The following is a 243,793-nucleotide window of genomic DNA, read 5'->3' as shown; positions in this document are numbered from 1 at the left end:
AACGCCGGATCAGACCACGTGACACTGCAACTCTTTTTCGCCCAGCTCGCCTTCTTTCAATGCTATCCCTTCGCCCGACCCGCCTTCAAGTATACGCATGCGCACCTTTGCGTCGGGCAATCGGGCGGGGCTCCGGGATGCTCCTCCTCCTTTCTCCCTGCTTGCTCGGGCCGTAATCGGAACGAACGTCACCGGCTTAAGCTCGGGGAGGACCCATTTTCGAGCGCGCAACCGGAAGTGGGGAGGGGGGCTCTTTTGAAGGTGACGCTCGTCGCCGGAAGTGCCTGTGTTTGTGTTTTCGCCCCTTTTCTCCTCAGCTGGTTGCGCCATGGCTGCGGCAGGGCCGGCCTTGCTGGACGTGCCGCCTCAGGGTGAGGGGAAAGGCGGTGTGTGTGTGGTGGGGGGTTTGCTCTTCGCCGGCTTCCACTAACACTTCTCTTTCCTTTCGCCTCTCCCAGAATGCCCAGGCACCGGCAGCGACCAGGCGGGCAAGGCCGAGGCCTGCCAGGGGTGCCCCAACCAGGGCGTGTGCTCCTCCAGGGGGCCCGTGGGACCCGACCCAGGTAAGGATCGCATGGAACCGTGGAGTTGGGAGGGGTCCAGGGGGTCATCTAGTCTGACCCCCTTGCATCGAAGGAGCCTGGTATGTTTAGCCTGGGAAGGAGTAGGCTGAGAGGAGATAGGAGAGCCCTCTTCCAATATCTCAAGGGCCGCCCCACGGAAGACGGGGCAAGCTAGTTTCCTTCTGCTCCAGAGGGTAGGACTCGAACCCATGGCCACAAGAAAGAAGGCTAAGGCTCAACATCTTTCTGGCAGTAACAGCTGTTTTGGCAGGGTAACAGTCTCCCTCGGGAGGTGGTGGACTCTCCTTCCTTGGAGGGTTTTTTAAGCAGAGGTTCAATTGCCGTCTGTCATAATAATAAATAATAAAATGTTATTTATATCCCGCCCTCCCCAGCCAAAGCCGGGCTCAGAGCGGCTAACAACAGTAAAGTAACAGCATTCTAAAATCAATTCATTTTAAAATCAATTCAAAATCAAATTAATGGGCTATGAGGACTACCAAAGGAAGGGGTCAGACTGTGCTTTGGCCAAAGGCCTGGTGGAACAGCTCAGTCTTGCAGGCCCTGCGGAAAGATGTCAAGTCCCCCTTGAGGCTTCAGCTGAGATTCCCGCATTGCAGGGGGTGGGCTGGATGACCCTTGGGGTTCCCTTCTGACTACGATTCTATGATTCTGCAGTGCAGAAATCTCAACTAAAGCATATTATCTCAAGGGGGGGGGGGAGGCACTGCCAGGCTGCTTCAGGCACAGGTTTTATTCTAAATTCCTTTCCTAATAAACCTCTCTCCCACCCCTATTTACTAAAAAGCCCAAATGTTGTAACCTTTTCCCTCATAGGAGAGCCACACCATCCCACTTGAATCATGTGCTTCTTCACACAGCACTTAGTTAAGCTGTGGAACTCCCTCCCACATGGGTGATGGCCACAAACTAGAGGATTAGACAGATTCATGGAGGAGAAGGTTATCAATGGGTGCTAGCTACAATGGCTTGGCTATACTGTGCCTCAGGGGTTGGAAGCACAGGTGCTTCTGAATACCACTTGCTGAAGTCCACAGGAGGGCAAGGGAGAGAGCTGTTGTGCCTGAATCCTGCTTGCTAGCTTCCCATTCTGTGAGAACAGAATGCTGGACTAGATGGGGGCCCCTTTGGCCTGATCCTGCAGGCTCTTAAAGTTCTTATTTTGGTTTCCCTTTTCTGAATATTTTTTCCCCATTGTGCAAATGTGGCAATGGGCAAAGCCTCACCTGCAGACTTTATTTGTATCCCATGACTTGTACAGGCAGCTATTAGAGCTGCAGCATTAGGAATATACTTTAGCAGAAATTTATCTGCAAACCTGGTTAGCTAATCGATAGAGTTCTCTAGGAACTGGGCATCTTCATGTTGCATGAGGGAACAGATTCTGTTTAGAATGTTATCCTTCCCGCACAAATTCTGTGCTTTGCCTTTTTTCTGTCTAAGCTATTGAGGAAATCAAGGAGAAAATGAAAGCTGTGAAACACAAACTGCTGGTGTTGTCTGGGAAAGGAGGCGTAGGGAAGAGCACATTCAGTGCTCACTTGGCGCATGGCTTGGCTGAAGATGAAACCAAACAGGTGAGTGTGATCCTGTTTATATTTTTTGTTTGTTTTTGAAGCCCATATTATTCAATTGTAAATGGTGACAAAGAAGACAATTCATCTCTAAATACAGGCTAAACTCGGAAAATTAGAATATTGTGGAAAAGTTCATTTATTTCAGTAATTCAACTTAAAAGGTGAAACTAATATATGAGATAGACTCATGACATGCAAAGCAAGATAATTGTGTACAGCTGATGAAAACCCCAAATTAACAATCTTAGAAAATTAGAATATTAAATGAAGTCAGCAAAACAAGGATTGCAAAGAGAGCAATATTGGACCTCTGAGAAGTAGAAGCATGCATATGTACTCAGTACTTGGTTTGGGCCCCTTTGCATCAATTACTGCCTCAATGCTGCGTGGCATGGATGCTATCAGCATGTGGCATTGCTGAGGTGTTATGGAAGACCAGGATGCTTCAATAGCAGCCTTCAGCTCTTCTGCATTGCTCAGTCTCATGTCTCCCATCTTTCTCTTGGCAATGCCCCATAGATTCTCTATGGGTTTCAGGTCAGGCGAGTTTGCTGGCCAATCAAGCACAGTAATCCCATGGGCATTTAACCAGGTTTGGGTACTTTTGGCAGTGTGGGCAGGTGCCAAAGTCCTGCTGGAAAATGAAGTCAGCATCCCCATAAAGCTCATCTGCGGAAGGAAGCATGAAGTGCTCCAAAATCTCCTGGTAAATGGCTGTGTTGACCCTGGACTTAATGAAGCACAGTGGACCAACACCAGCTGATGACATAGCTCCCCAAATCTCTTTTCTGATGAGAGCAGCTTTTGCATCTCATTTGGAAACCAAGGACCCAGAGTCTGGAGGAAGAATGGAGAGGCACACAATACCAGATGCTTGAAGTCCAGTGTGAAGTTTCCACAGTCTGTTTTGATTTGGGGTCCATGTCATCAGCTGGTGTTGGTCCACTGTGCTTCATTAAGTCCAGGGTCAACACAGCCATCTACCAGGAGATTTTGGAGCACTTCATGCTTCCTTCCACTGTGCTTCACTAAGTGGATGACCAGTGGGGCAAGGATGATGGGAGGTGACTGAATAGCATCTGGAGAGCCACAGGTTCTCTATTCCTGATAGGTAATCATGGCAAGGTCATGCTTCAAGTTCTAGGCCTTATGTAGCCAGAAATGGCACCATCCATCACAAGAGGGAAATTCCAGCAGGCTTGGGGGAATCCCTAGGTTTGCAGTACAAAAAATATTTTGTACTTAAAGGGGTGGGAGGTTACTTCAAAACAGCCCAATGAGCATACTTAGTGATCGCAGTGTGCTGATTTACTGCTAGGGAGAAGGGAACAAAAAATGTCAGGTGTCTAGTAACTTGGAACAGGGCATAACTGTCCACAGCTTTGAAAAACCCTGGACAGACACGCAACATTTTGTTGCAAGTCCTGCTTGCTCACTTCTAACTTCCCCTTCCTCAACTTACTTCCAACTCCATCCAGGTTGCTGTGCTGGACATTGACATCTGTGGTCCATCCATCCCTAAAATCATGGGCCTGGAAGGGGAACAGGTATGATATGACTTCATAAATGGAAGAAAACACTGAGGGACCACTGCCACGTCTGGTCAGGTGTTTCTTTAGGGTTCGTTAGACTTGAAGCGCCTCTGCCTTGTAGCTGTCTTCGGGAATAGGGTACCGCTGTGGCGGGAAGGTTACTGGTGTTTTCGTGCACTGGCACTCATCACATTCTGTTGCACCAGAAGCAGTTTAGTCCTGCTGACCACATGACCTGGAAAGTTGTCTTTGGACAAATGCCAGCTTCCTCGGCCTGAAACAAGATGAGAGCCACACTCCATAGTTGCCTTTGACTGGACTTAACCATCCAGGGGTCATTTACCTAACCTTTATACAAATTTTTAAGGCAAGATTTTGGCTGAATGAGCATAGGGCTCCCTTTCCGCTTTGCTTCAATGGTTCTTGCAGCAGGGAACAGCTGCTTAGACTGCACAAAATCGGTGATAAACTGCTACCATTTAGATTCTTTTAAAAAGCTTGAAAATGAAAAATGACTTGGGAGGAGTCTTGACGAGTCTCTGTGCAGGGTTTGGCTCACCAGGAGCCTTGTTAGAATGAAAAAATGTCTATGTGGAGGAGAGTATGTGTTTCTGTTACTAGGGTTGTCTGCACATAGTGTCTACCTGCTTATGAACAGGTGCTACAGGTCTCTGGCTCTCTTTCTTTGTCAGGTATATTGTGTTGCAAATATCCAGGCCTGGAGCGAGCCTCAGAGAATTTACATGTTAAGTTCTGTATTACCACCTACCTTTTCCCCCCAGTAATGTTTTAAAAACTCCCTGTCACAAATTGTGAGGAGCAGCAGCAGGGTATTGAGGTGCTTATTAGATAACTGGCGTGCTTGTTGTATGTATACTAGCTGTTTGTGCTGGTGTGGGGAGGCCAGAGGTAGAGGAGGAGGAGGACAATTGGGGATGGGAGCCAAAAGGGATTTATTTTTATAAAAGTATTTCCAACTGGCTTAATAGTTTTTTTTTTTAAAAAAAAAAAACAGCTCTGAGCTGTATATGGAAACAATATCAAGTAAAATAAAAATGCAGCCTAAAACTAAGAAAACAATGTAAAAGCAAGTAAAACAGATTCAAGTGGGCTTACGCACATAAGAAAAGGTCCAGTCTTACAGTCAGGGATGGCCGGGGGAAAAAGAGAAGTCTTTGAAGACATCTCAAGCAACTGCTTCAGGTACAGCAGAGGGAAGGGCATTCCATCCAATTAGATGGGAAACCTATTGAACAGGTCTATAAATTTCAATACCTGGGAGTTTTTCTCCAATATAATCTGGGTTGGAAGGCGCATATTGCACATATTTTAAACAAGGCCAAGGCCCTATCCTTTGCGCTTTTCCGCTTTTTCTTTTCGGACGGGGCTCTTCATGTTCCATCTGCCCTGAAAGTATTTAAAGCTAAAGTAATTGCAACATTGGCATATGCTGTTCCTTTATGGGGGACCACAGTAAACTTGATGCCCTTGGAGGTAATTCAAAATCAATTTCTAAGACGACTGCTAAAACTTCCACAGTGCGTTAGTAACGCAGCTATTCACCTAGAATTAAAAACTACATCTTTAGAAAATACTCTTTGGAGGCGCAGCCTTTGCTACTGGTTGTCCTTAAGGCATAGGCTCCCGAATCTGTATCTGATTCAATGCCTTTGGAGAGATGATTTTCCCGTCCTATGGGCAAAAGGGATCCACTCTAAAGTAGTGACCTATGGATTGTCTCCATTAGAATTACTGGAACTGGACCTAGCCACAGCAAAAAAAATCCTCACTCAACAACTTGAGGAGATTGACCTACAACAAAACACCATTTTGGGTAGTGGCACTTGCTCACCATTAAATCTTGGCATAGTGCCCTCTCAGCAGATACCATCTTATTTGACTTCTTTGTCTGTAGCGGTCCACAGATATGCCTTTATTAAGGCAAGATTTAACGCCTTTCCTTCCAATGTCATGAATAATAGATTTTCCAATGGTCAGATCTCAGCGGTGTGTGTATGTGATAATAGGGCATACCATGGAACAGGGCTATAGCAGAGAATGCCACTAGGGGGTTCACCACCCTATGATATTCTATAGGATATGGTGCTGCAAATAGAATTTGCCTAGCTGATCTTACAGGTCTATACAGCAGCAGGCAATCTTTCATGAAACCTGCTAAAAGTGGTTAAGGGGTTTACATTTTAACAACATGGCTTTGAATGTAGCTCAGGAGCTGATGGGAAACCAGTGCAGTCCCCCTCCATAGCCGTGGAATATGTGTGTGTGTCCACGTGCTCCGTTCAGAAAAACGGATTGCAGCATTCTGCACCAGCTGCAGCTTCTGGACCAGTCCCAAGGGAAGCCCCACGTAGAGCGCATTAGAGTACAGACATGAGGTTCCCAATCCAGGTGGAGCTGTGGTAAAGCCCTCTGCAAGCAGTCTGTCCAGACCCCTGGCAAAAGCAATGTGCCCCACTCTTGGCAGCCCACTGCATGGGGAGAGGGAGGGAGTATAAAGGGGTGGCCCCACCCATTAGTGCTATTATTTGTTTATTTGATTTCTCTACCACCCTTCGTCTGAGAATCACAGGGCAGTTTACAGTATAAAAACAGGAAAAAGAAATGCATACAAAAATAACAAAAACAAAATAATCCCCGCACACCCGCAGTTATTATTTTGCTAGTTTTGCCTCCACCCAACACTGTCATGCGGCCCCTAAAAGGAGACCCCTGATGTAATGCAGCCCTCGATGGAAACCTCCCCGGACATACACTAACATAAAATGTTGACTTTTTCAGGTTCACCAAAGTGGTTCTGGATGGTCTCCAGTGGTGAGTTGTTTTTTTAAAAAAAATCATGTGAATACGCCTCCTGGTTCATGGAGGCAATGATAACAGCACCTTTCAAAAAAATAAGAGTGTTGGGGGAGGGCAGGGGAAATATTATTGTTACACGCAGTGCCTCACCTGTGTTGGAAAGTATTTTGATGCTGAACTTCCTGATGCTGCCTACTGGCTGGTTGTATGCCAGGTGATTTGCATCAGGCAAACTAGGCTGGGTACCAGAAAGTTCAAGTTCTCACTTTGTTTATACACACACATGCATATCTATGCTAGAAGCGGTAAGACAACCACAGCTGCTTGTTCAGAAGCAGAAATAATTTATTTAATCTACATTGTCCGTTTTGCCAAACACGTATGTGCTTTCGTTTGTAGTACGTTGAAGAAAACTTGGGAGTCATGTCGGTGGGATTCTTACTCGGCAGCCCTGATGATGCCGTTATTTGGAGAGGACCCAAAAAAAATGGTGTGTATCTCACAATGATCAGTACCAACAAAGACTTGCCTCGTAGAATGCAAGGGACTGAAATTCAATTAGCTCTGTGGTTATTTTTTAAAGCCTTAGTTCATAACATTTTAAGTTACTTTGACTGTTTGATAGGAGCTGGCAACATTTCTGGTGCTTTGCTTGAGGGGTGGTCACATAGAAAAGAAGGGAAGAGGGATTGTGAAGCTGCAATGTAGAGCCACACTTGATAAAATCTGACTTCTGTCAGCTTGTGGTAGGGATGAGTTGGGGCTAATAGCATTGTGGCTTTAAGGGTATTTTTTATTTCTTTTAATTTATGAATAGCATATCTTGAGACAGGCTTTCAACAGAGTTCACAAGGTAGCTGACACACAGAAAAAGTTTTAAAACCAACCAAAGCATCTTCAAACTAGAAATCAAAGTAACTTAAGCAACTGTTGCTTTATCTGTTCTAGGAAGTAAAAACACCCTGTTTCAAAATCCAGCATTTTCTGTGCATTGGATCTCAGCTCCACCGATTACGAGCTGAGAACCTGCATTATCTGCCTTCATCTGTTTGCTTATGCACACCGCTCCAGTGCTTCTTAAACCACTCCAGAAACCGGAGGGGGGAGGAAATCAGATGTTGTTTCCAGACCACCTCAAGCATGCTTGTCAGAATTGAACTGTGTAGTTCTGAGTTCAGTCCCTCCCCCACTTTTCTTTTTTTGCTAGTGCATGTTACACAAGCTCTTAGACCTCTAATGGAGACAGCAAACACTGCTGAGACACAGTTCTCGTTTGAGCCATAGAAATGGTGACAGCTAGATACAGTTTCAGGGAGCTAAATATAAACACCCAACTTTAATCATGCTTGTTATGTTTCCAGGAATGATTAAGCAGTTTCTCCGTGATGTGGACTGGGGCGAAGTCGACTACCTTATTGTAGATACACCTCCAGGAACATCGGATGAGCACTTATCTATAGTGCAGTACCTCAGTGCCGCCAACATAGATGGGGCAGTGGTAATCACCACCCCTCAGGTAAGGTACACAACTCCAGGGGTTAAAACTCAGAGATTTAGCTGAGTAGGAGACTCATTGCGCGTCCAAACTTCCACTTGTCCTGTGCCCAGCAAGTGTGGGTCTGAGTGGTTTTCCACTTTTCCCAGGCATGGATCTGAGTGGTTTTGCCTTTGCCCCAATGCTTTCCTCTGGAAAACACTCTTTAGTGCTAAATCAGAACCAACAGCAATCTGCAGAAAACCCAGTTTCCGTTTGTTCCAATTCAGCAATAAAGATTGGGCTTCCCCAGGAGGAAAGCAGTGGGCAAATAGAGGTGGGGATAAGCCCTAAATAAATCACCTTTGCTCAGCTCCGCCCGTCTCATTTTTCTTTTCTTTTTTGGAAGCTTCAGTAGGAGGGAATACTTTTATTTCACTGTATAAAAACTGTGGGTGTCAGACCCAGATTGAATTCGTACAGTAACTAGTTCTCTAGCTCAGTATAAAAATAAGGTTAGGATTTCAGTCACAGCAAGAGACCTAGAATGCAGTAAAAAGGTTAAACAGCGCAAATGGCGGGAGCATAATGGGAGGGAGGGAGGGCTTGCTGTTCTGCCGACTGCGCTGTAGGAGCCAGGTGCAGTTAGGTTTTGTATGTTGCTGGCGGACCAGAGTGGAAGCATCCAGAGCTCACAGTCTGCCAGCGAGGGTACCCTCGTACCTACGGGACTGTCTCTCCTGGTATGCCCTGCGGAGGACCGTAAGGCCCACAAATAACAACACCTTGGAGGTCCCGAGCCAGAAGGTGGTTAGATTGGTCTCAACAAGTGCTAGGGCCTTTTCAGTACTGGCCCCGACTTGGTGGAACACTCTGTCACAGAGACCAGGGCCCTGTGGGACTTGACATCTTTCCGCAGGGCCTGCAAGACAGAGCTGTTCCGCCCGGCCTTTGGTTTGGACTCAGTCTACCCCCTATGTTTCCCTCCCCTTGTGGTTCTGATTTATGGGCTACTACTAAAATGAGGCTGCATTTTAACCCGCATTTTAATTAACTGTTTTTTCTTTTTGTTCTCCCCCCCCCCCCCCTTTCCTATTATGTTTTATTGTAATTTTATTGGTGTTGGCCACCCTGAGCCCAGTTCTGGCCGGGGAGGGCGGGGCATAAATAAAAATTATTTATTATTATTATTATTATTACTCCCACTAGTGAGCCCCTAATTTACACATTCTAATTGAAGGATTTGGACAGGCAATCCTGCCCTGCAGCCAGCCGGATTCTAAGTGGCTGGGCTGGGGGTGGCTGCTATTTTGGCTACTGAGGATTGCGGCTGACCGGCGAGAGGCCACAAGCACCGCCCACCCAGAACGAGAGTAATCGGCCATTCTCTGTAATCTCAAATATCGCTTTAAACCAAGAATGGGAGGAGTTGTGCCCCACCCCCGGTGCCATTTGGGCTCCAACTCCCATCAGCCGCAGCTGACATGGCCAGAGGTCAGGGGTGGTGGGATTTGTAGCCCAGCAATATCTGGATAATATTGGAGATGACAGGACTTAACAGTTTGGCAGCAACCGGACGACTTCAGGCTCCCATCCCTGCTCTCAGTGCAGAGCTGGCACAACTAATAGTGCAATCCTAACCAATATGCTCTGTTGAATGCATCGGGGCTTGTGGGTAAACAGATTGTAGCCTGAGTTTATCCAAGGGGAGGCTGTAGGGCAATTTCCCTCTGGGAAAGCCTCTCAACAGAGGGGAGGTGTTGTGAGCGGATTATAACCAAGCCCCCGTGTCATTGAATCCTGTGCCCGCGTCACGCCCCCCGGCTGGCCAATCCGGCTGGGGGGGCGTGGTTTTTGCCATTTAAAACGGCCGCAGGCTCATGGGCTCCTCCTCCTTGTTCCTGGCTTTGTCATTTGGCTCCCCTTTAATTGTGCAAAAAGGGCCTTTCAATGAACTGTACAGCATCCCTGTGAACAAATGCGCTCTGCTGTCTCATTATAATAAAAGGGGGGGGGAGAGAGTATCAAACAGACCTGGGGAACCTGAATTAACATTCTGTTGGGTTACTGTTCTGTTTTTAAATAGGAAGTCGCTCTTCAGGACGTTCGGAAAGAGATAAACTTCTGCCGTAAGGTGAAGCTGCCAATCATCGGAGTAGTTGAAAATATGAGTGGCTTCATTTGCCCGAAATGTAAGGTAATATTTCTTGCATACATTTAAGCACGATAATTATTCTTGCTCTACCGGATCATTAAGCATCAGAAGAATGTCCCCCTTAAGCTGTTTTGATGAGATGCTACCCTGCATTTTCCCCAGCTTTATTGCGACTGTCAGACAAATTATTGGTGTATTAATTCATGGTCCCTTCCACATTCTGACAGGGTTTGGATCCGTATTTCCCAGGAGTTTTGCGGCCCCTGCTTGATGCTCATTGAGAAAAACTTGAATTGGCCCCTAATACCAAGGATGTTTCAAGATATGCCCCCGTTTCTGTCTGGCTGAGCACTTTGAGTGGCAGGACTGCAGCCCTATCGATAGAGGAGTGGGAAGTGTTAGGAAGACAGGAAGCTGCCTTATACGAAGTCAGATCATTGGCCCGTCTAACTCAGTACAGTGGTACCTTGGATTACATACACTTCAGGTTACATAGGCTTCAGGTTAGACGCTCCACTAACCCAGAAATAGTGCCTCAGGTTAAGAACTTTGCTTCAGGATGAGAACAAATCGTGCTCCGGTGGCGCGGCAGCAGCGGGAGGCCCCATCAACTAAAGTGGTGCTTCAGGTTAAGAACAGTTTCAGGTTAAGAATGGACCTCCGGCACAAATTAAGTACTTAACCCGAGGTACCACTGTACTGAGGATTGTAATCTAGATGGAGTTCTGGACTTGAAGTGTTATAAGACTCACATCTGCTGACCAAAAGCTTACAACCAATCTCTCTCTTTTTCTTTTTGTATCTGCTGGGTTCATGTTCAATGGCATCTTCATTTTACAGAACGAGTCGCAGATATTCCCCCCGACAACTGGTGGCGCAGAGGCCATGTGCCACAGTTTGAACGTGCCTCTCCTGGGCAAGGTGCCTCTGGACCCACAAATAGGTAATGCCGCACATTGAAGCACCTTCCGAGCTTGCTCACGGTCGCGTTACACTGTTTATATTCAGTGGGATTTAAGTTGCACGCAAACAAACAGTGCAAATCTCTTTAATGCAGGGAGAATGAACCTGTGGCCCTCCAGAAGTTATCAGGGTCCACTTCCCATCAGGCCAAGCCAACGTGGGCAGGGGTCTCAGGGAATTGTAGTTTAATGGGTCTGGCGGTAGCAGCCGGCATAGTGTCAGTGGCTGTACATGGGGCACTGTACATATGCCACTTACTATCATTCAGTGGGAAAAGATCTTCCAGCTACATCTGGAGGTCTTTCAAATTTCCCATCCCTCTGGCGCTGGGTTCTTTGGAACATAAATGCAAGGGTGGGGTGTGAGAAAGACTATTGAGCTAAACACTGGCATCCGTCTTTGTGTCCTTTGACTGCGGTTTGCTTGTTCCACCGGGCTAGGAAAAAGCTGTGACGCGGGACACTCGTTCTTGTCCGAGGTACCGAATTCTCCAGCTACGTTATCCTACAGGAATATCATCCAGAGTAAGTACAGTATCCCAGAAAGAGTCTGCAACCGAGAAACTTTTGCACTCCTCCATATTTTTACGGTCCACCCACAAGCAACTCTTGGTAGCTCCGAATGGCAGCTTGTGGCTTGCAGATGCATATGAATGGCTGGGAGCTCTAGTTCTTTTCTAACGGTATGTCTAGGATTCTGAGCACATTGAGCTAGAAGTGACTCATACCTAGCCTGAAAGTTGTTAAACACCTAACCGAGTAAGTCATAGGTTACTAGGCGTTCAGTTCTAGATCTGATTCCTCCCCCGCTGCCAGTTCCTGATTAAAATGTCCCCACTTTGAGAACTAAAGAATCATACTTGACCTTGTGCAAAGTCATACTTCTGTTTCAAAATGAGCTGACATCAGTGGAAGCAGCTCTCCCATGATGGCAGGTGACTGCTGCAGTGAACTCTGCAGCTAAGAATGGGCAGAGTAAAGGGGTACCACATTTTCCCGTGTATTAGACAAGGTTTTTTTTACTGAAAAATCATGTCAAAAAACTAGGGTCATCTTATACACTGATAGTGGCGTGGAGGGGGGGGGGAAGCTGCGCACCGTCGGCCAGCTGGTTGGTGGGCGACCCGCGCTCTAGGGAGCTTCCCGCCCACAGTGGTGGGGGTGGGAGGGGCTGCCCACTTTTCCAACCCCCAGCAACGGCCCTGCTGGGGTGATGGCGCTCATGCAATTCCCCCTTTAAAAAGCTCAACAACTTTGGGCAACCCCCCCCTCATTTTCTTTAAATCTAGTCCCCCAAAATAGGGCGTGTCTTATACATGGGGGGCGACTTATATACGGAAAAATACGGTACATTAATGCTGGGGCCTAGGTAATTCTCCAGGGCAAATTCTCCGCTGACCAGAGCTCCTCTTCTGGTCAAACGTGGCTTGCGGTGGAGAATGCCAGTGAATTGTGCTGCATGCACAGAGAGGTGTGTGCTTGCATTTCCAGCCTCCAGTGCAAAAACCTGAGGCAGCATTTTGATTCATCTTGCATTGTGTCTTTGCAGGAATCCAAGACTTCTGTAGCCACAGCCCCCCGCAGGAAGAAAACAGTACTTGAACAGCAAACTATGGCAGGGTCCTTAGGAAAGCGTTGATCGCCTTAAGCCTCTCTGTATCGGAATATATAAAGCCTTTGTTTTGCAAGCAAATAAATTTTTTGAGTAATGTCCCGGCTTTAGTCGTCTTTTCCTCCCTGTCTCTCCTCCCTTTTGGACAGCGGCACAGTATGCCTGTTTCTGAATATATACATTGAGCACATGTTGCAAGTCTGCTTCTGATTGCTAGATTACCCTTAAGGGCTGTTACCTTCATCAGCAAAAGTCCTTGGACGTTTATTTATTTAATAAAACCTATACACCACTTGGCTGCAAAACAAAGCCCTCGAAAGCCATTTACAAAGAACATAAAACAATAAAGTTATTGGTAAAAAAACAGTTTTTAAACTACTATTTAAAATAAGCTAAACTAAAATTAAAACACATATTTCGGTAGAAAGTTCTTTTATTTAGAAACGTACATCTCTCTCTTTAAGGAGAGTTTCTCACAATCATTTCTGTGTTCTGCTTCAGTCTCCTTAGTTTTGTTTTCAGTAATTGCCGATGAATAAAGTTGTTGGGGGATGATCCATATTTAGACCGCAGGTTCTCTTGATTGCCAGTCTTCGTGTTGGATCTGGAAGATCAGAATACATATGAGAGTTATAATTTAAATAGCAAATGCGTAAGTGTTTAGCGGGGTTCTGTGCTGTGGACTAGCTGCATTGTTTCTTAGTCTGGCTGTGAACTGGAACAATGCCACATTAAAGAGTAGGGACCCCCAGGCCCATGAGCAAAGTCTGCCCCCTCCATGTCTACTAGTTCCCAGGAACACAGGAAATTGTACAGAATCAGACCAACAGTCCTTCAAACTGCATGGACCAGAAGCAGCTTTTCAGGATGGGAGAGAAGTCTCTCCTAGTCGTGCCTCGAAATGCCAGGGATTTATGCAACGTATGCTCTACCTCTGACATCTGCCTCTAGAATTAAATATTCTAGTCCTCATGGATTCTGAAGGAAGGGCTCAAGGAAAGAGGAAAGTTGCCTCTCACAGATTGATGCCATTGGGCCACTTTGTTTAACTGCCAGGGGCTCCCCAAGGTTCCAGGCAGGAAACCTTGCTGGTTGGATAACTAGTTAGTGCTCCCAACTACCTCTCCCCCTAAGCACAAGAAAGAGGTTGTGCCAAAGTGCATACACTTGTTTGTGGACCGCTGCCCTGTCAAAAAACAGCAGTGGGCTCCCACACTCCCAGTTCTTTGAAGAAATAAAATGGCCAGGGGGAACATGACTGACTAGGAAATGAAATCTGAATTGGACCATGAGTAGGCAAACTAATGCCTGGGGGCTGGATCAGGCCCAATCGTCTTCTAAATCCGGCCTGCAGACAGTCTATCCACCCTCTCGCCAAGGTCTGAGGGACAGTGGACCAGCCCCCTGCTGAAAAAGTTTGCTGACCCCTACCCTATACAATGCTCTGGCTCTGCTTAGGAGGTCTGTTGAAAGTGTGGGTCAACAGCGCCCTTTGGAATTGGCAGAGCCCATAGAAGAAGAAGAAGAAGAAGAAGAAGAAGAGGCGTTTGGATTTGATATCCCCCCTTTCACTCCCCTTCAGGAGTCTCAAAGCGGCTAACATTCTCCTTTTCCCTTCCTCCCCCACAACAAACACTCTGTGAGGTGAGTGGGGCTGAGAGACTTCAAAGAAGTGTGACTGGCCCAAGGTCACCCAGCAGCTGCATGTGGAGGAGCGGAGACGCGAACCCGGTTCCCCAGATTACGAGACTAGCGCTCTTAACCACTACACCACACTGGTTCTCAACACACTGGCACCACACTGGCGTCTGCCATTGGGCAGACGAGCCTTGACTGATGGCTCCCGAGGCTGGTTGTGCGGACGGGTGGAAGTGGTTTGTTTCAGTTCCTCCTCCGCGACCAAAGTTGCCAACTTTTGTGCTAGGGATGAGTTGGACAGAGGGGAATACCAGAATCTCTAATAGAGGAAGAGACGAGAATAGCTTGCAAAAGAGGGGAGGCAAGAGGGACTTGTTGGGTGGCTGGTGTCGCTGAGTGCAACAGATAGGAGGTGGGAGGTGGTGTTGCATCTGGGCTTTTCAAACAATAAGCTGATGGTCTTCATTTAGCACCAGAACAATGCTATCAAATTGTTCCTACCGGTAATCAGTTTTCCACACTTCTTTCTGCTCTAATGGTTTCGTGTCCCCATGCCCTTCAGGACGGTCTTCTGAAAATCCTCTGGCATATCCTGCAACACACATAAAATGTCTTGCGTCTTTGTCATGGCTGCCCAAGCCCCCTTCAGAAGTCTCTGTTAGATTGCATCAACTAGTCGTTCTCAATCCCTGCAAAACTGAAGAACGCAGCAGCTACTGATTTTCCTCTTCTATCCAGCCTTGCTTGTTGGTCTTGACTATACAGTCACACCTTGGAAGTCAAACGGAATCTGTTCTGGAAGTCCGTCCGACTTCCGAAACATTCGGAAACCAAAACACGGCTTCTAATTGGCTGCAAGAAGGTCCTCCGGCCAATTGGAAGCCGTGGAAGCCCTGTTGGACGTTCGGGTTCCAAAGAACGTTCGCAAACAGGAACACTCACTTCTGGGTTTCCGGCGTTTGGGAGCCAAAACGTTCGACTTGCAAGGTGTTCAGGATCCAAGGTATGATGGTATATCCCTTTGTGTTCAGGCTGTATTGATCGAGAAAAGGAGAGAGAGAGACTGCCCTCTTCCGCCCTGGGCCTTTTTAGAAGGAATGCTACATCTATTCTATTCTATTCTATTCTATTCTATTCTATTCTATTCTATTCTATTCTATTCTATTCTATTCTAATCTTTTCGGATGCTGATGAGGACACCTAAAGGTAAAGGACCCCTGACAGTTAAGTCTAGTCGCAGACGACTCTGGGGTTGCGGCACTCATCTTGCTTTAAAGGCCGAGGGAGCTGGCATTTGTCCGCAGCCAGTTTTTCCAGGTCATGTGGCCAGCATGACTAAACTGCTTCTGGCGAAACCAGAGCAGCGCATGGAAACGCCGTTTACCTTCCCGCCGGAGCAGTACCTATTTAACTACTTGCATTTTTGGTGTGCTTTCAAACTGCTAGGTTGGCAGGAGCTGGGAACGAGCAACGGGAGCTCACTCCGTCGCAGGGATTTGAACCGCCGACCTTCTGACCAGCAAGCCCAAGAGGCCCAGGGGTTTAGACTACAGTGCCACCCGCATCCCTTAAGGAGACTTAAGCGGCTAGCTAAGGTCATTGACTTGCAAAGAAACTTGTCTGACCAAATCGGCAACCTCCTCTCTTAGATGCTAACCCTCACTGGGTACAGGAGCCCAAGAATTGGAAGGGACTCGAGACATCATGCAAACTCCACCCCACCAACCCACAGCAATGTTGTCCGTCTATTTAACCTTGACATATCAAAATTGCAATCTGCATTTCCATTCCTTTGTGGTGTTGGATGTGGACCAGCCATGCCTCACCTTGACTCAAGGCTGGCTAAACAGCCAGCGCTAACTCACCCTCTGGAATATCTGTTGTGCCGGGAATCTCGAGGTGACTTTGTGGATGGTTTGCGAGCCTCCTAATTTGCAGTGGACGTAGCCGTAGAGGTTGGCAGCTTGGAGGCAGATGCCAGCTATCACGAGTGCCTGCAACAAACAGCAAACAGAAGCAGGTTGGGATGTTTACCAGCAAGTGTGTTGGCAGTGCACAGAATGCACCACTGAGTGTGCACTTAATAATAACAATAAGAATAAGAATAAGAATAAGAAGAAGAAGAAGAAGAAGAAGAAGAAGAAGAAGAAGATCTCTGCGGATCTCATCACGAATACGGGGACGCCGCAGGGGTGCGTGTTGAGCCCGCTTTTATACACGCTCTATACAGCTGACTGTGCCCCCAAATACCCCAGTAATAAGATCGTTAAGTTCGCAGATGATACAACGGTGGTTGGTTTAATTACGGCTGGAGAGGGGGAGACGGCCTATAGGAAGGAAGTTGAGCAGTTGGGGGAGTGGTGCAGGAAAAACAACTTACTGCTTAACTTAAAGAAAACAAAAGAGATCATTGTGGACTTTAGGAAATGTAAATTGAATATTCAGCCACTTATTATTGAGGGGAAGTGCGTGGAACAGGTCTCAGTGTTTCGATTTCTGGGAATGGAGTTGAGAGACGACCTAACCTGGGGAGAGAACAGCAAAGACCTGGTGAAGAGAGCACAGCAGAGGTTATATTTTCTGAGAATCCTCCGGAAAAACAATCTCTCAAAGGACCTGTTGATGGCATTCTACCATTGCACTGTAGAGAGCGTACTAACTTATGGTCTGTGTGTGTGGTTTGGGAGCTGCACGGCCAGGGAAAAAACAATGCTATCCAGGGTTGTAAAGACTGCAGAGAGAATTATTGGGTGCACTCTTCCCACCTTAGATCAAATCTATGCTGCCAGGTGCCATAAGAAAGCGGCAGAGATAGCACATGATAGTACGCACCCCAGAAATGATCTCTTTCAGCTTCTGCCTTCTGGAAGAAGGTATAGGGTTATAAAGGCCAGGACTCGCCGCCTGAAAAACAGTTTCTACGCTAATGCAATTCTAGTTCTAAACGCAGCATAAGCGGTCTCTGTAGTATAGTGTATTTTAAAATTGAGTTTTAGAGTTTTTAAGGGGTTTTATGTAGTTTTATGTAGTTTTGATGTAGTTTTATGTAGTTTTGTGGTAGTTTTATGTAGTTTTTATGTAGTTTTATGTAGTTTTTCAATTTCATTGTTCCGCAGGGGACAATGACAATAAAGATATCGTATCGTATCGTATCGTATCATATCATATCATATCATAGGTACACCACTTTGAGCTCCTTGGAGGAAAAGGTGGGCTAGAAATGCAAAAAACAAATTATCTTCTCGGATATTCTGTTGGGAGTTACTTATCCATCTTGACTAGAGATGGATAGATCAGTCAATTTCGGCTCTCTCAGTTTTCCCGTTTTCCAATATGAAATTCAGTTCTCCACGTTTTGCAGAAATTTGCAAAAGTATATGAAATCCTTGTGAAAATTCCAGAGGCATTTTGTTGTGAATTTCTCCTAACAAACTCAAATGCAGTTTTGACGAATGCACCCATTTTTGCAAGCAATTTCCCCTAACGCAAAGCATTTTTCTCTGTGTTGTTGTTATTATTATTATTATTATTATTAATTAGACTTATATACTGCCCTTCATCATAAGATCTCAGGGCGGTTCACAGAATCATATCTATAATATTCATGAATATCTTCCTCTTCATGCATGCTTTCCCCTAATATCAATGCCTTCTTGTAAATGTTAGTTGGACAACTGCATTGCAAAATTCAGATAGGCACAAATTTCAGCTGTGTTCTAGGTCAGTGCGAATTTGATAAATTGTCTTTAATTGTGTACTGAGTCAATTTTTTTCTCTACCCCTAACCTTGGCTACCTTCCAAGATTGAAGAGACTTCTGTGACTATTGCTTTTTTCCCTTAATGTAGATCCCCAAGTTTTTCCATCAGAAGCTGGGTGGTGAGTTATGACTGTTCTTTCATGTGCCATGACATGGGTTGGCAAACTAAGGCCCGGGGGCCAGATCCGGCCCAATCACCTTCTCAATCTGGCCCATGGACCGTCCAGGAATCAGCGTGTTTTTACATGAGTAGAATGTGTCCTTTTATTTAAAAACATCTCTGGGTTATTTGTGGGGCCTGCCTGGTGTTTTTACATGAGTAGAATGTGTGCTTTTATTTAAAATGCATCTCTGGGTTCTTTGTGGGGCCTGCCTGGTGTTTTTACATGAGTGGAATGTGTGCTTTTATTTAAAATGCATCTCTGGGTTCTTTGTGGGACATAGGAATTCGTTCATTCCCCCCCCCCCCAAAAAAAATATAGTTCGGCCCCCCACTAGGTCTGAGGGACAGTGGACCAGCCTCCTGCTGAAAAAGTTTGCTGACCCCTGTGCTATGATCTGGGGTGTGAAGAGCTATAGCCAATATTATTTATCGCATCTGTATAGGCTTGTATCCAACAAAGATGTCCCATTGGTGCAAGGACTTCTGCCTTTTCAACAGGTCTTCCTCTCCCTCCATGCCCCACTTCTGCCCCCTGGGCTCTTGCAAACTTTTGTCCAACCCCTTACCAGCCATTTCAGCTTCAAGGAAAACAAGGTGCTGAAGAAGAAAAGCGTCCAGATGACCGGGCAGATAATCAGGCCCAGCCAAAATATCCGGGCTTCGACTTCGGTGGGGGCAGCTACGGTTGACGGGACCTATGGAGGAGGAAAGGGGGGGAAAGAGAGGGGTGGGTTACCATCAGCCGAAATCTCTGCAAAAATGACGCAGAATTAAACAGAAATGGGAACTTCTGCCATATATAATCTGATTCTAGGAAAACAGATTCATTTCCTCATTATCGGCAATAAACTTCCTTAAAATTTGGTATCGTTTGGTGGATATGTTGATCCTATGCATTTTAAAAAAAAAGGCCTTTTTTTCGTTTACTCAAGAAATATTGGCCACATCATTGTAACGGTCACTGTGGAATTGCATTTTATGCTCATTTTTCATTTTGATAGACGTTACTTTCATTTGCACATGGCTTTAGGTCTTTAAAAAAAACCCCAACACTAAGCAGTATTTTAAATGAAAAACTGCAATAGATTTCTAGACCCCCCACATCTGGAATCACTTGGCATCAGGTGTCAGACAGATGAGCGTGGTTTGGAGGAAATGACCTCTATCGCCAAATGTGTAAGCAGGCAGACGGTAGGGTTGCCATTTTTCAAAAAGCAAAAACCAGGACACCCCAAAAGTTGTTGAGCAGATTTGGCAGCCCTGATCAGGGAAGTTTTTAATGGTTGATGTTTTATTGTGTTTTTAATATTTTAATATTAAATGTTAAAATTTTGTTGGGAGCGGCTGGGGCAACCCAGTCCAGTCAGATGGGTGGCATATAAATAATAAATTTATTATAAAATTATCATTATGTGGACCGCCCTTGCTATACACATAAGATGGCATAAAAATTCCAGGCCTAAATGAGGCAACTGTTGCTTTGTTTCCCTCATTTTGGGTGGCTTGTGTGCATCCAACAGGAGTGTAGTCAAAAACTTAATTGCATATTATTTGACGAAGTCCTTTCTTCTGTCTGCCATCTATTGGAGGACTCCGAGCAATAATATTGTAGGGGGGAGGAGAAAAAAAATTATCTCCATCCACTTCCCCCCTCCCCATTCTTGACATTACAAACCTCTTCCTGCGCTTTCCCTGTATGTTAGACTAAAGGTAAAGGTAAAGGTACCCCTGCCCGTACGGGCCAATCTTGCCAGACTCTAGGGTTGTGCACTCATCTCACTCTATAAGCCGGGAGCCAGCGCTGTCCGCAGACACTTCCAGGTCACGTGGCCAGCGTGACAAGCTGCATCTGGCGAGCCAGCGCAGCACACGAAATGCCGTTTACCTTCCCGCTGGTAAGCAGTCCCTATTTATCTACTTGCACCCGAAGGTGCTTTTGAACTGCTAGGTTGGCAGGCGCTGGGACCGAACGACGGGAGCGCAACCCGCCACGGGGATTCGAACCGCCAACCTTTCGATCGGCAAGTCCTAGGCGCTGAGGCTTTAACCCACAGTGCCACCCGCGTCCCATGTATGTTAGACTAGTGGTTCCCAAAGTGGTGAGTAACTCACCCTGGGATGCTTGGCATTAGCTAGGATTACAATAGAACCTTGGTTCTCAAACTTAATCCATTCCGGGAGTCCGTGCAACTCCCAAAACTGTTCAGAAACCAAGGCGCGGCTTCTGATTGGCTGCTGAGCTTCCTTCACTCAAGCGAAAGCTGAGTTGGACGTTCAGCTTCCAGGAACGTTCAAAAACCAGAACACTCACCTCTGGGTTTTTGGTGTTCAGGAGCTAATTTGTTCGTCAACTAAGCCATTCGAGAACCAGGGTACCATCAGATTATGAAAGGCTGGTCTCACTGGATCACATCCATCAATTTTGTCAAATTAACTAAACTAAATGGTCTCAATTAGATTGTGAATAAATGTACACTTAATTGTTTCTGTTTTGAATTCTGTTGTGTTATTATCTTCCTTAGGGGGTTGTGTGAGCCACTACAGTCGTACCTTGGCTGTTGAACACCTTGGGACTCGTACGTTTTGGCTCCCGAACGATTGAAACCCAGGAGTGAGTGTTCCAGTTTTTGAATGTTTTTTGGGGAAGCTGAACATCCGATGCGGCTTCCTCAATTGTTTCCGGTGCGCCTGCGCATTCGGAATGCATTCTGTTCGAAAACCAAAGTACAACTGTATTCTGAATTATGCTTTTTAATAGGGTGTAGGGGGCACTGCTGATGTGTTTATGGAATCGTGTGGAGTCTGAATAAAGTTTGGGAACCACTTAGAATAATAGAATCATAGACTTGGAAAGGACCATGAAGAAGAAGAAGAAGAAGAAGAAGAAGAAGAAGAAGAGGAGGAGGAGGAAGAGGAGTTTGGATATGATATCCTGCTTTATCACTACCCAAAGGAGTCTCAAACATTCTCCTTTTCCCTTCCTCCCCCACAACAAACACTCTGTGAGGTGAGTGGGGCTGAGAGACTTCAGAGAAGTGTGACTAGCCCAAGGTCACCCAGCAGCTGCATGTGGAGGAGCGGGGACGCGAACCCGGTTCACCAGATTACAAGTCTACCGCTTTTAACCACTACACCACACTGACTGCCATGAGGGTCATCCTGTCCAACCCTCTGCAGTGCAGGAATCTTTGGCCCAACGTGAGGCTCGAAGCCCCAACCCTGGGAGATTAAGAGTCTCAGAATCTACCAACTGAGCTATTGCCCGCTGCAACACATGGTCCACCAGCAAGGGCCCTTCTATGCTCTGCAAAAGACAAAGTAAAGGAATACCTTTTTCGCTTCGTACACCCAGTGGCTCTTCCCGTCCTCATCAATCTGGTTCCACCATCGCAAACCGACCAGCAGCCTTCCAGTGACGTTCTAAATGAGAAGGTGAAAACCAGCCAGCTAGAGAGGTCTGTATTTTTGGTTTTTTTATAATCATTTTTTTTTTTTGATTTCACAAGTGTAAAGTTGCAACAATATCAAATACATATCCATATTTAGAGATTTCCCGGAATCTCCAGACATCTCCCCATCCCCTCCACGGGTCCTATTGTCAACTTTTTCAACTGCATATTATTTCATAATCTGTATTTTGTATCTGTCCATATTGTCCGCAGTGTTTGTTTTCATCTGCTTGTAGTGGTCTCCTAAATAAATGAAAAATGTTTCCCATTCTTTCCTGAAGGTTTTGTCTTCTAGGTTCCTGAGCTTCTGGTTTTTTAAAAATAAAAGTTATTTTAAACATTTTTTTCAGTTCATTATATATCATTTCCTAGAATGCTTTTATTACCTTACACAGCCACCACATATGGCAAAAGGTACCTTCTTTTTCTTTACATTTCCAGCAGGTATTTGTACTTGCATTTTTGCTAACTTACTAGGAGTTAAATACCACTGGTACACCATTTTCATAGAGAGATCTGTATTTTTGGATCAGGATGCCAGGCTAACTGGGCCACTGGCCTGATCCAGCTTCAGGGCTCTTCTTATGTACTTATGCCACAACGAAGGCAGTGTTGGATGGTGCCCATTGGGACTGCTAGGGCACAATGCAGGAGGACTAACAGTAGGTGGCGCCTGACGGTGCCAATGGAGTCTGGTTTTGTCCCTATCCTCCTTCTCCCTGCGGAGCATTACAAGGGCAACACTGAGACTAAGGAGAGGGGAGATGGCAGACTGTTTCACGCCATTGGATGAAAGACAAAATGGCGCAAGGTGGCATAATGTTAAGAGTTGTGAGATGCCCAGAGCGTCCTTACCTTCACAGACCAGAAGTCGAAGGACAGGAGGAGGAGAATGAGGACGAAACAGGCAATGAAACTTTTGCTGAACCAGTCACAGACTAGGTAGGTCACGATGGCACTCACTCGGAAAAAGAGGTGGAAGAAGGTGGCCAGAGGGTGCCTAGGAGAGAACGATCCGGAACATATGCTAAGCTGTTTTGTGTTGCATCCCAGAAGTCAAGACCCAAGTTTGGGGCAAGTACTCTCTGGTGAGAGAATCCCAGCAGACAGTTAAAATCACAAAATATGCAGCAAAGTAAAGCATGGAAGTATAGGCGTAAAACCTTTTAAATGCACCTTTCCAGTGAATTACCATATTTTTCACTCCATAAGACACAATTTTTTCCTCCTAAAAAGTAAGGGGAAATGTCTGTGTGTCTTATGAAGCGAATGCTGCGTGGAGTTACGTGTAAGCGGCTCCTGTCCGCTTTGCTGCTTTAAAGTGAGCCATAGAGGAGGGAGGGAAGACAGGAGTTGCCCACTTTGCTGCTTTAAATAGTTTAGTACAACATTTGATTCAAAATATTTTTTCCATGTTTTCCTCCTCTAAAAACTAGGTGCGTCTTATGGTCAGGTGTATCTTATGGAGCGAAAAATACGGTACGTATTGGTTCCATCTTAGTCATTCGAACCACATCTATTGCATTTAATGGGCTCTTTGGGCTAGCTGCTCAAGTTTGTTCTTAAACAGGAATTGGAATATTTTTAAATGCATGGAAACATTTAAAAACTGTACTTGCAGACAACTTGCAGCAGCCACGCTTGAGATCCTTTCGCTGAAAAGAGACAGAAGCAATGGGTCTCTCATTTCCTCATAGATCTGTATGTTTTGTCTGGTGTTGTTTTTAACAGAAGCCTGGGGTTCCCCTTTGTGGAATATGGTAAAAAATGAAGTTGCATGTGGAGTCGTATTAACAGCTGTGGTTTAACAACAACACAACAGAAAAGTCCCAAACTTCTCAGCTTTGTATGTACATTGAAACGTGCAGCCGAGGTTTCAGAAATGGAGCATCTTTTCTGAAGTTCTTATAGTTCATTTAGTGCAGAGTCTCCCCAGTTCCACCGTTGTGAGACTCTTCGAGACTTGAGAAGTTGGCGTGTTCCTGGGGACAGAGCCATCTTTTCCACAGCCTCCCATATCCAGATTCAAATTTCACTAACAAGGCAACCGAATGCTGGTTGTAGCCAAACAGAATCGTATAAGTAGAAAATATACATAATAATTGCACTTGAAAATAAAAGGCTTGGCCTATGTAATAAATAAAGCATGCATTAAAAAAACCACACAAAAACATAGAATCTTAAATTTTGAGGGTGACCACTTGGCATTGTCTAGGTTGGGAAAGCTCCCTGGTGAATTTAGCTCCCCGGTTAATTTAGCTGTATTAAGCATTATGCGCCTGTCCAAACCAGACAACAGGTATCAAATCATATTGATGTCACTGAGGGTAGAAAATTTTCTCCAGATATTTTTGGTTAGGTGTGTCATACAATCCTCTGCCCAGGGTCAAGTGCATATGCAAAACCGCTGATTTTCTTAAATCATCCTTCAAAAATCTCACTTGTAATGTAACAAATGTTATGGCTAATATGGATTGATATAAAATATAGACTACGGAATAATAGGCGGTTTAAAATGCTGACAAAAGGACCCATGAAGGGGATGGGGGGGGGAGTATTGTGATTCAGAGTAACATCTGTATATGGATATGCACTGGGACTGTTATAAAATTGTATTTGTAAAATCAAATAAAAATGATTTCAAAAAAATAATAATAAAATGGACTGAGGCTAGGTGGGGAGCAGAAAATGTAGATTTTGGCAAATTTCCCTAAAAATAGCCCAAAAACTTCTTTCTGTTGCTGCTGCTGCTGTTGCTGCTGTTTGGATCTTGCAAAAAACGGCTCAACAACTTTGGGCCAAACTAAACAAGCTTAAAAACTTTGCAAAAAAAGCAACAACCAAAATCCTGGCAGCTCTATTCGTTCCACACTTGAAAGCAATTGTTTAAGTGTGGCAGCTCCTACCTTCTGGAACTCCCTGCCCATTGACTTTAGACAGGCATCTCCCCTGTACTCCTTTTGAGGGCTGCTACAGCAACAGGATTAGGGACATGGGTGGTGCTGTGGTCTAAACCACTGAGCCTCTTGGGCTTGCTGATTGGAAGGTCGGCAGTTCGAATCCCCGCGACGGGATGAGCAGGGACACCCCTGATTTATAGAAGCAGTCCTGGTTTCTGATTTGATCCTGGAATGTCCCGCTTTTCCTTAGGATGTCCCCAATTCCATTGGAGAAATGTTGGAAGGTGTTGAGTTATCTGACCCCTGAGCCATCTGAAGGCAATCCTGTACAGTGGTACCTCAGGTTAAGTACTTAATTCATTCTGGAGGTCCGTTCATAACCTGAAACTGTTCTTAACCTGAAGCACCACTTTAGCTAATGGGCCTCCTGCTGCTGCCGCGCCACCGGAGCATGATTTCTGTTCTCATCCTGAAGCAAAGTTCTTAACCTGAGGTTCTATTTCTGGGTTAGCGGAGTCTGTAACCTGAAGCGTATGTAACCTGAGGTACCACTGTATAAGGACGGGTTTTTTTAATGTTTAATGTTTTATTATGTTTTTATATATGCTGGAAGCTGCCCAGAGTGGCTTGGCCAACCCAATAAGATGTGTGGGGTATAAATAGTAAAATTATCATTGTGGAATGGGACGTCCCTATTTTGATCAGAGAAATGTTGGAGCGTATGTAAATAATAAAATTAATTTACTTCATTTACCTGATTTTTGCTTTCCTTAAGGCCAACTCCTCTTCGTTTCCGAAGTCAAGAGACACGTCTTCAGTGTCGTCTGCTAAAGTCTGGAAATGACACACGAGCACACATGCATTTTTTAAAAAGTACTGATCAAAGGAAGGATGTAGTGAAAATTCCTTCCTTCCTTCGCTGTTGATGTCATGCATGAGCCTCTTTTCCCAAAGACCAGAAGTCCACTATACAGAATCAACTGAATCAGGAAGGGGGATGAGATTCATCCCCACAGAAGGCAGTGATAGCCGCCAATCTAGATGGCTTCAAAAAGAATTAAATGACATAGAATGAATTGAAAAATATGTTTAAAATAATGTCTGTTAAAACAACCACCCAGAAGCTTTCCTTTAGGGAATTATAGGGACAGAACTACCCAAACTGTATTGAAATTTATTCGCGTATGCGACTACAGTGGCAAGAATGTTACTTGCCCAAAAATGGAAAGAAGAGAAATCCCAGCGGATGCAAAAAATTATGGCACATACACAGAAGTGGCAAAACTTACCGGAAAAATACGAAAACAAGATAACAAACTTTTTATAAAAGAATGGAAATGGTTTATTGAATATTTACAAAACGAACTGTAAACGGATAAGTACTCATTGGCAGGATTATTGTAATAAGCTGCAGTTTTATAAGGGTATATATTTAAAGCAGCTGAATAAATGAGCAAATTAAGAGTTAATTTGGATTTGCAGAAAATATTAAAAATAAATTTAAGGAACCGCAGAAAGACGGGGAAGAAAGTCAAATTTTGAAATGTTAAAATGATTGTAAAATTATTGAAATGTATAAAACCGAAAATCTATCTATATCTATGAATTAAAGAAAGTAATGGATGAAAGGGCTAGCGATGGCTACTAGCCACATTGGCATTGCCCTGTCTCTATAGCTGGTGGCTGCCATGCCTCTGAATACCAATTGCTGAAAACCACATGAAAGGAGAATGCTCTCATGCTCCAATTCCGCTTGCTAGTTTCCCACAAGCATCTGGTTGGCCACTGTGAAAACAGGATGCTGGACTTGGTGGGCCATTGGCCTGATCCAGCAGGCTCTCCTTATGAAATTGCCTGCAGGAAAGCATTTACTCAAGCAGGTTCAATGTGTGAAAAAGTGGTACCTCGGGTTAAGAACTTGATTCATTCTGGAGGTCCGTTCTTAACCTGAAACTGTTCTTAACCTGAGGTACCACTTTAGCTAATGGGGCCTCCCGCTGCCGCCTCACAATTTCTGTTCTCATCCTGAGGTAAACTTCTTAACCCGAGGTACTATTTCTGGGTTAGCGGAGCTTGTAACCTGAAGCGTCTATAACCTGAAGAGTCTGTAACCCGAGGTACCACTGTACATCCAAGCGCCGTTCACGCACATCCAGTAATTCAGTAGCTGGGAATCCACAAACAGAACCAGGAAGGCCAATTACTTCACACCCAAAAGAATTCATTTGGCCTCCAGCTGGAAATCTGAACCTCCGGGGGAATTAGGAAAGGCGTTTACTACATTGGGAGTGGCTGAAATGAATCTGAAAGTTGCATGGCCACAGGAGGTCCAGTTCTGGGGGAAAGTGCAGCCAGGAATGGGATGTCATCTCTGAAGAATGTTTTTCCCAGCAAACAGGGGAATTATCTTTCCAAATGTGGGAAAGGGAGGAAGATTAAAAGAAGGCAGCACGCAGCCAGTGTGAACCCCCTGGAACATTCCCCCATTGTGTTTTGGCACAAAGCAGACGGGAAGCTTAAAATGGTTGGGTGGTAATAATAATAATAATAATAATAATAATAATAATAATAATAATTTATTATTTATACCCCGCCCATCTGGCTGAGTTTCCCCAGCCACTCTGGGCGGCTCCCAATCAGTGTTAAAAACAATACAGCATTACATATTAAAAACTTCCCTGAACAGGGCTGCCTTAAGATGTCTTCTGAATGTCAGGTAATTCTTTATCTCTTTGACATCTGATGGGAGGGCGTTCCACAGGTCGGGCGCCACTACCGAGAAGGCCCTCTGCCTGGTTCCCTGTAGCCTCACTTCTCGCAATGAGGGAACCGCCAGAAGGCCCTCGGTGCTGGATCTCAGAGGCGACTTTAGGAGGAAATGGAAGCCAGTAAGGTGAAGGGGACCAAACAATCGTCCCGAACAACTATGCTCGGTTGCTCTAGTCTAGGGCATGCAGTAAGGAATCCTGGACCTGCCAGACATTGCTGAACCACAACTCCCATCATCCCATTGGTCACACTTGCTGGGGCGGATGGTGCTGGGGCTTGCTGGGGCGGATGGGAACTGTAGTTCAGCAGAAGCTCAGCATCAAAAAAAGGAAGATCATGGCCACTGGGCCCATCACCTCCTGGCAAATAGAAGGGCAAGAAATGGAGGCAGTGAGAGATTTTACTTTCTTGGGCTCCTTGATCACTGCATTAGGTGACAGCAGCCACGAAATTAAAAGACACCTGCTTCTTGGGAGAAAAGCGATGACAAACCTAGACAGCATCTTAAAAAGCAGAGACATCACCTTGCCAACAAAGGTCCGTATAGTTAAAGCTATGGTTTTCCCAGTAGTGATTTATGGAAGTGAGAGCTAGACCACAAAGAAGGCTGATTGCCAAAGAATTGATGCTTTTGAATTATGGTGCTGGAGGAGACTCTTGAGAGTCCCATGGACTGCAAGAAGATCAAACCTATCCATTCTTAAGGAAATCAGCCCTGAGTGCTCACTGGAAGGACAGATCCTGAAGCTGAGGCGCCAGTACTTTGGCCACCTCATGAGAAGAGAAGACTCCCTGGAAAAGACCCTGATGTTGGGAAAGATGGAGGGCCCAAGGAGAAAGGGACGACAGAGGACAAGATGGTTGGATAGTGTTCTCGAAGCTACCAGCATGAGTTTGACCAAACTGTGGGAGGCAGTGGAAGACAGAAGTGCCTGGCGTGCTCTGGTCCATGGGATCACGAAGAGTCGGACACGACTAAACGACTAAACAACAACAACAAGCACCCAGAGGGCCAAAGGTTAAGGGCATAAGAAGAGTCCGCTGCATCAGGCCAGTGGCCCGAATGGTCCAGCATCCTGTGTTGGAACTCCTATTTGGGGACTTCACTAGCTTTTTTCTGGCCCATGTAGGACCAGTCTGGATAGTTATCCTTGGTGAAGACTTGACATTTTTATCCCCCAAAAATGTTTATGGACCTTTGTTGGCAAGGTGATGTCTCTGCTGCATTATTATTACAGTATTATTATTGAATAGGATGTCCCTATTTTCATCAGAGAAATGTTGGGGGGCACGCAATGGCCAACAGTGGGAAGATCACAAGCAGGACTTGAGTCCAAAAGTACTCTCCTCTCTTGTGGCTTCTAGCAACTCGTATAATTCTTTTAAATTAACTGCTTCCCCACATCTAGCCTAGCTCAACCAGGCAAAAGACTAGAAGAGCAGCTTGCTGGATCAAGCGGAAGACCCATCAAGTCCAATATCCTGTTCTCAGAGCAGCCAACCAGATGTGTATTATGGGAAACATGCAAGCGGGAACAGAGCTCAGAGCTGCCCTCCTATGGTTTCCATGAGAATTTAAGAAAAGCCCTGTGGGCCAAGTCAATGGCCCATATAGTCCAGCATCCTGTTCTCACAGAGGCTGACCAGGTGTTCACAAGGGAAACCCGTGAGCAGGATCCAAGCACAAAAGCACTCCCCCCCCCACAACTGCGATTTCCAACAAACCGATATTCAGAAGCATGGCTGCCACTTTGTTTAGACACAGACTTCTTGCGGTTAGGAAAGTGACAGGAAATGGGTTGAGATGTGGTATGGGATGAGCAAACAATTAACAGGAAGATTTATGAACTGCAAAAAAAAAAAGTCTGAGGAGTTTTATGGGTTTTTTTTAGCGTTGGTTTGTCGTGCCAGGGAAACCGAGCTCTTCAAACCGCTTCAGTTGCGCAAAGCTAAATTTCCAGGAGGCCCTTGAGTTCCTTCTGCAAAGTGGAGGTGACCAAAGTTAAAATATTTAAAGAGGCAGCCCAACAGCTGTTTCACAATGTAAGTAGTTTTGCAAAGAGACAACTAAGAAAGCTGTGCAGATGTTTTTTTAAAAAAAAAATTGTTGTGTTCAACAGCAAAAGCGACACAAATTGGAATTGGGCTGGTCTTCCTGTCGGAAATTAGAACTATTTAAAGGCAACTTAGGCTTCTTATAGCCGGTTCATTTAAAGCACACCCAGTCAAAAAATAAATAAATCATGGGAGTTGTGGTTTACCCGTAGCAGTTTTATGAATCCCAGCACCTGGAACAAACTACAGTTCCCAGGGTTCTTAGGGGGGTGCTGCAAATGTATGTCATGTACACTGCCTATAATAATAATAGTAATTTATTACTTATGCCCTGCCCATCTGGCTGGGTTTCCCCAGCCACTCTGGGCGGCTTCCAACAGAACACTAAAATACAGTAACCTATTAAACATTAAAAGCTTCCCTAAACAGGGCTGCCTTCAAATGTCTTCTAAAAGTTTGGTAGTTGTTTTTCTTTTTGCCATCTGGTTATTCCCAAATGAGGCTGCCTTCCTTTTCACACCAAAAGCCTTGCCAGCTCACACCAAACATTTCCACACTGACTGAGGCCCCGCAGCTTCACTGTCACACCTATGCACACTGTAGGCCCATTGACAACAACAACAACCCATAATACTCCCCTCCCCATTTGACACTCTCCTGCCCACGGCCCCCTGCAGCTTGCGGCATTTCTCCTTCCCCTCACCTGCTTCATCATTGCAGCCTGGGCTCCTTCCTTCCTTCCTTCCTTCCCTCCCTTCCTCTTCTCTGTGGCTCTGCGGATGTGATGTGATGCTCAAGGCACCTTCTCCTTCCTGGCCGGTTGCTATGGAGACGGGAGTGCAATGATGCAGGAAGATGCAGGAGAAGAAGGCAGGTTGGGCAGGCTGATGGACGTAGTCAAGCTGGGTTGCAGGGAGGGGCACATGCCCTCCCTAAATCAACAAAAATCAATAAAAATAGATAGCAAGCTGAGGTTCTGCCTCCCCCCCCACGAAAGGCCCCCCCCAAAAAAATCCTGGCTACGCCCATGAAGGCTGATGGGAGAAGAGGAGAGATGGAAGGAAGGTGCTGTGCTGCGAGGAAGGACAACTTGAGAGCAGAGTGGGAGGGTTTGCCTAGATTTGGGGGGGGTGAGGTAGGGGAGTTAACTGTCATCAGATATTAGGGAGCAGATAATAATAATAATAATAATAATAATAATAATAATAATAATAATAAATTTTATTTATATCCCGCCCTCCCCAGCCGAAGCTGGGCTTTGCGAAAGGGCACATCTGGGGACTGTATACTGCCGACAGATGCCTCTAATTTTAAAGGGCTTTAAGTCCATTAAGTTCTTATAAATATCTTTATTAGGTTGCAGCCAACACCAGTCCTACTCAGAGTAGCCCCCTTGGAAATGATAGACATGGGTCCCACAGGGTCATTGATTTCTGATTACAGGTTGGTGTGCCGTAGTCAAAACAAAATAAAAAAAATCCTTCCAGTAGCATCTTAGAGACCAACTCAGTTTGTTATTGGCATGAGCTTTTGTGTGCATGCACACTTCTTCAGATACCTTCTTATACTTCTTATCTGAAGAATAATCCAGAGAATGCTCCTCTTTTTCAAGAGACACCACACAGAGATATTCCCCAGCACATTAACCAAAAAGCATTGTGATTATTCATTTATTTATTGGCTGTCCTTCACCCGAAGGTGAAGGGGGGGAAACAATGAGAACACCATGGTGTTGCTTTAAAAAGGGGGGGACGTTCAAAAAAGGAAATATAACCCCCTCATAAACAGAAGCTTCCCTCCCCAATAATACAGAGTTCCAGATTTTCAAATGTGAGTCTGCTGGTTGCCACTGTGCTGGATGTTCTGTGGAGCATGCAATGAAGGGGTAAAAAGGTAAAGGTACCCCTGCCCGTTCGGGCCAGTCTTGCCAGACTCTAGGGTTGTGCGCTCATCTCACTCTATAGGCCGGGAGCCAGCGCTGTCCGCAGACACTTCCGGGTCACATGGCCAGCATGACAAAGCTGCTCTGGCGAACTGGCACCAGAGCAGCACACGGAAACGCCGTTTACCTTCCTGCTATAAAGTGGTACCTATTTATCTACTTGCACCCGGAGGTGCTTTCGAACTGTTAGGTTGGCAGGCGCTGGGACCGAACGACGGGAGCGCACCCCGCCGCGGGGATTCAAACCGCTGACCATGCGATTGGCAAGTCCTAGGCACTGAGGTTTTACCCACCATGTGTGTATGAAAATCATCCTCGTCTCTCTCTCTCGCCAGCAAAAGCTTTCCCTTCCTTGGTCAGCTTTCCTGAGGGCGCCTAAAGAATTGAAGTGATCTCCTCGGGGCACAAGCCTGCCCAGATAGCAAGACACCCCCCATCCTGTCACCCTCACTTTGGGGTCCAAAGGAAAGCAGAACAAAGATGTTTGGCCCCAGCATGGCTTTAGGAGTTGCTGGAAGGAGGCAGACAAGGTGCCACCCAATTGTCTTAAGGACTCCACTCTGGATTTGTGTAGGATTTACTCCTGAGCCAAATGGAGAATGAAACTGATGGACTATGCAGAATTAGATAAACTAACAGGAAGGATTCGAAACCTGCAGGACCAGAGATTCTCAGAAGACTGGAGTAAATTTACGGACTATTTGAAATGTAATTGTGATGAACAGATTACGCTAGTAGGTTTGCAAGTAGTTTTGTAAGGTGAATTATTTGAAATATTGGAAAAAAGACAATGAGGAGAATTATTAGTTAATGATAATTAAAGGTAATATGACATTAAGAAATGCATTGTAAGTGATAAGAACGGAAAACAATCAGAGGTGTTGACGGAAGCCCAAAAAATATTGTATAAGATGAGAAGTTCTGTTGTATGAATGTTAATTAATATGTTAAAAACTAATAAAAATGCTTTTTTAAAAAAGGATTTACTCCTGAGCCTTTTCTTCTCCTGAAGATATCCGACAAGGTAGCGGAGATTAAGGACCAGAGTTCTCCTTCTCCTACATGCATGGGCTCGCTTCCCAGCTTGATGCGCCCCATCTCCCCATAAATCAGAATGAATGCTCAACAAATAAATAACCTGGGACAGCGGCAGATGAAGCCTCTCAGGCGCCCAGGGACAGAGCGATCTGCCCATAAGGGTGGGGTGAGGGTGGGGTCTCAGAACAGGTCTTGGTGTTTCGATTTCTGGGAATGGAGTTGAGTGATGACCTAACCTGGGGAGAAAACAGTAAAGACCTGATGAAGAGAGCACAGCAGAGGTTATATTTTCTGAGGATCCTCCGGAAAAAAAATCTCTCAAAGGACCTGTTGATGGCATTTTACCATTGTACTGTTGAGAGTGTATTAACTTAGGGTCTGTGTGTGTGGGGTTTGGGAGCTGCACGGTCAGGGGAAAAGCAATGCTGTCCAGGGTTGTAAAGACTGCGGAGAGAATAATTGGGTGCACTCTTCCCATTCTGGATCAAATCCATGCTTCCAGGTGTCATAAGAAAGCTGCAGAGATAGTGCAGGATAGTACACACCCCAGAAATGATCTCTTTCAACTTCTGCCTTCTGGAAGAAGCTACAGGGTTACAAAGACCAGGACTAGCCTCCTGAGAAACAGTTTTTATCCAAATGCGATTTTGGTTTTAAACTCAGTGTAAGGTAGTCTCTGTGGGAGTATATTGTATTTAATTATGGGGTATCAGAGTTTTTAGGGGGCTAACCAGGCTGGGATAGCTGGGATAGCAGGCTTGTTGGTTTTTAAATGTCTGATGTAGATTTGTCCAATTTCGTTGTTCTGTATGGGACAATGACAATAAAGATTATTGTATTGTATAGGGGTGGGGCACACCGTGGGGCTTCTGGAGTCTGCCTGCCTCCTCCCACTCAGCCGCCCTACAGCTGGGGGGGGAGGGGGAGGCAGTGGGCGGACAGTTTGGGCAGCGCGGAGCCTGCGTGCGCCCAAGCCACCATGTCTTTCCCAGGAGAGACGCGTGGCTCAGGTGTGCTGCAGGCCCCGCGGTGAGTGCTGCCTGCCATTTTGTCACCCCCATCAGTGTTGACACTTAGGGAGGACCACATACACCACACCCCCTTCCTCCACTCCTGACCTGGGAGAGTCTGTGGTAGTGTTGTGCACCAAAAGTCTCTTAAGTTCAAAGAGAGAGAGAAGGTGTGGGAGGGAGAGAGCTTAACTTAACATTTGCCAGAGCTTGAAATCAGATATTCTGCTCCTAAGGTTAAAAGGTAAAGGTAAAGGTACCCCTGCCCATACGGGCCAGTCTTGACAGACTCTGGGGTTGTGCGCCCATCTCACTTAAGAGGCCAGGGGCCAGCGCTGTCCGGAGACACTTCCGGGTCACGTGGCCAGCGTGACATCGCAGCTCTGGCGAGCCAGAGCCGCACATGGAAACGCCGTTTACCTTCCCGCTGGTAAGCGGTCCCTATTTATCTACTTGCACCCGGAGGTGCTTTCGAACTGCTAGGTTGGCAGGCGCTGGGACCGAGCAGCGGGAGCGCACCCCGCCGCAGGGATTCGAACCGCCGACCTTTCGATCGGCAAGTCCTAGGCGCTGAGGCTTTAACCCACAGCGCCACCTGCGTCCCATGCTCCTAAGGTTAGGGATGGGTAAATCTGCAGGGCATAGTCCAACCACCATATAAGGTTAAAAGGTAAAGGACCCCTGGGGGGTTAAGTCCAGTCAAAGGTGACTATGGGGTTGCAGCACTCATCTCGCTTTCAGGCCGAGGGGACCGGTGTTTGTCCACAGACAGCTTTCCGGCTCATGTGGCCAGCAGGACTAAACCGCTTCTAGAGCAACGGGACACTGTGACGGAAACCAGAGTGCACAGAAACGCCGTTTACCTTCCCACAGCAGTGGTACCTATTTATCTACTTGTGCTGGTGTGCTTTCGAACTGCTAGGTTGGCAGGAGCTGGGACAGAGCAACGGGAGCTCACCCAGTTTTGGGGATTCAAACCGCCAACCTTCTGATCATCAAGCCCTAGAGGCTCAGTGGTTTAGACCACAGCGCCGCCTGTGTCCATATAATAGGGTTCCCCAACATCCAGAATTTCCTGGACATAGCCGGGATCCGGCCGTCGGAAACAGTGTAACGTCCGGGAAAACCCCAGAAGTGTAGAATTTGGTGGATTTTCTTCAAAGATTTTGCAAAAAAAAAGCTCAACCACCTTTGTGTCTGGATTTTCACTTTTTGAAATATGGCAACCCTACTATGTAAGCTTTCTGCTAGCTTTCTTCCTGGTTCCATGTAACCTCACTTCTCGCAGTGAGGGAATTGCCAGAAGGCCCTCGGAGCTGGACCTCAGTGTCCGGGCTGAACGATGGGGGTGGAGACACTGGATACTGGAAAAAGCAGGATATTCCGGGATCAAATCAGAAACCAGGACAGCTTCTGTAAATCTGGGATTGTCCTGGGAAAATAGGGACACTTGGAAGGTCTGAACAAATAGGTAATAAAACACAGCAGAAGTCAAACCAGTCCAAAACTAGCCATTGCCCTTGATGATTTAATTTCAGAAAGACAGGTTTGCTCCTGAATCAGGCTAACTGCTATGCTGGGCAGAGTGCAGCAATTTTCCAATGAGTCTCCCTGTCCAGAGAATCTGGTTGTTAGTTACTCAAGCGTAGGATAAGGGCCACATGCATACAAACCCACATTTCACAAAAATAACTTCACTGTTCTTTAAGGGAGGGGCGGAATAATAGCTGAGCTGCCTCCGCCCACTAGGTTGTTTCGGTTTTTAAAAGGTCTTTTTGCTTTCTGATTATTTGCAAGATCCATTCGCTTACAGTCATAGAATTGTAGAGTTGAAACCATGAGAGTTGAACCATGAGAGTCATCTAGTCAAACCCTCTGCAATGCAGTAATGTTTTGCCTAATCTTTTGCTTGAAAACACAACTCTTAGATTATAAATCTTGTGCATTACTGACTGAGCTACCCACAGGGCTTCTTGTTCTTGACATATTTTAATCGCTGGCCTCTGAAGCCGAAACTTGTCTTCTATGTTTATCCAAGCGGTTGCCGTGCCAGCGTTAACCTGTTGATCTGGGAGGGAAGCATTTTGTAGAAAACAGAGCGGAAAAATCACGTGACTTCTGAGAACTCAGGCCCACTCTCTAACAGAAGGCAATATACTGTAGGCGAAAGGAAATCTTTTTGGCAGTTACCTCTGGCAACCTCCCAGTTTCAGATAGCTTAAAAAGTTAACCATGTCAAAGTCGTCTCTGAGCAAGGAAGGAGGAGGGAGTCCATTCATTTTGCATTGGAAGCTGAACCTATTAAATTTGCATCTCCTGAAACAGTATGAGAACCAAAACATAGCCGTTGTATGCATACCCTCCAACATTTCTCCGATAAAAATAGGGACGTCCTATTCAATGATGATGATGATAATATTAATAATAATTTCATTTTTTTATACCCCGCCAGTCGGGCCAGGATCGGTGCAATATGCTCAAACCTTCTTGCCCCGTGAGGAAGCTGGCTACCGAATTCTGCACCAGTGAAGCTTCCGAACCACTTTCACAGACAGCCCAATGTACAACACATTGCAGTAATCTATCCTAGAGGGTACCAGAGCATAGGCAGAAGTTTTCGAGCAGAATTCAAAGTGTTGCTGCTGACCTTTAAAGCCCTAAAGGTCAGTAGCCTCTGCAGACCCGAAGGTGTGTCTCCACCCCCATCATTCAACCCGGACACTGAGGTCCAGCGCCAAGGGCCTTCTGGTGGTTCCCTCACTGTGAGAAGTGAGGTTACAGGGAATCAGGCAGAGGGCCTTCTCAGTAGTGGTGACTGCCCTGTGGAACACCCGCAAGGCGCAGCTTCACAGGTGAGGCCGACTGGTAACTCACAGCACCTGGTGGCAAGAGCCAGGAAGGGATATAAGGTCAGCATTTCCCTTTGGCTCTTTGCCACAGCAACACGTTTCCTGCCTTGCTGCATTTGGCTCCTTGACCCCTTGCTTCTTGATCCTCAGACCCTTGACTTCATGACTCCTTCTTCTTGATCCGTTGACCCTTGACTTTGTAATTCCTTGCTTCCTGACCCTTGGACCCTTGACTTCATGACTCCTTGCTTCTTGATCCTCAGAGCCTTGACTTCGTGACTCCTTGCTTCCTGACCCTTGGACCACTGGCTTATTGACTCCTGGCTTCTGGACCCCCGTTCCTGCTCCCACCCCGCCATCTTGCCCTCGGTCCCGACGTCCCCAGCCAGGACTTTGATCGCCCATGAACCGGACCATGACACATGGCTTCTTCCCCCAAAGAATCCTGGAAGTGTAGTCCATTAAGGGAGTGCTGAGAGTTGTTTGGAGAGACCCCTGTTCCCTTCCCAGAGTGGCTTAGGAATCAATCCCTCTTCCCAGGGGATGCGTGGAATTGTAGCTTGGATAGGGGGCCTCCCTATGACTCTCAGCACCCTTAAGAAACTATGGCCCCCATAATTCTTTGGGGGGTTAATATGACTCTTAATGTGACCTAAATGTGGTCTCAGCACACCATAGATATTGGCAGTTTTGTTTGCAACAGCTTTCCTCCATGGTCTGTGGTCTTCTCATGAGCATCTGCTTGGTCACTGTGAGACCGGGATGGGGAACCAGATGGACCCTGAATTCTTAATAGGTGCCACACATGGTTTGAAGATATTTCTTGCTGCGCTAGCATTAAATCAAAACATTGTGGTTAGATTTAGTTGGTAGTCACATTCATAACTTCAATTAAATGAGGAAATGCACTTGTAAGGCTCCTGAGAAACTGTTGCTACAACTCTTTTTCACTTCAACTTTTTGCGTGTTTTCTTTTACATGCATACAGAATAAGTGTCAATAATCCGGAGTCTGTCTCAAATCCTCTTCGCACCGTTGACGTCCCCGGCATGGATCTCTTTGGGAAGATCTTGCCAGGGGTCAGAGGAATCATCTGTGATGCGTCTTCCACCCAGATTCAGGCACTTTTAGACCTCATGTTGGAAGGAGGAGTCATATCCAAGGAATACTACCAGACGTTGCTCCATGAAAGGGACAGAGAGGATCTAGCAAGGAAGATTTCGTTGACCTTGGTGGAAAAATCGGCCATGCAATTGAGCCAACATGGTGCAGCATCAGCTAGAAGCATGAGTAGTAAGTTTGCTTTTTCTTCCTTTATCATACACTTGCTCAACATTTTCAGTGCAGAAATTCTGCTGTCCATCCATTCTCAGTTCTGCGAGTGATGGGATGCACTGTGTGTCTTATTTATCAATGGACAGTTCTCTATTCCAAAGGCATTTCTGGGCAAAGGAGCCTTTCATTTTAAGGGCTACCCAGTCCAGTAAAGGAAAATGACCAAATACTTAGCAGGCTGTCACATGGATGATGGAGCAAGCTTGTTTTCGGCTGCTCCAGAGGGTAGGATTCTGCAGGAATTTCATTTCCTGGCATGTAGGACACTTGAATGAGTCCTTTCTGAATACACTCTCTTGCACGATGTAACTTAATCTGCAAGTATTTGGTTCTTTGCTTGCAACTCTGAGTTCAGCAAAGCCAAACAGGATCTATTGTCTTGATACACCTGTATAGGACATTTCACAGAAACTCTGATGTCCTGAAACAGTTGCATCAACCATTCACAATCCATGAGTGAAAATGACAGGGCATTGAGTTCTGCTTCACAGGAACTTAGGCTTACTGTCGTCTGCTTTTTCCACAGCCAGTCAAACAGACAGTGGTTGTACATGTAGCACACTCCAGAAGTGCTGGTACCATCCGTGGTGTCACTTCCAAAACTAGCATCTGCAAAGATTTCAAGACCTCCAGTCTTCTGACCTGTGAACCTCAGTCTGTAGTGCAAAGTCCCTTCCTAAACATTAGGAAGAACTTCCTGACAGTAAGAGCTGTTCGACAGTGGAATTTGCTGCCAAGGAGTGTGGTGGAGTCTCCTTCTTTGGAGGTCTTTAAGCAGAGGCTTGACAACCATATGTCAGGAGTGCTCTGATGGTGTTTCCTGCTTGGCAGGGGGTTGGACTCGATGGCCCTTGTGGTCTCTTCCAACTCTATGATTCTATGATTCAAATAGCAGGCTATGCGTTTCAGAGCTTTCCAATCCTGAACAGTAGGACTGTTGGCATGTCTGCACCAATGGATTCAAATGACAAAAAGGGGGTTGCAGGGAAAAACATTAGGAAGAAGTTCCTGGTGATAAAAGTCATTTGACAGTGGAATGTGGATTCCTTAGGAAGGTGGTAGACTGTCCTCCATTGAAGGTTTTTTAAACAAAGGTCAGATGGCCATCTGCCCAGCATTATTTCACTGTGAGTCTTGCATTGCAATGAGTCATAATAGGGGTTCTATGACCCTAAGAGAGAGCAGGGACTTTGAGGTTGCACATCAATGTTTAGCACATGGAGAGCAAATGGAGAAGGCAATAGGGGCGGGTGAGTCTATCAATTCCCCTCAGTTTCTCCTTTTCCCAATCCTAAATTCAGTTCTCTCCATTTCCGCGTTAGGTTACGATTTACTGATTTTTAAAGTTCTCTTGAAAATTCATCAGCGGATCCCTCATGATCCACGCAAGTCTGTGTTCAGATTTCGCCTGCACTGTCCACATTTTTGCAAATCAATCTTCTCTCGATTTTCACAAATAGATGTGTTTTGTACGCATTTTACCTGAGCATCACATGCATTTCCTTTGAGCTGGTTTGGCACTGCGGCATTTGGAGAAGTCTGGATGCCGGGGGTTGGGCTGTGTTTTGGTTCCTGTATTGTTTTAGAAAGTGAAGATTAGAGGCAGTTTGCCTTCAGATCCAAACTGAATCAGATCACTTCCCCATCCCTTGCAGGCATGACCCCTTTAGCCAGCAGTGATCTGGGCACAGAGTTGGGTGCTTCAGGGGCATCAGATATGAAACCACGTCTGGGTCAGGGCTCAGAGGTGGCTGCAGAAGATGGGAAGATGTTGTGCCTGAGGCAGTTGAGCTATAACTCCCAGAGGAACCTCCTAGACCAGGGGTCAGAAAACCTTTTCAGCAGGGGGCCAGTCCACTGTCCCTCGGACCTTGTGGGGGGCTGGACTATATTGGGGGGAATGAACAAATTCCTATGCCCCACAAATAACCCAGAGATGCATTTTAAATAAAAGGACACATTCTACTCATGTAAAAACACGCTGATTCCCAGACCGTCTGCAGGCTGGATTGAGAAGGCGATTGGGCCGGATCTGGCCCCCAGGCCTTAGTTTGCCCACCCATGTCCTAGACCACCTTCTTCTTCTTTGGCGATCCCTCACAGCCGAGTAAGATTGTCTTCCATAAACATGGTTTTAACAATGAGTCCGTAAGGACCATGGAGGCCAATTCTGGACCCACACGTCCTTCCACAGTGGGGACATTAGGACCTCAATGGCCAGAGCCTGGAGAATAAGATTCATGGAGAAGAGTGTTATTGGTGGGTACTAGTCATGATGGCTATGCTTCAGCTCCACAGCTGCAGGCAGCAATGCTTCTGAATACCAAAAATAATAATAATAATAATAATAATAATAATAACAATAATTTATTATTTATACCCTGCCCTTCTGGCCGAGTTTCCCCAGCCACTCTGGGCGGCTCCCAATCGAGTGTTAAAAACAATACATAATTAAATATTAAAAACTTCCCTAAACAGGGCTGCCTTCAGATGTCTTTTAAAGATAAGATAACTGCTTATTTCCTTCACATCTGAAGGGTGGGTGTTCCACAGGGCGGGCGCCACTTGCAACAAACCACAAAAATAACGTTCTGAGTTGGGTGTTAAGCTGGATACCAGACCCACCTCATCTCTAGAACCAGGTAGTGTTAGAAATTAATCAAAGCTTCTCATTCTTGGACTAGCCAGGATAGCCTGAGGGTGATTGGCAGGGTGATATAATAATAATAATAATAATAATAATAATAATAATAATAATAATAATAATAATAATTTTTATTTATACACAACACAAAATCAAACAATTAGTTTAAAATACAATTTGATTCACATTTAAAATCAAAATAAAATTAAGTGGGAACCCGCGAATCATAACCGTAGGGGTAGGGAATTAAAAGTTCACCAGGCCCGGCCACTCGTGCTGGTCCCATATGGGCCGACAGAAAGAGTCATGGAGGCCACTTACATAAAGGGTCCCATAGAAATTATGGGCCATTAAGGAGGACTAAGGGGCATGGTGCAAGACTGCAAATGGGTAGGGCCCCCGTCCTCGAGAAATAAAGCCAGAGTTTAGAATAGGGAGTTTCAGAGGGGTTAATGTGACTTAGAAGTGAAGCAGCAAGCTGGAGAGAGAGTCGAGCAGAGACTCGGAGGCAATGTTTGATTTCTGCTTTGATTCAAAGCCTGTGGCTTTGGGAGAAACAAAACCGTATTGCGGTGCTCAGAATGCTATGGAAACCCTCCATCGTAGGCTCAGGTTGCAAATAGATGTGTAAATAAGCCAAATATCCTAAAGACATCACAGGCTCTGCTGTGCCTCATTCCCAAATGGAAACACGAACCCTGGCAGGCAGGTGTGGGACATTCCTGGTCCTGAATGAGGTAACTGTGCCCCTAAAGGAACAAGTGCACAACCTTGGAGTCTTTTTGGACTCACAGCTGTCCATGGTGTCGCAGGTTAATTCTGCTTCCAAGGTGGCTGTCTACCAGCTCCATCTGGTATGCAGGCTCAGACCCTACCTGCCTGCGCACTGTCTCGCCAGAGTGGTGCATGCTCTGGTTATCTCCCGCTTGGACTACTGTAACGCACTCTACCTTTGACTCGGAAACTGCAACTAATCCAGAATGCAGCAGCCAGACTAGTGACTGAGAGTGGCCACCGGGACCATATCACACTGATCCTGAAAGACCTACATTGGCTCCCAGGACGTTTCCGAGCACAATTCAAAGTGTTGGTGCTGACCTTTAAAGCTCTAAACGGCCTCAGTCCTGTATATCTGAAAGAGCGTCTCTACCCCCATTGTTCAGCCCAGACACTGAGGTCCAGCTCCGAGGGCCTTCTGGCAGTTCCCTCACTGCAAGAAGTGAGGTTACAGGGAACCAGGCAGAGGACGTTCTCGGTAGTGGCGCCCGCCCTGTGGAACGCCCTCCCATCAGATTTCAAGGAGATAAAAGAACTTTCTGACTTTTAGAAGGCATCTGAAGGCAGCCCTGTTTAAGGAAGTTTTTAATGTTTGATGTCTTATCTTACTGTGTTTTAGTTTGCTGGAAGCAGAGTGACGGGGTAAAACCAATCAGATGGGTGGTACATAAATTATTATTATTATTATTATTATTATTATTATTATTATTATTATTTATTACATCACTTGGAGGTAGGGGTGGTATGCAGCAATAATAATTAGTCATTCTGTTGGAGTTAATGTGGGAGTGTACCGCAGGCTTCCTGAACAAAGTATGGCAAGATAAATTTGGATCACAAGCAACAAAATAGGACCGAAAGTGAAAATAAAGCACACTCCTGCCTACTTTCACTTCTGCTCTTCTGAGCTGCATGCTGCATGGACGGTGAACAGAAGGTCTCATGTGGTGGTCTCTTTTTGTTCCTGGGGTGGGACTGAGGCTGAGGTTTCGTGTGCTGTCTTGACATTCAAGTGGGGAGAGCGGAGCAAAGGGCTCTCCCAGCGTCCGGTAAGTTTCTGGCTTTGCAAGGTCTTCTTGCAGGAAGGACTGTGGGTTTGTTTATTTCTTTTGCAGCGAGGCAGATTAGGAAACTAAATAGGGCTGCCTTCAGAGTTGTGCAACAGTTGGCATAGTTAGTGTGTGGAGCAGGGAGAAGGATGCTTCCTGCTCTTGACCAGTGGTGCCAGAATAAAAGGGGATTTCCTATTTTGTCCCCTTTCCGGGATTTCCCCAGTATTGTGATGGCCAGCACCAAACTCCCCACTTCTGGGTTGTGCAGAGAGAGAGAGAGAGAGAGAGAGAGAGAGGGATCAGAGAGATCACTTTAATTAGTTCCTCTTCTGTTACACGACTGAGCAGCTTCTTGAGCATCTCAGTTGTAAAACCTGCACCTTGCACATTTTCGGAATGGGACCATTTGACAGTCAGCTTCTCCAAGGTCAGTTTTCTTCCTCTTTCCCATCCACTCCACATGGCCTTCTTTCTCGATAGGATTGCCTCCTTTTCACCTCCTGTTCCCTGCTTTGCCTACTGGAAAATCTTTGGGTGCAGAGCAGTGCATTCCATGGTTTGGGGGTTGGTTTGTTTCTCGTTGCCTCCTCTGGGAAAGTCTATCTGAGCCACAGCAAATCCAAACAGCTGTTACTTTGCTTTCTTGTCCTCACCTGGGAAATTGCTCTCTTTATTTCGCACCCGGGGTTTTTTTGCCCTCAGAGGCACGGTTGCCTTATGTGGTTTGCTAGATTTGTTTTTGTTCCGGGCCTCCAGGTAGGGGCTCGGTGCTGCGGTCCTGTTGCTCGGATACTGGAAATGAGGCGTTGGCAACTGGGTGGGGTTCTTTTGGTAAGCTCGTTGGCAAGGCCTGCGCCAGCCTTTGGGAGCTTGGCATGATGCCAACAGTGGGACTCACACACATGCACCCTCCGGCCAGGTCAGGACTCGGTCTGATCGCAGCAGCAGTGAGCGCCACTTGTTTCCTCTGCTGCCACCACTAGGGGCAGCATCACTCTGTGCCCTCCACTGGGGCCCCAGACATATTTCAACTATGGATGGGTAGCAGTGCTCTCGAGTGCTCTGCTTGCATCCAGAGACCCAGCGGGAGGATGAAGGGCACCACAAATGAGTGGGGCTGGTGAAGGGGCTCCTGTGCCGCCACCACCACCCCAGACCCTCAGCCGCTGCTCAATCTGGCCGACTTGCTGGAGCCGGGCCTGCTTATCAGGTTCACCCTGGGGAAAAGGGTTAAATCCAGTATAACAGAGAGAAGGGAAATAGAGGAGGGCGTTTTCATGCCAACGGCGTTGTGCAAACACTGTGTAAATCTTGCACGGGTGGAGGGAGCAGAATGAGCATCCATCTGGAAGGCTCCCTGCTGCTTTTCAGGTGTCTCTGATATGTTCTTCTCAAGAGTAGGGTGAGGATCAAGAGTATGCTAACGTAACTTAGAGCTCAGCTCCTTCCCCTTAAATTTCTGACTCCATGCTTATCCCCTTCACCTATGGGAACCCTCAGTTCCTGTTTCCCAAAGGTTGTGAGTAGGGATATGATTTGGCTAAATGTATGGGGAGTCAGAGGGACGCGGGTGGTGCTGTGGGTCAAACCACAGAGCCTAGGACTTGCTGATTAGAAGGTTGGCGGTTCAAATCCCCATGATGGAGTGAGCTCCTGTTGCTCGGTCCCTGCTCCTGCCAACCTAGCAGTTCGAAAGCACGTCAAAGTGCAAGTAGATAAATAGGTACCGCTCCGGTGGGAAGTTAAGCGGCGTTTCCGTGCACTGCTCTGGTTTGCCACATGCTGGCCACATGACCCAGAAGTTGCACACCGGCTCCCTCGGCCAATAAAGTGAGATGAACGCCGCAACCCCAGAGTCGGTCACGACTGGACCTAATGGCCAGGGGTTCCTTTACCTTTTCATGGGGAGTCAGAGAGTGCTTGTGGGTTTCCTTAAGGCACCCACCAATAATCTGAGTACCATCGTGCCTATTGATGTTGCACCAACAGAGGCCAGTCCTTTGTTGTGTTTCCCTTTTTCCTCCCCCTCCTGGCGGTGAGCCAATGAGTCATTTACTGCGATAACAAAGCTTCAGGTGCTCTTAGGTAAAGGTAAAGGTACCCCTGCCCGTACGGGCCAGTCTTGACAGACTCTGGGGTTGTGCGCCCATCTCACTTAAGAGGCCAGGGGCCAGCGCTGTCCGGAGACACTTCCGGGTCACGTGGCCAGCGTGACAAAGCTGCATCTGGCCAGAGCCAGAGCCAGAGCCGCACATGGAAACGCCGTTTACCTTCCCGCTGGTAAGCGGTCCCTATTTATCTACTTGCACCCGGAGGTGCTTTCGAACTGCTAGGTTGGCAGGCGCTGGGACCGAGCAGCGGGAGCGCACCCCGCCGCAGGGATTCGAACCGCCGACCTTTCGATCGGCAAGTCCTAGGCGCTGAGGCTTTAACCCACAGCGCCACCTGCGTCCCTTCAGGTGCTCTTATGATTCAGCAAAATGGCATTCAGAGCTGCGGGCCCCCTGCTGATAAGGAAAAGTTGGGTTTGATTGGGTTTGTTGCCTGTTGTGGGGTGTGGGGAGTGGGGCAACAATATGGGCTGAAAGCAAACAGTGGGGCGGGGGGAATTGGGGTAAGCACATTCCAGGGGTCCACCACCAAAACCCCAGGTATTCAATTTTCTTTTTTATAAAGGGGGGGGGGGCAAAAAGAAGAACATGCAAGGGGGATTCTAAGTCCAATTTCTCAGTGTGTGGTGCCCAGTTTACACTGGAGTGGTCCAGCCTTTGGGACGGGAAGGACATTGGATTCATTTCGCATTTGAAGGCAGGTTTCCACTCAGGGCCGTCTTTAGCATATGTGGCGCCAGGGTGCAAAGATCCTCCCAGCGCCCCCAAATTTAGGGCGGCCTGGAGGGAGGGAAGCCCGCACTGTGGTGGGGGGCGGGTTCCCCGGGCGGGAAAGGAGCATGAGCATGGCTGGCGGAGCTGACATCCCTGGCGCCAGGGGAGAGGTTATGTCCATCTGTTGGGCTTGGCCGAGGGCTTGGCTTAAGGCACCGCCACAGCTGCAAAGGGTAGTGACACCCCCCACTGCCTCCCTTGTCCTTCTCCACAGGAGCCGCCCCGTTGCCCGCTTCTTCCTGCAGGAGCACTGCAGCAACCGCCCGTCCAGCTCCACCGTATGTGCCTCCCCGCCACTGCAGATGCTGCCACTGCCGCCGCTTCCCCCCAACTCCTTCCTCATCCTCCCCCCCGCAGGCCAGCGCTGTGCTGGGCGCGGGGGCAACCCGTGAAACGCAGTCCAGGACCGGGCCAGAACCCAAAGGTTCCGCTAGGAGTCAGTCCAGCAGGGTCAGGGCAGGACATGAGGCAGGAAACCAGGCAAGGTCACGGTCTCAGGCAGGTTCTGGCAAACAGCAATGTTGCTCCCGCAACCTGGGGCAAGGTCTGACAGCCTTTTATCTTTGTTGGGGTAACATCCGGTCCTGATCCCCCGGCGACTCACCCTGTTTCGCCCAAAGGTGAGCACTCTTCCTGCGAGTACTCAGGTCTCTTCTTCTCTCAGACCTCAGTCTCTGCGGCTCAGGAGATGTCGGTGGGTTACTAGACCCAGAGGCCGCCTCAGCCTCTCCTGACCCAACCAGTAGTGGAGCAGTTATAAGTGATGGCCCAGGTGAAGGCAACAAGGTAATCCCCGCATCTGGAACCAGGGCAGGCTCAGGCCCCTGACTCAGCCCAGCTGGTGCTTGTTGCAGGGGAACCTGTGCAGACTGGGGCTCTTCAGAATCAGGCCCCAGACTTGGTTCAGATGATGCCTGAGGCAAAGGATCCAGTGCAGACTGAGACGCCTCTGGTTCCGAGTCCGAGCCCAAGTCCCAGGCCATCACAAGGGCTCTGGGCAGTGGCAGCGGCAGCCGGGCACACATTCTAATCATGTAAGAACACCAGGCAGGCCCCACAAATAACCCAGAGATGCATTTTAAATTAAACGACACATTCTACTCATGTCAAAACACGCTGATTCAGGGGCCATCCACGGGCCGGACTGAGAAGACGATTGGGCCGAATTCGGCCCCTGGGCCTTAGGTTGCCTACCCATGCACTAGTTGAACTGCAAAATGTCCCAGTTAGATCTCTCCAGCATTCAGAATGCGACTGAATACAGATACATTTCAAATCAGAGGAGACATCGAAACGGTGGGGTTTTTTTTGCACACACCCCTTCTGCTTTTTCCATGTAAGCTGAGATCTGTGGTTTAACGTGCTCCCTTTAATTCTGGTGGTTTTGTTTTGTTCTTCAGTAGATTTACAAAAAGAAAAACACACACCAAGGTATAAATTAGCCACAGAAAGGGGCAATCTTGTTGTTGTTTACAGTTGTACCTCGGGTTACAGACGCTTCAGGTTACATACGCTTCAGGTTACAGACTCCTCTAACCCAGAAATATTACCTTGGGTTAAGAACTTTGCTTCAGGATGAGAACAGAAATCGTGCTCCAGCGGCAAGGCAGCAGCAGGAGGCCCCATTAGCTAAAGTGGTGCTTCAGGTTAAAAACAGTTTCAGGTTAAGAATGAAGACACAAGATCTACCCACCTTGGAAGAATGGCAGATGCAAGTAATGGACTACATGGAAATGGCACAAATGACCAGTAGAATTCGAGATCAAGGAGAAGAGCTGGTGGAAGAAGACTGGAAGAAATTAAAAACCTATCTACAAAAACACTGTAAAATTCTTGAATGTTGATGACATTGAAATGAAATGAAGGGGTTCTAGTAAATAAGGTAAAATAAGAGTATAAAAGAAGGGTTAGATACTAAATGAAAATTTTGAGAAATAAACTATGTGAGGGAAAGTACTCATGGATGAAACTAATAAGAATGAATTTGCTAACTAATTTTAAATTGGAATACAAGAAAGGGAGGTGTGAGGTAGTCAGGAAAAAAGTTCATGAATGTTAATAACTTGAAAAGAGGGTCTTTTTTCTTTTTTGTTTGTTAACTTTTTGATTTCTCTTTTTCATTGTAGGTTGATTGTTTGTATTTTTGTGTTTTGATGTTTTGTTTTTTGTGTGTAATGATTATCTTTTGTAAAACTTAATAAAATATCCTTTAAAAAAAAAGAAAAAGAATGGACCTCCAGAACGAATTAAGTACTTAACCCGAGGTACCACTGTATTTTTAAAAAATCAAGGCTTCTTGCCCTCTGATCTGCTCCCCCTTCTGCCTGCATCTCAGTGATAGTGTCATTGGCAGTTCGGGGTTCTTATCTTGCACTTTCCAGCATAATTTTATTGCTGCTAACTGACTCTTTTGGTAGTCAAGCTAACCCTTGGACTAACTCTTCTCTGCTGCAAGAATGAGCTTGTCTATGTTTACCTTCTTGCCTTGTTATCAGCTAATTGGCTTCCTCTGATGCTGTGCTAAGCATCTGTGAGTTTGGGATGCTTGGCCTATTGGCCTAGGGAAGGGAGCTATCTGCAAGACTTGGATGCCTGCCACCTGCATCGGCCAAGTGGACCAATGGGAGGTTCTGGCCAAAGAGACATGCGCCAGTTTATGTATGAGTAATGCGCTGAGACGCTTGCTAAGGTGCAGATAAGTCACAATAAAGGCTTGCTGTTTTGGCATCCATCCCTAGTCTCTTAACAGCAGCAAGGTTCTGCAAGCCGCCTCTTAAGTTCTCACCTCCTTCTAACGGACCGCTCTACTGTTTTTGACATCCTCCTTTGGCGCCCCTGCACCAAACCATCTGCACAGACCCTCCTCTTTGGGCCAGTGGACCAGGAAACCCGTGTCCGAGACACAAGGAAACCACTTCTCTCCCCTCAACCTGGCAGGATCCTATCGCATGCACAGCACTGATAGAACATGGTCGTGGGCCTCCGAGGATAGAACATGGTCGTGGGCCTCCGAGGAGTACCTTCATTGAAAAACTGAAATGACTTAGAAGTTAAATATAGTTCTTGGTATGAGCTTTCGTGTGCATGCACTTCTTCAGATACAGATTCTTCTTCAGTATCTGAAGTGTGTATCTGAAGAAGTGTGCATGCACACGAAAGCTCATACCAAGAACTAACTTAGTTGGTCTTTAAGGTGCTACTGGAAGGAATTTTTTTATTTTGTTTTGACTATGGCAGACCAACACGGCTACCTATCTGTAAGTTAAATATAATTAGACATTTTGTGCTTCTGAGTGGGGTGGGGTTGTGGAATATTGATGGTTGCTTCCTGTGTGTGTGTAGATGTGTAGATGTAGGGAAAGATTGAAGGCACAAGGAGAAGGGGACGAGATGGTTGGACAGTGTTCTCGAAGCTACCAGCATGAGTTTGACCAAACTGTGGGAGGCAGTGGAAGACAGGAGTGCCTGGCGTGCTCTGGTCCATGGGGTCACGAAGAGTCGGACACGACTAAACGACTAAACAACAACAACAACAATGTATATGTATATACATATACGCACAGTGCTTTTTTCCTAAAAAATGTTAAGGGTACTCTCATTTTCTTACTCATATTGAAATACTGCCCCCTCAATGAGGCCAAACTTAGATTCACAAAATGTTTAGGGGTACCCCAGAAAAAAGAAAGAAAGAAAGAAAGAAAGAAAGAAAGAAAGAAAGAAAGAAAGAAAGAAGCGGAACCGGAACCAATAAAAGATTTGGGGAAGTGGGGAAGACACCACCATATGCATACCCTCCAACATTCCTCAGATGAAAATAGGGATATTTCTCACTCTGTCCCCCAACTGAACCTCCCCACCCCCATTTTTGTCTCCTTTACCCACAGAACATTTCCACCACCGCTATATCAATGGGACAAAGCACACAGACCCTCCAGCATCTGAGAAAACCCCTTAATCCTGGATTTATTTTTTTCTTTGGTAGATTTACAAAAAGAAAAACACATATCAAAGAATAAATTAGTCACAGAAAGGGGCAATGCTGTTGTTGTTTTAATAATAATAATAATAATAATAATAATAATAATAATTCAAGGCTTCTTGCCCCCTGCTCCGCTCCCCCTTTCTTCCCACCCAGGGTGGCTCTGCTTTCTACCTTCATTTCAGAGCTATACAACCAAGGTAATTCCCTGTGTTGCAAAAACAGAAAACTCTGAACAACCGCAAGCAACATGTGGCTAATACTACACTGTTAAGTGATTGCTGATCCATTGCTATTTGAAGTACCTGTAGGGACAACTTATTTGCTGACGAAGAATCAGTTCGTTATCCGGAAAAACTATTCGGCACCCCTATCACTGCACATCTGCAAGATTTTGACTGTTGAAATGCACTTTGCCTTCATTTCAGTGTTCTTTGATATTGACTGACGCTTTCCAATTCGGTTCATGGAACATTTGTTTGATTCCTATTATTTGTGACTTGATGCAAGGATTATATATATTCTGCTTATGAATGGTGGAACAATATAATGTTATAAATATTTTGTTAGCACATTATTAGCCGCGTATTGCTTGTAGATGCATCTCAGAGCTGGCGAATCACACAGCGGCGGCAGCATCGCCTTCTCCTTGCTTGCTCTGCAGCAGCCACTATGCGCTGCCCAATGAAGGGACACGGAGCGTATGCAGAAGAAATAATAATAATAATAATAATAATAATAATAATAATAATAATAATAATTTATTACTTACACCTCACCCATCTGGCCAGGTCTCCCCAGCCACTCTGGGCAGCTCCCAACAGAATATTAAAAACACGATAAAACATCAAACATTAAAATCTTCCCTGTTACAGGGCTGCCTTCAGATGTCTTCTAAAAGTCAGATAGTTGTCTATTTCCTTGACATATGACTGGAGGGCGTTCCACAGGGCAGGTACCACTACTGAAAAGGCCCTCTGCCTGGTTCCCTGTAGCCTTGCTTCCTGCAGTGAGGGAACCGCCAGAAGGCCCTCGGTGGTGGACCTCAGTGTCTGGGCTGAACGATGGGGGTGGAGACGCTCCTTCAGATATACTGGGCTGAGGCCGTTTAGGGCTTTAATGGTCAGCACCAACACTTTGAATTGTGCTCGCAAATGTAATGGGAGCCAATGAAGGTCCTTCAGGACCGGTGTTATGTGGTCTCGGCAGCTACTCCCAGTCACCATTCTGGCTGCCGCATTCTGGATTAGTTGTAGTTTCCGGATCACCTTCAAAGGTAGCCCCACGTAGAGCGCATTGCAGTAGTCCAAGCGGGAGATAACCAGAGCATGCACCACTCTGGCAAGACAGTCCACGGGCAGGTAGGGTCTCATCCTGTGTACCAGATGCAGCTGGTAGACACCTGGTCACAGAATTGACCTGCGCCTCCATGGACAGCTGTGAGTCCAAAATGACTCCCAGGCTGCGTACCTGGTCCTTCAGGGGCACAGTTACCCCATTCAGGACCAGGGAGTCTTCCATACCCACCTGCAAAGGAAGAGGGGACTTTGAGCTCATTTATCATCCTGCTTCCTGTTACACCAGTCCTAAGTCCTGCACTTGGATCCAAGAAGCTGCTTAGGGGGTGATTCTCCAGCAGGACTTTCTTTCTTGTCTTATTTGGAGCCAACTGCTACGCAAGCCACGCTACCAAAACAATACTCAAATCGAAACACAGAAGCTTGTTTCTGTTAACAGCAGCAGTTTGGCTGTGGCCTGGGAGAAGGGAAATGTCTAAGGAGGGAGGGTGACCGTCAAAGTGGTTTTTGTCTAGTCTGGCATCCTCTTCCCCCACAGCGGCCTGCCAGATGCCGCCAAAGCTCATGTGGGGAGGCGGATCACATGTTGTGACCACAACCAGGGCATGGTCAGGAGACAAAGGGCGCCACCTCCACTCTAATGTTTTCAGCGTCCTCCTACAATTTAGGATTAAAAGAGCACCGCATTTCATTCTTCTGAAAAGCAAAACGTGAAGCTAGCTAACGCGCTGGTTTTGCTCAAGACCGATTAGCAAACTGCCAGGGCTTCAAGGCTAGTTGGTCGCTGTTTGCACCTCAACTGTTGGACAGTCAAACGCAAAGCCAGCTCTCAGACCCTCCAAGTGTCCCTGTTTTCCAGGGACATCCCTCAGCCTGATCTTTTATTTCCCTTCCCTTCCCTTCCCTCCCCCTCCCCTTTTATGAAGATCGCCTGCTCAGAGACCCCACATCAAATTCTCCCCGGTCTCCTCACTGGCCCAAGTAGGACCAATTCAGCCAGCTAGCCCTGAGGATTATCTAATGTTTATTTCCCCTAAATTGATTTTTGAATTTTATTGTTATTCGTGTTTTTATACTGTATTTTATGCTGTTTTTATAATTAAGTGTTTTAAATTTGTTGTTAGCTGCCCTGAGCCCGGTTTTTGAACCGGGAAGGGCGGGGTATAAATAAAAAATTATTATTATTATTATTATTATTATTATTATTATTATTTAGAGAAGCTGTCCCGGTTTCTGATTCAATCCTGGAATGTCCCACTTTTCCTTAAGACGTCTCTATTTTCATCGGAGTAATGTTGGAGGGTATGAGCTCTCAAATGGAGAGCAAGAGAGATTTCCATATTTCTTTGTTTTTAAAAGAAATTTAACTTGGAAAGACTCATTCATTGTTGGATCCCAGCCAGTCAGGGATCCTGCTGTGAATGTGATGTTGTGACAGATTACTGCTGAGGTAGTGCAGTGCAGTGGTCAGAGTGCTGAAAAGCTGCAGGTTCAAATTCCCTCTCAGCCATGAACATCCTTGGCTGACACTGACCCCAGACACTCTCATTGTCAGATAAACCTATCTCACAGGGTTGCCGTGAGGTGAAAGGGGGCAGGAGAACCATGCAGATTTCTCTTCGGATGAAGGTTATCTATTAAATTATCCATGCCAGTCAGACCAAGTTGCAAGCATTCAACACACACACACATATATATACAGTGGTACCTCTGGTTAAGTACTTAATTCATTCCAGAGGTCTGTACTTAACCTGAAACTGCTCTTAACCTGAAGCACCTCTTTAGCTAATGGGGCCTCCTGCTGCCGCCGCGCCGCCAGAGCCCGATTTCTGTTCTTATCCTGAAGCAAAGTTCTTAACCTGAGGTAATATTTCTGGGTTAGAGGAGTCTGTAACCTGAAGCGTATGCAACCTGAAGCGTATGTAACCCAAGGTACCACTGTACTGTGTGTGTGTTTGTTTCCTCTTTCTGAGCACTGGGGGGGGGCACTTCCCTTTAAAACACTGAGCACTCAGGCACATCAGCACCTGCGTTTTAAAAATGCACCCCAGATGTGGGCATTTTTTGAGGCGTGAGAAAAACACGAGCTCGACAGAGCAAGTCCTAACTGGTTTCAGCACTAATATAGAGGAAATGAAACAAGTTTTATTAAGCAAAGGTCAGTGTGTGTGTGTGTGTGTGTGTGTGTGTGTGTGTGTGTGGATGGGTGCGGGAATTCGGAACCGTGTGGAGCAGAAGGGGACCTGTGAGCCAGGCAAATGCCAGAAGCGGCTGAATCATACATCTTTTGTTTTACTGATGACGGTGGCGATGCTTTCAGGTGACACCATGGACCCAGGAGTCCTGGCTGGGAAGAGCTACCTGGACCTCCTGTTCAGTGATGTCGACATTCCGGTTCTGTATAAGGAGGTAGTGGAAACAGGTGAGTCCCCCCGCCCCCCCGAGCGTTGTGAAGAATAATCCCCTGCTCGTTTTGTTTTCTCATCTATCTGACGCCCCATAATTTTTTTTATTGTGAAAGCTGCAAAAGACACGTCAAGAGTCAGATAACCAAGGGGACAAGATGAAAGCACAGGAACAATGGAAGAGGCATTTCCAAGGCAGTTCTGCCTGTCTGCATCTAGGAAATAAAACCAGGTTGGCTGACTTGGGGTACATTGCAGCTGCTGCCCACATAAATACTCATCCTCGCTTTCACAGTCTTCCTCCACTGACCAGTCTTCTTCATCCTCTATTTTGGACTGGTCAATGGCTGACGAAGGGCTGCACAGGAAGTACCGTACTTTCCTGTGTATAACACGCCCCCGAGTATAAGATGCCCCCTATTTTAGGGGACTCAAAATTAAGAAAATGGGGGGAGATTGCCCAGAATTGCTGAGCATTTTTGGGGAGGGGAATCGCTCACCCATCTGACCAACGCTGACAATAACACACGTCGCAGAGGCCAAAAATCACCTGCCTGCTCGCCGCCAGCAGCCGCCAATCGCCCATCCATTTGCTGCAACGATAGCCAATCAACAGCAGCCCTTGCCGCAGTCACCAATCACCAGAGCAATAGCGGCTGACAATCTCCTACTCACGGCAGTAACCAATCACCCGTCACCACACTGAACTACCCACATATAAGACGACCCCAATTTTTAAACATTATTTTTGCAGGGAAAAGCCTCATCTTATACTCGGAAAAGTATGGTACTTTCTGGGAGCCATAAATCCAAAGCATTCTCTGAGGGCAACCTCTGGCCAAATCAGATATTTTTGAGCTGGTTTTTCCACCTGGCTTCTTAAAGAAAAAAAATGAATAAGCAAACAACAACAAATACTTTAACGTGAAATTATGAGAGCAACGGTAGGAACAGGGTGGAAGAGGGGTGTTGAAGGTGTATTTAAACCTCTGCCTTGACCCATTTTCCTAAATGCCCCTCCAAAAGCAGCAATGGGTCGAGAAAACAGTGGGGGTTAAGCAGGTACTCTTCCAACAGGGATGGATGAGAAATTCGGTTCAGCTTAAACCGACCCAATTTGCATTTTCCGAGATGTTCCGCAAACTGAAACACAGCCAGCCTTTGAAATTTTAACTTCTCTGAATTTTGCAGTGCAGTTCTCCGGCCAAGAAATATATATTAAAATGCATATACAAGGATATGGTGTGTGCGACAATACATATACTAATGAATGTTACGTACAGAAATTATATCAGGGGGGAATCCTTTGCAGAAATGTGTATATTCAGGGAAATTACATACCAAAGTGTGCCTATTAGGTGAAATTTGCCCCTGCATGCAAGACAGCCCACCTGTCAATTGTGTGATGTTCTAGTGGCATCTGTGGCAGGTGAGTTGCCCCGCCCACTTTTCCATGCTGACCCACAGGGTGTTGCCAGATAAAGATCTGGTCCTGGGAGCCCAAAAAGTTTCTGATTTCTATGGGCTCTGCAGATATTTAAGGTGTTTCTGTGGTTGATGCTTTGTGTAGTAAGATAAAAGTTGCATAGATGTTTTTGTGCACTATTAATGCCTCTTTCGTTTTATTTTTTTAACTCTAGAACTTGACGACCAGGAAAACAACCCTGATGTCTTTTACACAGTGGAAAGTAATGAGAGTGGCGAACAAGTCTGCCTGTGTGCGGACACTGGAGAGGCCTATGATAAAATAGGTAGGAAGATGGAATGTCGAGGGTGGAGAGGAGCTTGTTTCTTTGTTTGTTAGATATTGTTAAATATGTATACCGCCCTATACCCCAAAGTCTCAGGGTGGTTCACAACATAAAATCACAATAATGAATGAATCTTTATTTGCACCAGCCATTGGCCATAGCAATAAAACAACAATACGATATACAAAGAATAAAAATAAAAAGTCAATTATATAAAATACATTTTAGGGTTTTGAATCAATAGTCAAATAGTGGATCTTATTCTAACTGCCCCAGCTAAAAACCTTGCAACCTTTGCTGTCGCTTGCTCATCTTGATCTGCCAAGAGAAAGGACCCTGTGGCAGTGGCTGGGCAACCTGGAATGGACAATAAAGGAGGGGCGATAACCTCATTCCCCAAGTCTTTATAAAGAGGGCAAGCCAGAAGGGCATGCACCACTGATTCAGTACTGCCATCTCCACAGGGACATAGGTTTATTCGTGTGGAATCTGTTGGAATCGTCCCTCAAGTACAGCTGAGGGCAATACATTCAATCTTGCAAAAGTAAAAGCGCATCTATATTTCAGAATTGCTACTTAAAATCACAAAATACATAGTAAAGAAAAAGACAAGAGGGGTCAGCAAACTTTTTCAGCCGGGGGCCAGTCCACTGTCCCTCAGACCTTGTGGGGGGACAGACTATATTTTTTTTGGGGGGGGGGATTCCTATGCCCCACAAATAACCCAGAGATGCATTTTAAATAAAAGGACACATTCTACTCATGTAAAAACACACTGATTCCTGGACCGTCCGCGGGCCGGATTACTCCCACCACCCTTCTGAGTAATACCCCTCCCCACCTTCTCACTATATAGAAGGGTCTGGTGACTTCTGTTTCAGTGTATCTGAAGAAGTGTGCATGCACACGAAAGCTCATACCTAGATGTGCTACTGGAAGGAATTTTTTTGCTTTTGTTTTGTTTTGACCTATTTATCTACTTGCACTTTGACGTGCTTTCGAACTGCTAGGTTGGCAGGAGCAGGGACCAAGCAACGGGAGCTCACCCCGTCGCGGGGATTCGAACCGCCGACCTTCTGATCGACAAACCCTAGGCTCAGTGGTTTAACCCACAGCGCCACAGCTGTCAACTTTTCCCTTTTATTGCGAGGGATCCTATTCGGAATAAGGGAATTTCCCTTTAAAAAAGGGGAAAGTTAGACAGCTATGGTCCTAAACCTTTTCACTGCTTTTTCTTTCTTTTCCCACTTGACCTCTTCTTCTTCCTCAGCAATGGCTGCTTCTCCTTTTGCCTGACAGACCCAGAATGCTCTGAGCCCCCCAATGCAACCCATGACGCTCTGGGACTGTCTCTACCCAGCTTGGGTGGCACCCTGCCATCCCCTTATCAGGGCTTCAGCTGAATCTAATGCACAACCTTAGTCGATATGTTTTGTCCCTTCTTTTATTAAAAAAACAAACACAAAACAAAACCTTACTTTTCTGCATTTGCAACTCAAGCAGTGTACAGAAGCCTCAGGTGCTGATTGGATGAGCTGCTCTTACATCACAGAAGGGTCTCTGGTGCCCTCCAGGTGTTGCTGGACTATAACACCATCCCTGCTCCCAGCACCCCTGATGCTTGGCCATGCTTGCTGAGGTCAATGTCCAGGGATCTTGGGAGTTGTAGTTCAGCAACACCCAGAGTGCCAAAGCTTCCCTACATCTGCAGGAAAGATTCGAGCTTTTATTTGTAGAAAAATTCACCTGTACAGCTTCTCACTTTGCATTCTTTCCCTCTTTTTTAAAAAACAAAACAAAACAATTTAGCTTCCTTGGCTGAATACGTCCTAAAAGACCAGCAAGAAAAACCTGAGGAAGATCTGTTCGGTAAGATTCTTATGTGCCCCCCTCCCCTTCCAGAAAAGCATTGCATTTGAGATGCCCTCATGCAGCGGCGTAGCGTGGGTTGTCAGCACCCGGGGCAAGGCAAGTAATTTGCGCCCCCTAACCTGTGGATTTGCGCCCCCTAACCCGTGGATTTGCGCCCCCTAACCCTAACCCCCAGATGTTGCGCCCGGTGCGGCCGGCCCCCCCTGCACCCCCCACGCTACGCCACTGCCCTCATGGCAGTCAGTGTGGTGTAGTGGTTAAGAGCGGTAGTCTCGTAATCTGGGGAACCGGGTTCGCTTCCTTGGTCCTCCACATGCAGCTGCTGGGTGACCTTGGGCTAGTCACACTTCTCTGAAGTCTCTCAGCCCCACTCACCTCACAGAGTGTTTGTTGTGGGGGAGGAAGGGAAAGGAGATTGTTAGCCACTTTGAGACTCCTTTGGGTAGTGATAAAGCAGGATAGCAAATCTCTTCTTCTTCTTCAGTCTATCTCACAACAGACTTCAGTACGTACAGCCTCTAAAGGTCTTGATGCAGCCTTGTCTAATCGTGAATAAACAGCCTGTTCTTCCCTTTCTTATTTCAAACCAAACAGGAAACCTGGTTCTAGATGAGGCAGCGGCTGAAACCCCAGGGGAAGCCAAGAAACGGGGTGAGCAGGAGGTGAATTGGTGGGGTTCGCGCGGCAGCCAAGGGCGGAACATTTTGCAGTTCCTTGTTTATTTTAGGCTTTTATTTTAGGCATTTATAACCAGCCTTATGCAAATAGCCTCAAGGCAGCTTACAAAAGAGAATGTATGAAAACGCATGAAAGCAACATGTTATAACAGGAGATAATAATAATAATAATAATAATAATAATAATAATAATAATAATAATAATTTATTTGTACCTCACCCATCTGGCTGTGTTTCCCCAGCAACTCTGGGCGGCTTCCAACAAAAGACCGAAAATACACTAAGATGTTACACATTAAAAACTTCCTTGAACCTCACGATAGTTATTTTTAAAGCAGGTGTAAGTCACCTTTGACCTTCAAGCTGTTTGCTTATTTCCTAAGTCTCTAGGGGAAAGGAAGGGCTCTCAGAATCTGTCCTGGCATCAATCCCCAACCAATAGGAACGTAATTTAAGATCACACAGAAATCTGCAAATATCAGGGATTCTCCCAGCTGTGTGGCTAATTCCATCCCTGCCGTTCTGGCAGAGAGGAGTCACACCTGCTGAAGTAATTGTTCAAGGCGCTGTGCCTTCATCTTCCTTTCTTTCCACCCCCAGGCAGCTGCTCTGATGCTCCAGAGCCCAAACGCAGGAAATTCGGTGAGTTGGGGGTTGCGTCGATAGCTGGGCGCCGCAGCAAGATAGATGCGCCTAGCCGGGGCAGTGTAAAACAGCTTGCTTCTCCATTGGATGTGCATAATGGAACTTGCCTCTCCAAATCTACATCCTCTCTGCAAAGAAACCCACACCCGATGTTCTTATCTCGTTTTCCTGTTGCAACTATACTTGCAAATGGCAGGTGACTAAGTCGTGGGATAGGAGAGCTGAAAATAATGCCAATATTGGTAAAGGGAAAAGGGAAAGGACCCCTGGACAGTTAAGTCCAGTCAAAGGCGACTATGGGGTTGCGGCGCTCATCTCGCTTTCAGGCTGAGGGAGCCGGCCTTTGTCCACAGACAGCTTTCTGTGTCATGTGGCCAGCATGACTAAAATGCTTCTGGAGCAATGGAACACCAGAGCGCATGGAAACGCTGTTTACCTTCCTGCCGCAATGGTACCTATTTATCTACTTGCACTGGTGTGCTTTCGAACAGCTAGGTTGACAGGAGCTGGGACAGAGCTCACTCCATCACGAGGATTCGAACCGCCGACCTTCTGATCTGCAAGCCCAAGAGGCTCAGTGGTTTAGACCACAGCGCCACCTGCGTCCCTTTAATGCCCATATATTTCACATCTGACAACCAATGCACCCTTTTGGTTTCAGATAGTACACGGGTAAATGAGTCTGAAAAGCCTGGGACACATTTTCAAGGCCCTTCAGCCGCTATGGTGGCTCTTTAACAAAAGTCATATATTGAGTGTTAACTCTGGAAGTGTGTACTCGATTCTGATCAAACTGAGCCTCCTGATTCATATTGCGCTCATGTACACGGTCGTCCATAAGCATGCATAAGTGGGGGAGGGAGATGCCTGGTTTGTCATAAACTGTCTGTGATACATTTTTATGATACAGTGGTATACAAACATTTTTTTAAATAAATAAATAAGCCATTCCCGAGCCTGATAGTAGCCTGGAGATGAAGTCGCACCAAAACTGCTTCCCCGTGACATCGCTCTGCTTTTGCTTCCTCGCTCAGGGCATCCACCGGCGCTCTGCGTTGTCAGCGGCAATTGCATGACCATCCCTCTGAGCTGCTCCCCGGCCGACACCCTCTCGTCGCCCGACTTCCACATGGAGTTTTCGGTGACCACCATCAGCCCTGCTTTCGGTATGAGAAGCGATACTTGCGGGTTTGCGTTCTGCACCCTTTGGGATTATCAGTACAGTGGTACCTGGGGTTAAGAACTTAATTCGCTCTGGAGGTCCGTTCTTAACCTGAAAGTGTTCTTAACCTGAGGTACCACTTTAGCTAATGGGGCCTCCCGCCACCGCCACGCGATTTCTGTTCTTATCCTGAAGCAAAGTTCTTAACCCGAGGTACTATTTCTGTGTTAGTCTGTAACCTGAAGCGTCTGTAACCTGAAGCATCTGTAACCCAAGGTACCACTGTACAGTGGTATCTTGGTTCTCAAACGCCTTGGTACTCAAACAACTTGGAACCCAAACACTGCAAAGCCGGAAGTAAGTGTTTCAGTTTGCGAACTTTTTTTGGAAGCCGAACATGCTCCGTTTTAAGTGTTACGCTTCCAATTTGAGTGCCACACTTCCAGTTTGAGTGTTACTCTGAGGTCTGTCTATTTTTGCTGTTTATTTTGCATTTTTGTTCTTGCGGCTCTTTTTTGGTGACTGTGTGGAACCCAGTTCAGCTACTGCTTGATTGATTGTGCGGCTGCAGTACATTGTTTGTTGCTTTCATTTTAAGGATCAATGGTCATGTTAGATAGTAAAATTCGTGTTAGATTTGTTTTTAAAAGTCTGGAACGGATGAACCCATTTTGCATTGCTTTCTATGGGAAAGCGTGGCTTAGGTTTTGGAACGCTTGGGTTTTGGAACAGACTTCCAGAATGGATTACGTTTGAGAACCAAGGTACCACTGTATTTTAAAAAAGAAACCCACAACTGCGTAAGACATGCCAAAAATATTTGAAAGCAACAATAAGCTCAAAATGCAACTGTAATGGTTATAAGGGGTTACTTGTGCTTAAGTTGCCGTTACTTTCGGCTAGATTGCCTGGCTAAGCATGCCTCGGCTGACAGCCCTTCACTCCGTGGCCGTTCAGTCGCTTGCAGAATCCGTCAGTGGGCATTTCTTGAACCTCTTCCAGCATAGAAGCTGTTTGACGCCAAGTCTCCGCCTACTTTCCCTGCGCGGAACTCTTCTGCGCAAGGAAGGAGTGGGCAGAGGTGTGCCCGTGCTCTCTCCACTAGTTTCGGGCCAAGAGTCTTGGAGACCCCTCTCCGAATCCTCCATCTCCCTCCCTTCTCTACTGGTGTTGCGCTGAATTCCTTCCCCTCTGCTGGTCCCCTCTCCTGCATCGCTCGGGAGCCTTGCCTCCACATCTCGCTCCAATGTCAGTTCCCTGACAGCAACCAAACACACATGTCAGCGTTCTACATGCCTGGGCAGGTTTGCCTAAACAAAAGTGTTTTTAGAAGGCAGGGATTTCCATTGTGCAGTTGCAGCCATGCTAAAAAAAAAATCTCTTGCAAATGTGGAACGAAGATTATGTGGCATTTCTAACAGTTCCAGCTCCGCAGATTGAAGTGGTTGAGTGGGTATATATTGGGTAAGGTGCTCTATAGTAAATAAGAACTACAGATTCCTATGGAGAAATCATCACTGATACAGGATGTAAGTAAGGAGCAAAACACAGCCTTGTGTTCATCTGGATTTTTTTCCAAGGTTTGATGGTTTTGATGGATGTTTGATGGGGAATTTGTGCAGCTGGGAAAAAACCTGCTTAACAAAAACCCTGGTGACTTAGGGTGATGTGTGTATATTTTACATGGCAATAAGCATCTCTCTTGCATTCTGCAGCCTCCCCAGATGCCTTCATCTCCTGATTTATAAAATGTCCATGGGCGGAGTTACATCATCGCTTCTTCCCCTGGGCTTTAACTGAAGTGCAGGAAGCCAGGGAGGCTGACTACTGAGCACCTAAGACCAGTGCACTCACTGACCTTGTTTTTAAGGAAGGCCCTTTCATTTTAACTTAAATCAGCAGTTCTCAACCTGTGGGTCCCCAGATGTTGTTGGACTATAACTCCCATCATCCCTGAGCTCTGGCCTTGCTAGCTAGGGGTGATGGGAGTTGTAATTCAACAACATTTGGGGACCCACAGGTTGAGAAAGGCTGACTTAAATATATATATAACTTTTCCGCTGATGGTATCTTGGGGCTTTCTGGAAGTGTGGGCACCCAGGGAGGCTGCAGGGTGCAGGCCACCAGAGAGATTATCTGCAGAATGGGGGGGGGGACGACTCCCAGACATCCCTTGGCCACCTCAAAAGTAAGCTAAGCGGCACAAGAAAAACTTGGCACTCCCATCTCTGGGGATTTCACTGAGATTTCCTCTCCCTTCTGATCCTTTTCTGAATGCAGTTTCTGTTCCCGTTAAGTGATGGAGGTGTTTTTGGCATGGCACGGGTTTTGTCACAGCATGCTGAAGCTGTGCATGGACCTGTGGAAGAGTTTGGAAACGGGAGTTCCAGCATCAGTTTGGGATTAGAGTTACAGCGTCGTGCAAGGGGTGGGGGGAGGGGGAAACTTTGCTTGGAGAACTGGTCCCTGTTGGCACCAGCCCAAGCGTGTGTTATCCGGATGGCGAGAACAAATATCCAAGTGAGGCCAATGCAGAAGCGTAACGGCTGCAGGAGATCAGGTTGCGTAGGAAGCTGCCTTCTCCGGAATCAGAGAATGTAGCTCAGTGTCAGATACACTTGGCCTGAAAGCGAGATGAGCACCACAACCCCATAGCTGCTGAAATATACTTGGAGTTGAGTGTGAATTTCATGCTCTTTATAGTAGCAATGAATGAAACTTTCCCCAAAACATCTAGTTATATATACATTATTTACACAAAGGGCCCTGCGTGATTGGCTAATTCTGGGCTGCTCCTGCAGGCCAGTCAGGTTGCGGATTCACCTCCTCCAGAAGCCTGATTGGCTGCTCCTGCAGGCCAATCAGGTTGCTGACTAACTTCATCCAGGAGCCTGATTGGCTGCTCTTACAGGCCAATCAGGTCGCTGATTCACTTCCACCTGGAGCTGGATTGGGTGGCTCCTGTGGACCAATCAGACTGCTGCATTCTGGATCCTATTGTTCTAGGATTCAGTTCAGTGCATAACAGTTGCCTTTGACTGGACCTAACCGTCCAGGGTCCTTTACCTTTCTACCTTTACGCTCTCCAGCAACTGCTGTGCAGAGTCAGATATCATAAACTAGTTTTGTTCATTCGCAAAGCGCTTAAGAGCTCTACCTAAAAAGAGCCGTGCAGGATCGGATTCTAGTCCAAACAGTCTGTTTGCACAGCGGCCAACCAGGTGTCCCATTGGGAAGCTGGGAAGCAGAACCCGAAGACAACTGTGATTTCCAGTAACTGGTCTTCAGAGGAATAACTGCCTTTAACAGTGGAGGGAGGAGGCGTACAGGTGAAAGTTGAAAAATTAGAATATTGTGGAAAAGTTCCTTCCCCAAGATTGTGCTTCCTACTGAACCAGGATCAGGAACCCATTGCAGGTGTTATGGATTGAATAGCTACTGCACCTTTAATCAATATTCTAATTTTCTGAGATTGTTAATTTGGGGTTTTCATCAGCTGTACACCATAATCATCACAATTATAACAATAGCTTGACATATCTTGCTTTGCATGTCATGAGTCTATCTCATATATTAGTTTCACCTTTTAAGCTGAATTACTGAAATAAATGAATTTTTCCACGATATTCTAATTTTTCGAGTTTCACCTGTATCTTTGTGGTGGGGCATTAAGAGTGTTTAAGCTCAAGGAGTGGTTTTGGAATGGTATTGGAACACTAGTTTTTGGGATGCGCGCCACGGCAGCCCGGAAGTAACGGAGCACATTACTTCCAGGTTTTGCCGCTCGCACATGCACAGACAGTCAAAATGATGTCATGCGCAGAAGCGGCAAATCGCAGCACGTGCAGACGCGGGTTGCGCTCGCTTCAGGATGTGAATGGGGCTCCAGAATGGATCCCGTTCACATCCAGGGGTACCATTGTATGAGAGGAGCAGGCCTCATACAGACATCATGTCTCATCGCAAGACAGAGCAGAAAGAAAAAGTACAATAAAAAGTACAATAATACCAGAGACGGAAGTCACACAGACTGGCTTCCTTTCTCACAGAACAGAAAATAAACAAGAATCAGATGGTCCTTGCAATGGGAGGTGTGAAATGCAAACAAAAACCACATGCCTCCTTGCTTGCTCCTCTGGAAAAGCAGAACCTCAGATCACCTTGGAACCTTCAAGTAAGGTATCTCAGGGCACCAAGGATGTTTAGAAGCGTTTTGTCTTCGATCTGGTGGACTTCTACTTTTCACCTAGCTGCTTTTTTATTTATGTAAATGATTTTTCTCCCCACCTCTGGGTCCGAAGTCTGCTACCCGCAAACAATGTCAGGCAATAAAGCAGCCCGTTAAGGCGATAACCGAAAACGGCTCGAGAAAACAAACAAAGTAATGGGCAGCATCAGAGAAGCAGGAATTGAAATCCTGCTGAAACTATGTGGGGCTGGATGTTATCATTCAGCTTGGGGTTGGTGCCAAGAGTTAGACTCAGAGGCTCATAGAATTGTAGGTTGGTGGTATTTAACACCAGTCAGATTAAGTCAGATGAACAAGGACTATTTGGTGTTATGTTGGAGGGGATGCCAGGAAACGGGGAATTATGTTCACATGTGGTGGGGGTGCAAATATATACATATTTATTTATTTATTTATTTATTTGGCAAAGGGTGTTTAAGGAGATAACAGAAATCACTGAGTTAAAGCTGACCAAAAGTCCAGATGTAGCATTGTTATCAATTTACCACGGGGTGGAAGGTTCGCAGGCTATGAAGGACACAAATTTATTGACAGCTGCACAGATTATTATAAACTAGGAAGTGGAAGGGGCAAGCAGAATATGAAATGGAAGAATGGTATAAAGATGTGTGGGATGTAGCTATTAACGGTAAATTAACATGTGCCATTAAGGTAAGACAGTGGAATATGCAGGAGGAATGATTTTGAGGAGATATGGAAGGCGTTTGTAGAATTTGTACTGTTAAAATGGAAAGGGGTCACAACCATCGCAAGAGGTGTTGAAATTTCCGGAGGCTGGATAGTTACAATGGGTCGGTCTCGGTGGGGTGGTGCACATTTTTATTCCTATTTATTTATGATCATTACTTTGTCAAAATAAAATAATAAAAGAAAATAAATTGTAGGTTGGAAGGGACCTTGAAGGTCATCTGGTCCCACTCTCCAGCCCACAACCATCACTCAGTGGCCTCGAACCACTGAGTTTGAGGCCACTTGCATTCTGCAGCCAAACGCCCTCACCCGTTGCACCACCTGAGGCAGTGAAAGCACTCACATACACAGTCTGCATTTCCAAGCAACCTGCAATTTAGGTTCTGCCATTTGCTCCAATTCAGTGCCACTCTCCCAACTTTCAGCTCTACGTACTTTCAGGGTAGCCACCCTGAAGGCCAAGGGGGTAAACAAGTGAGTGGGAAGGCTCAGGGACCTTGTGAGCACCCGAGGGAGACTTCAGGGGTGCCACTGCACTCATTGGCACCTTCCGCTTTCCACACTGCAATGCCAACCCACTGCAAGGCGGGCTTCATTCCGAACCCTGTGTTGCGGCTGAGGAGGTGGACTGCATCTTGCTTTAAGGCCTCTTTGCCAAATGCACGATAAAAGGGAGATTACTTCATGGTTCCCAGCTGGCAGTCTCAGCTACTCCAGTGTAGCTGCTCTCATCCTGCTTCCCACCACACAGATGGAGAGGGACAATGATCCTTGAAAGGCGGGCCGTGTGTTAACAAAGTCACTTAAACAACGCAGGTGGAGTCCAGAGGGAAAGGAAATCCTGAAAACACTTGGTTGAGGAAATGGGACAAATCAGTGTATAATCTGAGTGGAAATAAACAGAGCGGCGGCCTTGTCTTCCTTCCTTCCTTCCGGCCTTGTAAATGGCAGGAAGACATGCAATCAAACATACAGGGAGTGTGTGTGTAGAAACTCCCTCAGAACTACACAGCAAATCAGAGCACGGGAAGATCCTGCCAGCCTGCCTGGTTGCTAGTCGACTTTCACACTAATGGAATTAACCCTTGAGTTACAAACAGAATGAGCCCTGCTGTTGCAGTTGTAGCAACAGGGGCAATGGGTTGCTTCTTGCTGAGCCGATGTTGATGATCAAACCCCTCTCTCCTCATTTGCAGAGCCTCTTGCAAGCCCCAACCTGTACTACTGCCCACTCGGCATGGAAGATATTCAGGTAGTCTTTGCCTTCGAGCCTCTCGATCAGCGCGTGAATATTCTTGCTGAGCCAGAAGGTGCCATCATTCATGCCTGTCCTGGTAAGCGTCATGATTTTTGCTGCAATTGTCCATAATCTGCACCCTCTCTGCCCTTGTTATTCTCCCCAGGATGATAACTGCTCTTGGTCGCAATATCAGCTTCTGGCCTGGGGGCGGGACGCGACTCTTGTTGGGAGAATTGCATGGGAGGCTAGGGTTAAATTCCCTTCCATTGGGGCTGCGGCCCTGGTCTCTAAAATAAAATTTAAAGTCCTCCCCGCTTGCAAATGCAAAGGTATGATTAAGGTAAAGTTCGCTTTGGCTCTTGGAAGAAGACATTCATCGGGCTCAAAGATCTTAGAATATCTCTGCAATCCTGCTGGGAGAATCAGCTCCTCTTTCCTCACTCTCTGCTGCCCCCCGGAGGTTTAGTGCTGTGGTAACGTAGAAGGCAAGGGACGCGGGTGGCACTGTGGCTTTAAACCAGAGAGCCTAGGACTTGCCGATCAGAAGGTCGGCGGTTCGAATCCCCACGGCGGGTTGAGCTCCCGTTGCTCGGTCCCTGCTCCTGCCAACCTAGCAGTTCAAAAGCATGTCAAAGTGCAAGTAGATAAATAGATACCATTCTGGCAGGAAGGTAAACGGCATTTCCGTGCGCTGCTCTGGTTCGCCAGAAGCGGCTTAGTCATGCTGGCCACATGACCCGGAAGCTGTACACCGGCTCCCTCGGCCAATAAAGCGAGATGAGTGCTGCAACCCCAGAATCGTTTGTGACTGGACCTAATGGTCAGGGGTCCCTTTACCTTTACCTTTTAACATAGAAGGCAAAGCTTGAAGGTAAGATTACGATGCACCCCAGGAATGAGCTTAAGGTCAACCCTGGACCGCTGGCCAGCTTTGGGCAGGCATCCCTAGTTCCTACTGGTTACTGGGATGTTTGCAAAGCACCCTGGGCTAGTTGGACCCTCATCTCTTCAGTTTGATAACAAGTGTGAAGCCACAGGCTAGCTGTTCTCTTTCCTTCTGACAGCCCCCATGCGCTATTGGTTTATCAGTCAAAAATGCCTCCAGTGGGCTGTTGGATTCCAGTAAAAAGAATGAGTCGTTCATATCAGATTTTTGCTTGTGTGTTTAAAATCCTTTGCGATTGCGATGCAAACATGGGTGCAAGGTGCAATCATAGAATCGTCGAGCTGGAAGGGTCAAGCAGCTCAGAACTCCTTACACACTGAGCTTCTCAAGTAGATGGAGATACAGCAAGGTAAACAGGTAAAGGACCCCTGGACGGTTAAGTCCAGTCAAAGGCGACTATGGAGTTGCAGTGCTCATCTCGCTTTCAGGCCAAGGGAGCCGGCGTTTGTCTGCAGACAGCTTTCCGAGTCATGTGGCCAGCAGGACTAAACCGCTACTGGCAGACTGTGACAGAAACCAGAGAGCACGGAAACACTATTTACCTTCCCGCTGCAGTGGTACCTATTTATCTACTTGCAGTGGCGTGCTTTCGAACTGCTAGGTTGGCAGGAGCTGGGACAGAGCAACGGGAGCTCACCCCGTGGCGGGGATTTGAACCGCCGACCTTCCGATCGGCAAGCCCAAGAGGCTCAGTGGGTTAGACCACAGCGCCACCTGCGTCCTGTCCCCAAGGTGAGGGGGAATGACCTAGCTAATCCTGGCAGGACAGCTTACTCTATGACATTAACCCCTTCATGCATTAATTAGGCTTAAGCAAGTTAGACTTAAGACTGGTTATCCCATGGTGGGGGGACGTTGCAGGGGGTTTACAGGCCTGCTGTGTTTCAATATGCTCCCCTTTGTCTCATAGATGTGGTTGTGGCTGACAAAGGACCTGAAGCCCCACCTGTTCATTCAGAGCGAGCTCACAAACGACTAGGTGAGTGTCGCTGCTTTTTAACCTGTTCAAATGCTAGGTTATTTGAGAGCAGGAGTGGCTCACCTGTGGCCACAGATCCCTCATCCCTGTTTTGGAGGAGTGTCTCCAGATGTTCCATTATTCACATCAAAACCACGCACCCTCCAAAACCTGAGAGGCCAAAAGATGGGCAAAAAAAGCACCCACACTGAGGGGTTTTTCATGCTGCTGGTCTGGTTCATTCAGAATTTCAGAAAGCCAGCTTTCGCACCTTAATAATGACAACGAATGGATGAAAGGAAGATAAAAGAAGAGCTGCTTGCAAAAGGATGGTGGATGCCCTGTTAAAAAACTACACGCATAAGGTCCATCTGGAAGTATTTTGTGCTGCTTGGGATGTTTTTTATGCAGCTGTCGAATTGCTTGCGAAGCTCATTTTTAAAAAAGAATTAATTGCAGTTTCGGTTCACCCCTTCCCAAAAGGAATTACCGTATTTTCCCGTGTATAACATACCTCCTTGTATAAGATGCCCCCTGTGTTGGGGGACTCAAAATTAAGAAAATGGGGGGAGATTGCCCAGAGTTGTTGAGTTTTTTTGGGGGGGGATGCCAAAAATCACTCACCCGCCCCACAGACACTGACAATTGCATGCATCGCAGGGCCCTCCCAATTGCTGCTGTGGCTGCCAATCACCAAAAGCCCTTAATACCAAAAAGCCCTAATTTTTATCACAATTTCTAATAAAAAAAGGTAGTCTTATACGCGGGAAAATACGGTAATTCCCTTCAATTCACAATTCATTCCATTGGTCCTCAGCATTTTCTTTTTCAGTCTTTAGAATTTTACAAGCTGCTCTGCTAAGGTATAACATTTACTTAAGGGGAAAATAAAACATTAAAACAAACACACACATGTACTGTGTGATGTGAACATTTAGCTCACCCAAAAATGATAGGAACTACATTCAGCTGTAATATGGATAGTTCTGAATTAGTTCATCTGAATTAGTTCATTCCGAGCATCCCAAGCATTTTAGGTAGTTCTGTCCCTATAATTCCCAAAAGAAGAGCTTCTGGGGTTTTTTTTTACAAAGGTTATTTTAAACATCTTTTTCATTTCATTGTATATCATTTCCCAGTGAGCTTTAACCTTACTACAAGACCACCACGTATGATAAAAATAACCTTCTTTCCTTTTTAATCCTAGGCCCTGCGGACGTGTTTCACAGGAGGCTAAAAGACCACTTCCGGGAGACGTGCCAATTCGTGCCCATGGAGCGAGAGTTTGCCCTGGACCGCCTTTACATCGAACGTGACATGGCGCTGTGCCTCGTGGAAAGCAAGAACGCCGGGAAAAATGCCGACCACAGGCCCTGCGACCTCAGAGAGAAAGGGAAGGTTCTGGTGAGGAGCAGCCAGCTCTTTCAGCTGCCGTGGAAGAACAACCTGGGAACCAAAGTCGTCGTCATCTTGGGGAAAGCCGGAATGGGGAAAAGCCTGCTGGTCCAAAAGATCTGCCTGGACTGGTCCAGAGGCCATTTGCCCAATTACAGCTTCCTTTTCCGATTCGATTGCCGGATGCTGGGCCTCCTCCCCGAAAACCGCTACAGCCTCAAGCAGCTGCTGTTTGAGCTCTCCGCTGGGCCTCAAGATGGCGGTGACGACATCTACAGGCACGTTCTGCGGTACCCGGAAAAGGTCCTCCTCATTTTTGATGGTTTTGAAGAGCTGAAGGACCGGGATGGCTTAACATCTGGTGTGGACAGCCTGCCCCACAAGGAACCCTTGGGCGTTGGAGGCATCCTGGCCAGAATCTTCCAGAAGAAGGTTCTCAGCAGCTGCACGGTGCTTCTAACCTCCCGCCCCAAGGACAAGTTGCAGCAGCATTTATCAAAGATGGACGCGACGCTAGAACTGGCAGGGTTCTCCACGCAGCAAATTGAGTCGTACATTGCTCAGTACTTTGAAGGATCGCCCTGGAGTGGTGCGGCGGTGGCTTTGATCAGGAAATGCCCTTACCTCTTCAGCCATTGCTACACTCCTGACCTGTGTCGCTTCGTTTGCGAGGCTGTGTCTGAAGCGGGGTGCAAGGAACTGCCTTCCACGCTTACTGGCCTGTTGGCCCAGTTCCTGCTCCAAAAACTGATGCGTTCGTCAACGCAGAGATCTTCCCCCAAGCAGCAGAATATCGCTGCTTTAGCTCAGATGGCCTGGTCTTCCGGACAGGACCACCGGAACACACTCATGAGCTACAACTTTCCGTCCACGGAAGTGAAGGAGTTTGCTCTCAGCTGCGGACTGGTGGTTCCCCTCGCGTTCCCGAAAGACTCGAGCAGCGGGAAAGAGGAATGTGGCTACGTGTTCCCTAGCTTCGTGGTCCAAAATTTCCTAGTTGCGCTGCATTTGGTGCTGGCTAAAGAGATCAAGGACAAAACGCTCACCAAATACCTTCGGCTGCTCACCAAATCCAAGAAGTTTCTCTTCTCCTGGAGCTTGGTACCTTGCTTTTTGTCCGGCTTGCTATTTTTAGGGGGCAAACTGAGATCCTCTGTCCTTTTCCGAGAGGAGGGGGAGATGGATGCCAAGAGAATGGCCAGCAAGAAGCAGAGAAGCTTCTCAAACTACGTCCGGAAACTCATGGAGCGTGATTTCACTCCAGACAAGCTCCTTGATTTTCTCCACTGTCTCTACGAAACGGGAGATCGTTGCCTTTTGAAGCAAATGGCTTTAGAACTCAAGTGTGACCTCTCTTTCTCGGGGTTTGCTCTTACCCCACCCAATGTCTATATTCTCCACTCTGTCATCAAACAAGCCAAAAGGAAGTTTGCTTTAGATTTGAGAGGGAGCGCCATTGACTCAGAAGGATTCAGACAGCTGGTCACCCTGAAGAATGTTGCATCATTCAGGTATGTTTGGGGTGGTGATGTTTGTGGGTGTTGCACCTCAGCGACGGCCAAGCTCCAGGTCATGGGGCCCAGGGACCCATTGAAATCTGTGGAGTGGATTGCCGGAGGTTCCCATCTTCCGCAAAGATGCTCTCAACCTCAGTGTGGCATGTTGATTCTCTACAGGGCATCCCTCAGCGATGCCGTCCGGCTCTGGAGGCAGTTGTGGGAAGCTGAGGAAAGAGACCAACTGCAATCTGCCATTGAGAAGTTTATTGTTGTTCCGTTCAAAGCCAAGACGATGAGGGACATTGATGACCTCTGTGCTCTTGTCGACATGCAGGAGAAAATGACCCAAAGGTAGGAGGGTTTGTTCTTGTTATAGGAATTCTAAGGTCTTATATTTATAAAATAAATGTTCGTAAATGTACAAGGCAAGCACATACATAAGTATATAAACCACGTATCTGAAATGGTACAGGAGAACAATCCTGGAGCCATTTTGACTCTCCCAAATTGACCTCAATATATTTCTCTGCAAGGAGGAAGGAAATGGGAAAAGTCTTTGGACTGCAGGGACTTACGCCTCCCTGTAAATACAGCCTGGCAAGTATCTGTTAAGCTGAGCACACTATCAATATGCCTGCGAGATTCAAGAACTAGGTAAAGGTAAAGGTACCCCTGCCCGTACGGGCCAGTCTTGACAGACTCTGGGGTTGTGCGCCCATCTCACTTAAGAGGCCAGGGGCCAGCGCTGTCCGGAGACACTTCCGGGTCACGTGGCCAGCGTGACATCGCTGCTCTGGCGAGCCAGAGCCGCACACGGAAACGCCGTTTACCTTCCCACTGGTAAGCGGTCCCTATTTATCTACTTGCACCCGGAGGTGCTTTCGAACTGCTAGGTTGGCAGGCGCTGGGACCGAGCAGCGGGAGCGCACCCCGCCGCAGGGATTCGAACCACCGACCTTTCGATCGGCAAGCCCTAGGCGCTGAGGCTTTAACCCACAGCGCCACCTGCGTCCCCTTCAAGAACTAAGTACCAGTATTTACCATCTCAAAGGAATGGCCAGGCTACTCAGAAAAGGCAATCAGATAAGGCATTATCAGGTATCCAGGCAGACAGGAGAGAAGCAACACACTCACATTTCTGCTGGGACGACCTCTTTCTGTGATGTATGTATGATGTTTTTGGGGGTGGTTTGAGCTACAAGGTGGGCAGTTTCAAAGTCTCTGTAAGAGCATGCACACCAATATTCTGGGTTCCTCTCCTCCCTCCAGAGTGAGCACCCTGTTGCAACAGTTTAATGAAGATCAGGCTTACTAGCTGCTTTGCTTCTCAATATTCCCTGGTTGGCCTCTGTTATTTTCTCCTACCGATAGAGAACCTACATAAGGACTCTATACGGGCTCTTGGATACCCCATAAGGGGGAAAGGAGCAGTTTTTTCTTATAACATTCTTTTTTTGTCAGTATCACTGTATCTAAATGTATTTTACTGTCAGGGACGGGACATAGGAGGGGAAATGGTAGAGACTGCATCCCCCTTCTCCTAGACCTTTCCGAGAAGAGGAGGACAGTATAGATTTAGAACGGTGGTTTGCAGAAGGTCATGACTCTTAAGACAGAAGAGGGACATACCTGGGAGATAGCGGAAGAAAGCGAGGGTAAGCAACAGAGCGGGCTGCTTCCAGGGGGTGGGCAAGGGAGCTGCGCCGCTTTGCCAGCAGCCTTCCTCCCTTCCCTCTTCCTTTTGACAGCTTGGGGGAGGCTCCCCCCCCCCCCGGAAGCAGCCCGGGAGCGGGGGGGGGGGGGCAACGGCACACTGCCCGCCCACGAATCCCAAGCCTCCCTCGAGCTGTCAAAACAAAGGGGTAAGGCCGCCGGCAAAGCGGTGCAGCTCCCCCCCTTCCCCTGACGGCTCGGGGTAGGCTTGGAAGTCGCAGGCGGGCGGCGCACCAAATGTCACCGGGGCAGACCGCTTCCAACACCCCCCTTCCTCCGCCCCTGCCCCCTTCCCCTAGGACCTGGAGGACATTGAAAGTAGGGGAACAGATAGCTCAGAGGCAGAAAGCACAGATCAGCCAACGTAGTGATGATGTACCATAGGAGAGACGGAGGGGGTGGAGCTTTACTTGGAGGAATGCCATTATCCTAGAGACAGCATACTACTCCTCTCTGTGAATATTGAATAAAACACCTTGGTAAGAGCTCTTGTTTTTCCATTACCCGCGAGGGAGGGGGGTCACCTTCCCTGAAGCCTGACATATGCATGCAGAAGAGGGGCCAAGACAGATAGAGTGAGGGAACTGGAGTCCAGCAACAGCCTTGCCCTACAGTTCAGCCTATAAATTAGTCCCCGTAGTGGAGGGATCACCAACATAGGGGATAAAAGGTCAGACAAGGACCTGGAAGAGAGCAGGGTTCGAATCCCCACTCACCCATGACCTACCTCTCAGGGTTGTTGTGGGGATTAAACGAGGTGCGGAGGAGATTCGCGTATGCCGCTTTGAACTCCTTGGAGAAAACAAGTGGGATATAAGTGCGATAAATAGATGCGATCCCTAGCAGGATACAACATGCCTACAATTTCTCCTGAGAGAGCCCGAGACGTGTGGCTTACACCCTAGAAGAAATACGTTCTGGGGTCGGGGTTGTGTCATCTTCATCTTTTTCGAAAATGTTAAGCCCTGGTAATATATCTAACCAAATTCTTATTGTTGTTTTGTTCAGCGAGGCAGATTCAGCTGGCGGTAGCGCCCGCCTCATCCCAGCCGTCACAGAGCTTAAACAATTAGAATTCACGTAAGTAAGAGAGGGTTTTTAAAATGGATCTTTTGGTGGGTGTAAATATGTACGATTTTTTGTGGCAAAGGGTGTTTAAGGAGATGGCAGAAATCACTGGGTCAAAGCTGACCCAAAGTCCAGTGGTAGCATTATTATCAATTTACGATGGGGCGGAAGGTTCACAGGCTATGAAAGCCTCGCTCACAAATTTATTGACAGCTGCACAAATAAATGATTATAGCTAGGAAGTGGAAGGGGAAAGCAGAATATAAAATGGAAGGATGGTAGAAAGAGGTGTGGGGTATAGCTATTAATGATAAATTAACATGTGCCATTAAGGTAAGACGGTAGAATATGCAGGAGGAATGGTTTTGAGGAGATATGGAGGGCATTTGTAGAATTTGTACTGTTAAAACGGAAAGGGGTCAAACCATGAGTAGGCAAACTACGGCCCGGGTGCCGAATCCGGCCCAATCCCATTCTAAATCTGGCCTGCGGATGGTCCAGGAATCAGCGTGTTTTGACATGAGTAGAATGTGTCCTTTTATTTAAAATGCATCTCTGGGTTCTTTGTGGGGCCTGCCTGGTCTTTTTACATGAATAGAATGTGTGCTTTTATTTAAAATGCATCTCTGGGTTATTTGTGGGGCATAGGAATTCATTGATTTTTTTCCTGCAAAATATAGTCCAGCCCCCCACAAGGTCTGTGGCAAAGTGGACCGGCCCCCTGCTGAAAAGGTTTGCTGACCCCTGGGTCAAACCATTGCAAGTGGCGTCAAAATTTGGGGAGGTTGGATAGTTACAGTGGAATGGTCTCGGTGGTGGGGTGCACATTTTTATTCTTATTTATTTATGATTATTGCTTTGTCAAAATAAATAAATAATAATAATAATAAAAACGGTTCTTTAAAAACTGGTTGAGGAGATGGGTCTCTCAGCAGCTACTGGTGAAAAGTGAAACCTCCATATGCTAAGGCAGTGTACCACTGAGTTCCAGATTAACCCACAGGAGAGGGCAGTTGCCTTTTAGCTCTGCATCTGAGCCTTCATCTAGCTGTGCTACAGATGATGGAGAAGGCAAATCTTGTTGTAACCTTGGTCTGGCGCAGTTCTTTAAAGCCGCAGGAATAACTCTTTGTGCTTTTGGGGACCAATTTATCTGAACTGAGTCATTGTCCCCCCACCCAACTCATGGAACAAGGGAACAGGGTTGTAGATCAATGTTAGAACACCTGCTCTGCATGCAGAAGGACCCAGGAAAGGTTATTATTATTAATATTATTAATTAAATTTGTATATTGCCCTTCATCTATAGATCTCAGGGCAGTTCACAGCATAAAGTTGCCATATTAAAAACACCAAATACATAGTGAAAATAAGAACAAAAACAAAACAATAATCCCCACCTCCCACGACACATTTCAAAGAGCATCAGGTGTCGATAATAATAATAATAATAATAATAATAATAAATTTTTATTTATACCCTGCCCTCCCTAGCCAGAGCCAGGTTCAGGGCGGCTAACACCAGTAAAATCAGCCAAAGGCCTGGTTTAAGTACATAAATTAACACTGAATCCAGGGTGGAGGGGCACACTTCACCTTGCAAATAACCACACTGAGGGTGGATCTACACACAGGGGGAAAAACCCCCCGCTATAAATAAGTCAGAACTAAAATTGTTATAACGGGGTGGGGGGTGGGGAAACCACTATGGAAAATCGCATAGAATTTTCTTTTTGCTCTCCAGCGCCATCTAATGCTTCATGTTTATAACACATTCAAAATGCTACTTTTGGCAAATGTAGCTGAGTCCTGAGACGCTTACTTTAAGAACATAAGAAAGCTAAGTTTATTGCAGGAAATACCTGCTTAAAAGGGGTGGGGGTGGGGAATCCTAGTTCTCATCAGCTAAGGTTCTTGCTCTTGCATCTCAGTGGCAGAGACACAAACGATGTCGCTTCTCACAAGGGAGGCCTTGAGAACGAAGGCGAAGTGAGGTCAGCAGCCCTAAGTGTATCTGTCTAGCAATGAAGGAAGTTCAGCAAATCCGCCCAGGGAGACTGGGAGCTTCCAATCTCCCCATCCCATGAACTTCCTTCAGATGGCTCTGGGGATGGCTGAAATCTCTGGGGATGGCTGAAATCTCCAGAGAGCCACTGCCAGGCAGTGTAGAAAATGAATGAATGAATTTTATTATTATTACGGTCACAGACCAGTTCCGGCTCACTTACAATATCAGGAAAATCATAAAACACAACAGGAATACATTGAATTGCAATTGGGAAAATACAGTGGTACCTCGGTTTATGAACATAATCCTTTCCGGACGTCCATTCTTAAACCAAAACCATTCTTAAACCAAGGCGCGCTTTCCCTAATGAGCCTCCCGCCACCGGTGCCCTTCCACCATTTGGCTTCCATTCGTAGACCGAGGTAAAGTTCGCAAACCAGGACACTACCCCTGGTTTTGCGGAGTTCTTAAACAGAATTGATCATAAACAGGGCTGTTCTTAAACTGAGGTACCACTGTACTGAGTAAGAGGAACTGATGGTCCGATGTGGTTGAAAGATACTGTTTCCCCTTCTCCCACCCTTCTCCAGACATGTTTGGGGACAGGACTTGACTCAGCCCCTTGGAAAAGGCAGAAACAAACTTTGTCGGCTGTGCTTTGAGACATCTTGGAGGGGCGGGAGAAGCCAACAAGTTATTTTCTTCTTTGCTGTGCAGATTGGGTCGTGTTTGTGGCTTGACAGGCTTCCGAAAGCTGGTGGGGATCCTGGGCACGTTTCCTGCGCTGCAACATTTAGAGTGAGTGGCAAAGCGGTGGGGAGGGGTGAATGGGAGCCATGCCTCCGGTTGACGCAGATGGAAATCAATATATACCCAGATATCGATAAAAGACAAAAAAGCTGTCGCAACTCCCTCTATATCACCACAATATTGTTGTAAAATTTAGGGTGAAATGAATAAATGCTAGGATTTGGGCTATGGACGTAAAATGCAAGCTTGCAAATGAATTTCTGGGCTAGCTGATGGAAAGCAAGCTGGCTGAGCTATCAAAAGAATTGAGGGACACTATACAAGGGAACTGCTACCCCCTTGCCCCAGGTGTCAGCAGAAACTGGTTATTTGGATGGTTGCCAGGGTAACTGCTTGGGGGGGGGGACAGCAAGGGTTGCTGGGAGGAAGAAGGAGTGAGAAGGGCATCTTTGGGGGAGGCTGGATGCTGGTGCTGCTGCTTCTGAAACGACCATGCTATAAGATCTGGACTCCCTCCATACAGATGGAAGGTGTAAATAGGTGAAGAAACCCTATTTCTTATAGCCACAACAGTCTCAGATGTGTCTTCTAATCTCCAAAAGGACACAGACCCCCATGTAGGTGCCTGGGACGCGGGTGGTGCTGTGGTCTAAACCACTGAGCCTCTTGGGTTTGCCAATCGGAAGTTCGGCAGTTCAAATACCCATGACGGGGTGAGCTCCTGTTGCTCTGTCCCAGCTCCTTCCAACTTAGCAGTTCGAAAGCACACCAGTGCAAGCAGATAAATAGGTACCACTGCAGCAGGAAGGTAAACAGCGTTTTCATGTGCTCTAGTTTCCGTCACGATGTCCCATTGTGCCAGATGCGGTTTAGTCCTGCTGGCCACATGACCCAGAAAGCTGTCTGCGGACAAACGCCGGCTCCCTTGGCCTGAAAGCGAGATGAGCACCGCACCCCATAGCCGCTTTTGACTGGACTTAACCGTCCAGAAGTCCTTTCCCTTTTCCAATATTGACATTATTTTCAGCTCTCCTATCCCACGACTTAGTCACCCGCCATTTGCAAGTCCCTTACCTTTACCATAGGTGCCTGGTACCCAGTGGGCTCTTGCCAACGCTCAGTCACCCAGCTTTGGTGACCATCTTTCCCTGTCATTTTTGCAGCTTGGATTCTCCCAACGAGAACGAGATCGGAGACGAAGGAGTGACTAGCCTCAGCAGCGTCCTTCCTCGCTTGTCCTACCTGGAAATGTTAAAGTAAGCTGCCTGGTTTAAGGCGGGGGGGAAATGCCATCCTCGCCGTCACCCTTGTCCCCAAAGGAACTGAGCGCAGGTCCTGAACTTTGTAATGCTTTCTTCCTAGCCTGTCGGGGAACAAAATAACAGACCTGGGGGCAGAGAACTTAGCCAAAGCACTTCCGTCGCTGCGTTCGCTGAAGACACTAAGGTGAGTGCTGCTCTTTTCATCTTTAGCATGTCCATACCAACAAAGGTCCGTATACTTAAAGCTAAGGTTTTCCCATTTATGCACATTTATGTTTCACAGGGTGCAAAAGAAGGGCTTTGCACCTTGCCTGGCAGAGAAACCAAGCGCCTTGCGCCCCTCCTGGACAGCGCCCGCTTGCCCGTGACTCCCGAGCCTCTCCCGATCTGTCAGAACAAAGGGGGAAGGGGGCAGGAGATCTGTACCACCAGACATCCCTGGTTCCCCTTCGGCAGCGAGCAGCTCCTGAAGCCAGCCAGAACCAACTACGCTACCAGGCTGGCTCTGGGCTGCAGAGGCTGCCACTGCCACATTTCCCGGGGACAGATTTGCAAATCCGGGGACTGTCCCCGGGAACCGGGGACGTCTAGTAACCCTACTCTAAGGTGCCACAAGAGTTTCTCCTGTTTTTGTTCTTTTGGAGTAGGGGCTGGAATCACTTGCCTGTGCTTGTCATGGGCTCTGGCTCCTGCCCTACCCATTCCAATGGGCACCAGCCTCCACCGTCCTTTTGACGATGGGAATTACAGTGGTGCCTCGCAAGACGAAATTAATCCGTTCCGTGAGGCTCTTCGTATAGCGGTTTTTTCGTCTTGCGAAGCAAGCCCATTGACAGCTTAGCGGATTAGCGCTATTAGCGGTTTAGTGGCTTTTAGTGATCCGCTGTTAAGCGGCTTATCAGCGGATCAGCTAATAAGCGGCTTAGCGGCTTAGGAAAAGGGGGGGGGAAGGGGAAAAAACCCGCTGGAACTCGCAAGACATTTTCGTCTTGCGAAGCAAGCCCATAGGGAAATTCGTTTTGCAAAGTGCCTCCAAAACGGAAAACCCTTTCGTCTAGCAGGTTTTCCGTCTTGCGAGGCGTTCGTCTTGCGGGGCACCACTGTATAGTCCAACAATTTCAGGAGAACAAAATAAAAAAATTCCATCCAGTAGCACCTTAAGGAAGGAGAGCTACAGTTTCTCCATCCGCGACCTAATCCTTTTTCCAAACATATCTGACCTTCTTTATTTAAAAATGTCAGCTCCATTGGGCATGCCGGACTCTGTGTTTGTATCATTTGTTACTTGAAGATGGACAGAGGCTTTCGGATGGGTTAAAAACACACGTAATAAGCAGAGCTTTCTTGTAAAGCGATGCTCTGCCCTGCTTCTTTCTCAGACGGATCCACGGTCACACTTGCGTTTGTTTCCTGCAGCTTGTACAATAACAACATTGGAGATGCGGGGGCAGAGCATTTTGCCCGAGTGCTCCCAGAGACAGCTTCTTTGAGAGTGCTTGAGTGAGTATAAAACATTTGGCCATGGAGACTTAGGGCACGTAACTCCCACAAAGAGCCAGGTTCAAGGTGCTTTCACAATGGTTGACTGGTGTCTGTTTATACAGTGGTACCTCGGGTTACATACGCAGGTTAAGAACTTTGCTTCAGGATGAGAACAGAAATTGTGCTCCGGTAGCGCGGCGACAGCAGGAGGCCCCATTAGCTAAAGTGGGGCTTCAGATTAAGAACAGTTTCAGGTTAAGAACGGACCTCTGGAACGAATTAAGTACTTAACCCGAGGTACCACTGTAATGGCTTTTTAGTGGTTTTATTGCTGTAAACGACTTTGGTATTTCCCCCCATGATATAATGGTATGCAAATATTTTCATAAATATACTGCAAGGTGTTCTGTATGGGGTTTCCCTTCCTTCCTTCTATACTCCTTTCTTCCTCCCCCACCAGCCAAAGCCACCCAAACCAAAATCTCACTTCGGGGATGCCCTGCTTTCTGCCCTACATGGGATGTGGGTGGGGCTGTGGTCTAAACCACTGAGGCTCTTGGGCTCGCCGATTGCAAGGTCGGCAGTTCAAATCCCCGCGACGGAGTGAGCTCCTGTTGCTCTGTCCCAGCTTTCGCCAGCCTAGCAGTTTGAAAGCACACCAAGGTGAGTAGATAAATAGGTGCCGCAGCGACGGGAAGGTAAACGGCGTTTCCGTGCGCTCTGGCACTCATCACGGTCCTCTGTGCGCCAGAAGCGATTTAGTCCTGCTGGCCACATGACTCAGAAAGCTGTCTGTGGACAAACGCCGGCACCCTCGGCCTGAAAGCAAGATGAGCGCCACAACTCCAGAGTCACCTTTGACTGGACTTAACCATCTAGGGGTCCTTTACCTTTTACCCTTTTTTTACATGAATCACAAACCATCATTTGCTGCAGACATCTTGTAAGGCTGTATCTTTCTGTCTCGGCTTTCCCTGTCGCATGAAATCAGGCCCCTGCTTCTATCTGAACAATTCCCCCCCCCATTACATTTTTACATTACACACATACATACATATACATACATACATACACACACATACACACACACATATATACACAAACACGCACGCACACACACATATATATACGTATACACCACACACACATATACACACACACACACACAGTGGTACCTCGGGTTAGGAACTTAATTTGTTCTGGAGGTCCGTTCTGAACCTGAAACTGTTCTTAACCTGAAGCACCACTTTAGCTAATGGGGCCTCCCGCTGCTGCCACGCGATTTCTGTTCTCCTCCTGAGGTAAAGTTCTTAACCCGAGGTACTACTTCTGGGTTAGCGGAGTCTAACCTGACGCATTTGTAACCTGAAGCGTATGTAACCCAAGGTACCACTGTATATACATACACACACACACACATACATACACACACACACACACACACACACACACACGTGTGTGTGTGTGTGTGTGTGTGTGTGTGTGTGTGTGCGTGTATATATATATATACATACATACATATATATATATATATATATATATATATATACATATACATATACACACACACACACACACACACACACATATATATATATATATAATTTTTAAAAATATTTATATATAAATGCGTTTTTTGACTACTGTTATTGATTTCTTTAACTTATACCCCACCTTTTCCACCAAGGAGCTCCAGATGGCACTCCAGATGCCTTAGCTGAGATTCCCAGAGAGCAGGGGGTTGGGCTAGGTGACCCTTAAGGTCCCTTCCAGCTCTACAATTCTATGATTCTCCCCCTCCTCATTTACTGGTGGTGGTTTTGCTTTCATGGCGCTGTTTGTTGTTTTTATGTTGTGAAACGATTAGGGTTGAAAAATGGGGAAATCTGGGGGGTGGGGGAGAGAATTGAAGTGTGTGTGTGTGTGTGTTAAATGTTTTAAATATTTAAAGCAAATGAAATAAGGAAACCCAGGGCCACCCTGCTACCGCTGAGGTTTAGCAAAGCAGAGGAGGCTCCTTTGGGCTAACAGCTGGTACGCTCCTTTCTTTCCAGCATCCATTGCAACAAGATAACGGCTGCTGGAGCTCAGCACCTGACGCACAGCTTGAGGAAATGTCCCCGCGTCCAGAGTGTGGCGTAAGTCTTTGCTTGGCTTGGCATCCCACCTTGATCACACAACACACGCAAATGCTCTCAGCTGGGTGCGGTCCCTGGTCATATCCAAACCATGCATTTTGAGCCGTATGATACCTCTTTGAACAGTCATGGCTTCCCCAATGCATCCAGTAGACCACACGGGTAGCGTTGTGGTCTAAACCACTTGGGCTTGCCGATCAGAAGGTTGGCGGTTCGAATCCCCGCGATGGAGTGAGCTCCCGTTGCTCTGTCCCAGCTCCTGCCAACCTACCAGTTTGAAAGCACGCCAGTGCAAGTAGATAAATAGGTACCACTACGGTGCGAAGGTAAATGGTGTTTCCGTGCACTCTGGTTTCTGCCAAGGTATTCCATTGTGCCAGAAGCGGCTTAGTCCTGTTGGTCACATGACCCGTGGACAAACGCTGGCTCCCTTGGCCTGAAAGTGAGATGAGTGCTTTATGTTTCCCTCCCCTTGTGGTTTTGATCTATGGGCTACTTTTAAAATGAGACTGCATTTTAAATTACATTTTAACCTGTATTTTAAATTGGTCCCCCCCTATTATGTTTTTACTGTAATTTTACTGGTGTTAGCCACCCTGAGCCCAGCTCTGGCCAGGGAAGGCAGGGTATAAATAAAATTAATATATTATTATTATTATTATTATTATTATTATTATTATTAAGCCCATAGTTGCCTTTGACTGGACTTAACCGTCCAGGGGTCCTTTACCTTTACCATTAATACACAAAACCCATTATTGTGAATGTTTTCTCTATATTATCTAGATTCCCATTCCCTTCTACCAGGGTCTTTTCCATTATTTGCATATCTTACCCATATGTGCGTGTGTGTAATTTTACTAATAGTGGTGGTGGAGAAATGCAATGCAGTTAAACATTTGAAAGGTGAACACACTTTGCAAATTGCATGAACTGAAACACAGCCGTTTTCGAAATCTTTGCTTCTCCAAATTTTGCAATGCGGTGCCAAGTAATGTGCAGAAAGATGCATGCACCAGGATAAAGTGTACATAAGAATGCATATTATAGAAAAATAACATTAAAAATGCATTGCATTGGGAGGAAATGCCTTGCGAAAACGCCTGTATTAGGGCAACAGGGCATGCAAAGCTTGTTTGTATTAGGAGAAATTTGTACTGAAATGCTGATATTTAATGAAGACTTTGAAAGAAATGCAAACTTACATGGAAATGAAGAGATTTGAAAATTGGAAATACAAAATCTGTGAGAAACTGAAATCCATAGATTTGTATATCCTTGCTCAAGATAAGGGGCTTCAACAAAGCAAATTTCCTTATTCTGTTTTCTTTTCTTCAACCCCCACTTTTTCAGCCTATGGAACCCCACTATTCCCCATGGACTTCTAGATCATCTGCAGCAGCTGGATTCTCGAATCAGATTACTCTAGATCCAGCAAAACCAGGCTCAAACAATGTTGGGATTTTGAAATGCGTAAGTGTTTTGAATCAGTATTTAGGATGTTCTTGGCTCCTGCGTTCTGCTCTCCTGTAAAAAGTGATAGTCCCTCTTAATGAAATATTCCTGCTGATTCCCCTCCCCCCCTCAAATGACCATGCCTCCCCATCCATTATCAGGAGTTCAATATGTGGAGCTGGAATTGTCTGCCAGCCATCTCAGATACTGTGGTCAGATATTAAAACCCCCAGATTCTGCCGCTGGAATAAATTGCGTCCATATATGTAGTTTAAATGTTATTTATGTTTATATAGACCTGTGTATGAATTCTTTAATTCTGCTAGCACTGATCTAAGGCCCAATCTGCTCTATACATTGAAAGCAGTATCGTGCCACTTTAAATTGTCATGGCTTCCCCCAAAGAATCCTGGGAAATGTAGTTAGTTAGGGCCTTGTTTGGAGACCCCTGTTCCCTCCAGGGAGCTACAATTCCCAGAGTTCCCTGGGAAGAGGGAATGACTGCTAAATAAGCCTGGGAAATGTAGCTCTGTGAAGTAAACAAGGGGCTTCTTCACATTGCTCAGCACCCTTAGCAAACTACACTTCCCAAGATTCTCTGGGAGAAGCCGTGCCTGTTTAAAGTGGTATCATCATGCTTCAAATGTACAGCGCAGAGGGGACCTGAACGCCGAATAAATTTTAAATGGGTCTGAAAGCAGAGCAACTAAAATGAAAATGCATTATTATTATTATTATTATTATTATTATTATTATTTTAAAAAACGGTTCAATGTATCATTCCACCTATTCAAATGTGTAGTGCAGATGGGCTCTGCCTATCATTGGCTCTGGCGCCACCTACAGTTGGAAGGCAAGGTTGGAAATTGATTCTGTTGCCCCACCCATTTTCCCTTTTAGCCCAGTAAAGTGGTACCTCAGGTTACATACGCTTCAGGTTACATACGCTTCAGGTTAAAGACTCTGCTAACGCAGAAATAGTACCTCGGGTTAAGAACTTTGCTTCAGGATGAGAACAGAAATCGTGCTCCAGCGGCGCGGCAGCAGCAGGAGGCCCCATTAGCTAAAGTGGTGCTTCAGGTTAAGAACAGTTTCAGGATAAGTACAGACCTCCGAAACGAATTAAGTACTTAACCTGAGGTACCACTGTACAGGCATTCAGTTCCCAGGAGGCTTCCCAGGAGGGAATCCCTCTCGCTGGCCACTGCAGGTCTAATCCAGCTCTTTCTATGTCCTCTTGGCCCGCTTGAGAAGTCTTAGCAAGAAAGTGCGTTTGAGTTGTGCTCAGCTAGCTTTTGCTCAGAACAAAGCCATTGAAAGCAACGACCTAGCTTAGCCATTCCCATTTATTTCTATGGGTCTGCTCCGAGTTACTGTTAGTTGGGAGAACACCCTTAAGTCTTTGCATTGCTTAGCACCGCAGGGAGAAGATCACATGAAAACATTGGCTTCAGAATGCAGACTAGGGGGCTTTAAAAGAGGATTAATGGAGGAGACGCGGGTGGCGCTGTGGGTTAAACCACAGAGCCTAGGACTTGCCGATCAGAAGGTCGGCGGTTCGAATCCTCGCGACGGGGTGAGCTCCCGTTGCTCTGTTCCTGCTCCTGTCAACCTAGCAGTTCGAAAGCATACCAGTGCAAGTAGATAAGTAGGTACCGCTCCAGCGGGAAGGTCGTTTCTGTGCGCTGCTCTGGTTCTCCAGAAGCGGCTTAGTCATGCTGGCCACATGACCCGGAAGCTGTACGCCGGCTCCCTTGGCCAATAAAGCGAGATGAGCGCCGCAACCCCAGAGTCGGCCATGACTGGACCTAATGGTCAGGGGTCCCTTTACCTTTTAATGGAAGAGAGGGCTACTGATGGCTACTAGCCCCAAAGGCTTAATCTACTGCCGTCACGGCTGGAGGCAGTGATGCTCCCAGATAAATGCCAGATGCTGCAAACCAGAGGAGAGGAGTGTGGCTCTTGCACTCGGGTCCTGCATGGAGATTTCCCATCGGGACGTCTGAGTGGCCACTGTGAAATCAGGGTGCAAGACTCTTCTAATGTTACACCCTTAATAAAAGCAAGCCAGAAAAGATGTGTGTGTTTATGACTTGACAGGCACATCCTTCCGAACGGTGGATGAAGGAGCTGACATTTTGCATGGGATGCTTCATGCATGAAAATTGGAAATCGACAACATCCGGCTACGGGGGCCTCTGTCCTGAAAGCATAGATTTGGGAAATAGCTTGACACGGTTTTGAGGAGCCACACGAGAATGCAAAGCGCAGTTTCTGCAAAATGATCTTTAGCAGATGAATAGGCTGTGGAGCAGTGCAAGGTCTTTTTGTGTATACAGTGGTATCTTGGTTCTCAAACTTAATCCGTTCCGGAAGTCCGTTCCAAAACCAAAGCGTTCCACAACCAAGGCGCGCTTTGCCATAGAAAGTAATGGAAAATGGATTAATCCATTCCAGACTTTTAAAAACATCCCCTAAAACAGCAATTTAACATGAATTTTACTATCTAACGAGACTATTGATCCATAAAATGAAAGCAATAAACAATGTACTGCAGTCACAAAATCAATCAATCAATCAGTAGCTGAACTGGGTTCCACACAGTCACAAAAACAAACAAAAAAGAGCCGCAAAAACAAAAGCACTAAATAAATAGGAAAAACAGACACTCCAAATGGAATTTTAAATTGTATTTTTAACCTGTATTTTAAATTGCCCCCCCCCCCATTATGTTTTTATTGTAATTTTACTGGTGTTAGCCGCCCTGAGCCCGGCTCTGGCCAGGGAGGGCGGGGTATAAATAAAAATTTATTATTATTATTATTAAGTGTGTAACACTCAAAACAGAAGCGTAACACTCAAATTGGAAGCATAACACTCAAAACAGAGCATGTTTGGCTTCCAAAAAAAGTTCGCAAACTGAAACACTTACTTCCGGGTTTGCAGTGTTTGGGTCCCAAGTTGTTTGAGTATCAAGGCGTTTGAGAACCAAGATACCACAGTACACACATTTCTTATTAGAGCATTGTAGATTTCCCACGCCCCCTCCCTGTCTCTGTCTGTGAGTCATTTGAACACAGTTTTACCGTGTGTGCAACCTTCAGTAAATATGCATATAATCTTCAATAAATGTGTGTTAAATCTTTTAGGTAACCTCTTTGCAAGCGCCTTCTTTGATGGTTGCAGAGAGGGCTATTTATCCTAGAAACATAGCTGGGGCCGCAATTCCAACCGCAGGCAGAATGCAGCAGATCTACTGCTATCCAAGCTCAGCTTAAAAGCCTCTAATGGAGAAGGCAGCGCCATTCAAGGTTTCTTCTCAACAATTCTGCTTGTCATTGGAGCACAATGGCTCAGGTCCTGCTGTCTGGCGCGACACAAGATAACCGCAAGAAGACATGGGAACTGAAACCGCTTCACAGATAAATGAATGAGCAACACTCTCGATCAGTTGACCTGCATACTTGTGTATTTGAAAGAGGCTGGTTATCAATATATTGCTTTTTACATTGTTATTTTTTTAAACATAAGAACTGCATTTCAACACTAGGCAAAATAACGTGGGAATTAACAAGACCCCCTTCCTTTCCCAAAATTACAAAAATACTTACAAAAGCAATTCTTTCCCGTAACACTGTGTGGCAGACGCACCGACTTGCTGCAATTCTCTTAATTTTTTATTCTTTAAAAGGCGACGTTTTGAGGGTTATGAAATGAGTTCCTGAAGCTTAATGAGATTAGGGTGGGTTTTTTTCCTTTCAGAAAAGTGTGGCCTGTTCTATAGCTCATCAACAGCAAATGCAGATTGTCAGCTGGGAGGTTATGATGATGGCAGAGCAGATCCTGCACATTTTAGGAAGGGTGCAGACTGCAGTCCCTGTGGGCTAGTAACAACTCCGGATGCAAGTGTTCCCACATCAAACTCTCCCTTGCTTGTGGAAATCTAACATGTCAAGGAGAAGGCTCTTTTAACGACACGCAAGCTTTCCATACACAAACATTGACATGGCAGAGATTTTTTAAAGCAACCACTCACGTGCATTGCAGAGTTGTACTGGTGATACACAAGGAATGCACCAGGTCCTGAACCGAAGGTGGCTACCCTTATGAGACCGGTCTGTGCAAACTGGGCCCAGGACCGCATGCAAGGTTGTGGGGACGGGCAAAACCAACCCTCAAACTGTGTGCAGACGGTGCAATAATGTGCCGGTGCTCTCTTGCAATACTTCTTGAGATCTCATGGCGGTTTTTCCAGCCCCCCTTAAAAAAACGGGGATTGGGAGCCTTCCAGATGTGGTTCAGTGCCAACTCCCGTCAGCCCCCAGCCAGCATGGTTGATGCTCAGGGATGGTGGGAGTTGTAGTTCAGAAATATCTGGATAATTGTAAGTCTCCCCCACCATGTACAGTGGTGCCCCGCAAGACGAATGCCTCGCAAGACGGAAAACTCGCTAGATGAAAGAGTTTTCCGTTTTGGAGGTGCTTCGCAAAACGAATTTCCTATGGGCTTGCTTCGCAAGACGAAAATGTCTTGCGAGTTCCTGCGGGTTTTTTTTCTTTTTTCCCCCTTTTTCTAAGCCGATAAGCCGCTAAAAGCCGCTAAACCGCTAATAGCGCTAATCAGCTAAGCCGTCAATGGGCTTGCTTCTCAAGACGAAAAAACCGATAGACGAAGAGACTCGCGGAACGGATTCTTTTCGTCTTGCGAGGCACCACTGTAAAACCATGCCCCATCCTGCTCCATCAACCACTTTATCAGGCGTGGGGAAAATCTTTGGCCCTCCAGATTTTGCTGAACTGCAGGTCCCATCATCCCTGGGCTTTGGCCGTGCTTGCTGGGGTTGATGGGATTTGTAGTTCAGCAATATCTGGTCCCCCTCTCACCACACACCTGCACTCAGGCTTCTTATCCTGACAGTACCACCTAGCTCAACATATCGGCATCGACTTCTCCGTTCCCTGGAAGTTTGTGACATGTGATTGGCAGCCCGGCTCACCGTTAAAAATGACCCGGCAGTGTTTCTCATGACTTGGAAGCCCTTCTGGAATCTCTAAGCAAATTCTGATAGCTGTGCATAATCGGTTTCCTGCAGAATCATGGCAAATCCCTGAAAAACAAGCAAATACTGAGGACATCCTCAGCCAGGCTGTTAGGAAGCCCACGTTGCTCTGGAAGCCGTTTCCTCTCGCAGAGACGCAAGTTCACGACCGTGCCGTCTTGCCCCGTAATCTGGTGCCCCCAGCTTCTTTTTCACATGTGCAGAAAACGTGTGCAAATCTGGATTTCAAAAAAGGAAAAGGAAACATTACACAAGAGAAAAGCACGCCCAGAGAGAGGACAGAGCAGGATGAAATTAAGCAGGAAACAGAAAGTGATTTCCCTCCCTGTTTCAGAATGCTCAAACCCTGATGGGTTGCGTCTCAGTGTTAGTCCCGTTCAGAGTAGATCTATTGGAATTAATGGAGACTACTAACACAGGCAGGGACACGGGCGGCGCTGTGGGTTAAACCACAGAGCCTAAGGCTTGCCGATCAGAAGGTCAACGGTTCGAATGCCCGCGACGGAGTGAGCTCCCGTTGCTCAGTCCCTGCTCCTGCCAACCTAGCAGTTCGAAAGCATGCCAGTGCAAGTAGATAAATAGGTACCGCTCTGGTGGGAAGGTAAACGGCGTTTCCGTGCGCTGCTCTTGTTCGCCAGAAGTGGCTTAGTCATGCTGGCCACACGACCCGGAAGCTGTATGCCGGCTCCCTTGGCCAGTAAAGCGAGATGAGCCCCGCAACCCCAGAGTCGTCCGCGACTGGACCTAACGGTCGGGGGTCCTTTTACCTTTCCCTTTACTAACACAGGCATCTGGTCGGAGACTGAAAACAGGATGCTGAATTAGAAAGCCTTAGCTCCAATTGAGTGGGGCTCTTCTTACTTTCCTAAAACACGTTTGTCTCTTAGGAGTAAAAGAAGCTGCCTTATACTGAGTCAGAGTAGAGAATTGTGGGGTTGGAAGGGACCCTGAGGGTCATCTAGTCCAACCCCGTGCAACGAAGGAATCTCAACTCAAGCAGCCTTGACAGATAGTCATCCGACCCCCAAGGAAGGAGAGTCATGAGGGAGTCTGTTCCACTGGCAAACAGCTCTTACTGTCCGAAAGTTCACCCTGATGTTTAGTTGGAATCTCCTTTCTTGTGACTTGAAGACATGGGTTCAGGTCCTACCCTCTGAGTAGCTCCTGGTGTTACCTACACTGACTGGCAGGGTATCAGGCAGGGGTCCCTCCCAGCTATATGTGGAGATGCTGGAATTTGAACCTGGGACCTCCTTCATCTGAAGCAGATGTTCCACACCCCAGAGTGATGGCCATTCCCCAGATATTGCAAGATCCTACAAAAACCAGGGCGTGCCATTTTAGGGTCGGAAACATAAATGCTTGCACATTTCTGCAGTGAGGGCTCTTAAAAACATGGTTTTGGGTGTGAGGAATTCAAACCTGCTATTATTTTTGTGATTAGACAATACTTAGTAAGTCTACATCTGATGAAGAACTGCTTTTGGAAAACCAAAGAAATTTAATTATTGATTGATTGATTGATTGATTGAATTTATATACCACCCTACACCCGGGGGGGTCTCAGGGCGGTTGACAGAATAAAATCAAGATATAAAACCATAAAATGCCTAGTAAAAATAAAAACACCAAGCCAATACCCCCCACAAAAAAACCACATTATTATTATTATTTTACCTTCTGGAAATGCCAGGTAATGCTAAATCATCATCATCATCATCATCATCATCATCTATCATTTGTATTGATTTCTATGCAGTTTTACACACATTTTACTTACCAAGAAAAACTAAATTACCGGTATATTAATTTAACCAAATCATCTTTTGAATCCCCAAGTCATGTTACAACTTCTTAGCACCCCTCATTTTTTGAATTTGAAAGTTATGCTATTCCACACGCCCTGATCCTGCATTGTTCTGGAAAAAGGTTGAAATAGGAAGTTAGGAAACTCTCCTTTATCGAGTCAGACAATGGGTTCAACTATCCCAGAAATGACGGGTAGCACCTCTCCAGATTTTCAGACAGAACTCTTTCTCCCCACCCTATATGGAGATGCTGAGGATCAAACCTGGGACCTTCTGCATGTAAAGCAGGTGTCCTACTCACTGAGCTACGACCCTTTCCCAAGGCTGATGCCAATTAGCACAGGTAATGCAAGCAGGAGGGACGCGGGTGGCGCTGTGGGTTAAACCACAGAGCCTAGGACTTGCCAATCAGAAGGTCAGCAGTTCGAATCCCCGCGATGGGGTGAGCTTCCGTTCCTCGGTCCCTGCTCCTGCCAACCTAGCAGTTCAAAAGCACGTCAAAGTGCAAGTAGATAAAGAGGTACCACTCCGGCGGGAAGGTAAATGGCATTTCCGTGCGCTGCTCTGGTTCGCCAGAAGCAGCTTAGTCATGCTGGCCACATGACCCGGAAGCTGTACGCCGGCTCCCTCAGCCAGTAAAGCGAGATGAGCGCCGCAACCCCAGAGTCATCCACGGCTGGACCTAATGGTCAGGAGTCCCTTTACCTTTACCTAATGCAAGCAGGTATTATTATGTATTGTTTTCCTATTCTGCCGTTCCTACCGCAGGAACCCATAAACCGTTTTACCCAGCTTTCCTGGAGGCTGAGCGGTCAATAACATCTTCTGTTTTGAAACCAGATCATCTCCTGCGCTTGCTAAATCTGTATGACATTGATGGATTCCCGAGGCGCAGGCAGTGCCAAGCCAAAGCCGCCTGCTTTTTATATACCCTGCATTGCAACAATTGCCACAGCTCTGGGCAGCGACAGATTCCTTTTAATGCTTTCCGTCTGGTCACCGTCTTTCTGCAAAGTCAGTGCATTAACAGTACTTCGGCTCAAGTGGCCAAAAGTGCACTTTGTGACTCAGGACGAAGGGAGGAGGTGCTTTTGGGGACCTGTGAAGAGGAACCAAATGCTCTCATGGAGGAAACGTGATGGTCTGCTCCCAGCACCACCCCACACTGGGAGCACAGAGTTGTGCAATTCAAACAGTGCCGGATTTACGTATAACCTAAACAAGCTATAGCTTAGGGCCCCACTCTCTTGGGGGCCCCCAAAAAAATTTAAAGGGGAAAAAACCTGGATGTACATTTACAAAATATAAAATAAAAAAACAAATAAAATAAAACCTACACACAGCAACAGTGTTTTGTGTTGTGTAGGCTCCAATGATGTAAGTAATGGGCCCTGCCTGCTAGCCTGCTCCCTAAAATATCACTGGTTTGTTCATTTCTATGTATAGGGTGGCGCTGTGGGTTAAGCCACAGAGCCTAGGACTTGCCAATCAGAAGGTCGGCGGTTCGAATCCCCGCGACAGGGTGAGCTCCCGTTCCTCGGTCCCTGCCCCTTACCACCTAGCAGTTCGAAAGCACGCCAGTGCAAGTAGATAAATAGGTACCGCTCTGGCGGGAAGGTAAACACGTTTCTGTGCACTGCTCTGGTTCACCAGAAGCGGCTTAGTCATGCTGGCCACATGACCTGGAAACTGTACGCTGACTCCCTTGGCCAGTAAAGCGAGATGAGTGTCGCAACCCCAGAGTCGGCCACGACTGGACCTAATGGTCAGGGGTCCCTTTACCCTTTACCTTTATGTATAGGGTGCCTACATTCTGCATGCTCTGGTTGTAACAATTACTTTGATAAAATACATGTTAACGTGTAAATGGCTTTAGATACCTATTAGATCTGTAAATTGCCATATAGCATATATTCAACACAAAAACTAGCGACAATTTGTTGTTGACAAAGGACAGCTGGACATATAAAGGGCCCCATTGCCTTCAGTAGCTTAGGGCCTCATCAAACCTAAATCCGGCCCTGAGTTCAGACCTGGGCAAAGCCATCTGAGGAAGGGGGCAAGTTTGTGCCCCATCTGCACTACACATTCAAAGGGTTATCCTACCACTTTAATTAAGCATGCCTTCTCCCTGTGAATCCTGGTAACTGTAGTTTAAGGGTGCCAGAGACGCAGCGGGGGGGGGGGGGGGGGAGGCTACCAAGATGATCGCGCTGGGTGCAACCATTTTTAGGGGGGAGCCTCTGCAGCTGCTGCCCCGACTGGAGGTGTTCCCCGTTCCGCCCGCCTCACCGAAGCAGCACACTGAGCAAGAAGTGGGAGAGGATAGGCTAGTGGTGGCCAAATTCAGCCCTCAGCTGGGACTACAATTCCCATCATCCCTGGCCACTGGTCCTGTTAGCTAGGGATGATGGGAGTTGTAGTCCAAAAACAGCTGGAGGGCAAAGTTTGGCCACCACTAGGGTAGGCCCTTGCATCCCCCACCGGTGGTGAAGGCGGGCAGAGGGCAAGGCTCACGGTGGTGGCAGTGCTCCAGCCTGAGGAGGTGCACACACATGTCCTACTGCTGCTCTGCCTGGCATGGAGGCATAATAATTTCCTTGCCCTGGGCTCTGACAACCCATGCTACACCACCGATAGGGCTTGACAGGGCCGTCCCAGGACATTTTGCCGCCTGAGGCAAAATGGACAGATTGCCACTTGCTGAAAGTCGTTAGGACTCTCACGGAGCTCCCATTCCCAGAGTTCCCTGGGGGGGCGGAAGCGACTGTGAAACCACTCTGAGAACTGTAGTGGCATGGAATAGGGGCCTCTCAGCTCTCGAGCTATAGTTCCCAGGGTTCTTTAGGGGAAGCCATGATTGTTTACATTGGTATGATCTGCTTTAAACCAGCGGTTCTCAACCTGTGGGTCCCCAGATGTTGTTGGACTACAACTCCCATCATCCCTGAGCTCTGGCCTTGCTAGCTAGGGGTTGATGGGAGTTGTAGTTCAACAACATCTGGGGAACCACAGGTTGAGAAAGGCTGAAATATACAGTCAGAGGGGCATTGTATTGGCAAGTTAACCCTTTCTCCCCTTTGGTGTAACCTTTGTTAGGGGGGGGGCACCCATGCAAGTTGTGGGCGGGGCCAGAGGCAAATAATGGGCGGAGCAACAGATGTAACTTTTGCCTCTGCTACATTCCAGCCACAGAACACTCAGAGGCATCTTCAAGCCTCTATCCAGGCAGGAAGCAGCATCCCAGTTCAAGGACAACATCCCAGCCAGGCTAATGGACTTGCAATGGGCAATGGGGGGGGGGGGGTTAGCCCAGGTTTGCCAAGCCAAGCTCACGGGCAGCACCAATGGTTTTGCAGGCACCTTTGCTGGTCTGCAAAGAGGGAAAGGTTCCTTCGCAAACACGGTTTGCATCCCCTTCAAAGGGGTTTCATATAAACCCCAACCAGCCGATCGGCACCCTTTGTAATTGTCCCCTGCTGTCAATGTGGTGGTGGTGGGGAGGGTGGTCAGGATCTGGCCCACGGGCCAAATAACTGAAGTGACAGCCAGCGTCGTTTTCTATCTGACCCGGATCCAGAGAACTCTGTTTCCTGGTTATGTGTTCGCGACAATGCTCAATACAAATCAGTGTGCTTAAAATATATATATATCATGATGCTGATAGCTGCATATGGAAGGGAGATCTGAACCTCATTCGTTTAAGGCTTAAACTGCTTTCTCTGACATTTTAAATGGCTCCTCTCTCCGTATTCTGGAGAGATACCAAGAAATGAAATAATATAACTCAAGTTTTAAGGGAAGGGTGAGGGAGCTGAGGGACGGCTAGCAAGGAGGTTGGGAGGGTTAACAGAGAGGAACCCTCCCCCCAAAAGGCAATGAAAGCAGGTGCTCAGGCAAGAAGTCGCTTCTGGGTCCTGATTTGCATTATCCCACCAGCACCACCTTGCTTTGATCTGCTGCAGCTGTTTAGGATGTGCTTTAGCAGCACTCGGTCTTCCCGTCTGTGAAATGGGAGCAACAGAGGTCTACCTCATAGATCTGGTTGGTGCAGGTGCTTAAGATATGGGGCTTAATTGCAGTTACTAAATGAATAAATAGCAAGCACCATGCTAAAACTATGTCCATTTCAGCTGAGGGAGCAGATACTGAGCAACTAACAGTGCCGGTCTGAGGGTAAGGTAAGTTTTTCACGCCATCTGAAACTGCTACCCAGAGTCAAGCGCAACTCTTATGAGCCAGCTGGGTAGCAAAAGGAGAGAGAAAACAAAACTCCTTTTGGCCTTGGCTAGATAGAAACCAGTAGTGATGTATTGAAGTGAAAGCTGGACCATAAAGAAGGCTGATCGCCGAAGAATTGATGCTTTTGAATTATGGTGCTGGAGGAGACTCTTGAGAGTCCCATGGACTGCAAGAAGATCAAACCTATCCATTCTTAAGGAAATCAGCTCTGAGTGCTCACTGGAAGGACAGATCCTGAAGCTGAGGCTCCAAGACTTTGGCCACCTCATGAGAAAAGAAGACTCCCTGGAAAAGACCCTGATGTTGGGGAAGATGGAGGGCACAAGGAGAAGGGGGCGACAGAGGACGAGATGGTGGGACAGTGTTCTCAAAGCTACCAGCATGAGTTTGACCAAACTGCGGGAGGCAGTGGAAGACAGGAGTGCCTGGCGTGCTCTGGCCCAGGGGGTCACGAAGAGTCGGACACGACTAAACGACTAAACAACAACAACAAGATAGAAACATCTGGCAGATGTATAAAATCAGATCCAAGGTGGGGTTTTTTTTTTTACTTCAATCTGAGTTTAATCTCACCTCTCTCAATCTGGCACCCTCTGGACTACAACTCCCATAAAGCCCAGCCACCATGTCATCTGTGATAAGGCCACAGCTCAGAGCATCTGCTTTGCATGAAGGTCTCAGGCCCCATCCACTCTCTCTGCATAATACTCATTCTGCATTTGCAAGAAATCACACTTTGAGCACCAACTGTGGTAGAATGGCAGATGAAGATGATGGATTTTTCGGAGCTAGCCGACCTGACGGGAAGAGTCCGCGACCAGAAGGAGGAGGAGTATCAGGAAGAATGGACGAAATTTAATGACTATTTAGTTAAATACGCTAAGTTAAATTAATTGGAAAAAGCTTGCAATTACCAGATAGGCTTAGGATTTAAATATGTAATGTGATGAATTAATATGTTTAATGCTGAATTGGTAAGAAAGATGTTAAGTGATTAAGCTAAGTTTATAAGAATTTTGATTTGGAAAACCGTTAAAATGATTTAGGAAGTCACTTAATGTTAATAAGATTAGTTTTAAGAAGGTTATGATTTATGTTTGTTTGTATGTTTGTGTGTCTATAATTTTGTGAAAATCAGTAAAAAAAAATTGAAGAAAAGAAAGAAATCACACTTTGGAACTCCCTGCCTATAGACGGCAGGCAGGCACCTTCACTGCACTCTTGGCACCTGCTGAAAGCTTTTTCGTTCAGGTAAATGTGGCTTTCCCCTAGAGAATCCTGGGAACTGTAGTTTCACCACACCAAAGCTACATGTCCCCAGAAACCTTAACGAACTACAGGTCCCAGGATTCTTTGGGAGAAAGCCACTGACTTTTTAAGGGTGTGCGGAATGCATGGTGCGCATCTGCACTAGGCACACAAAATACCCTTGCCGAATGTGTTGGGAGGAGATGGGGCTTTGCAGAAATGGGTGCCCCAGCCGCATCTTATGGGTGGGTTAGGAATGAGTGAAACTGTGCAGGCAGCCTGGGCGGGGGGCGGGGGGCGGGGGGGGGGGCTTGCATTTTCATGGCTGGTGTTCATGTCTGATTAGAGGCATCACATAACGGAGAGTGCTCGGTGCTAAACATTCGTGAGACAGAAGGTCGCAGGTTCAATTCAGGGATTGTCCCCACACTACAATCCTGGAATGCCACTGCCAGCCTGTGTAGACAATACTGAGCTCAATCTGACTCTGTATAAGGCAGCCTTTTATACAGAATCATGAGGAATGGGATTTCGTAGAATCGTAGAGTTGGAAGGGAATCCTGCCCACAGCCATCCCAGGGTGGGCTTGAACCACCAACCTCCTAGTTAACAGCCAGACACAGGGACCCATTGCGAGGCTTCTTACTTTGTATCTAGGGATAGGGCTGGCAGCCCAGTCGATGTGGAGCGCTGCTGCCAGTCCGGTCGACAACACTGACCTAGATGGACCGACAATCTTACCCTTTCTGTGTTGCACAGCGGTTTGGGGGAGCACCTAGCAGTTCCTTCTACCTGGGCAAGTTTTGAACCTGCTCTCTGCCAACTGGGGAAGGGGAAGACAGATAAAAGCAACCGCTCAGATCGTCACAGAGGCATGCCAATATGTACAAGAGCCTCCGCCCTCCAGGCGTTGCGAACTCCCATCGCACCCCCCCCAGCCAACGCACCTGTTGTTGTTGGGAGATGTAGTCCAAAACCTGGAGGGTGCCAGCTTGGCAGAACTGATACAGGATCAAACCCTCACCCCCCAGACCTTTTCAATGTGCAACTTCTTTCCCCTCTGCACAGCTGGATCAAACCGTAAAATGCCACTTACTTCAGTGCCCCAAAGGGACCCTGTCCGTCTGTGCCAACTCTGGCTCCCTCTGACTGCCGTGACGTCGTCTTGCCTGCCTTTAGCATGGCACCCCCAGAAGTCGGTGGGCCTCTCCCCAGTCTTTCCAGCTCAAGCAGAAAACCCACGACTGGGGCAGGCGGGGCAGACAGGCTCCTGGCACCCCCGGCACCTGCCCAGCTTGGGTGTCCCTGTGCCCCCATTGCAGTCTACAAAGGGTCCGTCCAGCTGTGCCCACATCTGGATGCAGCGACGCTCCTCTTCCCAGCCCGTGCCAGTTGCTCTTTTGGGGAGGGGGCCCCAGTTATTCCCAGTAGCCGTCCAGCACTTCCACCTCGCTGTCCAGCTCGTAGAGTCCCAGAGCCGGGTCGGAGACCACCCCGAGATCCACCAGGGCCTGGTCCATATCCTCGGGCAGGAAAACGATGCCGACGTTGAGGGCGATGTACTCCAGCAGGAAGGCGTAGTAGAGAATCAGCAGGTTGACGAAGAACAAGCCCACGTAGAACATAGAGGGCGGCAGCGGGGGCGGCGCATGGGGGGCCCACGGCTCCAGCTGGGTGCAGGCGGCAGAGGGCATCCAGAGTGGAGGAGGCCCGGGCCCAGCGGAGGCTGGAGACTGGGGGAGGGCAGCAGCAGCAGCAGCAGCAGCCAGAGGAGATTTCCAGGAATCAAAGAGAGCCCAGCACCTTTGGGTACTTGCCTACTTACCTACCTGCCCACCCCTCCCTGCAGCAGTCTCCAAACGGAAGAGGGCGCCCCCCAGCGATGCCCTTGCTGTCCTCAGCCCACCCCTCCATGCCAGAGCGCCCTCCTTCTCCTTACCAGCCTCTGCAAATCTCTACATCCAGAAGCGGGCGGTGCAAGCGAGCAACTTCGCCCTGCGGCCCCCCCTCCATGCAACGGGCTCCCTCCCTTCACTTTTCAGGCCTCTGATGCGCCGCAAGGGGGGAAGGCTTTGCAGAGGCGCCTCTTCCAACCCCCCCTCCCGCTCCCCCAATCTTCAAAGAAGCAAAAGCACGCTCCCGCCCCGTTTTTTAATGCAAGGGGCTCGCTGCTCCTCCCCGCTCAGCGCAGCCCCCCCTTTTCTTCCAAGGGCCCCCCTCCTTGCTCTCTTTCTGCATCCACACTCCTCAGACGCATCACTTCCCTCCGCGTAGCAGAAGCAGCTGTTCCCCGCAAGTGCCAGGGGCCCGCCTCTCGCGAGCGCGGATTGGCTGGCGCCGGGGAGGGTGAGTGACAGCCGCCGGGTGGGGGGGGGGGAGAGCTTGGAGGAGGTGGGGTTCCCAGTGGGTTGCGGCCAGTCCTGTTAGGTAGGCGCCTGGGCAGAAGGGACCCCCAGAGTCATGTAGTCCAACCCTCTGCAGTGCAGGTAGCGGTATCTTTGGCCCAACCTGAGGCTCGAACCCACGACTCGGAGATCCCAGAGTCTCATACTTTGCCGATTGAGCAATCCCGGATCAATTGTCTGCTTCGTCCCATTGCGCTCGCTGGGACTGACTTCCAAGTCAATGTGTCTGATTGCTGGTTCCTTGCTTCCCCTTGGCAGGACTTGAGTTTATTTACTTAAATCATTTATGGATTGCTTTTCTATGATAGTGCCAGATTTATGTATAAGCTAGACAGGCTAGAAGCTATATCCTCTTGGGGGGCCCTGAAAAAATTACAGGGAAAAAACAACTGGATGTACATTTCCAAGATATAAGATGAAAAACAAACAAAATAAAAACAAACCACAGCGTTTTGTGTTGTATAGGCTCCTGCGATGTAAGTAATGGGCCCTGCCTGTTCCCTAAAATATCACTGGTTTGCTCATTTCTATATATAGGGTGCCTACATTCTGCATGGACTGGTTGCATGGCAAGATGTGCAAATAGCTTTAGAAACCTATTAAGTCCATAAATTACCATATAGCATATATTCAACATAAAAAAAACTGCGACAATTTGTTGTTGACAAAGGACAGCTGGACATATAAAGGGCCCCATGACCTTCAGTGGACTAGGGCCTCATCAAACCTAAATCCGGCCCTGTTCCTATCCCCAGCTTTTCCCAGTGTGGAGATAAAGCGATGGGAAAGATGTCTTCTTGCTTAATTCTTTGAGTGTCTGGTTGGTATTTGCTTGTGGCTCTCTAGACTGAGAGTGAGGGACTGGCCCAAGGTCAGCTTCATGGCTGAGTGGGGATTTGAACCCTGGTCTCCCAGGTCCTAGTCCGACACTCTAACCACTAAACCACACTGTTAACAGCAAAGTCCTTCCCTGTTTTAAGATTTCTGTGACAGGCTCCTGTTTAAGGTTTAAAGCAGAGCTAGGGGCCTCCTGCTATCCTTCAGCTCCCATCAGCCTCCAACAAACTTGGCCATAATCATAAAAACACAAAGTTGGAAGGGACCCGGAGGGTCATCTTGTCCAACCTCCTGAAAAGCAGGAATTTTTCTCCCAATGGGGCTTGAACCCACAACCCTGAGAGATTAAGATTCTCATGTTCTATGGACTGAGCTATTCAGGCGTGGCTGCGCTGATGGGAGTTGGAGTCCAGCAACATCTGGGAAGGTGAATGGGGTCTCCAGCTGTCTCTCGGTCTAACCTACATTGCAGGATTGTTGTGGGGATTAAATGAGGAGGATGGGGGAGAACCCCTGTGTGCTGCCTTGAGCTCTTTGGAGGCAAAAGGTGGGATGCAAATTATATATAGTCCCCCTCAAGAATCCTGGGAACTGTAGTTTATCCCTCAAGTAGCTACAAGGCCCAGGACCCTTCACAAACCACAGAGCCCAGGATTTTATTTTAATTTTTTGTGTGGGGATACAGTGTGCTTTAAATGTGTATGCACATCAACCATCTTTTGCAAACCACTTGGAGGGCTTCTTAAAATCAAACGATATATAAGTTTTGTTAAATCAATCAATACAGTGGTATGCCAGGTTACATACGCTTCAGGTTACAGACTCTGCTAACGCAGAAATAGTACCTTGGGTTAAGAACTTTGCTTCAGGATGAGAACAGAAATCATGCTCCGGTGGCGCAGCAGCAGCAGGAGGCCCCATTAGCTAAAGTGGTGCTTCAGGTTAAGAACAGTTTCAGCTTAAGAACGCACCTCCGGAATGAATTAAGTACTTAACCAGAGGTACCACTGTAAACACTTCCTGATTTAAAGGTCCTGGAGCAGGGTCGTGAAAAGGAAAAGTGTTGATTCATCCCCTTTCTTTAAAAAGAGACTGTAATGGGTAATATGTGTCATTTTGCACGCATACCTTCTGCTGTAGAAGGAAGTGAGGGGCAGATGGGGCTTGTCGACCTGGGAAGGCAACCCATCTAGGAGAAGGACAACTCTGATCCTAAACCTCTGCTGTCTTGCGGGACATCTTCAGGAGAAGAAAAGGCTCAGGAGCAAACCCTACACAAATCCGGTGGGGTTCCTAAGACAGTTGGATGACGCCTTTTGCGCCTCCTTCCATCAACGCCTGAGCCAAGCTGGCGCCAAAAGTCTTGCTTTCCTTTCCTGTGGACAGAGAGGGGAGTCTTGTCGTCTGGGCGGCCCAGGCGGCCTCCATGCACACTCTGCCCAGGGCATGTACCCCAGGGAGGCCACTACTAATGCAGCGGTTTGACTTCACCCCCAGGGGCTCACGAGACAGGTGCCAACCCCTCAAGGTGGCATCCCAAATAAAGAATACAGTGGTACCTTGGGTTACATACGCTTCAGGTTACATACGCTTCAGGTTACAGACTCCACTAACCCAGAAATAGTACCTCGGGTTAAGAACTTTGCTTCAGGATGAGAACAGAAATCGTGCAGGGCGGCGCAGCAGAGCAGGAGCCCCATTAGCTAAAGTGGTGCTTCAGGTTAAGAACAGTTTCAGGTTAAGAACAGACCTCCAGAACGAATTAAGTACTTAACCTGAGGTACCACTGTAATTGCAAATAAAATAATAACAAAAACCACCCCGCTAACAATTGATTACGAACCGACATTTATGTCATAGAGTCATGGAGCTGAAAGGGACCCCAGGGTCATCTAGTCCAGGCATAGGCAAACTCGGCCCTCCAGATGTTTTGGGACTACAACTGCCATCAACCCTAGTTAAGAGGAACCAGTGGTCAGGGATGATGGGAATTGTAGTCCCAAAACATCTGGAGGCCGAGTTTGCCTATGCCTGATCTAGTCCTTGCGATGCAGGAATCTTTTGCCCAACGATTTTTTTAAAAATGATATTTATTAAAATTTCAAATAATACACAAATACAAAACAACAGTACAAACAAACACAAACAAAAACAGGTATAGTTTCAATCCCTTATTTTCATGTAACTTACTTCCCCGACCTCCTCATACCTCCCCTTTCTGTATTCCAATTTCTAATTATCTAATCAGCAAATCCTCTCCCTTATTTTCCATTTAATTTTTAACCTTTCTTTTCCTTTTACTTAATCAATACCGCTGAAAACCCCTTAACTTCTGAAAGCCACGTCATTCTAACATTCATTAATTTTGCCATGTTTCCTAAGATAGTCCTTAAATTTCTTCCAATCATCTTCCACCGTCTCTCTTCCCTGGTCCCGGATTCTGCCAGTCATCTCTGCCTCTTTTGCCCAACGATTAAGCGTCTCCCTCCAAATCAAAGCAAAGAAGGGTATTCTTGCATTACCAATTGCGAATCATTCCAAATAAAACCACTGCATTGCTTTCCGAATTAATTCCGAATTATTTCCAAAGAACCGCACCGCTAAGAATTCATTTCCTATGAGGGAAGAACCCTCCTCCGCCCCTCCCTCACCTGCCTTGAAGGCCCCGCCCCTCGCGCACGTCACAAAGACCCGCCCCCTGCCCTGCGCCGGGGACGCAACCTTCCTCGCCCCTCCCACTTCCGGGTTCCCCCCGCCCCCCCCCGCGCGGGGCACGCTGGGACTCGCAGTCCTCTGGCTCGCCTTCTACGTATGCCTTGGCGAGAGTAGCTGCGGGCCGAGGAAAACTACTTTTCCCGGCGTGCCCCGCGCCGCGGCTCCGCTGCCGGGTCTGTGCCGTCGCCTCCGCCGGGGCGGAATGTCCGAGGGTGCGCGCGCGGGCGTGGGGGCGGGGAGGGCGCTGGGACTCCTTCCGCCTGAGAGGAAGAGGAGGAGGAGGAGGAGGATGGCAGCGGCCGAGAAGGAGGATGAGGCGGCGGCGGCAGCAGCCGAGGCCGTGAGGCGGTAGCGAGCGAGAGACAGCGAGCTGAGAGCGAGAGAGAGTGTTTTTCTCCCCTCAGGATGTTCGGGCGGTCGCGCAGCTGGGGAGGCGGCGGGCACGGCAAGGCCTCGCGGAACATCCACTCGCTCGACCACCTCAAGTGAGTGTTCAGGGCGGGAGAAGGCTGTGAGGGACTCATATGCCGGAGGGGGGAGGGGCCTCGAGGCAGGTGGGCTCAGGTGGACGCCCCTCCCCCACTCGCCCCCCAACTGCCTCGGGGGCTCCTCTCACGCCCCCTCCCCAAAAGGTCCTCATCTTGGTAGCCTCCCCCCCCCCCGCTGCGTCTCTGGCACCCTTAAACTACAGTTACCAGGATTCACAGGGAGAAGGCATGCTTAATTAAAGTGGTAGGATAACCCTTTGAATGTGTAGTGCAGATGGGGCACAAACTTGCCCCCTTCCTCAGATGGCTTTGCCCAGGTCTGAACTCAGGGCCGGATTGAGGTTTGATGAGGCCCTAAGCAACTGAAGGTAATGGGGCCCTTTCTATGTCCAGCTGTCTTTGTCAACAACAAATTGCCACTGTTTTTTGTGTTGAATATATGCTATATGGTAGTTTACTGATCTGATAGGTATCTCAAGCCATTTGCACGTTAACATGTATTTTATCAAAGTAATTGTTACAACCAGTCCATGCAGAATGTAGGCACCCTATACATAAAGGTAAAGGGTAAAGGGACCCCTGACCATTAGGTCCAGTCGTGGCCGACTCTGGGGTTGCGGCACTCATCTCGCTTTACTGGCCGAGGGAGCCAGCGTACAGTTATACGAACGTCCCAGAATTCAGGTATCCGGACTGTGTGCAGGGCCGGATTTAGGTTTGATGAGGCCCTAAGCAACTGAAGGTAATGCGGCCCTTTCTATGTCCAGCTGTCCTTTGTCAACAACAAATTGCCACTGTTTTTTGTGTTGAATATATGCTATATGGTAATTTACGGACCTGATAGGTATCTCAAGCCATTTGCACGTTAACATGTATTTTATCAAAGTAATTGTTACAACCAGTCCATGCAGAATGTAGGCACCCTATACATAAAGGTAAAGGGTAAAGGGACCCCTGACCATTAGGTCCAGTCGTGGCCGACTCTGGGGTTGCGGCACTCATCTCGCTTTACTGGCCGAGGGAGCCAGCGTACAGTTATACGAACGTCCCAGAATTCAGGTATCCGGACTGTGTGCAGGGCCGGATTTAGGTTTGATGAGGCCCTAAGCAACTGAAGGTAATGCGGCCCTTTCTATGTCCAGCTGTCCTTTGTCAACAACAAATTGCCACTGTTTTTTGTGTTGAAGATATGCTATATGGTAATTTACGGACCTGATAGGTATCTCAAGCCATTTGCACGTTAACATGTATTTTATCAAAGTAATTGTTACAACCAGTCCATGCAGAATGTAGGCACCCTATACATAAAGGTAAAGGGTAAAGGGACCCCTGACCATTAGGTCCAGTCGTGGCCGACTCTGGGGTTGCGGCACTCATCTCGCTTTACTGGCCGAGGGAGCCAGCGTACAGTTATACGAACGTCCCAGAATTCAGGTATCCGGACTGTGTGCAGGGCCGGATTTAGGTTTGATGAGGCCCTAAGCGACTGAAGGTAATGGGGCCCTTAATATGTCCAGCTGTCCTTTGTCAACAACAAATTGCCGCTGTTTTTTGTGTTGAATATATGCTATATGGTAGTTTACGGACCTAATAGGTATCTCAAGCCATTTGCACATAACAAATAGAAGCCCATGCAATACTGTTGCTGTATGTAGGTTTTATTTTATTTGTTTTTTATCTTATAGTTTGGAAATGTACACCCAGTTTTTCCCCCCTTTAATTTTTTGGGGGGCCCTAAGCTATAGCTTGTTTAGCTTATGCTGTATGTAAATCCAACACTGACTGTGTGCACAAGGAAGGTTCCTGCAATGCGGGGGGTGAGGTGGGCTAGATTGAAATTGAAATACTTTATTGTCACTTGTACAACTTGTATACAGTGAGATTACACAGATTATACAGTAAAATGATCCCCGGAGGGTCCCCTTCCCACTCCAGGATTCTGCAATTCCATGAGCAGCCTTATAAGTGAACCTCGCTGTTTTGTGTTTGCATTTCTGACAGCCAGTTGGCCAGGGAAGGAGATCAGACAAGTGGAGGAGCGTTTTTTCACTTCCCTGCTTTTCTTCTTCTTCTTCTTCGGTTTCCCTGGGTTCCACACACCCTGATCCTTTTGAAGTTAAGGTTGTGTTGGTCGGGAACTTGTTGGAAATTTCCACATAGGAATCAGTTATGCAAACACTCGCCTAAGGAGCAATTCTGTGACAGAGCATTGTTTTCAGACGGCAGGACCTGTGTGCGTTTTTATATATTGGTTTGTTTATTGCATTTCATATTCCATTTCTCCCAATGACCTCAAGGTGGTGTATGTGGTGACTGGCCCCCAAAGTCGCACCCAGTGGGCTTGTATCTATATGTAACATATATTTCCGTATAAATACTTTTTGTGAGAAAGAGAGGCTTTAAGAGAGAGAGAGAGAGAGGACACTTGCAGAAGTAACAAGGGAGAGTAACGTGCAACGCATATGTAGTCACGTTTTATTAGTATTTGTAGCCAGTGACCATTAACAATATCAACACAAATTCTTACATGTAAAAGCACCATTGGTCCAATAAGGCAAAGATAAACCTGTAGAATACCAATAGGATTTAAAGCAGTTATTTGGCTTCTATGGATACAAAATTAGATATAAAAGATTTTAAAAATAGCAGATAATGAATTCATTCAGATAGCATGTACATAAATATGTGTCAGTGCTAGTATATCCTGTATGTGTTTTGTTTAATATAGGTAAATATGTATTGCATTATTCCCACCTTTTTCTCCAAGGAGCTGAAGGTGGAGTACATAGGGTCTTTTCTCCCCTCTTCATTTTATCCTCACAACAACAAGCTTGTGAGGTAGGTTAGGCTGAGGTCTCACCCTTGAGCTTCATGACTGAGTGGGTGAGCTCAAGCTACTACTATCCATGGGTGTAGAAGCGGCCTGCTGAAGGAAAAAGTTGTATTGGGGGCTCCTTTTTTTAGCTTGGGGGAAAGTGAGTAAGGAAGGGCTATATGATGATGGGATGGTGTATAAATCATGCATAGCATGGAGATAGTGGATAGAGAACAGTTTTTCTCGATCTCCAGTCACATTATAATTTGTGGAAATCCAGTGGAGCTGAATGATGGAAGATTCAAGGCAGATAAACAAAGGACTTCTTCACATAGCACATAGTTTAACTATGGAACCCATTTCCACAGGAGGCAGTGGCAGTCACCAACTTGGAACGCTTTGAAAGGGGATTAACCAAATTCATGGAGGACAAGGTGATCAGTCTGCAGGCCCTCAGGGCCCATCCATACCTCAGCTTAATGCACATTGTAGGCCCTCCTTTAATTCCCCCTTGTCCATGAGGCTTTCTCCTAACAATGGCTGTCCCGCGATTTTTCCTCCCAAAATCTGGAGATTCTCTATGCAGTTGATGCAGCTCTTCTATTTGGATTAACAAAACACAGGGCAATCTCCAGATTTAGGGAGCAGAAATCGCGGGACAGCCATTGTTTGAGGAGAAAGCCTCATGGACGGAGTGGGTGGGAATTAAAGGAGGCACGATCTACATTAAGGTATGGACGAGTCCTTACTGTCACTTCCTGGGAAGATAGAGAGAGTGCTGTTGTGTTCAGGTTCTTCCTGCTATCTTCCCGGGGGCATCTGTTTGGCCACTGTGAGAGCAGAGTTCTGAACTAAATGTACTTCTGGCCTGATCCAGCGGGCTCTTCTTGCGCTCTTATGGGTGGATGGACTGACTGGAGTGACATGATTTGTATTAAGTTTATGAGGTGCCTGATTAAAAATCAAATTCTCTTGATGATGTACACAGTAAAGGAGGCCAAATTAAAAGGAAACCATGCAACAGCTCAATAAAACCATAAATCAATAAAACCAACCCAGCAGTAGGCAAGATCCTGCCATAAAGTGCATCATAGCCAGTTGCAAATTAAAACGCCAGCAACCAATTCAGCTAAACACAGCACAGGTTGCCAGTCCAATTGCCAGTACTGTATTCTGCAGAGGCAAAAATAATATGAATGATGTTAAAGGAAAGGTGCCCATCATATCAGTGACCCATATCGTCCAGTGGCCTGTTCTCACAGTGGCCTGTGGGAAACCCACAAGTAGAACCTGAAAAATATTTCAGATCCTTCTCTAAGTAACGTTTTGCTTTCCTCATATTTATTTACCTATTTAATTTATAGAGCTGTCACATAGCAGAAGTACTCTAGGAAGCCAGCGATGTGGTGTTAGAGTAGAACTTGGGAGATCAAGGCTCAGATCTTCACCCAGTCATGACCTGGGTGACCTTGGAGTCAGTCACAGCCTCTTAACCTACCTCACAGGGTCGTTGTAGGGATTAACTGAGGAGGGGGATGAAAGGAAAAGGTGGGATCTAAATGCAATAAATAAGCTCTTCTGATTACCTGCCTTAGGAAGCTGGAAGGCCAGCCAGATGAAGAGGTCAGGCACCAACCTGGCATCCAGAGATCTCCACAGGGTCACAATTGGACCTGCAAAATGTGTCTTAACATGGAGAGGTGCACCACCTCTGATACTGGAGGGATTATATGGCTATCATGACTGATAGCCTTCTCTAATCCTCTTTTAAACCATCTAAGTTGGTATCCATCACCATATCTTGTGGGAGAGAATTCCATAGTTTATATACCATGTGAAGAAGAATTAACTTTTGTCTGCCCTAAATCTTCCAATGTTTAGCTTCACTGAATGTCCCCCATTGGATTCTAGTATGTAACTTTTTTTGAATAAGGAAAGTAGAATACAGTTTACTGTTTTGTGTTGAGAACACAACACATATTGTGTGTGTATATGTGTGTGTGTTTATGCATGTACACATATGTTTGCATGTTTGTATATATGTATATATACACACATACACACATGTGTAGTGGTTAAAGTGTTGGGGAGACTGTGGTTCAAATCCCCATTCAGTCACGAACCTCACTTGGTGACCTTCATCCAGTCACTCTTACTCAGCTTAACCTACCTCGCAGGGTTGTTGCAAGGGGGAAAAAAGGGAGAGAATCTAGCTATATATCCAGTCTTCAGATCCTGGGAGGAAAGCTGGGATAGGAATGTAATGTAATGAACACAATTGTATTGCATCCAGCTAAGTCCTACTCAGAGCAGAGCAGAGAGCAGACCCACTGAAATTAATGGACCTAAGTTGATTAGGCCTGTTAACTTCAATGGGTTGACTCTACCATCCATTTTCACAGCACTTTACAAAGTACGAGAGGGCATCTCACTGACCTAAAAACAGCTACAGGGGAGATGAGTGTTCAGGGATGGAGGTGGAGGCAAGGGTAAATTGAGAAATATTAAGAGTTCTACTTCAGTACCAAACAACAAGCCAGTGCCATGAGAACCTTCCAGTTTAAATTTTGACACAAGGAAGAGGGAGGAGATGGGAAATAGAGACAAGGATGCATGTTTCATTAAATGTAATTATAATGTTGCATGTGAGACAGAGGAGTGTGTATGTGCACACTTCATGATGACCTTGTGCACGTGACAGGCTTGTTCTGATGTTTGTTTCCTTTTATTTGTGGTGGGTGTTGGTGTAATACATACATCTAACAAAACAATGTTAAGTCTCTCGCCTTGCTGGTTGTTTATTTACACACTCTGTGATATGTAGGCAATATGTTGACACTTTGTATGTTCATAGAATCATAGAATCATAGAGTTGGAAGAGACCACAAGGGCCATCGAGTCCAACCCCCTGCCAAGCAGGAAACACCATCAGAGCACTCCTGACATATGGTTGTCAAGCCTTTGCTTAAAGACCTCCAAAGAAGGAGACTCCACCACACTCCTTGGCAGCAAATTCCACTGTCGAACAGCTCTTACTGTCAGGAAGTTCTTCCTAATGTTTAGGTGGGATCTTCTTTCTTGTAGTTTGGATCCATTGCTCCGTGTCCGCTTCTCTGGAGCAGCAGAAAACAACCTTTCTCCCTCCTCTATGTGACATCCTTTTATATATTTGAACATGGCTATCATATCACCCCTTAACCTCCTCTTCTCCAGGCTAAACATGCCCAGCTCCCTTAGCCATTCCTCATAAGGCATCGTTTCCAGGCCTTTGACCATTTTGGTTGCCCTCCTCTGGACACGTTCCAGTTTGTCAGTGTCCTTCTTGAACTGTGGTGCCCAGAACTGGACACAGTACTCCAGGTGAGGTCTGACCAGAGCAGAATACAGTGGCACTATTACTTCCCTTGATCTAGATGCTATACTCCTATTGATGCAGCCCAGAATTGCATTGGCTTTTTTAGCTGCCGTGTCACACTGTTGGCTCATGTCAAGTCTGTGGTCAACCAAGACTCCTAGATCCTTTTCACATGTACTGCTCTCAAGCCAGGTGACACCCATCTTGTATTTGTGCATCTCATTTTTTTTGCCCAAGTGCAATACTTTACATTTCTCCCTGTTAAAATTCATCTTGTTTGTTTTGGCCCAGTTCTCTAATCTGTCAAGGTCGTTTTGAAATGTGATCCTGTCCTCTGGGGTGTTAGCCACCCCTCCCAGTTTGGTGTCATCTGCAAATTTGATCAGGATGCCCTTGAGTCCATCATCCAAGTCGTTGATAAAGATGTTGAATAAGACCGGGCCTAAGACAGAACCCTGTGGCACCCCACTAGTCACTCTTCTCCAGGATGAAGAGGAACCATTGATGAGCACCCTTTGGGTTCGTTCGGTCAGTCAGCCAGTTACAAATCCACTGAGTGGTAGCATAGTCAAGACCGCATTTTACCAGCTTCTTTACAAGAATATCATGGGGCACCTTGTCAAATGCCTTGCTGAAATCAAGGTAGGCTACATCCACTGCGTTCCCTTCATCTACCAGGCTTGTAATTCTGTCAAAAAACGAGATCAGGTTAGTCTGACATGACTTATTTTTCAGAAATCCATGCTGACTATTGGTGATCACAGTATTCCTTTCTAGGTGCTCACAGACTGTTTGCTTAATGATCTGCTCCAGAATCTTCCCTGGTATTGATGTCAGACTGACTGGGCGGTAATTATTTGGGTTCTCTTTTTTCCCCTTTTTGAAAATAGGGACAACATCTCCAGTCTGCCGGGACTTCGCCTGTTCTCCAGGAATTCTCAAAGATGACTGCCAGTGGTTCTGAGATCACATCTGCCAGTTCTTTTAATACTCTTGGATGCAGTTCATCTGGCCCTGGAGACTTGAATACATCTAAACTAGCCAAGTATTCTTGTACTATCTCCTTAGTTATTCTGGGCTGTGTTTCCTCTGCTGAATCATTTGCTCCAAATTCTTCAGGTTGGGCATTGTTTTCTTTATCGGAGAAGACTGAGGCAAAGAAGGCATTGAGGAGTTCAGCCCTTTCTGTGTCCCCTGTTTGCATTTCACCATCTTCTCCTCTGAGTGACCCCACTGTTTCTTTGTTCTTCCTTTTGCTACGAACATACCCATAAAAGCCCTTTTTGTTGCTTTTAACCTCTTATTTGTATTTAAAAGATTCCTTCCCCCCCCTTTAGAATTTAAAAAAACACCCCATAATAGGCAGCTTACAAAATTAGATTAAGTCAAAAATAGCAATATGTCAATCTGGTAAAACCCTACCAGGAATAACAACTGCAAATCAAGGAATGGTGTGTGCAATTATGGGCACACATACATAGATGTGTTCATTCTCCTGGACTGTTTTTATATTGATAGGCGTGTGTGTGTGTGTGTGTGTGTGTGTGTGCATGCACACACAAACTCTCTCTTTCACTCTACATAAATACTTCATATTATTATTATTAATTTATTTCCTGCCCTTCACTTTAAGGTCCCAGGGCAGGTTGCAACTATTAAAACACAATATTAAAAGCAGTTTAAAACAACTTGCAACCACAGAAATAAAGTGGGCCCTAAAAATATGCATCTCGAATGTCAGAAGCCAAGGTAAAGAGGTCTTCTTCAGCATTCCCCAAAAGCTGTATCATTAAGGTGGTAGGCGTACTTCTGTTTGTGTGTACACACACAGAGAGAGTATATTACATATAATAGCCTGTTTTTTTAAAAAAAGCAGCTGACAAAACAGAAGCAACTTGAAATTATTTAGTTGTTTTGGTGCCTACAGAAATAGACTCCCCTCCATGTTCTGGGAGTCAAGGTGGTGTCAGTCATACTACTGAATTCCAAAGCGGAGACAGATGATGAAGTGTTTACTTTTGAGCTCCTGTCTCTTTTGACATGCCAATTTTTGAAACCAATTCCACCTTGATAGGCCTTAGAACCTATCTAAAAGTGGCTTTGCTGAATTGTCATCTACATGAAATCTGTGTGTGGATTTCCAGGTTCGGTCCAATGGGGATAAGGAGATTGGTGCCTTGTGTATGTGGTGTGGTCTGGTGTGCACTCAGGAGGAAAAGATATATCCAGGATTTGACCATCTGTGATCATGAGGGTTCTGTTTTGCATGGGTTGTATGTGGTGTTCAGTATAGAATATTTGTATATGTCTTTGTTTAGGACTGTAGAGTTTAGTCACCTGGCATGGTGAGACTCATACTTGATTGTGAGTGTTGTAGAAGGCTGAAAAGCCACTGAGGGTCCTGTAGGGTGAAAATAAGGAGGGTGAGGCACATGCGGATTGATGATGTGGGTGCAGAGTTTGGGCATGTGAGGCTATGAGCTATTTCTAGGCAAGATTCAGAAAATCAATTCTGACACAAAATTGTGCTGGGCACATTGCTGACTCTTGGCCTCAGTTTTCCTTCTCTGTGAAAAAAGAGTCCCAACCCATATCCCTTTTCTAAGGCCTTAGTGAGGGTGAATGACTTGTCCCGCAATCTTATGAGTCTCCTTTACATGGGCATTGATTCACTGGGGTTTACCACTAAGAAAATATGCCTGGGGATTGCAGCCTCATATTATCTTGATGCAGGAGAAGTTTTTCAGAACATTCCACAAGCATTTTAAATAACTCCTAGTGCAGTTGTTTGTTTAAGGTGCTCCTTGATTCATCAGAGTCGACTGACTGGTTCCCAGATAGCTATGGCTGGCTGCACCAGTGTATTGAAGCAGCCTAAAAAAATAATAATTGAAGTGTTCGTAGACAATGGACAATTGGAAGCACTTCACACAAGAGAGAATAAGCTCCACTGTCTTTGAGATGTAGGGATGGGTACCAACTTTGAAAGCTTTGAAAAGGACTGGACAGATTTGTCATAATAGCTGAGTGGAACTTTCCATGTTCACAGGCAGTATACTTTGCATCTCAGATGCTGAGGACAAACAAAGGGGAAAAGCCATGTCCTGTTTGCGAGCTTCCCAGAAGCATCTGCCTAGCTGCTATAGAAACAGGATACTGGGCCAGGTACACCCTTGGCCTGATCTATCATAACAGTTCTTGTGTTAACTCCTTTACTGTCATAATCTACACACAGTGGTGCCCCGCAAGACGAATGCCTCGCAAGACGGAAAACCCGCTAGACGAAAGGGTTTTCCGTTTTGGAGGCGCTTCGCAAAACGAATTTCCCTATGGGCTTGTTTCACAAGACGAAAATGTCTTGCGAGATCCTGCAGGTTTTTTTCCCTTTTTTCCCCCTTTTCCTAAGCCGCTAAGCCGCTTAACAGCTGATCGCTAAAAGCTGCTAAACCGCTAATAGCGCTAATCCGCTAAACTGTCAGTGGGCTTGCTTCGCAAGACGAAAAAACCGCTATACGAAGAGCCTCACGGAACAGATTAATTTCATCTTGCAAGGCACCACTATACCTATAAGTTTTACTAAGGCTTTGGATAAATCTAATTTATGATTTTGTTCAGTGTCTCAGCAATGGAAGCTTGGAACTTGTGTAAGAAATGTAGTCTGTATCTTTGTAATAAAGTGGATTAGAAGTTCCACAGAAATGAAAAGGGCTAAAAATAGTGTCATGGTTAGTGCTCCAGGAGGTGTGGTTAAATCTGTATAAGTAGAATCATCTGGTGTAGTTCTCTTTGTCATATGAAATATTTGTCATATGAAATACTGGAACTGATTTTCTAACTTAAAAATGTTGCGTAGTCATGTTGCGTAGTCATCCTCCTAAATAACACTTTTTGCCTGGAATAGATTTGCCAAAGCATGGAGTGCAGATTTCTTGAGTCTTTAGGGCACAATCAACAATCTGAATTGTGATTGGAAAACCATACTGTGGTTGGTGTGGTCCATTATATGGGACCTGTTGCTGTGAGAGCAGGCTTTGAAAGCACAATTCTTTGGCAGACAAGTATGTATGGGACAGGCTCCCCCAAAAGTAGAATGTTTGTATCATATTTAGTGTAGTTTAATAGCTGATGTTGTATCAGTTATTGTTAATTTTTATTTGCTGGAAATAGGCTGCTCTTTTCACCTGGAAACCACCTTAAAACAGGATGTGCAATTGTTTTTGCAAAATAGTGTTTCATAAACGGGTGGAGAACCTTCAGCCCTCTGGATGTTGCTGAACTACATCTCCCATCAAGTCCAGCCAGCATGGCCAGATGCAAATTGAAGTCCCAACAGCACAGGGAGTGCCTTTGTTCATTTGCAAGTAAAGTAGCAGAGCCATTTCAAATGGCCGCACTTCAACACGCTTGTTGCAATCAGTGTTTTCATATCTTTTTTTTTGTTTGTTTGCTTGTCTTTCAGGTATATGTATCATGTTCTGACCAAAAATACCACTGTGACTGAACACAACCGCAACCTGTTGGTGGAGACTATTCGATCTATAACTGAGATCCTAATATGGGGAGACCAAAATGACAGTTCAGTGTTTGAGTAAGAGCTTTTAAGTGTTTGCTTTTGAATACAGAATATAACAGTATGAAATATAAGCTGATACGCCACGGATGCAAGGGAAGAAGTAAAATGAGGATGTAAATCCTACCTATGCAAACTCAGAAAGTCAGTGGTGCTAAATCCCAAGTAAGCCCATGTTGGACTGCAACCATCATAGCTTGATTTAAATCAGTGATGTGCAGCCCAATGCTGTGTTTACTTCTACACGGGTGGGGAACCTATGGCCCTTCAGATGTTGATGACCTCCAGCTCTCAGTAGCCCCAGCCAGCATGGCTGCAGGTTCTCAATGTCTGGTTTAAGAAGTCCCATTGTGGTTTAGTGAGCTGCAGGCTGCATTGAGAGCTGCAGCCTCAAATTGATCACAAAATAGGTAGTTTCTCATTGGTACCTCATACATTTTCTAAGCTGTGGTGGACTTATAGTATTGGCCTGGTTCACACGCAGTGTTAAATCATAGTTTAAATTTAAACTGTGATTTACTAGGAATTTTCAGTGTGTTTATGCACACTGCTTAATATTGCCCTATTTGCTCCTCTTCCATTCATGTGCTTGCCACACTGGGAGGAATAAACCAGAGAACTGGCTGATTGTGTTGAACAAACCTTGGCTTCCAACAGTAGTGCATTTGGAGAAAAAACACAATTGCTGGTTCACATGAAACGCTAAGCCTTTTGTTTTACCCCATTGTGGCAAAGGCAGGAGCAAATTGCACTACTGAGCAGCATTCACTAGCATGCTGCTCATTTGTGTTAAACCACAATTTACTTTAAATGATAGTTTAGTGTGGCATGCAAACCAGGCCTTAGTAGGCTCTGCTTCTTTCTGGTGGTTCTGCTCTATGTTTTGCATCTGTTTTTGTGTACTACAGAACTCTTTAGCATTGCCCTAAACTCATCCTTACCACAAAGTAGTAAAACTTTTGCTCCATGCAGATGGTGTACCATTGCCTGTTTTACAGACATCTAAGTGGCTTGACATTTACCAGTCAATTTTACCACATGGCATCTCCTGGAGCCAAAAACCAATTCCCTGTGCTTGTGATGACTCGCTGGCCTCCAGTTTCCAGCCCATAATATAACATAAAGGTAAAGGTAAAGGTACCCCTGCCCGTACGGGCCAGTCTTGACAGACTCTGGGGTTGTGCGCCCATCTCACTTAAGAGGCCAGGGGCCAGCGCTGTCCGGAGACACTTCCGGGTCACGTGGCCAGCGTGACATCGCTGCTCTGGCGAGCCAGAGTCGCACACGGAAACGCCGTTTACCTTCCCTCTGGTAAGCGGTCCCTATTTATCTACTTGCACCCGGAGGTGCTTTCGAACTGCTAGGTTGGCAGGCGCTGGGACCGAGCAGCGGGAGCGCACCCCGCCGCAGGGATTCGAACCGCCGACCTTTCGATCGGCAAGCCCTAGGCGCTGAGGCTTTAACCCACAGCGCCACCTGCGTCCCTCTAATATAACATAGAACCTATTTTTAAATCTTTACTTATTTTTCCCATTTTTAAAAAAAATACGTGGAAAAAAGTTCCTTAACACAATGGCCATGGTTCAACACCCGCAATGGTCCCACAGTCTTAAACAGGACTTGCTCCCTAGTAACTGCAGCCGAAATGTTTTGCAATAATATTTTTAAGGATTGATTGATTTCCTTCATGTAACAAACAGCAAACAAATCAGTAACAAATTTCAATGTTGTTCTAGTTTTTTCTTGGAGAAGAACGTGTTTGTGTTCTTTCTGAACATTCTGCGTCAGAAGTCTGGCCGTTATGTGTGTGTGCAACTCCTGCAGACCTTGAACATCCTTTTCGAGAACATTAGTCATGAAACGTCTCTCTGTAAGTATGCATGCCTCCGTGTTGCCTTTAACAAAATAAGTGTAGTTTTAATTTTGCAGTACTAAACCTTTGCTGCCTGCCTTTCTCAAGTGGGATGGGAGGAGAGGGCTAAGTGTTCATTTTCCCAGGTCAGGAACTGGGAGGTGCTACTTTGCCTAGACAGCATCTTGAGAAGTAGAGACATCACCTTGCCAACAAAGGTCTGTATAGTTAAAGCTATGGTTTTCCCAGTAGTGATGTATGGAAGTGAGAGCTGGACCATAAAGAAGGCTGATCGCCGAAGAATTGATGCTTTTGAATTATGGTGCTGGAGGAGACTCTTGAGAGTCCCATGGACTGCAAGAAGATCAAACCTCTCCATTCTGAAGGAAATCAGCCCTGAGTGCTCACTGGAAGGACAGATTGTGAAGCTGAGGCTCCAGTACTTTGACCACCTCATGAGAAGAGAAGACTCCCTGGAGAAGACCCTGATGTTGGGAAAGATGGAGGGCACAAGGAGAAGGGGGCGACAGAGGACGAGATGGTTGGATAGTGTTTTCGAGGTTACCAGCATGAGTCTGACCAAGCTGCGGGGGGCAGTGGAGGACAGGAGTGCCTGGCGTTCTCTGGTCCATGGGGTCATGAAGAGTCGGACACGACTAAACGACTAAACAACAACAACAACAAAACTTTGCTGTTCTGAAGATTATGAGTTTGCAACTTGCACTGGATGGTTGTTGTCTGTCAGCTGGGCTACAAATTAGAGCCCTATTGGTTGAGATAGGGATGGCAACCAAGGCATGGAGCAATCCATAGCCGTAATCCTATGGAAATGGCTATGGCTCACTTAATAATATTAAATTGCTATCCCTGACAGTTTATTGGGCTACACATTTCACCTCCTTCACCTCCTCCCTACCCATTCTAAATCTGAAAAAGATAACTTGGTTTTCATAGACCTTCTAGGTTCCTGTGGTCCAAATAAATAAATAGACACCTGTCTGTTTAGAGCAGTAAATAGGAAGCCTTCATTCTGAGGAGGTAGGCGGGGAAATGGAATAGAGACACATGGAACTGGGAAGGAGTCATGTGATAGAAGCATTTAAAAGTTGGTGTATGCAACAAAGGCTGGTCCTTACATTGGAGAAAAGTATGCTGTTAGGGAGTTGAGGCATATTCTTTGCTATGTCTTCACTTTAAAAGGGGTCTGCTACTAGGTTGAAGTCTCTAAAACTAGAGGGGGGTGAAGAAACAAGATGGCATCAAAAACTCATGTGCAGACTTTTGAATGTGCTTCTAGCAGATTGATTTTTTTATTGTTCCCATTGTTGCTGTCTGGCTTCTCTTTAATCCAGCCTTTCTGAACTTGGTGCCCTCCAGATGTTTCTGAATTGTAACTTCCATCCACCACAGACCACATGGTTGTATTGACTGGGGCTGAACATCTTGAGGGCACTAGATTGGCAGAGGCTGTTCTAATTGGGTGCTGGAATACTTTTAGGAAACATTGCTTAATAGAACAATTTGTGTGAATCTCTTCATTTTTGTGCAATTTATAACGTTTGTACTGATTATGAATATGTCCCCCCCCCCCCAGACTATTTGCTTTCCAACAACTACGTAAATTCTATCATTGTGCACAAATTTGACTTCTCGGATGAAGAGATTATGGCGTACTACATTTCGTTCCTGAAAACGCTTTCTCTGAAGCTCAACAACCACACGGTTCATTTCTTTTACAATGAGGTAGGCAGAGGAACCCCTTTCAACTTGAAAATAAAAAGTTGCGGCTGCAGTGGATCTATGAAATGTGGGTGGTGAAAATGAGCTTCTTAAATTGGCCCTGCAGCCAAGAAGGCGGCGACTAGGCAGGAGTCAAGAAGCTAAGATCTGTTTAGAAGGGTTTATTTTAAATATCCCTGCAAAATACTCATGAATGCTTTTCACTTTGTGAAAGATGTAAGTGTAGTAGCAACAAAGAGAAATCACCAGCACATTATACCTGAACGATTCTTGGGGAAGGGAGAAATAGGGAGCAATATATGAAAATATTTATATGGCAATACAAAATAGAACATGAGTATGCGACTTAGCTATACTTCACTCGGAAAAGCATATGCAGATTTAAATTAACTGCAGCTTAGCTAGGCAAGGGTCAGTCTAACCTAGGGCTGGGAATCTTTGGCCCCCCAGATGTTTCTGGGTTCCAACTCGTATTATCTCTGGCCATTGGCGTTGCTGGTTGGGCCTGATGGAATTTGAAATCCAATAACTTTTGGACGGCCACAGGTTTCCCCAGTCCTGATCTAGCCCTGTGCTGTTGATGGTCTTTAAACCCAGTACTACTGCCCAACAGACTGTGGACATTAGGAGCTATCTCCTTGGACTCACGCAAAGATCTGTCCCACGAGACACTTCTGCGACAGTGTTGCCATGGAATGAATTTCCCCCCTGCTTTTCTTTGTCCTTTATCTGCTTCTTGCCAGGAGAGGGCACCAGAGCTTAAGCAGTCTGACTTGGCATGAGATTAAATGTCTCCATCTTAACATAGTTATTTGTTTGTTTTTCTGTGAAAGAGGCAACATGTTGATCATTAGCTACAGCTGCTTTCACTCAGCAAATATAACATTGCAAGCCTGTCTTTATTGCAGGCATGGGGAATCTTCTCTGGCCAGTGGGCTATATATTATTGCCCTGTCCCTTTTTGGACCAAACTTACATGGGTGAGAAGTGCTTCCCACCTGTCAAGTCACCTGATCATCTTACACATCAGGTGGCACTGTGCTTTGAAGCCCAAATGGTTGGGACTGTACATGAGTTTTGCTGAGGGACTAGAGAGGAAGAGTTGTATTTTTTGTATGATAAAAAGAATTGATTTTTCACTTTCAGGTTTTTTTTAAAAAAGCTCCTCGATGTCTTGCACTGCTGAGTGTTGCTATTACCATTTATTGTTCATCATGTTGCTGTTATCATTTATTGTTCATCAGTTGCACCTTATTTTATTATGTTAGCTACCGTATTTAAGACGCCCCCTTGTATAAGACCAGTGGTGTAGTGTGGAGGGTGCAGGGGGGGCCGGCCGCACCGGGCGCAACATCTGGGGGGGGGGTGCTCGCCGCCTCCAGAGTCGCCGAAGAGCCCCGGGCGCAGGCTGTAGCAGAGCCCCATGTCTCGCGGAACCGACGAGCTGTGTGCGCGTCCGGGCTGAAGGCGTCCGGCAGGCAGCAGCTCTCAGCGCTCGCCACGGTCCCCGCGCGTCAGGGCCGCGGAGGGCGCGCCAGGCAGCCCCTCCTCACAGCCCTGCCGCTGCTGCTGCAGCTGCTGGGCCATGTTGCATTTTCCTTGCCTCTCTGCCCTCCTCCTCCGGGCAAGCGGCGTCGTTTGGGCGGCAGCGCCAGCGGCAACTTGCCTCAGATCACCTGACACGGACCCGCCGCCGTGGCTACCTTACCGTAAATACCCCAGCCCAGGCAGCAGCAAGAAGAAGCTGGCAGCGGCGGCAGGTTAGGGGTTAGGGGCGCAAATTACTTGCCTTGCCCCGGGTTAGGGGGCGCAAATTACTTGCCTTGCCCCGGGTGCTGACAACCCATGCTACGCCACTGTATAAGACACCCCCTATTTTTGGGGCCGCAAAATTTAGAAAATAGGGGGATTGAGCTTTTGGGGAGGACCTGCAGCAGCCCGCCAGGGCAGGGCACGTGGCCGCTGTAGCCGGAGCATGGCCGCGGAGGGGCTGCGCTGGCTTCCCATGGCTGGCAGCCCAACCAGCCAGTGGATCCTGGCGAAGGGAGGCGGCTGATCAGGCCTGGAGAGAGGGAGCACAAAACAGCAAGGTACCCTCCTCCTTAAAGGGACAGCTCCCTGCCTGTCCTGGTCAGGACAAAGGACCCTGCTTACAGCCACTGTACCATTCAGGCTTGTGCCTTCCTCCCAGACTTTCGCCTCTCCGCAGGGAGCGCTTGCAAATCGCCGGGGGTCTCTGTCGGGGGACACGGGGAACCAGTCAATCAATCTCTCCCCACCACAACCTTTTGGTTCCGCTTGCTTCGCAGAAACCACTATCAGCTTCCTGATTGCCGCCAGCGTGATTAATGGCGGCGATCAGGCAGCTGCAGCACAAGTGACTGTGTGCTACGTTCTGGCGGGTGAGTGATTTTCGGGATCCCCCCCCCCCAATCAAGCGGCCAATGCCGAAAATCACTCACCCGCCAGAACGAAGCGTGAGCCTGATTTTTTAAGCAGCAAATGGCCACTTGATTGTTGGGGAGGAGATGCCCCCCTCAGCACTACCTGTGTATAAGACGAGCCTAAATTTTGAACCTCATTTTTGAGTCAAAAAAGCTCGTCTTATACACGGAAAAATACGGTAATCTGGAAATTATCATTATTTATGACCTGCTCTTTGCCCTAAGATCCCAGGGCAGGTTGCAACATCGAAACACAATGTTGAAAAGAGTTTAAAACAATTTACATTTGTATTGAGGGGCAGGATACAAATGCCTAAAACAAATTAATTCCTCGGATTTAACTGTCTTCTCTTTCAGCACACAAATGATTTTGCCCTGTACACTGAAGCCATTAAATTCTTCAACCACCCAGAAAGCATGGTCAGGATTGCTGTTAGAACGATAACTTTAAACGTCTACAAAGGTAGGTTTTCCTAAACCTGTAGCCTTAGAACAGCTAGTACTTGGGTGACAGTTTTTTTTGTAAATAGTGAGGCTTGAATGCAAAGGTGAAAATAAGACAACTGTTTGACAGGTTTACTAAACGAGAGAGAGAGAGAGAGAGCGCAAAGCTATGAGTGTTGCCACTTTTAAAGCTTTCATCTCTAAAAGAAGAGTTCTCCAGAATAGTGTCTCAACAGTGAAAAATATTTAAAGGGTTCTATAGAAGTTGTGCCTGTAAGAGAAATACACTGTAAGCGCCACCAGAGGTCATTCTTTGCAAGATCATGCATGCATGATACATGCTGAAGAATGTGCAAATCGTTGTGCAAATGGGGAACGTTAAGTTGCATGATCAAAATCTCTTTCTTTGAATGTTGCGTGTCTCTCTTCCTTTGTTCATCAGTGAAGAAAATGTCAGTGTGCTGTAGAATAGAATTGAGCAAAATATTTCCTGTCTCGGGAAATATGAGCTATGTTTATCCTTGCAAAGTCATAAAAGATGCTTGAATCTGAGAGGGACCCATGAATTAGGAATTCATTTTGAATGCGCTAACTTGCCTATTGAGGTCCCACAACCAAGTTCCAAAGAATCAAGCCAAAGGGCAGGGGGAGTACTTAGGGCTGCCCCCCAAGCTACTTCCTCTCACCTTTGGATACCAATAATAAAATAAAATGCTAACATGCTGAAGGATACATTTAAGACCCTGAATGTCCGAAATACCTCAGTAGATCCTGGGTTTGTTTTTTTCTTTGACGCTGTTGCATCAGCAATACAGAGCGATTTTACTGACATCTAAGTCTGCAAATTGATGCATCTCTGCAGCTCCTGCATAAAGATTTGAACAATGTGAAATAACTTCCAAGCCCCTCTGGAGATTTCAATCCTGCATCTCTTCTGGTCTTGCACCTGCATTTCTCTAGGTCTTCCCTTACCCCACCTTTCGGGAAACTCTTCAAGAATTAAGCTGGCTATTTTTAGTTTGAGCTCTAGCAGTTAACATCACTAGAAATTCCTTCTTAGAAGTGGTGCAGTTGCCCCATATGCACTATATATGTAAACAGCACATGTTCCCAAGTTCACGAGAAGATATTTGAGGAAGGAAAAAAGAACAGCTGATGTGTAGTAAAAGGCAGGTTTTGTAATTGGGAGAACGTTTTATCCACCGGTTTGAGTGAAACAGCATAGCGGGATCAAGTTAGAGCTATAAAGACACGGGCAGGCTTTGCATTACATGTCCTAAATACTGTAGAGCAGAGGATCAGGGACGCGGGTGGTGCTGTGGTCTAAACCACTGAGTCTCTTGGGCTTGTCGTCTGTGGAACAGTTCCAGACGGGAGCTGCTGCTAATCCCCTTGCAGCTGAAACTGCAAATGATTCGGTGGCATGTTTAAGAGCCTTAAACTTGGCCCTCCCAAGCATCTCAGTCTGGCCCTTTGGACTCCCTCCAGCCATAGCCTCCTCTCTCCTCACCAGCCTCACTTTGCAACCTCCTTGAGTGCTTTTGTTCAGCTGGATTGTGTCCTTGAACTCCATTAATGCCTTTTGCTTACCTGGATGGAGGATAGAGAGGGTGTTGGCGTAGAAACTAGCTTACTGTACAAAGTTAAAATTTACATCTGTTGCTCTGCACACTCCAGCCTTTGGCGTGTGGCCCCTGGAAGGTTGCCTAGAAGGGAATGCGGCCCCTGGGCTACAGTAAAAGTTTCCCCACCCCTTCTTTAAAGGCTCATGCCTTCCACTGTGGCACACACTTTTGTGAACTAGAGCCTGTATTGGAAGATAATAATAATAATAATAATAATAATAATAATAATAATAATAATAATAATAATAATTATTATTTTTTATTTATACCCCGCCCTTCCCGGTTCAAAAACCAGGCTCAGGGCGACCAACAACAAATTTAAAACACTTTAAAACACTTAATTATAAAAAGAGCATAAGATACAGTATAAAAACACGAATAACAATAAAATTCAAAAATCAGTTAGATAATCCGCAGGGCTAGCTGGCTGAATTGGTCCTACTTGGGTTACTTGCACAGGACCCCTGAACGTGGAGGCAGATGGAGGAAATAGACCGTTACAGATTCATGCTTTGCAGGGGGTTGGAATAGATGATTCTCAGGGTCCCGTCCAACTCTACAGTTTTATGATTCTATGATCTTCCCTTCCAGTGCTCTTCTGTAGCTGAACCCTGTGTCTGTTCCAGGGTGTGCTGCAAAGCAGCGGCCGCAATCCCTTTGACTTGGCTAGTGCCCTCAGCCAGCCAGCCAGTCCACCCCCCCCTCCCAGCAGCACAAAGGGTAAACAGTGTCAGAGACCCCACAGCAGATACATCCATGTGGAAAAGAGTTCTCTGAAGGGAGGAAGTTTCTGACAACCGCTGTCCCTGAGTTGAGTTTGGAGGCTGCCATTCCATGTCACTTGGGAGGCGGGGAGTGGGCTCAAGGTGGTAGCATGCACACAGCATGGTTTTCTACTGCTATCTCCACCTAACCTCTCTCTTCTAGCCTAGATGCTTTGTGCTTTAGCTACTGAGCCCTTTGGAGGATGTCTCGCCATCCCAATTCCTAACCCTGTTAACCATTGTCTGTTTTTTCCCTCCCTTTCTTCACTGATGATCCTGTGTTCCTTAATGCAGTGTCATGTAAGTCTGCTAATCACTTTGACTTTCAGCCTTATTGCTTTTATTCTTGCACTTTTGTCCAGTTCTCTAGAAAGTGAGAAATGACTGGTTTCACCTGCCTGTTTTCAGAACGATGCAGGAATAACTTAAATGTCACCTTAATGGACTTGTTTAACCTCACGAGGGACGGAAAATATGATGAACTGTGATAGATAACTTAGGCATGAAATAAATCTGGTTTGGGCTTCTGCTACTGAAAGCCAGCCTATTTATTGAAAGGGATTCGTGGGTTGTATCCAATACTAGTCATATTCAGAGTAGACCCGTTAAATTAGTGGACATGACTGACTTAGGTCCATTAATTTCAGTGTATCTGCTCTGAGTAGAATTTATTTGCTTTGCATTTTACTTCTTTTTCGAAATGGATCTTTTAAAAGATTTCTCCCCTCCCTCTTAAGTGGACAACCAGCCTATGCTGCACTACATCCGAGACAAAACTGCTGTCCCTTACTTCTCCAATCTCGTCTGGTTTATTGGGAGCCACGTGATTGAACTGGATAACTGTGTGCAAACGGATGAAGAGTAAGCCCTGTTTTCTAACTCTCGTTGTGAGGAGGGATGTCGCCCGATCTGAGGAAGCTTAGTCCGTTGTATTAAATCTGCATACATTGGCATCTGCATTAAAAAAAAAACCAAAATCCCAGGAGGAAAGGGGAGAAGGGAGCTTGGTGCTAGCAGCAGTTCCATTGTGGCAAATGGGGCACTGCCCCACCAGCCCCCATCTCTGTTCCTCCAAGCCCACCTTTCCAGTTAACTGCAAGTATGTATTTTTGGGGGGAGGTGGGGGTAATGTATACAATCTTTTTGCTCTGTTCACCCCCAAGTAGGTACTTTTTCTTTTCATTCTGCCTTTTTGTGTCTTATTTTACCCTATGCACTTGTAATTATGTACTTTTCAGTCTTTCAATAAGGAACAATAATTAAAAGCCTACCTTCCTGATTATAACCAGCCCAGGTGGTGGGAACTGCCTTCCTCCTTCTTTGTCTCAGTTTTGTTCTTGTAGAACAGGGAGGAGGATAGGGACATTTTTATTAATCATTATCACTATTATTTATCACACTTATTAGTTCCTTTTTACATTTATATTTCAGCTTAAGGGCTTTGAACGGCTTCTGTTTTGTTTCAAATTTAGCGGGGTCCTTTTCCCCCCTCCTCCCCCTTCTGTCCAAACAGATAGAATTTCCCTTAATGTTCTAGCAATACACTAGCTAGCACCCTCTGACACTGACTCAGAATTATATATTCCTGCTGGAAATTCCTCTTCCCAGCAGCTGTTGGCCCTCTGCATGGTTACTAGAGGCTCTGTGCCCTTGCCCTTTTGCCATGGGGCAAGTAACTGCTGCAGAGAAGCTCTGCTTACGAGGAAAGGGATGTCACTCAATGGTAGAAGCGTACTATTTGCATGCAGAAGGTCCCATGTTCAATTCCTGGCACTTCCAGGCACAGCTGGGGAAGACTTTGGGCTGAATCACTGGAAAGCCACTGGCAATCAGTGTAAACAGGACTGAGCTGTGTGGGCCAAGACGCAAGATTTGCATTAAGAGAGCTCCTGATGTTCCTATGCTCCCACCAGCTGCAATTATAGATGGGGTCACTACAGTCACCTTGATTCTGTTGCCGCTAGGCGCATCTCAAATATTTGAAAGCATTCAGTCAAGCTGACAGAGATCTTTTTTGGACTTGTCCAAGCCAGCCATCTCTTGTTCTCCCATTAAAATTCTTATGGAATGCGTTATAAAAAGCACAGCCAGCAGCATACTTACTAATTGTGAAATAAGTCGTGTGGGACCCTGTCATCTTATTTTTATTTTGTTGGACTGGATGAGCCTCTGGGTTCTTTCCAACCCGGTGATTCTATGATTCTAAGTAAGGGGCAGTTCTGGCATGTCACAGGCATGGCAAGTGAGCAAGAATCGACTTTCCACTTAATGGACAGTTTAGGGGAAGAGCTCAACTTTTGCTGAGCAAAAATATACTTCTGAATAAGCTGTAGGGATGAGCACTGATAGGTTTTTATGAGGAAAGAATGGGGGTGGCTCCAAGGGAGCACTTTTAATTCTGCTGATTGTGGAGGAACAGTTTCTCCCCAGCGCTAAAAAATCTTCATATGGAAAACTTTGCAGTAGAGTTGGGGGTTGTAAAGGTGAGAAGAAGCAGCAGAATTCTTCCTTGACATCAGGCAGGCCCTTTCACTGTGTTCTTTTTGATGCCTGCTAAAAACATTTTTGTTTAGGCAAGTCTATATGGACATGTAGAAGCCGGAATTAAAACACCTATCTTTTTAGCTGATAATTGATAATAATAATAAATTTTTATTTATACCCCGCCCACCCCAGCCAAGACCGGGCTCTGGGCGGCTAACAACCAATAATAAAAACAAGTTGATTAAAATACAATTTTAAAAGATTAAAATACAACATTAAAACATTAGGATGCAGCCTCTTCACAGGAGGAGAAAGGAAAAAGAAAGAGGAGGAGGGAATCAAACTGATTCTAAGCCAAAGGCCAGATGGAACAACTCTGTCTTACAGGCCCTGCGGAAAGAAATCAGATCCCGCAGGGCCCTGGTCTCATGATCCTAATTAGCTTTTGACTGTTTTTAAATACCTGCTTTTAGCAGCCTTTGATTGATAATTCTAATGTTCTGTTTTTATTTTGCAAACTGCTTAGAGGTTTTTATTACAATCAGCTCTCTCTTTTGCAGGCACAGAAATAGGGGGAAGCTTAGTGACCTGGTAGCCGAGCACCTCGACCATCTTCATTACTTAAACGATATCCTTATCATTAACTGCGAATTCTTAAATGAGGTGCTCACAGACCACCTGCTGAATAGCCTTTTCCTGCCTCTCTATGTGTATTCATTAGTAAATCAAGATAAGGTAAGGCATTAACCATCTTTTAACAACTGAGGGGTGTCAAAAGGACAAAAATTGTTGAAAGTAGTGTTATAGGGACTTAATTGTCAGTTGCACCTTTAAGGTTGCCTGAAATAATTCTGTTGAAAGAGCATTTCTCTTAGCTCTAAAGGTATAACTGAAACCTTCTACTTCTTCTTTGCTAAACCTCGCACAGTTAGCCTTGTGTAACTGTTCCGGAGAAAGAGCTGCTGGTTCATATCTGTTACATCACCTCATTGTTTACAAGAAACCTGTTTGAACCCTTTTGCTTTTAGAGGAAAATAAAGGAGAAATGGATTCTTGGAATAATGATTAGGAGCCATCTGCAATTTTCCCTGTGCAGAAGTTGCGACAGAATTAGTGATAGGACATGATTGCTCTTTTACCAAGAAACACTGATGTTTTTTCAGCAACACACACTGATGAGGATGTTGTTGTTTTGTGGGCAAATACCTGGGAAGCCTCTGCTAGGAAGGTGATGCTGGCTGTTTCTTATAAAACCACTGTGTCTTCGTTGTTGTTATTTTCGTGCTTCTTGTGAGCCTCTGGCTTTTAATTCCCCAGAGGGGCAACTGTATATCTAACATAGACTTCATAGCATGCACCCAGCATTTATGGATGCTTTGATGTTGGGGCAGGCGACCTGTTGCCCCAGGTGCTTTTGGACTTCCAGCGGCCAGTACAGTGGTACCTTGGGTTACAGACGCTTCAGGTTACAGACTCCGCTAACCCAGAAATAGTACCTCGGGTTAAGAACTTTGCTTCAGGATTAGAACAGAAATCGTGCTCCGGCGGCGCGGTGGCAGCAGGAGGCCCCATTAGCTAAAGTGGTGCTTCAGGTTAAGAACAGTTTCAGGTTAAGAACGGACCTCCAGAACAAATTAAGTACTTAACCCGAGGTATCACCATATGGGCAATGGTCAGGGTTGATGAGAGCTGCAATCCAATGCCATCAAGAGGTGAAAGGCCGTAGCTTAGCGACAGAGGATCTGTTTTGTATGCAGAAGGTCCCAAGTTCATTCCCCGGCATCTCAAGGAAGGACTGAGCTGGGACCCTGCCTGAGAAACCTTGGAGAGCTGTGCCAGTCAGTGCAGACAATACTGAGCTAGATTGGTTTGACTTACTGTAAGGCAACTTTTCCTGTCTTTCTCTAGTGGAGGTTCCACAGCCCTCATCTAAGGGGATCAAGATTCTCTCCTCACTTTTTCCCACTAGGCTGAGTGCTCTGCTTCATTGTCACCCGAGGAGCTTCACTATTTGAGCCCAAGTCTGCCCAATCTTAGTCCGAGGCTCTAGCCTTCAATACTAGAAGCAGAATGCTGGACTCAGTAAATGGTGGTTTTGATCCATCAGGGCAAGCCTGAATTTTTAAAGGGCAAGATGGAACGTCCATGTTCAGGTGCAGTCTAGCTTTGGATAAAAGATGCTGGGAGCAGACAGCATTGTGGGAGGGGGTGAGCTCTGGGCTTCCTGGTGAGCTCTGGTTAGCCACTGGTGGCAATAAGGTAGTTCTTCATTCTGCATGCGATCTGGCAGGCTGTGCTCCCAAAGGACCAAATGTGGGCTTGCACACTCGTGCTGTGCTTCCCACTAAATAGTCTGAAGCAGCCAGCTATGTGCTGAACTCAGCCTAACTAGAGAAACACTTGGTCACAATCTTTCAGATGAACCGAGACAAATCTGGGAGTTATAGTCCAAAACACCTGGGAGTTGTAGTCCAAAGCTTTTCCAAAGCAGCTTGGAGATTTTGCAGATTTTTAAAAAAGTGTTTCATTCTGCATTGTAAACTGATACTAGCTGTTAATTGAACACACTCACCACTTTTCTCTTCACTCTTTGCTCCTTAGGGTGGAGAACGTCCGAAAATCAGCCTCCAGGTTTCTCTGTATCTGTTATCACAAGTATGTCTTTAAGTATCCATAGTTGGTCTTTGGGGTATTGCTGAGAATTGCAGTAATTTTGCATGTGACTCAGTGTAGCACCGATAATACGTATGACAACTATGTAGTTGGTCATCCCTTGGACATTTACCATTGTTATCTCGTGGATGAAAAAGGGTGAGCAGATAGATAGACAGGGAGATCTAGACTTGGGGACAGTTTACAGGCAGGGGAAGAGCAGTTATGGCAAGGCTGGGTTTACTTGGGAAAGGCTTTGCCAAGGAGCCAACATGCAAACAGAACATTGTGGAACAGCCCGAAAAGGACTGCACCACTACAGACTGCAGGGGAGGCTTCTCTAGTGGACAAACAAGAAAGATTTCTTTCAATTACATGCTGAAAGCTGATTTCATATCTTAATGATAATAGCAATGTTCAAATGACTCCTATGCATTTAGCTTTTAAGTAAGAATATCACATGACCTTAAGGGCATTCCCCTGAAACTTATAAATAAAACATATATTTTAAATAATTTCACCACCACCCCAGTATCATAGAATCATAAAATTGTAGAGTTGGAAGGTACCCAAGCATCTTCTAGTCCAACCCCCTGCAGTGTAGGCAGCAACAAAAACAAAAACAATTTTCCCCCAGGGAATATGAATGAAGCAACCGAAATGTGTACTTCATGTGTGTTGCTTAACTTTAGTTTTCATTCAGTTTTTTTGTGGGCGTCTTTCTGCTGTTGTGTGTTATTTAAGTATAGGTTCTTGTTTATGTATATATATGAATGAATATATATATGATTCATGAAACCCCCAACCCACTTTAATGGAAAGCTACCACCTTGCCAATAAGACTTCTCCTGGTGTGCTAGCCTTCCACTGCAGGGGATTCTTGATTTGGAGAAGCCTTCAAATATGTGACACTTCTCTCCCTGCCCTCTCTCTCAAAAAAAAAAAAAAAAGGTGGCGGGAGAGTAAATCTGCAACCCGGCACAGCTCTGTCCCAGGACTTCATAGTGCTCTTTTTCCATATTGGAATTGGCACCCCAAAAAATGGATCTTGAGGGGAGTGATAGTGGCCACCCAGACATGTTGTCAGAAAGCTGCTTGGGGTCCTGTGAGCAGCAGTTTCTTTGTAGGTTCCATCCTGACATTCTGCTTTTCTGCTGCCTCATCCCAGGTTTTCCTGATCATACATCATGCGCCTCTGGTCAATTCCCTGGCCGAAGTTATTCTCAACGGAGACCTGTCGGTGTTTTTTTCAAAAGCTGAGCAAGACATCCAGAAGAGTTCAGTAAGTGAAAGGAGCATGTGCGCCTTTGCACCCACAACCTCAGGGGGCCCTGGGTCAGGGTTTGTAAACCTGTTTTTGTTTAGCAAGAATCTGAGCGTGCGAGGGGGCTGCTTAATTTTTGCAGCTTGTGGTATGTAACAGGTGACCAGGCCGCTTGCGTTTGGCAGACCTTGTTCTGTTTAAAAAAAAGAGAGAAGGGGAGAAATGTTGTGAGAATGTTGACCTGATCTTGTATGTGAACTAAAATATTAAAAGGAGATATCTGTTACACATGAAAACAATCTTGTCTTCGCAGCACATTGCCTCATGCTACGTCTCGCCCATTTTTCTTCAAGTGGCTTCTGTTACTAGGAAATCTGTGGTCAGAAGCTTGTGGCCTTTTTCTGCTGCAGCAGTTTTACTTCCACCAAAGCTGTTTTGCAGAATTTTCTCGGGCTTGAGGTTTTTTGTTTTAATTTATTTATTTTGAACTGCGTCTGTGTGTGGTTGGGGAAGGTGGAGGTTACGCAGGACTAAACATTGTCTTCTTCTTTTTTTAAAAAAAATAGTTTTTCTATGTAAATGTAACCGTTCAGAAAACCGAAATGTTCTATTGCTAATTCTGGATGTCCGTTTCCTATCAGGAGACGAGAGAAGAAAATGAAAAAAGATGTGCCCTGTACCTGCTTCACAATCTGGGAACTATATTTTGCACTGAGCAGCGTTTGTTAAGTAGGGCAGCGGAGCCCATCGGCCTCAGCCAGCACAGTCTGGAAGGTGCTGAGTTGGCTAGGACTGCAGTACAGCCTTCATTTAGCAAAACAGAAAGTGGGCTTGCTGCTGTAGGACAGCGAGTGGGAATGGTGTGAAGTTGGACTATTAAGCACAGGGCTTCAATAAAGTCCTTCACTCATTTCTCTGATATATATTTTCTGTATATCCTGGTGCATAATTGGAAGGGGTGAAGCTATGGCCCTGCAGAGACAATTGATGGAGCCCAGGGATGTCTAACAGGTCGATCGCAATCTACCAGTTGATCCCTGGGAGGTTTTGGTAGATCGCGGTCGATTGTTGGCTCCTCCATCCGGCCTCTCCCCGCCCTCTAGATCGCTATACCGGAAGATGTAGTTCTTGCTGCGAGGCTCACTGTTTCATTAATGATCTCTTAGTAAACACCTTTTATTTATTTATTTATTTATTCCTTCGCGCTGATCCCCCTAAATACGGAATTTCCCTCTCTAAAAAAAGTTTAACAACTCTGACCTGAACCCCCCCCCCAAAAAAAATGTTCCTCTGTAAAAAAAAGCTCAACAACTTAGACCTGAGTAGTTGGAGATCTACTGCCAGTTTTTAATTGTGTGAGTAGATCGCAGTCTCTTGGAAGTTGGCTGTCTCTGATGTATCCCATTTGCTGCATATTACTGCAGTTACACTCAGTACTGTGTGGGCGCCTTTGAAGATGACTCAGAAACTTCAGCTGGTCTTTGGGGCCACCCCCAGATTGTTCACTGGAGGCTCAGGTGGCTGAGAGTTCCTCTTTCCAGATCTGGACCCTTTTGCACAGAGATGGCTTGGCCTCTGTTTTCAATGATCATGTAGTATCCAGAATGGATTGTTGCAATGTACTTATGCACTCTACGTGGGGCTGCCCTTGAAGGTGACTCGGTGGTCAAAAATGCTGCAGCCAGATTGCCAGCTACGGTTCCATTTAGAACCCACATAATCCCCATTTTAAAACAGCTGTAATGCTTTCGAGTTAGTCCCTGGGACTATTTCAAGGTGCTCACATAATATTTAAAGCATGAAACGACATAGGCCCCAAATATCAGAAAGACCACCTCCTTTCCTACAGGCCCTGTTGGCTGTTAAGATCAATGGATGGGGACCTCTCAGCAGCTGCACTGTCCTCAGATGTTTGGTGTGTGTATGATCAAGCAGAGGGTATTTTTGGCAGGCCCTAAGATGTGCAACTCCCTCCACACTTGCACTGTATTCATTGAATACTGAAAATGCATCTCTTTACCTAGACCTCTTGTTACTTGAGCTGTATATTTGTAGGACCCGCCCTCTTTTTGTGATTGCAAGGGTTGAAGTTGGGGTAATTTACAATAACAACAGCAGATGCCCCCACCTCCCCCCAAAAGCTGTTTGCCTCCAAATAAGAGAAACTTGTCAGAAGAAAGAGTACAGCCCGGCTAATTTTGTGTTTGTGTGTGTTGTGAAACCTCTGCAGCAGGTGTGGGGAACCTCTGTCTCTCCAGATGTTGTTGGATTGCAGCTCCCTTCATCTCGATAACTTTTGACTGCTGGCTGGGGCTGAACTGAGCTGGAATGAAGCAACATCTGGAGGATGACTACTGTGCAGTTTTTGGCATTGATTCAGTGGGATGAAATGGACCCTTCCTCACTGTAAGAAAGCTTGCTGCAGCTACAGGGGGTGGAAAGGAGAGCAGAGAAGCAAGGAGCCAGCCCTGTCTTAATGAGAGTCTTCTGTTAGTGCGAAGGGAGTATGAGTGGCATTTACAAGCAAGGTGTCTGAGCAGCATAAGTAGCGGGCCGGGACATGAGAGGGAATGCGGAAAACAAGTACTGCATCTGTGTCTTCTTGGAGGTTTCTTCTTGAATCCTTTGTAGTGATAACAGTTTTGAGTCCAATGGTAGAATCATTTCAGTCCAGTATATCTGAAGGAGCGTCTCCACCCCCATCCTTCTACCTGGACACTGAGGTCCAGTACCGAGGTCCTTCACTGCGAGAAGCCAAGATACAGGGAACCAGGCAGAGGGCCTTCTCAGTAGTGGCACCTTCCCCGTGGAACCCCCTCCCACCAGATGTCAAAGAGAACAACAACTACCAGACTTTTAGAAGACATCTGAAGGCAGCCCTGTTTAGGGAAGCTTTTAATGTTTGATGCATGTATAAATAAGAAATTATTATTATTATTATTATTGTTATTATTATTATTATTATTATTATTATTATTATTATATTTTATTACTATTACTATTATTATTATTGTCATCTGGAAGCTGCCTTACACTGAGTCAGACCATTGGTCCTTCTGGCTCAGTATTATTTACATGCACAGGGTGTGGCTCTCCAGAGTTCTAGGCTAAAGTCTTTTACTTGGAGATGTGGTAGGATTGAACCTGGCAACTTTTGCATGCACCCTTCTTTCCCCCTGTTTTTTTACACTTCACAGGAGCAGCCTGAGAGCCACTATTTATCCCTATGAATAGATGCACACATTTTATTTCGTAGTAATTCGCATAGCTCAGTGGTAGAGCACGTTGGCGTGTAGAAAGCCCCATGTTCAACTCCAGTTAAGGAAATTTGGAGTAGCAATTTTATTTGTGATGCTGGAAAACCACTGCCAGTGAGATTGGGCAGCAGATGTCTGTAGAAAAAAACAGAACTCATGCATGCAACAACATTTTTTAAAAATTGCATATGTATTTCAGTCAGGTGGAAACTTGGTGAATTGCACCCACAACTAGCTCTTTATTTTTCTTCTTCAGAGCAGCAATAACTGTTTTCTGGTTTTGCTTGAAGTGTTCAGGTGTTACAGAGGAGCGTGCTTGCCTTGTTATGAGATGTTTCAGAAACCTGAGAAGTGTGTGTTCCCAGCAAGGGGAGGTGGCACGATGGGGTGGTCTCGTTGCCTTGCGGTTGTCTTGGGTCAGTGAGTCACGTGCCTTCACAATATACACCGCATGACGTGAGGCAGAAGTCACATTCGGCACTTACCTTCCTTCCTGTCAGAATGGTTTCCACTTGCTTCCTGCCCGAATCGGATGTGGCTGGTTCCTGCTGCTTTCTGCTTAGCCTACTTTCTCTCCTTCCTGTAACCTAGAGGTGGTACTTAGCTAGCATGGTTTGATTTCTTATTTTCCTAGCAGGCGTCCCAGCCCAAATGTTAAAAATGCATGTTTTGGTTATACAGTGGTACCTCGGGTTACAGACGCTTCAGGTTACAGACTCCGCTTACCCAGAAATAGTACCTCGGGTTAAGAACTTTGCTTCAGGATGAGAACAGAAATTGTGTGGTGGTGGCGCAGCAGTGGGAAGCCCCATTAGCTAAAGTGGTACCTCAGGTTAAGAACAGTTTCAGGTTAAGAACAGACCTCCGGAATGAATTAAGTTCTTAACCAAAGGTACCACTGCAATACACTATTCATTTTGTAGGCGGAATTCACACTTTGCTTGAAGCAAAACACAGCCGTGGTTAAGGGGAAACGCCAGCTGCATTTGAACATCATGCTAAACTGCAGATAGGAGGAGGTAGTCAGCTGTATTTAGCTTTGCTTTCTGGCTGGTTTCGAAACAAGCCAACTTCAAACCATGGGCTGTGAAACTGGTTTGTTAAACTGGCCTAACTTAACCACAATCCCCAGTCTGGACCATCTAACAAGCTGAGACTCACAGAAAGTAAAGCTAAGTGCTCATCAGGGATGGGGAGCACGTGAGCCCAGGGGTAAGGCTATCAGTAGCTACTAGCCACAATGGCTATGTTTTACCCCCAGTGTTGGAGGCTGTGTATCTCTGAATACCAGTTACTCCTTTAGATGTTGAATGGAATGAAGCAATGGGCTAACCCTTACTTGACTCCATGCTTCAGGTAGGGAGCGAGTTGCCTAAGTGCTATCACACCTCGCTGTTTTGGACTAGGAAACCTTTTATGGTTCCAGTTGAAGTTCTAGACACAGGATGTTTCCAGATGAGCTGTTCATTGAGCATTCATTCTGATGTGCTTGCAGGGCGGCTAGATGACGTTGTGTTAGAGTTATGGCACATTTCCCAGTGCATTTTTCTTTTTCTTTTTTTAATAATATTTATTAAAGTTTCCAGAATAAAAAAAGGAAAGATAGAAAAAAGAAAAGAATAAAGTTTACACTTAATTTCGTTGACATCTTTCCCGGACTTCCCCCCCCTCCCCCTCTTGTATTCCCATTCCATAAAATTAATTCCACAAATTCTTACCCCAAATTTTAAAACCTTATTATAATTATAAATAACCCATTTATTCAAAAGTAATTTATCTTATTTAACCATTTCTCCTTATAATTTTTATGCTTCCCTAAGCTCGACCCCAATTCCCTTCCACGAATTCCCATATTTTCATAGAACAAGAAAAAATAAAAGAAATAAAAGAAATAAAAGAAATAAAAGAAAAGAAAAGAAAGAAAAAATTTTACAGCCTTTGGATTCCAAATCTCCCTCCCCCTTTTCCCAGTTCCGATCCCCAAAGTTCATCCATCTGTCTACTGCCAAACTGGAGAACCCACGTCCATGTCTCAGTTCCACTTTGCCGTCTTTTGATAGCTTTTGGTTTCAGAAAGTCCAATCTTGGAGAAACTCTCAGAAAAGGTCATTCTTCTTCCATCCAGACCTCTATGTTTAAGAGTATAACTCAAATTCTGTTTCTTGATCCTTTTAAAGTCTGGATGTCCCAAATGTTCCAACTTCGAGTTTAGTCCAGCTCTTATTCCTCAGGTTTCTTTTCCTGTTCTGCTGCAAAAACCTTCTAATTCAGAAACTTCTTGTTCTCCACAGAGGCTTTATTTATTCAGGAACATAAACTTACGTCAAGTCCCTTCCTTTCTTCAATAGATAAATCCATTGTCTAGAAACAATGGTAGAAACCTCTGTAGACAAAATAATGCTTTGTTTTTGCAGCTTTCCCAAGAGATAACAAATCCTGCTCAATTTCATAGTATTTTTCCACTTGCTGCTACTGTTGCAATGTCCCAACCTCCCTCTAGAGGGAATATGGTAACTTAATTTCTTTCCAGATCAGACCCAAAAGTCAAATAACTTGTTGCCTTTATTTCCAATAATTTATGTCCAAATTGTAACAAATCTAACCAGCAAAGCCATCGTAACAAAGTTCTCTTTTATTTTCCTGCTTTGACAGCTACTTTGACAGCTGTCAAAGTTTCTGTGTCTCTTCGCCAGTCTCTCATGACGGATCGCTCCCGGTTCCCGGGGGAGTTGCATTTTAGTTCTCACAAACCAATCTTCTCCTCCAGCACAATTATTGTAATTTCCCTTCGTGAAATTAAATTTTTTCAAATAAACAAGTTCATCTCTCGATCTTAGTTGTCAAATCCTTGCGTTAAGACATCTACAACGGGGGGGGGGGGGCGGACTTCCTTTTTGCACCTCCCCCGCTCGCTCCAAATTCATAAATCAAAATTTTCCTTTTAAGTCCGATAAATTTACTCACGGGTTGTTCTTTTTAATCCAAATCCAAAATTTTCCAAAGAAGAAGTCGTTGCTCTCCGCCGAATGGCATGCGGGTTCGCTGGGCAGGGGAAGCAGTGGACTCATAGCACCACACACATCCCCCCCCCCGTCACCCGCTCCGCAGCCTTTAAAATGGCTCCTTCGCGGGTCGGGGGGCGCAAACGGTGCCCGCCGAGTCACCAAGTCCATGGGCATCACCACCCATGGTTTTTGAGGGTCCCCGCGTCGCCAGCGCGGCAGGACCCAACCCCTACCCAGCAGGTTCCCTCTGGAGCTCGGAGGGAGTCCGCCATTCGGCGATGGCGCCGACCCGGAAGTCCCATTTCCCAGTGCATTTTTCTGTAACTTTCCCTATCACACAAGTCTGATATTTAGGGGAAGCAGGTTTGTTGCTCAAAACCTCCCCATCAGCTCTTAAGCATTCCACCTGAATTTGCTGGTATGTGATTGAACTCCACCCAGAAATAATGGCAGCCTGGATGTGTCCACAGTGCTAATTCTGGCATGGTAATGGTTTTCCCCAAGCCGAAGTTGGGCCGCTTACATGTTGCTGTGTGGCTCTGTAAGGAAACACCTGGAGTTTCTTTGCCCCCTGCTAAAGAGTAACGCTTACCTTTGTCAAACATTTTAGCTCAAGACTGGTATCAGATGCTTCATTAAACCTACGGAGACCTTAGAGAGATCCCTGGAAATTAATAAGCATAAGGGCAAGAAGAGGCTGCAGAAGAGGCCTAATTATAAGAATGTTGGAGAGGATGAAGAGGAAGAGAGGGGGCCAGAAGACACCCAAGAAGGCACAGAGGGCCTGTCCAAAGGCATCAAGCCCACGGGGGAGAGCGAAGGTAAGCATGCCAGTAAATGAAAACCACAACCAGTAATTCACCAGTTCCTACTGGGGGTTTATCTTGTGCACATTGGAGATACATTGTGTGGCTTGATTTGCAATGGGTGATTCTCATTTGGAGAACAGAACTTGTTTCCCACACTTGGTTAATTCTGGGTTTGTTAACTCCCTATTATTTTGTCTCATGACCTAAATACTGTCAGTTGACCCTAATAAAGGGAATGTGCCTTGGTAGCTCAGTTGGTAGAGCATATGGCTTTTAATCTCAAGGTTGTGGGTTCAAGCCCCATGTTGGGTAAAAGATTCCTGCATTGCAGGAAGATGCCCCTTGTGGTCCCTTCCAATTCTATGACGGATTGCCTTGTGACCAATGCTCAATATGGAATTCTGCCTCAAGCACCCTATGTTTATTGCTTGTAACACTTTTGTGAATCATCTGAGTTGGAACACTCTCTTGCAGAGCTATAAAAGGTAACATACAATTCACCTTTTGTTCTCTGTACCTCTATGTAAGATGAAGTGACGTTGTACATGGTCTACTTTCCTTCTGTCTACCCCTCCTCTCTTTTATTAAAAAAACCTAGAATCCCTGTGAGCCATCATCATGTGTTAAGTTTATAAATCAGTAGTTAATAGGACCTCTTCACTGTTAAGATGTAACAACCCTGTTCTTAAGTGATCCTGAGTGCTCTTTCTTAAGAAAAGCATTATCAGACCAGACCAGCAGCCTTTGCAAGAATTCCAATGGGCAATAGATAAGCCATTAACTTCTGACTACCCCTGCACCCTCTAACAAGTACAGTCTCCCTAGAAATGTTTCTAAATGAGCTGCTGTTTCTCCACAGAAATTGAGATGGTCATCATGGACCGATGCCAGTTGTCTGTCACTGAGCAAAACATCACGGATGAGGAAAAGAGCGCAGCCGCTTCCGAAATGTCAAACTGGAACAGGTACGGAGGGAGATTTGGCACTGTCAGCCAAGCTCCTACTTGAACACTAGGTTCTCCAAATGATGCTGGGATGCCCAGCTTCCACCATCTCTCACTCTGGGCCATTCTGGCTGGGGCTGATGGGAGTCGGAGTACCACTTGTAATTATCGTTCCTGCTTTTCCTCCCTCTGCCAAGCCGCTATTTTAGCTAGTGCTGCAGCTGAAGGCCAACTTGAGGCCCACGTAATGTCCAGCACACCTTCTAGTTTGAAGTGCTGCCTCTTGCATTTAAGCAGCCTGGTGGTGTTAAGCGACGCTCCTGAGTCTCTGAATGGAGCAGTTCAGTCCCCTTCCTAGGAAATCTACGGAGTGGGGAACCTCTCCTCTCGCCCTTTGTAAAAGCATTGTGTACATTGGGGTGTGCTTTAGTTATAATTTGTAGGTGGTAGGGTCCTGATAAATGGCTGCTGGAGTGTTCCCCCCCCCAAAAAAAACCACACTCATCACCCCCTTTCTTCCAGGCCTTTCCTTGAGATGGTGTATAATGCCCTGGAATGTGCTGAATTTGATTACTACGCTCTCTTTGTGCTGTGCCTCCTGTACGCCATGTCTCATAACAAAGGTAAGATTGAGCCCAAGAGTGGGGTTTCAACTTCCATCAGCTCTTGCCAGCATGGCCAACCCTTGGGGTGTGATTGGAACTGTAGGCCAGCCTTTTCAGGTGTGTTGTAAAAAGCTCATGATCTGGGTTTGATCATGAAGAATTGGTCAAAGCTGGCACTTTGAATTGGACTTGGAAACTGATTGGCAGCCAGTGCAGTTGGGCCAGGATTGGTGTGAGATGCTCAACCCGTCTTGCCCCGGTGAGCAAGCTGGCCGCTGAATTCTGCACCAGCTGAAGTTTCTGAACCATCTTCAGAGGCAGCCCCACACTGCAGTTATCTAACCTCAATGTTACTAGAGCATAGGACAAGTTAGGCTATTCCTGTCCAGATAGGAGTGCAGTTGGGCCACCAGCCCAAGCTGATGGAAGGCACTCTGCACCGCTGAGGCCACCTGGGCCTTGAGGGACAGACAGCAAAGGATCCAGGAGCACTCCTGCCACTTTTTAGAGGGGGTGTAACCTCGCCACTAACAGTGCCTCAGCCTTATGTGAATTGAGCTTCAGTTTGTTGGCTCTCATCCAGTCCATTACCGAGGCAAGATAATGGTTCAGCATCTCCACTGCCACACCTGCAGGCGTAAAGGATAAGTAGAGCTGTGTGTCATCAGCATTTTGCAGACAATGTAGAGTGTCATGAACACCTGAAACTGTTGAGTCAAACCCATGGATCCATCTATCTCAGTACTCTCTAGGCCAGTAATAGAGAGTCTGTGGCCCTCTAAATGCCTTTGGACTTCCAAATGCTCACCAGGCACAGCCAGTATGCTCTGTGGCCAAGGATGAAGGGAGTTGTAGTCCCCACAACACTAAAAGTATCACAGGTTCTCCATTCTGGGTCTGGCGGCTTCTCTTTGAGAGGTCTTTTACTCCTCAATCACAACCTGAGATCCTTTTTTATTGGAGACATCTGCTGTGGAACCACAGGGTTGGCTTCCTTGGGGGACGCTTGTTGGAATCTATCTTCTGTCACAAGGCTTTGGCCATGGTGGGGCTAATGAAAGCTGGGATCCAAAAATCAGCCAGCAAAACACATGTCCTCTGAGCTGTGTATTGTCCTCCACAGATGGGGAGGGGCAGGCTTGATCTAATCCAGACTTTAGCTTTAGAATTCATGGTAAGTCCCCAGCTTTTGTGTGGTGAAGAGTGGTTTTGTGTGTATATTGGATTTTAAAAATCCCTGGGAATCTATGACATAATCTGTTCTTGCTTACATTTTCCCCATGGATATTATTTACAGAGTATCGTGGTAGTTGAACTGCAGAAAAAACAGTAGAATTTTCAGAACAGTGTAATACTCTTTTCTTGTGGGTGACCCTCTCCTGATTTTTATTTAAATAAACATATGTATAAAACATCAGTTTCACTTCATAGGTGTTCTTAAGATTGGAGCAGCCAGTCCCTCATTTGTGCAGTGTAGGTTGAAAATGATTTTACTGGCAATGCTTGGCCAGTTGAGTTCAGGATTGGTAGGCATTAAATGGAGAGGAGCAAATTGCCCTGCTTTCATGACGGAAAGATTTCTTTGGCTATGTATAACTACGACAACCAGCTTTTTGTGCACAGGGCTTAAATATTACAAAAGGTTCTTACCGTACCATGCATTGTCAAGCAAGGATGGCATTTTGAGACAGCCTCTTCTGAGAAATTGGCTTGCTGCGTTACAGGAACAGCTTGCTATATTATCTGGCTTTAAATTACTTGGAGGCACAAACAAGCCAGTAGTTCCTTCTCTCAGCTCCATTCCCCAAATTTGTGCATGCCTACGTGCTGTGCTGCAATGGTTGTCAAACTCTTTAGGTCTCAGGACTCAATTTTCACCCCAGCCTTCTGCACAACACCCCCTATCCCTGTTACATCTGTCTGTCTGTCTGTCTTCTGCTTCTTTCTCACTCAACTTTCCTGATCTGGTTCCAGCCTCCATCCCCATTTTTCTGTTTGCCCTCCCTTATCTTGTCACTTTAAAAATAGATAAATACAAGAAACAGTGCTTATGCCCCCAGCAGTGTTAGAAACTCAGATATATAAGCTAGGTGCCATATGGCTCCTTAAACTAGGGTTACAGTTGGCAAAACCGAATGTCTCTTTGCCATTTTGGGGCCACACTGCTCGAAAGTCGTATTTTTCAAGGTGACTTTTTGGCTTCTGAAATTTGGCTTCTGTTTGTGCAGATAAAATATAACAGGTAGGATTCTACAGTCAAGATCCAAGGATCCCCTGGTATGCACCTCCAGATGGTGGAGACGTCAGGCGCCATCCTGGTGCCCGCACATTGTCACTTGGTCGCAAGTGGCCGATAGGCAGGTGCAGAATGTGCAGAGATATTCTTTAGGGTTTGTTGCTGGGATCAAGGCTTAGTTTGGGGGGATGTGTTATCATTGCTGTTATCTGGCTTACTAAAAGACCACCTTGGCGGGGGACAGGTGAGGCCTGATCCACTCATTCTCCTTTTAAAAATAGTTGCGGACCAGGCAGTGCCCATCAAGGCAGTTTCGTAACCCCGGCAGTGGCTACCAAGGTTGTTATCAAGATTTTCCTTTGGTCTTATCAACCCTGCAAAATCAGGGATTGGAAGCATCAAGAAAGCGTGTAAACTAAACATCCCAGGGAGATCTCCGGTGCAGTTGGGTGGTGGAATTGGTGATGTTGATCAGGGCATTTCCTGCCTCTAAAGACTTATGGGGAGCACTGGGAAGATTTCAATTGCTTTTATCTTTTTGTTTCTCACTGCCTCCTCGTCTTTCAAAATCTGTGTGTGGGTAACTTGGGAAACTGGTGCTTTCCCAAGGCCTGGCTGCCTTTCTTAATTACTGGCTTCTTGGTTCCTTGGAAGTGTGCTTTGGCAAACTGTCACATAGCTGCAATAAACACTTTTTCTGTCTTCAAAGGAATCGAGCCAGTCACGCTGGAGAGAATTCAGCTCTCGGCACTGGATGCTGAGGAGAAGACCTCGTACAATCACGTGCTCGCTGAGAGGCTCATCAGGATAATGAACTATGCCGCTCAGCCAGGTAGAGGGTTTTTGTCAATCTTCTTTTTTGTACTAACAAGTGCTGAAACCAAGAGTATGCAAAGCACCCTCCTTTGTGGACCAGAAGGGCTTTTGCTATAGGGTAGCCATTGCTGCCCTATTGCCATCCAGGCATTTTAGAACTACAACTCTCAGCAGGTTGGCAAAGACTCCTGTAGGACAAATTTACACGCCTAGAGCCTGCTTTGCTTTCAAGACAGGAATTCGGAAGCTGTGTTTGACGCTGGAAGCATGAAGCAGCAAGCCAACGCCAAATCATCTTCAAACAATGACCATAGCTCACATCAGCAGTAGCAGAGAACAAGAAGTCATTGACTCTCAGCCTCTTGAGGGAATGTAAAGAGATCAGTTGTTTAACAGAGGATGTTGCGGGCAGAATCCTACCAGAGCTCAAGGGGAGCAATTCCAGATACTGTGCAGCCACTTACAGCAAACGTCTCATTACTTCTCCAAGTCCTGTATTGAGCAAGAAAGAATTTGGAATAGGCGGCAATGCTGACATCCCAGATCCTTTCTTCCTTGCGTCTTTTCAACGAGGCGTTTGCTATCTGCTGCCAAAGCAGAAAACAATTATGCAAAAGAAAAGATATTGCAAGTTCAGCAAATTTGCATAATTTATACAGGCATGCGATTTATACAGCTTTGAGATTGTTGTTAACAGCATGGACCACACCAGAGGTTGGGGAGGGGTAAGCTGCTGCACTCCAACTATTTCCATACTCCAGCTGCCTTTATCCCCAGCCAGTGTGGCCAATGATCAGCAGCTGGAGGGCCAGGGGGTAGCTGCCCCTGCAATACGCAAAGCACAGGTTATGGGACTGTCTAGGCAGGTGATGAATCTAACCCCGAGCCTTGATATTCAGCATGGACATGAGATTCTCTCTCCCCTCTGCCAGGGAAGCTTCTAACTTTCATCGCATGGGGGAGTTCTGATCTCATGCCCTTCCAATTAGGTCATGAAAGGCTGACCTGGTTCACATGTAACACTAAACCAAACCATGGCTTAGTGGGAACATGTGGTGGGCGGTTCATCTTGCCCCAGACAAACTCTGAGCTGTAACCAAAGGTTTTTGCCTTTCTGGCTTACAGCTCCGTGGTTTGCTTGGAAGAGAGACAAACCACGAGCCTGTCAAGCCAGCCCACGGCTTAGATTGCTGCAGTGCACCAGCAGAAGGACTGGAGGAGGAGCAAAGCCGCCGTGATCTCCTCTCTGGGAGCCTGCTTATTCATGTGTTTGCGTGGTTTGGCCTAGCATTACGTGGGAACTGAACCGTAGCCCTTTTGATATGCCCAGGTATCTCAGTGCTTTTCACTTGCGTTTGTAACCTGCTGCCTTACTGTCTCAACTGCTGCTCTTTTACTTCCGTTAAAAATGGTTGAGAACGGCAAGGGGCAATATAAAATATTTAAATAATTGAAGTAAACCCCTGTTGTTAATAATAATGACAACAACATTATTTGGCTAAAAGAGGCTCTCGGAGCTGCTCATAAATATCTGTGACAGTCCCAATCCCAACCATCAGGTTCATGGTCTTAGGAGATACAGTCAAACCTCGGTTAATCCGTTCCGGAAGCCCGTTCAGCTTCCAAAAAGTTCAACAACCAATTGGTTGCAGGAGCTTCCTGCACTCAAACAAAAGCCCCGTCAGACGTTTGGCTTCCGAAAAACATTCAAAAACCGGAGCATTTACTTCCAGGTTTTTGGTATTTCAGGAGCCGAAACATTCCAAAATGGAGCCGTTCGAGAACCTAGGTTTGACTGTACAGTGGAACCTCTGTTTTCAAGCACCTCGGAAGCCAAACAATTCAGAACCCGAACGCTGAAAACCCAGAAGTAATTGCTTCCGTTTTCAAAAGTCTCTTGGAAGTCAAACAGCTTCTGAGGCACGTTTTTCATATCCCCCCCCCCATTGACTTTGCAGCCAGCCCTTTGATCCTTGGTTTTCTAATGTCTTGGAAGTCAAACAGCCTTCTGGAACAGAAAACCAAGGTTCCACTGTACAAAGGGGGGGGCGGGGGGGAGAGAGATGAGAGGGGAGAATGCGAAGGTGGAGTTAAAAGTTCTTAGTTGTAATGGTCTCAGTGAATCATTCTGTTAATCTGTAGAGAGCGTGGCTGCTTTGGCCAAATTGTGGGTTTGGGTTTTGTTTGGACTAAGCTGGATGGGCTCCCACTCTACTGCAGAAGAGAAACAACAGTTCTTTCCCAGTTCTTTTCCATGCTCCAGTGTTTGTTTGAGTGCAAGAAGTGTATTGCATTTTGTGCTCAAAACATGCCACAGTGCTGAGATACTTGAATTTGACTAGTGGTGCTAAAGCGCTGGCCCGTAAAGCTGAGACGTCAGCAACTTGGTCTCAACAATCTCTAACTTTTTCCTGCCCTCCCTCCCCCCCCCCCGCCCAACATACAGATGGGAAAATTCGCCTGGCTACATTGGAACTTGGCTGCTTGCTACTGAAGCAGTTGGTGATGTCCAAACATGGTAGAATTATAAAGGATGTTCACCTTGCCTGTTTGGAGGTGAGTGTTTGCGGGGTTTGGACACCTTTTTCCTCTTAACTGCTGGTATGTAAGTGTAAAAATTTCTCTGATTGCTAACAGTCCATCTTTACGAGTAGAACCCTGTCAAGGCAGAACGCATAGTAAAAAGATGAAATGAAATTTCCAGAATACGTTCATTTTTTAAAAAATCTAAGACTTTTTTTGTTTTTGCTAGCTGTTCTCTAAACCAGTGTCTGGTTGGGCTGGAATCCATGCCTTAGTACAAGCAGAACTGAGAGCAAAGAGTTAGGAGTCGAAGAAACTGCTACAGCTCTGTCGCCAGGGTGTGCCGAATCTGACTGCTTTGTTCCACATCATTCCATTGGTCTTTCTGGTCTCATCATGGTCTTGGGAAGGGATGGGGTAATTTCCCAGTCCTGGGAAAATTTAATCAGTGATGCTAGGGATTGAGCCTGGGACTTACCGTATTTTTCGCCCCATAGTACACACCGGCCCATAGGACGCACCAAGTTTTTTGGGGAGGAAATAAAGAAAAAAAATACATTTCCCCCCCCGGCACTTGTGCGCAGCGCGCCTCCCCGCTGTCCCCGGAGCTTGCGGGGCAGGCAGTGGAGAGAAGCGCTCTTCTCCCCGCTGCCCGCCTGCAGACCAGGTCCGGGGACAGCGGGAAGACGCTGAGCAGCGCGCCCCGGGCTTCGGGCAGATATCTGCAAGCCTGGGGAGCCCGGCAGGAGTTCCCACCGGGCTCCCAAGGCTTGCGGATAGTAGCCTGTTCTGGGGGCTGGGGTCGGGGGAAGCTCAGGCTTCCCCCGCCCCAGCCCCACGCCTGGGGAGGAATTATAAAAAAAATTCTTTATTCCCCCCCCCCCCGCCAAAAAAAACTAGGTGCGCCCTATAGGGTGAAAAATACGGTACATGCAATTTCACTGATGCATGTGGTGCCTTGGAACGTAACCCCCACGTAAAGGTTGGGGGCTGAACACATTAGAACCTTTCTGAAGCAGTCTGGATTCTGCTCATCTCATCAGGTAGGGGTAGCTGACATGGCGCCCTCCATATCTTGTTGGACTCCAACTCTCGTCATCCCTGATCATTGGCTGCACCGCCTAGGGCTGATGGGAATTCCGCCCCCACCAAGTTTGCCACCCCTGCACTGGAGAGTACCGTGAGATGTCCTTCTCTTTCTTTTAACTGGCTTTCCAGGGGGGAAGCAATGGTATTGGGGAAAGACATTTGCTGCTTTTAAAGCCTTATTGAAAGCTGCCCGCCACAAAGTAGAACTGAGCCGTATCCTTTTCTTTCTAGGGCGCGAGAGAAGAAAGCGTTCACTTGGTGCGACGTTTTTATAAGGTACAGTGTTCTAACACTTTCCATGTTTCCCTAACCTCTGAATACAGGGGAAGATAGAGGGAGCCAGCAGGGAACCTTTTAAAGTACATGGTTGCCTTTTCGTAGCTTAATAAGAATAGAACCTAAGACATCACTTACTAGACAGGAATTACGTGGTGCTTTCACCAGACTCTGGTAAAACCAACATGGTAGACTCCTCTAGAAAATGTTGGACTACAACTCCCATCATTACTGGCTATCGGCCATGTTGCCTGGTGCTAATGGGAGCTGTAGTTCATCAGGGTCTACAGAGCACCATGATAGTTATCCCAGTCTAGACCAAGGGTGGGCAATTCTGAGGGCCAATGAGCCACGTATAGTCAACAACACCATCTCTGTAGCCTTTGAAGTCACCTCATGCTAGTAGAGTTGCTAGCAGGTTTCTACCATAAACTATACTGGTTTATGAGCACAAAACGGAAGTGCTGCCGCTGCCTTCAGCTAAGTTTTTCTGGCCCCCAAGACCCTACCTATTTTGGTGGCGGCGGCCAATGACTGGGGTCATTTTGCCACTGCTGCTGCCTTGCATGTGAGTCGACCCTTAGCTGACTTCCTATTTAAAGGTCTGGAAGTTTATAAACAGGAAGATCAGCAGAAACGGCCTCTTTGCCAGGCACTCAAGCCGTTTCATGGCGATGACCCATTTCCAAAGCTGTTTTGTTGAATTAAGGCCAGGTACCATGTTTTTCCACCAGAGGCAAATCAAGCAAGGCACCCGCCAGGCGTTTAGGAATCGCAGCCTTGACAGGAGGAGATAAACAGCTGGCAGCTTATCCAGATAAAGGGAAGCTGTAGCTTTTTTCATTCCTAGTTTGGTCAAAAGTGGTCCTTGAAGAGTGTAGGTAAGGTGGGAAGTTTTAAGACCATCGTATAATGAGAAGCAGAGGGAATGTTTATGGAGGGGCAAATGCATTCCTCTTGTTTCCTTTTAAAGGGCGAAGAAATTTTTCTGGATATGTTTGAAGATGAATACAGAAGCATGACTGTAAGTAATTCATGAGATGGCCGTGTGGATGGCAAAACGGAACGTTAACGTGTCTCATCTTAGAGTACCACACTTTAAAATAATAATAATCCAGAGGCTAAACCATAATTGTGTGTGGACACATGCAGAAATGTTAAAATACTCAGAACTCATAGATTTATAATGTGTGAGGTTATCAAGATTCCCCAACATTTGCTTATCATGGATAACAACGTCTTAGACAAGGCATGGAATATCAGCACAGTGGTAAATATGGCAAATTATCATTTGGTCTGACCTAACAGGCTTTACAAGATGGAAAAGTTCCATGTACACAATTTTTGGTTGTCTAACGTAGTATAGTTAGCTAGTTTTTAACTATTATTATTTTAATAGTTAGCTACATTTTAACTATTATTATTTTAACAACCTTTCCGCAGGAAGAGGGTGGGGAAATAGTATTAAAGGTACAGTTGATTTTAAGGTTGCGCTTGGGTTTATGTCACATGTTAAGTGTGAAATTCCTTTCCCAGCTTAAGCCCATGAATGTCGAGTACTTGATGATGGATGCCTCCATTCTGCTGCCGCCAACAGGAACCCCTCTCACTGGGATTGACTTTGTGAAGAGGCTGCCCTGCGGAGATGTGGAAAGAACGCGGAGGGTGAGGTTTTTTTAATTCAGTACATTTTTATCCCCCTTTCCCTCCCTCAAATGTGCTCAGAGGTGTGGTGTGTGCAGAAGCCTTCCCCAATCTGGTGCCCTTCAGGTGTCTGGGGCTGCAGTTCCCATCAGCCCAGGTGACTACTGTTTCGTAGAATTCTTCTTCATTGTGGTGGGAGGATATATAATTGCTTCATAAACCCATCTTATTTCGAATGAATATATGTAAATGAAAATATCAAATGCTGTGGAACAGTGCTCATGTAATAATGAAGAATTCTACGAAAGAGTAGTCAATATCCAGAATCACTTTTCAGTGTTGGGCATCATATTGGCTGAATACACAAAGCTTCACAGCTTATCTTTCATCGTACAAAGTCTGGTACCTCGCTTCATTTAAAGATTTTCAGAGACTTTTAGACTAAAGATTTCATTTTGGACTTGTTTGAAGGAATTCTATAAAAGATTTGAAGGAATTCTATAAAAGATTGTCTATTGAATATGTACATGGTCATCCTGTTGCCTAGACATTGCTGACGTTCTCTTTGCAACACAGGGGTTTGTTTGTCACCTCTGCTTTCCAGCCTATCCTCTTAAGAGCTGGCATAGGGCAGAAAGGACTGTGGCTGCACTGCCCTTGGCATCCTTTCTTCCTGTAGAAACTGCCATGGGGACAGGATCAAGGCAGCAAGCCTGTGTTCTCTTTCCCCCAGTAGTTTCGTTGTGTTTTTTGCAAGGCTTGGCTGGGAAAGAGCTAAGAGAGTGTTGGTAGCATTAGTCGCTGCCATGCCATGGAGTCCTGTTGATTAACCAGAAGGGAGAAAAGAAAGCCACACTTCTTACTCTCCTAGAAAGCCCCACATTTGCTACAAAATTTGGGAGCAACACATCCAGCTGTTCTGACATGGGTGTGTGTTGGGGTTGATGATTGCTGGCATTTGACTTCTTGGTGCAATCAGGCCCTAGATAAACAATAAGCCAGAGAGTTACAGAGGTGTCCTCACCACCTAGAGATCTTTAGAGAAGTCCCATGTTGCTCTTTGCACAACAGACAGGTTAAGCACACCATTTACATTTTCCAGTTGCTTCTTGACACCTCTCTGATAACATCGCCAGGATCTGGAGATGCTCTGAAAAAGAAAACTCTTCTGTTTGTCCTAGTAGGGTTTGTTTGTTTCTTAAGGTGTTTGCTGGATCAGCAAACCATGTTCTTCTGACTGTGAGGCTCCTGGTGAGCTGAACAACCTGTACTCAAATAACCTTCCGTTTGGAGCTCTAGCTAGGAAATTGATTTGTTTCATTTTCTGCAGAAAACACAATACCACATAGATGTGCTTGCTTCCGTTGTATTGATGGCACACTCCAGTTTAGGCCGCTTTCATCCTTTCAGCGTACATAGAATTGCTGTATCTTCGGGGAGGAAGAAATGAATTAGCGACAACATCTTTTTTTTCTTGTTGGTCTTGAGAACTTTCTTGGAAATACCAGCAATCAAGACGGCCTTTCTAAGCTCTTCTGTTTATTCTGCCTTGTCACTTCGAGACACAGGATGTATCTCTTATCTCGTTTGCTTGAACTTCTTGGAAAGCCAGGGACCCCTTTTCCTAGAACAGAACTTTGATTCCTTTTGAGGCACTTCTGATTAGCTAGCAGAGTTGTTTTCTGAAGTTCAGAAACACTTTTTTTCTTCTTCTGTGTGAGCCTTGGGCCAATCCATCCTGATTTCCAAAGCTAATGTGCTTATCTTTTAAAGCAGGGGAAGCTAGACCAGCTGTTTGAAGCTTTCTCCTTTAATCTGTCATCTCTCTGCAGAAACAAGTGGTGGTGGTTGCCTTCCTCTTCATGCCCAAATTTTGTTCTTAAAAACAAAGGTTGCATTCCAAGGATTCATTTCTATATATATATATTTGCATTTTGTCTATATAAAGCCACAAACCACTTCCTTCTTGTAGAGCCCTTTAGGGCTTATTGCTTTGACTAACACAGGTGAATGCTCCAGTTGCTCCCTTTCCTAAGTAAAAATGAGCCTGGTCGAGGTTATTCAGGCTGCATTTATGATGCGAGGCTTTCACCAGAAGGTTCTCGGAAACTAGAATTGGTTTCAAAGGCAACCGCCAGGCCTCTTAGCTGCAGAAAAAACAAGGTTCAATTAAAGAAAACAAACAAACAGGTTCACTGGCTGCCAATGAATTTCCAGGCCAGTTCTAGATACTGCTGTTGATTTTCAGAGCCCTATATATTATTTGGATACAGAATGCATAAAAAACTACACTCTCCTGCAAAAAAAATAGGGCACCTACTCTTAGTTAAAAACATTCCCTGGAGTCCCTGTATAGGGTCCCTTCAGCAGACCAAGTAAGCCTCCTTTTTGGCCAGATTTGGGTGATTATTTGCCTCCTCCTCTTCCACTGCTAGGGCTGCTAAAAAGAAATATTTATTTCCAGTAAAACAAAGCCAGAGTAAGGAGTGATTCTCCATTCTCCATTAGCCTTCAACTGACAGGGCCTTATCTAAGATGGGATAGCAGAAGCGCCCCATGATTCTTGTAAATATTAGAGGAGGAAAAAAACTGGGACAGATGGTAGTCAGGAATCCCGTTGCCCCCCATAGGTTGTACAGTGGCATTAAGATCTGTGTGCTATCAGCAAGCCCCACTTGCCTAGGGAACAACTGAAAGCTCATCCGATTGTTCCTCTGGAGCAACATCCTTACTTTGCCTCTCAAATGTATGATGTTGTATGATGTCAGGTGTGGGGCAGGCGGACTTGGTATGGGGGAAACAGTGGCCAAATTGCCCACAGGCCAGAGGTCTCCATCCTAATCTAAGCCAGGTTTTGGTTTTTTATTATTATTATTATTATTATTATTATTATTATTATTATTACCTTTAAAAAGAAAGAATCAGCTTTTTTCACTTGTGTTTCAGGCCATCAGAGTCTTCTTCATGATGCGGTCCCTGTCGCTGCACCTCCAGGATGAGCCAGAGACTCAGCTGCCGTTGACAAGGGAGGAGGACTTAATTAAAACCGATGACGTCCTAGACTTGAGTGAGTAAACAGTGGCACTTGGAATGAGGACAAAAGTGCATTCTCCAAATAAAGCCATTCAAAGCCTCAGGGGGAAAAAAACGAGGATTAACAAGACAGTGCTGAACTGGAATGCCTAGGCTTCTTGGTCCTGTTGGGGTTTGCTAACCCCCCCTTTTTTTTCACTCAAAAAGGGAGAGATGAGTTTTTGCAAGAATAACTTGAGTTCCCTGCTCTTCCAAAGACTGGGCCTTTGCAAAGCTGCCCACAATGCAGAATAAGATCCCTATGGTTTTCCTTTGTCCTGGAGAATGTTTGGAGCCTCCTAGATCAAGTGGTTGAGCTTAGAAGAGACTTGCAATTTTTTTTGGAGTGGGAACAAGTAAAGAATGTTGGGGGATCTCCACATCTCTTGACTCTTCTACTCCTAGTCTCCATCTCCCTCCAAGAGCTTCTGGAGGTGACCAGGTTGTTGAAGGCTGCCATATTATCATCCTGGCTGGCTAAGTTGGGTTCAGTGGTGATGCAAATGGCGAAGCAGTTCTTAAAGTGAGGGGTATCTGAGCTAGGAGAAGAGGGCTGGTTGCCCCTCACAAATTGGCAAGTTGGGGCATTTTTTATTTGTGAGGGTCTTTATCTTTGTTTTTGACGGGAGGGTTAAAAAAACCTGTTGCCAAAGTAACACTAACTGGAAGTCATGAATACCCAAAATAGCCATACGACATTCTGGTAATGCCCCGCTCTTTTGTTATGAAAATAAATTGCGTTTGCTGGGAAATCTAGAGTCCTTGTTTCCATCTTGGCACATGCAATACATATTAATAGAAAATGTCAGTCATATTTGGTATTTCAAAGAATTAATCTTACTGTAATGGCTGTTCTAGGCAGTTGAGCCTTAAGTCAATTCATCTGGCCCTCCCTTGGCCAGCGACATTGAACAAGCCCAGCTGCTCCAGCTCACTTGAATAAAACAGCGATGTAGTTGTGAGAGATCTCCGTTCCACCCGCCCCACTGCACAGGCTTCTGGAAGAGGCTTTGGTACTCCCAATCAAAATATCAGGATCTGTAGCAACAGTGAGCATGTGCTATTCCGAGATCAAAGTCTGCTGAAAGCTAAATTCCATGGGTGATGTTACTCGCACTCGGACGCCGACCCATTGAAATTAATGGATCTAGATAACATTGTATGGTAGATAACTTGAGACCAGATTATCTAAGGGGTCAGCTTGCCCCTTATAGCCCCGCTTGGCAACTGCACGGCTCAGATGGGGCACTGCTGAGAGTACTGCATGTCCCAGAGGTGTGCTTAGTCTGTACTAGAAATTGGTCTTTTATTGCTGTGGCTCCAGTCCCCTGGAATTGGTTACCAACTGGAATTAAACAGGTGCCCAGCATCGTGATGTTTGGATGCCTACTGAAGATGGTTTGTTTCACGTTTTTCCTGAGTCATGACCTACTTATTTATGAAATATGTTCTTTCAGGATACGTACCGTGGCAACCCGGAAGTAACAGAACGGGTTACTTCTGGGCTTAGCCGCTCGCACATGCACAGGTGCTCAGAATGACGTCATGCAGAGAAGCGGTGAATCGCGACCCGCGCAGACGTGGGTTGCGTTCTGCTCAGGTTGTGAATGGGGCTCCGGAACGGATCCCGTTCGCAACCAGAGGTACCACTGTACTAAGTGTAAATCCACAGGAATGGTTTCCTTGTTTTAAGAATTTGTATTCTTTGTATTTTATTTTTGCTGTACATCGTTTTGATGTCCTTTGACTTGTCAAGCAGTTCATAAACTTGTAAAATAAATAAATGTCAGTCCACTGATTTCAGAGGGCCTGCTCTTGAGTATGATTTTTATCACCCCATGCTAGGAATCGCTAGGAAAGGAATAGAAAATAAATGAAACAGCCAGTGTTTTAGTGCCCATATATAACATTATGTTGCAGCTACCTTTTGAAATACTGTGTACGATTCTTGTCACTGTCTCAAAAACGGCACCCTAGATTTTTTTTTTTTTAAGATATTTGAAATTATCTCAGGTGGTTGGTGAGGAAAAGGGAACATGTTTAGAAAAAGTGGATAGAGAAAAGTTTTTATCCTCTCTCAGAACACTAGAACTTATGAACATGCGAATGATGGAAGATTTAGGACAAATGAAGAAAGTCCTTCCTGCAGCACATAGTTAAGCTGTGGCACTCACTCTCACAGGAGACGGTGATTGCCACCAAGTTGGATGGCTTTAAAAGAGGGTTAGACAAATTCATGGAAGAGAGAGCTATCAATGGCTTCTACCCACGATGGCTCTGCTCTGCCTCAACAGTAAAAAGGTAAAGGGACCCCTGACCATTAAGTCCAGTCGTGGCCATCTCTGGGGTTGCGGCGCTCATCTTGCTTTATTGGCCGAGGGCGCCAGCGTACAGCTTCTGGGTCATGTGGCCAGCATGACTAAGCCACTTCTGGTGAACCAGAGCAGTGCACGGAAACACCGTTTACCTTCCCGCTGGAGTGGTACCTATTTATCTACTTGCACTTTGATGTGCTTTGAACTGCTAGGTTGGCAGGAGCAGGGACTAAGCAACGGGAGCTCACTCCGTGGCGGGGATTCAAACCGCCGACCTTCTGATCAGCAAGTCCTAGGCTCTGTGGTTTAACCCACAGCGCCACCCGCGTCCCACCTCTACAGTGGGAGGTAGTAAAGCTTCTGAATGCCAGGGGAGCGAGCTCTTCTGCTCCACTCCTGCTTGCAGGATATTTATAGAATTTTACATGGTGGAAATGAAGGATAAAGAAAGAATTTTCTCCCCTCCGTCTCTCATAATTCTAGAACGTAGGTTCCTCCATTTAAATGGACTGGCAGTAGATTTAGGAGAGAGGAAAGCACTTCTTCGCCCAACACAGGACGGATTCGTGGAATTTGCTACCACAAGATGTGGAAATGGGCATGAGTTTCTGCTGCAAAGGGAGCGCTGAAATGTGTTGGAGTCAACACTTTGTTTTGCGATGTGCTGACAACATCTGTGCACATCTGTTAGCACAAGACGTGGAGCATGACTGTGAAATTGCCGTTTGGAGAATAGGCAACGCATTGCCAATTAGATGTTATTTAGGGAAATGTCAAGGCTGAATTGACACCATTTCTTATGGTCCTAGGAATTGTGTGCATTTGAGTTTTTAGCCTTGGTTCTGTCAGGAAATGAACTCCCTGTGCAGAATTTAAGTAAGCAGCTTGTAAGCTAACGGGAAATGTGATTATAATCTATCTGTCGGGTATTTTATATGGGTGTTCTTAAAGCAAATCAAATTGCAATATTCTTTTTTGGCTTTCAAATGTAATGGTGTCGTCGTTTCCTGCATATTGATTGTTTGATTGGTACCTGCCTCCCCCTGCTTCATTGATGCAGTTTAATGTATATTCCTGTAACCTTCCTCTGTTTTTATAGAACAATCACAATTGAGCTATGAGGCATTAAAGTGCATTTCGCAGTTCAGTTTTCCAATGTCTCTTGTCTCAACGCACACAGTTCCTCAGCCCCCTGATATTTTTGCCATTGCAAAGATTAAATATCAGATTGGTCACTTTTCCTGGAAATTCACATTATTTATAGTCTGTGGAGACTAGCCATTTCCCCCCACAGAGATTTTGCTGTAGGTTTAGATAATGGGGTGGGGGGAGAGAGATGCTTTCATTGGTCTAGCCCGGACTTTACAACACTTTACATCACTTGGGGACCAGTTGGAGATGGAGGTTTTTCTGTGGCACCTCCTACTTGGGAGCTAGCATCCCCACCCAAAAGGCTGCTCCTATACATGCAGAGCATGTTTACAGTTGCTTGGAGCACCAGATGTCCCTTAACGAGGAACCAAAAACTATGTAATTTGGCCGGCTTACCCCTCCTTTCCAAGGAAATGGGTGTACACTTAGCTTGGTTGTATTGCAGAAGCTCAAACACATTATTTCAGTCAGTATGTAATGCACCTCTCCTTAATAGGAAGGGGACGCATCAAGACATTTTGGACTTTTCAGTTAAGAACAAAAGGCAAGTAAGAGGAGACGTGATCGAGATATATAAAAATATGCATGCTGTACAGAAACTGGACAGAGAAAAGCCTTCTTCCCTCCCTCCCGGTACTAGAATTTGTGGACATCCAGGGAAGGTGAACGTTGGAAGATTCGGGGCAGACAAAAGAAACTGCTTCTTTGCAAAACACGAGTTAAACTGTGAGCTTTGTTTCCACAAGTGGTAGTGCTAGTCCCCAAGGTGGATTGTTTTAAAAAGAGAACTAGACAAATTAATGGAGGGCAAGGATCTCAGTGGCTACTAGCCGTGATGGCTAGACTCTACCTCAACCATCAGAGGCAGCTAGACTCTGAATACCGGCGACTGGAAATCACAGCAGGGGAGAGTGCTGTTGTGCTCAGGTTGCGCTTGCTTCCAGGACAGCTAGGGTTGCTGTGTGTGGGTCTCTGCATGGGGCCTTAACACACAAGGGATTTATTCCCAGAAAAGCATCATTGCAGCCATCCACAACCTATTGTTCACCAAATATTGTTGGATTCCAAAGCCTATCAGCCCTAGCATGGCAAACTGTCAAGGGATTATGGGAGTAGTAACAATAATAATATATTCATATCCTGCCCATCTGGCTGGGTTTCCCCAACCACTCTGGGTGGCTCCCAACAGAATATTAAAAATATGATAAAACATCAAACATTTTAAAAGTCCCTATACAGGGCTGCCTTCAGATGTCTTATAAAAGTCAGATACTGTAGTTGTTGATTTCCTTGACATCTGATGGGAGCGTGTTCCATAGGGCGGGTGCCACTACCAAGAAGACCCTCCGCCTGGTTCCCTGTAACTTCGCTTCTCACAATGGGGGAACCGCCAGAAGGCCCTCGGAGCTGGACCTCAGTGTTGTGGCCCAGAGACATCTGGAGGGCACCAGGTTGGAGAAGGCTGTATTAAACAATTAGCAAGAAAAAATGCATGCAGTAGATTGGTGCAGATGTCAACAAAACTAGTTGAGAATATGAAAGCACTACAATCAAAGGTACCTCTTGAGAATAGTTTTCTAGGAAAGTAACCAATTGCCTCTGATGATGCTTCCTCTCCTCTCCCCCCCTTTCCATTTCAGATAACAGTGATTTAATTGCCTGCACTGTGATCACAAAAGATGGCGGTCAAGTCCAGAGGTTTCTGGCAGTGGATATTTACCAAATGAGTTTGGTGGAGCCAGACGTTGCCCGCTTAGGCTGGGGAGTGGTGAAGTTTGCAGGTCTTCTCCAGGTGAGTGTAAAAAATGGTAAGGTTTAAACCAGCAAGTATAATGAATCAAACCTTGTGCTCTAGGGGGATGAGGCATCAAAACAAGGTGCATCCTTGGTCACCAGTGGTGAACAAAGATTGCCTTAAAGCAATGAGGCACAGGCCTTATTCCAAAGTTGAGCAAAACCACTCTGCAGACACAGGACCTTCTGAATTTTTGTGTGGCATTCACTGAGTGGTAGAGCTTCTGCTTTGCATGCCAAATGCCCCAGGAAGGGCTGTGAAAGACCCCTGCCTGTATCCCACAAAAGCCTTTGCCAGGCCAGTGTATACAATACTGTTCTTGATGGACCCAGTGGTCTGGCTCAGCTTCCTGGGGTGACAGGCAGATTACTTAATTGAGGCTTGTCCCAGCAAAATGTATTTATAATATTAATAATAATTTATTATACCCCGCCCATCTGGCTGGGTTTCCCCAGCCACTCTGGGCAGCTTCCAACAAAGTATTAAAACACACTAGTCTGTTAAACATTAAATACTGTGGAATTTATGTCTTACCTTGTGTGTCGCAGAACACGTGATTTAAATACTACTACTAGGGATACGGGATGCAGGTGGCGCTGTGGGTTAAAGCCTCAGCGCCTAGGGCTTGCCGATCGAAAGGTCGGCGGTTCGAATCCCTGCGGCGGGGTGCGCTCCCGCTGCTCGGTCCCAGCGCCTGCCAACCTAGCAGTTCGAAAGCACCTCCGGGTGCAAGTAGATAAATAGGGACCGCTTACCAGCGGGAAGGTAAACGGCGTTTCCGTGTGCAGCTCTGGCTCTGGCTCTGGCTCTGGCCAGAGCAGCTTCGTCACGCTGGCCACGTGACCCGGAAGTGTCTCCGGACAGCGCTGGCCCCTGGCCTCTTAAGTGAGATGGGCGCACAACCCCAGAGTCTGTCAAGACTGGCCCGTACGGGCAGGGGTACCTTTACCTTTACCTTTACTAGGGATACATTTTCAGAACAGGGTTCTGTGAGAAAGCATTGCTGCAATGTACGGAAGTTCCTTTCTGCCACACTTCCCTCCCTGTCAGAGTAATATTCATTGCCTTTGCTGCCTTGGCTACCTTAACGGAAAACTCTTCGTTCCACATAAGTTCATTAGTAACAATGATTGCCACAAATGTGATATGAGGCATACTTGACCGTTTCAAAGCTTTCTTTACTAAACATATGTAAAATGAATGTGCCAAATTAGATCACTCTCCACGGCATTAGAACAAATTTTCCAGTGCAAACTGGACATTTTCAGGTGCAAATTGTCCCAATTTGCATAGGGATTTTTTCCAGGAAACCCACTGCACTGCTTGACACCAGTTCTGACCCATGCAAAAGCTGCCTTTCCCCCCTGTGGGGTCAGCTGTGAGTAATGTTCTGGAGATAGCACAGATGCTGAGGAGTGTTGCCTATAAGAATGTACAGCAATGCTAGGAGGCTTCCTGGAAACATCATCTGGTGCAGACGTTGCTGGACTCCAACTCCCATCAACCTAGGTCAGCATGGCCAGTGCTCATGGACGATGGGATTTATAGTATAACAACAGGGTCAAATGTTCCCCATCCCTCGTTTAGCGGACCCCAAAGAAGCAGGTGGTTCCATCTCTCACGGCTCAGTCAGCTGGACTTCGAGGAGTGGTTCCCACTCAGAAAATTCCTTTTAACCCTAGGCATACTCAGCTGGGAGTTAGACTGACACAGCTAAAACAGGGCGAGTCAGGACTCATTTCATATGAGGCTTGGCTGGAACCTCAGTCTCTGTGCTGGTTGCATCTGTGCCTGTGTTTTGACAAGGAATCTCCTATTCCTCAATGCCCCTTCCTTTTGAGAACCTGAAATGTGAAGCAGCCTGAGCCACACCACTCAGTCTGTCTAGCTTGTCTACATTGAAAGATGCAGCTAGACAAAGGCCTTGCAGGAGGGGGGGTCTTACCCAGCCCTGCTATGGGAGATGCTGTGAAATGGGACCCTGACCCCCTCCTACATTGAACATTTTGAGCTCTGCCATTGAGCTGTAGTAGAGCCCATCCAGTTCTGTTCTCTCATACCTTGCTAGGCTCCAACTTTATCCTTGGGTGAGCATGGTGCTGTGGCAAGAAACTGGGTCTTAATTCTATCTCTGCCATAAACATTCTTCTCTACTTTCCCACCCCCATCCCAGGATATGCAGGTGACCGGAGTGGAAGACGACAGCCGTGCCCTGAATATCATCATTCACAAGCCAGCCTCCAGCCCCCATTCCAAGCCCTTCCCCATCCTTCAGGCCACCTTCATCTTTTCGGATCACATCCGTTGCATCATTGCAAAGCAGCGCTTGGCAAAGGGCCGCATCCAGGCTCGGCGTATGAAAATGCAAAGAATAGCAGGTAACTCTCGCTCTCCAGATAAACGTACCGTGTTTCCTTGCCACTCGTAAAGTTTCATTGCTTTACACTGGGGAAAGGGAACCTCAGGACCGGAGCCAAATGCGGCCCATCAGGCCTCTCTTCCTGGCCCTTGGGACTCTTCCTAGGTTACACCTCTCGCCAGCCCTTCTTTGCACCCTCATTGGGTGTGTGTGTGCCTGGCTGGAATACGTCATTAAACTCTGATTATGTTGCTTTGCTCCCTGGACGGAGGGGGATAGAAAGGGTTGGGTGAGTAGAGACCCGTCTCCTTGTAGGAAGGTAAAATTTACATTCATTGTTCCGCCTGCTTTTGCTTCTGGCCTTGCCCACCAGTGGCATGTGGACTCCGAAAGGCTGCACAGAAGAGAATGCTTTTTGGGGATGAAAAAGGCCCCTTATCCCTGATTTCCGGCTTAGTAACTGGAAGCAAAGCTGCAGGAGGCAGTGGAAGACAGGAGTGCCTGGCATGCTCTGGTCCATGGGGTCACGAAGAGTTGGACACAACTAAACGACTAAACAACAACAACTGAAAGCAAAACCAGCATTGTATAGAAAAGGAGAACAATGTTGCATACATGGTAAAAGTCTATACCTGTAAGAGCCATAGTAGTGCTCTGTTCATACCCGAAAGCTTAAGTTATTTACTCACATGCTGTTGCACAACTACGTTCACTTTAGTGGGATTTGCACAAGAGGACTGCCCAGTGAACTTTGAACCTGCTTCCCGCTTGCTGTGCTGCCCTTAACAGCCCCCAAATCTGCTGCCCGGCATTCAAAAAATAAAAGTAAAAACAGCAATAAACTTAAAACAAAACATGTACCATCATTCTACATGTCCATTAATTTCAATGGGCCTACTCTGAGTAGGGCTAGCATGGGATACATGCTAGCACTGGATGCACCGTTAACATCATTAGTTTTGTAAACTTCCAAAACGCTCAGCATTGATTCTCCGGTACCAAAAGAGACTGCAAAATTGTCATCTTTCTCATATCAAAAGTTGCCTTTTTCCAAAAATTCCCTCCCCATTATGTACTGTTTTGCTTGCAAAGGCAAGGGTGATGCGGGAAGCCTGTGTCCCTCCAGATGTATTTTTTGGCTGGCTCCAATTCCCGTCAGCTCAGGCCCACGTGGCCGGTGGTCAGGGATGAGCAGTGCTGTAGCCCATCTGCACCTGCAGAACACAACATTCCCCATCCCTGACCAGGGTGAATTCTTCCCATCCAGTGTGATAATATCAAAACTCACATTCCGTGGAAAAATTGCAACAATCTGAATTCGGAGAATTGTCATAGCTGCAAGGACCATTTATTTATTTCTCTCTCTCTCTCTCTCTCTCTCTCTATCTATCTATCTATCATCTATCTATCTATCACATCCCAAGGAATAAAACATGTGTGAAACAGTAACATAAAGAAAAACAGTTAAAATACTTGCAAACACAAAAGCAGTTAAGCTTGTTTTACAGATAGAAGCTTTAAAAACCGTTTAAAACAACAGCAGTGCGTACGTAAAACACGTTGCAGATCTAGTGCAGAGATACCAACTGGGGAATAAAGACCTCCATTTAGAAAGCTCGTTACATTTTGGTAACCCAGGGATAGGGAGTCTGTAGTCCTCTGGATGTTGTTGGACTACAACTCCCATCATCCCTAGGCACGGTTTTGACAAGCTGAGGTTCTTCAGCTGATGTTGATTTTGAAATGTGTCTCGTTTAAACCCAGCTCTCCTAGACCTTCCGGTCCAACCTTCAAACGAAGTGATGGGTTTTGGACATAGCTCAGCTTCTGCATCTCAGCACCTGCCGTTCCGGTTTTACGACCAAGCCCGACGTGGCAGCTGCGACCCTACCGTACAACGCTCCGTGTTTGCGTCTGTCGACAAAGTCCCAGGTAAGCCCTTCCTGGCTGGCACACTTTAAATAAGGTCCTCTGTCATGAGATAATCAGCACCGTGGGAGAGAAAAGCTTGTGCCAAAGCAGATTAGTGGATTGATTTCTCTTGCTGCTTCTGCTGCAAATAAATAATAAGGGTTAATATAATTTTAAACTCTAAAGCATTATAGAAATACAATGCGTCCCACATATGGCAGGATAGGCGAGTAATATGTTTCAGGTGGGAAAAGCAGAGGCAGAAAGGGAGAACCTTGCCTGAGACCCTCCAAAGTTTATGCCAAAAGCGAGATTCAAATTCTGCGCATATTCCTTCATAGTTTAAGCCAGCTTCGCCAATCTGGTGTTGCCCATGAACTCCAGCCAGCACAGTTTGAATGCTTTTCTTGAGACTTTGAAGGAAATGTATTGCAAGGCAGTAAATAAAAGCTAGCTCTCGTTGCCAAAAGGAAAGCTCATCTTTATTTAGCACCTCTGTGGTAGGATTGCAAGAGATGGAAAAGTGTTTATCTTTAAATCTCAGCCCCAACAATTAAACCAACTCAGCCTTTAGCTGAGTCCTTGACCGGTTAAACCAATTAAAGCTTGCAGCCCTTGCAGAAAAAAGATTAAGTACTGAAGTTAGCCTAATTCAAATTCAGAACAGTTGAAGTTGTTTCCCCAGATCAGCTACAAGTTGGCTGCGTTCATGTGTGCGTACCGGGCACATAAAATCACAAAAAAGATTGAGAACAGTACATTTGCTTATAGAGCTCACAGCAGCAATTGCGTGAAAACTGCCGCTCTCGGCTTTCTGCTGATTAAGATACGACAGGGTGGAGCAACTTCTACCATCTATTTGTGATTTTATGTTGTAACCACCCTGAGACCTGCAGGTATGGTGTGGTTTACAAATTTGATTAAAAATAATAATAATACATAATTCTTCAAAACCTTCTGGAGGCTGCCCATAAGCAGTGAGTGGGGGCAGGTGCAAAAGCGGGTGGACCAAGGAGTGTGACGCTTAACCGTTTGCACAGTAGCCTACATTCCAGGCGTGCAAGTCGGCCACACACACGCCCTCTCCCCATCCTGCATCCAGGCATATAAGGGGAATTACCAAAACAATTCCCAGCCAGGGAAAAGCATTCAAAGAGAGTAACAAACAGGTTTGGCAAGGGGTTGCAATCTAGGGAGAGGGGCACGTGGTGTGGGGAGAATCTGAGGGGCCAGATAAAGAAGCCCAGAGACCCACATTTGCCTGCAAGCCTCTGGTTCTCCTACCCCTAAAGGTAAAGGTAAAGGTACCCCTGCCCGTACGGGCCAGTCTTGACAGACTCTGGGGTTGTGCGCCCATCTCACTTAAGAGGCCAGGGGCCAGCGCTGTCCGGAGACACTTCCGGGTCACGTGGCCAGAGCCGCACACGGAAACGCCGTTTACCTTCCCGCTGGTAAGCGGTCCCTATTTATCTACTTGCACCCGGAGGTGCTTTCGAACTGCTAGGTTGGCAGGCGCTGGGACCGAGCAGCGGGAGCGCACCCCGCCGCAGGGATTCGAACCGCCGACCTTTCGATCGGCAAGCCCTAGGCGCTGAGGCTTTAACCCACAGCGCCACCTGCGTCCCCTCTCCCACCCCTGGTTTAGGGTAAAACTTTGCCCTAAATCTTTAATCGTGCCTGAGAACTGGCACAGATGAGGATGACATCCTGGATGTGTTAAGACTTGCTGGGTTTCCTTGAAGTAATAAGCTCTTTCTTTCCTCCTGTGTCAATCCACCTTTTGGTTTTGTTCCCTTTACGTGCAGAATTTGTACCTAGTGCTGTGCAGCGAATTTTATTTATGTTCTAATCCCATGCGTTCGTCTTCTGATATCTCAATCCCGTAACCTCTCAAACCACATTCACTCGGGAGTTAGCCCCATTTACTTGCGCTTGGGGGGTGGGGAATATGCCTAGGATAGCACTGTTGGATTTCTGTCCCATTGGCACCTTATAACTCTGTGACTCCCCCTCCCTCCTGTCTTGTTTTTTAATTCCTATTCCTGGCAAGGACTGCCATTTCTGCATTGCTTCATAAACATTGCATAGTCCTAGATTAAATTTGATTCTAGCCTCGTTTTTAGGTTGCCAGTGCTGCGGTGCAGCCTTTATATATTATTTGTTTATTTACCCAGGACACTATCCCTTTCCCACACAGGGCTGCTTTTATCACCAACTGCCCTGTTGAAAGGATCCTGGTGACATTTTATAACATTGATTTTGTTTATTTTACTTTTTTTAAGTAGCTTAACACTATTTGTAAACTGCCTTGAAAGGGTTTGTATATTAAAATGCAGGATATCAATATTCTTTTCCCCGATATAAATATTTTTTATAATAAAACAGATAGAATTTTGGTGTTGGGAGGAACCTAGAGGGTCATCGAACCTCCTGGCTGGGGTGTGTCATTGTTGAGTGTGTGTGTGAATGTGTTTAGGTTAATTGAGGTGCAGACACGTGTTAGTAGATGTGGATATTGAGCGACTATACTGAGTGAACGAAATTCTGTGTTTTGGAGTTTGATATATTTTATTATTTATGGAGGTTGATCGTTTCCCATACTGTATTCAATCTTTAATATATTACATCGTCTCTTTTACTTTGTAAGCTGCTTAATTATCTTTTCTGATGAAAAGGGGTGCATAAATACTTTAAATAATAATAAGAAGAATAAGTGTTATTTTTATATTGTGTACGAGTATGTGGGGTTGCTTGGCATAGATCCTGGATTTGCATCATTCTGTGACAGTTCCTGTGTTTCCAATCTGTATTGCATCCTGGGCAGAGTAAAAGTTTGTACAGGCTGTTAGGTAGGCATGACATTGAGAAAGCGGAGAGAGAGAAGTTTTATCCTTCTCTCTTGATGTTAAGAGCCCAAGACCATCAAATGAAGCTGGTGGGAGATTCAGGACAGACTAAAGGATGGAGTGCACACCTGAACTGTGGAATTCACTGCCACAAGATGTAGGGAATTAGGTAAAATAATGGAGCATGCGGCTATTGATGGCTACCAGTCCTGACTGCTGGCATTGGAGGCTGTATGCCTCTGTCGCTGGGTACTGCAAGCAGAAGAGGGGTATTTTCTGACGTCCTGCTTGTGGATTTCCAGAGGCCACTGGTTGGCCACTATGGGAGCAGCTCTGGACTATATAGGCCTTTGGTCAGACCCAGCAGGGCTCTTCCTCTTTAAGTTCCGACTTGTTTTGCAGAAGCGGTCTCAATGTCAGCATTGCTTCCAGTGAAGCCCTACCTTGAGTTATGGTGGCACCTGGAGGAGTGATTTATACATGGTCGCCTCGGGAGAAGGCCTGGTCCCTTTCTGTTCTGGTCTAGAAACATTTATTCAAGGATACGGGACTGAGAAGAGGGAGCCCACGCCCCTTTCCCCAGTGATCGGCTTTACTCCTCAGGCCAAACCTGCAGGAGAGTAAGCCGGCAACTTGCACGCATTTAACTTGTGCATGTTCAGCTTTATGTGTGTGGCATAAAATAAAATAAAAACTAAAAAAGGGGGCAGGGAAAATGACTTTAGCAATCCCACCTGCCATTGAACCCAACGTGTTTTGAATATACATGATTTTGGTTTAAGGCGCAATCCCAGGAATGTAACCCCTGCCTAAGTTGCTGGCCTACTGTGTCATACATCCCACAAGTTGATCCTGCAGCAAACATCTGAATCACAGACTTGAGCTACGTTCAGGTGCAGCTGCTGTTTCAGGGCCTGCCTTGAGCCGAGAGACGTGCTGGTGTCAGGATGCCCTCTGTCCCGCCAGATCCAATGTGTAGCGAGCTGTGTGCGCTGTTAGCTTCTACTGCTTTCTTCTACTGCTTTCTCTTTTTAGGAGGAGGAATGTTGCATTAGCCAAAAATAAAAGTCAATATTGTTGTTAACTTTTGTTCCTGCATTTGTATTCCACCCTGTCTCCAGTAAGCTCAAGGTGATATACATGGCTCTTCCTCCTCCATATTTATCCTCCCAACAACCATGTGAGCTGAGATTTGGTGGTTATTCGGTGGTCTTCACAAATTGTAGAGATCGGAGACCTGGTCTCCCGGATCCACCTTCTGCTTCAGATTTGCGGTGTAACTGGAACAGGAAGTGTCATTGTCCAGCCACAGTGTGGTCTGTCAGTTCCCCACCTGCAGCAGGTCTGCTAACCCTTCACCAAGGTCAGAGATGACCCCCCCCCTTCCTGCAGCGTGCATCTCACCAGTGCTGCAACTGGTGACTTGGCACCTGCATTTTTGAAGCTCAGCTTTCCCCATGACTTTTATTTCCTCTGTGATTTCGAAACCCATCTTTTCTGATCCTTTCTCTATAGAGTTTTTTTTTTTGAAGAGGAGAGTTGTGGCATGGTGTCCACTTGGCACTGCAGGAGGGGCAGTTCTGATATAGGCTTAGTTGTACTGCTGCTTTCTGAACCAAGGCATGTACTTCTCAGCCCTGGGTGAAAGGGACTGACAGCTTCAAACGTAATGTCTACGCTGCTGGCAAGTGCTCTTTGAGAGATAAATTAGCGTACCTAGCTGGTTAAGCTGTCAACTGAAGCCATGAGTGATGTGACACAGTGGAACCATGGAAAAAAGCGCAGAGCATGATAACTGGATGCAAAAAAATTGACTTCTTAAGAAGCCTGGGGCGGGGGGGAGGGGTAGCAGCTCTTAAGGCTTCACAAATATGCTTGAAAATGTGTGGGCAGTGTTTGCTGAAAGAAGCTAGAGAAGCAGCTGAATCATGATTTTGGTGAACTAAGTCGTAGCAGGTGGGGTGGGTGTCTTCAGTCTCTTTGCCTTGAGACTAGCAAAACCAAACGAAATGTATGCAAACTGAAAGCTGTGCAACTTTGCAGCTCTGATACAGGCAGCAGATTTCAGTTTTTTGTCCTGGCCCAGAACTTCAACTTTAATTTGCACATCACTTGTGCACAGCCCTGGCAGCAGTCAACAGCCCGGTCCAGACCCTAACCTGCCTGACCCAACAAAACATGATTTAGGGCTGGAAACAGGCAAGGCACCTCTATCCTCCTCTTCCTCCTGCTGCAGCCGAGCACTTTTCTCATTTGTTAAACCAAAGTTTTCCGTGTTATGTCCAAAGTGATAAACCATGGTTTAAGCTAGTGGTGGGTAACCTCCGATTTGCAGTCCTGCCTATTGGTTTATTGGTTTATTTATAAGCATTGATAAACGTCTTAATACTTCAGAAATCTCTTAAGTGATCCTAAGTGGAAGAGGTCCTAATTTGGCCCACGAGGACATTTTCCACAAACCACTTGCCACCTGCCAATGTGTAAGAAGCAACGAGCCGGGGATTGGTTCGATTGCTGAAGTGTTTTGCTCTGCACTTGCTCAAAGGTTTCCTCTATTAGCCTTTCAAAAGCGTGAGAGCTAAGCGTTGGCTTAAGGAAAATCCTGCGCATAAGACTCTCCATGCCACATGGCGCATGCTTTCGCCCCATATGGGAAGGTGTGGTTTAGGAAGTCGTGCCATGTTCCGAGCAGATTGATTACATGAGAGTCAATCTCTTTTGCAAGCAGGGGCACGAAGGAAGAAACTTCCCAAAAGTGACCACGCCCACCACCACCACCACATCCAGCTTCCTTTCTGGAGGAAGAGATAGTCAAGACAACTTGCTGTTGATATTGTTGGAGGAATTCTGCAGAGTGGGAAGAATAAATAACCGTTCTTAAAAAAAAAAAAAAAAGCCTGAGTGGAAAATTTGATATGTACCAGAGACTTGGAACAGTGAAAAGCACAGATTGCTTTTATTAAAGGAATTGGGCAGTGGATAAAATTGGTGGGGGGGGGGGAGAGGTTGGGTAAAGGCAGAGATTAGAAAATGCAGATATTGGGTTATAAATTGGAGGCTGGGGACAGGGACCAGTTGCAGAAAACATAGGACAGAGTTGGGATGTCTGCAACTGCTTGCAAAACGATGGCACATTCTGCCTGCCCTAGCATGTTTTCTGCCACAGCCGTGGGTCCTAAGCATGGCATGGGGTCATTTGGCCCACACATTGTTGCCAGTTCTGAGCCCCTCTTTAACCCTGCTGTTAACGATGCGATGATTTTAAATTGTTCCGCTGTCCTGCCCTGAGGAGTACACTCATAGCGACTTGAAGACTGGCGGGGTGGGGTGGGGGGAATTATGTAACTAAATCTGCTACTTCGCAAGAATTTACCGAGCTGCCTGCCCGGCTGGGATACTTAAAATATCCTCATTCTCATTAATTGTGATGGTGTTGCTTTTAAAGGAAAACAATTTGAACAGGGCTGTGGCTGGGCCTGTTTTTTTAAATTGTGAACAGGAACCCTGTTGTGTTCGCAGCAGTGTTGCACAAGACTTCCACAGAAGTTATAAAAGCCACCATAATTCATCTGGCAGGTGCTTGTCAAAGTACCTTTGCACTGCCCAATCTCTACATGATATCCAAATAAGCTCTTCTGAAGAAAAGCCGGACACGGACAGATTGTTCTCTGTGTCTTTTGTGCAAGATAATAACAATTCCTGTTTCTCAATTAGCATTGCATTTCACTAGATTTCATAACGCTTGGCTTTATGGTGTTAGGTTGCGGTGTGCTAATCACCTTTGAAGTTAACTGAAATAGCTGCCTAAGTGGTCCGTGTGTTAACAGAGGTTTATTTTTCCTAGTACCCTGGAACCCGTCTGGGCTCAATCATAAACGAACAGCGCATTAACGTGGTATTTAGCAAAGCACTTATTGATCTGCCTGGGTAAAACGCAGAGGTTAATAGACAGACAGGTCACCTGGCTCCAGTTTTCTTTCTGCCTTTCTTGTGCAAGGCCACCATTAAAGAGCAGAAGATGGGCTTAGGCTGTCTTGAGTTGCTTGCTTTGGAACATACCTTACCCTGACACCATCATCTCACTAGGCTGCAGCCGTTGCTTACTGATCTCCCGCCTGTCTTTGTTGCTGTTTTTGTAACTGGGCAGCGGCACCAAGTCAAAATTCCACTGAATCGTACAGGGAACGCTTTCGTTGGCTGCCTGGCAAAAATCGTCAATGGAAGTTTTTTCAGTGTCAGAGAAAGGTACATTTAGGCCAAAGCAGAGCAATGGGGGTAAGTGCCAGTCCTCTGTAGTACAGGGAAAGGAGCATTGAAGGAAAATACCGTATTTTTCCGTGTATAAGACGGCGCTTTTTGCTAAAAAAAATAAATAGGCAAAATTAGGTGTTGTCTTATACACCCACAGTGAATGCAGAGGGGGGACGTGCAATTAATGGCAGCAGCAAGCAGGAAATTGGCAGTAGCGATTGGGCAGGTGATCGCTGGCTGTGACAAGGCCTGCTGGCGATTGGCTGTGGCTACGGCAATTGGGCAGGCGATTGGTGGCTGCGGCAAGTGGGTGGGTGGGCTGTTGGTGGCAGCGAGCAGGCAGACAATTGGCGGCTGCAGCAAGGTGTGCGAGCGGCAGTAGCTGTGGCAAGCGATTAGCAGTGGCAGGCAGGCAGGTGAGCGATTGGTGGAAGTGACCTCCCCCACCCCCCACCCCCAGAAAGCTAAACAACTTAATTTTTTAATTTTGGGTTTAAAAAAATAGGGTGCGTCTTATACATGGAAAAATACAGTATGTTCTGCTGCTTCTAGCCTGTTGCTGTTTTGCGGGTGGGATTCAGTCACTACCAGCAAATTCCAGCTGCACAGTTAAAGTGGATCTGGCAGGCTTGTGCAAGAAACCTGCTTCCAAAAAATAAACAGTTAAGTAAAGCCCGGGAAAATGCAGAGTAAAATGGACTGGAAAGTGCGAGGTAGGAATTGCTTGATGTGATGTCATATAACCACCCCCTTAAATCCATAACAAACCCTCGGTCAACAGTTGCCGTCATATATCCTTCTCGGAATCATTGTGCAAACAAATCAGGATCAATGCTTAATACCGAGGTTGTTGGGAAGCGACTTGTCTGGTGATGTGCATGAACGGAAGCGCTGAGTGGGCAGGCTCCCAGTTTCTGGGGCAGATCTTAGGGCAGTGCACTGCCAAAGCCAAGGGGCTCTGTGTCAATGGTTCAGGATCTGTCCTTGGAGAGCCTGCCTCTGTAGGCTCTCAGCTGATAAGAAGAATTGTGCTGGAGGAAACAAAAGATGCCTTAACTCCTTATAGAAGGACCATGGTGCAGATCTCCCTGCTGAGAAGGATTCTGAACCAAAAGCCACCGAGCAGCGGTTTCAGTTCAAGGCTGCAAACTGGCACACTCCCTTTTTTAAAATTGATCTCTGCTGATGGGCCCCCCCTCAGATAGGAAGCAACAACTGTGCTTACTTACAAGCTGTCTCTGGTCCTGCAGATTTCCCCCCCCCCCCCATGGCTCTGGTGCTACAGAGACCTCCTCTTGGGACCTTTGCCCTACACCTTATGGATCCACCACCAGCTAGGCTGCTGGGTGATGTTGTGCATAGTTCATCCACACAGCATCAGACTGTGGCGCTGTGGTCTAAACCACTGAGCCTCTTGGGCTTGCTGATCAAAAGGTCAGCGGTTCAAATCTGTGTGATGGGGTGAGCTCCTGTGGCTCTGTCCCAGCTCCTGCCAACCTAGCAGTTTGAAAGCACACCACTGCAAGTAGATAAACAGGTACCGCTGTGGCAGGAAGGTAAACAGTGTTTTCGTGTGCTCTGGTTTCCATCACTGTGTTCCGTTGCGCCAGAAGCGGTTTAGTCATACTGGCCACATGGCCCGGAAGGCTGTCTGTGGACAAACGCTGGCTGGGTGTGGCAAGATGAGTACCACACCCCATTGTCACCTTGCACTGGACTTAACAGTCCATGGGTCCTTTATCAGACTGTTCCCTAGGAGCCAGCTCTTATTTGGGAGATTCCGCTGCACCAGTCTGGAAGCTGCAGCGGCGTTGGGAGAACCCTATTCCAAGCCTTCTGCATCTTCCTGGTGAGCCACAATGAAGGTGGCAAAGATTAGCTATCCAAAAACTCCTAGGAGATGTTCTACAAGACAGGTCTGTTCCTGGAAGCAGTAAAAATAATCTGCAACAGGAGAGAAAATCTGTAAAAACACCCAACCCCACCACATACACAACCCAACTTAGAACCTTCCACATTGCTGCATTCTTGGATGTTAAAAGTTGGTGCTGTCAAGATGATTGAATGCAGAGGAACAAGCTGGCATTTAGCGCAAGAGACCAGGAGATGCCCTCCTTGGGCTCCCCTCCCATTCTTGTCAGTGAATGAACTCTTCTGAGAGTCAGCACCGCAGTGCATTTTTATGTGAGATTTAATAGGCAATTAGAGTAAAGTGATAAGGTCTAATTGCCTGCCGTTAAATTTCTTGTTTTGAGAGCCGAGGGGGTGGGAGGGGGGCATCACTTAAGCAGGAATTCTAGGGCCTATTCCAACAGCATCTTGTGTCCCTGGGATGTGACTTCCAGAACTATTCTTGCAGAAGTTATTGCCTACAATGCAGCAGGGGAAGGGCACACACACAAGCGCCACATTTGCTGAAGGTATCCTTGCAAACTTAAGAGAATGCACAAGCCTTCCCTTCTTTCATCTATCCCATCTGCCACTGGAGAACTCCCAGCCCAGGGAGGGAGGGGGGCAGCCTGGAACCCCTCTTCCAAATTTCAAACATCTTTGGCCATGGAGCTGAGCATCCTGTTCTCACAGTGGCCAAACGGATGCTTGTGGAAAACCCATGAGCAGGACCTGAGAAAAACAACACACACCCCCCACTTGTGATTCCCAGGAAGTGGTATTTAGATGCATACTTTCTGCAGCAGTGGAGGTAACTAAAAGATGGTAGTGATGGGAGAACAGGGGTTGGGAATTATTATTATCAGTACCATGACTATTATTAAAAGGAAAAGGGACTCATGACCATTAGGTCCAGTCGTGGCCGACTCTGGGGTTGTGGCGCTCATCTCGCTTTATTGGCCGAGGGAGCCGGCGTACAGCTTCCGGGTCATGTGGCCAGCATGACTAAGCCGCTTCTGGCGAACCAGAGCAGCGCACATAAACGCCGTTTACCTTCCCGCCGGAGTGGTACCTATTTATCTACTTGCACTTTGAAATGCTTTTGAACTGCTAGGTTGGCAGGAGCAGGGACCGAGCAACGGGAGCTCACCCTGTTGCAGTGATTCAAACCACCAACCTTCTGATCGGCAAGTCCTGGGCTCTGTGGTTTAACCCACAGCGCCACCCGCGTCCCTATGACTATTATTACTGTTATTTTATTTTAAATTTCATACATGCCCTCGACCACGATTAAAAAAAACCACAGCAATAAAACCAATTAATAAAACAAATGCCAATCAAAGGGAACAGAGTGGGGCCTAAAAATATACAGGCAACTCCCTGCTTGCACCGGAGTTGCATTCTGGGTCCTTGTGCACGTGTGTGGAATTGCATGGAATTGGAAACCCTATGAAGAAGTCTGCAAATGCCTTGCTCCACCCCTTCCTGCCCCCATTCCGGCCCGTTAGTGATGTTTCAGTGACGCCTTTATGACGTTTCTGCGCACATACCGGTTGCGCCTAAAACGGGAGTTGCCTGTATGTCTTGAGCATCGAAGGCCCTATTGAGCATACCATGGAAGCCATAAAATGAAAGTCCCAAATGTACCCATTTGGGAAGGGAATCTCTCAGCTGAGGGGCCCCTGCAGAGAATGCCATCTCCAGGGATGGCAGCACCTCTTGAACTTCTGGGGGTTGTGCAGAACTACCAAGAAGGCCCTCTCTGCCAATCTGAACGCCCAGGAGGGTCTGGAAGGCATCGGGCAGAGAGACGGAGAACACAGAATGGTGGTGGCTGGCAGAGCCCAAGAAAAAGACATGGCAGAGCCTTTTTCCTCTGTCCTAGCCCCAGCCAACCACTGAGGACTTGTGCCTGCCTGCTGCCTGCGATGCTCCCTAGTAGCCATGGATGGGGAGGCAGGAGGGCTTTGCAGACTAGGGAGGCTGAGGTTTGTTCTGGCTGCTCAGTATTTTTCTGTTGGGGTTTGTTGGTAGAGATTATCCCCACCCACTGCCTCCCTGATAGGTGCAGTGGATGTTCCCAAGAGGAACGCGTCACTTCAGAAATATAGGCACTGGTAGATGTATGAATGAAAACCTCTTTGGCAGCCTTCCATCCCTTGTTCAGAAATGATTGTGGATACCTTAATAGAGCCAAGTCACAGGATTGTTGGGAAGCTTCTTTCAGCTTAAAAGCCTTGCAGTGCCTTTTAAAAGAGCCCTATGAACGAGAATCTTTTTTAAAAAATGAATAAATCTGGATGTCATTGATGACTGCCTTCCTCTGGGCTTGGGCAACCAGGATTGGAAAAAAAAAAAGTTTATGAATGAGATAGCAGCAAATGGCAGCTTCAAAGAGGACAGCAGCCCTCTCCCTGCTGAATTTTGGTGGTTCCAGTCCCGCTTGTTACCAACCTCGCCTTGTAAAATACACATGGGGCTCTTCGGATCCTAAATGCTGCCTGGGAGGAAACTGCCAACTATTTACAGCCCTGCTTGAAAGAACTAATGCAGACCAATCCGGTCAGTGATTAATTCCTCCCGTCAAACTAGCAGTGTTGACTAATCAAGTACAAAACTAATGCATTTTCGGGAAGGCGCCTAGCTCAGTGGTGGAGCACATGCCTTCCAGGGGAAAGGTCCCAGGTACAACCTCTGGCATCTCCAGGTAGGACAGGCAGAGACTTGCTGCCTGAAACCCTGGAGAGCTGCTGCCAGTCAGTGCAGACAGTGCTGAGTTAGGTGAACCAATGGTCTGGTTCAGTATAAGGCAGCTTCCTATGTCCCTAAGATGGAGTGAAAGCTTCCTATTTTTCTAAGTGTGTGTATATGTGTGTGTGTGTGTGTATTACCTGTTGGTTCTGGATGCATCTTATACCTCTACTTTCCTTATTTTTCTCATTCCTTGTTTATTTCCTCCAAGAGCTCTTTGATGCTGTTTTTTGGAGGGGGTCCCTCCCTCCATTGTTCAGCACACACCCAATTCCAAGCTACTTTTGCAACCCCATGCTCACTTGCTCAAACCAGTCCCTCCTCCTGCCACTGAGAGATTTACCTTCTTGCAAAATGGTTGCTTACCATTCCAAAAGGGGTAGTTTGGAAGACGAATTGCTTTTGCCTTTGGACGGCCTTTGCCCTCTAAACCAGGGGTAGCCAGCAGGGTTGCTGTAGATCTTGTCATCCCTGACTACTGGCCGCGCTTGAAGGGGCTGGTGGGAGTTGGAGACTGAAAACATCAGGAGGGTACCGCCGTGGCCACCCCTGCTTTAAATCACGTGCAGCACAAGGCAGGGCCCTTCGTCTTTGCATGGTTAATGGTGAGAAAGGAGCTTCAAAAGTTTTGCAACGTGTGCTTTCATGTTTTGTTAATCCAGGTGTTGTCATTCTGTTCATCAGTGTCTGGTGCTAATAGTACCAAAGCTGTTTCCTCCTTGCCGTATATTGTTTGAAAACATTGAAAATGCACAAGTGCTTTGTTCTGAGGTTTGAACTTCCTGCTCTCGAGGCTTAGTTTGCTTCCAGTTCTTGGTTGAAACTAAGCCTCCTGTTACTGGTACCCTGTTGTCTAAAGATTCCCATTTGCCTTCCTGTAAGTTGTTAGATAAATTTGCAGCTTGTACCTTTGCCAGGAATCACTGCTTGGATTGTGGCGTGACCTCAGAACTACGCCTCATGAGAGAGAGAAGATCATACAAATGTTCACAATCATTGCGCATCTATTCATGGAAAAAATGCTGCCTGTGTTTTAATGCTCAGAATGCAAAGTGTTTGAGGATAGACCTCGGGTGCTTGAGGGGAACGGATTGTTTCCATCCTATTGAGTCACAAAGACACCCACATTGATCTGATTCATTATTTTTTGGATTGATATTCCTCGCTATCCTGAGAGCTTAACGTACTTGTGAGCCTGTGACTCTTCCAAAATAAGACCAGGCAAGTGAATTGCACATTTTCAAACAAAGCAGTTGCTCTTGAAGGCATGGGTTTTTAAGGTAGAACACAAATGCTTTTTTCTTCTTATGGGTCACTGACTGGTATGCTTTGGAGACGGCTGGTTGGGGATGGGAGTGTGAGTTGTGCTTTCCTTGCTCATTCCCAATTTTATGTGGCTTATTCTGATGAGAAACTGGCTGATTTTGGATGATCCAATCAACATTTACGTTGCCCTTTTCCGTACGTTTTCAAAGCACATCCCATACATCAGATAACAGCCCTGATGCTGAAAGTCGTGTACCCTTAGGCAACCTAGTGAGTTATGTGGCTGTTTTCGAGTTTCTTACCCACCTTTCACCATAAGAACCCCAGATGGATTGCAGCAATATTAAAATGCAATATTAAAATCAGTGCAAACAATTTACAAGCATGAGGAGAGAGGAAGCCAATAAGGCAGATGCAGAAGATTCATTTGCATAGAGTCCAGTCTTGCGGGTCTGGGAAAAAGCAGAGTATTTGGAAGAAGTCTGAAGCAACAGGTGGCTGTTGTTTCAAGTATGGCCGAGGAAGGGCATCCTATTATTATTATTATTATTATTATTATTATTATTATTATTATTATTATTAATCAACAACAACTCAGCAGAGCGGGGCAATAGCAGAAAGTGCCTGTTTTCAGGTCACTAAATCTTAGAGCTAGACCCACAGAAGATCTCTTGGCACAGTTGGCATCACCATTTTGCCCAAACTGAATTGAGGTGGCACGGGGTGTTCATGGCTTCCAAAGTTGGCAACCCTGACTATATTATTATTATCAGTGCTTTGGGGGGGGGGAATGTTTAGGGGTACTCTCATTTTCCTACTCATATTGAAATTCTGCCCCTCAATGAGGCCAAACTTAGATTCACAAAATGTTTAGGGGTATGCGTCCCCCAGAAAAAAGCACTGATGATGATGGTGGTGGTGGTGGTGATTATTATTATTATTATTATTATTCCCAAGTTTAAAGAGCCCAATCACTGTGGGGAGGGCAGTCTTAATTATCTGACTGCACTTCCCCAAGAGCCCAGCATCTTCCCATTTGCAGAGAAGGTTGCATTAGTGGAGATAGATATATAAGAGTTGCGACTTGAGCGTAGATGTTTGTTGAACCTTTTCAAAGTTCAGGCGTACCAGGCCTCCTGGAACTCTCTGCCCAAATTACCGTAACAGTCTAGCTCTGGGGACCGAGTGGTTTGGTTTTGGATACTCTTCAATTTATCTGCCTGCTCTGGGTGTGGAGTGTCCTGAGCTAGCATCCTCTCTAGTAATGTCGAAAAGACAACTTGGCAATCAGCATGAATGCAGAGGCTCCCAAGGGCTCCCCCCCCCCTATGATTTTTAAGAAAAAGGAAAGCAGAAAGGCAAGAAGCCATTTTGCTCCCTTCCCTTCTTTTCCAAGCTCAAGCCAGCATTGCTCTTGCAAATTCTGTTCTGGAAAATGTGTTAACATTCCTGGGCTGGCTGACCACCAGCAGCCCTGCTTCCCTCTTGGGTGCTCAAAAGCATGAGGCCTTCAACTTAGTAGGTAGCATGTGTGCATAGCTGTCAACTTACAGATTGGAAAATAAGGGACCAGCAGCTTCAAAAATAAGGGATCAGCAGCCAAAATAAGGGATTTTAGTCAACCAGCAGCCAAATGAAGCCTCAAGTGGTGGTTCCCATAGCGCAGCAACCCGGCAAAGGGGATGCAGCAAGGAAAACCACTGTCACCTCTCCGCTGGGAAGCACTGAGCAAAGGCGAGTTCTCAGGCAATGCTTTAGCCATAAGGTCCCAGGACGGGTTGCAGTATAATCATAGATATTTTAGAAAGTAGAACAGATAACAATGATAAAGAATAAGCAAAACGGTTCCACAGAACAGAAATAAGGTGGGTGCTAAAGATGCACACCTCCCTAGGTAGCTCAGTTGGTTAGAGCGTGGTGCGGATAACGCCAAGGCTGCAGTTTTGATCCCTGTACGAGACAGCTGCATATTCCTGCATCACAGGGAGTTGGACTAGATCAGGGGTCTGCAACCTTTAAGACAAAAAGAGCCACTTGGACCCATTTCTGAAGAAAAAAAACATGGGAGCCGCAAAACCACTGCTACATTTAAAGCATGCGCGCCGCTGCCCTCCGATCTGACAGCGGGCGGGAAGGTGACGTCGGGACGGTGCGTGACTAACGCACTCACCGCCCCCATGCGACGTCACAGCCAGTACAGCACCCGCCACAGTGGGGAGTGTTGGGGCGCACAATGCGCCTCCTCCCCTCGCTAGTATCCGCCCCGGAGCCGCGGCAAAGGTGTAAAAGAGCCACATGCAGCTCCGGAGCCGCGGGTTGCAGACCCCTGGACTAGATGATCCTCAGGGTCCCTTCCAACTCTACAATTCTACAGTTCCAAGTATCAGGAGCCAGGGCAAAGAGGTGTGTCACTGTGAGCACCTTGAACTGGGTCTAGAAACAAACTGGCAACCAGTTAAGTGTGGGCAGGAGAGCTTGGGGCAGTTTGTGGGCGAGTAACTTGAGTAGACTTATCATTTAGCAAACCTGCTTTGTTCTCCCTTAGTCAAGCTCTGCTTCTGTGTCCAAAATAGATTCTCAATAGCCTCAAGCGAGGGAGAAGCAGAACAGCCTCTTCCTGTGACTCTGGCAGTATAGCATTTTTAGGCTTACCTCTGAGCATATTTGGCGTTCTTCAGTTGTCTGATGATGATGATGATGATGATGATTTAATCTACCCTTCTCGCCAGCCTGCTCCGCCTGATCTCGTGGCCTCTTGAAGCAACATGGTGATTTCCCCCATATCGACCCATATCTATCTTTCTGTCAGCCACCGTGAACTAATGTACACTGATGCTTTTTGTGCTCCCAAGGTCTTCCTAAACTACATGTTTGTTTGACTGCTTCAGAGAAACTGTGGTTTTTAAAAGGATGGTATTTTCTGGCAGGCCCAGGTGCTGTTTCCTGTTGCCAATATTTTTTAATAAAATAATAATAATAGATTTTGCATCTCTCTTCAAGTAATGATGGCAAAGTTTCCATTGACCCATCATTTCTGAAATACCCCCTTCTTCAGTCACAACTCACTGTGAATAAGGATTGAGGATCTTAAATCTAGGGAGGGTCGTCCTCCAGGTAGGGCTGGGGGAGGGCCTTTGCCAGTTAGTGCAGACAATACTGGGCAAGATGGACCCAGTGGTTTCCCCACTTGTTCTTGCAGGGGTTCAAGTTTGTCTTCTAATTTCTCCAGAGATGCCTGTTGTCTTGTGCAGGGTTGTAAGGCAGTAGCAATTTCTGTCCTGTCTTGTCCTCAGTTCATTTCTGTTTCTGTTCTGCTTCCACCAAAACCTACGTCATTTGTCTCGCTATGCAAAGATTTACATACAGTGGTACCTCGGGTTAAGTACTTAATTCGTTCCAGAGGTCCGTTCTTAACCTGAAACTGTTCTTAACCTTAGCACCACTTTAGCTAATGGGGCCTCCTGCTGCCGCCGCACCACCGGAGCAAGATTCTGTTCTTATCCTGAAGCAAAGTTCTTAACCCGAGGTACTATTTCTAGGTTAGCGGAGTCTGTAACCTGAAGCGTATGTAACCTGAGGTACCACTGTAATTAATTTTGATGCGTTTAAGTGGAAGGGACATGTCAAAAACTCATGCAGAAAATAAGCATGCAATTACGCAGGGAAACATAAAGCGAAAATCAAGTATGGTCAAAATACATTGAATTTAATGTCAGGTGGGATTGCCGAAGTATTTTTTTTTCTTGCCCCCACCCCCGCAACAGCACATAAACCTGAATGCACCTAAGTTAAATGCACGGAAGTTGCAGGCTTACTGTAACATAAATATTTACCATAATTATTTTACCATACTTATTTTAGTTTGCAGACTAAACTCCCTGCCCGGACAATAGCAAATGCCACTTGTATTTTCTTGCATGATTGCCATTCCTGACCTTGCACAAACATACAAATTGCGGGAATTTCCATTTGCGACGGAATTTCCCAAGATTCTTAATCTTAGGTCAGGGTCAGTGGGTGCTTGCGTTACGGAAAGGCCTCCCATTTACTTTCTCATTCTTCCTCAAACTTGATGCCACCTTGCACATTTGTACAGGGGTCAGAGCTGAGTGGCAGAGCAAATCTTTTGCATGCAGAAGCCCTGGCATCTCCAGTTGTTCTTCCATCCTTTCTTTTTTAAAGGATCCAGTAGCAGGGGGATGGAGTGGGAAAACTTTTGCTGGAGCTACTGCCAGTTAGTGAGATCATTAAGCAACCCAAACAATTCTTGTGTGCCCTAAGTATTGGGCAGCTGCAGCAGTGGGCTAAATGCCTCTGGCTGAGTGGTAAAGCACCCATGCAGAAGGTTCCAAACTATTGGGCTTCATGGCTTAAAAAAAGGGCCTCAGGTAGCAGATCATGGGAGAGACCTTCCCCTGCCCCGAGAACAACCCACCCGCCTTCCCCAAAGAGCCACTGTCAGTCAGAATACAGTGGTGCCTCGCAAGACGAAATTAATCCGTTCCGTGAGGCTCTTCATATAGTGGTTTTTTCGTCTTGCGAAGCTAGCCCATTGACAGCTTAGCGGATTAGCGCTATTAGCGGTTTAGCGGCTTTTAGCGATCAGCTGTTAAGCGGCTTATCAGCGGATCAGCTAATAAGCGGCTTAGCGGCTTAGGAAAAGGGGGGGGGAAGGGGGAAAAACCCGCAGGAACTCGCAAGACATTTTCGTCTTGCGAAGCAAGCCCATAGGGAAATTCGTTTTGCGAAGCGCCTCCAAAACGGAAAACCCTTTTGTCTAGCGGGTTTTCCGTCTTGCGAAGCGTTCGTCTTGCGGGGCACCACTGTAGACAGCACTGGTTTGATTAAATACGAGGGACCTTCAGGTGTCCATGTGCCGTTCCCTGTGAAGGAAAATAAGCGTTTGTTCTGTTGAACAAATATTATTGAACGAATCTCCCCTCCAGTAGTTTTGATTTGTGTTAGGCAACTCTCTCCCATGATCCTTCTGGTGACAGCGTTTTCGGTTTCATGCATTTCATGTGTCTTGCTATTTTCCATTTCTTTATTGCTTTTATGGCTCATAACTGGGGATGTGCAGGCAGATGTAGAAGATGATCATGGCTACAAAAATCAAGGATTGATTACAGTGGTACCTCAGGTTACATATGCCTCATGTTACATACGCTTCAGGTTACAGACTCCGCTAACCCAGAAATAGTACCTCGGGTTAAGAACTTTGCTTCAGGATGAGAACAGAAATTATGCAGCGGAGGCACAGCGGCAGGAGGAGGCCCCATTAGCTAAAGTGGTGCTTCAGGTTAAAAACAGTTTCAGGTTAAGAACGGACCTCCGGAACGAATTAAGTACTTAACCCGAGGTACCACTGTACTTAGCCCGAGGTACCATTGTACTGAACTTGTCGGGGGGAGGTAAGCCTGTTTCTTGTGCCAAATTTTCATGGGGAGGATGTCAGTGTAATAATAATAATAATAATAATAATAATAATAATAATAATAATAATTTATTTATACCCCGCCCATCTGGCTGGGCTTCCCCAGCCACTCTGGGCGGCTTCCAAAAAAATATATTAAAATACTGTAATACATCAAACATTAAAAACTTCCCTAAACAGGGCTGCCTTCAGATGTCTTCTAAAAGTCTGGTAGTTGTTATTCTCTTTGACATCTGGTGGGAGGGCATTCCACAGGGCGGGTGCCACTACCGAGAAGGGCCTCTGCCTGGTTCCCTGTAACTTGGCTTCTCGCAGTGAGGGAACCGCCAGAAGGCCCTCGGTGCTGGACCTCAGTGTCCGGGTAGGACGATGGGGGTGGAGACGCTCCTTCAGATATACTGGACCGAGGCCGTATCTTAAAATAATATATGGCTAGGAGTATTTAAGGATAAACTGGGTGCTCAAACACTGTATTGCTTTAAACTGCCCCCTGCCCTCTTCAAACTCTTTTTATAAAGACTCATAGACAAGCCTTCCCCAAGCTGGTGTCCTCCCAGATGCTACAACTCCCACCAGCCCTAGTGCGACCTGTCATCTGGGAAGATGGGAGTTGTAGACCAAAACATATGGAGGGCACCAGGTTGGGAAGGCTGTTGTAAATCATGGGTGGCAGAGGCTGGAAAACGTGTGTGGCACCACCATGGCACTACGCCTGGCTGTGGCGTAGAGTCAGTTCCCATAAGTATGCCTGCCTGTCCAGCTCATTAGACTGCAATCCAGTTGCATCACGTTCAGGGGTAACATTCCAGAGGCAGCTCATATTTGCAAAAGTCGCATATAGCCCCAAATGACTTTTTTTATTTAAACCAGGCTACTAGCTGGCATGGGGTGGGGGGAGGCCCTCCCCATGTCTCTGCTGCCTTGCCTCACTTCTCCACCAGCAGGAGGAGAGAAGAGGGATGGAGGCAAGCAGAGAGAGTTGCAGGCAGAAGAAAAAGGCTGAAATTGATGTGGAACAGAGCTGCAGCCAAGCACCAGCTAAATTTGTATGGAATGCGACTTGAGTGTAGAGAATTGCATTGTGATGCCCTCCAAGGTGGCACTTTTGCATTTGACACACTTCCTATAAATGTTGGTCACCGCTGCCCTAAGTCCTGAAAACATCACCTTGCAGGCAAACGCTGAACCCCAACAACTTCCTCGCAAGCTCACTGAGCCTTTTCCCTCACCTCCTGTGCAGCCTTCGTCTCCTATGCTTCTTCTGGCGGTGGTGGCACTTGCCTCCCAGCTTTGACTGCCTACAGACCGAACCTGCAAGCTTGTGAGCTTCATGTTATCCTCACTTGTTCTCTGACATTGTGCTCTGTTTTATTGCCTTTCCCAACATCTAAACTTGGCATTCATTGAGATGTTCGGTATTGACTGAGATGCGGCTTGTATGTAGGTTTGCTTGAAACAAGAGATGTTTGGAAAGCCCCTGGCTGGTTATTATATCACATGCAAGGTGAAATGAGGCACCATAAAATATATACTGAGCTTGTCGCTTCCTCTTAGATAAGAATTAGCTGTGACTTCATCCTAAAGGAGGAAGGCTTTTGTGGAATTCAGAACCGAGCACTGCCGTGCCCAAGGACAAAAATTCCCTCCTGCATCTCTTTTTGTCACTTTCTGGGTCAGCCACACCTGCTGTAGATGAGTGTTTTGCACTTTTGCAGAACTGTGAAACCAGGCAAAGTTTGGTTCCTTTGAAAATCTCTCGGAAATTTAATCCATTTCTGAATATGTAAAGTAGTAAGGAAGTATTTAATTGCAACTCTCTGATTCCTCTTCCTCTCCCCCACCCTACCCAATTATGTGGTCTTTTAAAGCTCCTTTTCTCAGCCCATTTGTCGTGAGTCCTGGGATTCAGGCCATACCCAAAAACAAATACATATTTTCTTAAGAAAAAGAACAAGCGCCACTGTCTTTAACTGCACCGCAGAGTTTATTCCAATCTGGGATAGTTTAGAGTCTGGGTTGGCTTTCGTAAACCACCAGGCGCCATTGAGCATATCCTCTGAGTTAATATACCTCTACAATGGTTTTGGCTTTTTTATAAAAAGAAGAAGAAGAAAGAAAGAAAGCATTTTTTTGCAAGTTGTTGATATATGAATAAACAATGCCTTAATAGGGAGCAGATTCGCCAGTGTCTGCCTAGTCCACAACCCTGGAGCCATGACACTTCATTGTAAAGCATTCCTGGATGGGTTGGGCAGGATTCAGAGAACCAGGGAAGCACTTCTTGTGATCCCTGAACAATCATATTCTGTGCAACACCAAACACGTGGTGTAGGTCTGGATCTCTGAAATGGTTGGTTTTCTCATGGTTTTTATCTAAAAACATCTGCCGTGAAACCTTTCATGTGAAGTCACTGGAGCAGAAGGGACCTTCTTGATCATGCTTTAGCATCTCCCATGCTCAGTTCGTGCTTGCAGGTTTGGCATTTACCAACTTGTAAAGCCCTGCTTTACTTTTAGCTATGCATACTTAAGAACGTGAGAGCCTCTTGGATCAGGTCAAAGACCCACCTAGCATCCTGCTCTCACAGGGGCCAGCCATTGCCTCTGGGAAGCCCAGGAGCAGAATCTGAGCTTAATAGCACTCTCCCCAATCCCCCCCCCATTGATAATTTTATCCTCTGTGAAGAGGTACTTTCTTTTGTCTGTCCCGATTCTTCTAGCATTCAGCAGGTATCCATGAGATCTAGAGTTCTATGAGAGGGAGAAGAGCCTTTCTCACTGCACTTTTCTCCATACCATGCATAGTAAGAAAACACCCTTCTCCTAATTTGAATCAAAGTGCTCTTAAGAAGGACCTAAAACTTGTTCCTGGCTCTATTGCCTAGGCCACTGGCATGACGAGGGCATGTCAAAGGGTGGCCACACTGGCTGGCTGCCCTGCAGCTGCCAGATTTTTTCTGTCTAATGAAGACTTAGCAAAGCTTGAACATATGTATTCTGCAAGATAGCGCTGGGGCTAAGTGGGAAGTGAAGGGTCAAAATAATCTATTGTATAAGGTAGCTTCCTATGTGCTTATGTGTGTGTGTTTTAAAACCCAAAGTGGCATCACACTAACACAAGTTGTTGAATTGACTGGCTGAAGATATCTTGCTGGCTGTGACGACAAATCTAATCCTTTCCACCCGCTTGTTCATTTCCGTGTGGCGTTTTGTAGAATGCTTTGCAGGAAGTAGATTGTGTCCGTTGGTCCCACCTCTCCACCTCTTCCATTCTGCCAACCCCAGTTGCTATCATTATTGCTATTAATGACCGTAGTGCTTTGCAAACTGCAAGGGGGCAGGTCCCGGCTGCAAGGAGCTGGCAATCTAAAGACTGCTCAACTCTGTCGCTTATGTTAATGGCTCCAGGAAGGGGGGGGGGAGTGTGATGGCAGTAAACCAACAGACTCCTGCTGCTCCTCACTACCTCCCGGTGGTCCCTGAAAGAGCTGGTGTTCTCAATTCCTTGAAGTATTCCAAAGCTAGCGGAGCAAGGACTGCCCTACAGTTCATGCCCATGTTGCTGGCAGGGCATCTGCATCTCAGTCTACAAAGGACGGGGGATATCCCTTGGCGCAGATTCCTCGTAGAGCAGCTGTAAGCTATGGAGGAAGTGGACACTGAGTCACAAATCTGGATGAGGCGTGTTGTGCTCCTCTTCTCCCCACCCACCCCCTCTTATGAAAATAGCAACTTGACATGCTTTGTAGAAGCCCTCTCTGACCTGCTGCCCTCCAGATGTTCGGGACTATAACTCCCATAAGCCCCAGCCAGTGCAGTCTTGCCCATGTGCTTTTCAGGCATGTGTTCATAGTCCTATGACCTACAAACATGTTTAAAAAGCAGCAGCAGCAGCTGACATTCCCAGGAACCTGAGTCCTGTACCCTGCTGTTCTCTGGAATCAAAGGAGTTGCACAAGCTCGGTCATCTCATCATATTTCCTGGTCATTTTGGCTCCGGGCAGCTAATCATTGTTAAGCTACTCCTGTGTCATTCCTTTGGGACTCTTCAGGGGGTTCAGCAAGCTGCATTCAGCAGGATACACCTGTAACTTACCTGAATGCACAACACTGCCTTGTAGGGAGGCAAATCACTTTTTATTGTATTTAGCCATAAGCAAGGGGCAGGCTAGGGGCTGAATGTGGCCCTGCAAGGATTCCTCTCTCCCCGGGCCATGCCCCTTCCTGGCCCTGCTGCATGCTCCCCTGGACTGTGTTTGCCTGTGGGAATGCATCCTTTAATTGTGATAATGCCTCTTCCTTACCTGGATGGAGGACAGAGAGGGCCTGTGTGTGTTTTCCATGGCTGGAATGCAATCCACAGTGCAAGAACCGCTTCTGTTGCTGCACTCACCTTTGCATCTAGTTGCACCCTCTTTTGTCTTCAGCCCCACTCACCACTGGCATGCAGCTCCCAGAAGTCTGCCCATAAGGGAACGTGACCCTTGGTCTTAACAATGTTCCCCTTCCTCTGCTGTAGGTCCCCAGTGGGTGGTGGTGCCTATTGGGACTGGGAGGTGGGAGCCCAACAGTAGGTGGCGCCAGAGCCGATGGCAGACAAAGCCAGCTCATTCTAGTTCTGCCCCCATCCTCCTCCTCCCTGCTAAGTTCTATATACATGGGTATGAAAGAGGAGGAAGCTGGCAGGCGGGGACTTGCTAAGGATGATGGGGCAGTGCCCCATTTGCCTGAATGGAATAGCCAGAACCTGCATAGGCTATTTTGGTGAAACACTGGTCCTAGTGAATGCTGGAAGTCACTAAGGGTGCCAATGAAGCAAAACATTATCTTACACCAAGTCCAGACTCTCGGTCTATTCAGCCCAGTTACTACAGGGTCGCAGGCAGAGGGAGGCCACGTTTTCCATCACCAGCTGCTCCTCATCCTTTTCAACCTGAGATGCTTCCGTGAATGGAATCTGGGGCCTTCATGCAGAGCTCTGAGCTGCCAAGATATTCAGAGTGCATTTTGGGAGCTCCCACAACTAGCCACAGTTGGGAGGCACAATGCAGGGTTGGAAACTTCCCCAACTGAACAGGTGTCAATTTGGGACTCCAGCAGAGCACTGGATGATGATGATGATGAAGAAGAAGAGTTTGGACTTGATATCCCACCTTTCACTCCCCTTAAGGAGTCTCAAACATTCATTCTTGTGAGAGAAGAAGAAGAGTTTGGATTTGATATCCCGCTTTATCACTACCTGAAGGAGTCTCAAAGCGGCTAACATTCTCCTTTCCCTTTCTCCCCCACAACAAACACTCTGTGAGGTGAGTGGGGCTGAGAGACTTCAGAGAAGTGTGACTAGCCCAAGGTCACCCAACAGCTGCATGTGGAGGAGCCGGGAAGCGAACCCGGTTCACCAGATTACGAGTCCACTGCTCTTAGCAACTACACCACACTGGTTGCTTTCATATCCCATAGCCCCACCCAAGGAGCTGAGTTGGAATATATAGTTCTCCCATTTCATAAAGTGAAATGTGCTTTGTAAAAATAAATTTCCTTCATTTCCCGCCCCCAGCCCCCGTTCAGTGTTAAGTGGCAGGGGTGGCACTGTTTCTTAAAGGACCATCTCTCATCTTTTTAAAAAAGGAAAAGGAAGAAGGTCATGTTGCTAAAAGTATGCGCCTCAAGTGTACACCTAAAGAAACATAAAAGTGTGAATGCAGCTTACATCTCTTTCCACACACGATTGACTGGTGTCCCCTGCCAAGGACATACTGGTGGGTGAGCCAGGCTTTACTGCTGTGTAATGTGTGGAATGGATTTAAATGTGGCAGCCACTGAGGTTTCACAGCTAGGCTGCCCAACTCCAACCTTTGGGCATTCCTCCAACCTTTGGGCATTCCTCCTGTTTGCTTGTACCTCTTCCTGGTTGGTAGGCTCAGGGATGAATGAGCAGCTTTCGTACCCAAGAATGGGAGCTTCCACTTGCTTCAATTGAAGGCTGTAGTTTGGGAAAGAACCAGGCAGCTCCAGAGTCTTCAAGCTCTGCTCAAGGGAATCCTGGAATTCCTTGGAAATTTTCTCATGTCAATCTGCATAATGGGTTCTTTCGGCGCTGTTTCCATTTATCACTCTTCATTTTCCTGTTTAACGTGATCAACAAGTTTGTTCGAGGAAAATAAAATGGGGAGTCACAAACTTAAATAAGCTACAAATACTGTTTATTCAGGCATTTGATGACTGAAGGACACTGTTCCTGGCAACCCTGAGATCACTGGCTCAGAGAATGATTCTAACTGCTTTTAGAATGCTTTTTAAAAGTGTTTTGTGATTAAAGCGTTTGCCCCTCGCCTGCCTGGGCTTCTCTGAGAGGAAGGGCAGGATATCAGTTGAATAAACAAGAAATAAATGAAATTACTTTGAAATCCAATAAATCTGTGGCACCTTTCCCCTTTCTCAGCAAGGGGAGGGGGGTTTCTGCTGATCCAGACATCCCTCTTTGCTTTTGTGGAGGAGGTTAAGAAGGCAGAACAATAGCTTGAAGTGCCACAGGGAATGGGATTTACAATATCTGTGGCTTTGCTTCTGTGGAGGAAGGGAACTGTAGCACAGTGGATAGGAGAATCATAGAATCATAGAATAGAATCATAGAGTTGGAAGAGACCACAAGGGCCATCAAGTCCAACCCCCTGCCAAGCAGGAAACACCATCAGAGCACTCCTGACATATGGTTGTCAAGCCTCTGCTTAAAGACCTCCAAAGAAGGAGACTCCACCACACTCCTTGGCAGCAAATTCCACTGTCGAACAGCTCTTACTTGTCAGGAAGTTCTTCCTAATGTTTAGGTGGAATCTTTTTTCTTGTAGTTTGGAACCATTGCTCCGTGTCCGCTTCTCTGGAGCAGCAGAAAACAACCTTTCTCCCTCCTCTATGTGACATCCTTTTATATATTTGAACATGGCTATCATATCACCCCTTTACCTCCTCTTCTCCAGGCTAAACATGCCCAGCTCCCTTAGCCGTTCCTCATAAGGCATCGTTTCCTGGCCTTTGACCATTTTGGTTGCCCTCCTCTGGACACATTCCAGTTTGTCAGTGTCCTCCTTGAACTGTGGTGCCCAGAACTGGGCACAGTACTCCAGGTGAGGTCTGACCAGAGCAGAATACAGTGGCACTATTACTTCCCAAAGCAGAGAGCATCTGCTTTGCATGCAGGTGTCCGTTCAACCCCCCAGCATCTCCAGGTAGGGCTGGTGAAGATTCCCTGCCTGAAGCTCTGGAGAAATGGTCCAGCTCAGGGTCGGGTAGCTCCCTGTTTTCCTCTCAGTTCATGAGGGCTAAGGAGCATTGTGTTTCATGAACTAGTGTACCCTGCAGGGCTAGTGAGAGCACTTTGGAGATAAGAGACGGGAAGCACAAGTGAATGGGGTTTGTCTCCGTCTTCTGCAAAATGTAGAGGGTTCCGTGTCAGATGATGATACGGAAAGGGTTTTCCTGGAGGGAGAAAAAACCCCGATTTACTAAATCAGTGTTGTGAGCTTTCAGCCTTTTCTCTGCGAAAATCATTGTTTCCCTGTTTCTTTAGTATATTAGATTCATTTCATGGAGGAAGAGGAGAGATCTCTCCACATTTGTTAATTGTGACTTCTCTGTAGAACCTCCAGATTCAGAGACAGTCTGCCTCTTGGCTACCAGTTGCTGGAGAGCAATGGCAGGAGAGGTGTGTTAGCCTCAAGCTTCCTAGAGGCATCTGGTTGGCCAGGACAGGCAACAGGGTGCTGGAACTTTTTGTTCTGCTCAAGCTGCAGGGCTCCTGAATGAAACCTTCATGTCCAGTGGGTGCATACAACAGGGGGTATTCTCTTTCCTTCCCTGTCCTGCTTTCTGGCTTCCTAGAGGCCTTTGGTTATCCACTGCAGGGAGCAGGATGATGACACTAGATGGACCACTGGGCTCTTCAGATGTATCCCTTAATTTACCTAACAAAGCACTGAACCTCATGCAACATTTCATGGCTTTCTCTTGTTCCTGTTGGCCAGTGTAGCTTAGTTTTTCTCATTCCAGCTGATGGCATCTGTCCACAATACGTCCATTGTCCCTATCCTTCTGTGAGGAAGTGCTTTTGCATTTCTGGCCAGCTTCCCTCTGTGTAAACTCTTGCTTTCCCTCCCTTGCAGGTTTTGCCGTAGCCCAGTGCATCAACCAGCACAACCCCTCGCCGCTTTCATCTCCATCCCCTTCGTCCAGCGGAAGCACTGGGCGCTGTGATTCTGCCACCAGCTCTACATCGATTCCTTCCATGGTCCAGAGCCCGTCAGGTATTGAAGCTCCTGTAGGCTGTTTTATAGACTCTGCAGGGTTTTTAAAGATACTTCCTAATCTTAATATTTTATCTCCTGTTCGTTAAACTTGTTTTGGAAAGGGCACCCGGGGTGGGGGGTTCAAGTGAGTCTATACAAAACTGGGGGACAAATTATACGAGATTTTGTTTTTCCCAGTTGTGGCTTCAGTCCTGCAAGTCAGGCAGGTGGGTGAGCTCGGCAGACCATTCCGCATCACTGTCTTGGTTCAAATTCTATGAGAGAACAATATTGCTTGCTGCAGGATCCTGCGTTAAAACGCTTTGTGCTAATGCTTAACTTCTTCGCCTGCTGGAGCTCAGACCATTCCAGAATCCACACTCCCTGACTAAAAATCCTATTCCTACGATCCCAGATAACTTAAGATCTGGCACGGCTGCTCAGCAGTAAGACAAAGGCGCTCTGCACATGCTTAAAGGCACTGTGTGTCATTTCACACATTCCTCGGCACTGAGAACAAGTTGGACTCCTGGTTCAAATTTAAGTCAAATTTGAATTTCAAATTTAATAATAAGCTCTCCCAAAAAAAAAAAAAATCAAGTGATCTCTCTGTCCTTTGGCACTTGTGTTTATATCCTGGTTCTTTATTTCCATTGAAATGATCTGACTGCTTAATCTAAATGTGTGTGTATGGGAGAGAAAACTAAATTTCAAGGTCATCTTTTAAGGAATGTTCATGGTGCCAAACAAGATGCCCACCCTAGATGTAGTTCAGGGATGGAGAACCTCCAAATGATGTTGAACTGCAGCTCCCATCATCCCTCACCATTGTTCATGTTGGCTGGGGCTAATGAAGTCCAGAAATACCTTGTGGTGGGGGACAGGTTCCCCATCCTTGCTTTTTAAGGAATTGGGCGTTGTTGGCTACCAGGAACAACTGCAAAATATTGCTTCATTCCTCATATCTGGTAACCTTTGCATTTTGTGTATGTAGTTTTAACAGCCTGATCCTGCTGTATAAATTTTGAATTGTACTCTCCTCCTTTTTCCTTCTTTTCCCCTCCCACGAGTAACTTATTTTGCAAGGATGCTTTTTTTTTTTGCAGAAAACCTCCACAGGCAACTTGTCTGTGCCATAGTGACCTTAAACTCAGCACACCTGTATTTCATTGCTATCATAAACTCTGGAAATGTACAGGCTTGTTAAAAGCAAATGCTGGCCTGCCTTCATACAAATGCATTTGCTGACAGGCTATTGATCTTCTGTAGAGGTTTCCAAGGAAGAAGAATGAGGTGATTGTGTGTGTTTTTTCCAGCCCTAGATACTTTTGCCTTTGCGCAGAAGTTCCTCCTCCCACCCCAGCTTTATTCTCCCCACCCACACTTGATAGACGGCACTGATTTGGACTGCCGGTGGGGTGTTTGCTCCGCCACATGTTTAGCCTAGTTGTGTGGGTCTGAATTAAATTAAAGCTCCAAAATGGGAGTGGAGTCAGCTGTTCCTTGTTAAAATCTATTTCCAGCAATTACTGGCAGCTCTGTGTGACATTAGCAGTCTTTAAACACGCGGCTAAATCCTAAAAAGCGGAGTAGGTGTAGCATCATTGGGAAATGAAAGCTCTGCCTTCTGAGGGAGGGTTTTATTAAAGAACTTGTATTCCTTGGAAAACCACACACTTCACAACGAGGAGTTAACTTTCCAAGCTGGGCCCTTGCCGTGATGGATATGAGCTGCTCAGACAATCAACCTGTTTCTTCTTCTTCTTCTTGGTTCGAGGTCACAAATACTGATCCGCAGTATCTATCTAGTGTCCCTCCGCCCCTTGGCTGCATCGTGGCAACTTTCATCCCGACTATATTTTATTTCATTATGTCAGGATTTTTTATTAACTTATGTTATCTGTTCCACTGAGAAGCAAGGGGCCTTATTTGTAGAGTGTGGCCACACCTCCACAGTTTCACTTAAAAATGTGAAATCTGGTTCTGCTCTAATCACCTGGAACCTAAACTAACGCTGAAGGCAGCAATGCACCCTTTAATATTACAAAACCTGGTTGAAAGCAGACTGCTGTATTAGAGAGGGGGAATAAAACCCATGGAGCTGAGAAGCACGGTTTGTACTATGAAGTTAAGGCTGTTACAGTTCTACTTTATCAATGCTTTGATTTATTTTAGGAACAAAGGTTTTTCTACTCCAGAAGTAATTGTTTCTTATTTATTTCTTTATACAAATATTTATCTACCGCTATTCATAACAATTGAAACTTTTAAATAACACATAAAACAATATGATAGAGAATATTTAAAAGTTACAGTCAGAAATCAGCTAACCATTGTGGAAAGATGCATTCTTCATTGGCTGCATAATAAGCATGTAAGGTTTTCAGCAGGTGTTTAAAAGCTGAAACAGAAGACACACTAAGGACTCCATTTCTTGTTGTCATTAAATGAGCCTTGCCAACTCTGGAAGCAACCAGTGATGTTAGCTAACTTTAGAAGCTTTTGTCTTGGGAAGTGAGGAAAGTCCCTTCTCAGTGCAAGGATGCCAGCTGCAAACCTTAAGCAGGTGTGTGTGTGTTTTTATGAGCACTTTCATTCAGATCAAAGCACGTTCCCCAAACTACTTTTGCCATCAACGCATTTCACAATCTGGGAGCCGCTGTGCAGTCCCTTGGTTGCTAAATTAGAGAAATGGCTTTGTCTGTGGGTTAAGCAATCCTTCCTCCCCCTTGCCCGCAGCACTGTCATTGACTGTGCCTCATGCAAAAGGCACAGATGAGGTAAAGCTTTCGCGTTACTTCTGACGGCAGTCGGGAGCTTGCCCAACTCATTAAATAAGCAGCCTGCAGTAATTCTGACGGGTTCTTATGTCATCCCAAAGCTTACTAAGAGCTCTTCTACACTAAATTTGACCCCTCACCTTTCCACCTTTCACCAGAAGCATTGTCCTCCAGAATCCTCCCAGCTCATCCTGCGCAATAGACGCCAAAGAACTGTTGCTAAAATGTTCAAATTAGTTGCATTCTTTGTTTCATCAGTACAGCAATATCTTCCTCCCTTTCTGCCTTCATGCCTTCCTTCCTTTGACCTTTTGGGGTAACATGCTGTAAGTGTTATCCATAGCTTGCATCCATGATTCAGATAAGGAGCTCAGGAAAGGGCTAGGGCGCTGTTTTTCCTTCTTCTTTTAGGGTGAAAAGTTGGTGTTTTAGGAACTTCACAGGGCATTTTACACACACACACACACACCCTTTAAAATGCATGTGGTTTTCTTCTAAGCTTCTTGCCTGTTTAAAAGGGACAGCACAGAGGAAGGCTGAGAGAGTTGTCCAATGTCATGTTTGGGGTGTTGTCTGAAACTTCACCTTTCTGCCCTCGTCTGGATTGCCCAGGGCAGGCTGGTCGCCTGTCTTGCTTCTGAGCCCCGCAGCTTCTGAACAATGCAGTCCCTAGGGTAGTGGTTCTCAAACTTTTCCCCCCCTGAGCCACACTTTCAGAATAAAAACTTGCTTGCACCAGACTGTTTTTTTTATTTATAAGGAATACATCGGAAAATGAAAAGAAACAACTCCTAGCAGTGCTTGATTTATAACACAGAACACAACTACTTTATAGTATGATCGTGGGACATCCATAAAGTTTAAAACAATGAAGCTACAGAAGAACATGGAGCATTCCCAAAATATAATTATAAATGGGCCTCTTACATATGTACCTTAAGTATGCATATAAACTCAGTGAGATGTATGAGCTTGCTTTTGCTGGGTAATCTCATTTATATTAGGTTTAATTTGAGACAAACAAGCTCTCATCTCCTCATCAACACAAAGAAGCCTGTCTCTTCTCTGACCTTTCATATTGAAAAACCCTGTTCACAACAGCATGTCTTGGAGAACTGCAGGAAGAATAGCCAGCACTCTTGAATACTGTTTCTGGTTGTATATCCAAATTATTTGGATACCATACCATACTGCACTGAAATGTTTAAATGTTTCTTTGATCGCCCTTGAATCTTCCTGCCACACTCTTTGAGAACCTCTGCCCTGGGGTACATGAGATGAGAATTCTGGACTGAAAAGGCACAGAGGGAGAGGATCATATTAGAGCTCTGCTGAAAATTTCTCAGCCGTGAGAAAAGAAATTGCATTGCAAAACATGTCAAAGGGGAGATAAAGAAATTGGTGAAATTCTGAAGGGTGTGTGTGCCTGGTTTACATCACGCTCGCCTGCCTTTTGAGGCGGCTGAAGGGTGCTTGAGAGTGCCTTTTCTTTCCTCCATCTCACTGAGTGGTCTGTGCTCCTGGAGAATATTGCCAGAAGGAAACTCCTTCCACAATACTTTTTTCAGGCAGCCTGGGGAGGTGGCAGTGTGTTGGAAAAATGTTTCCTGGAAAGGGGGAAAAAAAGAAACACGGCACCCTCTGCCACCTTGCTGCAACATAGTAAGCTCAAATCCCAGCACCCACCGAAATTCTGAAGTGTCCTGAGAATGAAGACTTTAAAAAAAGATTGTCTAGGCTTTAGGCTGTCATTAATTTATTAGTTGTTTTTTTAATCTACAATTTACCATATGGTCCCAGGGTGGGTTTTATAAAGTTTGTATGCTGCTGGTTTTAACTGCTCTCCACAATACGCATAGTGTTGTTTTAATGTGATATTATTGTGAGCTGACTTAGGCTGCCTTTGGAGAGGAGAGACAGGTAATAAATTTGGGGGGAAAGATAATTTTAAAAAATCGTATCTACTTAGATCCCCTCCCACGTTGTTTCTGGTTAAGACAAACCATTATCTTGGTCATTATTGCCTATTATTAATATTGTTGTGATTTCATTTCTTTTTCTAGTCCACCCCAGGATAGTTAACAATAAAATGCAACGTTAAAACCAAGTTAAAACCACAGTGTGGATAGATGACCCTCGGATAGATGACAATTCCTTGAACCTATTATATAATAAGATATGCAATTCAGCAGTAGACTGCCTTGTAGCCCACTGGTAGAGCACCTGCCTTTTACGCCAGAGGTCTCAGGTTCCATCTGTGGCATCTCCTGGCAGCACTAGGAAAAACCCCGTCTGAAACCCTGGAGGGTTGCTGCCAGTCAGTGTAGACAGTACTGATCTAGATGGACCAATGGGTCTGACTTTGGTATAAAGCAATGTTCTATGTTCTGATACGCTGCAAAAGCTGGGGAAAGTAAGTATTAAGCTGGCCCCTGAATGAGAATAATGTGCCGGGCAATCTGATCACAACAACGAGGGAGTTCCCTAGCCAGAGTGCCACCACAAAGAAGGCCCCGCTTCACCCACTCCCCTACCAGAGTCCCATTCACCAAGGGCACCACAAACAAGGGCCTCACTGGCAAAACGTGCAGCCCAGGCATGCCTGTGAGAGAGGCAGTCATTCAGCAATTTGGATTCCGCCAGCGCCTTGAATAGGACCCAGTCACTGACAGCCAGCACAGTGCTTCCAGGATTGCTGTAATGTGATCCCATCTTACTTTCCCTAAACCACAAACAGGCAGCAGTGCTCTGCACCGGCTGCAGCTTCCAGGCCGCCTTCAAGGGAAAAGCCCTCTGTAGAGTTCATTGCAGTAGTCAAGCCAGGCGGGGCTTATCAGAGCACAGACAACTGTAGGTGGTCATCCCCATCAGAGAAAGTAAAGTTTAGTCAGTGGGTATCAAAATGTGCTCGGGTCCTTGTTGCGAGTTTCGCGTAGGCATCTGGCTGGCCACACTGAGAGCAGGATTAGATGAGCCATTGACCTGATCCGGGCGAGCTCTTCTTAACGTTCTTATGATGACTGTCACCGCTATTGGCACTTTATCTCTGTATACATAATACGCTACTGAGTCTCCCAAGTGCTAGACGGACATTTTAGGCGTGTGGGGCTGCCATATTGCAGTCTGCCATTGCCGGTCTCCCTCGGCTTACAGAAGAGTTTCTAGTGTGGTTGGGAAAGGCTGCTGCTGCTGCTGCTTAGAACACACAAATTTGACTCCTCTCCCATGTCCTGTGTTGTTCTTCGAGTCTGAGCTCCAACCCTCTGTAGGAAACACATTCCGTCGACACGACCCTGGATCTTCCATCATGGCTGAATCCCACACACGACGATGTTTGTTGCACCTGCTGTTCTGTCTTGCTCTTTGTTCCACTGAAACGATGTTTTTCCAGAAATCTTCTGTGCTTGCAAAATTCCGTGGTGTTCTGTCTGTCTTCCCTCCCCGTTCTTTTTTTTTTTTTTAAATTGCTTCCCATTGGATCTTTTTTTCTTTTTTTTAAAGAAAAAAAAATGTGCTGCACTTAGCTTTGACTGTAATCCAAGTGCTGTATTTTACAGGCTTCCTTTCTCGAAAGGGTAGATTTATCTGACATCCTAATTTATCGTTCGCTCTGGGGGAGACGAAGCATCCTCCGGCAATTTATTACCATTAAGTGGGATGGAATATTGCTAACCCACGAGAAATCTGTAAAAAATTGCTCTTGCCTCTTTTTTAAGTGGGTCGTCGAGGTTCCCCTCCCCCCTTCCCCCTTCCCCATCATTTTGAACCCAAAAGCATTCCTGTTTCCTTCCCTGGCGCTTAGCCGCTGTCATCGCCTGGCAATCCTAAGTCGAGCCAACCTGAACACGTGGCATTCTTGAGGACGGTTTGTGTACTCGGTAACGGGCGGACCTCTTCTCGGCCTCTCGAGGCTTCCGAAGAGAGCGAGACTGCAGGATGCCAGCTGTTTGTGAGCATGTTTGTGGTGTTGGTGATGGTCGTTTTGATGTTTACGCTTAATACAGCCTCCCTGCAACCCCCTGGGGTACCTCCTGATCTTTTGGACCACAATTCCCGGCCGGCAGGCCTTGTGGCCCGAAACCTCTGGAGGGCACCTGGTTGGGGAAGGCTGCTATAACATGTCTTCTTCCTTCCCATCTCTGTGAGTCCCCACCCCATGCCCTCTCCCCACCCACCCAATTGTTAATGGCTTCATGTGATCTATTGCTGTGTTTTCCTCTAGTTAGGCCTGGCAGGAAAGGACGGCGGCGGGTCTTCAGTCTCTCGGAGGCTGACAGTCACGGTGGACACTGGGTTTAGGCCTTCCGGCAGCAGCTGCAGCAGCATCAATCCTTGCAAAATCCCTTCAGGCAGGTTTCTCCTTGGATGTGTGTGTGGTGTACAGCTCCCCTTCTCACTCCCCTCATCCTCTCCGAAAAAGAGATTACGGGGCCAAGGGAGTGTTGCTGCGATCCTCTTTCACGCATGCAGAAACAGCCAGCTGCTGTTCACAGTGCAGTATCTCACATCCAGGGTGTATAGAGGTCTTTTCCACCCTTCCTGGCTAATTCCGCTGAAAGAGAGCACCTTGGTTGTTCAGCCTGGCTTCACCCCACAGCCACTCCCTTGCTTTCTTCCTTGAAACAAAGAGCAGCTCTTCCCACTGGGTTGCAGGAAGGTTATCCAGGTCTCCACCGGAAAAAGGTGGTCCCAAGGTTCAAGATGCCAGACTCCTGTATCTTTTGGCTCTTGGGTAGTGTAAGGCTCTTACCTGGCACCTGAGCTGTCGGCAGCTTAGTGTTCGGCAACTGGGAACTCACCTGACAGCAGGTGATCAAGGGATGGAGGTGGGAGTATTTCTGCCCCCCTGCCATAGCTTCAAGCATCAGTTCAGATAGGTGAGAATGAACCCCAGTTCTCAGAACCTTTTAGCAGGAATTGGTTCAGGCAAGCTGTGTTCACAGCATGACGGAATTGGAGTTTTGTGTTTCCTTTCAGTTTTTTAAAAAATGTGTAAAGTCTGTGTTGCCGCTTTCTCTGTGTGTTGGACGCTTTTTGCCTCCCTTTCTTACAATATTGTTTGCCACCTGCTTTTATTTGCAGCCATTGTCCTTCGAGGCCATGATCAGTTTGCTTCTGTATATTTTGAGATCTGCCTTTTTCTTGCAAAGCGGGAAGCTTCCTTAGGTTCTCATGAGAATTTGAGGCACCCCCTCCATTTCCCCAGATCATTTAATGCCTGTCTCAGGGCATGGGGAAACCATGGCCCTCCTGAAGTTGCTAGACTACAACTCCCATCACCCCCTGACCATTGGCCACATTGACTGGAACTGAGTCCAGCAACATCTGAAGGTCTACAGCTTTCCAATCCCTCTCCAAACTCTTTAATTTGTCTAGTGCATCTTGCCATTCAGGTGCTGTTTGGTCCAAACACTGGTGGCAGTGGCAGGGACTTCATTTATTTACCTTTCAGGGGCATTTCTCTTTACACCAAAGTCAAAGCAAGTAAGGACAAGCATTTCAGGACAGAAAAGTGCTTTCCGCACAAACATTCAGGCATAGAAATTAACCCAGAAGGTGCTCCCTTTCCATTCTGACTTGATTTTCTCCACCCCATGCCTCTTCTTTATGCTTTGGGTGGATGAAGGCAGATAGGAAGCTTCCTTCTGCGTGCATTTTTGACATGTGAAGACTGACAGTGAGCCACACACATCTTGCAAATCTCCATCAGGCCACTTGCAGACCTTGCATGGCCGTGAAAAGCTAGATGTCCCTTGGATTATGCCACCCACCACCATCAGTCCTACTTTGCAACAGAGCTCGTCCAATTCTATCCCATAATTCTAGGGAAGAAGGCTGGTGTGACTATATAGCCTGCTGCATTGAGGAATGACAGCCAAAGATTCCCCGGCCTTCATCTTCGGCTCTCTTTGAATTGCGGCAATTTGAAGGGTGAATTTTACTTTACAGGGAAAGCTTCAGTCGATAGCATTGATCAGTCAATTAATCCTCATAGCCCAACTGAGAAGTGCTATAGAGATTGTGCTCATTAATTACTCAATGTCTCTCGGCTTGCCGGCATATCGGACAGCAGAGACTAGCATGGTCCCAGCGGGTACAGATTCCAGTAGTGCAAAAGAAAGAAACCTGTCAAAGCTGTCTCAGCAGTAACCCATCTTCTCCAGCAGCACCCCCCGCCCCCCGCAACAACCTGGTCCCCTCCAGTTTTTATTGGATCACTCCCCACATCATACCTGACCATTGGCCATTCTGTAGCTAATGGGAATAGTCAGCCAACAAAACCTGGATGGCACCAGTTTCGGGAAGGCTGATCCACACCCAACACTGAACTGTGCAGGGTGATTTTTAAGAGACTATTGGCTGAGGTACACGTTCTTACACAAGCCCTTGGGCAAGAAGCTAGAAAAGACCTCTTTGCTTCTCATACACATTCTGTGATGTCCTTGCCTATCCTAAGGTGCAGCTGGGAGTTGTGCCCAGAATCTCTTGTAATATTATAGGTGATCCTGGGGCACAGGATCCTGGGGCCCTTTCTTCCCGTGCTGCTTCATTGCAGGCCCTAAATGTTTTATTATTATTCATTTATTCATTGTTACATTTCTGCCCCACATTTACTTCAATCTCCCCATTTTATCCCCACAACACTGCTTTAAGGCTGTGAGACTGTGACTGGCCCGAGGTCACCCAGTGAGCTTCATGGCTGAGTAGGGATTTGAACCCTGGTCTCCCAGGTCCTAGTCTGACTTTCTAATCCCTGTGCTACAGGTGAACTTGCTTGTACAGTCTGGACAGTCCAGGCATGAAGGAAACGGTTAATAATAATAATAATAATAATAATATACCCCGCCTATCTGACAAGGTTGCCCCAACCACTCTGGGCAGCTTCCAACAAATATAAAAACACAGAAAGACATTAAAAACTTCCCTATACAGCACTGCCTTCAGATGTCTTCTAAAGATTGTATAGTTACAGTGGTGCCTTGGTTTTCGAACATAATCTGTTCTGGAAGACCGTTCAACTTCCAAAACTTTCAAAAACCAAGGTGCAAAGGACGGTCTGCAATTTCAATGGAGAAAATGGGGGGGGGGAGGACTCAGCGGAAGCCGTTCGTCTTCTGAGGCCCATTTGAAAACAGAAGCAATTACTTCCAGTTTTTCGGCATTCGAAAACCAAAACGTTCAGCTTCCGAGATATTTGTAAACCGAGGTACCACTGTACTTGTTTCCTTGACATCTGACAGGAGGGCGTTCCAAAGGGCGGGTGCCACTACCACGAAGACCCTCTGCCTGGTTCCCTATAAGTTCATGTATCGCAGTGAGGGAGCCGCCAGAAGGCCCTTGGAGCTAGATTTGTGCAGCCAGGAAGAGACTGGTCATACCCTGCTCTCCTTATTAGTGTCTATCCACTTCCAGAGACAGCGCCTGGACTGACAATTCGCGTGGGCTCAGTTTCACAACACATCATTCTAGTTCCCATTCTTCCTAGTGTCTTTTCCCCTTGGGCTTTAGAAGCCGCAGAAGCTGCCTTATTCCCAGGTCAAGCCAATGGTCCACCAACCGGCAGTGGCTCTCAAAAGGTTCTTCTAGTGCCGAGGATTGAACCTGAGACATTCTGCATGCGAGATGTTGTACCACTGGGCTGCAGCCCTTCTCCGTTCATTGTTATTTCCTTCTCCCACTCCCCTTACCAAGATAACTGAACTGGCTCCAATGGGCCAGACCGTTGTCCCATCTAGCCTAGCAAGATCTACTCCAGCTGGCTCTCCTTGGCAGAGAGAGAAGCCTTTCCAGGGATGGAACCTGATGTAATTGTTATTTTAAACATTAAAAAACCATGTTCTGTCAATGACCTCCCCATTACTGAAAACTGGCTGGAGTTTTACTCCCTCCCAGCTGACTTCCTTCACATGTTTGCATTAGCCCAGCTCCCTTGCTTCTGTGTGTACATAACTCCTCCCTCCCTCCCTCCTGTTCTTGCGGAACCCCCCCCCCAAACCTCCAACAGACTGTACAGAATCCCAAGCTCGAGAGTAGACATTCAGAGGACCTGCAATCTGCAATCTTCCATTGCGTCCTTCCCTCTGAACCTCTGCGATCAGGCATCCCCACCACTTTGCCAGCACAGACTGAAATGGTCTGCGCTGTATTTGCATTTTCAAATTCAAGGAAACGCTGGTGGTGGTTTCTCCCCCTCGCCCACTCTGAGCTGAAGCAACTCTGCCTTTTTCTCCTCTCCCTCCTTTTTTGGCACAAGCCCTGCATCTTTAAGCAGCAAAACACAAAAAACTTCTTAAAGGGGTGGCACACCCTCCCCCCGCTACATATCTACTCTTCAAAAATGTGGGAAGGTTTGGGGAGGGAGAGAAAGAGCAGTGGGTGTCACCATTTCCTTCACAGCTTTTGGTCTCCTTTCCTTACAGAGCCGCGGTTTGGGGCTGCCAAGCAAAGCAAAAATTAAGTTATATTTCCCGGACATTAAAAATATGCATTGGCTTGAAGTCCTCTTCTGTGAAAATAATAAGCATAACCAACCCTTTACCCATGAAAGGAACTGCTGTCTATCATTTCAACTCCACCCAGCTCTCTCATTTCACCCACTGTACTCAGGTTTAATTCTCAGCTTCCCTCTTCCCTTTTCTTCCACTGCTAGTTTTGGCTTTGTAGTGTTGTTTTTTTAAGTTATGCAGCACCCCTGCCTCTCTGTTGGATTTCTGTTAATTCTGCACAAGCAAGAGTTCCGTTTGAGAATGCCAAATCCATTGTGTCCACCACTCACTGCATTGCTTCGAGGGTCGTTCTGCAGATACCTTGTGCTGGAAGGGAGACATTGGAGTTGGTTTGCATTTGGCCAACTTGCCCAGTCCAACCTCCTGAAACAATATGCAAACCGAAGTGCTGCCAACTGTTTGAAATTTGCGCTTCTCTGAATTTTGCAATGCTGTTCTCCAGCCACCTAGTGCATTCAAAAATGTATATGCTGGGGCGAGATGTCCATTAAATTGCACACGATAGTGAAAACAGTGTACAAACTGCATTATGTCAGGTGGACGCGCTTGGAACAAAATGAGCATATGAGGCAGACTTGCACATCAAAATGTTCGAATTAGGAGGAAACTGCACTAAAAATGCTGGAGAATATCCATGAGGATTATTTTTTTTAATTGCACACTGAGAGCGGATAAGTTTTTAGAATAAGAAAGTGAATGATGCTTTCAGAACAGCAGGGTAAAAATATTTTTGTGGGAAGTGATAAGAGAGTGCTTTCTGAGGTCAGTGGGGTCCCCGGCTCTTTTAGAGGCCAGCAGTGTCGCATGATGCACTTAGAGGAGATTATGTGCCCATCTGAACCAAAATGCCTGGAGCAGTTGTCTCTTGGGTGTCACAAAAGCTGGGGATGTTCTGCAGCAGTCACACAACATTAAGGGAAACACAGCTACTGAAATTGCATTGCTTGGTGCAGCTATTTCCCTCTTTAGTCAAAGCTCACCTGTCCAGGGTTTCTTTCACCCAGTTTCTTTCTTTCTTCTGGACAAAGCCATCCATGCCTCTGTTGCTGTTCTTGTTTCCCAGAAATCTGCCTCTTTATGCCCAAGGGTCCTTGTACCCAGAAGTGCCTGGAATTGGGGGCTGCTTCTGTCAGTGGACACCCACAGGGGTCAGGGGTTGCTCCCTGAACAGTATCTTCAGTACCAACCAACATAAGAGGACCGAAAGTGAGATTGTGCAGGGACAATCTGTTAAAGCTTCACAGCCCATCATTGTTTTATTTCCTTCTAAACCTGCATTACAGTTTTAAACTTCTCAGAGAGGAAAGCAGGAAAGCCTGGAGGTAAGGATGGCAATAACAGTATCACAGAAATAACCACAAAGCAGCAGGAGGCATTAAAATATTATGCCGCAAACAAGTCAGCAAAAGATAGTAAGACCTTGCCTAAAAATGCAAATCCTTATCATGCTGTATTCTCAGTTGAGAGAGCTCGTCTTCCTCTTTGGCGATCACTCATAGCCAAGTAAGATTGTCTTCCATCGAGAAATGTCTAGCTAGTTAACAGTGTTTCTCAAACTTAGGTCCCCAGCTATTGTTGGACTACAACCCCCATCATCCCTAGCTAGCAGGACCAGCAGTCAGGAATGATGGGATTTGTAGTCCAACAACAGCTGGGGACCTAAGTTTGAGAAACACTGGAAGACACCATAGGTCAGCCTTCCCCCAGCCCTGGCCCCCTGCAGATGTTTTGTGCTACCACTCCCAGCAGCCTGCGCTGACGGATTGACGGGAGTTGTAGCGTGAACCATTTGGAGAGCGCCAGGATGAGGAAGTCTGTTGTAGGTGGACCTGGTGCCTCCCCTAGATGTGCCCCTTTCCTGATCTCAGCAAACGGAAAGAGAGAACAGTTGCAAATCAGAGGCCCTCTTTGTTGCTGGAGGGGCAAGGTCAAATTTTCATAGTCTTTTTTTTCAATTTCAATTTTTAAAAAGCCCTTTGAGAGTGGAATACGTTTTTAGAAGAAGGGATTAAATAATGCTGTCAAAACAGCAGGGTAAGAAGAATTTCGTAGGAAGAGATAAGAGGGTGAGTGAGGGAAGCCAGAGAAAGGCAAGGCGAGCAGAGTTTGCAAGTAAACACTGGAAATAAACACTGAGTTGGCAAAATTAAAACCACAATGTTGAGTTTTGGTATTTGCATGAAGGTTCTGCAGAACTAACCCTCCTTCCATGCTGGTTTTTTTTGTTGTTGTTTTAAGCTACAACAGCGCCTGGTTCTTGCCACGGGTGGAACGTAGTCAAGTAGCAGTTTCCACAGGTTAACTAGGACTAGAGCTGCACCGGGTCAGTGTCAGGCAGCTGTCTGTGTTGCTAGGGAGGCATGGGGAACCTTGTGCAATCTTTGGCCCTCCAGATCTCGCTGGACTACAAGTCCCATCAGCCCCAGCAAGTGCATCCAAAGATCAGGGATGATGGGAGTTGCAGTTCAGCAGCATCTGGGATGCCAAATCTCCCCCTGCACCTAAACTAGGTTATCATTGAACCCACAGGTAACTTGAGGCCAGACTGTGTCTGAACTGAGATTTGAGCCCAAGCCTCCTTTTCACCACCCTGAGAAATTTTGTTTGTTTGCCATGCACAATATTATCCTTTTACTGCAGCTATGCCCCAACTTTTTTCTCCAAGGAACTCGACGTGGTGCTCAAGGCAGTTTCTCCCTGTCCCCATTTAATCCCCACAACTATCCTGTGAGGTAGGTTAGGCTGAGAGGCAGAGACTGGCTTAACGTCACCCAGGGAGCTTCCTGGCTGAGTGGGGATGTGAACCCTAGCCTCCCAGGTCCTAGTCCAGCTCTCTTTGCCGCCTTGATTTCCATCTGAAGAGGCAGCCCTTTTCGGTTAACGATAATGCTCGTTACACCCAGGCATGTAATACGGTTCTTTTCCTTCTCTCTCTCTCTCATTCGCCTGAACAGATGACTCAGCAGCCACTGAGCAGCCTCAGGCATCCTCCGGTCACTTGCCGGCAGCGGACGACTCTTCTGCACACAACTCAAAGCCTGGCAAGAGGAGCACAGAAGCGGAAACGGCCAATTTATCTCCCAGCCTCATTCCTGCCCCGCAGCCCACCATCTCCCTCATCTCAAACGACAGCACGGACACCTTGAGCGTGGAGTCCCTGACGCTGGTCCCGCCCATTGACACGGACAGTATTCTTGCCGTCGGCGGGAATCAGCCGCCAGCCGCTGAACCAGGTGTTTCCACAGAGACCGACGGAGAACAAACTTAGCCGTGCGTCAAACTGTGGCTCAGAGCGTCGGGGATGCGAGCGAGCAAGCACTCTCCTTGTTCCCGCGAGTAGTTGAGCCAGCAGAGGCATCACTGGCTGCTTAGCGACGTCCCTCAACCCGTGTCCATCTGCGTCTCTTGATGAAAATTCAGCGTGCGAGGCGGGCTTTTAAAAATAAAGATGGGAGGAACCTCAAACCTCAGTGCAGGACTGGCCTTGCACGCTGGTGTTGCAGAGAGGCGGGAGGAAGGAATTTAAGGGAATTGGTGGCGGACGGTATTTTGGAAGTACCTGGCTGCTGCTTCCTCTTTTCTGTTGCTTGTTTTTAATGCCACTGTCACAGTCCCACCTTCAAAAGCCATGACTGCAACCGAGCAAACTAAACTCTGTCGTGATCCGAACCAGTTTTCTGTCCATGGGGTGCTTTTCCACTTCATTTGGAGGAAAGGGTTGTAGACCAAGGAACTTTAGTAGGGTGTGTGTGTGTGTGTGTGTGTGTGTGTGTGTGTGTGTGTGTGTCCCATTTGGGCAAAACTTCCTTCTAGCCTGCTGAGTTCTAGTTTTCGTTTTGTTCGGAGGCATGAGCATTCTGTTGGAAATCCCAGCCAAGCTGGCCGCTTGTATTTATAGCACTGTAAAACTTTAATATCCAACTTGCGTGTATTCTGTGTCTGAAATAATTTTAACTTGAAGTTGTACGCACATCTGTTGGCGGGGGGTGGGGTGGTTTTGCAAGCAAACACGAGAAATTCGGGTCTTTGGCATAACTCTAAAGGGCTTTATTTGGAGGAACACATGGGGGAATTGCGGGCAAAGTTTTGTGTAAGAGATTTCAGAGGAATGTAAAATATTTTAGCATACTGATGTCCTCGTTTATTTTGTGGCTTCTTTGTCGTCGTCCTTGGTGCTCTCCTGCCGCGGCAGCCTTCAGGAGGAACTTTGTTTATATCCTCATAAATCCAGTTCACATCCTACTGGCATTAGTTTCTGGGTACCACCATGCATTCTACTCACTTCTCAAGCAGGTAAAGAGACCTGCCCTACCATTAAACAGAGTGAGGCAGCTGCCTCGGGGGGCAGATGCTCAGGGAGAACAAGCAGCAGCCCCTCACTTGTCCCCCAGGATCTCTTAAGGCAGCCAGTTACCCCAGTGAAGGAAGCTGTCGTCACCAGGGTTAAAATAAGCTTCAAGTGCCAGTTCAGTTGGATGCTTTAGGTAGAATGAGAAGGCAGCCTCTAGTCCAGTGGTTCTCAACCTGTGGGTCCCCAGATGTTGTTGGACTACAACTCCCATCATCCCTGAGCTCTGGCCTTTCTAGCTAGGGTGATGGGAGTTGTAGTTCAACAACATTTGGGGACCCACAGGTTGAGAAAGGCTGCTCTAGTCCTTTGCTAGCTAATTGTTCTATTATGTTTCACACCTGTAAGGTCCTAGCAGTGTTTGGGATTCAGCAATTGAGTCCCATAAGCAGAAGCCCTGTGCAAGGACTTCTATTTACACAGCGGGGCTGTCCCCCCGTGTGCCCCCCAAAATTGGGAAAGGAAGGGGAGGGGGGATTGTTTTATCTGGCAAGCTGCAATGCTTGTCCTGGCAGAATGATAGACATAGTGCAATGTAGAATTCCTCCCAGCATTAAATCAATTAAATTAATAGTCAAGCGCAGGGGTCAGCGGACTTTTTCAGCAGGGGGCCGGTCCACTGTCCCGCAGACCTTGTGGGGGGCCAGACTATATGGGGGGGGGGAGAACAAATTCCTATGCCCCACAAATAACCCAGAGATGCATTTTGAATACCGTATTTTTTGCTCTATAGGACGCACCCGACCATAAGACACACCTAGTTTTAGAGGGGGAGAACAAGAAAAAAAAATCTCTCTCTCTCTGCGCAGCGCCCCTTCAGCTAAGTGGCAGGAGAGGGAAAGTTGTGCAGCACCTCTCCAGCGAAGCGAAGCCAGGAGAGCAAGAGGGATTTGTGCGCACCGATCCCTCTCACTTTCCTGGATTCAGCGAAAGCAACGCAAAGCCTCCGGAGCGCAGCAGGAACTCCCACTGTGCTCCGGAGGTTTTGGGCAGCTATCCCTGAAGCCAGGAGAGCGAGAGAGGTCGGTGCGCACCAACCTCTCTCACTCTCCAGGCTTCAGCGAAAGCAACGCAAAGCTTCCGGAGCGCAGCGGGATCTCCCGCTGCGCTCCAGAGGCTTTGCGTTGCTTTCGCTGAAGCCATGGAGCCTGCATTCGCTCCATAAGACGCACACACATTTCCCCTCAATTTTTGGAGTGGGAAAAGTGTGTCTTATAGAGCAAAAAATACGGTAAAAGGACACATTCTACTCATGTAAAAACACACTGACTCCCGGTCTGTCCGCAGGCTGGATTGAGGTGGTGATTGGGCCAGATCCAGCCCCCGGGGCCTTGGCTTGCCTACCCATGGTCAAGAGAATAGGACGGGACCTAAAATCTTCAGCATCAAGGATAAGAGGTGCATTGTCAGCAAACATTGGAAACGATGTCATGAAGGTTCCACATTGCCCCTTAGTGAGGAGGGAGCGCCACAAGTTGAGGACTGTCGTAGAGAAAGCCTCTCCTACCCTGTCGCCCTTTGAACTTCTACCAAGAGGTCCCCCTCTTCTGATCTCAACACTGTAGGGAAGGATGCAATCTTTCAGATGTTTGGGGCCAAAGTCATTTAGGGCTTTGAACGCTAATGTGAAAACCTTGAATCAAGCCCAGAGACAAACTGGTAACTGGCTGTTTTAAAACTGGCGTTGTATGAGTCCTATAAGGAACCCCAGCAAGTAATCTGGCCCCTGCATTTTGGACTAGTTGAAGTTTCTGAGTCATCTTCAGCAGATGCACATTACAATAATCCAGTCTGGAAGTTAGCTGAGCATCAAATACAGGGGCCAAGTCATCTCTGTCCAAAAGTACAGGCAGCCCCTTTGCTGCCTGATCCTCCAGTGATAGCCCAGGAGAACTAGCCAAGATGACTATATTCTTCCCTCCACCTGCTGAGACAGGAATGCTCCTGAAAAGCAGATCCTGAAGTCCACAGGAGGAGACAGTGTTCTTGTGCTCAGGTCATCTGAGGATCACGGCAGTTTGTAATGCAGTGGTACCTCGGTTTAAGAACAGTCCTGTTTACGAACGATTCGGTTTACGAACTCCGCAAAACCGGAAGTAGTGTCCTGGTTTACCAACTTTACCTTGGTCTTAGAATGGAATCCAAATGGTGGAAGGGCACTGGTGGCAGGAGGCCTCATTAGGGAAAGCATGCCTTAGTTTAAGAACAGTTTCGGTTTAAGAACGGAAGTCCGGAATGGGTTAAGTTTGTAAACCGAGTTACCACTGTATTGTAATAATGGTTGGCCACTGCAAGAACAGGATGCTGGACTAGATGAGCCATTGGCCGGATCCAGCAGCATTGGCCGGCTCTTATACAACCCTAAAGTAAAAGTAAAGGGACCCCTGACCATTAGGTCCAGCCGTGACTGGGGTTGTGGCGCTCATCTCGCTTTATTGGCCGAGGGAGCCGGCGTACAGCTTCCAGGTCATGTGGCCAGCATGACTAAGCCGCTTCTGGCGAACCAGAGCAGCGCACGGAAACGCCGTTTACCTTCCCGCCGGAGCGGTACCTATTTATCTACTTGCACTTTGACGTGCTTTTGAACTGCTAGGTTGGCAGGAGCAGGGACCGAGCAACGGGAGCTCACCTCATCGCGGGGATTCGAACCGGCAACATTCTGATCAGCAAGTCCTAGGCTCTGTGGTTTAACCCACAGCGTCACCCGCGTTCCTATACAACCCTACCTGTAATCAAAATTCGCCAGATGTTTTCTTTCTATTCTCACAGAAACTCAAGTCTGTTGTTTTTTGGTAGTTTGGGACTCCACAAGGTTATGCTCCTGTTGAAAAGCCTTTGCTTTGTACCAATAACCTTTTCCTGACCCCATTTTCCGGTCGCTTCTGGTTCAAAGGCTTCTTCCCCAATACAGTCACTTGGCAGCTTTTGCTGAGCGCTTGTGTTGGCGCTTCTTAGGATGTGCAGGTTAAGGGGAAATAATCTGCACATCAAGGGCTGGGGTTGGAGGCAAGCTAGAAAGTGACCTCTTCTCAGTTTCCTTCCCTGGCTGTTTTCTGTTCATTCCTGGGATATACCAAAGCAGTTAAAATCAACACTCTGGGAAGGAGCTGCTGCATTCAGATTACCAGAGTTCAAGGACACATTCTAGCCAGGCAAGGACCACTCAAGGAGGATGCAAAGATGGGGCAGTGAGGGGTGTGGCTGGGGACAGTTCTGAGGGCCGGACGGAGAGCTCTTGAGGGCCATATTTGCCACACACAAGCACACCAGCCCTAGCTTTGCTCATCAGAAGTTTAAAGCCAGGCGATGGCTGGCATTATATAAATCACATACATAAAGTAAAACAGACTGACTGGTCAACTTGAATCTGCTGGCGCCGAAGGAAAGTTTTTCCAACTGCTGCTTTTCAGTATTTCAATGACGCAAATGTTCTTGGAAATCGAGCAGGCGCAGGATCATGTCCCGAGGGGAGAGAGCACCTGTGACCGTGAACTGCCTTTGGAACGGTGCCATCTTCCCAATAATCTAATGTCTGGGAGAGATAGATGGCTGGAGAACCCAAGGGCTTCATTGTTCATTTTCCTGCATCCAAGCCAATATCTTGTAAATCCAGTGAAGTCATGCTGACATTCTGATGGGTGGATTTTGGTTGCATTTCGTTTTCATTTCCCCTTCCTTTTGTAGCATACGGGCTTATTTTTAAAATATTCATGTTTTCCTGCACTCTTCTGTTCAAGACCATTACAGCTGCTCCCAAAATTTTGCACCTAAGATTTGTTTCGCAGTCAACAAACATCCAACCAATTTTTGCCCTCTAGGGTTTTGCAAACGGTTGCAATGGCCTTTCACAACCAGACATCCTTCTCCTGATTTATAATAGCTTCTGAAAATACTTTGTTAACACTGGCAATTCCACCACGTATACCACGTAATCTGCCCCGTTCCCTTAAATCTCCACGAAGTGGCATCTAGGGTGCTCAGAATTCTTCTCATCGCAACTGGACTATAGCACTAGAGGTTTGGTTTATTTAAAAATGTGTTTTACAGCAGCCGCTTTCACACTGTGGGTACGCCGAACTGAATATGAATTCAAGAACTGTTCTTGGAATTTTTGGAAAGAGTCCAAGTGAGATCTAAAGGGGACTTATGATGCACGACGTTCATTTAGCAAAGTTAAGTATCCAACACATCATTGACTTTAGAAGATGCCTTGCAGACCTAGACCTGGAGCTACTATCTTATATATGGGCAGACAGAAAAGATTTTAGGGCCAAAAATAGCTACGCTGCTGTTCAAATCAATACAACCCAGCTTGTAAAGTTATGATGTGGTAATTAAGCTGTGGAATGTGATTGATCGCTCCCGGGCTCCCGAGCCAGTTGGCTCTCGAGTAAACGACCAACACTTCAGAAGTACAATAATTAGCCAGTAATTGAGTGCCTTGCCACAGATAGTAAAGTAGATTTGATTCACAAAACCAAAGGGAAGCCATGGAGATTCTTGCCCTTTTTGTCTTGCTTGCAGAAATGGCGCAAAGTTGGTTCTCGTGTGAGCCAGTGTTAGAAACAGACGTGAAAGGCGCCAAATGGCACCTTAAACCTAGGATATGGGCGCAGCAATGGAATGTCTAGGTAAAGGTAAAGGGACCCCTGACCATTAGGTCCAGTCGTGGCCGACTCTGGGGTTGCGGCGCTCATCTCGCTTTATTGGCCAAGGGAGCCGGTGTACAGCTTCCGGGTCATGTGGCCAACATGACTAAGCCGCTTCTGGCAAACCAGAGCAGCGCACGGAAATGCCGTTTACCTTCCCACTGGAGCGGTACCTATTTACTTGCACTTTGAGGTGCTTTTGAACTGCTAGGTTGGCAGGAGCAGGGACTGAGCAACGGGAGCTCACCCCGTTGCGGGGATTCAAACCACCAACCTTCTGATCGGTAAGTCCTAGGTTCTGTGGTTTAACCCACAGCGCCACCCGCATCCCTGTCAATGGAATGTCTAGGCCCTTTTTTAATGTAACAAGAACACAAAGCTGAAAATGAATGAACTGCCACTAAAATATTACGTTCCTTTTTCACATGGTCCAGTCCTTCCCCTGCCCACCCCCCCTAATATTCTTAAGAGGGTCTCTTCTCCAGTCTCCAGAGAGTAGTTGGAAGTGGGGAGGCAGAAAAGGGTCCTCTTTTCCTTCCACTCTGCAGTTATGATCTGAAATCTTGGGCGCGGTACTGCACCCAGAGCTCAGAAACTGCTCACACTAATGAAATTCCCTGTCGCAAAATACGCCTAGAAGAATGGGAGTTGCGAACACTGGTGTGAGCCCAGAACTTACCGTATTTTTTGCTCTATAACACGCACCAGACCTTAAGACACACCTAGTTTTTGGAAGAGGAAAACAAGGGGGGGGGTCTGAATCCCATAAGCCAGGGCAGCGATCCCGCTTGCTGTCCTGGCTTATGGGATAGCTACGCGCAGCCTCTCCCCCGCAATGGGAGCCTTCATCCCCTTCCTGGGAGAGGCTGCGCACAGCTAAGGCTCCCCCAAGAGCCGCACTTCCTTTAAAGAGCGCTTGGAGTGTGTTTGCGGCTCTTGGGCCCTTCTCCCTCCTCGGGGAAAAGCCCCCAAGAGCCGCACACACGCTCCCCATGGCTCTTTAAAGGGAGCGCCGAGCAGAGCCTCCCGCCTGCATTCGTGCCATAAGATGCACACACATTTCCCCTTACTTTTTAGGAGGGGGAAAGTGTGTCTTATAGAGCGAAAAATACACTACTTAACATAAGAAGAGCTCTCCTGGATCAGACTAAAGCCCCGTCTAGTCCAGCATACTGTTCATAAAACAGCCAACTGGATACCTCTGGGCACTGTCCCCATTTATGATTCCTGGCCACTGGCCTTCAAAGAGTTGGAAGAACATAGCCCTTTCTGAAGCTTCTCCATTGACGGCTCCCACATGGAAGATGGAGCAATCTAGTTTTCTCCATTTTCTTTCAGCCGCAGCATCAGTCTGTGAAATGCGGTATTAGCCACCCACATTATGGGCAGGGTGTGTGTGTCTCTACTGCGATAATGTTCTCAGAATTAAGATACTGAGACTTCCTGGCTGTAAAATGCCCCAGAATCAATGCAGCCAAGTAGAAACCAAGCCTTATGAGCAGGCTTCCTCAAACTCTGCCCTCCAGATGTTTTTTTGGCCTACAACTCCCATGATCCCTAGCTAGCTGGACCGGTGGTCAGGGATGATGGGAATTGTAGTCTCAAAACATCTGGAGGGGCTGAGTTTGAGGAAGGCTGCTTATGAGGAACGGTTGAGGGTATGTTTAGCCTGGGAAAAAGGAGGACATGGAATAGCCCTCTACATTTATCTCAAGGGCTGCCACATGGAAGACGGAACAAGCCTGTTTTCAGCTGCTCCCAAGGCCAGGACCTGAACTATTAGCTTCGAGTTGCAAGAAAGGAGATTCCAACTAAACATCAGGAAGAACTTTCTGGCAGTAAGAGCTGTTACCTCTCTCGCCCTTACCTAGCCACTGTGATCCACGGGACGGTCACCTCCAGACTTGATTATTGTAACTCGCCCTACGTGGGGCTGCCCTTGAGACTGACCCAGAAACTCCAGCGGGTGCAGAATGACTCCTTACACGAGATCACATTCACCCGGTGCTATACCAGCTGCACTGGCTCCCAGTGGAGTATAGGATCAGGTTCAAGGTGCTGGTTTCAACCTTTAAGTCCTATGTGGCCTAGGACCCGCGTACCTACGGGACCGCCTCTCCTGGTATGTCCCACGGAGGACCTTACGGTCTTCAAACAAAAACATCTTGGAGGTCCCAGGCCACAGGGAGGTTAGGCTGGCCTCAACCAGAGCCAGGGCTTTTTGGGCCGTGGACTCGATCTGGGGGAACGCTCTGTCACAAGAGACTAGGGCCCTGCGGGACTTGACATCTTTCCTCAGGGCCAGCAAGACAGAGCTGTTCCGCCAGGCCTTTGGCCATTAATTTGATTCTGAATTGATTTTAGAATGAATTGATTTTAGAATACATTTCAATTAATTGATTGTGATTTTATGTAAACTGTGTTACTTTTACTGTTGTTAGCCGCTCTGAGCCCAGATTTGACTGGGGAGAGCAGGATATAAATAAAATAATAATAATAATAATAATAATAATAATGATAATAATAATAATAATTCAACAGTGGAATGGTTTCCCTCAGAAGGTGGTGTACACTCCTCCCTTGGAGGTTTTTAAGCAGGGCTTGGGTGGCCATCTGGCATGGATGCTTTGGCTGAGATTCTTGCATTGCAGGGGGTTGGACTAGATGGTCTTTGGTGTCCCTTCCAATTCTGCAATTCTATGAATGGAACTTGTACAGCTGCATTTCTTTGAATGGGCTGCTGCAGCTCTGCCAGCCTCTTATCGCAGATCCTCGAGGCTTTCTCTCTCTCTCTCTCTCTCTCTCTCTCTCTCTCTCTCGTTCAAAGTGCAGCTTTTCAGCGCAGGAGACAGGAGTTCAAATCCGTCCACAGCCAGGAAGCCTGAATTGTGGGCAGAGTCTCTGGGCTGGAGCTTTCCTCGGAAACCCACAATTGATGCCACCCTGAGCGCTCTGAGCTCAGAACGGAGGAAGGAAATGACTGCTTCGCACGCTGTGCAGTCAAACGGTGGAACTCGCTCCCCTGGGAGGCCGGGACCGACGCCAACCTAGACGGCTTCCAGAGACGATTAGGCAAATTCACGGAAGAGAGTTTGCTTTGCCACCGCAGGTGGAGGCAGAAACACCGCTGAATGCCAGAAACCACAGGAGGGGAGAACGTTCTTGTGCTCAGGACCTGCTTCTGGGTTCCTCACCGGCAGAGTCTGGTTGGCCGCTGTGATAACAGGGTGGTGGACAAGAGAGGCTACTGGCTTGGTTTCCTCTTGGCTGGGGGCCATTTCCAGCAAGGAATTCTTTTTTTAAAAAATATGATTTTTATTAAGTTATTTTTTAACACAATATTTCAGCACACCAATAACAAAACAAATAAATTCTTTGCTCTACTGAGCTTGTGACTTCCCTCCATCGCTTCAACCACACACACACACACACACACACACACACACACACTTTTATTAATTTTTTAACATATCACTTCCAACAGTCATTTAACATAACTTCTTATCTTATGCAACAACCTCTGAAAATTTCCCATTTTCTATCACTTATTCTGCACTTCTTGATTTCTCTATTACTTTTAATTATCATTAACTATTAATTCTCTTCATAATCTTCCTTACAATATTTCATATAATCCTCCTTACAGAACTTCTTGCAGTCTCACTAGTGTAATCTGTTTATTACAGTTGCTTTTCAAATAGTTCAAATATTTACTCCAGTCTTCTAAGAATCTCTGGTCACTCTTGGTTGTGTTTACTGGTGTTCTTACATTCATCGCTGCCAGTCTTTGTCCATAGTAAGAGGCACAAAGAAATCATTTACAGTGTTACCACAGGTTAATAACTTAATTTGTTCTGGAGGTCCATTCTTAACCTGAAGCTTCTTAACCTGAGGTACCACTTTAGCTAATGGGGCCTCCCGCTGCTGCCATGCGATTTCTGTTCTTATCCTGAAGCAAAGTTCTTAACCCGAGGTACTATTTCTGGGTTTGAGGAGTCTGTAACCTGAAGCGTCTGTAACCCGAGGTACCACTGTACGTTGTCCAGTTGTCAAATCACATGTAGTTCAGAAGAATACCTTCCTCTGAAATTTTTAAAGTTTTCCGCACAGTCATAATTATATCATCTTCTCCTTTTATCCCAAAACTTAGTAAGTGCAGGACATTGTCAAAACATTCTGACTCATTATTCTGACTTATAGCTCGTGCCTGCAACCACTGCCAACCTACTCTCTGTTGTTGTTGTTGTTTTAGACCATGACTCCCTTTTCCCCTCCGTTGGTGTGGAAATCTGAGACAGCTCACTCTCAAAGCGTGCTCACTCCGCACCCTAACCCCAGGCCACTAGGTAATTCCACACTCTTTCTGTCGCAAGATCAGGCAGGAGGAAAAAGCATCTTGGGGAAGGGCCATAACTCACTGTTAGAGCATCTCCTTTGCAATTCAGAAAGGTTGAATCCCCAGGTATGTGAAATCATGGAGATCCATTGCGGCCCGGCAGTTTGGACCAGAGCTTTCCGAACTTTTCATGTTGGTGACACACTTTTTAAACATGCATCATTTTGTTGTTGGCTAAAAGCAAAGGGGGAGCAGATTCCACCCCAATTCACTTTCTCTTGCACTCAGTTGTAGGTCAGTTCCATCCCATCCCATGCAGATTTTCCAAATGAATGCACAGAATGTTGCATTTAAGTCATATGCCTGATTACAAGCATTTTATTGCGTTTGTGTCTTTCTTTAAATAGAGATTCCCCCCCCAAAAAAAATTTTTTGTTGTACTCTATGTGCAATATAAAAAATGATATCCAATAAGACAAATTTGTTGTCGTTGAGTCGTTTAGTCGTGTCCGACTCTTCGTGATCCCATGGACCAGAGCACGCCAGGCACTCCTGTCTTCCACTGCCTCCCGCAGTTTGGTCAAACTCATGCTGGTGGCTTCGAGAACACTATCCAACCATCTCGTCCTCTGTCGTCCCCTTCTCCTTGTGCCCTCCATCTTCCCCAACATCAGGGTCTTTTCCAGGGAGTCTTCTCTTCTCATGAGGTGGCCAAAGTATTGGAGCCTCAGCTTCAGGATCTGTCCTTCCAGTGAGCACTCAGGGCTGATTTCCTTCAGAATGGAGAGGTTTGATATTCTTGCAGTCCATGGGACTCTCAAGAGTCTCCTCCAGCACCATAATTCAAAAACATCGATTCTTCGGTGATCAGCCTTCTTTATGGTCCAGCTCTCACTTCCATACATCACTACTGGGGAAACCATAGTTTTAACTATACGGACCTTTGTTGGCAAGGTGATGTCTCTGCATCATTTTGCGACACAGCAATTCAGTTTTACCAGCAAATCGGAGGTTAAACTAACCCCTTTCCAGCCCTTAGAAGAGCGTTCATGCGACACACCTATACACGGCAGCCGACACTTAAATGTGTCCCGACACACAGTTTGGAAAGCACTGGTTTGGACAATGCTGAGCTAAATCGCCCAATGGTCTGACTCAAGGCCTGCTTCCCACATTCCTTCTTTTTTAAATCCTATTTTTTATTAAGTTTTCCAAAAAATTGACACATACATTTCAGTACATAGTAAAACATTTTTTTCTTTGTTATTTTTATCAACTTCCTGCCCCCTTTTCCATGATGTTTTAATTCCTCTCTACAGCACTCTGTCTTCTGTATCGTAACGTCACCACTGTATAGGTCCTCATAGTTCAAATCTTGCGTATCATCATATAATAATATTTCCTTAAATAGTCCGAAAAAGGCTTCCATTCTTCCACGAAACCTTTGCCTTTAGGTTCTCTTATTTTGGCTCACTTTGCCTGTCCTGCACAATCCATAATCCATTGCCTTCCTTATCTAGTCTTTTTTGATCAGTCCCTCATAAAGTGATTACTGTGTGTGGACTTCTTTTAAAAGAAAACATAAAATAAAATACCCAGGGCTTGCTTAGGACAAAGTTCACATAATGCCTGATTGCTTTTGAGTCACACCCATTGGCCCATCAAAATCCAAACTGGGTGGGTGTGACTCTTGGATTTCAGACAAATGGTTGTATCACACATTAGTCAGATCTTTCAAAATCATTGCCCATGACTAACCAGGGATAACAACAGGATTTGACCTACTTCACAGGGCTGTTGTGGAGATAAAAGGTAGGAGGGGAGGATAATGTACCCAACCTCATGATTCTGGGAAATATCGACCATGTGAAGAAAAATAAGCATGCGTCACGCCCAGTGCCAGATTTACATATAAACTAAACAAGCTTTGGCTTAGGGCCACACTCTCTTGGGCCCCCCCAAAAAAAAATAAAGAAAAAAACTGGATGTACATTTCCAAAATATAAGATAAAAAGCATATAAAGTAAAACCTACATACAGCAGCAGTGTTTTGTGTTGTGTAGGCTCCTATGATGTAAGTCATGGGCCCCGCCTGCTAGCCTGCTCCCTGAAATATCACTGGTTTGCTCATTTCTATATATAGGGTGCCTATGTTCTGCATGGACTGGTTGCATGGCAACATGGGCAAATGGCTTTAGATACCTATTAGGTCCATAAATTACCATATAGCATATATTCAACACAAAAACAGTGACAATTTGTTGTTGACAAAGGACAGCTGGACATATAAAGGGCCTCATAATAATAATAATAATAATAATAATAATAATAATAATAATAATAATAATAATTTATTATTTGTACCCTGCCCATCTGGCTGGGTTTCCCCAGCCACTCTGGGCGGCTTCCAACAGAGATGAAAAATACACTAAAATGTCACATATTAAAAACTTCCCTGAACAGGGCTGCCTTCAGATGTTTTCTGAATGTCAGGTAGTTGTCCATCGCCTTGACATCCGATGGGAGGGCATTCCACAGGGCGGGCGCCACCACCGAGAAGGCCCTCTGCCTGGTTCCCTGCAACTTGGCCTCTCGCAGTGAGGGAACCGCCAGAAGGCCCTCGGAGCTGGACCTCAGTGTCCGGGCAGACCGATGGGGGAGGAGACGCTCCTTCAGATATACTGGACCGAAGCCGTTTAGGGCTTTAAAGGTCAGCACCAACACTTTGAATTGTGCTCGGAAACATACTGGGAGCCAATGTAGGTCTTTCAAGACCGGTGTTATATGGTCTCGGCGGCCGCTCCCAGTCACCAGTCTAGCTGCCGCATTCTGGATTAGTTGTAGTTTCCGGGTCACCTTCAAAGGTAGCCCCACGTAGAGCGCATTGCAGTAGTCCAAGCGGGAGATAACCAGAGCATGCACCACTCTGGCGAGACAGTCTGTAGGCAGATAGGGTCTCAGCCTACGTACCAGATGGAGCTGGTAAACAGCTGCCCTGGATACAGATTTGAGCTGTGCCTCCATGGACAGCTGTGAGTCCAAAATGACTCCCAGGCTGCGCACCTGGTCCTTCAGGGGCACAGTTACCCCAGGGAATCCTCCACACCTGCCCGCCTCCTGTCCCCCAAAAACAGTACTTCTGTCTTGTCAGGATTCAACCTCAATCTGTTAGCCGCCATCCATCCTCCAACCGCTTCCAGACACTCACACAGGACCTTTACCGCCTTCACTGGTTCTGATTTAAAAGAGAGGTAGAGCTGGGTATCATCTGCATACTGATGAACACCCAGCCCAAACCTCCTGATGATCCCTCCCAGCGGCTGCATGTAGATGTTGAAAAGCATGGGGCATCATTACCTTCAGTAGCTTAGGGCCTCATCAAACCTAAATCCAGACCTGGCCAAACTAGAAAAAAACAGCACCTGCCTCTTTAAGAGCCCCTTTAAGTTGGCCTGATATTTACAGAAAAACACCAAAACCAAGCCTCATAAAATAAACGAAAGATTCGCCTGTGTTTTAGTGCAGATGTAATATGCACATGTTTGTATGCATACTTATATTTTTGCTAAACAAACGAACAAGCGTTTTGGTGCATCTCACTTAGCTGGAGAGGTGCAGTGCAAAATTTTCAAACTCAAATGAGGGTTTTCCTTTTGGGGTGGGGGCTGGGGAAGGCGTGAATTAATTGGCTTTGCCTTTAAATGCATAGGGAGTGAAATTTCTCCCCGGCTCCTACAGATTGTACAATGTAATTGAGAAATAAAACAAATGTGGAGTGATTGCTTTCTTTAAAAGCATTAGCATAGAAGCAGCAGGTAGGTCTCAAAATGCTGTTTGGGTTGCCAGCAAAAACGGGCCACCCATGAGCCTCGTAAACCGGTTGCCTCAGGACAGCTGGGCGAGGCAGCAGAATGAATGAATGAATCTTCACTTGCGTCAGCCATCGGCCATAGCAATAAAACAACAATACGATATACAAAGAATAGAAATAACCGGTCAATTATATAAAATACATTTTGGGGTTTTGAATCAATAATCAAATAGTGGGTCTTATTCTGATTGCCCCAGCTAAAAACCTTCTGCTGTCGCCTGCTCATCTTGATCTGCTAAGAGAAAGGACACTGTGGCAGTGGCTGGGCGACCCGGAATGGACAATAAAAGAGGGGTGATAATCTCATTCCTCAAGTCTTTATAGAGAGTGCATGCACCACTGATTCGGTACTGCCATCTCCACAGGGACATAGTCCCACGGAGGACCGTACGGTCTTCAAATTAAAACTTCTTGGAGGTCCCGGGCCACAGGGAGGTTAGGCGGGCCTCAACCAGAGCCAGGGCTTTTTCGGCTGTGGCTCCAATCTGGTGGAATGCTCTGTCACAAGAGACGAGGGCCCTGCAGGACTTGACATCTTTCCACAGGCCTGCAAGACAGAGCTGTTCCACCAGGCCTTTGGCCAGGGCACAGCCTGACTCCCTCCTTTGGCAATCCTCACAGAACTCTAGCCCAATGATTGCCATTAATTTGATTCTGAACTGATTTTAGAATGCATTTTAATTAATTTACTGTGGTTTTATGTAAATTGTGCTATTTTTACTGTTGTTAGCCACTCTGAGCCTGGCTTTGGCTGGGGAGGGTGGGATACAAATAATAATAAAAATTATTATTATTACAGTGGTACCTCTGGATGCAAACGGGATCTGTTCCGGAGCCCTGTTTGCATCCTGAGTAGAACGTAACACGAGACTGCGCGTGTGCGGATTGCGTTTCGCTGCTTCCGCTCATGTGCGTGACATCATTTTGAGCGTCTGCGCGAGTGGTGAAACCCGGACGTAATGCGTTCCGTTACTTCCGTGTTGCCACAGAGCGTAACCTGAAAACGCTCAACCTGAAGCATATTTAACCCGAGGCATGATTGCATAGGCATTTTTCGTGTGGCATCTGTTGGAATCGTCCCTCAAGGGCAGCCGAGGGCAATACATTCATTCTTGTGAGAGAAGAAGAAGAGTTTGGATTTGATATCCCGCTTTATCACTACCTGAAGGAGTCTCAAAGCGGCTAACACTCTCCTTTCCCTTCCTCCCCCACAACAAACACTCTGTGGGGTGTGTGGGGCTGAGAGACTTCAGAGAAGTGTGACTAGCCCAGGGTCACCCAGCAGCTGCATGTGGAGGAGTGGAGACGCCAACTCAGTTCACCGGATTACGAGTCCTCCGCTCTTAACCACTACACCACACTGGCATTTAGGGGCAGCGGATCTGGGCCTGCAAGCAGTGTGCATCTGCCCCTGCTGCCATCACACACACAGCCTGCTAGCCTGCTTTGAGGCTTCCTTTTTCTTCCCCTTCCACGTTCGCCAGACTTGTCAGCAGCAGCAGAGCTGTTGTCGGCAGCAGCCTTCTCTGTGTTACCTCAGGCGGCCAAACATCCCGGGCCGGCAGCTTTCGAAATGCATGCGCCGAATGATGGATGGAAGAGCAATTTTTGTGTGTGTGTTTTTTGTTGTTGTTGTTCGGTATTTGAATAATCTTTATTAATTTAAATTACACCCTTATACAAAGTATTTACAATCTCATACTACAAAAAGAAAATTAAAGAAAAAAGAATTAAGAAAAAAGAAAATACAGAAAAAAGAAAGAAGAAAAAGCAAATTTGCGTACATAAAAAGCCCTTAATCTTCCTAATTAATACTTACTTAAACGCTTAAATAAAAAAGACTTCTGACAAAACGAGTCTTCCACTCATTCTCATTGTACTGTTTATACTGTCGTCCCCCCCCCGAGTTTTATATTCTTTAATATTGTTCCCGTCTACTCCACAAACGGGATTTGTTGTGTTTACAAGTATCACTCAAGTTCTTCTCATATGGTGTGATTGGTACAATATGATTTTTTTAATAATCCTTAAATATTCTCCATTCTCCAAATATTTTCTGCTTTCGAAATGCATGCGCCGAATGATGGATGGAAGAGCAATTTTGGGCTTCCTGCAAAACGTTTTTGTCGAGCCGCTGCTGCTTCCTCCAGCTGTTTATGTGGGTCTATCTACAGTCAACTCCCAAATGCAAAACAGCTTCCTTGTTTTATTTCTAATGATGCTTTTGGAGGAACTCCAGGCTGGGTTTCTCTGGAAGCAGCTGTCAAAGGTCGCAGGGAAATGTTCTCCTGAACTGCAGCTTCCCAGTTTGAGTGTGGATTGAATCAGCCCTCCAGCCTTTACCAACAGACAGGTGGCTCTCAAAGGACCCCAAACACCGGAGAATTTGTTTCGATCAGAGTCAGGGTGGATTTGATTTAAATTAAATCAATTTAAATCACAATTTAAATCACTAGTCAGTCAGACTTGATTTAAATCACTAGAAAGACTCATTCTTGCTGGTATAATCTTAATATTTAGAATATTTAGAATATTATTCGTTTTCGGAATAATACATTTTCAGAGTGGTTTTTACAGTTATATCAAAAATTACTGATTTGGTTCTACTATTAGAAATACCTTAAGAGGTAATTATGAACTTATTGTGAGGTTTGATAAGTTAACTCTTTATATTTGGACAACTTTTCTGCTGTACTTTATTGGAAGGAGAAAAAAAATCATTTCCTTAATATCAATTGAAGCAATTTAATTAACTAAAACAATAACATTATAGCATATGTATCCATGTTTGTTAACTGATGTGGTTAAACAATATGTTTTTTTAAAAAAACCTTAGACTGAGTTTTATTTATTTCCTGATTAATAGCCTTTTGACTATAATGTAACTTAAATAGAAAACTATCTTTAGAAAGATTTTCCCTCCAAAAGCATTTTATTTTAAAAATCCGATTTAAATTTTTAAAAATCTGATTCAAATAGGGGGGGAATCTGATTTATTTATTTATTTATTTTAATAATTGATTTTTAGCCACCCTGAACAGAGTTGAGGGAGTTTTAGGACCACATCCCTTTGTTGGTGCTGCCCTCCCCATTGATCATCATCAATCAGCAGCCCGGATGCTTCTAGCCCAAAGATGGAAGGAAGATAAAAAATCTACAAAAGAAGAGTGGACAATAAAACTGATGGACTATGCAGAGATGGCCACAATGACTAGAAAAATCAGAAGCCAGGATGACAAAAACTTCAATAAAGACGGGAAAGTTCGTAATCTATCTGAAAACACACTGTTAACAGTTTAAAACATTAGCAGGGTTGAAATAACACTTGCAAACACTTGCACTCCTGGGAAAACCATAGCTTTAACTATACGGACCTTTGTTGACATAATCAAAAAATAAAAGCAGAAACGACCCATGACCCTGAGATTAAATCTCATGTTCTACCAGTTGAACATTGTTCATCTGTTTCATTCCTCTCTACGAATGTTTCATTCAAAGAAGAGACGACCCAACATTTTGACTGTTTTGCCCCCACAGGGACACCATCAACCCTCGTATGGGACACCTGGATAAGGCCCTTCCAATATGGACCTCCCCATCCAGGTGAGCAGCGGCGACCCCCCCAAGGAAGACAGAGTCTGCATCATATCCTTTATTACATTTAAATACCACCCTTTCCTCAAGGTGGGGTACGTGGTTCTCCCCCCTCCCCCTTTTCTCCTCACAGCAACCCTGTGAGACTGAGAGGTATTGACCCCAAGAGGCTATGATGGCCCCAGGGATACCCAGTGAGCTCTGTGGTTTAAGGAGGTCTCGAACCCTGGCCTCTGAGGTCCTGGCCCAGTGCTCTAACCATGACTCATGCCTTCATGAATCAAGACTTCCCCTTCCATGCTTTATCAGTTGTTTTATCTCTCCAACAACCAAAAAAAAACCAACAACAGTGTTTATTTTGTCGCCGTGGGAACCTTGGCATCAGGGTGACGGAGAGGATATTGTCAATATCCCCTTGGCTTTCTTCCTCTTTTTATTCTGTTTTGGCAAAGCCGGTTGCTATTTGTGTGGCAGACATGGGGGGGGGGGATGGGAGAGAGAAGGAGCCCTTGCCCTGAGATCTTATTAAGAAGAGAGGAAAGCAAGAAAGAAGCTGCAAGCTAAAACCAAAAAATAATAATAAACGCTGCTTGCGTCATTTTCCTTCTCTGTGCTTGGATACGTCAGGTGGCTCCCCAAGGCAGGCTTCAACAACATGGAGAAGGCCTCTGGACCCCAGCTCTTCATGCATTCCTTGCCCTTTGCCATCAGTCCCAGCTAGCATGGCCCATGGGCAAAGGATGATGGGAGAGGTAGTCCGGCAACATCTGGAAGGCCACAAGTCATCGTCCTCCCACCACATGGGGACCTCATCTGCACTATATGGAGAAAGCAGTTGTTGTTGGCATGCATCTGTCTCGAGAGACAATGGAGTGCACTTCTGGGGGTGAAGTCAAACTGCTATGTTAGCAACCCCAAAGTGACCTCCCTGGGGTGCAAGCCTAGGCAGTGTGTATGGGGATCCTGGGCTGCCCAGACAACAAGGCCCCCTTCTCGGCCTTGCTGAGGTGGTCCAAAGGAAAGAAAAGGAAAGCAAGAAGAAGGAGAAGAAGAAGAGGAGGAGGAGGAGGAGGAGTTTGGATTTGATATCCCGCTTTATCACTACCCGAAGGAGTCTCAAAGCAGCTAACATTCTCCTTTCCCTTCCTCCCCCACAAGAAACACTCTGTGAGGTGAGTGGGGCTGAGAGACTTCAGAGAAGTGTGACTGGCCCAAGGTCACCCAGCAGCTGCATGTGGAGGAACAGGGAAGCGAACCCGGTTCCCCAGAATACGAGTCCACCACTCTTAACCACTACGCCACACTGATGTTTGGCACCAGCTTGGCTGTAGGAGTTGCTGGAAGGAGGCGTACAAGGCGCCACCCAACCGTCTTCAAGACTCCATTCCGTATTGTGTAGGGTTTGCTCTTCAGACTTGTCTTCTCTCAAATATATCCCACAAGGCACCAGAGATTTAGGATCAGAGTTTTGCTTCTCTTAGATGGGCTACCAGCCCCTCACTCCCCTCTACAGCACTTGCAGGAACTGCTTTCTTGACCGTTGGACCCACTCTTGGTCTTGTCCGCTCAATCCACCAGAGACTGTCTTCTCATGCAGGGCAAGTCCCTAACTCACCGAGGGCTTGAGACCCATCAGCTACCCTCATCTGGTTTAGTTGGCCAGTCGAAGCCTTTCCCAGGGTGTGAAAGCAGTATCATGCCATTTTAAACAGTCTTGGCTTCCTCCCTGCAAAAGACTCCTGAGAAGTGTAGTTCATTAAGAGTGCCGAGAGTTCTTAGGAGACCTGTTCCCCTCACAGAGCTACAATTCCCAGAGAACTGAGAAGAGGAATTGACAATTCCTGGTGTTCCCTGGGAAGAGGAATAGACCATTAAACCGCTCCTAGAATTGTAGATCTGTGAAAGGAACAGGGGTCTTCTAACAACTCTCAGCACCCTTAGAAAAACTACACTTCCCATGATTCTTTGGGGGAAGCAATGACTAAAATGGTTCAATACTGCTTTAAATGTACAGTGGTACCTTGGGATGCTAATGGGATATATTCCGGAGCCTTGTTCACATCCTGAGTAGAACGTAAGACGCGACTGCGCGTCTGTGCGGGTCACGTTTTGCTGCTTCTGCGCATGCGCATGACGTCATTTTGAGCATCTGCGCATGCGCAAGTGGCGAAACCCAGAAGTAACGCACTTCGTTACTTCCGGGTTGCCGTGGAGCGTAACTTGAAAACGCTCAACCTGAAGCACATTCAACCCGAGGTATGACTGTATAGTGAGGATGAGTTCAGGGGAAGGGCGGGGGTGGAAGGCTAAGAATGAATAAAGCATGCTCCAAGTTGTGGAGTTGTTGAAGCTCAAATGAATATGGGAGAAGGGATTTAGCCGCTGGGGCAGGAGGGACGTTGAAGCCCTGAGAGGCACCTTCCTGCTGCTAGGTAACGTGGGTAACAAGGAGCCTTTTCCTTCGATCTTTCCAGGTTAGGGTGGGGCAGGAGTTTTCCTTAATGAGAACTCCTTGATGAGTGTCTCCTTAATGAGCTTGGGAAACCCCAAGAAATGAAGAAATAAAATATTTCAAGGCACTCTGCCAACATGAGAAGGAGGGTTAGGCCTTCTCTGCCTGCCACCGGGGGCAGACTCTGGTCTTCCAAATTTCAGTGGTACCCTGTGCAAGGCCAACATTTAGTGCCCCCTGCCTTCCGTTCTCCTCAATTCACTGCATCATAGAAGAAGAAGAAGAAGAAGAAGAAGAAGAAGAAGAAGAAGAAGAAGAAGAGAAGAAGCATTTGGATTTGATATCCCTCTTTATTAAGGAGTCTCAAAGCAGCTCACAATCTCCTTTCCCTTCCTCCCCCACAACAAACATTCTGTGGGGCTGAGAGACTTCAGAGAAGTGTGACTGGCCCAAGGTCACCCAGCAGCTGCAAGTGGAGGAGCGGAGACGCGAACCCGGTTCACCAGATTACGAGTCCACTGCTCTTAACCACTACACCACACTGGCTCTCCCCTCCGCTCAGCACCCAATGCAAGTTTCAGGGGCTGGACAGAGGAGGAGGAGTGGTGGAGACCACCTCCCAAACCTGACCCTTCCAGGGAGGAGGAAGAGGAAGACATTATAGATTTACAACAGGGGTTTGAGGGAGGTCACAGCTCAGAGGCAGATGAGGGGGAAAGCTAGGAAATAATGGGAGAGGAGGAGCAGGCAGAGCCAGAGCAACATCTGGCTGACACGTCGTCACTAGAAAGCATTCCAGACCCTCCATCTCCCAGAACCCGGCGGGCCTTAAAAGTAGGAGAGCAAAGAGCTCAAAGACAGGGGGTATTTAGCAGCATCCGTAGAGATGATGACGAATGAGGAAGTGGGAGAGACGGGGATGGAGATTCACCCGGGACAACAAAAAAACACAATGGAGTGAAAGGAGGGGCTATCTTGAGGACTGTGTCTTAAAAAAAAACTAAAGGAAAACAACATGGAATAAAAATTTTGCCACTTGCAGGTTAACAGATATATGGACTTTGTTAAATAAGATAGTGAGTCATACACCAGTGGCTGATGGACAAGATAAGAATGGTTAAGATCAGAATGATGAAAGTGGAAAACAACAAGGAAGAAAAGCAGAAGACTAATGAAGGGTATAATCTCTCAGTATCCAGAACATGGGAAGCCCCCTTCTGGTGTTTGTTTTGGTGTGGGTTTTTTTTGTTTTTTAATTTGGAGTGTTCAATTGGCTGTACTGTTTGTACAGTGGTACCTCGGGTTAAGAATTTAATTCATTCTGGAGGTCCGTTCTTAACCTGAAACTGTTCTTAACCTGAGGTACCACTTTAGCTAATGGGGCCTCCCGCTACTGCAACGCCGCCAGAGCACGATTTCTGTTCTCATCCTGAGGTAAAGTTCTTAACCTGAGGTACTGTTTCTGGGTTAGTGGAGTCTGTAACCTGAAGCTTCTGTAACCTGAGGTACCACTGTATTTTGATTTGGTATGATTGGAATTGATTTTTCATTAATTGGACAGTTTTTAATTGAAAATGAATAAAAATTATGTGTGGTTTTTTGGTGTGTTTTTTAAAGAAGGCTCTTGGATGAGAATATCTGAGAAGTCCTGATTGATCCAGCCAGTGTCCTGTCTTCGGTCAGCATCCTGCTTTCCCAGTGGCCCACCAGATACCCGTGGGAAGCCCACAAGCAAGACCTGAGTGCAAATCGTGCTTGCCCCATTTGCAATTCCGACCAACTGATCTCCAGAGGCGCTTCCTGCCTCTGACAGTGAAGGCAGAACAAAGCCTTTGTTTTGTTTCATTTCACATTTCATTTGCAATCCGCCTTTCAATATTACCAAACGGGGTGGTTTGCAACAAAATAGTCGGGAAAGATCAAACACATAATAACAATCTGATCCAGTACAAAAAATGTCATGATAACTTTAACATAAACAACTTATATCAAATAAAGCAATATTCAATAATCCATTAGAATATAATAGTAAACAGTAAAATTAAAGACCAGCAAATAATAATTAAACAGTTTGCACTTAGCAGTTGCAATAAAGAATTACTGAACTATAATCAATAAAAACAAATCACAATGCATAAAATAGCACAAAACGATGTAAAAGGGTCAAATTGAAGAACAAGGACACACAGCTTATAATTGTATTTTATCTTTTAATATCCCTGAACTCCCCTTCTCTATTCCCAGCTGCTTCTCCTGTTCTCAGAGTCATGGTCTGGGAAAGGCTCCCAGGGCTGCAGAGAGGAGCAAGGCAGGTGGGAAAAGCCATTGTCTGGTGGCCAGCACAAAGTCTCCCTCTCCTCCCCTTGTGGTTAATAGCTGCTGATAGCCACATCCTCCATCCATTTGCCTAAGCCTCTTTGAAAGCCATCCAAGCTGTTGGCCATTGGTCCATTGGGGATTCACTCCCGGTTGGGGCAGGGAGAGATGGGCCAGGATGACCCCAGATGCTGCCTGCGTGAGTCACTGCTCAGGGCTGGATTCCTTGGAATTCAGAGTCTCGCTCCAAGCAGTAACTCATGCAGAGTCTCAAGGGGGTGAGTAAGTCTTACCTTTTCAAGATTACAAAAAGTTTAGGGGTCAAGACAGAACACTGTGCCTACTATCTTCGATGACTGAGGTGGCAGAAGTTTGTGACTTGGCAACCTGAAGTTTCAGAAAAAATCGTCTGTGATTCATTCTGAAAAATTGAGTGTGAAAAACAGAGAGAGATGCATCATTTTCCAATTTCCACAGTTTTGTCCGAAGAACTTGTTGTACTAGTTACTTGATATTTCAACATTCCTGGGACAAATGTATGAATTGGTCTCTTTCTCATGGAGATGCCTAATATGCTGTTTGTACAATTTCCAGATGCTCATTTGCGGACAGTTTGTGTTTTCGACATCCTTCACTGACACCAGTTACCAAAATGGCTGCATTTGGACACCATTAGGGATGAAGGAGGAACTCAGTTTGCATTGGGAGGTGAGCCTAGCGAACTCACATTTCCTGAACCAATACATGAACTGAAACCTTGCTACCTTTCAAAATTCGCACTTGTCTGAAATTTGCACTGCAGCTGTCCAGTTGCGTAATTTGTACGCAAATGCATATAATAGGATAAAGTGTGCATAGAAATGTATATGTTGGTGGAAAAAATAACCTGCAAAAATGTGTTATGTTAAGGACACTTGCTTTGTAAAAATGCGGACAAGAGGCAAAATGGTGTAAAATATGTATATTGGGAGTAATTCACACCGAAATGCTGGTGAATTTCCGTGAGGCAAATATTTTTTGCAACCTTGGTGTGGAAATGTGTAGAAGTGAACGAGAATGGAAAAATAAAAACCCTGAGAGAAACTGAAGCTGACAGATTCATGAGTCCCTAGATGTCATGAAAACAGTTTTCAGCAGAAGTGGGGAATCTCAGACCTAGAGCCAGAATGTGGCCCTTGTTGCTCCTCTATCTGGCCCCCGGGTGGAAGTGTGGAACCTTATCACAGGAAGGCAAGAGTCTTGTCATTCTCCCACCCACTTTCCCCTCTGACCCACCACTGGCATGGAGTCCGTGAGGGGATTCAGCCCATGGGGCTGAAACTTGTTCCTCATCCTTGGTTAATCCTGACAGGAGGTAGCTTATAGTCTTCCCCACAGCTCACATTTCTCCCTTCTCTTCCCTCACCTCTTTGGCGCAGCCGGGATTCCACATTCAATTTGACCACAGTTTAGCGTTACCTTTGAACCCTAAACTCTGTCTGATAGTTACTTGTAGCCGAGTGAAACAAGCCAGCTTTATCAAACATGGTTTGACATCCAACTTTCCCCCTCAACCATAAATAAGATTAACCACAGTTTGTCAGCTTCAGGCTACGCCAACAGCTGCAGTTCATCCGAAACAGAAGTGAAAAGTCCCCAAGCTCCTCTCACAGTTCTGTCCAAGGAGCTGGTACAGCATGGGACCATGCAAGGCCTGTTTCTTTTCCAAAGACAGTGTGTGTGGTGCAAGGCAGGAAGAGAACTTTAGGTCAAAGCCAGCGAATGTGGGAAATCTGGTTTTGTGTAGTTCTGGAAAGAGGGGCTGACTGTTAAGCCGCTCTGGAAATTGAAGCTCTGTGAGGAGAGTTCTCCTAACAACTGTCAGCACCCTTAACAAACTACAGCTCCCAGGATTCTTTGGGGCAAGCCACGGTCGTTCAAGTGGTTGTTGGCATCCGTCAGTCTCGAGAGACAATGGAGTGCGCCTCCGGGGGTGAATCCAAACCACTGGAGAATCACAGCGCCTGCTGTGGCTGCAGAGACCGGTAACTCATAATGGCTGCCTCCTGTGTTGTTTTTGCTGTGTTTACAGCACAGAAGTGACCTCCCCAGGGTGCAAGCCTGGGCAGTGGGTATGGAGGTCTTGGGCTGCCCAGATGGCAAGACCCCCCCTTCCCTCTTGGCCTGGCTGGTGTGGTCCAAAGGAAAGCAGAGCAAGATGTTTGGCACCAGCTTGGCTGCAGGAGTTGCTGGAAGGAGGTGTACAAGGCACCCACCCACCCAACCAACCGTCTTAGGGACTCCACTCTGGATTTGTGTAGGAGTTACTCCTGAGCCTTTTATTCTCCCCAATAAGTGCTTTAAAGACACAATGGGGCTGTGACCTTGGTTGAGTCAAGGCCCTGCAGGCTTAACCTCCTTCAATGTCTTCATGCAATCAGCATGAATGCTGGAGATTTCCTTACTGTTGCGTTGAACTGGAGATATGCAAAAAGGTCCTGTTTATTTCCCCCAATAAAACCTTCACTCGCCTTGATCTTGGAAATGAGCCAGTGGAGCAGCAGCAGAGTCGCCACCCCGAATTCTGTTTAAAGGTAAAGGTAAAGAGACCTCTGACCATTAGGTCCAATCGTGACCGACTCTGGGGTTGCGGCGCTCATCTCGCTTTATTGGCCGAGGGAGCTGGCGTGCAGCTTCCGGGTCATGTGGCCAGCATAACTAAGCCACTTCTGGCGAACCAGAGCAGCGCACGGAAATGCCGTTTACCTTCCCGCCGAAGCGGTACCTATTTATCTACTTGCAGTTTGACGTGCTTTCGAACTGCTAGGTTGGCAGGAGCAGGGACCGAGCAACAGGAGCTCACCCCATCGCTGGGATTCAAACCGCCGACCTTCTGATCGGCAAGTCCTAGGCTCTGTGGTTTAACACAGCGCCACCTGCATCCCGAATTCTGTTTGCTTGAGCCTTTTTTTTCTGGTCCACCACCTCCTCATGAAAAGCAACTCTACTTAACTGTTTTAGCAAGGAAAGTTTATGCTGGTTTTGGAATTTGCTTTGGTTCTTCAGTGTTCTTGCAAGGAAGGCATTAGAGCAGTTACGGTTTGTTAAAACGGGGGTGGGTGGGTGTGTGCAAATTTCAAAACCATATGATGAATAGGGACAGAAGAAAAATTCAATTTGGCGCACGTTCAAAGCCAAATCTATCAAATCCACACTTCCCGAAACACCACAAGAACCGGAACACAACCATTCTCCAAAATCTGCACTGACCCGAATTTTGTGATACAGTTCTCCAAACAAAATGTGTCTATTAGGGGAAAGATGAGGATGTTAGTGAATAGAACATGCATAAATGCACAGTATGCACCCCAAAAAATGTGTTTATCAGGGGAAACACACTCTAAAATATGCTGGTGGGTTTTCGTGAGGATTAAAAAATATATATTGCAAAATTGCTGGAAAATGTGGAGAACTGAAGCTTGAAAAATGCGAGGAAACTGAAACTTGATAGATTCTCCCATCCCTAATAAGCCACAGAAGTGAATCTCGTTTCTGGAAATTCACCACATTTGATTCACAGTCAGAGCAAGCAAAACTATTCCTTGAAGCATGGAAATGTGTTTAGAAGAGGCAGGAGTCTTTTTGAAGTATAGCTTCTCAGTCTTCCTTCCCTGCAAGAAAGCCAATATCCAAGTGCCTTAGAAAATGGACTTAGTCTGTTGAAGGGGATCTGATTCTAAGATTTCTTCCTGAGACCCACTGCTGGTCAGAGTCCAGCACAGAGACCCAGAATCTGTCTCACTCTGGGTGGTTGTTGGACCCCAACTCCCATCCCCCCTGACCATTGGCCATGCAGACTGGGGCTGATGGGAGTTGGAGTCAAAATATGCAGGCTAGCCGGTGCCACCGATATAGAAAGCGACAGGGCAGTGTTCTGACCTGAGATAAGGCAGCCTGAACTACCCCACAGGGATGTTGTGTTGATAAGATGGGGGTCTCATCCATCTGTCCTGAGCTCCGTGAAAAACCTGTGAAATCAAAAAACTCCTATCCATTTGTTGCAGGTTTTGGCTTTGCTTATCAGCCTCCTTCCGCTGTATTACACCTACATCTGTTATCAGCTCGAATCTGACTCCTCTGGCTTTTCCTGAGAAAAGAGTTTTGTTTGTTGCTGGTGATAAGGGAGGCACATTCTGAGCTGGCCAAGTTACTGGGAAAAAGAGGATGCTGTTTGCTTAGATTTCCTGTCTACTGCTGAACAAGTGTGGCTAGTTCTGGGGCAGCTGTTAGAGCTTGGAGTGATTCTGCCGTTCTCTGTTGTGTGCATGTCCTGAGATCAACTCATTTCTGAAGGCAGAGGCCACTAGAGGGGGGAGCAATTTCTACTCCTGATGGGTTACTTTTTAACCCATTACCCATTAACCCATTACACACCATACCATTAAAGCACATTCCCTTCTTTTAAAAAAGACTTATATTACAGACTTATAATTTGGCATGAAATTTGGACTGTTTGGTCGTACTATAATTTGGAATGGTTTTAATGTGGTTTAATTCGGACTGTTAAAATGGAAAATTTAATAAATATTATTATTTCAAAAAGAAAAGAAGAAGGAGGATCCTAGGAACTATAGTTTGTCCCTCAGCAAGGATGGAAGGATTTGTCCATTTTTGTTCTCTCAATATCTCATTTTCCCAACATTGAATTCGGTTCTCTGCATACTGTAGCACTATGTGAATTGTTTGGTTTTTTTAAAAAAAAAAATCTGCATGAAAATTCATCAGCATTTTTAGTGTGAATTTCTCCGAAAATAACACTTTTAGATGCAGCTTTGACTAAACCACAATTATTATTTTTTGCAATTTCCACAAATATTTTCATTTTTATGCACACTGTCTCCTAAAATATGCATTTTTTTGCAAGTGTTGCTTATGCGGGCAACCGCTTTGCAAAATCCAGGCAGGTGTGAACTTCGAAGGATAGCTGTGTTTCAGTTTGCTTATTTGTTTCACAAGATCTATATACCACTTGATTGATATGAAACCTCAGAGAGGTTTACCCAAAAAAAAAAAAAAAAAAGACTATAAAATTATCAGTATGTTAAGTGGAAAGTGCAGCTTTGATAGATTTGGTTTTAAATGCACCCTGAAATGGATTTCTCACTCATCCCTGCTTCTCACAGCGCTACAGTTCTTAGCACCCTTAAACTACAGCTCCCGGGATTCAGGGTGTCTCTCTGTACGTGCAGATGTACTTTCAATTAATGGTGACAAATCTATCCATTCTGGCTTCTCATTTTTCCAACCTGCATCAATTTGCAATTTCTTTCTTTCTTTATTTAAATTCCTTAGGAAAATTTTGACGGCTTTCTTAGGCACATTTCTCCTAATATACATACGGACATTTTTGCACGTGGCACTTTTCTGATAAGCTGCATGTACACTGTCAGGGAACTGCCATCAGCTCAGAGGCGAGAGGTGGAAGGGCAGCTGGATTACAGAGAGCCTCCAAAGATCGTGGGAAGCAGCACTTCCTCAGCGGAGGAGGGAAGCCCCGCCTCTAGTGGGGAAGAGCTACAGGGCTCAGAGGATACAAGAAAGAGCCAGGACACCATGCCTGAGCAAAGCAGGGGGGAGGGAGGTCCCCCTTTACCCAAGCTTTTCCTGCGCAGTAGGTTTTCGCGCAGAGAGGGGAGGCGTCGGCTGGGGGTCAAGAGACTATGCTGGGGAAAAGTTTAAGGACCACCCACTCTCAGATTCTGCTAGTGACTGAGCAAGACATGGAATTGAGATGTTCTGCACTGTAAATGTTTTGCACCAATAATAAAGCCTTTGAAAAGACCAGTGAGGGATCTTGCCTGTTCACTCTAGAGCAACCAAGCCGATAGGCATAGCATATACCATTTTGCTTATCATTTGCCTTTTGCTGCTGACAGCCTCTTCTGGAGTAACAATATGGGAGCCAGTTGTATACCATCTAGAATCATAGAATTGTAGAGTTGAAAGGTATCCCCAGAGTTCTCTAGTCCGAACAGCCTGCAATGCAGGAATCTCAGCTAAAGCATCCATGCCAGATGCCCATCCAATTGTTATAAGAATTCCAAGGTCTCAAATATAGAATAAATGTTCATAAATGCACAAGGTAAACACACATGTCTAAACCACACGACTCTCCCCAAAGGACCTCAAATATTTCTCTGCGGTAGGAGGAAAGAAATGGGGAGAGCTTCCCAATTATCTTTTGACTTGCAAATCCAGTTAATAAAAAGGCCTGAAATGTAGGGGCTTACACCTCCCTGCAAATCCAGTCTGGCAAGTATCTGTTAAGCTGAGGAGACTATCAATACAGTAGGTGTAAGTTTGTAAATAAGAGATTCAGGAACTAAAGTATTTACCATCTTGAGGGAATGAACGTGCTACCCAGACAAGTGAGTCCGTAAATGACTTTGGTTTATTGAATATTTACAGATAAATTGGAAACAGATAAGTACATTGGCAGGATTATTGTAATAACCTGCAGTTTTATAAGAGTATAGATTTCAAGTAGATGAATAAATGAGCAAATTAAGTCAATTTGGATATGCAGAAGACATCTGAAGGCAGGGAAGCTTTTAATGTTTAACAGACCACTGTATTTTAATATTTTGTTGAAAGCCGCCCAGAGTGGCTGGGGAAACCCAGCCAGATGGGCAGGGTATAAATAATATGTTGTTATTGTTGTTATTGTTGTTGTTGTTGTTGTTAATAATAATAATAAATTTAAGGAACCACAGAAAGAGGGGGAAGGAAGTCAAGTTTTGAAATGTTAAAATGATTGTAAAATTAAGGAAATGAAAAATCTGAAAAGGATACAAATTTTATTTTTTAAAAGATAGGATTGGCAACAATGGTATCATCCTCTTGGCAATAACAGGTTGCCCAAACTCTACCCATCCACCCCGTCTCGGCCTCACAAAATTTTCCCTGCTGCGAAAAAAGTGGGTTGTGAAAGAGCTTCACCAAGAACATGACACGCCGGTTTTGTGAGGGTCTTTTGTGCTGGGTTTCCCAGGTCTCCCTTCCGCATAAGAGTAGGCCGTTTATAACGGATCCTGGAAGCGGGAAGAGGATCACCTTGGGATCAAAAGTTCACAAGGCCACTTTGCTTTTGGAGCCAGACCACAAAGTGTAATCAAGAAGCAGTCAATGTGTACAAAGAAGGCCTGCTTTGGGCTTAGTCATGAGAGTCCCTCTCCTCGGTGTCACGGTGGCTTTACAGAGAAGAGAACATTGGGTCATCTTCTGCAGGCCCCATCCATGGCTCATCTCTGGAGAATAGGAAGCTGATTCATGCATAATAAGGGAGCATTGACCACTCAGGGCAGTTCTGGCTAAATGTGGCTCTGTAATGTCCCCAGCTAAGCTCACTCCCTGACATGGCTTCAGATTCTTTGGAAATGGGGACCAGGAGTTGAACCCAGGGCCTTCTGGGACATAGGAAGGTCATGCTGTTTACCAGGCATGGGCAGGGCCTGATTTAGGTTTGATGAGGCCCTAAGCTACTGAAGGTAATGGGGCACTTTATATGTCCAGCTGTCCTTTCTCAACAACAAATTGTCACTGTTTTTTTATATTGAATATATGCTATACGGTCATTTGTAATAGGTATCTAAAGCCATTTGCACATTTTGCTATGCAACCAGTCCATGCAGAATGTTGTCGTTCAGTCGTATCCAACTCTTCATGACCTCCTGGACCAGAGCACGCCAGGCACTCCTGTCTTCCACTGCCTCCTGCAGTTTGGTCAAATTCATGCTGGTAGCTTCGAGAACACTGTCCAACCATCTCGTCCTCTGTCGCATGATGAATTCTTGCTTTGCAAGACGAAAAGACTGCTAGACGAAGAGACTCGCGGAACGGATTATTTTCGTCTTGCGAGGCACCACTGTATTTTGTTTCAAAATGATAGTTCTTTGTGGGGATTAGGGGTCACGTAACAACTCTCAGCTGACTGGCTGGTGGTTGGAGAGGGCCGTCCAACTTCTCCAAAGCTCCTGCTGCCGGCCATTTTCAATTTCATAAACTGCCTAGTCAGGGCAAGAGTGGCAGTGGGCCCAGCCAATCAGGCATCACCTTGGGTGTTGCCGGACCAATGAGACCAGCAACCAATGGGTTGTAAGGCCTCCCCTCCCCTAATGTTAGCCATTAAAAAAAATTAAAATATCCAGCAGCTAGAACATCAGTGGCCAATGCAGCCCATCATTTTTAACATTTAATTTACATAGAGTGTTTGTTTATAGAATCATAGAATCATAGAGTTGGAAGAGACCACAAGGGCCATCGAGTCCAACCCCCTGCCAAGCAGGAAACACCATCAGAGCACTCCTGACATATGGTTGTCAAGCCTCTGCTTAAAGACCTCCAAAGAAGGAGACTCCACCACACTCCTTGGCAGCAAATTCCACTGTCAAACAGCTCTTACTGTCAGGAAGTTCTTCCTAATGTTTAGGTGGAATATTCTTTCTTGTAGTTTGGATCCATTGCTCCGTGTCCGCTTCTCTGGAGCAGCAGAAAACAACCTTTCTCCCTCCTCTATGTGACATCCTTTTATATATTTGAACATGGCTATCATATCACCCCTTAACCTCCTCTTCTCCAGGCTAAACATGCCCAGCTCCCTTAGCCGTTCCTCATAAGACATCGTTTCCAGGCCTTTGACCATTTTGATTGCCCTCCTCTGGACACGTTCCAGTTTGTCAGTGTCCTTCTTGAACTGTGGTGCCCAGAACTGGACACAGTACTCCAGGTGAGGTCTGACCAGAGCAGAATACAGTGGCACTATTACTTCCCTTGATCTAGATGCTATACTCCTATTGATGCAGCCCAGAATTGCATTGGCTTTTTTAGCTGCCGCGTCACACTGTTGGCTCATGTCAAGTTTGTGGTCAACCAAGACTCCTAGATCCTTTTCACATGTACTGCTCTCAAGCCAGGTGTCACCCATCTTGTATTTGTGCCTCTCATTCTTTTTGCCCAAGTGCAATACTTTACATTTCTCCCTGTTAAAATTCATCTTGTTTGTTTTGGCCCAGTTCTCTAATCTGTCAAGGTCATTTTGAAGTGTGATCCTGTCCTCTGGGGTGTTAGCCACCCCTCCCAGTTTGGTGTCATCTGCAAATTTATATCCTACTTCATATTCTCAAGAGGCTTTCAAAGCACAGTGGGCAAGTCCTCCCTTTGTCCACTAAACCGTGGTTCGATACCTGAAGGGAGCAGGCCGAGTTAACAGAACGCATTTTTCTGCCAGTGGAAGCCTGTGGGGAAATTGCTCAACATAACATATGAAATCTCCAGGGGTAGGGGTGGAATCCGCCCATTTATTCCAGAACAGACAGCTCACTTTTTAGGAATCTTGCTTGATCAGAACATCCCACTTGACTGGGATGTAGGGAATCCAGTTAGGTCTTCCGTCCCAGAGAAGTTCCTCTCTTGCATCACAGCCAAAGTTTGAGCAATTTGCCAAGCTGGTTTCTGGAACATTTGCACATTCTGGGGATGGGGAGAAGGAGGAGAAGAAATAATATCAACCCACCCCCATCCCAACCAATCAAATCTGCACACACACAATATGGTGTAATGCAGCACTGTGATGATTTCAACACTATCAGGGTGGCTGAGCATTAGGGAAGGAGGTGGGGAAAAACCAGGAGTTCCCCATCACTAGGAAATCTCTAAATGTCTTCCTCCTCCTCTCCATTCTTCCCCAGAAAACCCCTACTGTGCAGGAAACTGATGGGAGGAACGGGAAGCTACCAAGTTCCTCCCAGATCTTCACACTGACAGCTCTCCTTCTCAGGTTCTGCATGCCGCCTGCAGAGACCTCTTTGTTCTCGGCATAAATGAGGGGCAAGGACCCTCTAGCTCAGGGGTCAGCAAACTTTTCCAGCAGGGGGCTGATCCACTGCCCCTCAGACTTTGTGGGGGGCTGGACTGTATTTTTTAAAAAAGAAAATGAACCAATTCCTATGCCCCACAAATAATCCAGAGATGCACACATTCTACTCATGTAAAAACATGCTGATTCCCGGTGGGCTGGATTTAGAAGGCAATTGGGCCGGATCCGGCCCCCGGGCCTTAGTTTGCCTAACCATGCTCTAGCTCTCCAGATGAGGAATGGTTGAGGGATTTGTGTGTGTATGTATAGCCTGGGGAAGAAGGAGAAGAAGGAGAAGAAGGAGAAGGAGAAGGAGAAGGAGAAGGAGAAGGAGAAGGAGAAGGAGAAGAAGAAGAAGAAGAAGAAGAAGAAGAAGAAGAAGAAGAAGAAGAAGAAGAAGAAGAAGAAGAATTTATACCCTGCCCATCTGGCTGGGTTTCCCCAGCCACTCTGGGCAGCTTCCAGCAAAATATTAAAATACAATAATTCAGCAATTATTAAAAGCTTCCCTAAACAGGGCTGCCTTCAGATGTCTTCTGAAAGTCAGATAGTTGTTTATTTCCTTGACATTCCTTGGCATTCCACAGGGCAGACGCCACCACTGAGAAGGTCCTCTGACTGGTTCCCTGTAACCTCACTTCGCACAGTGAGGAGACTGCCAGAAGGCCCTCGGCGCTGGACCTCAGTGTCCGGGCTGAACGATGGGGCTGGAGACGCTTCTTCAGGTATACTGGACCAAGGCCGGTTAGGGCTTTAAAGTCAGCACCAACAATTGACTTGTGCCCGGAAACGTACTGGGAGCCAATGTAGGAGATTGAGAGGAGAAAGGCTAGCCATCTTCAAATATCTCAAGGGCTGTCACCTGGAAGAGGGAGCAAGCTTGTTTTCTCCTGCTCCGGTGGGTAGGACACAAACCAACGGATTCAACTAAACCCCAAGAAGAAATTTCTGACAGAGCTGTTAGACAGTGGAACGGACTCCGCCGGGAAATGATGTACTCTCCTTCCTTGGAGGTCTTTAAGCAGAGGTTGGATGTCAGAAAGTTCTTGCCGATGTGCTTGCTGAAAAGCAGGATGAAAAGTTGCAGCTGAACCATTGAATTCTCCTGCAAGCATCATTTTGGTGAAGGGAGGAGAAGGCTGTACACTCCTGCTTTCTGGCTCCTGTGCTGTGGTTCAGCTGCGCTTGAGGGGACGCTCTTAGCGATGGGCCGTGGTAGCAATTATTGTGTGAAGCTGTCTGCGTGTGCGTAAGGGAGACGAACGATGATGAAGCCTGTTTTAGTTCTATGTAACTAAAGCCTTGAAAGGTCTCTGGAGCCCCATCAGAGGCACTTTGAAACAAACAAACCAGGAGAAGGAGTGCTGAGCTTTCGCGGCAAACCGACGCTCATTTTCCTTCCCCTCTTGCTTCTGCTGTGTTGAAAGCTAACCAAAATAATATTGACCATTGCCTTCGAAATTGTAGGAACATGGGAAGCTGCCTTATATCAAGTCAGGTCAGTATTGTCAACACTGGCTGGCAGCTGCTCTCCAGGATTTTAGGCAGGGGTCTTTTTTCCAGCCCTACCTGGGGATGCTGAGGGTTGAGTCTGGGGTTCTTCACATGCAGGCCTGATACTCTGCCCCTGAGCTAAGGCTGCCTCTGAAAACAGAATAAGACTCTAGCCCTCAATATAGGGCCAACTTTGAAAGGAAGTTTCCTTGCACCAGTTCAGACCATGTATTGCTTTATTTGTTTATAAGAAATATTTATAGACCGCTATTCATAAAAGATATCTAAATTCCCTGGCAGGTTTTGATTGACCCCTGCATGACAGTAGGAAATTTTTACAAAACCAAGACAATCTGAGACAATTTAGGAGAGACAATGGAAAGTGTTCAGTTGATAATATAACCCAGGAAACATGTTGGGGTGATCAGAAGTCATAATGGAGTCTGATTTAATTTTTTTAATTTTTTTAATTTCTTTTTGTAATTTGTATTGATCTTGGATTGCTTCTGTTGATTGTTTTTTTGCAAAATTAATAAAGCATTTAAAAAACATAAAAGATGTCAGAGCGGTTTACAAATGTGCAATAAAACCATATTAAAATGTTTATTTAGTTACCAGTATTTCATAAAAAAATTACACCACTTGGATGTTAAGAAAACCATAAACCACACTCACGAAGCAGTTTCGAAAGAAAACTTTACAAAGTAAAAATGAGAACGCAGCTAACTATTGTGTGTGACAACTGCTAGCAGTCTTTTGCAGCAAGGTTGTAGAAAGAGGGGTGTGTCTGTGTGCAAAGGTAAATGCTCCACCCACTTCTGCCTCTGGCCCCACCCCCATGGGCACGTGCCCCCCCCTAAGATAGCCCAGGAAGGAATGAAACCCCATGTGGAAAAAGGCTCCCCACTCCCAGTGGCGTAGCATGAGGAAGCCAGAGGGGCTGTTGCCCTGGGCACAAAATTGTTAGGGGCGCAGAATTTCAACACCTGGTGCTGCCTCAATACAGCTTCATGCTTCCATCGCTGGGCTCCATTGAAAATGGCTTCTCCATGTGAACCAGGAAGTGATCTCTCTAGACAATGGAACGAGTCTTCTTTTATGATCTTTGTGGCTGAGATCTCCCGTATGACGTGGACACCATTAGGCAATTGAATACGCATGTCCATTTCCCTCCCTCCCACACCCGCTCCGGGCACTGGCAACCCATGCTATGCTGCTGCCAGCTCCTGATTTATAGGGCCTTGTGAAAAGCAGAGAAGACTTGAAGCCTATTCCATTGTTGATTTATCAATGCATGAGCTCAGCAGGGTACAGGGACCAGACAGACTCCCAGATTAATTCCTCTTAAAGCAAATATGCTCTTGGAACCCCATCAAGGCGGCTCATCACAAGCTATTTGTAAAAACTCGACGGCTGCCTCTTCCTTTGCCGGCTTTTCATCAAACAACCAGCAGCTCTTGAGGCTCAGTCTTCTAGCCATCAGCATCAGGCAAAGGAGCATCTTTCGTTGCAAAAGCCTGGAGCAAGGACCTTTTGTCTGTTGTGTTGCAACATGACACCCTTCCTCTCTGCCCATTTCCTTGGAAAGGAGTGCTGGGGCATCCATCACAGACTGTAGCATTCACATGCAGTCTACCTTCCATCACCGTCCCCACCAATGCACGGAGATAAACACATGAAAGTATGTTTTTTCCCCATTGTAGATTTCTTAGGGAGAGGCTGGGGAAACAGCTGCCAATTTGGGAAGCACGTTCCCTGAGAAGCAGGCTGATGCAGCAGCGTAATCCAAGTCATCTTTCCACTTCTCGGTACCGCAAAGGACGTCCTGTTGATGCATTGCAACGTTTTTTTTTCTTTTTTCTTTTAATCCTTCCTAATCCTTAGTTTGTGACATCTTGAGCAAAGAACAGATTGTACGGAACGTTGGATTGAAAAAGAGAACAGAGAAACTTCAGAAACTTCAGAAGTCTTGGTTGGGGAAAGGGAATGAGTGTCGTTTGTGGCTCAGCCAGCACCCAACTCTCTAAAGTGCGGCCCTCCAGATCTCTCTACCTGGCCCTCAGAACCTTCCCCAGGCCACACCCCTCTTCTTTGGCCACACCACTTAAGGATCTGCTTTGTACCCCAAGTGATTTTGCCTGGGTGGACTTACTTCCTTGAATTTTGTAGGTTCATCTTTAAATACATGAGGTATAGAATCTCCCCCCCATCGCTGTTGTTAACTGGAGTGGAATAGACGATGGCTCTTGAGCGCAGCTCTCCTTCAGAGATGAACACAGTCATGTTTCCGTCTCGCCTAGAAATATATTTGCTCAGCTCTGGGTATTTTTCTTCTGTTGCTGACATGCCTGGGAGGCATGAATTCCAGTTGACCCCAGGTAACCAATCCCAGGTCACCGCTGCCTGCCAACGCTGCTCTGTGATGGGTCCATTAAGCCCAGGCTCGTTGCCAGCAAAAATGTCAAACAAAGTCCTGGTGATGTTTCACTAGAGAGGTTGGCAGGATCTTGGAAAGAGAGCGGCTAGCCCCAGTCAAAACACATCTGTCTCCCATTGGAACTGGGTGGTCTGTTGCATGACCTCACTTTCACCATGACACCTCTGATAGATTTGGAAGATAATTCGAGGGAGGCTAAACTTGCTGCCACCACCAAGATCTGGGGAAGAAACAGGCATTTCCTTGCCTTTACCTAACATGTCTAAAATGTTTAGATGATGTGAGCACAGACATGACTTTGTAGAGTACCCGTGGCAAAGTTGCCACCTTGTTTTACCCAACTCGCTCCTGAGCTTTTTGAGTCGGGCTGGTGCAGTGGTTAGAGTGTTGGACTAGGACCTGGGAGACCAGGGTAATAATAATAATAATAATAATAATAATAATAATAATAATAACAATAATAATAATTTATTATTTATTATTTATACCCCGCCCATCTGGCTGAGTTTCCCCAGCCACTCTGGGCGGCTCCCAATCGACTGTTAAAAACAATACAGCATTAAATATTAAAAACTTCCCTAAACAGGGCTGCCTTCAGATGTCTTTTAAAGATAGGATAGCTGCTTATTTCCTTCACATCTGAAGGGTGGGTGTTCCACAGGGCGGACGCCACTACCAAGAAGGCTCTCTGCCTGTTTCCCTGTAACCTCACTTCTCGCAATGAGGGAACCGCCAGAAGGCCCTCAGAGCTGGACCTCAGTGTCCGGGCAGAATGATGGGGGTGGAGACGCTCCTTCAGGTATACAGGACTGAGGCTGTTTAGGGCTTTAATCCCCGTTGGGCCATGAATGAAACTCACTGGGCGGCCTTGGGCAAGTCATGGCCTCTCCACCTAACCTACCTCACAGGGCTGTTGTGGAGATTAAATGAGGAGAATCACGGAAACCACCTTGAGCTATTTGGAGAAAAAAGTATGAGACATAAACGCACCAACCAAATACCCAAGGAATTAAGCAGGACGACAGACACACACTCTTCACTTTATCTCAATACTGGAAAAAGCAGCGTCTGCAAAATGACTGTGGTCTTAAAAGGTGAAGGAACAGGACAAGTGAAAGCGGGGGTAGGGAGTTGGCAACCATGTCGCCAGGTATACAGCTGGCACACAAGGTAGGGATTGGGCTGGCGCCAGGCTGAGCAAGGGGGATATTTATTTTCGTAGTCTTCAAAGGATATGCTGCCTGTTCCACAATCGCAGAAAGTACACAGAAAAAAACAAGACACAGCAGCAATAACTACAAACAGCTAAAACCTGGTGAAAGGCAGTGTGATAAATTTATCAAGAGAAGCTTTCATGTTATTTAATTTTTTTCACATTTGCATTTTGAGCTCTGCAAAGTTTAGGCAGCCCTGTTTAGGTAAGCTTTTAATATTTGATGAATCATTGTATTTTAATATTCCGCTGGAAGCTGCCCAGAGCGGCTGGGGAAACCCAGCCAGATGGGTGGGGTATAAATTATTATTATTATTATTATTATTATTATTATTATTATTATTAGGGCTGTACACTGAAGGACCTTCAGGTGTGCATCTCCAGCAGCCACATATCCAAACAGGTACGGCTGCAATGCTGAATCAATTACTCTGCAGCAGCCAATGGGATGCCCTGCAGACGTGGTTGGATACAATTCATAACCTGACCGTTAACTATGGCAACTGGGACTGATAGGATTGGGAGTCCAATATTGACTGGAGGGCACCAGGTCACTAACCCAGACTAATCAGTCAGATGAATGGCTTTTAAACACTTTTGATAATCTCAAAACATGCACATCGGATTTTTTTGAAAAAGTTATTATATAAGAACATATTAAAACTGGAGAGGGAAAAGTGCCATCATTTTTCGGCCCTGGACACGGGCTACTTCAGATATTGGTGTCTGATAATGGGCCACATTAATCTAAAAACTGGCTCAGATGTTGGTGGTGATGACAAAAAGGAGGGAAGTCAAAGTAGACTCAGCATTGAGGTAGGCAGAGAGATCTGTGCATGTGCCATGGTGTATGGGGTGGGTAGTGACACCCACTTTTGCCATGTGGCCCCTAGAGCATGGGTCGGCAAACTAAGGGCCGTGGGTCAGATCAGGCCCAATTGCCTTCAGGATCCGGCCCGTGGACAGTCCGGGAATCTCCACATGGATCCCAAGAAAGCATGTTCTTGTTGAGATTTCCATTCCACCTTAAGGAGCAGACGTGTGGAACTGTTGCGTGTCACAAGCCTGTTTACATTCCAGCACAGCTTGCTGGGAGCTTCCGTTGTGTATAGCTTTTGTTTTTCCTGTTCTCTCTGAGAAGACAAGAGAGAGAGATGATATGTTTCTTTGTCCTGATTTATGATTAATAAATCTGTAGTTGTAGTATGCTTCCACAAGCCTCACGCCTATTCTGTGTGCAGTTCGCTCTGCTGATAGTGTGCCCTGGCTCTGATTTACGTAACTGATTTACGTCGGAGCAGAGGTCGATGGAAGGAGTCGGCCAAGATGGGGCTTGCCAGCTGGCCTCCCGGCCCTCTGCATGTCGACAGTTCTTTCCCTCTCCCTCCCTTGGCGGTGGTGGAAGCGCCTCCTCCCTCCCTCCTCCTGGCTTCTCCCCGCCCTGCCTAGAGGAGGAGGGGGGTGGGCTTTGTTGGTGCCAGCAGCAGCAGCGCTCGAGCGGCTGCCATTTTAAGCAGCCCCTCTCTGAAGCCCTTTTGTGCACCACTCACCATCCTTCCTTCTCCGCCGCTGCCAGTCTCTGCCGCTCACAAGACACAGGTAATAATAATAATAATAATAATAATAATAATAATAATAATAATATATTATTTGTACCCCGCCCATCTGGCTGGGTTTCCCCAGCCACTCTGGGCGGCTTCCACAGAAACCAAAAATACACTGAAATATCACACATTAAAAACTTCCCTGAACAGGGCTGCCTTAAGATGTCTTCTGAATGTCAGGTAGTTGTTTATCGCTTTGACATCTGATGGGAGGGCGTACCACAGGGCGGGCGCCACTACCAAGAAGGCCCTCTGCCTGGTTCCCTATAGCTTTGCTTCTCGCAATGAGGGAACCGCCAGAAGACCCTCAGCGCTGGACCTCAGCGTCCGGGCAGAACGATGGAGGTGGAGGTAAGCAGCAACCGGCGCTCCTGGTGCTCTTGCATCATTCCCCACCCCCCAAAAAATAGTCTGGCCCCCCACAAGGTCTGAGGGACAGTGGACCACCCCCCACTGAAAAAGTTTGTGGACCCCTGCCCTAGAGGGTTAGCCAAGGGTGATTCTGACCTTCAGGACAAAAAAAAAGGTTAGTCAACCTCGCGCTACAGACTTACGCACTGCCGCTGTCTAGGGATGGGTGAATCTGTCCATCTGGGCTTCTCTCTTTTTCTAATTTTTCCAGCCTTAAATTAAATTCGCCACAATTCTGCACCAGCTTGATAATTCTTTCTAAAGCCCCTGTGGAAACTGCCCAGCGTTTCTGTGCAAATTTCTGCAAACGTGTGCATCTTTGCGAAACGACTATCCCTTTCTCGTGTCCCTCGACTTCTAGATCTTGCTGCTGAGCCTGTACTGCTATTAAGCCCAAACAGAGATCTCTGTTAGAATTCCTGCTCCATGATTGCAGTCATGGGATTGTTGTCTTTCACATGACCGTATATGTTTTGACTCCACAGAGTGGGAAGTGACGGAGACAGGATGTTTGTGTTACTGTGTTCCATGAAGTGGGACTATTGTCCTTTGTTCTTTTTGCTGTCTGATGCTAGAGAGAGAGGGAGCCATATTGCAGTGCTCCGTGTGTGTTTATATGTAAATAAAGTAGATTAGCCAAAATGCTGAGTTGCTGAGGTCTGTTACGCAAGCTGCAAAGACTCTGCGGATCCCTAAGTGTGCTGATGTCTGTTGGCATTGGTCGCTGTGATGTTCGGGCTGAAGAAAGCTTTTGAAGCTCCCAAACGATCGACCAGGAGGGAGAGAACATGCCAGTCGGGCATGTGTCTCTGCCAGGGTCCTACTCGAGTGTAGGCTGAACTCCTGACAATCTCCTCCTAACTTTCAAGTCAGAGTCACTGCTGTGGTTTGGGGGCAGGCTGGTGGCATTAAAAAGAACATAACCTTACTGTGATTACAGAGGAACTTGAAGCGGGTCCATGGGTGCAGATCAGACAGAATAGTGCCAGGAACACTTTCTGAGTAATGTTGACATGTGTGATCAGTGATACTATAATGCTGTCGGTGGAAGGAGAAGGAGGATGTATGACTAGCAAATTGTTGTTGATCTTAAGTTGATGACTAACTGGTGAGGTTAGTCAATTAGCTGGCCAAGGAGTCAGGAGCCTGCTCCAGAGAGAGCCCCCCTGCAGTGCTGCAAACATTATATTTACTGCTGAATAAACAAGGCTGTTTTTCAGAAGTCTGTCTTATTTCCAGGGAACGTAGCGCACCATCAGCAAAGCTGCAGTCATCTCGTTCATCTGCGAAGCAACTTGCTGCTCTTAGCTCAGTGACGGCCAAACGTGACCCTCCAGCTGTTTTGGTACTACAATTCCCATCATCCCTGACCACTGGTCCTGTTAGCTAGGGATGATGGGTGTTGTAGTCCCAAAACAGCTGGAGGGCCAAGTTAGGCCATCACTGTCTTAGCTCAACACCTCTCTGCAACCTATCTCCTGTAATCATCCATCCATCGTTCCCACACAGCAAATCTGGTCCTGGTCTTATGCAGGGGTCTCCAACCTGGTGCCCTTCCGCCTTTGGGGAGGGGGCTGGTGGTGGTCCCTGCATAGGATGAAGTGAGCAGCACTGGGGGGCTGTGGATGGGCCTTTTCCGTGGTGGCCCCACATCTGCAGAACAAGAGGTGTCTTCCTGCAAGCGTTGTTTTCTTTCAGGAAGCAAGCGAAGACCTTCCTCTCCCAGCAGTCTTCCAGATGGGGATATCAGTGACTGAACTAATCAGTGGATCTTTCGACAATGCTGCTTCTTGCGATTTGAATTTTAGCTTTTACATTTTATGGAGGTTTTGCTTGTTCATTTAGCCAAATCGATAGCCTGCTTGATTGGAGGAGCAACCCGAAGCGGTTTACAAAAATATAAAACAAAACTTGAAAGTTCCCGATCAAAAAAAAAAAAACAGTTAAAAACAAGTATGCAAAAACATTCAAGAGACTAGTTTAAAAAGTAGCTTAAAACATAGGTAATCTCTGCATAGGCATCAGGTTTCGTAATGACTGGGCTGCAGTAAGAAGTATCAGTGCCTTCCATCTTCTTCTTCTAATCATAATATAATAATAACAATAATAATTTATTATTTATACCCTGTCCATCTGGCTGGGTTTCCCTAGCTACTCTGGGTGGCTCCCAATAGAATAAATGAGAATAAAAATAAAAAAGCAATAAAACATCAGACATTAGGACTTCCGGTCGGCGCCAGCGTTTAATGGCGGTCCGAGCCTCGAGCTCCGAGGCAGGACTGCTTCGCTAGTTCGGGTCTTACCCGCTACGGCGAGCGGGGGACCCCTAAAATCACAGGCGCGGAGCCTGTGAACAAAGGAGATTCGGTGGGCACCTTTTGCGCCCCCCCGGCACTGTGAAGGAGCCTTTTTAAAGGCTTCTGAGCGGCATCGGGGTAAGCGCGGTGCTGAGAGTCGTCACCCAGCTAGCGGAGTGAAGCCGCGTCGCCATGAACGGAGAGCGCCGATTCCTTCCTGTAACTGGAAATTGACTACAACACCCGTGAGTAAGATTGGAAATTGACGGGACACTAAAAGAAATTTGGCTGAAAACGGGGAAGGCATAAATTAAGGAAGTCTGCCTCCCCGGAGCTGCAGGAGAAACAAAGCAACGAAAAACCAAGCTGCATTTGAAGGGAACTTTTCTTTTTTTTTAAGCTGTCAAACTGACATCGGACTAAATCTCCCCCCCGACAGGCAGGAGAAGGGGGGAAGGGATTGGGACATTGTTAACCTGCCGGAAAATTACTGGGAAAATAAGACCTTCCACTGTCAAACCCCCCCAGGACGGGCTGCCCAAACAAGACACCGGGATATGAACTGTCAAACTCTTTAAAGTGGGGGCTTGTTTGTAATAAAGTTACTGGACCTTAGATTTACCCTGTTGCATTTTGGCTACATAGAAGACAGAGACTTTATGGTTTGGACATTGGAAATTACTGGCTACTGTTATACTTTCTTGCTTCTTTGTTTTTTCCTTGCCATTTGGATACAATTGAATGCTCCCTCTAGAGGGTCTTAAGTGAAACTGTTGCATTAGGAGAAGTAACAGTGGGATTTTCCACTTGGAAACTAACTCTGTGAAAACGACCTTGAGGATATGAGTGGCCCTACAGAAGAGATAGTAACAAGGCTTAAAGCAAAACAATCCCACAAGAAAAGGGGCTCCATATCAGGAACTGCACCAGCTGCACAGGACAAAACAGCAGCTTCTATGGATCCTATGACACAGGCACTCCTTAAAATAAATCAATCTCTGGAAGCATTGACAAAGCTATCGACAGAGAACTCCAAAAAATTAACAGAGTTGACAACAAGACTAGATGTTAATACAGCCAGTGTAAAGTCTAACACAGATTCTATAAATAGATTAATCCAGGAGAGCTCTGAAACACGAAAGATTGCAGAAAGTGCAAAAACTACGGCTGAGGAGACAAAGGAAAAGTTTGGGCCTATTATTAAAAAAGTGAATGAGCATGATGCAGCCCTCTCTTTATTGGAACTACAGAGGAAAGAGAAGAATTTAAAACTTAGACTGGTTCCTGAAGGGGAAGGGGAAAACCTTGTGGAATTCCTTACAGAGAACTTTGCAGTTTTTTGGCAAGAGGAATGGGCGGAAGATGATGAATTTGAGATAACAACAGCCTTCCGGCTGGGCAGGAGGCAGGACAAGAAACCAAGGGATTGTCTAATTACACTGAGATCAAAAGAAGAAAGAGATAAAATATTGAACTTGCATTATCAAAAGGCACTGGTGATCCAAAACTGTCAAATACAGATTTTTAAGGACATTCCCAAATATATTTTAGAGGTGAGAACCTACTATAAAAGCCTAGCAGACCTGTTGAAGAAAAATACCATACCATTCAGATGGGAGTTCCCACAAGGACTGTCCTTTAACTTTAAAGGAAGAAAGATCAAAATAAAAACAATTCAGGACAAAGAACAATTTCTGGAGAGATACCTGGAGGATTTGCAGAAAGGAACTGCAGAGGAGAAAGAACCACCTGATATAGCAAATCTATCATTTGGACTTTTACCACCACCATCGGAGGAAGAACAGAAGCTTGGAGCAGTTGGAGGAACAGCTACTTAAACACAAAATGTCTCTGCAACTTCTTAGTTGGAACTGTAATGGCTTGAACCTTCCTCGGAAAAGACGACAAGTTTTTCACATTTTGAAGAGAGAACAATTAGATATAATATGTTTGCAAGAAACCCACATTGCCAGGATACACAGGAAATTATTGACAAATAAGAGACTTGGTCAAGAATTTATCTCATCAGACAAAGTGAAGAAAAGAGGTGTGGTGATCTATGCAAAGGAAAAATTGGCTCCAAAATTGATATTTAAAGATGAACAAGGAAGATACCTGGCAATTGAAATACAAATTCAAGGAGAAAAGATTTTGATTGTTGGAGTATATGCCCCAAATGAGGGGAAGGCCGAATTCTTTAAGAAGTTGCATGAGACACTAGTTGATTTTATAGACTATAAAATCGTAATGATGGGGGATATGAATGGAGTTGTCTCAACAAACATGGATAAAGCACAGAGACAAGTGATCTCAAAAGAAGGGAGACTACCAAAGATCTTTTTTGAAATGACTGAAACTATGGACTTGATTGATATTTGGAGAACAAGGAATCCTCTAGAGAGAGAGGGAACTTTCTTCTCTGAGGCAAAAATGACATGGACAAGAATAGACCAAATTTGGATTTCTAGCAGTCTGGCGTCAAGAACAAAAAAAGTAGAAATATGCCCAAAAACTTGCTCCGACCATAATGCGGTGAAGATGGAGATGAAACTAACAACAACTGGATCCTTTAGATGGAGAATGAATGACACCCTATTTAAGGATGAAGAGATCCACAAGAAGGCCCTTAAAACACTAAAAGATTACTTTGAGATTAACAGGAAAACAGATGTGGAGAAAAGAATAATTTGGGACGCAAGCAAAGCCGTGATGCGAGGTTTCCTAATTCAACAGAACTCTATAAAGAGGAAGCAACAAAATGAGAGGAAGGAAAAAATCCTAGAAAAAATAAAAGAAGGAGAGAAGAAATTGAGGTCCAAACCAAAGTCTCATGAGATTCTGAGAGAAATAAAGTTTTATCAGATGCAGTACATGGAGCTCATGAACCAACAAATAGAATGGAAGATAAAGCAAATGAGACAAAGAACTTTCGAATCAGCGGATAAATGCGGGAAACTTCTGTCATGGCAATTGAAAAAAAGGCAGAAAATGAACACTGTAGCTAGTCTAGAAATGGACGGGAAAATTATCCACAAACCTAATGAGATAAACAATTGTTTTCAAAGTTTTTTTAAGAAATTGTATGCACAAGGGCAATTAATGAACAAGAAATAGAAGAATTCATCAGAAAATACGGTTTACCAAAAATTCCAGAACAAAGTAAAAGGATCCTAAATGAGGAAATAACAGAACAAGAAATAGAGGGTGCCATCCAAAATATGAAATTGGGAAAATCACCAGGACCAGACGGCCTGACGGCTAAATACTACAAATGCTGAAAGAATGGTTGATACAACCATTGAAGGAAGTTTGCAATGAAATTCTGAAGGGGAAAAAGGCACCTGAATCGTGGAAAGAGGCTTTCATCTCACTTATACCGAAGACAGAAACTGAGAAGAACCAGGTTAGAAACTACCGCCCTATATCTTTACTCAATGTGGATTACAAAATTTTTGCAGACATTTTGGCAAAAAGATTGAAAAGAGTGTTGATAGACGAGATTCATAAGGACCAAACAGGCTTTCTCCCAGGGAGATATATGTCAGACAATGTGAGGAACATTATAGACATTTTGGAGTTGTTAGATGTTGACATTAACAGGAAAGCAGTTCTGATTTTTGTGGACGCGGAGAAAGCCTTTGACAATATCTGTTGGACTTTTATGAAAAAGAATCTCCAAGGGATGGGGGTAGGTCAAGGTTTTGAAAACGGTATAGGTGCAATATATTCCCAACAAAAGGCCATGTTAATTGTAAACAATGTGGTAACAGAAGAAATACCCATAGAAAAAGGTACACGGCAGGGATGCCCAATATCCCCTTTGCTTTTTATATCAGTCCTGGAGGTTTTGTTAAACATGATTAGAAAGGACCAGTTGGTTAAAGGAGTTCAGGTCGGAGTTAGACATTACAAGTTAAGAGCATTTGCAGATGATCTAGTATTGACCTTGCAACAGCCAGACACTAGTACTAAAAGAGTATTAGAACTAATTGAAATATTTGGTCGAGTAGCAGGTTTTAAATTGAACAAACAAAAAACGAAAGTGTTGGAAAAAAATTTAACAATGGAAGAAAGAGAGAGTTTTCAGAATGAAACAGGCCTGGAAATAACAAAAAGGGTAAAATACCTGGGGTTAAACTTAACATCCAAGAATGTGAACCTATTTAAGGATAATTATGAAAAAAGTTGGGCAGAGGTAAAGAAGGATCTGGAAATATGGTCAAGGTTGAAACTTTCCTTGTTAGGCCGAATTGCTACTATTAAGATGAATGTATTGCCTAGAATGCTGTTTTTATTCCAGACGTTGCAGATTTTGGACAAGATGGACTGTTTCAAGAAGTGGCAGAAAGATATATCAAAATTTGTCTGGCAGGGCAAAAAGCCCAGAATTAAATTTAAGATCTTAACTGATGCAAAGGATAGAGGGGGGTTTGCCCTGCCGGACTTAAGACTTTATTATGAATCGGCAGCTTTCTGCTGGTTGAAACACTGGCTACTTCTTGAGAACACTGACATTTTGGACCTGGAAGGGTACGACAATAACTTTGGTTGGCATGCATACTTATGGTATGACAAGGTAAAGGTGTATAAAAGTTTTAAAAACCATATTGTAAGGAAAGCATTGTATAATGTT

General features: G+C 46.2%; 5 protein-coding genes across 12 annotated transcripts; 3 read left to right on the top strand and 2 right to left on the bottom strand.

The window, feature by feature from the left end:
- Window positions 1-226: 226 nt before the first annotated feature.
- Window positions 227-12,814, top strand: NUBP1 (NUBP iron-sulfur cluster assembly factor 1, cytosolic). Its single transcript, XM_079953980.1, has 11 exons — window positions 227-371; window positions 459-563; window positions 2,028-2,161; window positions 3,640-3,708; window positions 6,493-6,525; window positions 6,910-7,000; window positions 7,872-8,026; window positions 10,071-10,181; window positions 10,980-11,082; window positions 11,543-11,626; window positions 12,651-12,814. The coding sequence occupies exons 1-11, from the start codon at window positions 329-331 to the stop codon at window positions 12,701-12,703; spliced, it is 981 nt and encodes a 326-aa protein (XP_079810106.1). The 5' UTR covers window positions 227-328; the 3' UTR covers window positions 12,704-12,814.
- Window positions 12,815-13,128: 314 nt separating this feature from the next.
- Window positions 13,129-30,402, bottom strand: TVP23A (trans-golgi network vesicle protein 23 homolog A). Its single transcript, XM_079954046.1, has 8 exons — window positions 30,150-30,402; window positions 25,377-25,456; window positions 22,578-22,722; window positions 21,604-21,693; window positions 18,840-18,968; window positions 16,217-16,345; window positions 14,853-14,943; window positions 13,129-13,317 (listed from the first exon to the last, which is right to left on the bottom strand). The coding sequence occupies exons 1-7, from the start codon at window positions 30,159-30,161 to the stop codon at window positions 14,884-14,886; spliced, it is 645 nt and encodes a 214-aa protein (XP_079810172.1). The 5' UTR covers window positions 30,162-30,402; the 3' UTR covers window positions 13,129-13,317; window positions 14,853-14,883.
- A 6,806-nt stretch (window positions 30,403-37,208) lies between these two features.
- CIITA (class II major histocompatibility complex transactivator) lies at window positions 37,209-84,773 on the top strand. Of its 4 annotated transcripts, none has more exons than XM_079953706.1 (19): window positions 37,209-37,578; window positions 52,576-52,677; window positions 54,301-54,411; window positions 56,221-56,280; window positions 56,878-56,934; window positions 57,561-57,602; window positions 58,640-58,771; window positions 64,903-65,040; window positions 66,803-66,871; window positions 68,058-69,756; window positions 69,922-70,095; window positions 72,466-72,537; window positions 75,251-75,331; window positions 76,447-76,539; window positions 76,646-76,729; window positions 77,962-78,045; window positions 80,082-80,165; window positions 81,519-81,638; window positions 83,721-84,773. In XM_079953706.1, exons 1-18 carry the CDS (start codon window positions 37,335-37,337, stop codon window positions 81,592-81,594), a joined length of 3,402 nt encoding a protein of 1,133 aa, XP_079809832.1. In that variant the 5' UTR covers window positions 37,209-37,334; the 3' UTR covers window positions 81,595-81,638; window positions 83,721-84,773. The 4 variants fall into 4 exon arrangements, with proteins under 4 accessions (XP_079809832.1, XP_079809831.1, XP_079809830.1 ...); XM_079953705.1 differs by lacking the exon at window positions 37,209-37,578 and adding an exon at window positions 41,836-42,085; XM_079953704.1 differs by lacking the exon at window positions 37,209-37,578 and adding an exon at window positions 41,836-42,090.
- Window positions 84,774-85,067: 294 nt separating this feature from the next.
- DEXI (Dexi homolog) lies at window positions 85,068-95,979 on the bottom strand. The gene is made up of 2 exons (XM_079954099.1): window positions 95,074-95,979; window positions 85,068-86,897 (listed from the first exon to the last, which is right to left on the bottom strand). The coding sequence occupies exon 1, from the start codon at window positions 95,669-95,671 to the stop codon at window positions 95,396-95,398; it is 276 nt and encodes a 91-aa protein (XP_079810225.1). The 5' UTR covers window positions 95,672-95,979; the 3' UTR covers window positions 85,068-86,897; window positions 95,074-95,395.
- A 4,141-nt stretch (window positions 95,980-100,120) lies between these two features.
- Window positions 100,121-198,378, top strand: CLEC16A (C-type lectin domain containing 16A). 5 transcript variants are annotated; one of them, XM_079953710.1, is made up of 24 exons: window positions 100,121-100,419; window positions 111,052-111,180; window positions 112,899-113,032; window positions 114,609-114,757; window positions 117,556-117,661; window positions 120,769-120,892; window positions 123,076-123,250; window positions 125,117-125,170; window positions 126,336-126,449; window positions 133,304-133,514; window positions 134,362-134,467; window positions 134,969-135,069; window positions 137,997-138,119; window positions 140,550-140,659; window positions 141,947-141,991; window positions 142,965-143,015; window positions 143,528-143,656; window positions 146,582-146,702; window positions 151,815-151,966; window positions 154,143-154,347; window positions 156,093-156,260; window positions 182,837-182,977; window positions 189,966-190,088; window positions 197,201-198,378. In XM_079953710.1, the coding sequence occupies exons 1-24, from the start codon at window positions 100,340-100,342 to the stop codon at window positions 197,512-197,514; spliced, it is 3,165 nt and encodes a 1,054-aa protein (XP_079809836.1). In that variant the 5' UTR covers window positions 100,121-100,339; the 3' UTR covers window positions 197,515-198,378. The 5 variants fall into 5 exon arrangements, 4 of the variants coding, with proteins under 4 accessions (XP_079809836.1, XP_079809838.1, XP_079809839.1 ...); XR_013833139.1 differs by having other exon boundaries at window positions 100,123-100,419; window positions 189,962-190,088; window positions 197,201-197,336; XM_079953711.1 differs by lacking the exon at window positions 189,966-190,088 and having other exon boundaries at window positions 100,129-100,419.
- Window positions 198,379-243,793: the final 45,415 nt, after the last annotated feature.

This window comes from Podarcis cretensis (assembly GCF_951804945.1).
Source record: "Podarcis cretensis genome assembly, chromosome: 14".
Taxonomy (NCBI): Eukaryota; Metazoa; Chordata; class Lepidosauria; order Squamata; family Lacertidae; genus Podarcis; species Podarcis cretensis.
The sequence above is the reverse complement of the archived record's forward strand: the minus strand, read 5'-3'. Positions and strand labels throughout refer to the sequence as shown.

Bases quoted from the DNA above. Each gene is read 5' to 3' on its own strand.
- CLEC16A (XM_079953710.1), top strand. From the start codon at position 100,340: ATGTTCGGGCGGTCGCGCAGCTGGGGAGGCGGCGGGCACGGCAAGGCC. The intron at 120,893-123,075 runs GTAAGCCCTGTT...TCTCTTTTGCAG, and splicing joins TGTGTGCAAACGGATGAAGA to GCACAGAAATAGGGGGAAGC. The intron at 182,978-189,965 runs GTATTGAAGCTC...TCCTCTAGTTAG, and splicing joins CATGGTCCAGAGCCCGTCAG to GCCTGGCAGGAAAGGACGGC.
- TVP23A (XM_079954046.1), bottom strand. The intron at 22,723-25,376 runs GTAAATGAAGTA...GTTCTCTCCTAG, and splicing joins TTAAGGAAAGCAAAAATCAG to GCACCCTCTGGCCACCTTCT. The intron at 21,694-22,577 runs GTAAGGACGCTC...CTTCTCATTTAG, and splicing joins TCGACTTCTGGTCTGTGAAG to AACGTCACTGGAAGGCTGCT.
- DEXI (XM_079954099.1), bottom strand. From the start codon at position 95,671: ATGCCCTCTGCCGCCTGCACCCAGCTGGAGCCGTGGGCCCCCCATGCG.
- NUBP1 (XM_079953980.1), top strand. From the start codon at position 329: ATGGCTGCGGCAGGGCCGGCCTTGCTGGACGTGCCGCCTCAGG. The intron at 2,162-3,639 runs GTGAGTGTGATC...AACTCCATCCAG, and splicing joins CTGAAGATGAAACCAAACAG to GTTGCTGTGCTGGACATTGA. The intron at 8,027-10,070 runs GTAAGGTACACA...GTTTTTAAATAG, and splicing joins TGGTAATCACCACCCCTCAG to GAAGTCGCTCTTCAGGACGT.
- CIITA (XM_079953706.1), top strand. From the start codon at position 37,335: ATGGATCTCTTTGGGAAGATCTTGCCAGGGGTCAGAGGAATCATCTGT. The intron at 65,041-66,802 runs GTAAGCGTCATG...TTTGTCTCATAG, and splicing joins CATCATTCATGCCTGTCCTG to ATGTGGTTGTGGCTGACAAA. The intron at 80,166-81,518 runs GTAAGTCTTTGC...CCACTTTTTCAG, and splicing joins CCCCGCGTCCAGAGTGTGGC to CCTATGGAACCCCACTATTC.